This window comes from Delphinus delphis, chromosome 6 (assembly GCF_949987515.2).
Source record: "Delphinus delphis chromosome 6, mDelDel1.2, whole genome shotgun sequence".
In the NCBI taxonomy this organism is placed as follows: Eukaryota; Metazoa; Chordata; class Mammalia; order Artiodactyla; family Delphinidae; genus Delphinus; species Delphinus delphis.
The window spans coordinates 62418984-62707341 of NC_082688.1; the positions used below are offsets into that span (position 1 = coordinate 62418984).

The following is a 288358-nucleotide window of genomic DNA, read 5'->3' on the forward strand; positions in this document are numbered from 1 at the left end:
TGGATCTCAGTTAAGAATAATGTGTCAATATTTGTTTGTTAATTATAGCAAATATATCACATCAATGCAAGATACTAATAATAGGGAAAACTGTGTGTCAGGGGAGGCACATATGGCAACTCTATACTATCTATTCAAGTAAAGGTATTTTTTAAACATCACTGTTATTTTGAAAGGCAAAAGCTTTGGGTGATGATGCTTTCATTCATGAAGTTCTTTGGACAATCTTTTTTCAGACTACCTTGAGAGGCTGTGCTGCATTTTTTTGAACATCTTCAACAGTAGCAAGCATTATTTTCCCTCTGAGTATCTGAAATAATCAGAAGTCATTAAAATATAACATAAGAGAAAACTTTCGTTTATAAATTTAGGAAACGCAAAAGTAAATATGTTTATGGAATAAATCTGTCAAAGATGGATTCTAAAAAGGTTATGTGCAGTGGCAATTTTATTAGTATATTGCACCGTTTCCCAAGAGAGCAACTGTGGAAGATTACCTTCAGGTAGACCTTCAAATACTGATTTTAATAAAATCTGTCAAAAACATTAACCCATTACCTCATGCACACCATCATGAGAAGGAAAGGATGGAAAAGAGAGATGAGGGGCTGGGAATTAGAAACCTGACAGAAAAGACAAAGCGGCAAGAAAAGAAATGAATGGGATCTTAGGGTAAGTAAGGAAAAGGGAAGTAATACCTGTTTATTTATAAGTCATTTTATTCCTGGTGAAATAAACAGTGTTATAAACAGGTTACAGTTAAATTTATAGTATGCATACCAGCATTATTTTCTTATAGAATACAAATGATACTTTGCTAATTATAGGAAAATAAATTACACATATAAAACAATTTTGGGGTGATTGTATCTACTGTTTAGTATGGCCCGAGGGCCAAGCTTACATACCCATTGTTCACAAACTTCTCGGTCTCACTAGTTTCTGCTCCTGTAGAGCCACACCTCTGTAGTTTCAGTTGCCCTAAAGAGCCCCTTAAGTCTTCGTACAGAAAGGCTGCAGATAAGTGATTTAGAAGTGGATTAATCAAACAAAGGGTGTTACCCAGTGCAAGCCGGTGGATGTCTGAAGCACAAGCTAGGAGAGAGAGTTAGGATGCAGCTTCTGTCTGACAAACTTAGTCTCTCTTTTCCCAGGAATAGCAGACAGGATGCCACTGAGAAGAACAACACTTTTTGAAGAAGGAGAATGGCATTCAGCAATGGGGGCTTTGGGGTATCATGCTTTGTGTTGTTTAGGGTCCTGAGACAGTCCTAACATAACTGACTCCCATTGGACCCTTGTAGATATAATGTATATTAAAAATTTTGAGTTCTCTACAGACAACAGAGACCAAGTTATACTAATAGTACTTATACTCATTTGACACTACTTGCCTTTTTTTCTGTCTTATTTCCCCAACCAAAGAGTATTACATCTTACGGAAAAACCCAAATTAACTTTTTGGCCAACCCAATAAATTTCTCAAAACCAGGACATATTATGTCTTCCTTTTTTGGCTCATAGTACCACACTGCCTTGAATATAGTATATGCTGAAGAAATGTTTAATTTTTTATATTTAAAAATTTTTCACTTAGATTTCATTTAAATATGATTAAATACTCAAAAGTAAATGTGGTATTATAGAATGAAAAATTGTTGTTTCTCCTTTGGCTTCTTGAATGTATTATTCGTATCTTAAATTCATTTCAAAACTGTATCTTCGGGCTTCCCTGGTGGCGCAGTGGTTGAGAGTCCACCTGCCAATGCAGGGGACACGGGTTCGTGCCCCAGTCCGGGAAGATCCCACATGCCGCAGAGCGGCTGGGCCCGTGAGCCATGGCCACTGAGCCTGCGCGTCCGGAGCCTGTGCTCCGCAACGGGAGAGGCCACAACAGTGAGAGGTCCGCGTACCTCAAAAACAAAAACAAAAACATATCTTTTTATTTTCATCAAGATTATTACAAATCCTCTCAAATTAAGATCATATGCTACTCATTGTATATAAACTTTACATAGTTGCTCAGGCATGTGTGAAGATGGCTATTATAATAATAATTTTTAGAACTTCTGTGTACTCTGAATAACCACTTAGGTGTTTAAACACCACTGTTTAAAGAAACACAACAAAATCAAACATTCAATTCTGTGTAAAAATGATCTATGTCAAACTTTTAGAAATGAAAACCACAATGTTGAGATGTCTAACATACAATAAAAAATTGCCAAACACGCAAAAAAGCAAAACAACATAGCCTCATTAAGAGGACACAGCAAGCTTAAATGTTCTTTCATCTAATAATATGACTTCAATATACATGAAGCAAAAACTGATAAAGCTACAAAGAAAAAGAGACAAATCCACAATTTCAGTAAGAGACTGCAATATCCTTCTCTCAAAATTAATAGAACATGTAAACAGAACATCATCACTAAGGATACAGAGGATCTTAACAACATTATCAACCAACTTGACCTAATCGGCATTTATAGACCACTTCGCCCTATGAGAATGGAATGCATGTTAATTTGTAGTTAACAGCACAGCCATTCCACAAAGAAAACTCCAGGCCCAGATCACTTCACTGATAAATTCTACCAAATATATAAGGAAGAAATATTACCATTAAACATAAACTCTTTCCAAAAAATTGAAAAGGAGAGAATATTCCCCATTTTATGAGGACCACGTTACTCTGATAGCAAAACTCTGACATCAGGACATAAAGACAAGGCTTCCCTGGTGGCCCAGTGGTTGAGAGTCCGCCTGCCGATGCAGGGGACACGGGTTCGTGCCCTGGTCCGGGAAGATCCCACATGCCGCGGAGCGGCTGGGCCCGCGAGCCATGGCCGCTGAGCCCGTGCGTCCGGAGCCTGTGCTCCGCAACGGGAGAGGCCACGACACTGAGAGGCCCACGTAATGCAAAAAAAAAAAAAAAAAAAAAGACTTAAAGACATTATAAGAAAAGGAAAATAGACACTGATATCCCTGATATCCCTCATGAACACAGATGTAAAAATTCTAAACAAAATTTTAGCAAGTTGAATCAAACAATATATAAAAATTATAATACATTATAACCAAGTCTGTTTTATTCCAGGAATTCAAGGCTGGTTGAACATTTGGAAATATATAAATAAAAATAAATGTATTTCAACATATTAATAAACTTAACAAAAAAGATCAATTTAACAGACACAGAAAAAGTCACTGAACAAAATCAAACATACCGATACATAATCCCAGCAAACTAGAGAAAAAGGAATTTACTCAACTGGATAAAGGAGATAAACAAAAATCTCACAGTTAGTATCATACAACATAGTGAAGAACTAAACACTTGGAATAAGACAAAGATGTAAGTTCTCATCACTTCTAGTCAATATTGTACTGAAGGTTCTAGCTAATGCAATAAAACAATGAAAAAGAAACTGAAGTTATCCAGATTGGAAAGGAAAAATAAAACTCTTTTATTCATAGATGACGTGATTTTCTATATAGAAAAGTTAATGGAATCTGCAAAGAAGCTACCACCATGAGTGATTTAGTAAATTTACTGAACATAAGATCAATAAACAAAACCAATTGTATTTCTATATACCAGCAACAAAAAAACAGAAACTGAAATTTAAAAAAATAATACAAATTACAATAGTATTAAAAATTTGGGAGAGAGAAATCTCATAAAAGATGCAAAAGACTTGTACTCTGAAAACTACAAAAGATTGCTCAGAGAAACCAGAAAGATCTAAATAAAGAAGAAATATATTTTGTTCACAGGTCAAAAGACTCAACGTGGTTAAGGGATAACTTCACCTCAAATTGATTTATATATTCAACATTATCCCATTCAAAATCTTCAAAGGCATATTTTTCAGAAATTAAAAATTTGACTCGGGCTTCCCTGGTGGCGCAGTGGTTGAGAGTCCGCCTGTCGATGCAGGGGACACGGGTTCGTGCCCTGGTCTGGGAGGATCCCGCATGCTGCGGAGCGGCTGGGCCCGTGAGCCATGGCCACTGAGCCTGTGCGTCCGGAGACTGTGCTCCGCAACGGGAGAGGCCACAACAGTGAGGAGCCCACGTACCACAAAAAAAAAAAAAAAAAAAAAAAATTTGACTCTAAAACTGATATGGAAATGCAAAGTGCCCAGAGTAGCCAAAAGCATTTTGAAAATTAAGAACAATTATGAAGGATTAATGCTACCAAAATTAAAGCTTAATTTAAAGCTAGAATAAAGACAGTGCAATATAAATGTAAAGACAGCAAGATAAATCAATAGAACAGAAATAAACTCACATGTATTGGGACAAATGATTTTACAAAACGTGCAAAGATAATTCAGTGGAGAAAGGATAGTCTTTTTAACAAATGTGCTGAATCAACTGAATATATGCCAAAAAAATTCTCAGATTCATACCTCACACAATATATAAAAATTTACTCAAAATAAATCACTGACCTTAATATAAACTTAAATCTATTAAACATTTAGAAAATTAGAAGAAAATCTTTGTGACTCTGAGTTAGGCAAAGATTATTTAGATACACACCGAATGCACGATCCATAAAAGAACAAATTAATAATTAGACTGCATCAAAATTAAAACTTCTGCTCTTTGAAGGACATTGGGAAGAGAATGAAGAGAAAAATCAGAAACTTGAAGGGAAAAATATATATAATATAAAATAAAGAATCTGTATTTTATATATATATATATATACACACACATCCACACACACCCAAATATATATACATATACAAAACTCTCAAAAGTCAATAATTAGAAAAACAAACAAGCCAATTTTTAAAATTTGCATAAGAGATTTGGACAGACACACCTAAGAAGACATGTAATACAAACAGCAAATAAACACATGAAAAGTTGTTCAACATGATTATTCATTAGGTAAATGTAAATTAAAACCACAGTATAACACCACCAGATGCCATCTGAATGACTCCAATTAAAAAGACTGATCATACCAAGTGCTGGTGAGAATATCAAGAAACTGCAACTCTTGTACTTTGATGGAGGGAATACAAAGTGGTACAGTTTAGAAGTTTCTTATAAAGTTCATGTGTGTGTGTATATTTCCCTTATGACCCAGCAATTCTAATTATAGCTTTTACCCAACAGAAATAAAAGTGTTATATGTACACAAAATATTTTTCAGGAATCTTCTTAGTATCTTTATAACAGTTGAAAACTTGAAACAAATGTCTATTGTAGTGGTATGAATAAGCAAACTGGACAACCCAACAATGCAATACTACCCAGAAATGAACTACTAAAACATACAACATAGATCTCACAAACAGTCTGAGCAAAAGAAGCCAATACAAAGAGAATATAGACAATGTGATTTTATTCATATGCAATTCTAATGAAGAATAACTATTCGGTAGTTACAGAAAGCAGGTAGGTCAGTGGTTACCTGTGACCAGAAGTGGTAACTGGGGGAAGCGGAATCTGACTGAAAAGGGACACAGCTGAACTTTTGGGGATATTGGAAATGACGGGCACATAGATTTATCAAAGCATATTAAGATCTACAGTTAAATCTGGTACATTTCATTGAACATAAATTATGCCTTACTAGAGGTGATTTCGGCTACAGTGTGTCTCAACTCCATGAAACATCCTGACCAGAATACCCATTCAATAGTGAGATCTACCTCATTTTCTATACTTAATGTACTGATAGTTTAATTCGTCCTTTACTTCAAAAAAAAAAAAGAACTAATGGGCATCAAAGGAAGAGTTAAAAAAAAAAAAAAAAACCTTCTAGAGATGTACCAGCTTGTTTTCTTAACAATCATTTATATAACTGAGATTAAAATGTAACTAGTCTTTTCCGCTGAAGCAGATAAAGATCTGGGTTGCTGAAACTTGTTTTGCTGTTCTATAAAACAGCTGCAGTATCACTGGCACTTATTAGGCATGAATCGTGGTGCAACCTTCCTGTTTAAAGTCTTTAGCAGAACAGCTGCATTCCAAGCTGTAATGATGTAATTGAGGGCAGGGTAGAGTCTGTAGGTGCAAGAAGGCTATGGGGGTTCATGCAATTGTTTCCATTAATAGCAATGACTTAACTTGGCTTGTGGTTTCAAACCCTGATGTAGTCCAGTTTATACCATTTTCCCTCCTTGGGATGGAACTACAAGCTACAGTTGTGGTAAAAGTAAGAGTGGATACGAAGTCAAAAGATATGGATGTGATTCTCACTCTGTCCCCTTTAATATGTGTGACCTTAGATTGATAAAGTTCAGACAGATCAATTATTTTCCTTATCTGCAAAATGGGGAAGATCACTGTTCCCATCACATGAGTGTTTTAAGTATTCAATTTTATAATGTAATGAGGGAATCAGTCATCATAAGCCCTGAGTAAATAATGGTTGGATAGGAAATCAGAGTCTGATATAAAAAGCTAACAAGTTAGAGGCCACTCAGAAATAATGCTACCGATACCAGAGGATGACTGAACTGCCATCCTAGAATAGGATTAACCGGCTGTTACTCTCCAAGGCAGGCTGGCTCTCAAATCCAACAGAGGAAATCCTGGCAAAGTAGCCTAGGTTCGAATGTTAGTTGAACTGGATTAAACAGTGGGTTAACTAAGGCCATCCTCTTTCCAGCTGAACCTGATCAAGCATCTCATTTTAAGTGTAATCTAATCCATAGAGAAGAAGAAAAGGACCCCTTCCCACCTCAAAAGAACCTTCCTCAGTAAAAGTTGCCAAATAAAAATATCCTGTTCAAATTGGGCAATTTCATGAGATAAACAGGAGTTCTGACTGGTTTCCATTTCTGGAAAAGTCTCTTCATACCTGAAATACCAATGTTCTGCTTTAGGGTCTGTGGATTTCTCTTCTGCTCTAAGGATATCAAAGTAACATATTTGAGGTTAACTGATTTTTTTAAGAAAGAAGGGTCAGAATCTATGGTGGCTGCCTCCCAAGGAATCTCTTTTTAAAATATTATGACTGGATTGTTTTGAAATGTGTGCACTGTCTCCTTAAGATCATGTCCTTATAGTTCCCCAAGAAGGGCCAGTGTAAACTGAACCACTGCGTGAGTAATAGCAGACTTACACACCAAGGAGAAACTTAAAATGAGCCAGGACGAGTTTTGTCTACAAGACTCTTATTGCAAAGCTCTTATTGCAAAGCTTTTCCAGGAAGTTGCTTGTCAAGCCCTAGGCCACATCCAGAATTTAATCCTTTGCAAATTTCCAAAGTGAATTTGTGCAGGAGGGGCAGAGTACCAAAACTATGTATGGGAGTTACCAAAAAAAAAAAAAAAAAAAAAAAAAAAAAAAATATCCTGGGAACAACATGCAGGGAATTTGGAGAAAATTCATCACTTAGGCCAGTAACTGACAACACTTGTCTTTGAGACACTGCAGTTTGCTTGCAATACTCTCAAAGTTCATTTAAAAGTGCCCTGCCAAAATAATTCAGTTCACCTCACCTGGAAAAAAGTACGTGTCATGGAACACTTCTGTGAGGAGAGTGGGAAACTAACAAAAATCAACAAATACAAGTGCCAAAATTAACCTACCTTAGAGTTAGCAATATTGAATATTTATTACTCTAGAAACTTTTAACTCCCATAAGGAAGGGCTAAGAGTTCCCAGCATCATGTGTGGAATTTGGACACAACCAATAGATGCTAATTTTCACTGAACAAATTGAGTATCTGTTCTATGCCCAGCACTGTTTGGGAGAATAAATAGTTATTCAAAAGTATAGGTCACACACACACACACAAAAGGTATAGGTGAAGGTCTAACCAAATATAATCAAGTTTTCTCAAGAAAGCTCATATTTCTTTAAAATATTCCTCTATAGGATTCCATTCTTCAGCAAGTAAAATTACCAGTTCTGTAAGTATGTTTATAGAAAAATTTAATTCTAAGTATTCCAATGCCAAAGATCCCAGCTAAGTTTACCTGCACAGAAAATTTTATGCACAAAGTGTTAAAGACTGCAGTGACGATCACTTATAGAGCTGGAAGCAGAAACCAGAAAAATGATTTTACTTTTGTCAGTGATGTATTACAACATAATCTTTCTTTACTGGATAAAACACAAAATAAACACTCACACAATCGGCTTCAACTTTAGTCGAAGAAAAACTTCAACCAAATCTTTCACTTTACCAGAAATAAAAGCTTTTGTTAGAAGAGAGAAAGATAAAGGAAACTGAAAAAAAAAATTTTGAAAAGGCCACTTTTCTCTCCCAAATCCTAGCAACTATATGCAATGATAACATCAATGAAAATCTAGGCTTCTAAGTTTTGAGTATTTCATGTGCCTATTATTTTATGTTCTTCATACAGAGTTTCTTCTTAAGAACACAAAGGGCTTGGCTTTATCACTTTTATATTTTCTCACTTTAAGTTAGATTTTCAGGAATGGAAGATTTCTTAAGAATTGATTTAAGAATTAATTGATTTAGTACTTGGTATTAATTTTTTCAATAGCTACAGAAAATCCTGTGGATATACCCCCTTTTTTGCCCCAAACATTTACTTCAAAAAAAGACCTGATTTTAATATAAACAAAAGAATATAATCACACCCTTACACTTGGAAAAAGATGTTATCTCACATTCTACTTGTACAGCGTTTTATCTTGGGTATGTTTCTAGAAAATGTAATGCTCCGGTATTTTAGAAATAAGAAACAGCCCCTTTTCTGAAGAACGCATTTATCTACTCAAGAAGAGAAGGACGGCCTGAAGACAGAGTAGAGTAGGGGCGGGGGCGGGTAATGTAGAACAAAGCCGAAGTAGCATGGACTCTCCTGCCCTCTAGTGGTTGGACTCTAGAAAAAAATTAAACTGTTCCATGGGTTTCTTTTTCCTCTAAGTGGGTTTATTTTCTCTTTGAAAATTTAAACTAAATGTAAAGGTCTTTTACCAACTGACAATATTTCTTGGAGTATCAGGAACAGCCTCATTTTACTTAATCAGTCATAGTTATCATCTGGTCCTTTATTTTTTCAGTCACTGAAGAAGCATACCCAACAGAGTCAGCACTATAAAGGCACTGGTGGAAAGTCGACCACCGTATCCCCCAAATTCAATAGCCTAGTTTCATAACCAATACACACATTTTACCCAATTGATTCCATTTCTCATAAAAATCTTTTTTTTTTTTTTTGTTAACACTTTGAAGCTCAAGAAGTAAGATAAGTCTGGCCCAGCGGTGTCACTGTTGCTCTGTATATACATACATGAACCAGCAATGGTTGCTGAAACCGAAATAGCTGAAGCTCGTGGGGTGAACCTCGTATTTTAATGTGGGTGTAAGGTTAGTTCATCTACATTTATTTATTGTATCTCTAAAAAGTTGTAGGCCAATTCTTAATGTATTTACCCTTAAATTTTCCCTTTAAATGGGACTTGTATTTTCAAAAACTTACATTAAAACATCTTAACAGTGTTCACTGCTAACCTAAACCTATCAATTTGTAATGCATTTCCACTTATTGAATGAGCTTTATAATCACATATGATTACAATTTACTATACATGCAGAAATGCTTTTTAAACTTCTCAAAATATTAATTTATCACAAAACGGCTTTGTCTTAAACCTAATATTGCCATCACTATCATACAAACATAAACATTTAAACAAGCTTATGCGGGGAACTTGTCTCAATAGTAACCACAATAATAATCAAAATATAATTTTGTTTAGTTTTGTTTTTATGTAAATGTCCCGAGACTTAGTAGCTGGAATGATAATAAACTGATGGGGATTTGCCTTATATTTCCATGGGGAAGGCAGATGAAAATAAATTAACTCCAACTCACAGATACAATCTGAGAAACAGTGAACTTTAATACCTGCTGAAAAAGTTGCTTATCTGCAGCTTCCTCCTCTGTCAAACACAGAGTTGAATCTGAATGATCTTTCAGGTAGAGTCCTGCTAGAGATTTCTATATCTATTGATGACTATGAAGCCTCATGGTTTCATGTCTGAACTTTTGAGAGTACAGCTCAATAAGTTAATGATAATAATCAGCCATTATTCATTCATCTCCTTTGCTCCAACTTCAAACATACAAGATTAATGCTTGTCTAATTTCCCTCAATCAAGTTAATATGGGAAGATACTATTATTATAAGTTATTTAAGTATTGAATTTTTTTTAAAGAAGAATTCAAATCACTTTTAAATACTTGTGTTCAATGAAAAGAGTCACTCACTGTCAGGAAACCTGAGTTTCAGTCCCGCTTTTACCACAGATTGTTGGTAACTTTGAAGATGGCTCCTCTATAATATAAGTGAATTAGATTAGATTCTTTCACAATTTAAATTTTTTCATCTTATGTAAAGTCAAGAATTTTCAGGGCTCTTATTTAGTATTGGCTTTGGAATGATCCTATGCCAGGCCCATAATACGTGATCAAGGTTTTGGTCAAATTTAACAAGCTGGAGAGATGGTAGATAATTGGAATACTAAAATATACCCATGCACAAGAACTTACCAAGGAAGAACAGCCAACTTGGAAACATATTTGAATATTAAAGGACTGGCTTGTACTCTACAACCTAATCTTCCCATATGAGCTAAATTACTTTGTTGCAACTTCGTGGGTATGTCAAAAGCTGACCCAGTACTTCCCTCTCCAGTTCCATGTTCTCTGCATGTTGGACAATGCACAGAGTTTCCTTTTTACCACTCACAACTCATTTAATTCCTTAAAAATATAAACACAGTCTCTCTACCTTCCTGGCTTTCAACTCCTTTCTGGTTCCTTAGGAAAAAAAAAATATTTCTCTCTTAAAAAGGAAATGTTTTGGGCTTCCCTGGTGGCGCAGTGGTTGAGAGTCCGCCTGCTGATGCAGGGGACACGGGTTCATGCCCCGGTCCGGGAAGATCCCACATGCCACGGAGCGGCTGGCCCCGTGAGCCGTGGCCGCTGAGCCTGCGCGTCCGGAGCCTGTGCTCCACAACGGAAGAGGCCACGGCATTGGGAGGCCTGCGTACAGCGGAAAAAAAAAAAAAAAGGAAATGTATTATGGCATGCTATGTGACATATGTCATATTTTATGGGGGTAAAAAGCTGAGTGAGATCCAATATAGCCAGAAGCTCAAAATCTATCGGGGAAGAGATTATATTATAGCCAAATGACTTTAACAGATCAAAGACTAGTATGGTAGAGGTGTGCTTCCTTAAAATGTATTACTTGGAACTCGAGTCTGACCAGATATTTTTGGTCAGTTTGGTTTGGAAAATGGTATCCCACACTCCGTGAAGATTTACAATATACTGCTATATTTGACATTCTGAGAAGTCTGACATAAAACAACTTGCTTTAACTGAGTATAACCAATGTTCCAATAATTTATTTTCAGACCATAGAAGATTTTTTTAAAGTAATATGTGACACTTGAAAAATGCTATGCCAGAGATGAAATTTTATGAATATAAGAAGAAGAAACACGAGTTCTGATTAATAATAATCAGTGTTCCAAGTACCTGCCATGAGAAGAACACACACCAACTCATTGAAGAGAAAACTTTATGAAGAATAAATGATTTGAGCTGGGTCTTGAAGGGTGAATAACCCAGGGACGGGTTAAGGAAAACATAATTTCAGAAAAAGTTAAGTGGGACTTCGCTGGTGGTTTAGTGGTTAAGAATCCGCCTGCCAATGCAGGGGGCACGGGCTCAAGCCCTGGTCCGGGAAGATCCCACGTGCCATGGAGCAACTAAGCCCATGTGCCACAACTACTGAGCCTGTGCTCTAGAGCCCGTGCTCTGCACCAAGAGAAGCCACCGCAGTGAGAAGCCTGCTCACCGTAATGAAGAGTAGCCCCCGCTCGCCGCAACTAGAGAAAGCCCACGCACAGCAACAAAGACCCAACACAGCCAAAAATTAATTAATTAAATAAATAAATTTTAAAAGAAAGAAAAAGGTTAAGTGTAAATAGAATCATGGAGGCCAATATGTACCAACCAGGTTTGGAAAATTATAAACAGAATGACAGGACTAGAGCTTCTTCGGAACAGAACTGGTGAATTAGACAGGAAAATTTGGGGCCAAGTGCTAGATGACTCAAATACTAAGCAACGTATGGACTTATTTTTTCTACACAGTGGGAAGCCTAAGACATGTTTAGGCAGAGTGGCACGACTGAACAACCAGTCCAAAAGAGTAATGTTAGTGACACAAATGGATCAAAGAAAATAGGAGCCTTACATTTGAAAGTAAAATCAGAACTCACAAAGAACCAGTTCTTTTCACCTCTAGAGTTCTTGAACACACCCAATGGTTTTCTTCGAAATCTCCACAAAAGTGTTTGACTCATCCTCCTTCTCTAGTGAAGTCCAGTTTTCCTAGAACGCCAGTACTCAGCACATCCCAAACACTGGTTTTTCTATGTCAATTATTTAAAATTTTAACAGAATACAACATCAGTAGACAATCTAGACCACGGACAAAGAATAAAAGGTCTCAGTAAAAGAGTGAGGAAACATGAAGTGGGGCTTTGAGTCAAGGTCAAGCTGGGAGGCAAAATAACCACTCTGACCTGCTGACTGCAGAATGAGAATACACTCTTTCCCTCTCTGTCTCTGCTCAGCACACACCCTGAAAAACAGGGCTAGAGCCCTGACAGTGATCACATAGCACTGACCTGGGGAGGAGAGCACTGCTCAACTGTCTTTGCAGTTCAAGTAAGGGAAGTTTTTCCCCTTAATAAACCAGTCTGTGTCCAGGCTAACCACAGGCTAGACAAGTGGTTAAACATGTTCCAAGTTCTATTCTCAACCACTATCCTCTTCATCTCCAACTATTCCCCTCCCACAAAATTTTTGAAACACTAGCCATTCAGCAGTTAGAGACATCCTCTGTATGGGGACTTAAATGTTTGCATGTGGGAAACAGAAGTGCCATGGTCCCTGCTGCCCTCACTACTATAGACTTTGTTAACTGACAATGAAATGCACTCCCCTAACCAGGGAGTGAGATGTTTCCTCCATGTCATCAAACCTACCCAAGTCATCCAACGCCCCCTCCTTCAGTTGGATGACTTGGAGTGTCTACTTTTGTCAGATAGTGGGTTGTCCACAGGCAAGGTGTGGGGAAGGGGACACAGTCAAGGCACTGCTGGTGGATTCAAGCAACTGTCAACTGGGGGTCATCACTCAAGGTTAACAGGGCACTGAGTGCCCTTCCCCTCAGCTTCTGGGTCCTTACACTGGATGATTCTTTGTCCTCCTCCCACTTTAAGCCCTTTCATTCCTTTTATTCCTCATTCCTTCTCCCTCACCAGCCATATTTGATATAGTTTTGGAGAATGAAAACACTGTGCATTAAGAACCTAAACTTTTTCCTCCAATATTTTGGCCAGCAGCTACTGTGAGAGTGTGCCTGTATTATACTGTGGCTGGGGAGGGAAGAAAGGCTTTTTTTAGGAGAGAGAAAGAGAGAAAGATAGGTGGGGAGCAGAGGGGGTGGAGTGAGAGCTATGCAATGCATGGAAAACGCATATTTTCACAGTTCCAGATACAGTCCTGTTACATGTTTGTGCATCACTCTATATCACATATGCCCACCTCGCCTTCCCTACACATTCTCCCAAGCAGACGGATGACAGATTTCTTTTTTTCCTTTTTTCTTTTTTTTTTTGCTTGCTATCATTTAGGTACATGTTGAAACCAGGTAATGGGATGATTTTGCCAAAAAAAGTGGTCAGAGTTAAAGAGTAAATCTATTTCCTATGGGCTACTCTGTGCTTCCCTCCATGACAGTCAAGGCGTATATGGAGTTTCTGGGTTAGCCAGCAGTCCTGTTGGTCAACCTGCTGTGCCTGTCAGGCACAAGGGGCCATTAGAGCCTGAAGACGGAGGAAAGAAACAGGGCAACACAGAGTGCGAGGAAAGGACTTGGGAAATGAGCAGGGGAGGGGATGTAATTTTTAATCCCTTCTGTGAGAGTAAAAGATCAGGATAAGAGAAAGATCAATCAAAAGATTTTTAAGAAGGTTTAATGAGCGTCAAAACTAAGGTTTCAGGCTTCCCTGGTGGCGCAGTGGTTGAGAGTCCGCCTGCCGATGCAGGGGACACGGGTTCGTGCCCCAGTCCGGGAAGATCCCACATGCTGCGGAGTGGCTGGGCCCGTGAGCCATGGCCGCTAAGCCTGCGCATCCGGAGCCTGTGCTCCGCAACGGGAGAGGCCACAACAGTGAGAGCCCTGTGTACCGCAAAAAAAAAACTAAGGTTTCATAAATGAAATAAATACTTAGACTCCTTTCAGTTATATATTTTGGTTGCCAGTCTGTGCTTCTTTGAATATAGCCCATTTATGTTTGGGTTACATATAAATTATAGTTCACCCACTGATCACGTTGTTAATGAAAATCAGCTTTCGATTTCAAGTCTTCCATGTAATATGTACTGGGAATTTGGAGAGGGCACACGAGAAAGTAAGAGAGATTGAGCAGTTGACAAACACGCTAAGGACAGAGAAGGCTGAGTCACCTGGGATGGCACATTTCACTATGGAAGACTAGGGTTTCGGTGAAGACAATGAGGCTTTATGAAACTGTCCAATCACTTAACTCCACCAAACTTCGTTTTCTTCATTTGTCAAGAAGGTGTTGCAAGCACTTCTTCTAGATAAAATGTTACAGCAATTCTGAGAATGAGCTGTGGTCCTTCAGTCTTTGCAGTAAACAACGGGCTGGAAGTGGGGTCTTCCCCTGACGGTTGCAGTCAGATTGCCCTTTCACTCTCAGCTGACCTTAGCAATGAGTTCTTACTAAGCAGAGTCTTTAAGATTATGACGCTTCTTGAGGAAATGCTTGCCATCACTGCCCCTTCCCACTTTTCCAATCCAAGGCAAAGACCACACACCATTTCATTTCCAGGAATTTAGCTCTTATCTATTTCTCTAAGAGAGGCAACAAATCATCTTTCTACAGTGGTAAACAACAGTGAAAAGAATCACCAGGATAGAAACAATGATGGTATTGCAAGGGAACTGCTCCAATGGGACACAAACACTTTCACTAAAGGGAGAGGGTTGTTTGGTGAAGGGAGAAAGGAAGCTTAGGGAAGATCCTACAGAGGATGTCCCTACAGTCACTGAGCCTCTAATCAATCACCTGTTTCTAGGAAACATTCACTTTCTAAAGAGTTCCTGCAGAATACAGGTGAAAAAATATTTCCTGGACCAAGAAGTTCTCTGGTTATCAACTCTTATTTATCAAAAATAAAATCCAAAGTTCTGTATGTTCAGTTTTCTGTTAATACTTGATTGTGATTATACTTCAAGCCAAATCTACACTAGAGAAACTGAAATATCTAGATTAGAGCTTTACTTCACTTCTCCATCATGCCACCTGTAATGATGCTTCTCAGAGGACTCCAGACTAAAGGGCGGAGGAAATATTCTTTTCTTTCCATGATATCAAGTGGTACCATTGGAATGGACTATTCTCATTATCATTAGTATTACCTAAGGTAGAAGTCAAGGAGATAAACAAGGCCTTAGTACTAATATTTATGAAGATTTATTGTTTGTCCAGTAGACGCTGCACTCAATTTGATATGTTGTGGAAAGTGGGTTTGATTAAATAAGATACATATTTTCTTTTTTATAATAAAGACTATCTTGGGGAGTGACTTCAACTGAGTAAGAAGAAGTAACCTTTCTTCAATTACATTCCAGAAAGGTTAAAACCATTCTGCCAGCATCTACCTAGATACCAAGCGTTCCCATGGAAACCATCCACTGGCCCTAAGTTTCGGGGATGTCCGCAGAAACAAACAGCAGCTGCCTTCGCCCTTCAACCCCTTGAGACCTTGTACACTTTTCCTACCTCCTCAGAAAGTGAAAAATATCCATGACTTACCACCATTCTCTTAGTCTCCTCTTCTCAAAGTTAAAGTTTGAAAAGAAGGAAGTTTGAAAAGAAGGAAGAGACAAAAGTTACAGAAAATGCAAACTAGCATAGGCCCCACTGGCATTATTTTTGGTTTCTTTTACCTTGATCTGTCCAAGTCTATCCCAAAATGATTCTATCATTCATTTATTCACAGTTACTGAACACTTACGAAGGTCTCAGTATTTATATGCAATATGTGAGATTTTGTAAATTCCGCTTTTTGTCTCTGAAGTATAATTATAATTAACCCTACTCTTTTGTTTTCCATTGACTCTGAAGAAGTCTATATTCAACTTTCACATCCAATAGTAGAAATCTTATCAGAATAGGCTTGGGGCTAATGATCTTCTTCTCCCTTTCTCTAAACTAACTTTTTTCCTTCTTCCTCCCTTCCTTCTTTCTCTCCCTCACCCCTCTCCACACTGTTGAGCAAAACTCCTGAGCTAACATTATTTTCAGTAGAATAACAGAGCCCATAAGGTACACAAAATAAAGCAACACGGTACAACTATCTGCTATAAAATGGGTATGTCCAAGACACAGTAATAATAAAAAGGGTGGAAAGATCATGCTTGGGAATGAGTGTTGGGTTTGTTCTTTAATGGATTTATCGTTAATATTTTTAAAAAATTACGTAACACAAAATCTAAAAAACATACACCACCTCACACTTTTGGAAAAGAGTGGTATATATGTCATTCATTAATAAAGCATTGTAGGAGGAGTAGGGATATTTCATTTCTAGAATTATGTAACAGGAAAATGACAGAATATATATTTAGACAGTATTGGTCAATTTGAGAACTTTTAGTCAAAAAAATCCATAAATGTGTGGTTTAGCTAATATACAATAACAATGATCTATGATTTGAAACTTTAAAAACTTTCATATCCATTACGTATCTCAACTTTAAAAAACCTAGATGGAAGATATTATCTCCATTAAGAAATATATTTGGCAAAACTAAGTATCTGGCCTTAGTAAAGGAATTTATGGCTCTAATCCCATTTTTTCTCCTTCAAGTAGGGAACATTTTCCACAGTCCCATTCAAATTCTTTAGTAACTAAATTTCTATTCTCTCTTGTATTCAGAATCCCCATATAGAAAGTTAAGGTATTTTAATAACTGTTTCTTGTTTTCACTTGAAAGTTGAAAAACAGATAAGTTTTCTAAGTAGGAACACCAAAGCAAGTATCAAAAAAAAATATATGATCCATGGTCATAAAGGAAAACTTACCAAAGCTTTTCACACTTTAGGACTTCCCATCCCAGCTTTCACAGGAGCTCATCTACCTGCAAATGATCACTTCTGCACAGGTGGTTACAGACACATATATTCTTTGGGATCTCAATGCTTTATAAAGGTTTAAGGTGATTCTTGACTCTTCACTGGCTTCCAATATTCAGGTAATTGAAACGTATGATTTATGTTATAAATACCCATAAACTATTTTATTAACAAGTGGGGATTGAGAATGCTTTATAAGTTTACTTTACCCAATGTCCAAACCTAGAAATTAGGCTTACATGTACTAGTCATCTGCTCTCCAGTACAGAAAAACATCACCCTTCACCGCACCCAAAGAAAAGCGTGCTGCAGGATCCCATATAGAAGCTTCCATTCGCTCAACCCTCACCTAAATCTTTAACAGTATGAACTGTCAGAGCCAGGTCTTCAAAGAACTTGAAGCTTATTTTATAGTCAAATGTGATTATCAGTTGGGAGAAGTCCCCTTTAAAAGCTAATTGCCTTTCCTTAAATCCTTAGGGGGAAAAAAACACAAAAATTTAACTACTAGTAGTGCATACAATTTCCACCTTACATTTCCCCAACTTATTTAGTATCAATCCCTTGAGAAATAATACCTAATGTGGAACAAAGGAGGATCTGACAGAGTCTGATCTCACCAACTTCCTTCTAGAAGACTGTTTAGTCTACCAAGCTCATTTCTTCATTCCCTCCCTTCTGAAAAGAGACTGTACCTAAAAAGGAAGATGAAAATAAAATTTATTTATCCTAATTAACTGAACATAGAGGACTGAGGAGGAGAGATTATAGAGTGATGGATATTGTACAACTTCCCATTTACTTTTCAAAACGAGAAACTTGGCTTATTATGCAAGCAACGGGGCTCAGATTGATGATAAAACCTCTCACTAGGTTTAAATAACTTCCATCCCCAAAATATCTTATTTAAAATATTAAGGAGTGACACATTTGCTTCACCAACCAATGAGACTATGCCATTCTCAGTTTTCCTGGCATCATTTTTGATTTTGCTTTCCGTTCTAGCAGAAATTATGAGGATGTTTCTAGAATGAGAAACTAAGAGGACACTTCCCAAGTTTATGTTTAAAGTTGGGATATAAATTAACAGTAGTGACAGCACACTCTGCTCCAGATGACCCCCACGATTCCACTAGAGATATCATTGCAGCCCTGAAGTTACACTGATTTTAGAAATATTAACAATATTTCTATCATTTACCAAGGGCCACCACATGCAGACACTTCATCTCTTTTGACACTAAAAGAGCTGTGAGGAAGATGCTATTATTCCTTTTTTACAGTTAAGGAGGCAGAGGCTCAGAGAGATCAGCTGCCTTTCAGTCAGGGAGCAAGTCAGGGACCAAGCCAGGATATGAACCCAGGGCCTTGAGACCCAGAGGCCCATGCTCTTTACACTGCATTTCAGAGAAATCTAGAGCTCCTTCAGTGTTAAGACATTTATCAGCTCTGACTTACATTCATTCAAGGCAGTCAAAGTAGGTATTGAGACATTGATGACTTCATTACATGAATACCTGTAACGTACAGAAAGGAAAAGCTTTAGAAAAAAAAAACTCAACTACTGAATAGAAGAACTAATAGTCAGGTACTTACAAATAAGTGCAGATGAATGGGTTGAACCTAATTCCCATAGTTTTAGTTATCCAAATGGCAAGAAAAATTATAAATGTATATTTTAAAATGTATAATTCCTTTATTTATTAACCCTAAGATTAAAGAGTAAAAGATGAAAAAAATCATATGCTTCCTAGCCTTAATTTTTTTTTCTTTAAAGTGAGCCAGCATCCTCTATCATAAAATGAACATCTGGCACCAGATCTCCTATTTTGATGAAAACTGTACCTGAAAAAGAATATTTTACTTGTCCTTTTTATTTTTAAAATGTAAGCTATAAATATATACCTAATTATAAGAAAAATAATGGGTGTGTATAACAAATATCATAAAAGCATTTTAAAAATCATTCTGAAGCTAAAACTGGAAGTTGCTGGTTGTACTTTTAACTGCATAGGTATCCAACTGCAACAAAATGAAGTTATGAGAATTCACATTCCTTAAATGAAGAAAATACATAGTTTTACAAAGTTCAGTGACATCTCTGAAATAGCTGTAGTAAAATATATTATCTATATGCATAATTATTATACTGACATCTTTTCTAGAGTAGCTCCTTTTCTTTTTGAACACTGGGGTGCATGTAACTTTTTTTTTTTAGGATTTTTCACGTTAACATTCTAACATCTTTATTGGAGTGTAATTGCTTTACAATGTTATGTTAGCTTCTGCTTTACAACAAAGTGAATCAGCTGTATGTATACAAATACCCCATATCCCCTCCCTCTTGCCTCTCCCTCCCACCCTTCCTATCCCACCCCTCTAGGTGGTCACAAAGCACTGAGCTGATCTCCCCGTGCTATGCGGCTGTTTCCCACTAGCTATTTTACATTTGGTAGTGTATATATGTCAATGCTACAGAGCAGCTACTTCTTAAAGAATTGAACAAGTTGATAAATATCTGAGTGATAACTGGCCAATCTAATTTGTACCTACAGTAAGAAGTCAAATCAACTTATTTAGGATTCTATTAGTAAATTTCTCTTCTTAACTAATGCATAGTAAGTAAACTTAAAATACTCCCTTGCTGGCTTGAGAAAAATCTTTTCCTAAATGGGACGGACACATATTTTAATATTCACAGAAAGGACAAAGACCATGACTCTAATAATGACTTATTTTAAAAATCAGGTAAATAGTTAATCATTTAACTTACAGAATTGCATGTTTACCTCAAAAAATAAGTATGTTAGGCTATGTTTCTTATGTATTGTGTTGCCTTACTCAAATGTGTCTGCAGCCAGTGAATGAACATATTTTATGCTCAGTTGAGAGATTTTTATCAGTACACTTAAAGGCAGCAGGGTGCATAATTACGTATGCCTGCCATCTGCATCACCCTCCAGGTGCAGGAGACATTAGCTTTATTTAATATTACCACAACATTAATTTTACTCCATTAATTTATGTCATTTGTCCTTTATTTCAAACTCAGATTGCCAAAACTAAAGCATTAGAGGTGATGACCCAATTCTGATTTTAGTGAAAGTCTTATAAACAAAATCTTAAATAACCTCATTAGCTCAGAATACTCTTAAAACCGGAACTGACTGGCTTGCTTTTACTTTTTAAAAAAGGAGTCTACAAACAAAACCTTTCCGATTTTGGTATAATAGTTTCTTCCAAAGAGAGAGTATATTGTGAGATCACAATATAGGGCTCACTGATAAGGCACTAGAAAATACTAAATCGTATCATGAAAAAGGTATTTTCTTTCAGTTCTTTTAAGTCCAGGAGAGTCTCTATTGCGTCATTATCGCCATTCTAGTATTTGCAACTCTCCCTTTCTGACAGAGAGAGCAGACCTCAAGTTCTGATCCTCAGTAGGCAACTGTATTTTGATAGAATTCAACAACATCACTTTTGCTCATAATTACCCTAAATTTGTGGCAAATTATATTGGTTTTCCACTTGAAGTAGTGAGATATAACTCCTTTTTAAAGCACATTTAAGTTAAACAGGAGTCTAAAGATATTTAGTAATTAATAGTAGAGTTATATGAGGATATGGGAAACAGCATGAAGATTGTATGCAAAACAACCGAGATTTTGGTATAAGTTGATTTGCATCCAACTTCAGAAGAAAAAGACATGGTAATACAAAAATGAAAATGGAAGTCTATTTAAAGAAAGCTACTGAATTTCCATTACTCTATGTCTTCCAGGATATAATACTACAATACCTCTTACCATTTCTTGATAGCTTATCATGTGCATGGTATTAATGCTTTAAATACAGTTATCTCAGTTAATTTCCCAAAGCAAGGTAAACCTGTAAGTTTTACTGAATGGAATAAAGGACCTTTAGGTAAATGAAATTCAGAGAGTAGAACCTTGAATGCCAAATATTTCAAGGTGGACTCAGGTGAAAAAAATCACAACTTTTAACACATCAATAAGAAAAGAAGAGGAAAAGTAGGTTTTCCAAGGATAATTGTTTATTTCTGAAAATCCACATGTGAGGAGGAGAATGGGGGAAGGAGGGAGAAAGGATCACAAAGAATCAGCGAATGACACGGCTTTCTGAAAAATGTCCAGTATTAAATGAATAAGTTACAGCTCCCTCTCAGAAGCTGCCTAAAGCAGTTCTTCTTTGATGGCAGTACTTTCTGAAACTTCAAGAAACATTTTCAGCGAGAGAATTCTGAGACCATTACCACAGATTTGCCTCTGTCTTGACAGAATTCCTTGGAAGGACCTACAATTGAACTTTCAGTACTTGAATGATAAATAAAATTCCTAGACAAATTATACAATTTTTTCTAATTTACATAAAATGGAGTACCTGTATTTTGAAGGAAAAAAGAAGCTGCAATGTCAAAAATCAAAGTAACCATATTTGCTTTGCCTAGTTTCCACGTTCTTCATTTAGAAATGTTCTTGTCACCAACATGTGTTTTTCCTCCTGAGGTAACAGAGGCCAATCCCACCTTACAAATAGCTCCCTTTAGGAAAGGTCAAAGTTAAACATGAATTCCTCGTAGACAAAGGTGAGGAACGTCTTTGCACAAATCAAATGCATTCCAGAATACTTGTCACTGACATGAAACAACACACCAGGGCTGCTGAAAGCAGGTGATGACAGTTTCGACATTCCCACACCTAGACCCAAGAAAGCATACTGATTCTTGTCTCCCTGCAGGCATCTTTTCAACTTCTCCACTCACCGTGATGGAGATCTGAAGACAGGCACTAAATCTCTGGCATTCTCAGACAATAAGCTAGATGACCAGGTCTAAGACAGCTTGGCATGGTATACCTCAGAGCAGGGAAGAGCTTACTTTGCTTCTTCGAATCTATCAAAATCAGCTTTATCAAGATTCTTAAAATGGAAAAAAAAAAGCTCCTTTTTCTTGTCTTTCATGAATTTTAATCTTTTATGCTTCCAGTTCCATCACTGTTCTGACGTACGGGCTCTACTGACTTGCCACACCGCATTGCTACATCTGCTGCTATAAATCAGTAGGTGCTGAAATCAAATACATCATCATCATCACCATCATCATCATTTTGGAGGGGTCACAAAGAACACCAGAAATATGCAATATTCACCAATGTAATTTAATCACAAAAACAAATATTCTGAACCTATTATGGGCAAGCCACAATCTTGAGTTATACATGGTCTTGAGTTGCACATGGAAATAACACTGTAACGTTCAAGTCTTCAAACTCTTTGATCACTTTCTTCCTTCTCCACGTAGAAATCTTACATTTCCAAGAAAGAATAACATAGGAAGCATAAGCCTTTGTCACTCTCTCTAATGTTGATGCACCGATATTCTTTCCCTCTCAATCTTCTTTTCCTTCCTTCCTTCATTCCTTCCCTCTCTTTCTTCACTTCTACATGCTTTGACTTCGTTAATTAGTAGCAGTTCAGGAGGGGAGCTTATCCCCAGCGTTTTACATTCTTAAGTGGCATTCCCACTGCTTCCTGTTTTGCATTCAGTATGAAGGCTGCAGCTAGCTTAACTAAAACAAGGTAAGACCATGAAATTAATCACAACCTATATATAATTCAATCATTTACATGCTGAACAAAAATGTATAGAGCCTCTCCTATTTGCCAGGCACAGTGATAGTAGCTAAGGATATAAAAACATCCAAGATACTATACTGGTGTGTCCTAGGGCTTCCGTAGCAAAGTTCCACAAACAAGGTGGTTTACAACAACAGAAATTTATTCTCACAGTCTTGGAGGCCAGATATCTGAAATCAAGAGGTCAGCAGGGACAAGTTATCTCTGAAGACTCCACAGAAAAAACCTTCCTCATCTCTTCAGCTTCTGGTGGTTCCAGGTACTCTGTTTTGTTTTTTGTTTGTTTGGTCCCCATCTTTACACAGCCTTCTTCTTCTGTCTCTGTGTCTCTACATAGCCTTCTCTTAAGGATTTAGGGTCCACCGTAACCCAGCATGACCTCATTTTAACCGAACTGATTACATCCACAAAGACCCTATTTCCAAATAAGGTCGCATTCTGAGGTTCTTAGTAGACATGAACTTGGGGGCAATGCTCTACAGGCTAGTACAGATACCCAGCTGGGTGCTCTCACTGGAGTGCCTTCACACATTTACTCAACCTTCAATATGGCTGGTTAACTGGCCTTCCTAGGGTGTGCCACAGAGTGGCCTCCATAAAATCTTTGCTGGTTAAAACATAAAAGTGGGTGGCTCAGCTTCCAGCAGCCAACCATGAGAGGATCTTGACATGCCTTCATGACAGAGGGCCATTAACTGGTGAGTAAGAGGTTAGATGTGTCACTGGGATAGTAAAATGAGTTTTGTTACCTCAAGTACCTCAGTTTACAATAGCTGGTTGGGGAGAATAGCTTCCGAATTGATGCAACGTGTAGTTGTGTCATTCGTTTCGTATATCTAAGAATCACAGAATTTTTACATTTTAGAACTTGATATAAGCTTTGAGATAAAATCACCTATCATTTTACAGATGAGATAAATCAGAGGGAATGCATATGTTCATTAGCTAATTAGGGGAAGAACTAGCAGAACAAAGGTTCCTCAATTCCTTGCTCAGTGTTCAAATCAGATTTTTCATGTTCATTATTACAAATAATTTTCATTATGACTTCTTCTATCTGAACATGCTTTAACTCTTGACTACTCTAAAGAACAACTTATAATATTGCATCACTCGTAGCGTTTCAGAAAAGCACATACAGGCACAACACCTCTCTTTTTTTAATGCTGTTTATCTTCCTCTGCTCCATGAGGAGTCTGTGCATTTTTAGCATTAGTAAAAATTCTGGGCATAAAAAGCTTTGAGCTTTTCATAATGTTGTTGTCCAGAGTTTCTCTAACTGTAAAACTATGGACACCATATGTTCAGTTAGACATGATAAAAGCCAATTTTAAATTGTAAATCTTGAACAGTATAATAAAGCTTTTCCCCAGTAAAAAGAACAAAATAAAAATGCCTGCTTTTTTTTGTGCACCATGAAACTTCTTATTTATTCACTTCAATTCCGCATTTACACAAAAGCGCTGTAATAAAATATCTGTACACTACTTTTGTTACAAATATAGATAATATTTAAAGTGACTTTATATATTCTACTGTAGGAGTTTCACGCTCTAAAATGGGAATGAACACATGATAATTCCTCACCAGTTGTCTCAATAAACAGCTCCATCTGTTTCCCTTAGTCTTAAACTATTGTATTATAAGATGTTAATATAAGGCAATGAAATGAACTTATGTTAATCCCCTTAATTTTTCTATCAATTTACTAATGGCATAGAACCAAAATAATTACTAACACATTGCTTTTTCTCTGTCATTAAGATTAATACTAATTGAAAACCAACTGCACAGCACACTGACACAGTTTCAGTGTTGCATCCCTTAAAACCATCACTAACAATTCAGAGAGCCTCCTATGCTCCTGCGTGGTTAGCAAGGCTGCTTTCTAGAGAAACTGCAGTCAATACAGGGCAGCGTCATCATTTCACTTATAGAAATGTGAAAATATTGTATAATAGGTCAAAAATGAAAACGAACAGCAAGATGTGCAATAAGTGGTTTCTTTACAAACTTAGGAACATTGCTTCCTGTTGTTATTTACCCAATCTTGAAGCCCGTTTTAGGAGAAAACTATATATGTGCGTATTAGAGCTGGGAGTTGCAATGTTTTAATAATAGTCAACATTTTTAAATACTGAAAGTATTTTTAAACATTTTCAGTACAACTTTTTTCTTTTCTTTTTTAGTTAGAAGTGAGGAGAGAAGCTGGATTAACAGAATGCATTTTTATAAAACTTGAGATTTTCTTCTTTAATTTATATTTTCAATTTTCACCTTAATTTCATGAGACCATTTCCCCTTGGTTAGCTTTCGAATGATTTTTTTTTCCTTTCTCTACTAACCAGTTGAGCCCATATTAATTTCTGCCCACACGATTATAAAATGTCATATATCTTCAGGAAGAAAGACTGGATTTATCTACGCAAAGAGCCCTTCTCTTTGAGTTTCCATCACAAAATGCAAAGAGAAAGGGAAAGTGATGCTAGGTTGTAAGAAAATCATTTCCATATGAGAAAAACAAATTTACATGCGATTTTTTTCCTACAGTTTTGAAGAGCCGGATGAACACAGCCCAGGAGGAGTGCACAGGACCAGTTCCACTCTCTTTGTAGCATGGGATGTTAAGTGAGAAGTTGAGTTGGCTCAATTCTGGCAGCTAATTCAGGAGAGAACCATCAAAGTGACGGTGCCTTTTGTCCGCTTAAGGATGGAAACGGCTTCTTCATGTGTTACCCCTTCTAGACTCTGCCCGTTGACAGCAATGATCTGATCACCCCTCTTTAGACGCCCATCTTCAGAGGCTGCTCCCTGCAATTATAAAGCGGCTTGTTTACTTCTCAAAAACTGCTGCCTTGCAGTTACACAACAGAAAAAGATCCAAACAAGAATGTGAATTGCTCTGCATGTACACACACATTGCTCTCAGCGCTCCACAGGTGCTCCAAAGCCATTAAGCAATGATGAACAGACACAAAGGAAGCCTTTCTCCTAAATGGCTTCAGCCCTGAGATTCCAATTTGAGAGAGAATTTAGCAGTCAATAGATTAGTTGGATGGCTTTTTGGCTGTTCAGCACAGCAGTTGGTAGGAACTCAAATTAATAAAGAATATTTGGGAATATGCTTAGTAGGAATGATTTCATAGACTCCAAGATTTTTTATCCTATAAAGAAGACCTACAGAAAGAAAACAAAGGATTAGCAGTTTTACAGGACAAAAGCAGTTTTATAGGACAAGGGCATGAGGGCCACCAAACCCAAAGGTTTGCAGAAGCACAAAAGCCCACATGTATGCTGACAAGGACAGGATAAGGCACAAGTCGTGCTAACTCTAATTCTAATTCTTTCTTTGTCTTTCAAAAGGTGGCTTAAGCTGCTTGATTCTTTACTTCCCAAGGGTGGACAGTCTTCATATTCCTTATGGGCCCTAAATGATTAAGACTAAACACAGACACTACTGTTTGGAAAAGAACCTCATCTTAGGCATAAGTATAGTAGGCAATTATGCAATTAAATATAAGATTAAAAATATGGAAAAGTTAATGAGGAATCCATAATGATGAAATTCTTAAAATATGTTCTAACTAGCATGCCTTAAATAAATTGTTCCGAGGCTGAGAAAAAGGACTGCATGACTCTTCTATTTACTGGCAAATGCTGTTTGTATTTTTGGACATACCAATGGCTTTAAAAAATCTCATAAATTAAGCCTATAGCTAGAGAGATAGCTATAGATACAGCACTTTAAATTGGTGAAAAATAATTTTTTTTCAAAATAATAGAATGAAACCTCCCTAAGTAAGCACTTTAAAGGACTATAATACTAATCTAAAGCCCCTGTACCAAATCTTTTAATGGGTTTAACATAATTTTGTTTCCTCCGTGCTGTAAAATTTTGAGAATCTGAATTTTCTCCTGCAGGAAATTTTGTCATTCCTAAAAATTGTCTTAACAAAAAATTAACAATAATTATATGGGTTTAAGTTATTTTAATAGCTTCACCAATGTTGTTAATAACTTTATTTGTATTCTAAATATTCTCACCAAAGAAGAGGATGCTATATGATTATAACTATATACCAACAGTTTTCTTTTCTTTATTGAATCCCTTGAATGCAAACAGCTGATCTGTGGTAGGTGATAGAGCTGCTGGATACTCCTTAATATTTTTAGTAGTTATTTTTCTATTCCATTCAATGAAATGAAACTTGCAAAATAAATGCCCTACTAACTAGTTATTCTCCTTATGTATTTTATGTACTTTTCTGTGCCTGTTTTATATTTCACAACAAAAAATGCAAAGAAAAAAAATGTCAGGTCTCTTTAGCATACACATATTTAAAATGTCCGATTTGCAAAAGACGTTCAATCACATACAACTTGTTTCCAAAGGGAAACAATCAGGCCTGACTGTCTAACTAACGTTCATTAATAGTTTTATGTATATTGTCGAGAGTACCCATGGAACTTCAATTTGAGCCTATTTTCCTTTAAACATAACTAAACCTCAAATTGGACAAACATATCTAACGACCTATTCCGGTAGGGATTTCCAAAAGAAAATAATCAACTGTTAATCATTGGGCGTTACCTCAAGCCATAAACTTATAAGCCCGCTGCTGACCACCATTAATGAATGCTTAGGGGGGAAGAGGGTGGTTAAAATTTGCAAGCTTACCTTCGCGAACACTGTTTTAACATAAATGGGTAAATCTCCGTGAGGGCTGCCATATCCTCCTACTATACTGAAGCCCAAGCCATCTGGTCCTCGGTCTAGTGCAATAGACTTACACTGAGGAGGTCTACAGTAAAGGGGAGAAAAAAAAGAGTCTTTAGACTTTAAAAAAATATATACATATATGGCATATATATATGTATCTCCATGAATCTGTAAGTTATGGGTTAGCTGACATCCACCTAAAGCTAGTATAACTCTCTGTGTTACCGACAGTGAGTACATCACGGGTATTTTGGGGATGCTTAAATTGTCAGTGTGTGCTGTGCTATGTATCTGAAATTTACATAATCTAATGAAAGACTACTTAACACCCTATTCTCTTACTCATGTATACTACCCTTAACCTAACATATTCATGGCAAGCTCTCATTGTATAAAGCAGCTCCTTCCTTTTCCAGTTTATTTAAAGTGAGAGGCTAAACTGCCAAAGACTATGATGGAATAAGTCATAAACATCAGTATTCCCAAGCTCAGAGACAAAAATAGATGATAAGAAATATAAAAGCTGCATCAAATTATGTAAAAATTCCAACATGCTCCTCTCTCTATATTCTAATTCTCGTGTACTCAATTTTTGGGTAACTGTGAATTTTTTTTTTAATCACAAGTATGATTCATTAAATGATTAGGCAATGTTGGAATTTTTAAAAGGATAGATTGACCCCCAAGACTAAAATGTTCCCTCAAAAAACTCAGAGATGAAAATGTGGGAAGAGTAGTAGAATGCATGCATATCTGCTTGTCTATCTATCTACCTACCATTCCATAATCAAAGAGTTTAGAAACACTTGGTTTTCATATTTTGTACCTCATCTTCCATCATTTCACCTTTACGTGGGTAACAGGGACATACAAACCACAGTATATGAGCTCACCCTAAATCATCGTGAAATATACTGCTTGACGTCAGCCCAGTGAAAGAAAGACTAGAACTGGCAGGCTCCTGCTGATGACCTGTGACCACACTCACATCTCCTCCAGCAACCACCTGTACACAGGAGAAATATAAAGAGAAAAAACACACGCTCATGTGGCGAGGAAGACATCGTAATTTTTCTTCAAAAAGAGCACTGGGAATAAAATGTGTATTTTATCATACACTTAATCATTTCTGTTAACATAAATTCAGGAATTTCATAAGGTCCAGAGGCCTCTTCCAACTGACACTAAGAATACACTACTAATTCAATTCTACCAAGTTCTCTGATGCTTTTCAAACATGGTTTCACATGCAATTGTTTTCTAAAGATCTTTAGAATGTAAGTCACTCAATCACACCACTTAAAATTTCAGCGATTAATCATTTCCTGCCAAGACCATGAATTTTCCCCCTAAGATATAAAGTATGAAATGATAAATGCATCAGGATAAAATGTGACAGAATGTGTTTCCTATGTACTTTCTTGGAATTCTCAAAGTAATCATTTATGTTCAAGGGAAACAGTAAATACAATAATAGGAGATTTAATCATTTTATAGCTTTAACATTAAATCTCATGTGTCCTCAAGCTACCCATATTAGAAGAGTTGGGATAAAAATCTTACCTGCATTTCAATGGAGCCAGAGGCATTTTTCAGAAAGTTAACTGCCTGGGTGTGAGTCATCCCCTCAGTGGATGTGCCACAGATAGTGACAATCCTATCCCCAACCTGCGAGGGAGAGAAATAGCCATCTGCTACAACAGCCATGGAGAGTGGGATGATTTCCTTCCCTACCTTCCACACCACATATATACTACTAATCAGCAATAGAAATAGAACCAAGGAAACGTCCAATTCCAAGCAGCAGCGACCACAAAGAGAAGCTGCAAGTAATGGCTGAGTTCTATCATCTTTGGTGCAATGGGCAGGGAATCACGCTTGCCTTTTCTTTGTTTCTCCTGGTTAAAACATTACTTCCTATTAAAAGAATACCATATCTGCTATCTTTTGGGAACCAGAATCTCTCTGGATATTATTATTATACACATCAGCTGTGACTCTAAGTCAAGGGTTGGCAAACTACGGCTGACAGGCCAAGACTGGCCCACTGTTTATTTTGGTTAATAAAATCTGGTTGGAGGACAGACATGATTATTTGGCTGCTTTCACAAGGCAGAGTTGAATAGTTGCAACAGGGACACACATGCATGTCCTGCAAAGCCTAAAATATTCATCTCGTCCTTTACAGAAAAGTTTTCTGACCCCTGTGTTACGCTTACAATCTGTTTTTAAGTGCCAGTCATAAATTTACATAGCAAAAGGGAAATAGAACCATTACCGATTTAGACAGTATTTAAATAATGATTATGGTTTGAGACCATTTTTAAGGCATGAGGCCATACAGATTTTACTTTATAGAGATTGAGTTACTTTAATGGAATATTCACATTATTTCAGAACTGGGCAGTTAGCATAAATTCTATCATAGTGCTCTACATATGCAAAATCTCTCAATTTTGAATCAAGCTCTGTATAGTTTCACATTGTAAGTCATGTTTACACTAAACTTTTGCAAAACTGATAAACAAATGCAACATAAATGACAATTTTCAATTTAATAAAGTTAAACCAGCATTTAAACCAAAAAAAACACGTAAAGAAAAAATTTCACTTCATTCTGGCAATACCTTCTGAGAATACCTTCTGTTTTATTTTAACTTCTTCCACAGGGTTTCAAACAAGTAAAAAATATTAAGAAATAACTATAAATCATCCCATTTCATTTACTTGAAAATCTGTATACAACAACAAATTCTCCTCTCAAGCCCTGATGTGGCTGGGTAAGCGGATTTAAAAGTTGACAGACATCTCAAACTGCCTGCAACAGTTGGCCAGAGTCAAAGGGTTTATAAAACCTTTCGACAGATTTGCTAGGGCTACCAGGGCTATCAGTAAAACTTACTCTGAGTTTCTGGGTCTGAGCTGCAACTCCATTCGGGTGCATCATTGCAATAAATATAGGAACATCACCAAGTGGGCTGCCCACTCCTCCAGCAATGCTGATTCCCAATGAGTCAGTGGGTCCCTGCCATTGGACAGACAGAGTATTTTGGTCAAACTGATATTTTTAATTGGATTTTGGTCTCTTTGGCACAATATTCTATAGTTAACTTTGATCTTCTAGATGTGAGGGTGGAAAATGATGCCCAAGAAAACTGTATTACTTTATTTGATACAGGTCCTTAATGTGATTTAGAAAAATAAGCATCTGTTCAGGAGGTAAAAGAAATCAAAACTAAATGAAAATCATGCTACAGGGAATGAGGAAAATCAAGGAAGCTGATGAAGTGAAAAGGAATCAGAGAGACCCGTGTTCAAAGCCAGAAACCCACACTTACAAACGCTGGGATCTGGAACAAGTCCACTGCTTTCAATGAATCCCTAGATCTTCACGGACAAAATGGAGATTACTGTGCCTCTCACAAAGGGCTGCAGTGACTATTAAATGAAATGACGATGGTATGAAGTGTCTACAAGTGTGCTCAGCACTTGTATCTGCTTTTATTTTCTCTATTGTGCGTGGCTATCAGAGGAATCTGTTTCAGGAGAATGGGAAATCTCTGTTGAAGGCAAAGGCTAATTTATCCTAATATGAGAAGTGAGAGAGACCCGGCATTATTTTGCGTGGGGCTGGGTTGATACCATTTGTGGCAATAAAGAGTACACCAAAAATGATTTTTCAAACAAGGAAATTCAGCAAAGACCGCATTGGGCTACTTCCACTGCATATAATACATATTTTATCAGATGGTACTATAAAATAGTAAGGCAGCTAACAGGAAAATACATATGCAGATGCCTTTGGAGTCAACAGAGTTTATATTGTTTCCTCTATCCCAAGTTACCTTTTTAATTTCAACTGCTCTTAATCCCTGTATTTCAGATGCCACTGTAAATAGGAAAAAGATAAAATATGGTTATTAGTGCATTTTTAATGTTAGTTTAAATTTCAGTTGATGTCTACAGCTAGATGGGACTAAGTGAGGTACCCTAATTTTTTTGCAAAGGGGGTTTCAAAGTTACTAGCACACATGATTAAATCTGTCTTACAGGGGGACTTCCCAGTTGGAAAAATGCACGCACCATCCTGTTTCTTCCTTCTTATTTCAAGCATTGCTTACACAACTCCAGAATCCACTTTGAATGAGTTAAGGACAGGATGTGCTTTGGATAGAAAGACATGTGCACAGCTGAGAGAAATAAAGTCATGGAAGCATTAAAAAGAATCCATGGACTTAAGTGCCTAAATTTCTAGAATATTAGTTACATTGCAAACAGAGACTGCCATATGGTTAGTTTCTTCAATTTGAACAACTTTCAACCAATGCTCCAAGCCAAAAAACCCTCTGCCTCATGATTTCATGTAATTAAAACACAGGAAGATCATATTAATTTTATCAACTAAATTTCTTGCAATCTTCATGGAGAAAGAAAGCTTCACTTAATGGGATCTTCTGATATATTGGTGTTACATTAAACAGAAAAAGGGAATAAAAATCAAATACAAAAATCTGCTTCGCAAGAAAAAAATTGCAGGATCCTGATTCTAATGTTTAGTATACCTCGTAGGGAAAACATCAAATGGGAAATGCCGCTATAGGCATTGCTTCATGCTCTTCTGAATTTTTGCACCTATACTAGGGTTTGGGATGATTTAGAGGAAAGAGAGCTTCAGAGGTAAAGTAAAACAGGGGAAAAAATCACGGTTGATGGCCAAAATTCAAACCACTTAAAATTTCAATCCAATCTTACATGCATTCTTCTTTGAGCTGCTTTCCAGTGGCTCAGATGTACTGGATCCCGCAAGTGGAAAAGTGAACGATGACAGGCTCCCTTCACTTATCTACAAATACATAACAGTTGTTTTAGAAAGTTTGGGAAGTAATAATACCCGCTAAATACGACTTATTTCAGAATTCTTTTAATGGACTTAGAAATACTTGTTAAGCAACAGTGGCATTTGGTAATTTGAAGGGCAATCAATATGGAGAGTTTCCACTGAGTTTTCTCTTTTTTTTTTTTCTTTTTTAGGAAGAATTTGTCCAATGACATAAATAAATTAAAGGCAAAAGAACGGATGCAATTGATTCCAACCTTCCTAAAACTTTAGTGGATTTTCATAATCTCACCCAAGCTAATCTTCTCTAAATTTAAACAAATGCTGTACATAGATGGGGACTTCAACAACTGCAGAATTAAGGCCAGTCGACAGGAAACGAATGGTAATCATTCAAGGGTGACTAAGAGGTCCTTAAGGACAGGCTGATAAAAATGGGCTTCTGTCATCAGAAGGCAAGACAAGAGAGGGGCTTACCAAGAGACTCCAGCTATCTCACACCATATTTTATACGTGGTGGCGAGCTTCTACAGTTCACCTACATGGGATTTTTTCAGTTCAATACTGATTGATAAATGTTTGTTATAAAAATACTTTAAACATATGTCTTTGTAGACTTTATATGTATATATTAATAGGTTTACTTTTGAGATTATGGAAAAAGAATCATGTCAGAAAAGAAGAATGGTTGGAATTAAGTTCCTTAGAATGACTCACAAACTACTCAAGAGCTCCATCCACCTTGCTTGCCTGTTCACTCCCATCTCTCGTTCTTCCCTATCACAAACTCTGCACCTCAGCCACTCTGCCAAGCTGCCAGGGGGCCAGGCCTGTGTACATGACCCTGGACAGACTCATGGTCAGGGCCGTCTTTGAGTTCCTTTTGGCCTATGGACTGCATTGCCCTGATGAATTCCACAGCTACCCACCTGGCTGCTTTGAGAAGGTCTCCTCTCCGAATGGAATGGGCCAGCTTTGACTCTTCCGACTTCCAAGGTTACTGTGCCTAGGGAACACTGGGGGGGGAGTTGTTCGATGAAATGTTTAAATAAAATACTACAGTCAGCTTTAGAATTACATTTTACTCTTCAAAACTGGGTTTTTGAAAGGCATTTTCCTTTTGGAATTACCACGGGCAAGGATACCTCCAATCCTTTGTGGAAAAAGGCTTTTCTAAAACATTAAAACTAGTAAAAAAAAATTATAACAACAAGCAGCAGCAGCAACACCCAGTGTCTGTCTTACTGCCTCATGATTTACATGGAGAGCATGTCTGTCAAGGCAAAGAGACATGGAGAATCAAGCAATTATCTCACGAAATACACTAATTTAGATAGGCCAAAAGAACTAAGTACCTCAGATCTTAAAAAACAAAACAAAAACAATAAAATAACCACTACCGCAACAATTCGTTTTGCCCTCAATAGCAGAGGTACTCAGATAATTGGGTAAGCTCCCTACTGCCTCACTGTACCTGAATAGATATATTATAATATACAATACTTAAACAAGCCATATTGCTATAAACACAAAACGAGAATTGAAGACAATTTCCCTGTGGTCCTTTACGAATAAATCATAGGCATGCAAGAAATGCTATACAGTCCAATGTGAAAGTAGCACAATGAGGTGTTTGAGAACTCAGGCTTTTGGAGTCAGATACACTGGTTTAAATCCAGACTATGTGATTTACTAGCTGTGTGAACTTAGCAGATGTTTACCCTGATAAGTCTTTTTACTCTGCATTTTAAAAACAGAGATCATTATAGGTTGTTGTGATAAAATAATCCATGCACAATTCTTATCAAAGTGTCGAGCACAAAGCAGTATCGTCAATTGTGTTGCTTCCAGTTTTCTATTATTACAAACAACACTGCAATGAACCTTATGTACGTGAAGTTTTTTGTGTATTGAGGATTCTGCAAGATGTTTAAATGAAGAAATAACAAGTCAAAACAACAACAAGCAGCAGCTGGAGGTACAAATAGCAAAGCTATATAAATATTTAAGGCTCTCATTATATACTGCCAAACTGGGTTTTTAAATGGTGATTTAACTGGTTCTAAAATTATTTAGGTTATTTTATGGATGTCTCCTTCCCTATCTTTGAGAGGTATCTATCTTCCAGAGTTAACTATCATTGTTAATTTATCTCCTAAAGGAAGCTACTTCTCCTTAAAGAATTCTAATTATTTTTTGAAAACTCTAAGAAGAAATGATAGACTTTAAGTGTGCTTTATTAATAACTAAATTTATATGTATATACCAGATCCTATGCAAACCACAGAGGTTTATAACAAGATGCTCACTTGAAAATCACTCCATGAAGCTAAGCTTAGCCACTGAAGAGGCTCCCACTAGCATCTGAGATCTCTGACATTTCTCCTGCTGTCAGACACTGTCATGAAGTTATGTGCTCATGTTACTGAACATGTGCCACATGACATGGATACTGATGGCGATCGATTTTTAATCCGCACTGAACTACACTTCAGGTCATAAAAACACATGTTAGCTAAAGGAAAACGATGAGATAAACACTGCTTTATTTACTTGTAGGAACACAAATCCCCTCTGGAAACTGGAATATTCCCTGATAGGAAATATGTCTAAACTTCCACAAGTTGTATTTTTAAGTGACTATTCTATATTTTACATTTTTAAAATGAGACTGGATCTGCCTTTCCAATCAGAAAATGATTCTTCATGGAGAGTTTACTCCATGGAGGAAAGAGATTTCACAATGTAAAATGTACTTACGACTAGCAATGATACCTTGGGATGGAGGCCTTATAATTACTGAAATAACAACAATAATAACTGTTGAAGGTACTACCCGGTAAATCTGCATTGCATTGTCTTCATTTCATAAGGATGACCCATCCAACTATGATTTTGCATGTCAAACTTTAAATAGTTCAATAGTTTTGAATCAGAATAAGATGTGAACCAAACATTCTCTTCTGCCATGCAAAAAGGATAAAATCTTTCTTCCACATTCTTCATCTCTGGGGAAATATAAAGATGTCCAATTTAGCGCCCAGTAAGGGGTTAAGGAAGGGGCTGGGACAGGGCAGTCCAGAAAGCATGACTTCCAGAGGTGCCCTTCTTGCCTCCTATGATCTTCCGCCTTTCTGCTGAGTCCCTTTTCAAAGAACACCTGTGCCAGGGAGGAGATTCTTCTCTTAGGCTAGGGTCATATGAATAAATCCAAATATAAATATGGGGGGGCAGGGGAGAACTGAGGTTAAGACTTTTTTTCTCCTTTGTGGACTGAAAATGTGTTTTTCTTTCAAGAAAACAGCCACACAGTAATCACTTTGTGATAAAAGATTTACTAAGAACACAGATACTCAGTTCATAATTCTTACTACTGCTAAATAAATATCTAATAATATAATAAACAGCTGATTGTAAGTTTGTTATTTAGAGATTTATTACTGAAATATGGTGTCTAATGTATAAACATCTTATTTGAGAGAACATATTAAATAAATACGTGTTTGAATGTGGCCGCCCCTCCTTCTCTTACACTATTACACATGAGCATTTGTGACACTGGATTTCTACCTTCAGCAGAGCTGCCACGGCTTCCTGGGTGGCGTGACGGACGTCTTCTCCATTCACCATTAGTATCTGGTCTCCCTGCATCAGTCTTCCGTCAGCATCTGCAATTCCTCCTTTCACAATGTCGGACACAAATACTCCAGTATCATTTCTGCAAATGTAAAATTTTGAATGTCAACATTATTATTTTTTCCCAGCTGTAATGCAATGCTTATTTAATGAAAGGCTAACATTTTACAACTGGAAATTGTACTTCTATTTTTATGACTTTGAAAGTTTTATTGTTTTCAGCAACACTGGTGCAACTATGAGAATTATTTTTTGTAATAAACAGTATCTTATGTCTTTACAATATTTCATAGATTGAACATATCTTTCATAGGCATATTTATTCAACAGTTCTACACTGTGAGTAGAAGTGGCTATTATACTCATTTTATGAGTCACAGTTACTAAATGGCAAAAACAGGACTTGAGAGTCAGTCACTGGGAGCTAAATCTATTGTTCTTTCTACACCATAACGAAGCCTTGAATGGATATTGACCTGTGCCTACATAAATATGTTGCTATTATCACCAGTGTCATTAACGTTACTGAAAATAAATAACGGATATGTATCTCAAACTAAAACCATTTGTTCCTCAAAATTAAGTACCGTTGCTGTGATGTCTCTTCTTTTAAATCATTACAGGTCTAACTTTCATACAAGATAGGTTTATGCAAAATGAACAAATATTCAACTTATTTCAATCTTCCTTTCATAAAAGTATAAATAACTCAAGGACTTCTTGTTGAGATGCAAAGATAACTCTTAGTAGAAACATTTAGTAAAAGTTAAATTGTATCACTTGTTCTTGCTAAGGTCATGACCTCAAACAAGCCCTTTCACCATCTGCTACTCTGCTTTCCCATCTTAAGAATAAAAGTGTTGGAACTTACTGGATGATATACTTTTTAATATTAACTATACATACATATTTAAATAAATGAGGTACTTACTTTATGTATATTCACCAACCTACTACCCTGGCCTCTTAATTTACACTTTCTATTCCCTTCTGATGGTGTGCTCTTGTTCACACTGATCCTTCTCCCTAGAATATCCTCACCCACTTTTGTCAGACCAACTCTCACCTCTCATTTTTGGCTTCATCTCTGGCACCTCTTTATAAAGGGGTTTTCCTAATCTACTTCCCTTAAATAAGGTCGTGCAGTCGGTCCCTTTCTCCTGTGCTTCCATGGATCCCCCACGATGCGTTTCTGTCTCTCATCAACAGATTCCTTTGTTGCAGGAATATATTTAATACTCATTTACCAAACTGAGTTTTTGGATCCGTGGATCCAGGATCCATGTCTTATTTACCTCCGTTCCCCAGAACCTCATGTATCTCCTGGCACCCAGCAGGCCCTCAAAAGTACCAAATGGCTTTTTGTCTAGTACTTTCAAAATCCCCCAAAATACTGACTAAAAAATTTCAACACCAATGTCTTCTGATGTTCCACTACTGCATGGGCTGAAATAGCTACCTACAGAACACTAGCAGTTGGGAAAGATTCTACTGCTGCTAGTACTCTTCCAAGGAATTTAAATTCAATCATTTCCAAGAGGTCATTGCATTTGCCCTGATCAGTCATACCTTTTACCAACAATACTCAACCCCAAGCCTTTGCCCGGCTTCTTCTGCAGCTCGATGGTGAGGGTGTCGTACACATCCTCCTCTTTGTACGGGGCCTCATCTCTGTAGAGCGTCAGGCGCACCCTTTGTGGTGTTTGTCTCAGCACATTTATTGCTTCATCATGTGTGGCCTTTCTCAAGTCAATTCCATTCACCTGTACAGAAATGGGACACAGAGGGTGAGGAACCAGGTGAGTTGAATAAAAGGAAAAAAGATAGGGAGAAGGGAGGGAGGAGGGAGAGGAAGGGAAGGAGGGGGGGAAAAAGAAATAAGCAAAGACCATCCTCCCCAGAGTAGCCTTTTCTTTGTTAGTTGTAAAGTTCAAATGCACAGCATTCTGTACCTCTAAAATCTGATCTCCAGCCCAGAGTCTTCCGTCTTTACATGCTGCTCCTTCTTCGTAAACTTCATGGATAATAATGGCACCCTAAGGGCACAAACAAAACACAGCCATACTTTATACCATTCTCCCTAGGGAGGGTGAGCAGAAATGGAGTCAAAGCACACTTCACTTTTAGAGACAGTGATAAGGGTTATACACTCACTGCATCCGTATGTGAGTCGCATATCAAAATTGAAAGAAAAGCATAAGAAGACAGTTTTTGCTAAAAGGCTCAAAGAAGCTTACATTTCTTTCACATGATAGGGAAGTTTAAAGAAAAAAATTATAAAATATATAAATCACCCACATACACATATATAATAGATATACATCACCTCATCATCTTTCCTATCCACAAAAGGAATGGATTTTAAAAGCATTTCTGACGTTTAGAAATTTTTATCTATAAATTATCCAAATTTTCAGATTTCTCTCAATATGAGTCTAACCCAAGAGTATCCAGTCAGTAAAAAGAAAATTAAAATATGGCAAGAATAAACTAACAGAAATATTTTGAATCTAAAGGTCACAGTCACAAGTATAAAGAAATATTATTAAGTCGGTGTTGGCTTACTCAAAATAAAAATCCCAGTAGGCAGCTGAGTATCTGCCCTATAAATTAAAATAACAATGAATGATACATTCTTCTAAGCCTCTGTATTTCCTTTCATAAAACTGATGGAAATCTCCCTGACAATGATCTCTCAGGGCTCACTGAAGAGGCTGCCTGTGTATGTGGAGCATCTCTGGCTGTGTCCTCACCAGCAGTGTGTCAGACCCCCCAACGATGCTCAGGCCCAGCCCTGTCCGCCCTTTGGAAATCTCAATTGTTGTTTCACAGCCTGGGATGATGGGGCAGGTTGCAGGATCAGAAGCAAAGATTGCTGGTGTTGATGACCTGCTTGTACCTAAAAATAAGTTAAAAGTGAAATGAAATACAAACAAAAATTGATTGGAAGGCATATACATCAAACTCACCACACTGGGTGCCTCTGGGGGATGGAGCAGAAACATGGGCCCAAGTTCGGGACAAAGAAGACTATATAATTCCACCTTACTCTTTTAGTTATATTTAAAACTATCCAACAAATGATTAAATCGTTATTGTTAATTTAGGGTGGTGGGTACAAAATTACCTGTTATATTAGTTTATGCAGTATTCTGTATTTTTTTAAATTACTGGAGGTAATGGGTAAAAGGAATGAGAACAGAGAGTTGAACTGAACCTCTAGTTCCACTTTGATATTCTACGTTTCATGGGACCCAAACAAACTTCTTATGAAATTATGATTTGTAAAACTCAGAACTGAGATATGTGGTGGAGACCTAACTCACATTCAGGGAAGACGACAAAACACAAAGGACATCAGTAACTCTGGTCATAGTGCCTGCCATTCAGGGCTTTTTAGATTTTTGATTTGGTTTTCCTTTTCATCTTATCTTAGAGCATCTCTACTTATGTAATCAAATCTGAGCATACAAGCAGCTGGATTTAATATCTGAGTTTATAAGACATCAAGTGAGACCCACTTGCAGTTTCTTTCCTTGTGTCTCAATGTTTTATGAACTCGGATATTAAATCCTGGTGCATAAATGCTCAGAATTAAATAAATAAGATTAGATTATGAAAAAATAAGGAGAATATAATTTTACACTTTGTTTTATGAGAGTCTTCACATCATATGTTTTGTGATATACCAAAAAGCATAGAGCAAACGTCATATTTTGGGAAAGCTGGGATACTTGATAGATTAGCTTTAGAAAAAGTGTTCTCTTTCTAGGAATCAGAGGCAGACTATTTTCTTGCTCCTGAATGGTAAGAACAGGTGTAACATATTTTCTTTTATGTTATGTTTCCATTTAGCATTTTATATTTTTATAGACAATGCTATTTAGGGATTACTTAAAAATGAAAAATGAAAAAAATTCCATATATTTTTTTAACATTTTAGTGAATTAGTATTTCTAAATAAAGGATTGCTTTCATCAGATATTTATTACTTTAAGATTTTTTAGACAACAAGGTCCAACTGTATAGCACAGGGAACTACATTCAATGTACTGGGATAAACCATAATGGAAACGAATATAGAAAAGAATATATATGTATATGTGTGTGTGTGTGTATTTTATATATATATATATATATATATATATATATATATATATATATATATAGCTGAGTCAGCAGAAATTAACACAATATTGTAAATCAACTATACTTCAATAAAAAAAAGACTTTTCAACCAACTATATTACAAATGTTTTAAACTGCTGTTTCCTTAAAAACCTGTTCAAAAGAACTGAATGTTTCAGTCTGGAGGCCAAAAGAGATTTTTTTCCCCAGTTGCAGAAAAAAAGCAATGTTTTTTTTGTTTTTTGTTTTTTTTTCTTCTTCGCAACACGTGGGCCTCTCACTGTTGTGGCCTCTCCCGTTGCGGAGCACAGGCTCCGGACGCGCAGGCTCAGCGGCCATGGCTCACGAGCCCAGCCGCTCCGCGGCATGTGGGATCCTCCCGGACCGGGGCACGAACCCATGTCCCCTGCATCGGCAGGCGGACTCTCAACCACTGCGCCACCAGGGAAGCCCCAAAAGCAATGTTTTTAAGTACTTTTATTTTCAATGCTGCAAAGCTTGAAATTTATTCTTTTATTAAACGCCAGTGTAATTTTTCTCAAAAAAGTAACTCAAAGGAATAATTTGCCTCAATATACTAGACTGGCATTTTAATGATACACAAAAGTTTCATTCCGTGCTCTACATACAACTGTTTCATCTACTTTGACAGTATCTACTATTTACACTCAAAGGATACAACTCATATCAACTACATATATGTGCATTTTTAAGAGTCTGATGTAGTGCCAGGCAATGTTGACTTCACACCAGTGAAGTGGTATCACTGTATCCATTTTAAAATAAGAATACTGAGGCTTTGGGAAGTTAAATTACTTGTTCAGTAGTATAAAAAAAGGAATGTACAAAATGGTGTATCTAATGTATTAGTAAGATACCTGGAATCACAGATATCCTTAGCAAAAGATCCTTGGAGAGCAAAGAGTACCACTCCCTTGTCTTAGAGATGAGCAAGCTGAGGCTCAGAGTGGCTGCATGGCTTTCCCAAGGCGCTATGGATGGTTAATGTACAGCAGGCAGATCCCCTGCCTCACAGTCCAGTGCTCTTGCTTCAGGAGCCCTTCGCTTTGTACCACCCTTTCACCAACAGGCTCCCTGACTACGGCCTCTCAAGCAGTGGGCTACATACAGGCAGGGAGCTCCCACATAGGGACCCGATACTGAGTCTGAATGCGTCATACGCACAGGACTAGCAGGAGACCAGCCCTTACTTCGGATGGGCTCTGGTTCCGGGGAGCCAGACGGCGGGACCATCAGAGACTGGGGGCTGCTCTTTTTTTCTCCATTGGCTGTACCAGCTGCTGAAGCAACAGCCTGGGAATCTGGATTCTCAGCACGAATGGTCAGTTTCACTGTTGTCCTCGCTGTCTTCAAAAGGCTAATAAACTGGCAGGGTGTTGGTTTAGAGGGGAAATAAAATTTACAGGCAAATTAGTAGACTTATACTTCCACTATTATAGCTGGAAACTAGAACCATCTATGGTTGAGAGAAGAGTCAGAGGCAAATTCTTTCCCTGTCAGGACTTGAGTGGTCAAGCAAGAATGGTTGCAGTTCCTTTCTAGTTTCTCCAATTCCCTGATACTGATTAAGGCCACAGTTAATTTCTGCTGTAAGTCTAGTTCTGACCATATTCTTCATTATATAAGTAACGGGCTTTCAACTTTTTACATTTCTAATTAATACTGCCCAGTTCTCTGGATTCTTACAACCTTTGAAGACATATGGGGTGCTTTACCCACTTCTGATTCTACAGAGAATGTGAAGCAGTTTACACAAACATTTTTAATAATATGGAAACACTCAGGTTAAAAGCAAGATAAGGAACACTGTGCAACAGAAGAATAAAGCCAAATGGCAAGTTAGAACATACACATGTGAGTTAAAGGATCAAACCCATACAATTATTAAAACTGAATTTAAAAATGGTTTAAGCATCCTGCTGGCCAGTGTAGAAATGGAAACATTGACACTCCATATCTCAAGAAAAATAGGGTTTTTTTCCTAGCACTTATGAAAGGCCTCAAATGAGACTCCTGGTAAGTACGGTATTAACATCACTTTTGAGGAGGAAGAAACTCAGGCACAAATAACTGTTTAACCCCAATAAAAGTTATACATTTAATGGTTGAGTTTTAAAACCTGTTTATAAAGCAATATACATAGTGGATATTTTATAGGAGCAAACATCCATTAAAAAATATTCCTTTAGTTTTAACACTAAGCTGACCTTTGTTTAGAAGTTCCAAGTTTTCCTAAGGAAAAACTGAAATGATATCTATCAAAAATGCTGACTGAATCCTGAATTTATCAGGTAACAAAAAATATCTTAACATCATCTTAATTGGCAAACAGAAAGTAGAAATTATATAAGTTCCAAAGAATTTCTTTTCTTCCTTGCAGATATCTGTCTAAAATAGCTACACAGCTCTGATTCCCTATGACTGACCCCCCCTCCCCACACACGTTTAGCCATGTTCAAGGATGAGTTTATGGTATCATCTGCTTTCTTTTGGAAAAGTACCTTTTCAACAGGATAGCCAACAACAACTTCATCATCTACAGCCAAAATCTGATCTCCAACTTTGAGCCGTCCATCCTAGATGGAAATATGGAAGATTTTGAGTGAATTTACAGAAAGAATTCCCTCCCCACCACTTTCTGAGAGTGAGAAGAGGGAAGGCTCACCCTGGCTGCTGCCCCGTGCTCTGTTAGACTCTTTATGATGACCCCGCTGAGTGTATCTTCTTCACTGATGGCAATGCCCAAACCCCCCTGATCCTAGAGAAGCAAAAACAGAAACACTCAGAAAACATGAAACAGGTTAAATTTATCCAAATGGAAAGGTATGTGACTGAAACTTCTGAACACTGTCTTCTTACCCAAGGGCTAGAAAAGAAACCTGTTCTAAAATCCACTATTACAGGGCTTCCCTGGTGGCGCAGTGGTTGAGAGTCCGCCTGCCGGTGCAGGGGACACAGGTTTGTGCCCCGGTCCAGGAGGATCCCACATGCCGCGGAGCGGCTGGGCCCGTGAGCCATGGCCGCTGAGCCTGCACGTCCGGAGCCTGTGCTCCACAGTGGGAGAGGCCACAGCAGTGAGAGGCCCGCGTACCGCAAAAAAATAAAAAAAATAAAAAATAAAAAAATCCACTATTAGAAATCTCTTCTTAAGCAAACTTTCAATTATTTTAATGGGATTAAATTCTCCTCCATCAAATAAACAGTCAAATGTTTTCACTCCTCCCACATGTCCACTATCTCTAGTATCTTTAGCATATATATCCAGTAACATATCTCTAGTAACTCTAACAAAATATCTAGAGAACTAAAATGTATTCAACAATTTAATGACTGTACAACGTCTGAGAATTTAGCTCTGTGTAACTGGCTAACCAAGTGATTCAACACCAAAATATCCTCCTTCTTCCTCTTTCTGGCCTACAGCTTAGAGATAACCGCTAACACTGGCCCCTTCATCCCTTTCTGCTGTCCTCCCTCCTTTAGCAGACAGACTGCCATGACTGCTCACATGCTGTCCTTTCTGGGGCTGAATACCCAGACTGGTTACTTCAAATACTCGTGTTCTGATGTGGTGCAGAGTGAAAATTCTCTTAACTCTGAACCCAAAGACCTGCACTGAAAACCTGCCAAAGCTAGAAGAGCTACACCTACTTTTGTCTATATTTTCCACACTTTTTTTTCATGAAAAAACCAAGTGTTCCATAACATTGGGTTTTACCTTTTCTTAATGTTTACGTGAACAGAATTACCATAGGGTTTTACACATTTCATTCTGGTTAGAGCTAGCAACCTTTCTCATTAGAGTTTGCACCTAGGGAGATGGAAAGCAAAGAGAGAAAAGGGAATCTTGCCATGGTTTCTCTGAAGTGTATACATGAGAGCAAAGGTTGCCACCAGACATTTAAGATCACGACAGTGAGATTAGCCTTCACCATCATTTTAAAGATTATCAACACTGTGGCTTTGCAATGATGATTAATGCTTGACGACTTTCCGACTGTCACTGTGCATCCTCTCTGCCACTGCTCTTTTCACGTGTATACAGAGAAAATCACACGCTTTCAGGGAAAGCAGAGCTCAGCTGTAATTTCCTTTCTGGCTAGCTCTAGAAATTTGGATACGTTACCTAACCTATCTCTTAACCTCAATTTTCTTATCTCCAAAAAAAGGGAAAATAATTCTTGCCAACTACAAGTTTGCTGTGAGGATCATGTGTAGTAAGAAAAGGCTTAAAAGCCTGATACACTATGCAAAAGTGTTGCTATCACACACACATTCCTTCTACTTATAACTCTACAGGATATAATCAAGTTGACTTCAGATAAAGTGCCTAAACTTGCCAGCATTTTGAAACCCCGAACTCTGATCTAGTGGTCAAAGAATCAGGCACACTGAAGAGGAAGGTCAACGTGCTATGAGACTGACAAGTCTCAATGCTGATGCCAAATGTAAAAAACTGAGCTACCCTCTATTTGGGACACTCCACACCAATGCTCTTTCCTACTACCACAAATAAATATTCGTTTGAATAAGTAATACTCTATATCTACCATGACTGTATGTACTCAATTCTGAGATTTGATTTTATTATTGTCTATTCACTTAACTGTAGTCAGAAAAGTACTTTACTAAGTACAGACGGCATTTGCCGGTTGTCTACCTAACATCCGTTCTCGTCGTACTCCTTTATACAAACTCAGACTTCCACTAGAATATCCAGTCCCCTCTCCCACTGCTGCCTCAAACAACCCTCTCTTAAATGGCAATAGAATGAGGGATTCTTGAATGGAAGTGTATGGACTTCTTGATAGAAAAAGCTTTAATAACTTCTTTTCCCTCTATCCACAACACAAACTGCCCACGATGACTTTTCTTAAACGTATATGATAAGACCAGAGTAATCCATTTTTGTAGTTATTTTTTAAAAAGAAATCAAACCAAGAAGAGTCACAGTATTTTTTTCCACTAAATGCTTAACAAAATCTGATCACATGCCAGGCTTTATGCCCACCACTTTATAAACAACTCACTTAATCTTTATAATTACAGTATTATCAGAGGTAATACTATCATCTCCAATTTATAGGTAAGAAAATGGAGGCAAAGCAAGACCACACAATGTGTGAAGTCTGGACCTGATGAAACAAAGATTCAATTCAGACAGACTGCCTCGGGACGCCCTGGAGCTGGGGAGTGGCAGAGCAAGCACCCCTTTCCGCTGCAGCATTTCACGTTCAATCCCTCTATCCCACCACACTACCTCCTCCCTTCCTCTCCTCTTCCCTGATCAGGTCACTACTCTTTCTGCTTCTACTCTGCTCATCCACTGCCCACCTGCATTCCAGCATAAGCCTGCAGCACTTGAAAACATTTACAGGTGCTGTTCAACATCTGTTCAACAAACCACTTCTTTAAAGTGGTCACCTGAACCTAAGGCTCAGATCTTTGCAAAAGCAAATACCTCAGGGATGCCTATCGGTGAGACTTCTAGTTATCTGAGCTTTCGGTTTCACGAAGGACAAAGACAATAACTTCCGTTTCTTTATTCTTTTTATTTCCTCCATAGCAGGTCCTTGGTAAATAAATCAAAGGAGAGATCACTAAATGTCATACCTTGGGATAATCATAAAGGCAGGAAAAGCTGGGTCCCTGCCCAAGTATCAATTAGCACAGTGGTTCTCAAACTTTAGTGCACACTGGCATCACAGAGAAGGTTTATTATTAAAACACAAGATGCGGGGGCACCCCCCAAAGCTACTCATTCAGGAGGTCAGGGTGGGCCCACACACCTGTAGTTCTAACAAGCTCTCAGGTGATGCTGATGCAGCCCACTTTTGAGAACCAGTGAATTTAAACACCAGTGTCAAGGAGGTCTCATCATTTCACTCCAATTCAAAGCAGATTTACCTTGGGAAGCTCCAGATGTTGCACGTTTGGAAATGAACTGAGGTCCACAGCTGCATCGGAAGTAGTAACACTCGGTTCAGCCTGACAGAGGGAAAGAAATGACAAAATAGGCAACTGAGTGTTATGTAGTTTTGTTTGTTTAAATACAGGGACTACTTAAACAAAATTATTTCATATGCTGTAATTCCTTATTACTATTTTATTATTTCATGACATTTATGAACATTATATTCTCTTTAAAATACGAATGAGGTGTGATTAGACAGCAATTATTTTGGAGCACAAAGACACAAGGTGCTCCTCAAGACTGCCTGGGTTTACTCCACAGTGCTATCTAACAAGAACCCAGCTCCAAACGGTGCAAGCACTGAAACACAGAACACCAGCAGAGGCACCATTCACTATGCTTTACTGTGCTGGTCATCAAGTGTATTTAGGAGCTATTAAATGTTTTACCTGAAAATTACTAAAATCCATTTTCTTAAGGGACATATTTGGTACAACTCATAGGAAAATAAATTTTTCTCCCTTATAATCTTGAAAAACCACTTGACTCAGTTCACCATTATGATCAGTGAGGTAGTTCACCAGCATGAGACAATGATTTCTGCATCTTATGTACAGAAAAACCCAATGTATAGATATTAATTTAGGGAAGAGCGTTTCCATTTCTATGCCTTTTCCCACTGATAGTTATCATGGTTCATCTAATTTTAAGCTTTTCTCTCTCTCCTGTCTCCTTTTACTCATCATTCTAAGCATGTATCCAATGCATGTCCAAATCAAAACAAAACTCCCCCCAAAAACTCAATTTTTTGTCACCCTCTAGCCATTGCCTCATCTTTCCTAATTTCTTATCCATCATTTGCTTTCTCAAAATCACTAATAATTTCCTAATTGGGAAATCCAAAGAACTCTATTCACCTTCTCACTTGAGCTCCCTGCAGTATTCAAGGCTGTGGAATATACCCTTTCTCAACGGGGCTCTCCTCAGCTGCTGTGCAACATGCCCGCCTGGTTCTTCTTCATCTCTGACCTCTCTTTGTCAGCCTTCCTCCTTACTGTTGATATTACACATTTCTGACCTGGGCCCTCTTCTCTAAATGTTCGCCATAGGCCAGAGCCTCAGCTCCCATGGCTCCCAAGTCGGCATCTATGGGGATTCATCTCTAAACTCTACACCAGACGTCTGCATGGACACTCCTACCAGGCTTTCCAACAGGCACTTCATTCCTAAGTTGCCTCAGAGAGAATGTTCTCTACTTTTTTTTTTTTTTTTTTTTTACAAATATCTGCTTTTCTTTTTTATTTTAATGAAAGTTAGCCATCTATCGAGTCACTAAGTCAGATAACTGGAAGCCTCATACCTCTTGTCTGCATCATTCACCAGTTTATTCTCAGCCCAAAACACAGAACCTATTACAAGGCAGATACTCACAAATATTTGTCGGATAAACAGATTATCAACCAGTCATTTTTCCTCACTGAGTATATTTAGTTAGGGATGAAGTAATGCCAATTTGGGTCCTAAATATCTGACATAACCACTTCTTCTCTCTCTCTTTTTTTTTCTGCATTTGTTCAGGCCCTCATTATCTATCCCCTGAACTACTCCAATAATGTTCCTACTCCCTTTAACTTAACTTCTCTGCCCTGCAACCTGTGATTTTTCTCTGCACCATTTCCAGAGAAGTTTTTAAAAATATAATTTTCATTCTTTGAATTTGCAAAGACATGGCCTCAAAGACAAAGTCTGCACCATGATCCCCATGATCCGACCCTACCCATTCCCTGCCTCCCACCGTTAGTAACACTCTGCAGTTATCAATTCTCTTCACTTGCCAGAGCCTCCAGGCCAGTCCTCAATCCACGTGCTCTGCCTGCAATGTTTATGGCCCCCAAGTCATCTACTTCCAATATACACTTCATGTGTAACCTCCCCTATGAAGTCTTACTCTCGCTTTCCCTCCAGAGGTAAAACTGTCAACTCCTTTTCTACCTTCATTATTCCCTTTGCAGACTCTACTAGTAGCCTTCATGTAAGCGGTGTGCTTATTTACATGAGTGTTTCTTATACTAGGGTATAAACATCTTGGGTGCCACGGCTATGTCTTACTTATCTTTTATATCCCTGCAAGAGTTCTGTAATTGTTAGCTGAATTAATAAGTGGTGTATCAAGCAAATCTTCCCAGAAAAACAAGCATAAGCTACATACCTCCTTATTTTGAAGATTCTCTGAGGTAGCAGGCAAAGGTTCCACTGTATGCCCAGGACATACGGCCATCTGACTCACTGCATCTTTACTTCTAAAGGAAAAAAGCACTGACCTATCATATCATGAGCATTCATATGATTTTCATTCTTTAGCTTGAAGACTCAGATGATTAGAGAAAATTCTGGGACCTGGAACTACAACACTCACACATTTATATATGTTTTATTTTCATTCAAAAGAATTAAGAATTGAAAGGCGAAGGAAAAATATTTAATAAACCAGAAAAAATGCTCACCTGATAAAAATTATTTTTACTTTAGAAGGGGCACATTTGATGATTGATGAAGCATTCTGATGACTTCTTCCATATAAAATTTGACCATTGATCTATGAGAAATAAATATCATTAACTGAACCTAGAATTTTAACTTCACACATTTTGATCATCCTATCTAATGAAAAGCACATTTGTTATCTAATGAAAAGCACATTTGTTTCTCCCTTTAAAATATTATATATATTTTTCTTCCTAGAACATGAACCTGACTTTGATGGTGAGAAAAGAAAAGCTCGTGTTTAAAGCCAACATTAAAATAACATGCATGTAGTCTGATCTCCATGGACTAAAGAGACACCACTTGGACTGACTATAGGACAGTATTCAGGCAGGCGACAAGCTTCTAGAGTGCTTTGTACCAAGCAGGGGCTCTGTGGAAGCACCTGTGACCCGCACAGATCATCCTGGGAAGGCCCTGACTGTCATGGCTCCTAATTAATCTCAAAACTCAAGGCCTGGGAATAGGCCACTGGGAGAAGCAGTGCCAGGGGATTCAGGGTTTAGGCAGCAGAATGTGCTTAAGCAGCACAGTACCTAATGGAAACTGCCAATCATCCTGTCATTTAGCCACTGCTGACTGAGCCTCCCTAGCCAACAGGGAAACACACGAGGCATGGTTCAAGCAGCGTAAAGACACATGGAGCCCAGCCTACAGGAGGCGAGGACGGACAAATCAAGCAAACACAATTCTAATACTGTAAAGTATGGTCCACAAGTTTATTTTGCTCGGCGGGCTGAATTACTGTGTTTGTTATTTAGTCTCAAATCTGACCCCGCCACGCCCCACCCCCATGACGTCTACCATTAGGGATTCAACTCCTAGAAGGTTCAGTGGATCAGTCTCATTACCAGGGCATGATTGGCCATTTGGTTTTTTCAAAAGCTCCTAATAAAAATGCAGCACACAAAAAAAATGTATTTGAAGTGTGATCTTTATTACTGTCTTGGGGCAAAAATTGTTTTTCGTGCTATATAGTCACAACCTTTTAATGGAAGTTAATGGGAACATGGGCTGCAGTTAGTAGAGATTTGGTCTAGAGCCAAATTTGCTGCAATGTATCTATTTTATTAGAGAAGCGGTAGTTTTCTCAGTCATCATATGAGACCCGGGTGGATTTTCCGGAAACTGATGGTTCCACTGCACCAATTCAGCGAGAGTAAATTCAGTGCTTTCCACAAGAACTTACCTCTAGAAGCTCATCTGCAATCTGCAACCGACCATCTTTCCCAGCTGCTCCATTTGGATCAATCCCCACTATAAAAACACTCATCCTGGACCGGTCTTTGTTCCCAGCAAGACTCAGACCCAAACCACTACGACCCTTCTCCAGTTCAATCATATGTAGCTCGCCTGTTAGGGTTCCATAACGCTGTCTGATATTTTCTACACACAACAAGAACAAAAAACCCACAGATAGTAAGAGCTAATTCACAGCCAAACGCTTTACTATGGAAGGTTATTTAGGATGGCATCATAAGGGCATATTTGTACCAAAATGAAATCCTTAGCAGTTAAGAAAACGCTAAATAGACTGGCGGCCTGGGCGTCAAGACTGGTTTCCTGGAGCACCCAATCTCTGAGGAATTTCTCTGCATCCAGCGTGCAGAGCACAGTATCTGATTAATCAGTTCACCTGGGGTGGTCAGGCCCAAAGAAGTGATCCACATTAACAAACTCTCAAAAGACTGTGATTAAAACAGAAAGTTACTTTATCATTTGCAGAGAACAGAACATCCAGAGGACTTGTCTCTACTGGTCAGTGGAAGCTTTTCTTCCACAGGGAAATCTACATGACATGTCACATCATGTTGGGTGGTGCTCGGTACAAAGATCCAGAATAAAGGGGATGGGTCTTCTTATGGCACAGAGCCACCAGGCCACACACACTGATGTACCTGCTGTCACTGAATGAGACCTTTCATACCTCACATCCCACGTGTTCAAGAGGTAGAGTTTATTCTTTAATCTGAGAGGGCAAGGCCACAGGTAGGTGCCCCAGGCCCAGATGCACAACCAGCCAGTGGCCAACGCTAATCACCAGGTACGTGAGGGAGCCATCCTGGAGGTCCAGCCCAGCTGAGCCCAGTCAACCACAGCACCTTGACAGGTTAATAATAACTTGTTTTCTTAAGCCATTAAGTTTGGGGTGGCTGTGACATGGCAACACATGAACATTCCATTTGATGTTTTCCTCAGAGCACATTCTGGCCACCCTGATGGATTAGCAAAACATTCTAATTTCATTAGAAATACACTGAGAAAAGTGCAAACTTTACAAATCATTTCTTAGAAAACATTACTATTTGGCTAATGTCATGCATTCTATGTTGATTCTTAACTGCGTCAATTTCATAAATTGCCGTGTCCTGATTCCTTCTTGAATCTTAGCAGCACAAATTTTGTGCTCTGTACTTCCTAAGAGCATATACTGTAGTATTCTTGAAAGAAATAATTACAGTTTTAAATGAAACTTTTTAAAGCACTGACACAGAACTTTGAGCTTAATATTTCCCTGTAAAATGGCTTATTTCCTTAGGAAACGGAGATACACCCATGATCCTAATAACAGCTGCCTTCGAATGCTTCCTGTGCATCATTATGGCTCCTCAAACATTATCTAATTCACTGTTAGCAACAGGGAATGTAGGAACTGAATTTTAAAAAGGGGGATATCACCAGGCTGAAACTTAGAGGCAGTTAAACAACTTCCCAAATGTCCCAAGGTTGTATCTCAACAATTATACTATGTTACCATCTTAGTACAGAAAATACCTAAAATCAAGGCTGTTCCACCAGCAACAACAAATAGATTTTTACAGTGAGGAATCTGAGGCCTAGAGGGGGGTGACGACTTGTTCGAGACCAAGAGATGGCTCATCCAGTTCAGCTTCTGAAAGAGCGCCCTGTCCTTTTTAACTCTCATACAAATGGCAAAGTGGGCTTGAACAGGGATGCAGATTTAAAAAAAGAACATGATTTCATGTCTCAGGAATGTGTGTATTCAAGTATGACGAACAGCAGTTTTTTCCACACAAAACTGCAGCATGTATAACCGAAGGTGAAACGTACTTATTCATCCAGGACATAAGCCTTGAGAAACCCAGAGCTACTTTAATACCTCTTATAAGTCAATGCATTTCAAAAAGACAACTTACTCCAGCTGTAACCAAACTCATCCTCTTTGTCCACATCTGCTGAGATTTCACTTGCCGATGACTGTGCATGATCCTCGCTCATTTCTGCAAATGCTGGAGGAGGGGGCGGAGGCACACTGCACAGCGGAGCCTTTTCTGGCTCGGATTCTGACTGACTGGGAGCCTGTGGGAACAAGAAGAATGCAGTGGGTATGCAGTCTAAGGAAGGAAGACTCAACGGAAAGAAATAAGTCTGCAATGTCAAAAAAAAAAAAAAAGAGTAGCTTTAAAATATCTCACATATTAAATAATGGGAAAATATACATATATAAAAAAATGGTAGAAAGGATTCAGGTAAACTTTAAATACACTAAACAAAATAGTATGTTCAGAGCACAATCCATTAAATGGTTATATGGTATTTTAAGGTGAAGAATTAAAGGCTTAAATAAGATGAAAAGTTGTACAAACTTGCTTTTTTGGAAAAAATATGCTCATTCGAAAGTTATCTGGGCAAGATTTTGGGGGTCTAGGAAAGGCTTCCAAGAAACTAGAAAAAAATTAATGAAGTTAATCATATAATCAAGCAAAGCAGTTCAAAGCTTGTTAGTGAGAAGATATTTAAGGAATTTTTTATTTCTTCCTGAATCCTCTCTCAAACTGACTTGTAACAAATTCATGAAAATGAGCATTGCACATGCAGGGTTCATCTACCAGGGAGACTGTTAGTAAAGAGCACACAAATTCAGATCTCAGGGGTCTGGTTTTAAGGGACAAAACCACCGGCCCCTTACCAACGTAGCCCTAAAGGAAAATGGGAAAACAGGGTTGAATACTTCATACAAACCCCAAGTTTGGCTGGTATATTTGCTGTCACTTAGGGCTACAAGTCTTATTTCAAAAAAAAAAAAAAAAAGGACTTGGTATCATCAGGTTCTTTTTTTCTTTAATTGAAACACAGTTGATCAAATTTTTATATTATAGATTATCAAGCAGAATATTAGAGTTAGAAAGGTCCTTAAGTCATTTTATTCATTTATTCATTTTGCAGATTAATAACCCAAGGCTGTGAGATGTGAAAGATTTTGTTCAGAATCACCCAGTGATACTAGACTTCTTTTTGCTTAATTCTTAACCTAATCCAATGCACTTTCCATTATATCATGTTGTCTCCTCCAATTTCTACAGTTAAGACAGAGAGTACCTAACTCAAGGGTCAGAGATACCCAGCTAAAGTTCCAACATTGCGGTCAGGCTGTCCCTGATGCCTTGAACATACATTTTTCCTTCCTTCTTTGTTTTACCTTTTTTTTTCCTATATAAAAATCCCTCTGATATACCTTATTTTGTTTTATATGTGTATATCTGGAAAAAGATTGTCACTAAGAAATATTTCTTAGAGAACACACTAAATGACAGGCATGTACAAATACTTAAGAATAATTAATGTCAAGAATCAAAATATACCTAAAAATGAAACTACAGGGCACTGAATGTGATCTTTCTTTGATGATTCAGAAAACACTTTGGATGCTAAGCTACCCCAAAAATGATCCTGGCAAACATGAATTACTATTTTTCCGGCAAAGCACAGGTGAGCTGATTTTTAGACACTTAGGGGCAACAGATTTTTCAAGTCACAGAATCTGCTGCATTAAAATGTTTGGTTTACATACCATTGGCCAAACAGACAAAAACTACTAATGGAAACAGAATCCTTGTTATCCTCCCAAGTGTTGTGCCATAAAACTCTCAAATTAGCAAATGTACAAATAAATATAAACAGACAAATAAAAAACTTCATTTGATCCAATGGAGGTTCATTAAATACACTAGGGTAGGAAGGAACATGTAATTTAGAATTTTTCTGGTTAAAAGTTTTTAAAAAATTTACCTCTCTAACAATGGAAAATGTGAGAAAACATGAATTAAGCCCATTTCATTTTTAAAAAGTGGAACAAAATCTAATATAAACTTGCCATAATTTTAATAAATTTATGGATGCATATTTTATAGATCTTACTCTCTGCATAACTTTTCTGAGCTGTTATTTTCCTTAAAAACAAACAAACAAACAAAACCTGCTTGTCTAAAAACTATTCAGAATCTTACTTAGGCAGAACATTTTCGTACTGTGAATGAACTCAAATGGTGCCCTAACATAACTGATTAATCATAAAGTCAATACAAGCCTACATTTACTAAAGGGGCAACTAGGTGTTCTATTTTATTACCCCTGATACTCTCATTCTTACTGAGATCATGTAATTTAGCTTGCTGTTGACACTTCTTAAAATTTACCAGTGAAAATACAACTCTTTAACAAAGACCATTTAGCCTTCATTGGCAAAAATGCAAAGTGTACTTGAAATCATTCCATGCCATGTATGCACACAAGTATAACGTACACACACAGCACACTGTAACACACCCACTTACTTGTGAAAATTTCACATTAAGACAAACCTTAAATGGTGTGGGAGCAAAAGGGTTAGTTGGGGAACAACGGAAGAGAACTCTACTTGAATTCTGTAATGCCTACAGTAACAGAAAACATATTCCTTCAGATATAGCATCTTTGGTTATCCATATTACAATAACATGAAAAATCCAATGAATATTCATAAAATGCTTCCTGAAAAAAATTAACAGCTTTCTTCCTTTCACGATCAAATTATAGTATACAAGTTCTTGTAAGTTTTTGTTTCAATTTTGGATTTATAATTTCATCAGAATATGAGAATATCCAAGTATAGATTTACAAATGTTGAAACAGTTCCATGTTTCCTCGTAAGGCATTTACACGGACATACTTTATGAATATTCAACAAAATCCTGCATATACACAATTATGTATGGAGTGATTAACTAACAGAAGAGCTTTTAGGACTACCTTGTATAAGTCTGAGAAGGATTTAAACCAATACAAGGTTTTTAAAGAAATTATGTGTGAAAGTAGCTCATACATTTAGCAACTAACAAAAATTTATGTATCTGAAAATTCAACTCACACCAGAATATAGGAAAGGCATTGGACTCACGATTCTCCCTTACTCTTCAGAAGGGCCATGTAATTTCAGCTATAAAAATGAATAGGTTCTGGCAAGAAAATGTGCTTAACAAAGGATTTGCATGCCCACTCCAAACACACAGTTTTTTGTTTTTTGTTTTTTTAATCCTTGCCCAAATTTAGTAAACACTGAACTGGGACAAAGGCACAGTAGCAACAAAGAACAAAACATTGGCAAAAGGCAATGGCAAGACAACGGTCATTATCCAACCTTGTCAGCGTTGAACTGTAGAGAATCAGCAAATGGGTTAGTGCTGCTGAACTTGTACTTAGGGTAAAGGTTGTGCGGCAAGGAAGGCAAAGGGGATTTCTAAAAGGAAACATAAGAGGCGCTGAGCGCAAAAGAAATGTACTTAAAACAACTCATTTATAAGGACAAAGCAATTGCTGATTTAAATAACTGTGCAACACTAGATCCTGTCAGATCTCATAATTAATTAATAACATCTTATCAAACAGCGTAGAACTCAGGGTTTACCTCTAGCAACCTGAATCCACACTCAAATCTAAATCTGGTCACAAAACACACAGGAATCAAGTCTGTCAAACTGATCCCAAATTTCTTTTGTTTTCACTGAGTGTCTTCACTATCACCGACAGAGAAGCACATATATTTCACCCACTTATATTAACACATGTTCCATGCATATCAGTAAACATGCTTCAAAATTGAAACCATAAAAGGTTTTCATTTACACTTAAAAGCAAATTATGCTTTTTTGGTAAAACAAAGAAAAAAGAGTCTATCTGTTGCAGAGTGCAAATTAAACATCTGTCCGCTAGTCCATTGGTAAACTTCAGTATTCTGTTATCTTGTTTCCCAGTAAGGAAACTTTTCATACCTTGACTAGATATTAAGTTTGCTTCAATCAACAGTATTCTTTAATTTAAAAAATGAAATCAACAATTTTTAAAGAAATGACCTGCTGTACAGTGGTGTTCTCTATTTCTGCCCACTTTTTGTGGAGCTAGGAACATATATATATATAAATTTCCTATAAACGTTCCCATATTACTGGGGAATTTATGAGGCTTTGGGTAATTTTTGAAGTCCTGCCTTACAGTGTTCACACAGGTTTTGTGGCTCGCCTGTGATATGCTCTGAGCTTGGACTACTGCAGCTGAATATACGTATTACAGGCAGGATGACTGCCAGAGAGAATGCAGCATTTTCAGAGTAAAAAAAAGGAAAAAAAAAGAAAAGTAATTTCCTTAGCACAATAAATTCTTCTCTTTTTTCACACTGCTATCTTTTTCTTTTATTGACTATATCTTTCAGGGGAAATTGCAGACGTTTAAAATTCATTTTGGCTCTAACTAAATGTTTGTGTTACTTCTCTCTATAAAAAAGCCCTACTGGCAAGCATCAAGAGTAGGGAGAGGTTGTCATGTGACACCACCCTGTATGAGAGAACACTCTACAAAGACTATCCTCACTCAATACGCCTGCACTAAAGCTTATGCCACATCACCCTTTCAATCTGCTCTTCTTGCAATGTTTTTCCTACAGAAGGAAGATGGGTAAAAGTAATGGGCACACTGACATTTCTGCTCATCTCAACTTTCTCTCTGCTTTTCAATTTAAAATGTCAAACTCCTGCTTTACAAAAAAGATCACAAATGCCAAAAAACATGACCATTTATTAAGGTGGAAGAAATGACTAGGCAGAGATTAAAAACACAATCCTAGGCAAAGTAACTCAATGCTATGGAAAGTAGATTATTTCTAATCCTCACACATGGAATTGTCAGGTTTTACATTTCCTTTATAATTCTGTAGAACAATATAAATCAAAATAATAATGGGAAGAAATGGAATATTTAAAAAGAGCTCTGGTTTTTTTGTTTGGCTTTGCTTTTTGTTATTCCAACTTGCAGCCCTTAAGGATTAGAATTTGGCCCTGATAGAAGAGTATAAAAGTACAGGATGAGCACAGCAAATGAAATAGTAGATCACTCTATTATGAGGGAAGGATTTATAGAAACAGACTATATCTCTTATTAAAAACTCAGTGATGAAACCTGTGTTTATAGTTCCAAGGGCTGATGAAAACAGAAACGTTATTAACTAAGAAGAAGCACAGGGAAGGCAAAATCATCCTCTGGCCCGTATTAGTGGGACCCACCCTTTAATGCGACAATGCGGTCAGACTGAGTTTGAAGTGTCATACTGGTGGAATTATCAGGGCTAGTTCTGGGAAGTTCTAATTCTCGAACAGTTTAAGAGCCAAAGAGACTGACTGGCTTTTCACAGTCTATGTACAAGTTTTTCTTGAAGCTTTATTATATCCAAAAATAAAACGTTTCCCATCAAGAGACTCTTATGTATGTGTAATTTTTTCCCTTTAGACTCCTGGAGACATCATTATTTTCATAGGGAAGTAAATCATTAAAAACAAAGTAGATCTCATCTTAAATGCAAAATTAATTCTAATTTCCCAAAGCAAAATATGTATGTAGAGGAGGAAAAATATCTTTCCTCTACCTGTCGAAGATTCTTGCCTGGACCTCTGTAACGAAAAACAAATTAACGAGAGAAAACCATGTGTATTGACTTAACGTAAGTTTTGCATGACATGGGGCCTTCATAAGGAAATGAAGACCAGAAGAAATGGTTAAGTCTGAGTGTTTTTATAGGAGGTCTTACGAAGAGTAGAAAGTTACAGAAAATATGATAGGACAAAACAGCACGAGCTAAGTGTAGTTAACTGGGGGAAACTTAGCAAGGCCTGTTCATTCTGATTCCTCCCAGGATTCCTCCTCGTCTGGAGATAAGGATGCTCCTTTCCTTAAGACCTCTCAGGAGAGCCTTAGGACTTGCTTCAGCAGAGAAGGGGGAGGTCAGAGTCTTTCCAGCACCTGCCTTTTCTCAAATAACTTCAGTTTAAATATTCAATATGCCAAGGTGTCGTATTTCAGGGTACCATGTCCTAAACCCTGTCACGTATCATTTGACTACACATGTCATTCTAAGCAAGATTTATTCTGGAATAATTGCTATAAATCAGGCTTCATTATACCTCAGATAATAAAATAGGAATATTTTCCAGGTGCATGAGAAAAATATCTTCCTAGTGCATTAGAAAATGTGACTAGCATTGAAAGAAATGTTTGTAGTTTTTTCAAAAGTAATCTGAGAATCCTATTCAGCAGTTTATAGTATTGTACTAAATGATATAAAAGTTGGAAATTAAAAATAAAACAAAAAAAGGAATAAAACCCACCCACACACAAAAAATAGCTTTAACTTAACTTAAACAGCCATTTACCAACATTATCATACTGTGTCTGTTTAACACAACAAATGGAAACAAACTTAGAAAGATCTGTAGTTATTTAAACAAACTGAATAGCATCTGAAAAGAATGCAAGATGATACAGCCCCACCATTTGGCAGATTTTCTCATCTGAATGGATAATTATCACCTAACAATCAACAACCGAATGATTAAAAACTGCAGATGTGAAGATAACTGCTTACATTAAGAACTACTATTTCATTTCTTACAGTGAACTCAGACCAGAGCTACACTTGTCTTGACAACAAAGGGAAAAACCAATAGGATAAATCTGGTCACTTTGTTTCTCAGGGCACAGAATATTGACAAGTTCCTTTTACTGATCTCATCTAAAAACCTGTTCACTTGAGCATTGCTATCTTAAATTTTTAATTTTAAGAATTAAAATTAAATGTATTATACATAAAATTATGTATTTTAAGTTTTCTATGATTCTTTTTTCTATGATTCTTTTCACTTCCCTCACATGTGTTAACATTATCTTTCTAAATACAACAAACCCTAAAAACTAATAAGGAGGTATTTCAAAGAGAATCAGTATGACAGGGGTTCTTAAATCCAGAAGTGGAAATTCTCTATGAGCCTCAGGACATCTAGGAAACTCCTGAAATGCTATGCAAACTTTGCAATAAATGTGAAGAACTTTCTAAGGGGTATGTGGCCCCAAAATATTCAAGAACTGCTGCACAGGAAAATATTATTTTTTTCACCGAGGCATAAAGAAGAAATAGAAAAAAACAGTTTTAAACTCTTGGCATAATTTTCATCTTCGTAATTTTCAACACATCGAATACACAAAGCTTCACTTAGTATCTTCATAAACAACATTCACTGAATGTGCTTAGAATTTCTAAAACATTTTTTAAAGCCACTTCACCTGTGACGACTGACAGTAAAATGCATTAGTAGGTCTCTGTCCACCAGGGGCTATACGGTAATGAGAGCTATACAGTCAGTGATGATGGCTGGGAAACAGCAGGTATGAAATCACTAGATATAAACATACAGCTTGAACAAAATCCATCATGTGGAAAGTTAATGTTCACTGGGATAGACAAATACATTAAAGATCATGCACAGGAAATCATGAGATTGCATAAACTGGAAATTCTGTCCAGAGAATAAATTTATGAAGAAAATGAAATCTCTCTGGCTTCTAAGGGACTTGACTAGACGTCACAGACTATCAACCTGAATGACTCCACCACAACCCTCTTAACAACTTAAATATTTTATGACTAGAGTGAACACTAATAATTATCCATCTAGATGCCTATGAGCCACCAATGAATCCTACTTGTGTGTTTTTAACAGGCTTCAAGTGTCTGTTAAACATGGTAGAAGGGATTTCCAGGACAACTCAATGGGAAAAAAAAAAAAAGCAAAATAAACTTCTAAAAAGTCTCCTGAGATTTCAAGACTCAATCTCGGGTCCTAGAAACAACTTGGCCCTGGATACATTAGATTCCAAGTTGAATACTGTTTGGATATGCCTACCTTGCCCTTTGTGTTTGCTTACCCTTGGTCTGTTTATAATGCTCTGTACCATAAAGACTACAGGGTTGCCTGCTTTCCGAATGGCTTCCACAGCTTGTTCATGGCTTGCATCTCTGAGGTCCATGCCATCCACCTGCAATGGAAGGCCTCAGCTTAACATTTCAAGAAGCTACAGAACAACAGAACAATTTGTCGATCTGGAGTTTTGAGGATCCTGGGTGAGTCTCCTAAAAAATCTGTTTCAGATTCAAAAATAATTGAGAGTACTCATGAGGCTCCAGGACTTTTCATTTGTCCAGCAGACTTGTGTTCCCTTGTTTTGGACACAGATTTCTGTCTCCAATAATCAACTGAAATAATAATCAATTAGAATGAAGCTCTGCTTCTGCTTCCCTTACATTGCCCAGTTGTTCCCTTAAATTAATAAATCAGCATCATTAAAGAAATAATATATGGGAACTGCCTAGCAGCACTGCTTTCATCGTGAAAGTCACTTTACACATTTTCTTCCAATTCATTACAGAGCCGTTTGGGAAGTGGGTGTGTGAGGCTTTGTGTATTTCTCTCTGTACAGGAAGCTTGAAGTTAAAAACAAAATTCTGATGTTCAGAAAACTCAGGTTATGGTAAGGTTAGTTTGGCAAAAGAATCTTTGCAGTAGACGTGGTAGGAGCTGGAAGCCAAGAAATTGTGCTTATCTGTTAGTAATTCTTATATAAATAGCTTGAAAGTGAAAGTTATTTTGTAACTTTTTATTGACCATGGTTTGCCTTGGTGATGATCAGCTCAGCTTATGCACTATATGAATAGGAAGGAAAATAGTTTGAAAGGCCAAATGCTAATCCTGCCAGAAACCTATAGGACACTGGTATAATTTTATCATTTCCAATTACCAGAGAATGGTATATACAACAAAATAGAAAAATCAGAGTAGACATAATTCTGAAAAAGAAAATTATTAGATCTCTACATAGAACATTATCAATTTTAAAAGAATTATATACTATATTTAATTAAAAACTTCCCTCATGGTGATACTTAGATGAAATAACAACATCTCTTTCAGTTCATATTAAAAATGGCTTCTAGGGCTTCCCTGGTGGCGCAGTGGTTGAGAGTCCGCCTGCCGATGCAGGGGACACGGGTTCATGCCCAGGTCCGGGAAGATCCCACATGCCGCGGAGCGGCTGGGCCCGTGAGCCATGGCTGCTGAGCCTGCGCGTCCGGAGCCTGTGCTCCGCAACGGGAGAGGCCACAGCAGTGAGAGCCCCACGTACCGCAAAAAAAAAAAAAAAAAAAAAAGGCTTCTAACTTTCTGTAAAATAAAAGTATATATGTTTACTATATATTCCATTAGTGGGAAAATTTAACAGCACATTAAATATCTTTGCCCAAGTCCAAAGAACTCTATACTTAGAATGGAATACTTCTCAGGTCTCTAATTTACATACATTTTCAGAAACTCTTAGCAGAGACATGTTCTAGAATCCCCAGGATTACAGAGGCCTAAGGCTCCTTATTTACAGCAAAAAGCCCTTGCACGTAACAATATTCAACAAACTGTTGCTTAGCAGTATTTTACCACATGCAAAAATCCTTTCTTTTCAATTTGAAAGGGATGTTTTAACTCTCTTAATACACTGAAACAAACATTTTGGTGAAAACTATGATTAATCTTTTCTTGAAATAATTTATAAACATTTCTTACTTTTTTCTACTTAGGTCAAAGGTATTCAATAGTGAAGTATCTATAAAATAAACTGCCTTGTGATAATCTTAAATTAGAAATTTTATGTAGTACTATAACTAAAAAAGAATCCTTTAACAGGGGGCTAAGGTATCATCTAATGAAAAGTAAAGATGCAGGAAGAGAGAAAAAAAAGCCCATCATTCTTCCTTATAAATGGTCAGAAGAAAAAAAAACAAAACACCAGACATGGCCCTTGCTTTCTCTCAAGTCTCAATCTTCTTCCTTCTTCAACTCTCAGAGACAATCAATAAAGGAATAAATCGATCAATGCCCAAAATGTTCATTTCAAAGTTGTGACTGATATGGATAACTTTCTTCTACACAATTAAGGCATTTTAGTGCCTAAGTTATATGGATTTAGAAAATGAGACACAATCACTTGTACAAAGTAAAAATAATGGTTGTTATAATAACAAAGTGATCGGTTTCTATTTGGAAGTTGTCTCTTTTAGTCTTCTAAATCCTGGAAACTCAGCAAACCTGGGTTCAGCTACCCCTTCCTCTAACCTAAACTAAAACTATGCTTATGCTGATCAAATAATTCATCACACTGTTCTGAAGTGACTTGATCACTTGTCAAGTCTGTCCCACTTGACAGGCAGGCACAGTGTTTTATTTACTGTGGGATGCCCAAAGTCTGTCACAGCACCTGGAATGCAACAGCTTCTCCAGGAATATTTGTTGAGTAAATGATGAGTGACTCGTGCGAGAAGAGTTAATTTAAAATATTAAACCTAGCTTTGAATTAGGGATTAGGTACAGTTTGACCAAACGCTTCTCTCTCACACATGACAAAGTACTCACACATGCGTACACACGTGTGTACGGACCAACTCACACGTGCGCACACACATACACACACACACACACACACAAAGCCCTTAGTGATGGATGGGGAATGGGCACAGCACTGAGATGGAGGAAAAGCCACGCTTGGATTGGCAGGGGTGGTGGGGGAGACATTTATATAAAAGGCAATAGGATCTTAGCATAAAAATTTTACTAAAAAGACTCACTTTAAAAAATCTCATCCAACAACATTTAAGTATTTCTAGAAATAAAATCTCATTTAAGGGATTAATTATGATGTACACATTCTGTGTGTGTACGTATACTTTTAAACGATTCAATGATTTCCCCAAGAAATTTGCTTTGTTCTTTAAACTGAACTTAATTATTTTATCTTAGTGCCAATGTTTTTTTAAAAAGTTGATTATACCCCCAAACACCCATCTCTACATCGAGATATATAAGCTGTCATCATATACGGAAGAGAAAAATTATGGACGAAAACAAACAAATAAGAAAGAAATGCTTTAACAGCAAACACATTTTACTCTAATATTGGGTCAGTGTAAAGATGATGACTCCCTTGGTAAAGAGGGCGGCCCAGGTGAATAGTTTTAGCACAGAAAGCTCACTGGAGGGTACCTCTACTATTCTATCTCCAGGTTTCAAGGTTCCATTTTTGCCAGCTGGACTATCTTCAAGAACATGTTTGATGAAAATGCCCCTCATCACTTCACCGTTGCTTAGACGACTCCCCATCCCTCGTCCACCAACAATGCTGATGCCCAAGGATTTGCTTGGTTCTCGCCAAAGTTCAACCCTATAAAAAAATAAATGAAATTTTAAACTCTTATAAGAAAGTATAGGGGCAAACCCTCATAATATTGGGTTTGGCAATGATTTCTTGGCTATGACACCAAAGGTACAAGGCAACAAATCCAAAAACAGACAAACCGGACTTCAATAAAAGTAAAAGCTTTTGTTCATCAAAAAAGTAAAATGGCAACCCACAAAATGGGAAAAATATTTGCAAATCACACATCTAATAAGGGATGAACATCCAGAATATCTAGAGAACCCCTAAAACTCAACAACAGAAGAAAACAAACAGATCAAAAATTGGGCAAAGGACTTGACTAGATATTTCTCTAGGGATGATATACCAATGTCCCATAAGCACATAAAAAGATGCTCAACATCACTAACATTAGGTAAATCAAAAGTACTATGAAATACCACCTCACACTCAGTAGGATGGCTACTATCAAAAAAAAAGAAAAGAAAAGAAACCCAGAAAATAAGCGTTGGCAGGGAAAAATTTTAGAAATTATGGAGAAATTAGAACCCTTGTACACTGTTGGTAGTGATGTGAAATGTTGCAGCTGCTATGGAAAAAAGTATGGAAGTTCCTAAAAAAATTAAAAATAAAATTACCATATGATCCGGCAATTCCATTCCTGGGTATATACCCACAAGAATTCAAAGCAAGGTTCTGAAAACATACATGTACAGCCATGTTCATAGAAATATTATTCACAACAGCCGAAAGGTGGAAGCAACCCAAGTGTCCATGGACAGATGAATGAATAAACAAAACAGTATATAAATACAAAGTAACATTATTCAGCCTTAAAAAGGAAGGAAATTCTGACACATGCTAGGACATAGATCAACTTTGAGAACGTTATGCTAAATGAAATAAGCTAGCCAAGTGAAATAAAGGACAAATCCTGTATGATTCCACTTATATGATGTACCTAGAGTAGTTAAATCCATAGAGACATAAAATAGAATGGCAGCTGCTAGAAGATGCATGGGGTGGGGGATGGAGTTACTATTTAATGGGTACAGAGTTTCAATTTTGCAAGATGAAGAAAGTTCCGGAGATGGATGGTGGTGATGGTTACAGAGCAATGTAAACACACTTAATGCCACTGACCTAACACACTAAAAAATGATTCAGAAATTATAATAGGAAACACTTTTTTTTAAATTCAAAGGAATAAAATGTTACGTATGTTAATTTCTGCAAATATTATTTGCTCAATTTATTAAGGTTTTACTAGTAGTAAAACAAGATCATTTTAAATACTCTTCCAATTATCTGTTTTATAGGGGCTGATAAATACTAATGTATTTCTGAAGCTGATTTGTTACAGGTTAATATTGGACTCATACTCCAGGCTGGGGCACCGATGAATGTAAAAGGACCATTTTCCAGAAGCTCTAATACTGCAGACATCAAAAAATTCAGCTACCCTCAAACAGATGGTACCTTCTAAGCTTAGCAACCCAATCAAGAGAGAGAACATTTCTGCATGCACTGTTTCAGAAGCCTACCTCTGTAGAAGTCTGTCTTGCCAACACAGATCTAGAAACTAACAGTCAGCGCAAGAAGAGCAGTTCTTGTTAGCAGCGCTAACAAGATCCTCCGTGACCTGATCCCATCACCACCTTCTAAATGCATCCCTCACAGCTCTCCACTTTCCTCTCTCCAACCCAGCTACAATATCATCTTGCCGTTCCTTAGGTTCATCAGACATGCTCTCCCGCCTTCGGGCCATGGCGCTTGCTACTGCCTGTGTCCTGAATGTACTTCCTCTACCCACATAATAACCACATGAACTCTTATCTGATAATTGCAAATAGCTGTCAGAGTTATGGATGAGTTGAAAATACGTGTCTTTTGAAAAGGCGGGATATAAGAATAAGGTGATTTGCAGCGAGGTGTCTGGCCAAGACGAAGGAGCAGCTCAGGTGACTGGAAGCAAACAGAGATACTGAGTAGAAAGCTCTGAGATAGGTAATGAGACTGTGCAGTCTACTCCCAGCTGCAGGAAGGGAGTCAGCTGACACTGGACATCAGATTAATGAAGAAAGCACGGTCCAGCATGCACTCAAACTTGACATTTGAGGTGCTCCCAGAGGAAACGAAAGGATGGAGGTAGGACTCCTGTGCAATGAGGGAGGTCACAGTAAGAAAAGACTGGGATAAAAGAGTACTACAGGTGGAGTGAGAGGGCAGGCAACTGGTCACATGAAGGTAGATGATGAAACCCACATTTTCTTTGGTCAGCACTTTTTTCTTTATTAGAAATCTAAGATCCTAGAGATCTACTGTTTAGTCTAAAAGGATCTCACCATGATTCTTGATCTTAACAAATCTGTGAGAATAGCTTAAACTAGTTAAAATCCTATTCATCATTTTCTTTCATTCTAGGAATTCTGGGAAAGACAAGAACCAACTTCTTCCATTTCCTAAGGTAAAATGGCAAAGTACTAAAGTCAGCAGAGTTAGCCATTGTGTTTAATATTTAAGAATCAAAAATACATAGATGGGGCTTCCTCGCTCTTCTTTTTCTTTTTCTTTTTCTTTTTTTTTTTTGCGGTACGCGGGCCTCTCACTGCTGTGGCCTCTCCCGTTGCGGAGCACAGGCTCCAGACGCGCAGGCTCAGCGGCCATGGCTCACGGGCCCAGCCGCTTGGCGGCGTGTGGGATCTTCCCGGACCGGGGCATGAACCCGTGTCCCCTGCATCGGCAGGAAGACTCTCAACCACTGTGCCACCAGGGAAGCCCATCTCTTCTTTGAAAAATGTAAAAAAAAAAATAAAAGAAAAGAAAGAATGAAAGAAAATGTCTCCTAGGGCTCTTTGTGGTTGGTGTAAACTAGAGATTGGCTCTTATGATTCCCCGAATACTAAAAAGAGCAGCACAGCAAACACTTATTAAGGGCTTATCATGTGCTCAGCGTTGTTCTCTAAGTGAGTTCCATACACTTTGATTTAATTCTCAAATCACTCCTATGAGGTGGATACTCTTGTCAGCCCCAGTTTACAAAGGGAAGAGGCACAGAGAGGTTAAACAGCCTTTGGGTACCAGCACCTTGTGCTTCCTCAGGATGTGGCACAGACAGTAAAGTGGTTTCAGATCCACTCCGCAGAGGAAAGGCTGTAACTCCTCAAAACATCAGAGCAGATAACCAAAGCCAGAGCTGCCAAAAGGACCCCAGCACTGAGGAACCAGACTCAGGATTCACGGAGCAGAACATGGTAAACGTTCCGTGGAAATAAAAAAAAAAAGAGACCTATAAGAGAAAAATTTTACAGAACATGTGCAGAGCTGGTTTTACAGAAAAACGGCAGCCTTTCTGGGGAACACAGGTTTAAAAAAGAGTGAAATTAAGAAAAGCAAAGGTAATACAGAGCTCTGAGGCCAGGCTGCTTGAACTTAGAACCAAGAGCTCCTGGACTCAAGTCCTGCCCTTAGGCTCCTTAACAACTGTGTGACCCTCTGCAACTTCTTTAGTCTCTCTTTTACTTTCCTCAGCTGGGAAACGGATCCAACAAGAGTCTCGACATCAGAGAGCTCCGGTGAGGATTACATTCATGAATACATGTAACGTGCAACACAAAGCTTTGGGACATACTAAGCAATCAATAAATCCCTGATTACTCTTATTATGATGATTATAATTACGATTACTGAAGTAATGTCAACAAGGTATAATATTCAATTTATACGACAAATGAGCAAATGTACTCCAGCTCCTCAATGCTGTTATACCTATACATTGTTTACTAAGATAACTTACCATTTTCTACCCATCAGGTTGACAAAAACAGTTTTTAAATGATCATATGATGTGGTAACAAAGATGTGGGGAAAAGGAAACTCTTATATATTGGAAATAAAAGTAAAAAATTGGTATAGTCAATTTAAAAAGCAATTTGACAACTTCTAGTAAATAATACAGTTAAATCTATAAGCCAGCAATTCCACTTTGGGATATACACCTAGATAAATTCTCATCCATACATATAAGAAAATAAGATATAGTTACTACACAGAATTATAATAATAATTAACTACTCAAATATCAATGAGAATAAACTGTGGTATATTCATATACTGAAATGCACTGCAACAAATAAACTGAATGAATTAGATATTTAAGTATCAACATGATAGATCTCCAAGACACTGGTTTGAGAGGAAAGTAAGCTGGAAAATGATACATACAGTATGATACAATCCTGTACATGAAAATCACACAAAAGTGTAACACAGATTATTTATAATCTTAAAATTTACGCTTCGCTAAAAAGTATTCTCTATTTCCACACAAAGTAAATTTTTCTTGACTGCATGAAAAAATGTCCTAGCAGGTTTCCAATGTTGTAAAGCATATTCATAACACTTGTTCCTCATCTACTAAAAGCTCTGGCTCTTTTGGTAAGCTTCCTCATGAACTTCTATGAACTTTCCCCCCAAAATACCTTAGTGCTTCTATGTAGGTTAGGGAGGGCAGAGTATCTTCTTTATGATTTATGGAAGCAGACATATCCTCTCTGTAAATTAGTTACTGCCTTTAGAGACACCTCTTAGGCTGACGTGAAGGCTAAAATCGAGGATAAAAGTATAAAAATCTTCTGGTCCATAAGTTACACCCTTCTCATAAGAAAATTTCATAATGATTCCTGCGTTCAATGCTTTATTTTCGTTGTTATGAGTAATGATGATGAAGATGCTGCTAAGACCGACACTGACTGAGTGCTCACTCTGTACTGGGCACTGTACTAAGGACTTTACATGCATTATGATATTGAATTCTCCCCCAAATTTAAAAGGTTCTATTATTTATTTTTAAATTAAAAATGTAATTATTATTTCAAAAATGTTTCTTAAGTGAAGTACAGTTGCTTTAACATATATTAATGTCAGGGGTACAGCATAGTGATTCAGTATCTTTACAGATTATACTCCATTAAAAGTTATTACAAGATAATGGCTATAGTTCCCTGTGCTATACAGTATATCCTTGTTGCTTATCTATTTTATACATAGTAGTTTATATCTCTTAATCTCTTACCCCTAATTTGTCCCTGCAGCCTTCCCTCTCCCCTTTGGTAACCACTAGTTTGTTTTCTATATCTGTTAGTCTGTTTCTGTTTTGCATATACATTTGTTTGTTTTATTTTTTAGATCCCACATATAAGTGATATAATACAGTATTTGTCTTTCTCTATCTGATTTATTTCACTAAGCATAATATTCTCTAGGCCCATCCATGTTGCTGCAAATGGCAGAATTTCATTCTTTTTATGGCTGAGTAGTAACATTCCACTGTGTGTATATATACATAAAGATAGATATATAATTTCATCTAATATTTATAATTCTAACTTACTTCTGCCTCTTTCTTCAAATAAACAAGAAACTTAGTATCTTATAATATTTTTTCTGCCACAGATCTACCACTTATATTCTCAATGTGGGTAATAATGTAGAAAGACCTTAATTTCTCTAAGCAGTCTAAACAGTTTTTAAAAAATTCAAATCAAAAAGTCATTTTAGATGGCTGAAAATGCTTACTGTCTTTCGTGAAAGCAACATAAAAGGTTTCCTATACTTTGAACAGGATTTGACCTAGAGAATGCTTACATGTGATGGCTGTAGCCTCAAGCTCATTGGTGAGCAAGGAAACTCATAAAACTGCACTACACATCTGCAGAGTAGAAATTTTTCTCTCTCTCGAATTTTGTTTATTCATTGTAGAATAAATATTAAGTATTTACTATGTAAAAGGCACCTTTGTGATGGTCACTTTTAAATCTGTTTAGAGAAAGTACCCAACGATTACTTATATTTTACACTTAATGCAAAATACCTTACATTTTTCTTTAATTACTTTGTGCGTCTCTATATCTTGCCTCCCCAAATGCATAATAACTTCCTTAAAGGCAGTATTTATGCCTTATACTTCCCTGTTTTTCACAAAATCACCTGCCTCTCATCTGGGTCCATAATCGGGATTCAAAAAATTCCTATTACACTTAATCTGATTCTACTCAGCAGGAACATGAAAATACACCTTGGTGATACACAGTAGTATATCCGAGCAGATTTAGGGAAGTCGTCTTTTCTATTATATATGAGATTCGTTCTAGAAAGAGCATGGGTTAGAATAACTGCAGCCTATGATAAGATGCTTACACACACATTTTGAATATATATGCTTGAATATCTAGTTTCTACAAATGCTAGAAAAATTTCAAGTTAACATTTGGTGGTTTACGTAAGATCAACTCCACAAAAAATATTCCAACTACCTATGCCTAATTTTCTCTACTTTATTTAGTCCCTACTATGTGTCAAATCCTCAAATACATGTTAGTTTTAACCCTGTGTGATACAAATTATCTTCTCCACTGTGCCCATGTAGAAATGGAGGGTAAGGGATATTAAACTACTTGCTCAAAGTCACAGTAGCAAGTTGTAATCCAATACTTGAAACCACCCCTCCCCATCTTTAAACACCGAGTAGGTGGAAGACAGAAATAGTTCTTACCGCCTGGATTGATTCCAACTGCTGTATGTTGCATTTTGAAGTTCACTTTCTTCCCCCTCTCCTTCTTCTCGCTCCGGTAGCTCTGGAATGTCTCTGTTAAAGAGTTACACAGTGAGTACTCCCAAATCCTAGTAAAGCCATGCAAGGTTGTCTTGTATGTACTTTACTGTTGGTTTGGCTAAAAATGCAGAACTGCTTTATATTTTCACCATACTTAACTAATAAGTAGATAATAATTTACATTAAGGGGAAAAACAAAACCCGTATTTCATTTTACATAAAAGTCTTATATTAGAATCAATCTACTATAACTGAGTCTGGAGATACAGCAGAACACAAAGAATCTTGTCTAGTCTGTCTCTTTCCTAATGAAACATGGACAAAGAAAGGAAAGGCATGAAAAGAAAGGGAAAATGCCAGAATTTTAAAGAGAACTATTCAACAAGTTTTTTGGGTTTTTTTTGTTTTTTTTTTTTTTTTGTGGTACGCGGGCCTCTCACCGTTGTGGCCTCTCCCGTCGCAGAGCACAGGCCCTGGACGCGCAGGCTCAGCGGCCAGGGCCCACGGGCCCAGCCGCTCCACGGCACGAACCAGGGCAGGAACGCACGTCCCCTGCATCGGCAGGAGGACTCTCAACCACTGCGCCACCAGGGAAGCCCAACAAGTTATTTCTTAAATGCTTACCGTGCGCAAGAAAGTAGAAGCACCATGTGGGTTATGAGCTTGCAAAGCCCTGATCGATCCCTGGCCTGAAAGAGCTTATCATCAAGTACACCAGGAATGTAGCATCTCTGCTTCCTCAGGATGGACCAGTGCTTTCCCTTCAACTTTTGAAGACAGATGGAAAATGCTTATGGTCCAGCTCAGCCCATCCAAAGGAGCCAGACACAGAATTCTCCTTACAGGAAGCAGTTTGCAGTACGTTTGTGTTCAAGGTCAGTTTTCAATTTCTGTAGGAATTCAGATTTTGCCAAATGCCAGGCATACAGCAAAATGTGTCCAATCTGTTAACTGACTATAAATAAAACCGTAAAATAATAACCTTGTCAAGAAACATTTTGTTTTCCCAAAGGAACACTTTGCATCAACAAATGGCATTGTAAGGGCCATAGAGAATGGTTAAATCAATTATGGTGTGGCCTTACGCTGTTAGTAAAAAATGGATTTCTAAAGAAACATGCCAACATGTTCTTTTGAAAATAGAGAAGGCTTTAAAAACTCTAATTCAATAAATGTTTGCAGTTGATTTTTATAGAAATTGAAAAAATCTCAAGACAGTGTATGTTCAGATTATATCCATTCTCCCCTGACAGGAATAATGAATTTGATTCTACTCAGCATGAACATGAAAATACACCTTAGTGATACACAGTAGTATATCCGAACAGATATAATTCTATCAAATTATATCATCTTCAGACTTTGAGATGAGAAGTCATCTAATCCAATAATCCGACTGTGTTTGAATGTTTCCCAACATTTCTGCCCAATAATTTGTCCAGGCTCTCCCTGAACGTCTCATTCTTTCTCTGACCTGAATGTCAGATTTTTGTTTTTCATCTGTTAAAAGGAAATCCACCTGCCTGTGGTTCCTACCCATCGGTTGTGTGACTAAATTCCCCCTCTGTGTAAACTGAGAAAGGAGACTCTAAATGAGGCTGCGGTCCCCAGAGCCTAAGCCCGACAGTGGGACACGATGGTTGAGAACGGCTCCAAAGAAGGATTTTCAAAACGATGTTAAGTAGCTGACTGAGAACTAGTCTGAGTGAAGCTCAATTCGTAAGATGCAAGGCAGATACAAGGCCTAACCCTCTGGAAACACCACTGGAGAGAATATGATAGAAAAAGCAGGTAAGGAACATAGACAGGAGTGAGAATTTTGAAAGAGTACCTAAAATATTCAGTTCTTACCCCTAAAGCCCAAGCTGAGGGAACTGCTCAGACCCAAGCACACACATTACATCACATGCTCCTGCCCTTTGAGCTATAAGATGATGAATATCCTGAGTCTTCTGATACAAAAACCCCATTCTCTTCAAATGATTCCCCAATCTCAAATCATTTCACTAACTCAGATATGCTCCTGTAAATGTGCTGATTATTCTTTATCCATCTTAGGCTGGGGTTTATGGGTCTTGGATCATGTGCTCCAAAGAGCAGAATGGACCGGTTCTGTTCCCCAGCACTCACTCAGCCAAGAATGAAATTTGCACTCATGTTTGCTATTGAATATCAACGAAATTTCTGTCAACTATAATAACTCTCTTTCATGTGCATTAAGGTGCCAGAAATTGGCACAAAGTCACACAGTGAAGGAGCAGAGGTGAGACTTGAATTGAGGCCATCTTATTACAAAACCTGAACTCTCAACCTCCATGCTATGCTGCCCCATATTTTTATACTGGGCTTGTGCAATTCTTTTTTGGATCCAATGGTTAAGAACATGGAGCCTGACTGCATGCATCTAACCTTGACTCTGCCACTTATTAGCTATGAAACTTGGGCAAGTAACTTAACCTCTCCGGTGCAGATTCCTCCCGTGTAGGACAAAGACCACTTTGTTTTGAGCACCCTTACATTAATTGCAAATACACTTTTTCTGCAGGGAAGCAGCTAGTCACAGCATTGTACAGTTCAGGCCCTTCTCCCTTCTGTGCTGTGAGGGAAGCACAGTGCTGAAAGTGGCTCTTTTGCTCCAATAGTAAATTTTTGAGTGCTTTTAAGGCCTCAGAACTTAGTAAGAATACCATGTTATCTTGGCATATTCTTTAATTAAGCCATCTGAAATGATATTTCAGAGGACACTGGAATTACTGATTTTACCACTTTAATAGGAAGTACCAGATAGCTGTAATCAATTCATGTCATTAACCCCGAGATGGAAATTCTAGACAGGAGTATGGCTGAGTTTTGTGCAGGGTGGAATGAATACTCCTTTTCCCATAAAATTCAAGAGGCCCTAAGGGCCATGACATTCTTTGCTTTTATTAAACACATAACACACCTTTCCTTCCCTGACGCTTTCTGGATAGCTGCAGCCATGTGCAATTTGTAAAGGAAAGAGCAATGGGATATCGTGATGCCTGCAAAGTCACTGGACACCAGGGTGCCCTGGGATGTTAGAAATTTTGTGAGCAAACCTCAGAATGTTTGCAAAGCCATTTTTCTCTACAGCATGCTTAAAGAGAAATCTGTTGCTCAGTTGCTAATGCAACTGAAAAAAAACAGGCCCACAGCTGGAAGTGTAAAGTGGTTCATTCTTCCCGGAAAAGCAGTATGACATTATTTCTCTCCCTGTGCTGAACTCAGCATCATCATCAAAACCTAGTTTCTGCCTTTCCTAATGGGGGGGTGGAGGGGACCACTTCTCCTGTATTATTTAAAGGTTCTTAATACACTGCATATCAAAAGGCTTTAAAAAGCCATATACACTATTTCCTAACATGCATACATACAAAGACATTCAGCTCAACGTTCTCCAAAACAGTAAAAACATAACTATTGAAAATGTTTCTGAATCTTTATGTACGTTAATAAAGAAATAAAATTTCTGAAAATGTTTGCTTATGAAAGAGGAAAAGTGATACAATACCATACAAATTGTAGGTTCCAGGGAGTTAATGAAATCATACTCATATCTGGGGTAAATTCCCAAAACTCAGTATGATGAAAGTGCTATACTGAGTGGTACAACTAAAGATGTTTTAATTTCTTGATTTGATTTTTCACAGTTTTTTCCAAATTTTCCACAATATATGATCACTCCTTAAGTAATATGGGGGAAAGGGCTGAATATTTTTTTAAAATCTTGAAAGAGAGAAAAGGAATCCAGTCCTTCATTTCTACTACTCTCTGACTCTGGATTCAAAACTCTTCTTTATAACTTGCTGTATCATTCATTCACTGTAGCAGATTTACAGTTTCACTTACCTGCCAGTGTAGGAAGAAAAAATATCCAGTGCCATTATTCCTCCAGACTGTTGTCCCAAACTTATTTTGAACTCTTCTAAGTGTTCTGCAGGCACATAAGTAATTCTGGAACAAGACACAATCCATGAAAGCAAAGGGAAGCAAAGTTTTGCCTGTTAGGGGAATCTTCCAAAATATAAAATAAAATTATATTGTCCCTTCACCTCTACTTTTTCACAGAACTCATTTAAATTGGCTTAACTCAGTGGAAAATCCAAACTTCAAAAGGATAAAGTATCCTATAGGCAAGAATAACAACAGAAATTAAAATTTTAAACACTGCTGATAAACTATGTGTTTACCAATAATTATATGGGGGAGGAAAATAGCATAATATCTATTTCCAGATGAGAACACTAACAGGAATTTTTTGAAATTAAAGAAATCTATAAATCCTTAGAAAAATAATTGTCAGTAATAACATTATTTTGTCCAAAGATTTTTGGGTTCCTTAGCAGAAACAAATGAGGTGAACTCTATTAAAACACTGGGTATACCAAATTACTTTACATTCTCCCATAATACACAATTAATTTTGGACATTAACAAGCATTATCAATAATCATATCCTAGCTTTATTAAATTATTAACTCCCAAGTCTGAAGTTAAACCATTATAAGTTTATGGAAAGACTCTATTACTAATTTGTAGCAACTTCTTATATGTTCATTTTGGTTTCAGAGAAAAGCCTACTGTGTACACCTGAATGGTCTCTTACTAATTCAACAAGTGCTGGCTGAATGCCTATAATGTGGAAGGCACAGAGTAAGATGCTTATTACAGCTATAATGCTTAGAAACTGACACTTGAAAATTTAAGTTTACTGCTGTCCTATCAGGCTACACAACTGATTGACTTGTTTAAGTAGTCTGTTCCGAGATCCTCAAATTAATGAATAGTAAGGCAAGAGAAAGAATGCATTTGAAGTCGGTTCAGCATATTTGTACAAAGACACAAAAGTATGTATCAACAATCAAAAAGACTATTAAAAAAGTCTTCACAAAAATCATGAAGACTATTAAACTGGCTAACCATAGCTTACCCATGAAGACAATAAGTATCAAAACCCTAGCACTGGGCTTCCCTGGTGGCGCAGTGGTTGAGAGTCCGCCTGCCGATGCAGGGGACGCGGGTTCATGCCCGGTCTGGGAAGATCCCACATGCCGCGGAGCGGCTGGGCCCGTGAGCCATGGCCGCTGAGCCTGCGCGTCCAGAGCCTGTGCTCCGCAACGAGAGGCCACAGCAGTGAGAGCCCCGCGTACCGCAAAAACAAAAACAAACAAAAAAACCCTAGCACTAAAGGGCAAAGAAAAAGGATTGTCTTCCATGTTATAAAAAAATAAGAATTATACCAATGGCATAATTTATTGAGTGAGGAAGATATATAATTTCAGACATACTGGTGATTTCCATAAAAAGCATTCACTCTGTGAGGTCGCTTAGGTTTAGAGTCAGAGGACACAGTTCTGCTGCTTCTCCAGAGTGTTCTGGTAGGGTACATCACCACCAGTGAATGTCCATATCCTCAATCACAAAAAGGATGTCACTTTTTATGAGACTACGGTAAGCCAAGAAGCACAATACAAACATAACACAGTGCTCTAACAGAGTGTCAGCCAGCGTGGCCACACCTGAGCATTCTGGCATAAGCCGTGGACCCTTATGACACTTTGCGACACTTTTACCTCAAGGATCAAACGGAAGTAAAAAACACAGTTTCAGTGGATTTAGGACTAGGCTGGGTGAGAGAGCTGCATTTTAATTCTGATGCTACTTTATTTATTCATCTATAAAACACCTTCTCTATAGTGTTACAAAAGTATACTGAATAGCAAATTTGCATTTATCCCTTCAAAAATAATGAGTCAAAAATGTTTAACACATTAGGTTGGGGAAGAAGACTGACTGCCTTTACACAAAGAAAACTAAAACCTGAAAAGCCTATTCAAGAAAACTGGTATTATTTCTGAAGGTTCAGTAAAGTTAAAACTCACCTAAATAATACCTTAAGAAAAAAAGCCAGGAAGAGGTGAGGAGAAAAAGCTAGAACACAACAGGCAAAATAAGAATAATCAGTTAAAAGTATTTAATTTTTTAATTGGTTTGAGAAGGAAAAGCTGTTTCTATCCCAAACACTGTTGAAAATGAATTCTCCTCTATATTTATTCAAAGGTGTTTACCCTTTACCAAGAGGTGGGGGAGGAAGAGCTTTACAAATATTTTTCTTATATTTTAGAGCAGTGAGAAAGAGGAAAGAAAGCAGTTTTCATAAATATTTAGCCCAACACAGACAGCAAGGCCATCAGAACAAGCATCCCACAATGCATTAGCCCATGCAGAACAATTATAATACATGCCTGGTCACACGGCCACACAAAACCTCCAGACACCAACCCAGAACACCACACTACATTATGAACTGCATAAACACACTGAAACTGCTTATTTGAGAGTTGTATTAAAAATTCTTAAAGGCAAACTAACCTTAGGTTACATGTGGAGTGGAAGAAAAAGAATAGCATTAGTGATGCTGAAATGTGACACAGCTATTAATCCAGAGGTTGCGTCTGCATATGCAGACAGGATCGCTCCCTGAAAAAAGAGCTGGAAAGCTTAGTAGTAGGAAGATGTGATTTTAAAATGAGTTCACAATCACCAGTACAATGTGAAAATGTAACCATCTCACAGCTCTGTTGGAAGTACGTTCTTACATAAAGGAGAAAAAAAAAAAGCCAAAATGTATAGACACTGAATCTCTGTCTGGGTCTATCCCCACATCAGGATGTTACAAAAGCATGAAGAGGTTTCACAGACAAGTTGTAACACGCAGCCATAATGAGCTTTTCAATCACCATTACTCACACATAAAAGGGGGCTCGATCGTCAGCAGGTGCTGCAGAGAATCTAGAATGTGAAGCACACACCGCAGCATCTTTTTACAATGGTGTTAACAAATGTCAATGTCTTGTGCTGAATGTGAGATGCATGTATATGTAGTTAAAAGTGGGTCCTCCTGGTTGTTTTTTCCCCTTTCCACCTCCCTCCTATCTACACCTCCCCCAGAAAAGCATCTGCTCTTTACTGGTGTCTATAGCAGTGATTATTAACAAGCACAGAAAAATGTAACTGCAATCAATCTTTTATTCCTTGATCAGGAATTCATCCCACACTTTAGGTTAAGGCAGGTGAATTCTGATTCAGCTCGGTAATTATCTGGCAGATGTTACAAGCAGCTGCTGCTAAGCGCAAAACCCTGGCTATTATTACAGAAACATAAGCACTCCTGGCAAGGTGGAGTGCGAAGTGAGACAGGATGCATTCTGGTGAGGCTTCACATCTGGTTTTCCATAGAAAATAATGAAACCTGGAACTTACACTGGCTGTTCCTGAACTCTTGAAACTCAAATTATCTACCCAGGCACGCACGAACACGCATACACAAAGTTCCTAGTCATCTCTCGTAAGCGGCAAAAAAGAAGCCAGTGTGTTGTCTCAATAAGCAATGCTTTTCCTAAAACCAATCAGTTATATAACTGAACCAATTAGAGTCCCTTTTTTTAAGTCCCTGCAATACATTCCTCCACCACCAGCCCAGATTAAGCTAGCTTCCTAACAAGAAATCAAGAGGAAGGAAGAGACATGGATGGAGCCTAGATTAAAGCAATGACCACAACACTTAACTAGCACTTAACATTATGGTTCCATGCAGAGTAATGGAAGGACTAGACTTTCCATTTAGAAGGATTACCCACAGAGTTTTCAAGGTAATTTTACACCTTTTGCTTCATGAAGGCAAGTGACAGGGAGGAGAAATGGCCAAAAACACCATGCAAAATGCATGGAACACACTGCTCAGCCCTGGTCAATCTAAATGGCTATCTGTTTTACCACTTGACACAATTTTTCTAAAAAAGGACTCTATGATTCTCATTTCTTTTTATCATTTACCCAATGAGTCAAAACTATAGCCATCCTAATCACGGCTTTAATAGGATACCTGAGGAGAAATCCATGTAATTTGTGGGTGTGTTTGTGAGTGTGTGTATGCATGCATGCTAGCATGTGAGAAAGAGACTGACTGACTGACTGATTTCCAGAGGAGGGAAGGTTGTAGGATTTTTCTTATTTTCTCTTTTTAATGTAAGATACATTACATTTTGCTTCTTGGAATCCTAAATCAATTTTTTATGAAACTAGCTCTCTAGATACTCTTCACAGTCTTAATAAAGCTGCTGAATGCATAAGTGGGTAAATCCTGGTGCTAAATCAGAGGGTGGGAAAACAAACAACAAAACAAATCAAAACAACCCGCCTCCCCAAAAACCCCCCACAAAACAGGAAAGAAAAAAAGTCTTTGTAGCCTGAAAATGTACCTGACACCTTTTCTAGAGTTGACTAGGTACATGACTTACGCTAAATCAATGTCACAATGATCTTATTTTTGGGCCACTTTTTAAGATCTGCAGTACATTAGAACAGCGAGGGAAGGTTAAAACCAAGTACCGATTCTGGTGCTCAGTGCCAAAAAGTGGACAGGAGACCTGCATCAGGGCTCACGACATAAGACGTGCATTATCACACAATAAATCAAATGATCAGTTACGAGACCATGTGTATTTTATGGTACTTCAAAACTACATAAGCTAAAACCCCGGCAGTAAAGAGTCTCCATGTAGATCCTTATCATTCATCTTTGAAGCAAAATGAATGGACACTAGCCTGTAAGTGGTGAGGAAAGCACTTAACGTTTCTCTTTTTATTTACTGTAGAGGCACTGACATTTTTAATGATCTTCGCTTGTACTTGCGTGATTAATAAGATAATTATGGAACCGTCACATGATCTGATGATCTGTTTCATTATAAAATAAAAGTCAAAAAGGCAGGCAAAAATATGAAAGCCCGTGAGTGAAATTCTGCCCTAAAAATAAAACCTCCTTTTTATAAGACAGCAGAATGCACTCTAAACAGCATATATTTTTCTGCTTTTTATTGATAGAAAAATGAGAAACAGGTTGTAAATACAGTTTTCTTACCTAAGCTCTACTGATATGTATTTTGCAGAAGAATAATACAGAATTCAGTCAGTTAGATAATATTAATACAAAAAAAGTCTCCCATACTAGTATTCATCATATCAACTTAAAATAAACAATCTCTCCCTGAACTCTTATTTTACTATTTTATCCCTTATATGCAAATATTCAGTTACTAATGCTAGAGAAAAAAAGGAACGCTTTTACACTGCTGAGGTGTGACAATAAAGTTATTAACTGATTTTTATGCTGGCTCAAGAAACATCTAGTGACTTAAAAAACAAACCACATATATGACATGCTTTTAGTACATTATGGGATGATGAGAAACTTAAACACTTCCTGACAAAATAGCCTATATGACATACCATCAGACCATATCAACATTTTGGTGAATTCTCTTATGTCATGAGGCAGTTCAACAAAGGATAAATTATGGGTCAGACTGACACTGTTCTGTACAATCTTTACCGTGCTTGGCCCTTACAGAACTGGCTGACTTGGAGGATTCAGACAGATCATTAGGTAGTGCACAATCTGCTCTACTGAGGCCAATCCAAACTTCTTTGTAAGTTCCTAAGAGTGGACTGTCCTGCTCTATTAAGAGATTTCGTATCTCTCACATCTAAGATTTTTGCAGAAATCACTGGAGAATTAAAAATAGAAGGCAACATCGTTTTGAAGTATAGCTGTCCCTAGGTACCTGCAGGGGACTGGTTCCAGGGGCCGCCATGGATACCGAACTCCACGGATGCTCAAGTCCCTGACATATAAAATGGCAGAGTACAGCTGGCCCTCTATACCCATGGTTCAGTCAACCTCAGATGGAAATTTTGATCCAAGGTGGTTGCCCCTGACGATGTGAAACCCAGAGAGAGCCGACTGTGTATTTACTGACAAAGATCTGGGTATATTTGGACCTGTGCAGTTCAAACCTGTGTTGTTCAAGGGTCAACTGTATTTCAGTATTGTTAGTATTAAGAAGTTATTGATTGTAGATATAGTGTCCTAAAGACTACAATCAATACAATCAATAACTCCTCAGGAATAGTCAAATTCTTCAGTGATTTATATTAAATAAATATATAATAATTTTTGTATATCAAACAAAAGTATGTACTGAGAAAAAAATTCTGATTAATGAATTGAAATTCCTGAATTTCCCAAGCCAAAATAGGATCCAAATGATACTTACTTTATGTCTGGCCCAATGAGAGAATGCCTTCTCAACATGGCTCGTGCTTGGGTATTGGTTAAACTGATAGTAGACTCTTCATTAATAGACAAGATGCAGTCCCCAACAGCAATCCGACCATCTCGACTAATGGCACCTCCATGAATAATGCTTCGAACAATCATCCCCAAGCCATCTTTATTAGCACTTACTGTCATTCCTATGGTAAAGGAGGGATACACATTAAATGCATGACTTTCATGGTCTCCCAAGGCAATAGAAACAAAAGCAAAAATAAACAAATAGGACCTAATCAAATTTATAAGCTTTTGCAAAGCAAAGGAAACCATAAACAAAACTAAAAGTCAACCTACGGACTGGGAGAAAATATTTACAAATGATGCGATCGACAAGGGCTTAATTTCCAAAATATACAAACAGCTCATATAACTCAATAACAAAAAACAAACCACCCCATCAAAAAATGGGCAGAAGACCTAAACAGACATTTCTCCAAAGAAGACATACAGATGGCCAAGAGGCACATGAAAAGATGCTCATCAACATCACTAATTATTAAAGAAATGAAAATCAAAACTACAATGAGGTACCACTTCACACCGGTCACAGAATGGCCATCACTAAAAAGTCTACAGATAACAAATGCTGGAAAGGGTGTGGAGAAAATGAAACCCTCCTACACTGATGGTGGGAATGTAAATTGGTGCAGCCACTATGGAAAACAGTATGGAGGTTCCTCAAAAAGCAAAAACAGAATTGCCATATGATCCAGCAATCCCACTCCTGGGCATATATCCGGAAAAAAAACTATAATTCAAAAAGATACATGCACCCCATTTACAATACAGAACGGCACCATTTACAATAGCCAAGACATGAAAACAACCTAAATATCCATTGACAGATGAATGGACAAAGATGTGGTGTAAACACACACACACACACACACACACACACACACACACACACACACGCACAATGGAATATTACTCACACATAAAAAAGAACAAAATAATGCCATTTGCAGCAACATGGGTGGACCTAGAGACTATCATACTAAGCGAAGTCAGTCAGACAGAGAAAGACAAATATACCATATGATATCACTTACATGTGGAGTCTAAAATATGACATAAACTTATTTATAAAACAGAAACAGACTCACAGGGAGAACAGACTTGTGGTTGCCAAGGGAGAGGCGGAGTAGGGGAGGGATGGATTGGGAGTTTGGGATTAGCAAATGTAACCTATTATATATATGTATAACTGAATCACTTTGCTGCACACCAGAAAGTAACAGCATTGTAATCAACTATACTTCAATAAAATAAATTTTTTTTAAAAAAGCACGACATTTGGGGCTTCCCTGGTGGCACAGTGGTTGAGAGTCCGCCTGCCAGTGTAGGGGACACGGGCTCATGCCCTGGTCCAGGAAGATCCCACATGCTGTGGAGCAGCTAGGCCCGTGAGCCATGGCCGCTGAGCCTGCACGTCCAGAGCCTGTGCTCCGCAACGGCAGAGGCCACAACAGTGAGAGGCCCGTGTACCACAAAAAAAAAAAAAAAAAAAGCATGACTTACAAATTCATTTTAATTGAATTTAGTAATCCCTATGGATTCACAGATAAAAGAATAGGAGTAACTTTTTCAGCAGTAAAAAAAACAATCAAAAGGAAAGCATCAGTTTCTAACAAAAATATTTTTTAAGTAAATTTAGAAATGTTTGTGAAATTATACCTAAAGACACTCCATGTTAAATACATTAGACATGAAACAGGGTCTACACTGTGGAGTGGATGTAGCTTATTAGGCTACGTGATGTGTCGCCACTTACATAGAAAGCTCTCTCAGGGAGAACATTTTAACAGTATCAAATCAATTTTATAATAATAGTTCATCTCTTACATATATGAAAGAATAAAGAGCAGGACTATAAATGGAAAATTAGTTCTCTAAGAAACTCTCTGATATTACCTTATTTCTAGATCATTTGTTCATTTGGTATATATTTACTATATGTTTACTATGTGCTAAGTACTATACTGGTAGCTTGATATAAAAAAGCATAACAGAATTCCTAACATCAAGAAGCTTGTATTCAAGTCTTATCCGCAGTGCCTATCACAGTGCCTGAACATACAGTAGTCAGTTGAATTAAACTGATGTAAACATTAATCTATTACCACTTTATTTCCAAATGTGAACTTCAATGAGCTCCAGATTTGGATATTTGATTGCCCTCTTGACATGGTCCCTGAATGATTCATAGGAAAAACAAGCCTAGTAAGTATAAAATTGAACTCCCTAGTCTCCATCTCCCCTTATTTCTCCATTTGTCCTCCCCTTTTTGGTAATGGTACCACCATACTACTCTCCATTACTCAAAGCAGAAATGTTGGAGTTGTTCTGGATTCCTACTTCTCTCTCACTACCTATATTTAATCCATCACCAAGTTCCACCATTTCTATCCCCAAAACTTATCTTGAATTCATTCACCTTTCTCCACACCCATACTAAACCCAGACCAAGCCAGCACTTCTCCTGCCTCATTTTTTGAACGAGCCTCATAACTGGGCTCCTGGCTTCCAAAGTTGTCCCTGCCAATGCATTCTTCTCATAGCAGACAGAGCAACCATTCAAAAAAGACAAACCACATCACATCACTCCCTTTGCTAACAATCCTTTAACAGTTTCCTATTGTTCAAATATACAACATACCTACATGGCCCTGTCTATATGGAATTCCTGGCCTGGCCCTCCCGACATGCACCCTTCTTTGGGCTATGCCCTCCTTGCCCCACGGCCCCGCCGTGTTCCAGCAACATGGCCTTCTTTCAGAAATATACCTAGTCCCCCTTTTCAGAGTCTTTGCCTGACACCCCCTTTCTTCAGCTCTTGCACAGCTAACAACTTCTCATTCTTCGATATCAATTCCTCAGAAAAATATTCTCAACAAACCCATCTGAATTAATGCTCCATTCTCCCCCTACCCTCACTCTATTCCTTCAAAAATATAAGACCTATTGAAATTGAAAACTTAACATAAAATAATATAAATTCACTTAAAACCAAGTACTAAAAGTTCCTTCCAAAACAAGATTATATAATTAAACAATATAAGGAGAGCTATAACTCTCTTATTAAAACATTGAGAGAAGTCAATAATCCGTTTTTAGTTTTTTATAATATTTTTAAAAGAAAGAAATTCTCTCTGAATATTAACTTTAACTATACCAAATTAGACATGATATTTCAAATATTTTTTAAAGAATGATCCTGACTACAATGTGTTTCCAACCTCATATTTCATGCCTGGATTTGGGCCATCCAGGCTCCTAGTTACCATTTTCTGATAGGAATGAACCACTAATCAAATGTAGTTAAAAGATTCTGTTGAGATTCATACAAACTATTTTTAAGTGCACTGTTATTAAGGAGCTTACATAAACCAAAAAACAAGTCTAGACGCTGCTTCATCCAAGGGGGGTTTCATACAAGCAAAGAGGCTGGCTCTGAAACGTTTCCATAGGTACGCTGGTTTGCTCTGATGCTGCCATCTTTCCCACCAAGACCCACCAGACAACTATACTACAGCAAAATCAGAATGTATGACTACAAAACACAACTTAACTCAGTGGCCCATCCTGGGAATCTAACCCATCATCTTGTTCTCATTGGCACCATGCATTCTGCCATAAAGCAAGCCACAGACATGCAACAAGTCTTCACGAGCTATGGTCAACATGACCTCTAAATTAATTCTTAACAGCATATTTAACTCATGACTCTACCAGTTATTAAGGCTGTCAGGTCATGTCAACCACATGAACAAAGAGGTTGACATCAGTTAGCTCAGCTTGTACTTTCCTTTTACCAAATGATCATTTTCGGGCTTCAATAACTTCGAGGTAATATCCACTGACTAGATTTTGGTTGTAACTCATAAGATCTCTCAATCTTTTCCTAAAAGAGGTATAGTAGCATAGCCCAAACCATGTACTGTAGAACCGAAAAACTGGTTCCAAATTTGAGTTGCAGCACTTCTAATCAGTGTGGCTTTGGGCAACTCACTTAACCTCACAATGACCTGCATTTTACTCATCTGTAATATGGGGATAATGTCCACTTTCAGGGTTGTTTAAAGAATTTTTTGAGAAAAGCACATGTAGTGTTCCTTTCAAAGTGCTCAGTAAAGTACAAAAGAAAACTCACAGAATATATTTAAAAGACATCTCCAATCCAAGGCTACATTGCTTTCTAATGTCTTAATGCAAATCGTAATTCAGCTTCAAAATGAAGCTTGTTATTACAGCAATGCCACTGCAGCTCTGAGCGACTCAAGGACTCACGTGCCTTGTATGGTTTGTGAAAACCAGAGACAGACTCAGCTTTGAGTCCTGGTTCCAGAGAAATTCCTGAGTCTATGTTTCTGTACCTCATCAGCGAAGAAAAGGTAACACCCTCCTTTCCTTCTTACTTTTTTACCTTCAAGACCTAGTACAACATAATTATCCAAGGTACCACAGACTTATCAAAAATAACCACGATTACATTTTTCAAAGGTCACTACATGCATATGTACATAACTGTGTATATCTGCACATAACATCCCCCCCACTAAATTTAACAAAGTTTAAAAAACCCAGGTTATTCTTAAAATCACAGCAAATGGATGATGACAGCTTTTAGAGAAGCCTATCATTTATTAATAATTTCTTCTGATTATAACTAGGAAAGAAACAAATTACCCAGAAAGTGAAAACTGAAAACAACTTCACATAAAGAAGAGACCTATTCTATGAAAATGTGTTCAGTGATAGACCCTTTCATGACACACTCCTACCAGCACAAAGCCAGTCTCAATTAGATATTCTAAAATGCTACCACACTTTTTGTTACTTCAAGTTGTAAAGGCAACACCTTCCTACATTAAAAGCTTAAATGAATGCTTTAATTAAATTGTTTTAATGTTCTACTGAGATTTTAAAAATAGGCCTTTTTCATTATCCTTTACATCTAGTTACTCTGGGCATCGTAGAATATTGAAATCTCCTGTCAAATGAGATAAGAGAGAAATATTCTCGCTTTGGCATACAGAATTTGCACTCCAAGATGCCAGAGGAACTCCACTGGGTCCCAGGAAATCAAACAGCTAAGGACAAAGCCCTATAAGCATTTTGGGCATGAACATTATTCAAACAATGGAAACTAAGCAGAAAAGTAAAACTAAAAGATATATATTACATATATATGTTAACACTTTTATATTACAGTTTGGTTGGTAAACTAATGGTGTTATAATTTCACACAAGTAAGTGGTTTAGTCTCACAAAGCAAATTAAAGAGTTCTTTTATATTTTAATGTTAAAATCAAACTATTGAGGTATAAATGGATTCCTGGATATGAAAGCAAGGACACTTCACCTTCTACTCTTTTTTTTTTTTTTTCCCAAAATCCTAATCATTTTGGTATACTTTTTAAAATCAAAACTCAACGGCTAAAGTAGGAGCAACTAAGTTTCCAACGACAGGTGAGTGGATAAATGAAATTTGGTGTAAACACACACACACAGGAATATTATTCAGCCTTTTATTAATAAGGAAGGAAATTCTGACATGTTACAGCATGGATGAACCTTGAAGACATTACGAAATAGGCCAGTCACAAAGGGACAAACACCATACGATTCCATTTACATAAGGTACCCAGAGTAGTCAAAATTTACAGACAGAGAGGAGAATGGGGAGGATGCCAGGAGATAGGGGAGAGGAGAGAATGGGGAGTTAGTGATTAATGGGTACAGTTTCACTCAGGGAAGATGAAGTTCTGGAGATGGATGGTGGTGATGGTTGCACAACAATGTGATGTACTTAATGCCACAGAAATATACATTTAAAAATGGTTAAAGTGATCAGTTGCATGTTATGTATCTTGTACTACACTAAAAAAAGGATATATCCCGATGTCATAACAGAAAAAACAAAAAACTCCATATGACTGTCTCAACAGATGAAAGAAAAGATTTCACCAAATTCAACATTCTCTCAGCAAACTAAGAACTGGTGAGCAATCCACAGGGTCAGACTGTAAAATCAGATGTACTCCAACCCCAGCTCTTACAGCAGCCTCCCAGCTGCTTCTGATCTAATTCATCCACCTGTGCCAGAATGATCGTAAAACACACATCTGGTCACGTCACCCCTCTGCCCTCAGCTCCCACTGGCCACTGGCGCTTAAGGCAGGGGGTGTCCTGAGGGAGGTCCTGTGTCCTGCATACGAAGAACTCGCCTGGCAGCTGTCTCCCACCTACCATTCCTTCAGCTTCAACTCTTCCTTTGCCCGCCATTATGCCACACTTCACCCACACCAAACAAACTTCAGTGATGTTTCACAGTTCTCTGCCTTGGCTCTTCCGACTTTCCCAATGCCTCAACGAGGTGGTAGAAATCTCCTTTTTCAAGGACTAAATCAAACATCTCCTCTTCTCTGAAACCTTTCTAGAAACTCCTCTACACTCAGAGAGCAGGGATCAACTCTTCCTTCATTTAAGGCTTCAATGTTCTCTGCATGAGGGTCTCTCACAGCAGGTATGATATTTTAATGCACTGAGGATTTTAGAAGTCAGTTTGTCTACTCTCCTAACCTCATATTCCTTGAGGAAAATGATTATATAATGGTGTCTATGCACAGTAGTCAGAATACAGAAAATAATTAATGTTTGAGAGTTGAGTAAATAAATATACTAGAATAGGATCTCTCATATGGGCTCTGCAAAATTTCTGTCTAATGAGTTAATAAAAAAAAAAAAGGCCAATGACATGTGAGAAATGCTGCATCCTGTAACCTTTTCTTAGAGATCCACAGTGCACATGTGACTATCAAAGCTACTGAGTGATGAAAACAGAAACACCTGTCTCCTTAAGCTTATCACATTCCAAACTTTGAAACTTGGAACCCATTTAATAACTCCCATTAACAGCCGACAAAACTAGTATTGTAAGCAACATGCTTTCAGAAACACTGCATTAGCAGATGAGATATTTTTGACATGTTTAGGTATCTATAGTACATATCCCATAATTAATGAATTAGAGAAAGTTCTGTAGCTTAAGTTATATATTATTCTATTAAATGTAATATATAAGAAATAGTAAAGCTAATTAAGTAGAAATTCTCTGCTATAAGTCTCCATGTAGCTGCTGTTGGTAGCGCCCAGCTGCCAGCAAATGGAACAAAATCTAGAAGGAGGCAGAGACCGGAATCCCAGTCACCAGCTAAGCACTGCTGGGCTTCTCTGCCAAGTCCAGAATTTAACAAGGAAACTAAACCCCACCACAGACACCAATGTGAAGGGTGCTGGCTGGCTACATCCTAGAAGGAGGAAAAAGCTCTCTGAAGCACAGCTAACCAGAGAGTCTTGAGCTGTAATCAGACCTCCAGGGAAGCTGATTTACGGCCCTACTGATCAGCACCGAGCCCTAAAGACAGAGCTGAGCCATGTCACTGCTTAACTCAAAAGAAGAACAAATGTGATCTACCTGGATATAATTTTAGCTACTGTAATTAGGATTTTATTTCTACAGCGGGTCTTCTTTGCCCAATTCAGGAGATTTGGGATTATTAACCAGCCACAACCCTGTATAGGTAAAAGAGGACACAAAAATCCCGCCACCTGGGAAGGACTATTGAATAACTGCACTTAAATTTTGGTGGTTGCGCACCTCCTGTCTTTCTAGTCTTTATTTCAGCAAATGAAAGAAATTAAATACAAACTGACTTATGCATAACTGGTAGCATTCAAAGTAACTAATAATTTCCTTTTCCAAAGAATTTAGAATTCCAAATCTCTGACTTTTCATTTTCTAAGGATGCCTTTTCTGATTTGCTGTATCATACATAAACGCTTCGTATATCTTTTACTTGAATGGAAATGAGGCTCAGGAATACTTGTAAATAACTAGGAGAGTGAGGGTTATAAGCTAGTCTGAATTAAACAAACCTGTTAACCATTTCAGATAAAAATAATAAGTACATAAAAAGAATAACCAAAAAAACTAAGGGAGGGATCTCCCTGGTGGCGCAGTGGTTAGGAATCTGCCTGCCAATGCAGGGGACACGACTTTCAGCCCTGGGCCAGGAAGATCCCACATGCCTTGGAGCAACTAGGCCCGTGCACCACAACTAATGAGCCTGTGCTCTAGAGTCCGCGAGTCACAACTACTGAGCCCACGTGCCACAACTACTGAAGCCCGTGCACCTAGAGCCCGTGCTCCGGAACGAGAGGAGCCACCACAATGAGAAGCCCGTGCACCGCAACGAAGAGTAGCCCACGCTCGCTGCAACTAGAAAAATCCCGCGCACAGCAACGAAGACCCAACACAGCCAAAAATAAATAAATAAATGAAAATTTTTTAAATGCTTAAGAAAAAACCTACGGGAAATTTTACAACATCTATTATCTTATCTATACTCAAAAACATTGAAACTATGTTCAATATTTCCTCTTGGCCAGGGGTCTGGGAGGAAAGGTGTATGTGGAAAATAAGAAACTTACCCAGGCTAGAATTGCCTTTTGCTATCGTAATAGTCCTCTCGAAAGATTCTTTGGATATAGTTTGGAGCATGACACACTCAGCAGCAGAGGCCAGGGACCCCTGTTGAATTAAGAACTTGGAGCCCTGTCAGAAAATAAAAATAAGTCATGTGGAAAGGAAAACTAGACTTTGGAGCGTGATTTCAACATCACCCATGTTCTCTAACTGGTTGTGCTTTATTCAGCAAGAACCTACAAACAAAACAAGTTCATAGGTTGTCTTCTGAAAATCTCAGTATCAGGAAAGCGCTGGCTCCAGATGAGCCAGAATAATGTAACCCCTCACTGTCCCCAACCTCATCATCATACACAAACCATCTCTTGAGAATGTCACCTTTCCAGCTGAATCACTCAGCACAGGAGAACTCAGTTCTGCACTTGATATAACTTCATTTGGTCGGTGAGGTTCAGTCCACATTCTTGTGTTGTCACATCCGTATTGCTGTTCAATAGCATTGGCAGGTGTATAATCATTTATGGTAAAGCCAGAAGCAGTCCCCATGCTCAAGTCCACTGAAGGCGGACTCTCGTCCCGTCTTTGCAGGAGATTCTGGGCATATAGCTCCTCCAAGGACATATGCAAGTCAAGTACTGGATCTGAGGAATTTTCAGTAACATCCTGATTAAAGAACAAAAAATAAAAATTATGGCCAGAACTGCATCAATGCATTTCGTAAGATCTTAATGAACAACTATTTAGTGAAAAACAAACACAACATAATTTTTAATTACTCAAGAAGTATCAGCAAACATACATTCTTTGCTTAGTTGATAGTCCAAACACGTTTATTTTTATAAATGATTCTGAATACATTTCCTGCAAATCATACATCTCATACTGAGTCATATTAGTACAATATATTAGTACTTAAGATCATTAAGACGTAATATTCTGTTCTACTAATAAAATTACTCAGAGTTCAATACATATAGGAAAAGTAAATATATATTTCTAAATCTCATTTAGAAAGTATCTCATATCCAATCTGTCTGAAAGTTTCTATTCATTATAAAATTCAAAGATAAACAGTATGACATTAATTGATTTCAATTTATAAGAACCTCCAAGAAAAACGCTGTTTGGATAGGGATTTGTAGGTATTTATGTAGTTGAAAAGGAAGTCATACAATTCATACTTTTATAGGGAAATTTTTCTCAAATATTATGCAAGTTGTAGCAGAAGGAATAGTACTAAGAAATGGTGTCATAAGATGTAGGTTCTAATCCAAACTCTCTTATTAACAATCTATATATTACAGAACCTCTCTTGGCTTTATGTTACATAATTTCTAAAATTCCCTGAAACTCTAAAATTCTACAGATCTACATAAATACATGTATCTACTTACAACCCATATACTGCATCACTTATGTGCTTTGGACAAGCAGTGCTCCTCCATGAACTGCTGTTGAATAAGTGTATTAATTGTTCCTTCAATCCTTTTACTGACATTTTTAAAGTATAAAATTAGGGTATGAATACATTATCCTCAAAAAAGATTCAGGCCATACAGAGGTATATTATGTATGCATACAGGGTATAGTATGCAAGTCTTCCCTTATGGCTCATTCATCCAGTCCTTTCCTCAGTAGAAATAAGGGGCTGGCATCTGTTGGGTGTTTATTCATCAAATTTTTTATGTATCTGTCTAACACATATGTACAAGCACAGATGCACACATTCACATGCACATATACATGTTCATTTTAAAAATCTAAACTAAACTATATACTAAGTAGTACATTTCTACTTGCTTTTCTGAAGTATCTTTAATATCTTAACATGAGAGATTTCCTTGTCAGTAAATATGTTGTCATTGACATATTCTGAATATAAAGTCATTGTGATATATACTGTTAAGTATTTTCCAAGCTTGTTTGTCTCTTGTCTTTTTTTTAAAATAAGTTTATTTATCTATTTATGTTTGGCTGCGTTGGGTCTTTGTTGCTGCGCATGGGCTTTTTTATAGTTGCAGTGAGCAGGGGCTACTCTTTGTTGCGATGCACAGGCTTCTCATTGCGGTGGCATCTCTCGTTGCGGAGCACAGGCTCTAGGTGCGCAGGCTTCAGTAGTTGTGGTACGTGGGCTCAGTAGCTGTGGCTCGTGGGCTCTAGAGCGCAGGCTCAGTATCTGTGGCGCGCAGGCTTAGTTGCCCTGCTCCATGTGGGATCTTCCCAGACCAGGGCTCGAACTTGTGTCCCCTGCACTGGCAGGTGGATTCCTAACCACTGCGCCACCAGGGAGATCCTTGTCACCTGTCTTTTAAGTTTGTATATGTTATATACCTATACATGCTGAAATTAAATTCTTTATGTGATTAAGAATTGTTCATGTAATTTTTTATGAAATTCTTTATGTAATCAAATTTGTCAATTTTTTTATGCTTCTGGGTTTTATATATTGCTTAATAATTCCTTCCTCTGCACAGAGTAAATGAAATGCTTTATAGTATTTTTCTCCAATTTTATAAATGGTTAGTTGGCAGATTCAGTATTAACCCATCTAGAATTTATTTCAGGGTGTGGTGTGAGATATGGGTCTCTTTTTTTTTTTTCTAAGGTGGTAATCAATGGCTCCAACACAGTTTATTACATTCCTCTTGTTCAATCAAGTTTTCGTCTCTCTGGAAATATCAAATATTCCTCGTATAAAGCACTGAGGCAAGTAGGAATATCATATAAGCAAATACCATCTTTAAAATCCTCAGGAACAAAGGATAGAAAGTATCATCCTCCACACTCTTAGAACCTAAATAACAACCTGTTGGCTCATTCAACCAACTTTATTTTAGTCTTATGAAAAAAACAAAACAACGTACTTACTAGAGAATTGGTTAGCTTCTGTATTACTAAATTAATTATTATAATAATTATCAGTAAATCATCCCTACCACTTCTCAAATAAAGATGACAATCAAAACTACTTTTCATCACAAAAAGAGGTCAAGCTGCCCTTGTTAGCTGGGGTTTACTATAAATCATATAACAGAAATCTCCATGAATTATTCATGAAGGAGTTAACACCGGCACATAGAAAAGAAAGAGCTAATCAACATAGCAGACAACATACGCCTACTTCAGAAACATTTCTAGTTGCTGAACAACCGACTTTTATTTTTAAAAGTCTCATGGATCTAAAAGAAAAGCAGTTCTTCCCTCATAAGATGTCCAAAAATAACTACGGTTTCCCAGTGCAACTTGGTATCTAAACTGAAGTCTTTCAAAATTCCATATTAATAGGTGCCTCCTATTCTTGTTCTGCTTTTTTTCACATTCTTGTTCTTAGGGAAAATGGGGGAAAGGTTAAATTAAAATGTCAATTATATTTGAAAGTAGCTCTTTTTTTTACGCGTAATGCATATAATGTTATACTTGGGCACATCATTTACCCACAGAATATGTTTACATAGACGAGCTAAATACTTAAGCATTCACTGGACACAACCTGCTTTTCTTCAGTAATAACTATCACAGAAGTCCTTCTATACTTTTAAAAATATATCATAAGCACAGCTGCTCCAACTTAAATTGTTCTCCCACTCTTTCTGAGATAAGGTACCCTTCCTTTATTATCTGTATTCTTACCCTACTGAGGGAAAAGGCAACATCTTTCATACCTTTGCGAGCTTGCAGTTTTGTCACTAAGACTTCCACAATCACTCTCATCATCTTGACTAGAATGATGTAATTAGCTTTTGAGACTAACCCTTTCTCCAAAAAATAAAAATTAAAAAATGGTATCAACATGTTAAACTTAAATGTGAAGGCAGCAATATTTTATGCTCCAGTAAAACACTAAGTGGAGACTTGTTCCTCTAAATATATAGATTTTTTTTAAAAATCATGGAATCCATTAGTTTTGTTTGGGGTGCAAGGTATGAGGAGGGGTTTCAATCGTGACAAACATGAAGTCCAACTTGCACTAGGAACAACAGCATTTCCTAGAGGGTCCAATATTCAGCAATGCAGGACATGCACCAAACTGGTAATCATTTCATCCCTGGAGCAAGAGTGAGAACGTGGGTTTACTAGGGAATGTTGGGCATGGCCTTGTGGATAAGAAGAGGAGATTCATTACATAGTCACTGAATCTTTTTTGACTGTACTTTTAAGCCAAAATAGGGAAAAATAAATGAAAGCATCTTCTTCCCCAAAACTATACTGAGCTTTTAAACGAAAGTCTACAGGTATTTAGTAAGTTTCTAAAACAATTATTTCTGCATTCTATTATGTCTTGGGGTGACAAAGAAAGGGGGACAAAAAAAAATTAATCGAATAGTTAAAACCTAGAATAATGAGAAAACCCATTGGCTTCTTGCCTTTAAAATCCACATTTCAGTGACCTGATTCTATTAATCCAAATACCATTGAAGTGGCCATATTTTTCAGATTCTTGAGTAATGGTTGTTTCCCTTAAGTCCTTAAATGATAATTAATCAAATTAAGCAAATATAACTCCTTTAAAAAAAAAAAAAGCAGAATGATCCCCCAAATGGGAGAACTTTGTGCAAAGGATGTCTACCATATGCCTACAGCCCTATGCCGTCTAAGCAGCTGTCATGGCCCAGGCTGTACCCTTAGGGGGAAGACCTCCCTCCATGATGAGTCCCTGCTCTGGGTGATCAGCTCTTGGAGCTTCCAGTAGCATACCTAGCAATGGTCCAAAGGCTTCTCATCAAGGTAAAGGAGAGAGGTAAAATTATTTGTGCATTTCCAGCCACCATTTAAGGCTACGAGATTATTACATAATTAGCAAAGTCAAAAGCCTGAGGAATCACTGAGATCCTCACACTCTATTATATCCTTCTTTCAAATCTGTATGGAAGCTTCTTTGTTTTTCTTAAGCATCATACATGGTATGATTTTATCAATTAAAGAATTCCAAAGTAAGCTCACTTTTCTTTAAGAAAAATGGTCTACTCTATATTCTGTAACAAACTGTCATTCTTTTTAAAATAAATTTAGTGCAACGTAATAGGAAGATGAATGAATCATCTAATTTTTTCATTTTTCCAGTAAAATATCTAGGTACTAAAAAAATGCCACAAAACAAATACAAAAACAAACAAGCCAAAAAAAAAAGTTGCAGAGCTTTACCATGATACACAAACAGCCCTACTTTCTAAGAAAACCGAAAGCACACAGGAGTTTCACAATGTGTTTTAAAACACCCTCATTAATATCTTCTTTGTTGTTTTGTAGTTTAAATATTTCAGTTAATAGGCCAGCTTGCCAAAATTTGCTTCAACAAAAGAGTAAACTGTTTAATGAAAAGAAAAAAAAAAACGACAAACAGACTTCAGTAAGCCAATACGTTGTGCTGCATACAGCCAGCATTTGCCCTGTAAAATATATGCTTCTCAGTATCCAGATTGTGTAATCCCTTTAAGTAACAATTACTAAGGTAAACAATGCAATCTGTCCCACTGGCAAGAAGGAGTGTGCTATGCTGCAGATTAGGAGATTCCATGAGGAGATGAACTCAGCTTCCAGCCCTGAGGCCAGTAAAGATGGAATATGTTCCAGACAAGTACTCAGTCAGATAGACAGTCTCAGGTGTGGTGAGAGAGGAACAGCTGCTCTATTCAAGATTATACCTTGCAAACTAATTCAAGGAGATTATCCAGCATCATTTACAAGGGTAACAGGTGCACCTTGAACATGAAAGAAAATGCTTTGAAAATGTTCTGGCCAAAAAGTTACCTGTTAATCAGGAAAGGAGGAAAACTGCCCAAGGCCTATGGAAATTCCACTTTTCAACTTATACATAAATACAGATTCCCTTCCCACTGAATTTACATGAAAAACATATATTTCATATATTTAAGAAAGAATTATTATTCAGTCTTTTATCTTAATTTTTATATTTATTTACAGTATATTTCCAACACAGGAAAATATAACCATATATGAACCCTTTGCCCAGATTTAACAGACATTAATATTTTGGCATATTTTCTTCAATCTCTCTTTCTTCTTAAAGGATATAATGTGTTACAGATAGAGCTAATTCCCATGCTTTATTTTTTCTCCAAGAATAACTTCTTTCCTGAAGTTGAAAGAAATCATTCCCACACATTTTCAGATTTTTAAAGTATACACACTCACACATATACTCATAAATATACACCGAATTGCTCTTTATATCAATTCTGAGAAAATATAAACAACTCCAACTAATCAACAGGAAGACAAGCAACTCCACACAAAAATGGCCAAAAGATATGAAGAGGCCATTGGTGGAAGTGAAAACCAGATGGCCAATACAGGAAAACCTATTCAACCTCACCAGTAATCAGGAGCTCCAAATTCAAACAGTAAGATATCATTCCACACCCAAAAGACTGGATAAGTTTTAAAATATTACTTAATAAATATTATAGAGTGTGTCATCAAGAAAATAAATAGCATTGGGTGGGGCACTTACACCAATAATCTATTTCTAAAATTTAGATGGCACAGACATGTCAAATAGTAGCTAATTTCTCCATTCGCATCCAGTGACTTAAACATAATTTTGCCATTCACTGGGGTTTTTATATAAAGTATTCTTTGGCATCATTTTATATAAAAACGTAAGACAGCATTAACTTTAACTTAGCTAATAAATATTAAATTAATGAAAGGAATATTTTACTGTCCAACTTTCCATGAAAGTCAGCTTTAAAACCATTAAGAAAATAAAGTAACTCTTGTAATTTTTCCAAGGTAGACACCGCCAAGAACACAATTTGAGAACATTTCATTAAAATTTTTCTGTCTAACATGCAAATCCTAATCAAAGTTTTGAACCTTTGTGTCTATCACGCTGTATCACAGAACCTAGATTTAAATAGTCCCTTGGAGTCTACAAGATACCCAATTAACACTACCTAAAGGAAACTGCACTTTAATCTGATAATGGATCCCTGACTGGAAAAACATAATGTCTCTAACATGCCCCTCCCAAAACACCCCACTAACAATGACCTCTGGGAAATTACGCACAAAGTTTTCCCATAAATAAAATGGCATTTCCTTTGTACCTTGGGAGGAGAAGATGGAAGGGAGGGACCAAAATTCAGATTATCACTACAAGCACTGCTGTGAAGAGATAAAATAGAGGCTTGAGTGGAGTAGATACTGTCGTTATCAGGAGAGTACTGAGACTCAAAGGCAGATTCATCTGCTAAGTCAGCATCATTTGTGTCCACCTAGGAATAAAAACAATAATATTAGTTGGGAATTCTGTTCTGATACATATATGACAAAGTCTCCACTTGAGACTAAAGGGCATACTGCTTTCATTCTTTTGTCTATTCTATTTTCTACATGACCTCTTCACCCTCTTCAACATATCAGAAACTAACTAATGCAACAGAACAAGGACAAACTGGTGCTAGCATAGAAGGTTACTTTATTCCATCAATAAAAGGGCAAGAGGTAACAATTTACAAAGGGCTTGGAGCAATTCTAAGTATAAATATTTCCATAAATTAAAAACATACTTTTTTCCACTTCACATTTTTTTTAAAAAGTAGCTGCCCAAATTCCTAGAATTTCATATTAAAATGAATGAGATCATCACTTTTCCTATTCAACTAAAATAAATTATTATTCAACAAGGCAGCTAAGCAATTATCTATTTGTAAAGCTCAAAAAACAATATATTTTGTTTAAATTATCCTTTAACTAGATTTTAAAACCATTCAAGTTACAGGTCCAGAATTTTATGGTGATCACTGGAAATCAAAAATAATATCTGTGATTTCATGGTGAAATTATATTAACAAACACGGGACCTTATTATGATCTGGTTATAGTGAAGCTGTAAGTTATAAACGTCTACTGATGGAAAACTCAGAAAGAGTGAGCTAGACAATTTCACAACATTTTATAAAAAAATCTTATTACTATTTTCTGTCGCAGAATCAAGTGAAACAATTAAGTCATGATGAGCTTGTAGCTGTTCTTACAATTCACTCACAGTTACACCTTAGAACAGACAGAAATGATGTAAATACTACCTTTCTCTAATATTACCAGTATTTAAATTAATGGCCAAAACCCTTATGTTCTATTTCTTTGTGATTTCGACTTACGTGTTTAGCCAAGAAAAGTATCATAACATTATACCAGGTCACATTCTTGCAAAAACCTGATTAAGAATACAGGTTGGGCATTTTAAAGTGACCCTCTCTCTAATAATATATTTTAAATACATGTTCAAAGTTACTACTGACTATGTGGAGGTTTACCCTTTACAGATGCACATTATGTACAACAATCTAAATAGTAAATCTTTAACTTTTGCTATCTACATAGTATTAACTAAGCCGAGTGTCGCGGATTATAATAAATATTTAAGAGTACCTAAGAACAATTTGTATGCTTATCGTTGATGCCCTAGAATCTTAAGAGAGATCCAAATAATCAATTCATTTAATTATTTTAGAGATTAAAACACTAGGGCCCAGAGAGAGTGAGTGACCAACACAAGATTACATAGCTATTACCGTTGTAAGATGTTACACTCACGTAAAAGTGGGTCTAATTTTTCTTTTTGACTGGCATTTATTTAAGAACATTCAAATATGCCATGTAAAATCTACAGAGAAAATTGTTTCTTGGGGCACTTCTAGAGACAGTGATATATTTGTGTCCTACAACATTTCAAAAATAATTTACTATATAGCTGGGTACTATTTAATACATTTATACCATAGTACTTTATGTAGTTCATAGCATTCTAAGCTATCCAGTTTTGAAGTGGTAATAATGCCCACGGGGAATAGAGCCAAATGTTACCTGGTATGCTAAATATTATAATGTGAAATTATTGCACTGATTACAATATACACCAAAACTTTCCAAATGGCTAATTCAGGAGCTGACAGTTGAAAAATACTAATAGAAGTATTATTAGTATTTTAATACTGAAGAACTATCTCCTTCAACACTAGGATTATTGGAATCAGAGAAATAATTCATACTCCAGTTTAAAGCACGATGTGCACAACTGGTTATAAATACCTAATGGAGAATTTCACAGGTTCTAAACCTCTCACTAGTCCAACACCACTAAAACATGTATTAAAAATATTCCTGGGCTTCCCTGGTGGCGCAGTGGTTTAGAGTCCGCCTGCCGATGCAGGGGACGCGGGTTCGTGCCCCAGTCCGGGAAGATCCCACATGCTGCAGAGCGGCTGGGCCCGTGGGCCATGGCCGCTGAGCCTGCGCGTCCGGAGCCTGTGCTCCGCAACGGGAGAGGCCACAGAAGTGAGAGGCCCGCGTACCGCAAAAAAAAGAATATATATATATATATTCCTTTCTAGTTACACTGAGCAATGTTTCTCCCCAGAAAAATTTAGGTCAGGAACCTGGCTTCAATGGTGGAAGTACTAGGAATAGGATGTGTAATTTGTTACACTTATATTGTATAAATGTCACGTGTATATTTATATCTGGTATTTAGTTTTATATTTTAACTATTAACTGTTAACACAGCATTAGCTCTTCTACCAGACAATAAGGTTCTCAGGATCAAGAATCATGTATTTACCCAACAAAGTGGCCCCCAGTGGTCCCTAAATATGTTTATTACAATGAATGATTTTATATAGATCAAGTGAAAATAAAATTTTAATTTAAAAGTTTCTGGTAAATCAGTAATGTTAACATACATGTATTCATAGGAAACATGAGTTCTGCCTCTTTTGGAAGCTTTTGTGCTCTTAATCAATAACTGAACCAATTTATGTGATTTTCACATTATTAACATCTAATGAAATAATATACCTGTTACCTCATTAAAAAGAAGCCAAACAACTGATATATGAATGAATACTGAAAACAGTTAAAGAATGCCTGGAGATGCCCAAGTATGAAATTAGAGCAAAATGCCCAGTTTTCCAAAACATAACGAACAATATAGCAAGACTTTAGAATATTTTGAAAAGCAAAAATAAGACACATAAGATTTTGAAGGAAAGCTTGATAAGCTGTGGCCACTAACCAGAGCCAAGTCAGCCCTGAAGAGGGCTTTGTCAGCCAGCCCTTCCTCCTCGCAGGAATGTGGTGGGTAGAGAAAAGAATCCTCCTTAGCAGAAACATAACCCTCTTCTGGTGAAAGCTGCAGGGAGAATGAAGCCCAGTGTTTGAGGATGAGTTCATGAAAAAGAGAGAGAACAGGAAAGAGGGAGGGAAAGGGAAGACAGAGGGTGAGGGGAGAAAAATTAAGGGGAGGAGAGGAAAAAACAGGAAAGTTTTCAAATAATGTTTTCAAATAATAAAGTCATAATAAACATACAACTTTAACATAAATGATGAGCACAGAATATGATAAATATTCATATTTAACAGTTTTATATTTTAAGATACAATGAGGATGTTTATTCCAATACCAACATCATCTGTTAGATGAGAATCCCTTTCTACCAATTTCTTCATCCTTCTTATAAAAGATATTCAAAACCACTAATTTCTTATATTATAATAATCTTCTGGTCATTTTTACCTGCCAAATATTTGGTTAAACAATGACTTCTTAATATAGAAAGAAGGCAACTTTTAGGTGTTAAGACATAAAAGAAGATGAAGAAAAACAAAACATTAAAAAGAAGGACCAATTTCTCTCTGTCATCCCTTACTAGAATATTATTTTAAAGAATGTAATTTCCTTGACAAGGAATGTTAGTGAACCTTACAGTGAAGTCTCTTAATTTAGCACGGCTTTAAAAGACAACCACCACCACCAACTCTGTATGTACACAACATGCTTAAATTGCACTCCTGAGATATCAAATTATAACCATGATCACAGTGACCGAAAACCTAGCATTCTTATTACAATCTCAGATAAAACAGGCTAAAATATTTAGATTGTCTTGCCTATATCACCAATACATGCAGAAATATTTTAGAGAAAAAATGTTTATCTTCTTTTCCCACACATAAGAGTTTAATGGTCAGTAAAACTCACTTTATGTAAAAGAGATATTCATCATATACTGCAATGCGTATTAAATTTGAAATATTAAATACTCTTATGAAAGAAACTTACCTTGGATCTACCCAGGAAAAAAAAGATTGCTTCTGAGTAAGTGGCATGGTTTCCCGATAAGGGCAGTAAAAAACATATATTTAGTCACGTTTGCCATTTTCTTTGTGTAACAGAAAGACCGGAACCAAATGTATGGTCAATCTTAATGAACATGTAGAGTCCCATAATGGCCTATCTTCATTCTTACACTCCCCGTTGTACTGATCTCTTGTTCTGATTTCTATAATCCTGGTTTGATTGAGGTTTGCTTACATGCTCTTCCTTCTTCCCTTCCTCTTTCCCTCCCTTTCTTTGTGTTTTCATAAATATATTTTCATAGGTTACAGAAATTTATTGTAGAATAAAGAGCAGAGAATGAAAAATTTAATAAACATTTAAAATATATTAACAAGCTTACAATTTGAACAAACTCTCTGACAAAGTCAACAAACCTTCATTTGATGTTTATGCAAATGCATCTATGCATGTGTTTTCTTAAGAAAAGGTGTATTTGCCTTTTCACCTAAAATATTTTATACACTGAAAAAAACCAAATACTGAGATTGTCTCTAATATTTCATTGCAATTCAGTGATAAGTGCTATGCTGCAATCACTATACCTAATAAGCATACTGACATTACGTAGCATGAATTTATTAGTTGTTTTTATATTGCAGTAATTAATAACATGAAGGTAATTCCCTCCCAGGAGGAGAGCTATAAGCTGATGAACCCACATTGGAAATTTCAATTTCTTGCTCTGTAGTAATTAGACAACAAATGTATTGAAGTCACTAGAATATAGGAACTTATCCCACTCTGACAGAGATTCTACTTTCTTCCACGATAATTAAAGATTCCACTGTCAGTTGTTAATGCTATTAATTTCTCTAATATGCCACCATACTGGTATAGATTATTTTAAAGCCTATTTCTTCGAAAATACTTGATTCTATATTGATCATGACCTTATTTTGGAATAAAAAAGGTGAAAAGTAAACCACAGAATGCTAAGTTTTAAATTTATTTCTGAACTTCCTGGCTGTTTTCTGCCCTTTACTCTTTTAAAAAATATTACTCAAAATTAAATCTTTACACTCATGGAGCCAATAACCATGTTGATGAAAAGTACCAAAAGTCGTGATTCAATCATGAGAACACCTGAAGATAAAAGCCTGAATGCCAATACTGTTTGCAAATAAAAAGAAATCAGCAAAATCTGAATTCTTACGGGTAAAGGCTTGGCAACTCCTATTCTCACAGTTCCTGATGGTGCACCCTTCAGTGCCTGGACAGCTTCTTCGAGACTGCTGTTTTCCAAGTTAACGTCATTGACAAACATGAGTCGATCTCCAGGGAGAAGTCGTCCATCCTTTTCAGCGACACCACCAGGCACCAGAGAACGAATTACAATCACAGTGCTTGCTGGGTCAACTGGATCCTGGCAGAACGAAAAAGGAAAGAGAAGGCAGCTCCTTTCTACACTTAAAAATGTTGTTACAGGTTGTACACTCTGAATTGTAACAGATGGGTAACTGTTCCAAGTGTCTTTTAAGAATTTGATACAACACTCCCAGTGAATTATCTGGGTGAAGGATATATCCATTTGAAAGAGTTTAGGAAAAGTCTACGCTAAACAGTGGCACCCTCACTTTTCCATGGTTCCCAAGTAGACCTCTTAAATTATACAGGTAACTGTAAAATTATAACTTTAACTTTTGATAAACTGTTCAATTTTATAACTATCATCTGAGATCCATGAATTATTAACAGCAGCATTTATTGATAAGATGATAGTATTGTGGGCCATTGGTAGATGTGAGTATAGTGAGGGAAGGGCCTGTTTTTGAAATGAAGAAATACAGAAGGAGGCCATATCATATTTGGTGATGCAGTGTCTTCAGATACACAGAAATATTAGAACAAGACTCCAGAACCAGGCCCTAGAAAGAACACAACTCCCTGGAGTCATCTGAGATGGCTTTCCAGCTCAGTATTAATTAATGAGGAACAGCAGCTGCACTTCATCAGACTGGCGTTCGCACGCCCTCAGTTACTCAACACAGAACACAACATGAGGATGCAGGCTACACCTAACCAATTTAAGATTATTCCTAAGTTTGGTCAAATAATAAGAATATTAGAATTTACAATATATCCAATTATAAGCCTATCATTCACTTCTAACAAAAGAAGTAAGTATTTAATAGTTTCTGTCTTACCACTCAAATATGAACCATCAGTTAAGAGCAAGGAAATAAAAATAATTTAGGCATATTCCCCAAAGGAACAGAAAGACTATATTTCTATAACATTCCTAAAAAGTATTCTGCATATTCTTCAAACTTCCAAGAGCTGAAATATAAAAGAGCTCATAGAATTCAATGTCAAAAGAAATGCTTTATGATAATCAATTAATCATATAAGTTATTATTCTGAAAGACTTACTAGAAACAAGAATACATCTTTGATAAATCTAAGCAGTATTATCTGCTTTTTCTCTGCTATTAACAATATATGTTTAGTATCTGTCATCTTTTTTTAAAAAAATTGTTAAAAGTAGCATATATTTACCTGATAATCTAAAATGCTAAAACCAAGTCCTCTGCTCCCTTTCTCCAGCTCTATGTTCTGAACGTTGGCTTCCCACATGGCCAAAGGTCCTTGAACCTCCTCTGCATTCTGACCCACATCGGTCATCACCAGCACAGGATCCTCTGTCTCCGAGGACCCGATAAACTCACCTAGATCTATATGAGGCTGGATAAACAGACCAGACAGCTCTTATTTCAGACGCACTAGATCCACAGATGCACATACAAACACTACAAGGAAAACAAAGATTCCCAGCATCTGTCCAGAATAAAACATTCACATATGAGTAGCAACAGCTTCTCATGAAACCATTATGAATTAAAGTAGCAAGTCAGAAATATCTAACTTGTAATAGGCATTTAAAATGTATGGTTCAAAGAGCTCCTATAAAAATACATAGTGATTACATCTCGGCAGCATGATGGTGGGTGATTTTGACTTTTTTCATCAGTGTCTGTTATCACGTCTATCGTTAGAAAAAAAAAATGTGAAGCTATTTTGATATTAAAGAAAAATAATTCTTATGATAAATAAGAACAATTCAAGAGGAAGTGGCTATGTAAAAGTTCTGTACTCTAGGCAAATAAGGGTTCTAAAATCCTGTGAGCTGTACACGTGATTATTTCATTAATAAATTAACATGCACAATGGCAGGACGAGATCTGAAGTCAGATTGGCCTTGGCTTGAAGACTGTCTCTATGATTTTTCATCTGTGTTGCTTTGAGCGGTATTCTTAACCTGGGCTTCACACTTACCCATCTCATAGAATTTCTGAGGATTAGGTGAGGTAACATTTAAAAAGCACTTGGCACAGGGGTTCAAAACATTAGCTTCTTTTAGTAAAAATATACTAAAGTGAATCTGGTTCCACATTAGATAGGAAAAATGTGCTTTTGATGATGAAATGTTAGTTTAAATACTATCGTTGCTTTTTATCAATTATTGCACAGTAGGACCATGGATGCAAATCCTCCACCTGCTTTATTATAATAATAAATACCATTACACCACATAAAATGTATTTGGATATGTATGGTGCTAAACTGACTTCTACACAATTTGGAATTTTGTTTCTTATTCTCCCCTATTCTTACCACGCCTGTGACAAGCGCTGGGCTGGGGAGGTTACATAAAAGTATCTTCTACTACATATGTACCACATACTCACTACTTTCATATTTCAATTTTCTGTTAAGGGGAACGAGTGTCTAATTCATAGGAATAGTGTGAATAAATTATACAAGCACACATGCACAGTAATACCTAATATCATTATATATCATATTTAACCTACAGAGCAACCCTCTAGGATAGGCATCAAGACTCATATTTTACACAGGAGAAAAGTGAGATTCAGGAAGATGAAGTGACTTGCCCAAGGTTGCAGAGCTAGTAAGTGCCAAGCTTGATTCAAACCCACGTCTGTCTGACTCCAAGGTCTATCCCATAAGCCACAGGATTTGTGAGGAAATCAAATATCAAATAAGAGAAAAAAGGCTTAAAATTTTTTAAATAACATTCAACCTTTCCATTATACATTCAGATTAGTCTCCTATATCTGCAAACCTGGTACCTTTTCTGTTAGTTCAATGTCACATAAGTCCAGGCTCTCCAACTCTGACGGGGTGGTGGGTGGCACCGTTCGACGACAGCACACCATTGTCACCTCTATAGGCAGTTCTTTTAAAATAGTCACCACATCCTGGTGATTCTCCCCAAGTAGAGTTATGCCGTTCACCTGTGCAAAAAGAAAAGTGGGCCAAGAAAGAACATTTCCTAACATGACTACTTTCAAAACCATTTTTTTTATTACATAAATATAAACTGTACTCGGGGGATAACCATGGCTCTACTGTGTTGAGAACGATAGCTGGATCTGTAGTGGTGTTTCCTAAAACAATCTACACGCAACACTACAGTCTTGTTGGAATTGGACTTCTAAAGCACTCACAGGAAAATCACTAGCTTTCACCCATGTTTCATATGCCAGTGTAATAGTTTGGAAAGGGAGAGTTAATAAAATCATTCCCAAAGGATAGAGGGAAAAGGAGAAGTTTTCTTTAAATGATGTGTTATATCATTATTATATAACATAATGATATGTTATATCATTATATGTTATATCATTATATCAAAATGATATGTTATATCATTTCCTTTAAATGATATATCATAATAATCATTATTATCTTCATTATGAAAAAAATGAAGATAGAAAATGGCATGTATTATATGCTAGTATGTTATTAAAAGGGGGAGAAGCGAATATATTCAAATTTTCTTACTTACTCATGAAAAATATCTGGAAGATTGCATAGAACCAATGATAAGCAGTTACACCTAATGAAGGGTGATGAGAACTGAGTGGACTGGGACAGAAAAGAGACTTCACTGGAGTATATCTTTGTATTTGTGATTTTGAAACATGTGAATATATTACCTATTCTAAAAAGTGAATGTTTCAAAATTTTTAAAGAAAAGTTTTTATAGTTCTCCGGCCCTAAAACAAACAAACAAACAAAAACCACGCAAGGAATTAGGTAAGATCAATGTACATACAGATTGAAATTTCTGCTTTGGCTGGAGTTTTACTTGCCTATCTTTCTCAAGTACACTTTGGAAGAGAAATTTTAAATAAGAACTTACTTATTCACCACATTAAGCCTCCCACAGCCTTTTCAAAATATTATTTACAAAGGGGAAAATGAAATAGCTGCTTACTTCCAATAGCTCATCTCCACTGAAAAGCTTCCCACTGTGTCCGACAGGACCTTCTGGTAGAACAGATCGGATAAAATGATGGCCCACTGTTGCTTCCAGACTTATCCCCAACCCACTGTTCTCACTGAACTTGCTCACATGGGCCACCTGAAACAAGAAAAATCATCACAATTTTTAATATTCTTTCATTTATTTTCTTCTCCTGTATGTATTTTATGTTCACTCCCTAAAAGGTCAAGTTTCTTACAAAAGCTTCAAAACCCTTATCGTAAAGTGGCAAACGTTTAGAGCTTTGCCTTGGAAAGAGTGTTGATATCTATCAGTTTCTTGAACCAACACAAACCAAAACGAAGTAGCCAGATGCAAGCACCCAAGACACTTTGCAGTGCCTACAGGTGCTGATAACAGATAGAGGGTAGTCAGAGTGACCACAGATAAAATCAAAAGCCTGAGCTCAAACAACAGGGTAGAAAAGGCGCATCCTTAGCAGTTCCCGTATGCCAGGACTGTGCTAACCCCATTACACAGATTATCTCACTTACTTCTCATAAATAGGTACAATGTCTATCCTTGCTTCCCAAATTGGAAAACAAGGTTCTGAGAGGTTACCTTCAACAGAGTCACACAGCTACAAAAGTGCTTTGAACCTCAGCAGTCTGAACCTAGAGCCCAGGCTCTGGACCATACACTGTATCAAGGGGACAACACTTGTCTTTAAAAGTGAATCAAAGCTTAAAACAGGAGAATAAACTTTCTATTTCCTACTGTTACACTAAATAATGAAAAACGTTAGGAATTCACCATTTTCACAAGGAGTCCATTCATTATAATATTAAAATCAGAAAGTATACTAAAGATGATCTGCTTTATCCCCTTTATTTTATAGTTAAGGAAACTGAGGGATAAAAGGACTGAGAAAAATGTTGAATTATAAGAGATCTTTTTCAAATCTTAATGATAACAAGCACAGGGTTAATACTAGATGTTGCACTATCTGACTTTGCAATCTAATGCTGGATGAAATCCTTCTACTTCTTAAAATCCAATTTAGGTATCACTTCCTCCGAGCAGCTCTCCAGGTCCCCATTTAAATGTCCATCAATCCTTCTCTCTACTACTCCTCCTGTAACTTCATTTTTGCTGTATAACTACACAGAAAATAATTTGAAGTCCAGATCTATGTCAATATTTACCTGGAGTTTAATGAAGACCTATAAATAGCTTAGTTCTTTCTTACTTATAGTAAAATCCCACGCTTGACATATTAATGGAAGTGCCACCAAGAGAGCATGTGCACAAAGAGCAGTTAAAAGTCCACGGTCTTGGGTCTGATCTCTGTGAGAAAATGGCTGGTGAAAGGGCGCTCTTCACTATTCAGTCAGCGCCTGAAGGAGTGCAGCCTCAGTTATTCGTGCCAGTCACGCTAACCCCACCCCACAGAAGGAATCTCCCAACTTTCCTTTCCTGCTAAATTAACTACAGTTAAGCTGGACTTTGTTGTATTTTTTCCTTGACTCAATTTAAAATGGTAACAGCAGCTATACTTACTCAAATCTCATTTGACTGTTAACCATCTTGAGTGTTTAAAAAAAAAACAACTTTGTAATGAGTATTAAAAACTAAGAATACTACTTGGCACAAAGTACTCAATAAATGTTAGTTATTACTTATATTATATGTCATTATCTGTTGTGCTTTATCGCTTCTAATCTACAGTTACTTGAATATTATAAGCAATATGAAAAATTTTACCTAACCTAGTATTTTATTGTTCCTTTGGAAATTCCTGAAAGTTGCTGCTATATACCTAAAGATTCATAATTTGTGTCTACTTTGTTAAAGCTCTTTTTAAAATAGCAGATCACAACTGCTACCCTAGGTATGCAAACCTTTAATAAACAAAATGCTCACTATGGCATAAGTGAAACAAAGAAAAGCATGCAGAATAAAAACCCTCAAGGAGAGTAAAAGCGTAAGAGTGATAAGGAAGAAATAGCAAATTACAGTTCTGCACATGGGGCATGATGATTTTTGTTTTATTTTCAAGTAAATTCTGTCATTCTATTCTGATTCTTTCCACGAATCCTAGGAATAAGAATCAGAAAAACATTTCCTAATATCTAAATAATATATACAACTGTAAGAAATACTGATGAATTATACGTTCTAAAACTCCCATCTCATTTTTACTTCAGCTCCTTGGTTACTCTCCAACTTGAAATTTTTAAATATCTGAATCAGCACATTTAGGTCTTTGAAAAAAGCCCTTGGCGTTTGTTACTTCTCTAAGACTTGAAAAAACCCCTGGGCGTTTGCTACTTCTCTAAGACTCTTCATGACGGTCATCTTTATTATTGTCAGGAACTTCCTGCTCAAATACAGTTCACAAGTTAGGAAGTTAGGGAGGAGAAGCTAACCCACCACTATTTCATAATTAATGCCCATAATCCTCTGCCACTTGGTCAGCAGGGCAGCTTCCTGTTGTTGAGCATCTTCTGTATCTTCTCTCTCAGCTGACAGTAATGGATACCCTGAAAGAGGTGACACAATTAGTGACATACCACAAAAATCTCCATATCTGAACATTCGGTACCAGGGACACTGTGATCACAACCTGTCATACCAAGTCTGACTGTTCACTCAATACATGAGTTACTCTTATTTCTCTACACATCTTAATAATTCAGTTCAGAAGCCTATCATCTGCATGTTCCAAAACTATTCTCTTTTAAGAGATACCTTTTAGGTCTTAACTATAGTTCCATTAAAGTATTCATATATTGTCTAACTTTTATTTAAAAGAACAAGGACTCCAAGTAGCTCCAGGATTCACTTGGTGGCCCTCTTGTGACTCTATATTAAAAAGTCACACTGCCTTCTATGTTAGTGTATCTCTTTCATTTTCATTTGGTTCTACAGAGTAGAGAAGGGACCATGCTATGACTTAGCAAAAACAAACAAATTAACAAATAATATATGTACCTCCATGTACAATAAGAAAATATAAATAAGAAACAAATGGAAAATGTACATTAAGTTAAAACCCTATAATTGGAATCATACTAATTGGCAAAAAAAGGAACATGAAAAAATAGAAAAGAAAATCACTAAACAAGTTATGTAAACAATACTGAATTAAAACACTTAGCTAAAATAAACTGGTTGAGAAGAATTTTCAAGTCATATTCAAAGATTTCCATGACATCACAGTTTTTACTCATAACGGTTGTCTTCTAAAAAAAAAAATCTCTACACGCCACTACTCCTTATATTAGATTTTCAATATCACTTTTTAGCATTCAAATTTCAAATTTAAAAGTATTCTAAAATTCAAATTTCTCATTAGCTGCTTCCTTGTTAGTGGAATGAATGAGCTTCCACTCCAGGACTATTTTTCAGGTTTGTTATGTGTCAGATTAATAAAACGATTCTGTTTTCTCTTTGAGAAACTGGAAACAGTAAGCGATATATTTCTGGAGACTAGCCCCCCAAAATGAGTGTTTTCTCATTCCAGAGAAGTATGAATGTGCAGCGGTGAACACAGACTACAGGAAACCTTTCAAGCTGATGAAGGTTAGAAAGAGGAGGGTCAGCTAGTCCTACCTCCTCCCATAACCCCATTCTCTGATTCTGTTGTGTTTACACAGGTGGGCAGTGATTCAAGCAGGGTGGGATTTGGAATGGAGAAAGTGGGGAATCTGTAAGCTGCTGATAACAACAGTCTGAAATTTGTATTCATACAACCAACCTACAGTCACAAAACCCTTCATTCTCCCCCTTTCACAAATGCCCCAAGATCAGATTTCAGGCATATTTAAAAAACCATAAAGTTGTCATTTGTAGTGAGGTGGATGGACCTAGAGTCTGTCACAGAGTGAAGTCAGAAAGAGAAAAAAAAATACCGTATGCTAACACATATATATGGAATTTTTAAAAAAATGGTCGTGGAGAACCTAGGGGCAGGACGGGAATCAAGATACAGACATAGATAATGGACTTGAGGACACAGGGAGGGGGAAGGGTAAGCTGGGACGAAGTGAGAGAGTGGCATGGACATATATACACTACCAAATGTAAAACAGATAGCTAGTGGGAAGCAGCTGCATAGCACAGGGAGATCAGCTCAGTGCTCTGTGACCACCTAGAGGGGTGGGATAGGGAGTGTGGGAAGGAGATGCAAGAGGGAGGGGATATGGGGATATATGTATAGCTGATTCACTTTGTTTTATATAAAGCAGAAACTAACACACCATTGTGAAGCAATTATACTCCAATAAAGATGTAAAAAATAAATTTTAAAAAAAATTGAAAAATTAAAATTAAAAAAAAAAAAAGTCCAGTCTCCTGACGTTACTGTGAAGTCAAATGATTTGTCCAGGCTCACATTATGAGTCAAATTTCTGTGGAAGAGGCAACATCTTATCCCCTGTCAGAGGACCAGCACTAGAACAGATGCATTAGAATCATTCAGACATTTTTCCTTTACTTTATTTTAAAAAGAATGTAGGACTCCTGATTCTAAGTCTAGACCCTCTCCCACCTAGCCTCCCATACACATATGCACATTCACCAAAGCAAAACAGATGGCTGAGCCTTCAAGACCATCCCCCACACCCATCCCTTCTTACTCTCTCAAGTTTTATGCTTTGAAACATTTTTATCCTGTCCCACTCCTCTGGATATTCATATTATCCTAAATAATTTCTACACCTATGAGTGTAAAACTAGCAAAATGTGACTAAATCCCTGAGAGTCCTACACCTGTCACTCCTGGGATATCACTGCAAACACAAATATCCCCTTAAAATAAAAAAGTTAAATCACAATTTTCAGTAGAAAAAAAATAATGAAAGAGGAACTATTTTAAAGAACTACAAAGCTTCAATCTAATTATTTAGTGAAGGGCAGAATTCTCATAAGGAAGATCAGTCTTGGACTTTGTTCACTGGATTTAACTTATCAAACACCTAAAGCAATATGACAGGTCAGGGAAGCACAGAGCATCCAGCCTAAAACAAAGGCAGCAACATTCGGGCATAATTATATACTAAAACTATGCCGCCCTAAAATTTTTGAAACAGTTTGATGAATTCTAGGTATATAGTGAGAGAAACCTCAGAGAGGCTTAATAATTTCTCATGTAATTCCTTTCAAAATTTAAAACTTTCAAAAAATTTAGAAGAAAAAGTCCCCAAAATAAGGATAATTTCATTCCTAAGAGCTTATGCTTTAAAGATTCTCTTGTGTTTATTTAAAAAATCCTTTTAACTTCATTACTGCTTGCTCAAGAAGAGACAACTTGGATCTATCCTAAGAAATAAGGGGAATGAAATAAAGCCATGTATGTAACTGAATGATTCCTAAAGGTTCTGATTTAAAAAAATGTAGAAGAAAAAAAAAGACGGACTCAGCAAGAAAATCTGCCAGCTATAAACTATTTTAATCTACTGGAGCAATTAATCAATCTGTAAATAAGGATTTTCAAGAATCTTTTTTGAAAGTTTTTTTTTTTTTTTTGTAATTTACAATATATCCAGAGAGGTTGAATCACATCTATAAAAATCATTTCTCTAAAAATCAATAAAGAACATAAAAACTTGGCTCCAAGTGTTTACCTTCTTCTTCAATTGGTAATATGCTGGTGTTTCTCCTCAAAGATAAAGAATCTTCATCTTCTTCATAATTTTCTTAAAGATAAGAAAGTTTAGTAGTTATGTCTGTAATATAATCAAGCACTTGAATTTTTCAAACCCCGCTTTATTTGAACACCTAAATGAGAGTTTGCTTTTTGTAGGTAAACTTTTCATCAACCACATGTACTTAAAGTTCTTCTGTTAATGGTACAAAGAAGTAATGAAGTTCTCCTGTGACTTGCTTCCCTCTCTCCTGGTCTGCAATTAGTAGTGTACGGCATAAATACCAGAAAGGTCAACAGTCTGAGAAATAAAACACACTTTCAAACCAACAGCCTGACTTCTAGCAATAAATACTTGCATCAGGGAGCTACATGAGGATTTCAGTAATTTTCAGACATATCCATGTACAAACAGCTTATGAATGGCATTTCTAAATGTGGAAATAGGAGTCTCATGGTCTACTGACTGAGCTAGCCAAGCCTACACACTGAATTAAAGTTGATTCCTTCAAGGAAAGGGTGGGCATTTAGAAACATTATGGGGGTCACACACATAATCTAGGCAGAACATATTTCCCCCTAAAGAGAAAATGTAGCAATGACATCCAAAAGTAAGGCAAGGACAGAAAGCAAATGACTGCACGTGTTTCCAAATGAGAAGTGGTGACTGAATAAACAGTATAGAAATCTGCTTTATTCGGAAGCCCATTCTATAGTTAATGGATGCATCTCTGGTTCCAGTTAATCTCAACTTTAATAAATTCCCTTTTTACTTGGTTCATAATGAATACTTAAGACAAAAAGTGACTCTTTAAATAATTTCAGAATTAGAAAAAATACAAAATGATGTTAAGAGTCTAACTGAAAACCAGATTCACATGGCCTTACCTTTGCTTACACTTGCATTAACAGGAGACAAAACTGCATCTTTTGTGATGTCCTCCCGTGACGCAAGCTCAGCGTCCTGCTTTGCTCCTCTCCTCATTAATGTCAGGTGAACAGTCTGTCCTGTGTGTCGCAACACCTCTACTGCTTGTTGATTGGTAAAACCTTGAAGGTTTGTGCCATCTACCTATGATAAGAACAAGACATGTTAAAAATAAAAGGATAGCTGTATTACCAACCCACGAAAACACACGGTTACTGCTTGTCAGTGAGAACAAAATTGGGAATGAGTATTCCCCTAGGTGGGGGGATGGGCTAAAACCTGTCTGGGGACCAGTACTGGCTCAGACGCACTGGAATCACGCAGGAGTGTTTCATCTGTTTTAATACAAACTAAGGGGTCTCACTTCCAGAAATTATGAGCCAGCGAGTCTAGAGAGGGGGCCAGGATTCTCCACCTTTTAAAATATTCTTTTATATTTCTTAGGGGAACCTAACGCACAGTCAAGTTTGGAAATCAGTCCTAGGCAGGATACAGAGGTACAGAAGACAGTGAGGAAGTGGCTACTGAGAGTGCTGACGAATTCCGAAATCATACTTACACCGGCTTTAAAAAAAGAAAGATGACAAAACTACCTTCCTTTTTATTTCTTTGCCTCTTCAAAAAATATTTTCCCTTTTTATAGTTCACAAATGACAAAACACTTGATGGTGCCCCTGTGACCTTTCCAAACTACAGATATGATTCCATCACCCCCCACCCCGGCCTTTCGTAGAACACTCCTTGAGACAATGCTCCAAATTTTTAACATGGCTTAGGATGGCTGTGTCAACCCCACCTCCCATCACCAACCTCATCCTGCGGGATGCTGCCTATTTCTCTGCACTCCAGCCCCAGAGGACCATTTCCGTTTCTCTGACCTGCAGTGCTCCCTTCAGCCGTGAGGTCTTTGCAAGCTCTATTCCCTCAGTTTAGACTCTCTGGACAGCCTGCTCCAGCCCATGCTCTTTCTTATCTATTTACTAAAACACCCATAAGTACTTTAGATCTCAGTTCAATAGTTATATCCACAGTTAAGCTATCTTGAGGCCCCTGACTTTAGTCAAAGTCCCCTTTACCATTTCTCCTTCACAGCACTTATCAGAAATTTAATTTTACGTTTTCTGTCGTTATTTGGTTTATTTCTGCATCCTCCAAGAGGACAGGCTCTGTGTGGCATCAAAACACAGTGCTGGGAATTCCCTCACGGTCCAGTGGTTAGGACTCTGCGTTCTCACTGCCAATGGCCTGGGGTTCGATCCCTGGCCAGGGAACTAAGAGCCCACAGGCCATGCGGCCACCAAAACAAACAAATAAACAAACAAAAAAACAGTGCTGTTCACACAGTAGATATTCACAAATGAGAAATGAGAAACTGGCTCATATGTCAAAGGTTTATTTGGAAAGCAAATTATATTTTTGAATAAATAAATGCAGATTATAACACCTTATTTTTTTAATACATAAAATTTGAAAACAATTTGGAAAACTGGAACAATAAATTTAATGTTGAAATTCAAAGTCACTGATATTCCTTTTGAATTGTGAAATGACTATAAAATGGCTATTAAGTGTCATGCTTTTCTGAGCACAGTGCTGACCACATTAGGCACTCAAATATTTACTAAATGAATGAGAACTACAATAAAGACCTAGATCAGTGATCTCCAAGATGAAGTACCCTTACTGCAGAGGTTTCTGGAAGAATATAACACACTCTTAATTAAACATATTTTAAATCTCATTTGTTTTACACACACACATATATAATACATACATTAACTATGTATATAAAACAATATATATAATACATATAAAACAACATATATCATATATGAATATATAGAGAGGATAAAAGAGGAAGGAGAAAGGGGTAGTTTATAGATCGATAGATACAGATTTTTTTACCAATGGGGATATTCAGTCAGAAACCTAGAGACCTCTGATCTAAATGATCAATTGGACTTTGGAAGTTACTTAAGTTTTGTACGACACTTTTGAGCTAAATGGCAACTTGCACATAGGTGTCTAACACTCTCCTCTTTCCTCCCAACACCACCTTGTTGATTCCCTCTTGGAAAGACTAGTAAAAATATAATAACAGAGAAAACACCATAACAAAACTGGAAACCATGGAAGAAGACAAGTCCCTATACCAGTAACTTAGAGGAACTTCTATGAGGAATGGTCTGAACATGACGAGATTGAAGGCAGGCCAGCTGGATCTCTAAATTTGAGGGAATAGTTTCTCTCGTCTGTAAGATGAAACTTCAGTAAAATCCAACAACTGCCCTTCATTAAAAGGAGGAAGTCAGGGCTTCCCTGGTGGCGCAGTGGTTGGGAGTCCGCCTGCCGATGCAGGGGACACGGGTTTGTGCCCCGGTCCGGGAAGATCCCATGTGACGCAGAACGGCTGGGCCCGTGAGCCATGGCCGCTGAGCCTGTGCTCCGCAACGGGAGAGGCCACAACAGTGAGAGGTCCGCGTACCACAGGAAAAAAAAAAAAAAAAAAAAAAAGGAGGAAGTCACATGGTACATGTGGGCCCTAACCAGTGATTCTAAAAACTACACCAAGTGCTAGAGGTCACACCAAGCTGGGAGCATGGGGCAGCACAGAATTACATATGTGCAGTGAAGTCACACTATGCACACACATGCATACGCACACAACCCCAACTAACTCCTGGTTACACAAAGAAAACAATCTCTTACTATAGAGAGGTAACGTTCCCCATTGTGGTTTCCTGGTTTCCTCTCTATTCTATTAATCTACAAGTGAAACTGACTAAATTTAAACTTTCCCCTTCCTTCTTGCTTTGTCAATTCCTGAATTATTTGTACAGAAATCCATCTCACCCTTTTGTACAAGCATAGTTCTCACTGAGATCTCTGAGAATAACTAAAGGTCACAAGAATTGAATACCACAGTCCAAAAGAAGGCAGGTGCCCTGAAGCATCAGTACAAACATCTTCCAATGAGACTGCCACTGCAGTGAACAGGAAAAAAGGTATTTTCTGAAACTTCCCTTCAAAGGAATTCATAATTCATTATATTGATGGAAGTAGGGATTATACATACAAAGAAGGAACAAGTATCTACCAAAAAAGAAAAAGAAAACTGTTACAGTGAAGGCAGTCAACAGGATTATAAATACTGCAAAAACAAAGTCAAGGAATGGAAGACAGGAATATGCAATTTTCCCATATTTCAGAGGATAAGAATAAATAGATAAAAATGGTCAGAGAAATAAGACTGAAGACATAATGTGGCTGATCTAGAATATCAATGTAATTGTGAAAAGAAATACAAGGAGAAGAGAATAATTGAGGAAAATTGAAGAAGAGAATAATGAGAGGAAAAAATAGATTGAGAAAAAAATAATTGAGGAAAATAATTGAGGAAGTAAAAAAAAAATAATTGAGAAAAAAAATAATCAAAGAAATGATTAGTAGATAAAGAAATTTGCCTCTATAAATCAGAGGTATATGAAAACTAGGGGAAAAAAACTAACACCGGACATATCATGGTTAAATTCTTAGATTTCAAAAATCAAAAGAAAAAAATCTATCAGCATCTAGGCAACAGAGTGAGCAGGTAATCCTTTGTGAAAGAAATTACAAACCCAAAATTTTATATTCAGTGTTAACATATGTGAAAATGGAAATTATGTTTGAGATGCTATGATTATTTATATCCTATACCGTGTTGTGAGATGGCCACCATGCAGAAATTTAAACTAACTGGTCAAGAATTATAATTTGTACACATTTAGGGCATAAATGGGCTGAGTTGTTAGAGATTAGGAAAAATTTAAAGGAGGTTTGTTTTGTTTTTTTCTAGAGAGAGGAGTGTTGTAAGTCCCCACTCCACCTAGATGTTTAGCCTTTGACCACAAGTCAGAAGAGCTGCATCACGTGTTGTAGGGAAGAAGGTAGTAGACTGTGTCTAGCTCTGTAAGGAGGTTAAGGGAGAGGCTGTTTAACTGCTCGGAAAGTGAAGCAAGAGAAAACTATTATGTTGAGAACTGCTCAAAAGCCTAACTCTGTCTGGGCACAGACCAGAAGGGGACCACACACACACACACAGACACACACACAGACACACACACAAACACACACACACACACACGAGACAGCCAGGCTGGAGCCATCTTGAAACCTACCCAAGAGTACTCCTAGGGAATAATGGCACCCCAAAGAGAGAATCTATGGAGCAGAATGCTGAGAAACCAGGGCCAAAGGGAAGAAGAGTCAGTCAGATGAAAAAATCTACCATCTGTCATGGAAAGTTCAAATATCTCCACAAGGATCTCTCAGGAATCCAAGAAGGAACCCTAAATGACAGTCGGTTTTGAATATCCTCCAGGTTCACTCAGTACAAAGCCATCTTACAACAGTGTCAGTCAAGGATGAAGTGTCTTACTGTCTTTTCCTCTCTTCCTTCTCTCACCTTTTACACTGGTAAGAGTCAGAAAGCAAATGAGAAGGTGAGGGAGGAAAAGAAAAGCTAGGTAGGGAAGACATACTGGAGAGTGCATTCTCTATCCCTATGTAAGCCATCAGTTCATAGCAGGCTTCTGGGAGGCCAGGAGGCACTCTGAAATTAATTCTTTAGGAAGGGAAATTTTTAATACTAATTGGGGTTGTATTTGGTGATTTTTGATTGGCCAAAGGCCTTTTACTCTCTAGAGAACAATGTAAGTCTATGGCACTTGCCTAAGATTTCTTCCAGGGAAAAGGGAAGACCCTTCCCTAGTAAAAAACTAAAAGAGAGTGATGACAAAATTTCCAAGGTTGTTTAAGATTATCCCCCCTAAGTCTTCCTTATGGCAAAGTCTATGTTATCCCCAGCCAAATCATTCAAGTGTGCAAAGGCAACAGAAGAGGTTATCAGACAGAAAAGATTCAGAAAGTCTACCAACACATTCTTTCATTTAAAATTTACTAAAAAACACTCTAGCTGACTAAGAGATTAATCAGATTTAAAATTCAACATAAGAAAACAGTGGCAGGGCTTCCCTGGTGGCGCAGTGGGTTGAGAGTCCGCCTGCCAATGCAGGGGACACGGGTTTGTGCCCGTTCTGGGAAGATCCCACGGATCTCCACGGCATGTGGGATCCTCCCGGACCGGGGCACGAACCCGTGTCCCCTGCATCGGCAGGCCGACTCTCAACCACTGCGCCACCAGGGAAGCCCTTTATGGCTCAATTTTTAAATGCAGTTTCACTAAGAAAAATCGAATGTATATGATTTTTTTCTACTAAGTAGCAATAAAGTAGCAATAAAGTAGATTTTTCCTACTTAGTAGCAATAAAGTTCATTATGTAAAGGAAAAAAAACACATTTTTCCCTTTTTTTCAAAACCTGATGACCTGAATTTTAAAATATATTCCTTACACAAATGTCAGAGATGGTAGGTACTAGCACAGAAGAAATTGCTATAATGGAATAACCACGGACTTTTAAACCTAGACGTTGGTTCAAATTTCTCAGTATCTTCATCTGTAATATGAGAATAATGGTACCCACTTTCCCCAAAATTACAGCACATGGCACCTTTGTACTGGAAAGATGCTCAGAAACTGTTATTATTTATTAATAAAGTGAAGAAGTGATTAATAAACATGAAAACCCCAAGCCCTATGGGAGCAGTTTCTGATCAACATAATTACACCCATCATACATATGAGACAAGGTCACCAAAACCTAAATCAGGGCTCAGGCCATCTCTGATCCCTCAATATCACAGGAAGAGAGTTAAGAGGTGGCTTCAGACCCAACTGTCCCAGAGACAAAAGTGCTGTGGAACTAGGTGCAATGGCAGTAAACTGCCTATGTGCCATCTCAAGGAGAGATCCAACATCCTCAAAATGTGCAGTGCAGATACCACAATTAACAGGTGCAATTAATAAGGGGAGAAATCCTAGTTAGAACAAATGGAAAAGCCCAGCTCCTTAGCACACTCAATCTAGCTGGCCAAGCCTCCTCCAATGTGGCCTATACCTATACACACGTACAAAACTTGGGACTATTAACAAAGTCACAGAATACCAAAGGCAACACTTGATACCTTTCCTTATTTATCAATATATGCTTGTTTAGAATTTTTTTTTTAAATCAGACGTTAATTCTATACTGCTTTTATCAAGGATCTCTGTATACCAATCTAAAAAAATGAGTATATGATTTTATCTAATGACAAGGCTGGTCAACTTTAAAAAAAAATAGACCTTTTATTAAATAATTCCTATATAGAATACCAATATATAATGTGGGAAAAATAGTCTCTATTCCCCGCCCCGTAATGTCTACAGTGAAACTCTAGGGGTCAACAGAGCACAATTCGTAAAACAGGAATCTTATAACAAAAGAGTTTAATGTTTCAAAATAATACATCCTCAAAATAGTAGGAAATAATTTCTTAATCTTCTCACCATCTCAACAATTACAAAATAAAAACATAGTTCCAAATAGCTGCTGCTAGGACAAAATTGAAAAAAAAAAAAAATCAAATACAGCAGTTGTGAAAAGGAACTAGTGTGAAGAACTTTCCTACCCGTATCTCAAAAGCCCACAAGATGATGGTATTTTGCACAAAATTAATGCATGATCAAAAGTACTGCATCATGTTCCTTAAAAGTCGAGGTGCTTCCAACTTTGAAGAGAATGTTGCTAAAAATTAAAAATATAACATTGATGACAGCAAAGACAGTGATTTTATTGAAAGCAAGAAAATACTTCAGAAGAAGGGTGCTTCTGCTTTTGAGTCAAAAATTTCCTTTAGCACTGATCTTGCCTAAGCGAAATTATATTTGAGATTCCACTTATATAAGAATGAAAATAATGACAAGCTTGAAAGGAAACTTTTATGAGACTTAAATGTGTAATCATTTCAGACCCTTAATAAATATCTGCTTAATTAAACTGTACTTATGTGCCATGCATACTATGTATTTTAAATAAATAACTCATTTGGTTTTCCTAAAAATCATACAAGGGAAGTGTCTTTATCCCAATTTTGTAGGTTAAGGAATCTTGCTTCTTGCTAAATGGTTAAACATGGAGTTACATGATCCAGCATTTCCACTCCTAAGTATACACCCAGGAGAAATGAAAACATACTTCCACACAAAAGTTTGTACATGAATGTTCACAGCGGCATTGTCTGTAATAGCCAAAAAGTGGAAACAACTCAAATGTCCATCAACTAATGAATGGATAAATAAAATGTAGTGTGTCTCTACAATGGAATATTATTCAGCTATAAAAAGAAATTAAGGGGCTTCCCTGGTGGCGCAGTGGTTGAGAGTCCGCCTGCCGATGCAGGGGACACGGGTTCATGCCCCGGTCTGGGAAGATCCCACATGCTGCGGAGCAGCTGGGCCCGTGAGCCATGGCCGCTGAGCCTGTGCGTCCGGAGCCTGTGCTCCGCAACGAGAGAGGCCACAACAGTGAGAGGCCCACGTAGCGCAAAAAAAAAAAAAAAAAGAAAAGAAATTAAGAATTGATACATGCTACAACATAGATGAACCTTGAAAACATTATGCTAAGCAAAAGAAGCAAATCACAAAGGACCACCTACTGAATGATTCCATTTACATGAAATGTCCAGAATAGGCAATCTATTGAGATAGGAAGTAGATTGGTAGTTGTGCAGGGCTGGGAGGATGGAGGAATTAGGGAGTAACTGCTAATGGGATGGGTTTCTTTTAAAGGTTAATGAAAATGTTCTAAAATTGATTGTGATCATGAACGCACAACTGTAAAGATACTAGAAGCTTCTGAATCATACACTTTAAATGGGCAAATTGTATGTTCTGTGAGTTATATCTCAAGAATGCTGGTTTTTAAAAAAGCTTTCTATTAGATTCAAATATATAGTCTGGGGGGCAAGTACATTAGCTATATATTCAATTTTTAATTCTTTATCAGATATGGATTTAGAATATGTATATATTCACTCTCTCCCTCTCCTTTTCCTCCAAAATAAAAAAAAAAAGTAAAGTAGTTAAGTTTCATTGTATGTTAAAATAGAGATACAATGGGAAAGCTTTTTCCCAGGATATGACCAGCTTAGGTGGCACGCACAACTTGGTCTTTAGAGCAGATTTCAAGAGGTAAACAGGTGTAGTTAGGAGTTTTATAGAACAAAGGTCAAGAAAAGTCACAGAGTTGCAATGTAGAAGCAAAGAGCAGAGACTGATAAAGGACATCTCTATCTTTCTGTTAAATGTGAAATAAAACACAAAACATAAAATTTACTCTTATCCATTTTTAAGTATATAGTTCAGTAGTGTTAAGTATATTCATGTTGTTATACGATACATCTCCAGAACATTTTCATCTTGCAAAACTGAAACTATACCCATTGAACAACTTCTCCCCATTTCCTCCTCTAACCAGCCCCTCACAACAACTGTTCTACTTTCTGTTGCTATGACTTTTTGTGCCTGGCTTATTTCACTTAGCATAATGTTCTCAAGGTTTTGTTGTAGAATGTGACAGAATTTCCTTCTTTATAAGACTAAATAATATTTTATTGTATGTATATACCACATTTTGTTTATCCATTCATCTGCAGATGGACCTCTGGGTCACTTACTCATCTTAGCTCTTGTGAATAATGCTGCAGTGAACAAGGACTCTTCTATCTTAACTACTATTAAGATCCCAAGGGGAAAACAGACTTCATTACACATAAACAAATATATATTAAGATAAATCAGCATTCCGCAAAATGTACTCCAAAGAATATAATATATGTTTGAGGGAAGAAAGAACATGATTACAAAAGTTTAGGAACCTCTGAAGTAAAAGAGTTAAACAAGTTTCTTTATTGGGAAACTTCTCAGGTTTTGATTTTTCAATGTGCATTGTGGACCCCTAAGAAATGATATCACAGGCAGTTTTTCCTAAACTTATTTAACCAGAAAGCCCTTGACGCAGGGTCTCTGGGATTCGTGTTCTGAGAAGTAGTTAGGGTAGTCCAGTTTCCACTGAACACTGAACTGAAAGTTGGATTCTTTTTATACTACCTTGAACAGCTATGTGGTCAAAACATACTAATGTTACTAGGATACAATTATGAGCTTGATCTAACCAAGAGGATCTGGCTTTATTTCTTTTATTCCTTTATAGTCTTACAGCTAAAAGGAGCCCTGGTCATGGTGCCAACAAAAATAGTGTCATTCTGAAGCTGATGTAAAAAAATGCACACAACCCAATTTCAGATTCAAGTACACTAAAAGTGATAATGTCTGGTCTTTAGTTTTGGAGCATCTGCAGCTAAAATACAAGTATGATTATTAATGTACCAAAATCATTAAAACCAGAAAGCAGATGTATTAGCAGTTAGTCAAGAAAGTGTCCCACCTTTAGAAAAGGTATCAATAAAGCTTCTATCCAATGCTCTGACTTCCACAAAATAATGAGTAATTGTGATGACAGCTCAAACCACCAAAGCAAGCTTCAATTAGTACAGAGCTACCTGTAGTTCTCAAAACTGCATGAACTAGGAGAATGCATCTCTCAACCATGAAAATTAACAAAGCTGTTATTAAATGTGTACTTACTGCTATAATTTGGTCTCCAATTTGGATTCTTCCATCATGTTCAACAGCACTGCTCTTTGTAATGCTCTTTACAAAGATTCCTGAAGGTTCTAAGATTAGAAATAGGTTTGTTTTTGCTTTGTTTTGCTTTACTATTTACAAAGCACACTCAAACAATACCCATCATCCATTCTCCAAATATAAAATCCTAATTTTGCACAGATATAAATCAACCAACCACACAAAGAAAACCACTAGTAGAAACTTACGCTACAGAAAAAGACAATGGTTTTGTCTGAAATAAAATATCAGAGTCACCTGCACTAAATTATTCCTAAGGAAGATTTCCATCAGTTTATGACAATCTGAAAATACATTATGTTGATTCAATATTTCATAAGACAAAGACATTACAGGCAATTGCCAAGATGAAAGAAATAGAATATTAATGTTTAAAAACTACCTAATTTTTTATCTCCAATGTAACCAGCAATGGTAATTCCTAATCCTTGGACATTTTTAGTGAGTTCTACATCAAATGTCTCATTTTCTTCACTTTTCTGAGTAGAAGCATCAACCTAAAATAAAATTGATAAATAAATATACACATAAATAAACATGTAAACAAACAAGATAATCTTTTTTATACACATAAATAAACATGTAAACAAACAAGATAATCTTTTTTAAGCCACAATCTTTAGAAATAATATGATGTAATTGGGTGTTAGAGAACTCAGCTAGAAAATTATAGAGTAGGGATTACTCCTTCAATCTTGACAACTTGGACTCAGCATCACATTTTTACTCAAAAGGAATGTCAAGAGTAAAGCTGAACACCCCCATCAGAGAAATATATAATTGTCTGTGCGTGCAAAATGTTAAAAATTAGACAGTTTCTTATTAACAAATTCTATTTTCAGGGATGGCTCATCTTCATTTTTGAAGAAGTTAGGATGTAATACAGTTAAAATAACTCATACTTTGAATCCACATCAGCAAGTTCAAATCTAGCTTTGCCACTGTTTTTTTCTAAGCATCACTCTGCTCAACTGTCTATCAGGAATAAGAACAAGTCCAGCTAACAATTATTGAGCAGTTTCTATATAACAGACACCTGTCATGTCTCAATTCATTTACTCCTTAGAATAAGCCTATGAGGTAGGTACAATTACTGTCAATTTTTCTCTGGTGAAACTGAGGAACACAAACTTTTCCAAGGACAAACAGCAATCTAGTAGAGGCAGAATTCAAATGTAGATAAGCTGGTTGCAGAACCCCTGCTCTTAAAAGCTGCACAGTATGTTAATTCCTCCTAGAATGTAGGGGCCATACTGCCCACTCAAGACATGCCGTTATTACTACCTTAAGTTGAGAGCTGATTCTAACACCATGAATGTGAATCTATCCTCCAGATATACTATTAATAGACTGATGATTATTTTGAAAGCCAGTGAAATATATCAAACAGCTAATTAAAACTGTCCTTGGGGCTTCCCTGGTGGCGCAGTGGTTGAGAGTCCGCCTGCCGATGCAGGGGACGCGGGTTCGTGCCCCGGTCCAGGAAGATCCCACATGCCGCGGAGCGGCTAGGCCCGTGAGCCATGGCCGCTGAGCCTGCGCGTCCGGAGCCTGTGCTCCGCAACGGGAGAGGCCACAACAGTGAGAGGCCCACGTACCGCAAAAAAAAAAAAAAAAAAACTGTCCTTGCATTTGCTTTATAAATTCAAACTTTAATACAAAAAGCTTTTTAAAAGGAAAGAATGCCTTTACACATGATTTCCTTCATTCCTGGAGTGGTACCTGAAAGCAGATTTCTCTAATATGTAGACTTGTTATTATGTATTGGACTGAAGGGCAAGGCTCGCTGAATAAAGCATGAGTGAACTAGCGCAGTAAGTCATCAATAAGTTGTTGGCATTATATACTAGTGTGGTGTCAGCAGATTCCACAGAGAACCCTAGGAAGATCACAAAAGAATGAAGTCTTTGGTTCGAATGGACATGCAGGTTGGGGCGAGCTGGTAATGGTTTCTGATTTTCTTTAAGCACACTCTGTACCTCACTGATAAGTCACCTAAATGAGATATAATTGTATAGTAAAGTTTTATTTTTTTCACTGCACATAATTATCTGTGCAAACTTAGCAAAAGTTTAAAGTTTAGATAATTACAAGAAAATGACAGGATGAAATCTGCTTCAATTGAAACAAATGTGTCTTCTATTTTTAATAAGACTTATGCAAGTGCTATTTTAGAGGGTGGCAATTTGACTATCGAATGGTTTTAAAAGGGGCACAAGCTTCACAAATGATGATATGCACAGAATAGATATTTTTCTAAGCTTTCAATTACATCAAGTGGTTTTTGGTATTGCATTCATTTATATATTGCTGAATAAAATGTTTTGTTTACCACAAAAGAATGCCATTTAAATACTTTCATAAACAGGCTTTCTTTCTTTACTTCTTTCTCCCTGCAAAAAATAGCAACGAAACTCAATCCTAAAAACAACAGAATCATGGAAATTTCAAGTGTTCTAATAAAGTTTTAAAGGGCTTGTGGAGGAGGTTAGAAGATTAAAAGAAAGAATTTGTAGCAACTGTTTAGAAAATAACTGTTTTTAGATCTATAAGAAAGGAATGTAGAACTTGCATTTGCTATAAAGCTCATATAGAAATTGGTCATAATTCTCTTCTTAAATATTTAAGAAATTTCTGGATAAAATTATTTTGTTGATATTTAATCCACTATCATCTTGTGACCTGAACTATTTGAGATAACCATCACATTATAATAATTTTGAAACATTCTAGCTTTTATCATACCAAGTTAAGAACAAAGATGGAATGCTCTGCGCCTATGAAGCTTTTGTCACAACCCCGAAAGCATAACTTTTCTCTAAAAAAAATTATATAAGTGGGTCAAGAATAGCAACTTATTACAAATCTGATAACAATTATATGACATACCTGAAAACAACAATGAAAGGTTTTAGTGGGCTTTATTTATCCACCTTGCCCACAAAAAGACACTAAGAAGCAAGGTGTTGAAAGGGAATGATTGGAACTTACAGCCCACCTTACAGAAACTCTTCTAAGTAAGAAAAAGATAGAATTAAATGTTTTACGTATTAGTAGCAAATAATTCTTTAAAATATATCCAAACTTCAAAACATTTTCCTCATAAATGTGCTTAGAGAAAAATCAAAAACAGTAATCTAGAATTTTTAAGCAATCTATCTTTCACCTGTTAGACATTATTCCTATTTAATAAACTATTATTAGTGCTGAAACATCATTACATTTGAATTTTGTTTCATTCTTTAGCACTAATACACTAACATTAATAAGTCTAGTTTCTAAATAAACACCACTGTCATCTAAGTGCTACAGTCTATGACTTTCCCATTAACTGCTTTTATCTCCTTACCCGCATCTCTGGTGTAGAAGATGGGGATGAGGAAAGCGTGATGCCCAAAGAGGTGGGCACCGCTGGTTCTTCCATGGCACCTCTTGCAATCATCAATTTGACTCTATTTCCACACTGTCTGAGGACCTGGGCTACTTGCTCACTGCTCATTCCTGCTAGATCTGTGTCACCAATCTTTAGAATGTGGTCTCCACTGCATAATCGCCCATGCTGAATAAAAAGGGATTGATTAGTCAGATTGTTGTTGTTATTATTATTAACTTCATCAGAGAAATCCCTCATTTAGAGGGAACGAGAGTAATAACAAAAAAAGAGCTATTACATGAATTACCAATCATGGTACATTAAACATGTGGTTGTGATGTTAACTTTCTTTTGAAGCATGCTAACTTCATTAAGTGTGATGTAAGTAAATGAAATTCATAAATATTCTTTAAATCAGTAGTTGATATGACCTTTTCAATTTGATTTCTACCCACTCGATGCAAGAAAGCACTAGTCTTTCTGTGAATTTTTTGAGGGATAAAATAAACAGAAAATGCCACTAAGGAAAAGTGAAGTATAACTCACTTCACAAATATATATAACTCAAAATACAGTATCAACCACAAAAATCCACTGGGTTAATACCACAATTTTCTGCATTGCCATTTCAAAAATTTGCATCCCTAAAAAACTCATTTGCAGATGAAATATTTGTGAGACTTAAATTCAGATAAACCAGGGAAGTGAACAGCAGTCTGGTAAGCCTCCATACAGGCACTGTCCACTAGAACTTTCTGCAGTGATGAAATGTTCTGCATTGTCCAATATGGAAGCTACAAGCAACATATTGCTCTAGAGCACTTGAAATATAGCTTGTCTAATGGAGGAACTGGGGTGGTAATTTTATTTCATTTTAATTAATTCAAATTTGAATTTAAAAAGTGATATGTGGCCAGTACCTACAGTATTAGACAGTGCAGCTCTATACACAAGGTAAAGCTGATTTACCACAAGCCTGTCAATTAGAGAAATTTCACTGGATACTGCATGATACTGGCTAATGTTTAAAAGGAAGAAAACGCACATACTATTGAGTTACTCTCAATAATTGATAAGGTTATCTCTATTGATAAGGCTGCCCATAAATCTGCCTTTCATTTACCAATATGAAAAATACTTGATGCACGTGACTTAAGTTCAAATACACATGCAAAAGCAAACAGCTTTATATATAAAACATTATAACCAAGGCAAAAGAGACACTAGAACTTGTCAAATTAAAATGTAAATCATAATTAGTAACTTTACGATTTTCTCACATATGCTCCAACAACTTTTCATAGCATAAATGGCAATGCTTTAATAAACTACTGTAAGAGATAAAAACAGGCTGTACTTCATATACAAAGATGACACCAGTGACCCATCACTAAAGGGACAAGATGAATCTTATTTTTCGCCCTTCAATAATGAAGTATTCTTTTTTCCATAATACCTTGTACCTATAAAACAGATAAGTAGGCTTATAAACATGATTTACAATCATAAAATAAAGGATATATACCTCTGCAATGATCAAAACCACAACCTGGGCTTTAGTCTGTGATTCTAAAGAGGCTTAAGATCACTGTCTGTAACTGTAACTGAAAATCAAGGTCTCTCTTGAAATGTATTTCTCCCCAGGTCTAAGAAAAACATTTTACATACAAGTCCAGCGAAAGAGAAGATTCTGACACTGTCTAAAGCCAAATTCTCTTCTAACAGAAATGTAAAAGATGAAGGTGTATTTTTGATAAAACATAAAAAATCTGCTGCAGTAGCTTACCTGATCAGCTACTCCTCCAGGCAGGATGGTTTTCACGATCACGCCAGTTGCTTTTCCTCCTACAATGCCAAATCCCAGACCAGAGCCATCATTTACCAATTCAATAGTCTCCACGTGCTGCCAGTGAACCTGAAAGCAAAGCCCCCATATGAATTTGAAAACATTTTACGAAAAACTAAAATTATTACTACAGTTGAGATCTCTATGAATATTATTTTGTGATTAGTATTAAATAACTAAGTGCAGACATAATAATGAGTTTTAACAGGGTCCCTTTTATTTAGTACACTTCTCTTTCAACATGTTGTTACTGCTATTGATATAACCATTCTTGAAATAATCAATACATCATTACAGTGACTGCATTTAACCACGTAAAGAGAGATTTGCAAGATCCTTTGTAGAACTTAAAAAAAAAAAAGGGATGATCAAGGAAAGACTGTTAGCTGTTAAGAACTTCTTCTGCATAAACCCTATTGGGCGAGATTCCAAACAAAGTGACCTCTTAAAGTCACTGACAGCTGTCAGTGACTTTACAAAGCAAAATTAAGATTTTATTTGCTTACCCTTAGAGTCAACTGGTTTTTTTTCCTTTTTTCTTTTTTTTAAAGAGCTCGTACTCTGATAAGATCAATAAGATTGTTTTTTGTTTTTCTTTTTTAATTTATTTTTTGGCTGCACAGGGATCTGTGCATGAGGGATCTCGGTTCCCGGACCAGGGATCGAACCCGGGCCCTTGGCAGTGGAAGTGCGAAGTCTTAACCAGTGGACCGCCAGGTAAGTCCCTAGAGTAAACATTTTTAAGGGACTAAAAATTTTTTTTTTTTTTTTTTAAGGAATGATGTCAAGTAAAAAGGCTACATAAAGAAAGGTAACAATCCCATTCACCACTGCAACAAAAAGAATAAAATACCTAGGAATAAACCTACCTAAGGAGGTAGTAAAAGACCTGTGCTCAGAAAAGTATAAGACACTGATGAAAGAAATCAAAGATGACACAGATGGAGAGATATACCATGTTCTTGGATTGGAAGAATCAATATTGTGAAAATGACTATCCTACCCAGAGCAATCTACAGATTCAATGCAATCCCTATCAAATTACCAATAGCATCTTTTACAGAACTAGAACAAAAACTCTTAACATTTGTATGGAGACACAAAAGACCCCGAATAGCCAAAGCAATCTTGAGGGAAAAAAATGGAGCTGGAGGAATCAGACTCCCTGACTTCAGACTATACTACAAAGCTACCATAATAATCAAGACAATATGGTACTGGCACAAAAACAGAAATATAGATCAATGGAACACACCTATCATCAACTAATCTATGACAAAGGAGCCAAGGATATACAATGGAGAAAAGACAGTCTCTTCAGTAAGTGGTGCTGGGAGAACTGGACAGCTACATGTAAAGAATAAAATTAGAACACTCCCTAACACCATACACAAAAATAAACTCAAAATGGATTAAAGACCTAAATGTAAGACCGGATACTATAAAACCCTTAGAGGAAGAACACTCTTTGACATAAATCACAGCAAGATCCTTTTTGACCCACCTCCTAGAGTAATGGAAATAAAAACAAAATAAACAAATGGAACATAATGAAACTTAAAAGCTTTTGCACAGCAAAGGAAACTATAAACAAGATGAAAAGACAACCCTCAGAATGGGAGAAAATATTTGCAAATGAATCAACGGACAAAGGATTAATCTCCAAAACATATAAACAGCTCATGCAGCTCAGTATTAAAAAACAAACAACCCAATCCAAAAATGGGCAGAAGACCTAAATAGACATTTCTCCAAAGAAGACATACAGATGGCCAAGAAGCACATGAAAAGCACTCAACATCACTAATTATTAGAGAAATGCAAATCAAAACTACAATGAGGTATCACCTCACACCGGTCAGAATGGGCATATCAGAAAATTTACAAACAACAAATGCTGGAGAGGGTGTGGAGAAAACGGAACCCTCCTGCACTGTTGGTGGGAATGATACACCACCAATGATACACCAACCAGTGGTTAATTGATACAACCACTGTGGAGAATAGTATGGAGGTTCCTTAAAAAACTAAAAATAGAATTACCATATGACCCAGCATATGGTATGGGCATATACCCAGAGAAAACCATAATTCAAAAAGACACATGCACCCCAATGTTCACTGCAGCACTATTTACAATAGCCAGGACATGGAAGCAACCTAAATACCCATTGACAGACGAATGGATAAAGAAGATGCGGTACATACATATAATGGAATATAACTCAGCCATTAAAAGGAATGAAATTGGGTCACTGGTAGAGGCAAGGATGGACCTAGGGACTGTCATACAAAGTGAAGTAAGTCAGAAAGAGAAGAACAAATATCGTATATTAATGCATACATGTGGAATCTAGAAAAATGGTACAGATGAACTGGTTTGCAAGGCAGAAATAGAGACACAGATGTAGAGAACATACGTATGGACACCGAGGGGGAAAGCGTGGGGTGGCAGGGTGGTGGTGGTGGGATGAATTGGGAGATTGGGATTGACATGTATACACTAATATGTATACAATAGATAATAAGAAACTGCTGTATAAATTAAATTAAATTAAAAAAAATTTTTTAGAAGCCATAAACTTAATCATAATTACATAAAAAATATTCCAGGCCACAGAGAGATGCAACAAAAAGGGAAAAATCCAAGAAGTACAAAGAATCTACAGGAAGTGTGAACCCATACAAAACCTTAAAGAAATAGAAAAATACGTTCTGTTCCTCTTGAAAATCTGATGTACTCACCGGATTAGAGTGAGCTGAAATTGTGCTGGCCGCAGATGGAGAACGGGAAACTATGGGGCTGATGAGCTGAGGCAATGAGCCTCTGGCAATAACCAGCTTGACAGTATCTTTAGCTTTCTGCAGGATGCTGATAGCCTGCTGATGTGTAATTGTCTGATCAAGTGCCTGTCCGTTAATAGCAAGGATCTGATCAGTTTCCTTCAATCTTCCATCTCTAAGAATGAAAAAGGGGGTAAAAAAATAACTAACAGCTCTCAAAACAATGACAGCTTCTTTGGCACGCATTTTCAGGTTATTTTTAATTCTATTTTCTAATGTCCACAATATGAAAGCTTTTTCCTGCAGTTGCACTTCTAAAAATATTTTTTCTATTTCTTTAATTTAGTATGTATATGAGATGGTGTTTACTAAACTATTGTGCCCAGTCATTATGCTGTACACCTTAAACTTACATACTGCTGTATGTCAATTATGTCAAAATAAAAACGGAAGGGAAAATATATATGCTTTGGCTCCAGTTGACCTACCCCTAATCAACCCCTCCCAGTTAAAAGCACCTTCTTTTCAGCTACCCACTCAACCTATACATTGTATTTTAGATGTTCCTATCCTCTACAAATGAAAGCAAAGATGTATATATTTACTTGTTGCTTTGAGTATATTAATAAAATATAGCTCAAATTATCATAGGCCATTTGTATACTTTTCTATAAAGTAATTTTAAAATCTAATCAAAAAGAGCCCATTTAATAGCAATGAGAGTACTGCCCTAGTCAAATTTTTCTTTCCTTACTAAAAAATGATTAAGTTATAGCTAAATTTAAAAGTAACTCTCCTTTCAAAGGACTTTCTTTTTATTGTAGCAATGTTAAGAATTTAATGATTTCTAAAAACTAATTAATAACAGATTATATTCAGTTTTTTGTCTGTTTTTATTCATTTTTGTTCCTTGAAATTCTCCCAAGGTGAGCAGTACCTTCTGAATCTGGTATCAAAAACAGAAAAGAGGGGCTTCCCTGGTGGCGCAGTGGTTGAGAGTCCGCCTGCTGATGCAGGGGACACGAGTTCGTGTCCCGGTCTGGGAAGATCTCACATGCTGCGGAGCGGCGGGGCCCGTGAGCCGTGGCCGCTGAGCCTGTGAGTACGGAGCCTGTGCTCCGCAACAGGAGAAGCCACAACAGTGAGAGGCCCATGTACCACAAAAAAAAACAAAAACAAAAACAGAAAAGACACAGTGACAGTCTCACCTGTGGGCCACACTGCCCTCCTGGATCTCCTGCACAAATATCCCCAGTTCTCCCCGGTTTTCACTCCTCAGTCCCACAACACTGAACCCAAGGCCTCCACATGGAGGTTTGAGGAGCTCAAAAACTTCTATTTGGCGACCCTGTTCAGGAAAAAAAGCAAGAAATATAATTAAATGCAAATCACTGCACTTGCAATCATCTTATTAGTGACATTAATCTGTTCTTTAAAAAAAAAGAAATTAAAAATATTTTTTTCTAAGATAAACTTTATCACTCATCACCTAGAATGAGACATTTATTTATCCTGAAGAATATTTCTGAAACATAACATATAATGCTCAATTTAAAATATGATAATTAAAAAAAGGAACAGAAAAATCTCAGAATCACCTAAACCCACATAAATTCTACATCTTTGTCATTCCAATTTTTTCAGATATTATAAATGTCTTCATAAATAAGAATATAATATATATTTTAAATATACTTGATATATATTTAATGTATATATTTAACTTACATAATGTAAATATATATAAGTATTCTTCAAATTATCCAGGATTTGATTACATTCTTAAGATATTATTATACATTCTATCATTAACTATCAGGAAGAAATGCTCTTACCTGGGCCATATTTTTGATCAGTTGATCAAATTCATCACAAGCAGGTTTCCCATTGATGTGTGCAGTACCCAATCCTGTAAGAACTTCCAGATTCCCATTATTTGGGGATAATAAAAATGATTCATTTTGCAGAGTAGGAATTACAGCTGGGCTGAGATGTGGAATGTGGGCACATTCAACATTTGAAATTGTGGGAGTTGCAATGTTTACCTAAGAGTAATATGGAGACTATTAACAACTTCGTCATTCCATAAACTATTTCATAGCAATCATCCCAAGAGAGGTAATAATGAAGTACCTACGAAATTTCAAAATGTCCATACCCTTTTATTCTGCAACTCTATTTCAAGAAATTTATTTCAAGGAGAAAAATTAGAAAAATACACAAAGATGTAAACGCAAGGATGTTCAGCACAGCACTATGTTTTAGGTGGAAAAAGTTTTAAAAACTAATTAAGTGAAAAGAATCAGTGTTCACAAAACACATCCATACATATGTTTTTAAGTGAAAAAGCCTAGTTATTGAACAATAACAGTAAGTATAGTACAATTCAATGTACACTCAAAAAATGTTTACATGTGTATTAAACATCTGGAAGAATATACACCAAAACACTAACAGAACACTAGTTGTCCCCAAGAGATGGGATTCCAGAAGGCCATTAACTTACCATATTGCTTGAATTTTTATAACAACCTATGCAGTAAAGAATTTGGTCTTTCCCAGAAAGAAGCCTGGCCTTTGTCCTTACCTCATAGGAAGAAACTTCTAAACCCTTGGAATTTCCCAGATGACAGAAGTGTCTCTGTTATTCACAGTGGGCCCCAAGGCCACATGATATCCTCTCAAACTCTTAAACTAAGTCATCTCACATGGGCAATCAATCATGCCTATGAAATGATGTCCCAATAAAAACTCTGAACACCAAGCTCAGGTGAGCTTCCTGGGTTGGCAATACTCCACGCATACTGTCACACATTGAGTTTGGGAAGGGAACACTTCCTGAGGAACATGGAAGCTTCACATCTGGAATCCTCTCAGATTCAGTGCTATGCATCTCTTTCTTAGGTTAACTTTCGACCTGTATCCTTTCCCTATAACAGACCATAACCATGAGTCTTAACAGCTTGCAGTAGGTTCTATAGGTCCTTCTAATGAATTACTGAACCTGAGCGTGGTTTGGGGAACCTCCTGAATGTGCAGTTGGAATCAGAAGTGAGGATGGTCTTGTGTGGACTCTTCCTTCCAACTTTGTATTTGGAGCTTAACTCCTTGCTGTTGGTGGCACAAGTCTAGGGCAGAGCTTCTAGTCTGGAGGACCACGCCCTCAAACCTCACAGTATGGTTAACTCCAGGTACAATGATATTAATAAACAACAACAAAATATTCTGTAATTACTTGTATGTGCCTGTTATACAGAGCTAAATAATCTAATAATAATAAATAATATATTTATTATTAATATTTATAGAATATCTTATATAAAGTCATACTGACATTAATATAGTAATATTAAATAATAATAAATATTACATTAAAGCTAAGCAATTATTAAAACAGTGCAAAGAGTCAATCCTAATTTTGTATTTCTATAGGGTATCTGGAATGTAACTTTTAATTTACAATTAATCGTAAGAAAAGTTATAGCAATGACACTTTTGGATCACTCTCTAAGCTCATCTCCCAGCACTCTGTCCTTCACTCACAAAGCTCCAGCTATACTAACCACTTTACTGTTCCTCCAACTGCCAAGCTGTTCTCTCTAGCAGCCAAGTACGTCCTTCCCCCAAGGATCTACGTGCTTACATTTTTTGTTCATCCAAGTACACTTAACATCACCTCAGAGAAGGCCTCCCTGACAACCCTAACTAAGACTGCGTCCCACCATTACGCTCCATGAACTGACACTGCCCTGTTTTTCTTCATGGTGCTTATTATTGCCTGGCATGCACCCTGCTGTCATGGAGCTTCCACCCCAATCTGCAGAGACAGACTAGAATGTAGAATTCTCCAGTGGAGGAATTCGACTATTTTATTCTCTATTATATCCTCATCCTCTAGGAGAGTGTCTTGCACGGAGTTGGCTTTCAATATCCATCTGCAGAATAAATGTTTATCCATTTTTAAGGACCCACTCTGATCTAATCTGCCCAATGACCCTCCAAGAATCACTATTACCATTTTACAGATGACAAAATTACACAAAGTCACACACCTAGTAAGTAGATTATGACCTAGATTTTTTTCATCATGGTGCTACTACCATCTTCGTATTATACACATAGCAAACAATCATTTCTGGAAATGAGACATTAGTAAATGTCTTCCACTGACAGAAGCAATCAAAATATTTCACAATTTATGTCACCATTCCATGCCTAAGCTTGTTACCTGTCCTAATAAATAAAACAGGAAACTCAGTAACTTACCAAAGTTACCAGTAATTCACCATTTTATTGGCTATCTACAACCACAGATGTAAAGGAGATCAAGGTATTTGAGGAAGAGGCTTTTGGGAATCCTTTCAAATGCTTATTTTAAAATCTACAGCAGGCATGATCAATTATTATTTTTTCAGAAGTAAGCTTCTTATGCCAAACCTGATTTTTTTTTAAACCTGAGCATGGCAACTTCAATAAAATCTGCCAGCAGAAGATACACTGTTCAGGTTGAAGCAGATGGCATCATGAAATCTGTGACAGGCTGAGGATCCCACATACCAGGACCTAATGCCTATGGTATGTTTGCATAGGGAAAAAATATTTGGAGTTTTGCTACAGTGAGCTAGGATGAACAAATCACATTATAAGCACAAAGAGTCTGTCTGTGTGAAGTTAACTGGTGAAACAGAAGCTCTGACACTATGCAAGACAAGGTGTGAAGGCATTCCAAGAGTAAAGTTATATATGCATATAAAGCTATATGATATTGAATATCAATTGTCTTCCACAAATTTGTTAAAGGTTAACAAATGACAATGACTCCTCCTACCTCCTCCCAGCCACTGAGGTCTACATAAATGTAAAAGCAAAGAGATCACATAAGTAAAAACTAAAATTTAATTATACCGTTATACAAAAGGCTTGTTTCTAACTTTGAAAATTTATACCCATAGCAAAAAGGCACCTTGTGATTCTGCCATAGCTTTATTAAAATGGCTTTCTGAACTATAATCTCTTTGAAGAACAAGAATAAATCTTCTTTGCCATGATAGGTCTGTTCATAACAGACACAGTATAAATGTTTAATAAAAAGAACTTGACTCCCATCTTGGTTTATAGAATATAAAATAAACAGAAGAAAACACAACTATCTGTTGATTTTTACATACAGGTAAACAATCTGTATAATTTATGGAAATTGCTAGTAAATGAGCAACAGTCACCACATAATTTTCTGTTCTCTTTAGCTTCTGGCTATTTCAGTCTAAAAAGGTCTTTTATGTTCTTAGTAAATAAACATGTATTAATTTATGGATTCTAATTAGTGCTAACATTAAAACATAAATTAAATAAAAACTATGTAAGGTATTCAATTAAAAAGTTACCAAATTCTTTGTGAAAGGGTAATATGGAACACCATCTCAGTATTTAGAAAAACAGGAGGAGCTCTATTATAAGATGTAGTCAGAACCAGCAAAAGGTTCACTTACTCTAAAAGGTCAGATAAAGCAAAAATCATAACAAAGGACAAATATACAACTTAAGCACGCTATTTTAACTTAAAACACACATACATATTCACAAATATCTTGATATATGGGAGGTTCCACCCTCTTTCTTATATAAACCACATTCATATAATATGGACTTTTTTTTCAAATTCAGCCTCTTTACAAGGTGAAGCAAGAATCTGGACACTTGGGAAACAATTTCAGGATAGAAACCTTCCAGATTTTTAGGATATTTTTCTTCAGTGTTTCACAGTTGCCTCTAACACAACCCACTCACCAACAATTGTTTTATCAATTCATCTGTGTAGTCTTTAAAATGAATTTAAATAACTTTTCACAGAAAAATATCTTTTGTCATAACTTTTATACTACATAATAAAGCCACACAAATATAAAAATATTATGACTTGCATAACTAGCTCTAAAATGACTTTTTAATAAATATACACTTACAAAAGCAAAGAGACAAGAAAATATCTGACTGAACAAGTGTTTAGTGCTCCGGGCATCAGTCAATATGCACTACAGGAGAAAAGGACAGCATCTTTTTACGTAGCAAACAACTTATCTGGACGTGTACTAAGAGAGCTGCCTCTTCTATAAGAGCATCCCAAGAAAACAAAAATTCTCTTTAGTTCTCTGTACAATTAAGCTCGCCCTGTGGAAATAACTGTATCAGAATAACCCTTCCACTGAGATCATTGGAAAATTTGCATAAAAAGCTGTTTAAAAAAAAAACTTTAAAAGATCAAAAGGAAACCATCACTTCTGCCATATTCTATTCATCAGAACTAAATCAGTAATGCCAGCCCATACTCAAGAAGGTATCACACAAGAGCACAAATACCAGGAAGTAGGGATTATTGGTGTCCAGCCTCCAGGCTGTCTATGATAGCACATCACGGTAAAGCAGCTGAAAGCCAAGACAGAGGGAAGATCTTAAAAGCCACCAGAGCAAAAACAGACCTTATATTCAAAGAATAAAGGTGACATCTGACTTCTCAAGTGAATCACTGAAAGACAGAAGAGAACTTAAAAATTAAAAGAACTGACAACCTGACATTTTCAGAACAACCCCCCACATACATACTCAACACACAAAGTATTGTTTCAGTTTTGTACAAAAGAAATACCAAAATAAATTCTTATGCAAAAAGAAAATGATCCCTGATGGAATTTCCCTAATGCAGAAAAAACTGAAGAGCACAAAAAAGGGTTTAAAAATGTGAGTAAATCAATAGAAATTGCTTACAACACATAATCGAAAAGTTCTGAAGTTTAAAATTCATGTCAAATTAAACTACGTGAATAATTACACAAAATATAGGAGTAGGGTAAATGGGGTGAAAGGTATTAAGTTCCTTGAATTTTCCAGGAAGTAGTGAAAGTACTAATTAAAGTAGAATCATATAAGTTAAGGATGTATATATCTGATGAAGGACTCATACCTAGAATATATAAAGAAAATTCAAAACTCAGGAATCCAAAAAATCCAATTAAAAAATGAACAAAAGACACAAAGAGACATTTCACCAAAGAGGATACATGGATGGCAAATAAGAACATAAAGGTGTTCAGCATCTTATCTGTTAGAGAAATGCAAATTATAAGCACAGAAAGATATCACTATATACCTAACAGGATAACTAAACAACAGCACATGCTGGTGAGGATGTGGAGAAAACGGAACACTCATACACTGCTGGTAGGAACGCAGAACAGTAGAGCCCCTCCGGAAAACAGTTTGGCTGTTTCTGAAAAAAAACCCTCAGTGCATATTTGCCATACGACCCAGCAATTGTGCTCCTGGGCACTTATTATAGAGAAATGAAAACATATGTCCACACAAAAACATGTACATAATTGCTCATAGCAGCTTCACCTATAAGAGTAAAAAACTGGAAACCAACAAAATGTCCCCTAGTAAGTACATCCATACCCAGAATAATACTCAACAACCAGAAGGAACAAAATATTAAGATACACAGAAACTTGGAGGGATTATACTGAGTGAAAAAAAACAATCTCAAACTGTCACATACATTATATTTTTATAAGAGTCTTGAATTGATTAAATTATAGAGATGGAAAAGGGTGCCAGGGTTAGGAATGGTGTGGAGTAGGGGGCTGGATATGAATATAAAGGGGTAGCAGAAGGGAGGTCTTTGTGGTGGTGAATAGATCAGTATTTAGATGGTGGTGGTAGTTACACAAATCTATACAAGTGGGAAAAAATGACACAAATTGAAAAAATTAACACACATTGTACCAGTATCAGTTTTGTGGTATGATATTTTACTATAATTAAGATGTAACCATTGGAGGAAACTTGGTGAAATATACATAGGGCTATACATATGCTACATTGAAAACTTCCTGTGAATCTGTACTTAATTCAAAATAATTTTTTTAAGTTAATTCAAATAGGTTAAGGATACTGACTGTAATCTTTAGGGTGACCAATAAAAGAATAATAAAATGAAGTATAAATAACATGCTAATAGAAGAAGAAGATAATATTAAAAAGTCAACTAATACAAAAAAGGCAAAAAAGAGTAAGAAAACAAAAATGTCAAATTTAAATTTATCAATAATTACATTAAATATGAAGGGGTTAAATACTCAAAGACTGAAATTGTCAGATTGGATAATACAGTAAAATCCAAATGTATACTGTTTACCAAAGACACAGATTAATAATAAAAAAAGAGATACAGAAAAGATGAAAGTAGAAAGATGGAAAAAAGATACACAACACTTACATTAACCAAAAGAAGCCTGATACAGCTAAACTAATATCAGACAAGTAGATTTTAAGAAGCATCACTGAAGATAAAAAGGGACAATACATAAAGGGTCAATTCAACAGAAAGAAAAAACAGTCTTAGTAATCTAAAAAGATAATCTCAAAACAGGTAGGGCAGGGACTTCCCTGGTGGTCCAGGGGTAAAGAATCCACCTGACAATGCAGGGGACGCGGGTTTGATACCTGCTCAGGGAACTAAGATCCCACATCATGCTGCGGGGCAACTAAGCCTGTGCGCCACAACTACTGAGCTCTCGTGCCTGAAATAGAGCTCGCGTGCCGCAAACTACAGAGCCCAGACGCTCTGGAACCTGCAGGTCACAACTACAGTGCACACGCACCCTGGAGCCTGTGCACCACAACTAGAGAAGAGGAAAACCCACATGCCACAGCTAGAGAGAAGCCTGCGTGACACAACTAGAGGGAGGCCCGCACACCACAACGAAGAGCCCGTGTGCCACAACTAAGACCCAGTGCAGCCAAACGAATAAATAATAAATCGTTAAGGAAAAAAAAAACAAACAGGTAGGGCAAAAAGGACTCAGAATCCAAATAAGAAATAGGCAAATCCACAATCATAATTAGAGTTTATAACAAATCTCTCTCAGTAACTGACAGAATGAAAAAAAATCAATAAGGATATAGAAGATATGAACAACATTCTAAATAAAGTTGACCTAATTGACAAATATAGAACATTGCACTCAGCAACTGCTGGATGCTGAATTCTTTCCAAATACAAAGGAACTATTTATCTAAATAGACTATAGGTAGTTCAAAAAGCATGTGTCAACAAACCCCAAAGAACAGATGACCTCTGATTACAGTAAATTAAGCTCGAAATCAATAACAGAAAGGTAACAAGAAAGCTAAAATATGTTAGTCAATTAAGCAATACATTTCCAAATAAACCATGGGTCAAAGCAATTATATTAAAATTTAAACATTTTGAATTAAATGATGATGAAGATACAACATACCAAAATTGTGGGATGCAGCAAAAGCAATGCTTAGAAAGAAATTCATAGACTTAAATGGATATATTAGAAAAAGATGGGGCTTCCCTGGTGGCGCAGTGGTTGAGAGTCCGCCTGTCGATGCAGGGGACACGGGTTCATGCCCCGGTCCGGGAAGATCCCACATGCCATGGAGCGGTTGGGCCTGAGAGCCATGGCCGCTGAGCCTGTGCGTCCGGAGCCTGTGCTCCGCAACGGGAGACGCCACAACAGTGAGAGGCCCGCGTACCGCAAAAAAAAAATAGAAAAAGATGAAAGATTAATAAATCAATGAGCTGAGCATCTGTATCAAAAAGCTAAAATAAAACAGTATACCAAATCTGAAAAAAGGAAGAAAATAACATAGGTTAGACCAGAATTGAGGAAAAAATTTTTTAAATACAATAAAGAAAGCCAAAAGTTAGACTTTTGGAAGAAAAAGGATTAATAAAATAGATAAAACACCAGGAATGTTTCAGAAATTGGACTTTATTATAAATTTTTAAAAATTTTCTGGTCACCAAAAGATACAATTATGGGAGTCAAAAAGCAAAACACAAAGCAGAAAAAGACAACTGTAATACATATGTCCAACAAAAAAACTGTATTCAGAAAATATAAAAAACCCTTGTCAGTCAATGAGAAAAGGACTGACAAAACAATAGAAAAGTGTGCAAAAAAACTTAAACAGAAACTCCACAAAGGAGGATATCCAAATAACCAACAAGCATATGAAAAGGTACTCAACATCATCAGTCGTCAGGAAAATGCAAATTAAAACAATAATGTGATACTACAAGTACCGCTAGAGTGGCTAAAATTGGGGGGGGAGGGGGAAAGAAAATTAAAGCTGGCGGTACCAAGTATAAGCGATGATGTGGACAAGAATTTTCATACATTATAGTGAGAGCACAGACCTACAACTGCTTTGGGAAACAGTTGGGCAGAATCTACAAATGCTGAATATATACCTTAAGACCCAGAAATTTCACTCTAAAGTAAATACCCAAGAGAAATGCACAACTGTGAACATCAAAAGACATGCTAGAACATTCATGGCAATTTTATTTATAATACAGCCAAAAACTGGGGAAAACCCACAAAATTATAGTCAACAAAAGAAAGGAAAAATATATTCTAGTATATTCATGCAACAAAAAAATGAAAAGAATGACAGCTACATACAACAACCAAAAAGAATCTCACAGACACAAAGCGAAGACAAAGAAGCCAGGTACAAAAGCATATATACTCAGATTGTATTATATAAAATTCAAATATTCATCTATGGGATGAAAGTCAAAATAGTGTATGATCTGACTTATATGTGGCATCTAAAAAAGCCAAACTCACAGAAACAAGGAGTAGATTGGTGGCTGCCAGGGGCTGGGAGAAATGGGGAGATGCTGGTTAAAGGATACAAACTTCCACTTGTAAGATGAAAAAATTCCAGGTATCTAAATGGACAGCATGGTGACGACAGTTAACAATATTGTATTATATACTTGAAAGCTGCTAAGAGAATAGATTTTAAAAAGTCTTCGCCTAACACACAAAGGGTTAATTATGTGAGGGGATAGATGTATTAACTAGCCTTACTCTGGTAAATAAGGGTAGCAAATATTTCAAATATCACGTTGTACATCTTAAACTTATACAATATCCTATGTCAACTATAACTCAAATAGGCTGGAAAAAATAGTGATTCCTTTGGGGTAGTTAGGACTGACCGAGGGGACACAGAGATTATTATGGAGTGCTGGTAACCTTCTATACCTTGATTTATGGGGAAGGTTATGTGTACATCCAATTTGTAAAAAATCCTTGAGCCATATAATCTTCGCTTGATTGTATGTTTTTTTCTCAAAATTTTTTAAAGTTTACAAAGTAAGCGATACAATCAGAGCAGAGAACCTGGGGTACTCCAATGAATGATATACACATACACTTCTCTTAAAGAAAGAGGTAGTAGGAATAGCCTCTATGTATCAAGCTAAACCTTCTCTGACAGAAACTGAATTTAAAGTTCAATTACCCAGCATTCACCTTAAGTGAAGGAAAATAAAGAAGTGGATATCTGAAGATGAAGCTTAGTCTATTACTGTGATACATTACCCTCCACAGGCTTGATATGGATTCAACTGGCTAATTCCCACTGCCAGAATAAATCTTTTAACGAGTGCTCAAGTCAAGATGAATCCTCAGCAAATGTGTTTTGACCTCTGTAGCGCACCTAGATCTTTCTTCCTTAAAGATTATACATTTTTAAAGCTTGTATCATTTAATTGCACACCAAATTAGAAGAAAAAAATAATCTTTACTCTGTCTTACACTTTTACACTAAAGTAGTTTGACCCACCCTGGTACAAGCCTGATATAACTCTAAGATTTTTTTAATTATAAATTGTTTTTCATCTTTTTTCAATAATAATACCTATTCTTTAAAATTAATGTAATTCCAAACATACTCAACAAGATCAACATCTTAATATTTTGATCATATGCATGTGGTTTATGCACTTAAGCTTAATCCAATAGAAAATTTTTCAAATACGTAGATTCACTTAACAAAAACTGCTACAAAATACTGAAATATTAACTTCTTAGGTTTTATCTATCCCTTCTGTGTTGTTAACTGAAAAGGAAGTTAACATTATTAGCTTTATCTTCATGGCTAACATCAATCTTTCCAGAAGTACTTGTATTATTGTCTACAAAAATGACTGCTTAGGATCAAACTGAATTTCCCAAAGCATTTCTGTATAGATTGTCCAAACCTAATTTGTGGTCCTGTTATTTTGACTTATTCTGAATTCAGAGTATAGCAATGAGAATAAAACAACCCAAATGCTTACGTACATTTGATGAATACTGTATTTCTATCACTTAAAAGCTAAAATATGCATTATCTTGAATTAAACAAGAAAAATGACCACTGCTTTTGCAACCCTAGTTTTGGTAGATTTAAAACAAATTTATAAACATATATTGCTAGTTCACTTTCCCAATTTTTTGTTTGTTTGTTACTCCCTCAACATAGTGGAAAAATAAGAAGCAAGGCACTCTCTGGGGAATCTGCCATAACAGGTGCACCTCATAGAAATGCAGACTTTTTTTTTTTTTTTTTAATCTGCACCTTGTCTTTTCTTCTTGTAGAGCAAGAAAGTGCTTATTTTCTTGTGAATTTACAAAAATGCTGTAAAACACTCTCTGGAACTGATCCCAAATATGAAATGCAAAGAGGAATAGGATGCTGAGAGTATTCAATGAAATACAGCACCTAAAATGGTAGCAATAACAGGAAAAAAAATCTTATACATAATAGAGCTCCATTTCAAGTTTGGAACCAAGACATGCCTCTTTTTCCATAAATCATTCAGTGAAACACTGAGTAGAGCACAACTCTGATGCATTATTGAACAGGCAAACCCCCTTGCACAGTAATTGATGGTGGCACTCTTGATTTAATGATCCTTATTTTTAAAGCTAATTAAAGAAATTGAGTTGCATGTTCAAAGCATATTAGCTTAATGTGACCAGACTATTTTGGACATAAAGTAGCTCACAGTTCCTGAACTAAACAAGATACAAAATGCAACAGCAAGTTATAAGGGCAGGGTGGGGGGTTCTGATGAAACAAGCATAATTTTACATTTTCTATGAGACCTATCTTTAGTTCATTCAAATACTTATTCAGCACCTGAAATGTCCGAGACATTGGGCTCTAGGGGATGGGATGGTAATTAAAGCGGTGTCTGTGGTAGACTGTGAAAGAAAAGGCAACAAATTATTTTCAGCTCTTCTCAGCAAGAACAAGTCTATTTCCCCACCTTTGAATCAAATAAAAACGTTCTTGATGAAGTAGTAAAAATTATTAATTTTATTCGATATTGACTCTTGCATGCACATCCTTTTAATACTCTGTTAAAAATGGTAAGTAAGTATAAAGTACTTCTGCTATACAAAAAAATACAATTGTCAGAAGAGAAGCACTATTGTTTGAGTTGCAAACTAAACTATGCTATTTTTTTCATGGGTACCATATTACTTGAAAAAAATGACTTAAAACCAAAAATGATTATACAGGCTTCGGTATATGGCAGACAATTTCTCAAAAATAAACAAAGTATGCTTGTCACTTCAAGGAAAACAACTGACAGTAATTGTTGCCAGTAGTAAAATTTGAGCTTTCAAGTAAAAATGAGAATTTTGAAAAATTTGCATCTGCCTTCCTGAGCTTGACACTTTTCCATAATTTAAAGACTCCATTGATAAGATCAGAAGCAATATTAGCCAAGTGTAACTTTCTGATACTATATAGTGAAATGTGAAACGTAATTTTTCTATTTTTCAAATTTTCCAGATGACCAATATAATATAAAATTCTGCATGGATAATAAAAGTAAAAATTCATAGCACAAGACAGATTTTACTGTAACAGTACAAAATGTTCACTGTTCTGGTTTCAGATTCCACGTTGTAACTAACCTTTAAGAAACTACCAGGAGTTTTGGTGTCCTATTGAAGGAGGATATCCACAACCATCTGAAAAGGCTATATATACCCCTCCCCTTTTCCAGCTACATACTGATACTTGCATGAGGCCTGATTTTCTCATATACATCAACTAAAACAAAAAATGCAAACAGATCAAAGGCAGAAGCAGACATGAGAATCCACTGTCTTCTACTGAGCCACGTTAAAGAGATGAGCAAAAATATAAAACAATGCCACTCTTCTCACTAATTTTTAAAGGTAATCGGTTTATTACTGTTTTTAATATAATAAGTAAATATTTACAATAGATCTCAATTTTAATTTCTAACCTGATAAATACTGGTGTATAAAACCACAAAAACAGAAGCTCTTTGAGGTACTTGGTAATTTTTAACAATGTAATAGGGTCATGAGGCCAAACTGACAGTTGCTGCCTTAGAACATAAAATCTCAATAGGAGGAGGAAGCAATAAGCAGAGAACTGGTATTTATTGAGTGCTTGGTAAGCACTGGGCTTATGCCTTAGTTTTAAAATCCATGTTATTTAGTTCCCATTTTACAACTAAAGGAGGAAAAAAAAAGGGGGCTCAGTCAAGATAAATATATATTTTTTCATTTTAAGAAATCAACTCTGGCTTAAGATCATTTACTTATAAATATCAGTGCCAGAATACAAATCTGGATTGTGTCTGTCTCCAAACAAGACAACACTACAATACTGCCAGCACCTGAGATCAGATCATCAAAACGAAGGCCTCTAGATCACCAGGAAATCCTTAAATTATGTTCATTATACTGTTTAGGACAGTGAAACAAAAGACAACAGAGCTCTATCATTAAGACCTGGGCTCTGGAGTCAGCGTGCCTGCATTCAGATACTAACTCACTCCCCCACTTAACCTCTCTGTGTCTCCGTTTCCCCAGCTGCAAAATGAGGAAAATATTATCCTGTGCTTTACAGTATTGTTATAATGATGAAACAGGTAAATCTACGTGGAATAGCTCCTGGCACACAGTAGGAATTCCATACATGTTAACTGCTATGATGATGATGAATGATGAGTGACATATCTTTTTCAATATGGTTCCTACGAGAAAAATGAGGTGTCTTCAAAGTAACTTCAGTTATTTGGCTAGTTTATTTATGTTAAATAAATTCTCTAGCAAGGAAAGTTATTAATGCACAAAACTTCTAAATATTCAACAACATTCACATACTCATTAATTAAGCAATCATTTATTGAGTTTGAGCAAAGTGTCATGTTAGGGACAAGGTATGCAAAGGTGAACATGGCATGGATTTTATTCCAAAAGTAGTAAATGGACTCCAAACAAACGTCCAAACAAATGAATTCTACAACTCCTGTTTACGCTTGTTAAGAACAAATGGCGAGTGGCGCACAGCATATACACCACTAGTCTAGGCATGTGTGTTGATGTGTATTTGCAGAATGTCTTTCCTTTATTTAAATCTCAACACTTCTGTGCTTTCTTAACAAAATTTCCAAGGGAAAAAAATTTAGAGAATGTAACTTGACCAAAAATAATATTCTTATCAAAGTACGCTGAAATTTTCTACATCAGAGGAGTAAAGGTATCAAAATTAAGTAACTATCTTTTTCAAATGCCATCACAAATTTCAGAAATTTTAAATCTAGACAAATGACATGTTAGAATGTTTGCAGTGTTTTTTCTATGTCCCACATTTCCAGAAGATAAAACTGATTCACTGTTCACAGTCTGCTTAGAGAAAAATAAAAATAAAACCTTCTAGACAAGTATAAATATATGGAAATGGGCATATGAAGACTGATGTTACTTTGCCATGCTGTCTCTCCATTCCACTATTACCTTTACCCAGTTCATTTACTTTAAAACCTAGCATAATTATAAACAAAAGCAGAATGAAACTTCTGATTTATATTAAAAAGGCCCTCTGATTAAAATCTGGTGGGAGAATTTGAGGGAAATGGCAAATTTTAATGAATTTGAATTTATAAAAGATTTAGTTTGAATTCATTTCTCTTTAGGAATGCTATTAACTGTTTTTTCAACTTATTTGCTCCTTTAAATTACAGAACTAGGATTTAGAAACAGTGTAAATTAGAAGTTAAAAAAAAGCATTGGCTTCAGGGTCAGACAGACCTGGATTCTTCCCCTAAATCTACCAATGAATAATTGTGTGGTCCAGATTAAGTTATATAACCTCTCTAAACCCCAATTTCCTCACTGGACAAAATGGGGATAAAACCCATCTCAAAAAGCTGATGGACTGGTTAAATGAGACAAAGTCCACAGCACACAATGGCTTCCTAAAAGTAATTGTTCTTGTTGCTGTTGCTATATTTCAAATGCAAATCAACCTCTATTGTTCTAAATTCTTGGGTTATAAAACTGATTTACATTATACCCAGTAAATTTCACATTTTTTCCCTCTTCTCCAAAGACCATTTAACTTTGTCACAAAAACACCATACAATTAGCACCATTTGCTGTTTTAGACACACATGCATACCCAATAGCAAGATGGTGTTGCATTTTAATCCAGCACTGTATAAAAAGCTTGAACACTGCCTTCTTGCCCAGGATAAAACAAGAATTTTAGTCCCTTCAAAGGCTCTATATTTACAAACTTTTAGTTAAAGGAACAAACATTTAAAAGCTGTTATTGTACCAAAAATAAAGTATTTGAAATTCCTACAGTAAATAAACTTTATGGTAAATGTAAAAACATGAGACTCAACTCCTCCTTTCATAACTTCTCCTAGATAACGTACATTGAAGTCTCAAGAAACAGACACTTTCCTGTTAGGCGGCTGCAATGCTCTCTCATAAAAGCAAAACCGTTTCAGGGGTAAGAAAAATAGTTTTTTCATTTTCACAGGCAACATCAACTGGGAAGAATTCCAGTCGATTTCTCATACTTCCTGTTAATGGGGTTGAGGCGTATCTTCTTTCTCTCCATTCCCCTTCCCCCATACCCAGTCATAATTTAACCTAGGCATTCTTGGGAGAGAGTAGCCATTTCCCCTTTCCTGACAGCAAGCCTACAGGTGAATTATCTTCATTTCAGTCTCAAATTAGAAACCATCCACACAAGGGTTATGTTTTCATCTTTTACATAGTAATAAAATAAAGCTGAGGAAATACAGGCATCTCTGCTCTTTGAGACATGAATTAACACAAAACAGCATCTTTTTGACGACCAAAGTCAAAACAGAGCAACCAAGTACTCAGTTATCAAAATTCTCAACTTTCCAACAACCTAAAAAACATAAATGTAAGAAAGTGTCAGAGGTGAGAATGTTACTGCTTAAAAGCAGCATACCTCAACACTTTGGCCATGAACGTGATGTATCAGTCCTACAAACACAGAAGAGTGGCTCTTTGGGCAGGCCTCAGGATGGTGGTGTTTCACCCAATACCCTCTACTTCCGTCAGATATTTGAAAGTAACCCTATGAAGTACACACTGACTACCTGTTTCTTTAGGTTCTATAAAGTGCGCTCCTGTTTTAAGACAGTATGAGAAAAAAAATACATAGGGTACATTACTTCATGTACTCTTCTGCAGAAAAGCCGTCGCTAAATTAGTGTGTATTCTTAGTGTATTTCATTCTTAGAAAGATGAAAGAAATAGTCCTTTGAAGTGTAAGTCACGTGTTTTACAATTATAATTGAGGGTCTTATCCATCAAAAATGTCATTAAAACCTATACCTTTGTTTTATGCTGTGTGTTTTTACTACAACCTTTAAAATGTGGAGAAATAAAAATACGTAAATAAAATGATTGTTAAAAGACTGTATTTAATAGTGTGGTTAAAAGATCAAGTTGATATAACTTCAACTTGATACAATAAAATTTGATATAGAAAGTTGAATGCAAAAGAGCAAAGATGATAAAAACCAAACCAAAAAAAAGAAAAAAACTCAAAAAACAACAAAAAAAATCTTACCTTAATAAATCCTTTATAATCTGGCTCCAAAGTTTCCTCTCTTGCCAATAGCCTTACGTATTCTATTGCTCTGATAATACAGGTATGTATGTGACTCTGTACCAGGGTTTCTCAACCTCAGCACTGAACACACCCTAAACCCCACACTTCTTTGTTTTGAGGGGCTATCCTTTACACTGAGGATGTTCAGCAGCATCCCTGGACTCTACCCATTACGTGCCAGTAGCAATGGCCCCCACAGCCCACATGTTGCAACAATCAAAAGTGTCTCCAGATATTGCCCGATGTCCCCTGGAGAGGGAGAACGTAAAATCCCCGTTTGAGAACTGCTCTATACTCTTCTAACCACTGTTTCCACTACCTGAAATAACTTCCTCCATCTCTGCAGAAAACTCCTACTCATTTTCAAGACCTATTTTACATGTTACTTCCAGTGTGAAGTTTAGTTTTCCTCTAATCAAAGTTAGTAATTTCTTCCTCTTTCTTCCTCTTATACCACTCACATTCTTGTTTTTCTATTTAATTACATAAGACTATACATGTTCTCTATTTCCCTCTAGATGGTGAGAACCTCCACCTTACTTATTCATTGTGTTTTTGATTATTTTAGGTGTTCAACAAGGTTTATTAATAAATGATTATGAGCTTTCTATAAAATAACCATGAGCTCCCATAATGTTCCCATTGCCAAGGGGAAATCTGGTTCATAGAATGATGTCTTACGTTGAGCAATATATAATTATCTGGTTCTTTTTTGCCTTTGTCCTGGGAAATGGGAAATAAATTCTATACTAAATTTTAGCAACCCAAGATTCTTGGTATATCTAATTGTCTAATATTTTTATTTGATCTTTATTTAGATTTACCTTTGAATCATCTATTAGTCAGGATGCTTTGCCTTCAGGAGTTGTTCCAAATTCTTTTTGGAATGTGAACAGATAAAACTTAGGAACACAAATATAAAACCACAATTTTATACCATGAAGACCGTATTTTCCAAGAATAAAAATGAAAAAGATGGACTGAATTACTGTGATCTACACTGAACAGTAATTTCCAACACTGATTCTATGTTAAATCAGCATTTCTCCAATTATTTCAAGAGATGTCATAAAATTTCCAAAGAAAAACTTGGAAATTTCCAAAGAAAAACTTGGAAAAATCTGGTTTAATTTTGTGTGTAAATACACTATGCATCTAGATGATATATATGTAAGCCAACACTTCCCTGGGAGAAAGGTTAATGAACCAGGAACCTGGAAATATCAAACAAGAACAAAATAACAACTGTCATACTCCAAAAAGGCTGGAAATCACTGACAAGGAGAAACCTCCAGAATATTCTATCCCCCCAAGGCTAGTCTTCCATATCAGCAGCTTTTGTAGCCTGCATATCCACATCATTTCTTCAATGTTGGACTTGGTCTCTGTGGCCATAACTTTTTAAAAAAATCTTAGCAATGACAATTTTTAAATATTAATTCTAACTTTTAAATATTAATTCTAACTTTCTAATGAAATTAATCATTTTAATTCACAGTTTTCCTATAAAAAACTCAGGATAAAAAGACATTTAACTTAGTGCCCATAGTTAATTCAGAAAGCAAGGCGATTGATTAATCAGGAAAGCAGCATCCACCTATATTGGAATAGAGAAACGTCACGGAATAAATATTCAAATCCAATATCCTCGTGGCTGACAAGTTTCTATTATTAAACTGCTAACATATTTATTTCCTCCACAATAGCTGGATTTTTGTCATGAATATGCATTAAGCCCTGCAGTTATTAGCCCTGATGACTAGGTGACAGTGAGGACACTACTTGAGAATTTGCATTTGACAGATCATTGACACAAAGTCACAGTTCCCTTTTTTTTTCCCCCTCTTCACTTAAACAGGAATCATGCGATAGGAAATGAACTGGAGCTATTAGAGATTATTCAGGTTTAATAGCACACATCCTTTTAGCTGGCATCAAAACAATACACAATGTGGCAGAGTTAAACAGAGGCATCAATTATACTCTCAGACCTGTTAATATTTTTGACAATATTTAAATAGCACATCCCTTCAGGGCATGGCTTTTTTGCCCTCTCAGTTACACACCTGTCAAGTGTTTAATTTGCCAAAGGGAAACAGTTTGATTTCTAAGGGCAGTCTTAATACGGAAGAAGCAAGTTGGAAAAATTAAACATTATTGAATAGAAGTAATGGGAAGGATCTGAAGGGAAAAAAATAGTAGGCTTAATTCAACATGGCATGTCGGCATCTGTCATTAATGCAACAATATGATCATGTTCCCAATATGGTGCATATACCTTGGGCTTTTCAATTATTCCCTCCCTTTGCTTTTTAAAAGACAGAATGATGGCCGGGGAAAATCAAAGGGGTCAACAGAATGATGGCAGGGGAAAATCAAAGGGGTCAACATTTCCAGTAATAATAAAAAAGATGGAAATGGTAACTTGCTCCTATTGTACATATAAAATTATACATTTGAAAACGTAAGTTAGGTATAAGATAATAAATAAAAGCTAGACATGCATCAGATTTGTGTAGCTACTGGATTAAAAACACAAAAACCAAATGTCACTCCTTAGATGCATTACTTAAATATTAAATTATAAATATCAATAAATTAGCAGTTGGTAAACTATATAGAAAATTTAAATCTAACATGATAACGTCTAGAATATTTAATGTTTAAACTTTAAAACAGAAAACATTATTTTAAGTTTTTGAAAATTTTCTCTAGTCACGCAAGGAAAAGAAATTGGTTAAGTTAACAAATGAAACTGAATTGGTAAAGAACGGAGAGTAAAGTGAAGAGTCACAAAAAATGTGGGAAATTATCAATAGTTTCAACCGACATAAAGTCATGGCATCTAGGGCATGTCTACCCTTGGGGGCAGGGGGAGATGTGAGATAAGCTGCAGGGTCAAATAAGGGGAAGGGCTGTGCCTTGGCAGCCAAGAAGCATGAGTTGTAGCTCTGGCTCTACTCTTCTAAACCACTGCTGTAATAAGCAGGGGGAAGAACAGATGGTTTCTTTGGTCCCTTTCAGTATTTGAAGGGGTGACCAATGAGCCAAAAAGTCCAAAGTCATGTAAGACACGCCTACAGAATTCACAAACATCACAGCTTACGTAGCCTTGAAATACAGTTGACCCTTGAACAACACAGAGGGTAGGGGCACGGCACCACCCCACACACGGTCGAAAATCCACGTATAACTCTGAATCCCCCAAAACTTAACTACTAAGAGCGTACTGTTAACCGGAACTCTTACCCATAACATAAACTGTCACTTAACACATATTTTGTATGTTCTATGTATTATATACTGTATTCCTACAATAAAGTAAACTAGAGAAAAGAAAATGCTATTAAGAAACGTCATAAGGAAGAGAAAGTACATCTATGTGCAGTTCTAATCCATGGTGTTCAAGGGTCAACTGTATACTAGCTTCTAACATTTAATACAATGAGATGACACTGCCCATAGACCTAGACTATGAGGCTCAATAATATTATGCTCAATAATTTCCAAAGAAATTTCAGCTGAATCATGTGGGACCCAAACAGTTTTAGAGCCCATATTCTACTTCCATTTAGAAAAGACAAAACAAGCTCAACAAGTAGGCCCATTTCTCTCCTCCTTTCAGCAGACATGGTAAGTATGAAAGCTATTTTCCTTACATAAGGCTGGCTAGCAGGGAAATTTCAACAGTTGCCTCACTGGACTAATGGTATTCCCTAACACACTTACTAGTACTTTTTCTTGCAACTTTTCATCTCATTCTAATCATATTTTCACATAATACAATAAGGGGAGACATCTTCACACTCTTTAAAAACCAGGTAATTTTCCACACCATAACTACGCTAATATTCATGATATTGGTTTATCCAAAAGTGTGCCAATTCATTTTGAAAATGAGTACCTAAAACTAATCTTTTCAATAATTTACAAAGGAAACAAACACAACTACATATAATGAAACTACCTCTTTTTCTTAATTCATGGCCATAACTTTTAAAATCATTAGGTAGAAATTCACTTGAGAAAAATATTTTTAGACATTCTTCTTGATCTACTTACTTAATTTGGGGGGGGGGCTACTAAAATATCTAGATTAAGAAGTTATATGACACTAAACAAATTCTTTCTCTGTTGCTACTATTTGTTCTCTTTGCATTTGGCATATTTCGGGTATTTTTGTTAATTGGAGCTGTTCTTTCACTGAATTATGAAACGAGTCTACAGGTTTCATTTTAAACTTTTAAGGCAGAATATTTGCTAGCAAGTCATCCATAAACATCAGATTAATGCTAAAAACATCAGAATGAGTATTAACTTGGACTAAAGACATAATTAGACTGACTTCAAACCTTGTGAGGATAGCAACCATCTAAAAAATATTTTTTAAAAACCTGAGAAATGGTGATTAAGTAAGTTCAAAGACCATCTGACTCCAGTTTTCATTCTGTCATTGTGATGTTTCAATTTTAATATAAATGCCAGGACTTTTTAATATTCATAATTTTTACAGGAATAAAACACTGTGTTACATTTAGAAGTCCTAATGTTTATCACCATCTGATGCTGTCATGGGAGCAATTGCTACTTACACTCTTTTCAGAAGTGAGAATTGCAATTCCTCTAACTGATGACAATGTAATTACTCCGTTTACTGTCAAAATAGAGGTTATTTCCCTTCCTCACATACATGATTACACATGCAAATCCAGGCTCATCTGAAATCATGTAAGTTTACTGAGTGTCTGAATCTGAATGAGCAAGATCACATGAACCATGAGTCCTAGTGATGATGGAAACCAAGCTACAGTCATCCACCCTAAACATATTTTCATCATCCCCTTCTCTTGCAGGAACTCATTCTTCCGTATCTACACAGCCTTCAACAGCCTTCAACACAATGTCATATCATCTACAATACACTGCAACAACTGTCACAAAAATAACTGGGGGTGGGGGGAAGCCACAGTTAATCTGAATGTCTCATTTGGAGGTTTAAATCAGGAGCCCCCAATCCCCGGGCCACGGACTGGTACCGGCCCACGGCCCATTAGGAACCGGGCCGCACAGCAGGAGGTGAGCGGCGGGTGAGCGAGGGAAGCTCCCTCTGTCGCTCCCCACTGCTCCCCATCGCTCGCATTACCGCCTGAACTATCCCCACCCCCACCCCCCATGTCCGTGGATAAACTGCCTTCCACGAAACTGGTCCCTGGTGCCAAAAAGGTTGGGGACCGCTGGCTTAAATGACTTCATTAACTATTCATTAACACATACAAAAATCAGCCTTTCAGAAAAACACGAGAGTTTCACAAGCTCTATGCAACACCACAAAGGCCTCCTTTGAGTGCACCATGTCTTACCTGGTCTTTCAGTTGCTGTACAGAAGTCTGCAGGTTCAGAATCTGGCTGAAGAGTGGGCTCTGCAACACTGACTTGAGAAGGTTCAGTTTGTCTTCATTTGCTACATCCCCGCGCTCCCGCAGCTTGGCCTGCAAGCGCTCTGCCGCCTGCAGGGCCCGATTTTTGTCTAAACCAAAGAGCAGCATTAGACAGTAACAGGATTTGAAAGACAGGCATCAAACCATGCTTATAGAAATCCTAAAGCTATTCCTTTCCAGAGCTCAAAATTGACTCAGAAAAAAAAGAAGGGTCTAAAACATGTCACTACGAATATATTCTTCAAACCTTGAAATTTCTAGTAAGAAAGTTTGACAGCAGGGAACTGGTTATAGTGTGTGCTACATGCAACTAATTGTAAAGTACAGAAACTACTTCAGATGAAGCATATTTGAGTTCCAATACCAGGTATTTCATCTCTAATGAAAACCAAACACTCTGTCATCTTGTAAATGCTGACATTTCCACTTTTAAAAAAAACTTATATGTAAGAAAAATTAGAAGTACAGCTAATAAGTGGAGGAGAATAATGTTACTGATGAGTTATAACATCCAAATATGACAATTTCATATATTAAGGGGCAAAGCATTGTGTATTTGTGAATTTACTTGAAAATACATCACAATAATGCATATCCCTTCAAAAACACAATTTTTTAGTATTTTAAATGTCTTACCCCCAAAGTAAGATATTTATTTGCCAAAGTAAACGTCTTGAATTAGCATATCCTTAATAATCCTAGCATCTTGCAAGCATGCTTCTACCAGATAGTGAGTTTCTACCACATATAACAGTTAAAAATATCTCCCCAAACCCTACTCTTGCTCTCTTTCTCTCCCTTACTGGTAAGTGAAGCCACATTAGTTTTTTAAAAAAATGGAGACTGCTCAGATATATGTCCTAACAGATTCATGATGGTAACAAGTGCGTCTATTAAAATATATTTGCCATATCATAGTAATCGAAAAGAGTGAGAATTATCACCAGAGTCATTTTCGATAGCACCAAATGCAGAATTATGCAGGAATGGGGAAATTAAAACATGAATCAATGTCGACCATGAGTTCACAAACACAAATTTAAAGAAACAATATTTACTCATATAGTAGGTCCCCTATATATTAACCTTCAAGTTGTGAACTTTCAAACAATGCGAACGTGCATCTGGTTCCAGCAAGGAACCAGAACCTGTGCCATCAACGTTAGGCGTGGGTGAAACTGCAGCCTGCCCTCCATCCCCTATTGCTGGATCCTTCAGCTCCACCGTCTCCCACCTCCTCTCCCTCCTCCAGTCAGTGACTCTTCTTGCCTGTTCGCTCAATGCCAGCCCCTGTATGCCAGCTGTTGTACTGTACACTGTACTTTTCAAGATACTATAATGTAAGTTTAAAAATGTTTTCTTTATTTTCTGTGTTTGCTTGTTTTTTACGTATTATATGTGTGAAACGTATTATAAATCTCTTACAGTACAGTACTATATAGCCGATTGTGTTAGTTGGGTACCTAGGCTAGCTTTGTTGGACAACAAATTGGATTTACAAACCTGCTCTCGTAACGGAACTCATCCGGATGTAGGGGACTTACTGTATGCAGAATTTAAAAGCAAATAATAGTGAAGATATGCATGAGAATTTTATTCTGGGTCATATTTCCCATGGTATCTCAGAATACAAATCTAGTATTAATTCCCATGTCAATTCTTGAAAAGTATACAACTCAGTAATAACTTACAGAATGAAGATTATAAGGTAATGGTTTATATAATTCTGTATTTCCCCTTTGCTGTCCACTTTCTTATGAGGAACTTTCCTATGTGGACTGGTAGTCTTTATGATTTGTGACTTTAGTATAAAATAAGTGATGCAGGAAATGTACACCCATGCATTCTTACGGGCATAGTACCAGGAACAAAAGTCAAAGTAATGATCCCCATGATCACAAAAACAGCTCCTTCTCCTTTCCTGCCACCCACTCTCCCCACCCTTCCCTCAAAACCTGCAGGTGTCAAGCCACCAGCCATGATCATCAAGGCAACAAAGTGAAATCCAGATACCTTCCAATAATCATACCCAAAGAGTTCCCTGGAAAAGGTGAGGACTGCAGTGCCCGACGAGGGACGATGAGGGACTGGGTGTACCAAACCTGAAATACCTGCAACTAGTTCTATAAACTAGCTTCTCTAAAACTAAAGAGCAGTGTGAAAAAAAGATTAACACATGAGTCTAGAAAATTTGGATATTTCAACCTAAATTATCTCATGTAGAAATTAAACTGCCTTAAATTGTCACTCGAGTTTGTCAACCTAAGTGTTTGTTACTGTTATTTTTACCAACTTAAAAGCAAAGCTCAGTAGTATTTCACCTGCCAAGAATAAATTAAAAATAAGACACAGGCAATGATCTTTCAGTATTAAAAAAATTGTTAAAACTTTTGGTGCTATCCAGAAACAAACATTAACCAGAACTGGTTTCATAAATCAGAATTGGGTTTACATTAAGTTTTAATAAAACCCATAATTGGTAGAACATTTCGTATACTCTCAACTTTTGCTTATAAATGATGTGTTTTTGATAACACTTCATATGATATTATCCAAATATAGAAACACATTACCCTCGTACAATGCTAGTGGATAAAAAAAAATTTTTACTAAGTTACTATAGACAGAATCCAGATATGTAGAACACACCATATTTCAAAGATCCCAATGGAAGGAGTTTCAATTATTATCAAAATGGTCAGGAAGAAACAGGTCTTACCTATAGTTTCTAACATTGTTCCCAAGTTCAGTGTCCTTCTCTACAATGATTATAAACAGCAACTACAAGGAACTCTAGGGAGAAAAGAAAATGGAATGGTTATGTTTTACAACTTTAAAATTATATTCTAAAACCAAATACTCTAAAAAGCACTTGATACTACTATGATTCCTTTGACCATTAAAATCTTGTTGAGATAACTTAAGATAGTTTTCTTTATAGGCAAAAAAAAGTAATCATTTTAGGATTTATTCAAAATTATCTTATATTTGCAGATAATACTTGTATAATAAGGTAAAAGGCATAAAATCTGTTTTAAATAAGATAGTAGAAGTACCCAAAATATTTCCTTAAGAGCTTCTCAACACAGACCACTATAACCTTGGATTCACTTACAGATCCTTACCCATAGAGGAAGGAATTTACTTGGCTCCGCATGAGAAATTTCGTAGGCAACAAAAAAATAAAATGTGAAAAATAGAATAGGGCTTCCCTGGTGGCGCAGTGGTTGAGAGTCCGCCTGCTGATGCAGGGGACACCGGTTCGTGCCCCGGTCCAGAAAGATCCCACTTGCCGCGGAGCGGCTGGGCCCGTGAGCCATGGCCGCTGAGCCTGCGCGTCCGGAGCCTGTGCTCCACAACGGGAGAGGCCACAACAGTGAGAGGCCCGTGTATCGCAAAAAAAAAAAAAAAAAAGCATATATGATCCTGCCCTTGAATGCTCAGTCTTAACTGGGAAGATGATTCAGACACACCAATTAAGAAATGAATTGTAACACTCGAGCAGTAAGTGAATCAATGCAAGATAACATATTAAATCACAGACGAAAAGCTGAATAAAAGAGAGCACAACATTAAAAAGATTTTTTAAAGTTTTCAAAATACCCTCCTGTCAATAATCTCTCTTATTCCCACTCAAAAAAATCTTCTCAACTCCTTCAACCCACACAGATTTCATCTTTCTCTGATAATACTCATCTAGGCTATTTAAAGTACCAGATACAGATCTCCGCTGACAATATCCGCACCACTAACCCATCTTTAACCTTTGCTGTCCAGCAGTTTTGCCCAACTGATTCCAAGTTACATCTATCCTTTGCCTTGCAGAAAACCCTGAGTCATTAGGAAGTCAGTGGGTCATTTCTTCAATGCAGAAAAGGAATCCACAACCAGACCTCCTCACTTTTCATCTGGAAGATGAGACAGTGGATTCCTCTGAGAAGGGACAAGCTGCCCCCTGTAATCTCTTTAAGAGAGAATGCATTTGGGAAAAAAGGAAGAATGTGATGTACACAAGCAGATGCACAGACCATCAATGCCTGCAGTCAGCTCTGTGTAATAACTGAGAACACTACTTATTGGCTTCCCTTAACCCAGTTTAGAATATCACGATTTAAAATAACTCCACTTCAAATAGTCAAACAGCTCAACTACTGGCACTTGTTTTAGAAAGTGCCCTGGTGTCAAGAAAAGAGGGCACTAACCTGGAATTGAAACCTCAAGAGTGGTGTGACCTTGAGCAAGGGGCCTATCATCTGAACCTTACTTTACCAGAAAACGCACTCACTCTTTGGGTATGTAATGATAAATGAGATTAGAAATATATATATACCAATTTCCAGCTCAGTGCAAAACTCCTAATTCTAAAATATATATTTACAATTAATGCTGAGCCCATGTATTGAATAGATTAGCATTCCAATGCCAGGCCTTGCATAGTTTTATGGGGGAAAATATAGGGAGATCTTTAAAATAGTTATATTTTTTATTCTTATTTACAAGGAGAATATAATAGTCCTTCATAAAAGAGAATATTATTAGGTCCCCTCTAAAAAAATTATTAACTTTTGACAGAATAATAAAAGGAAAGATACACCAACAGAAGGAAGCCCAGGTCTACAAAGGTGTATTTAATGCAACCGCCCAAGAGGAAGCATGATAGCAGTGAAAGGGCATGGACGAGGGAGTCTGATGACCTGAGTTAAAATTTCAGCTTGACCATTTACTAGCTATACACCCTTGTTAAGTCACCCATCTATCTCTTCTGAACTTGGTATTCATAAAGTTTTGAAAGGGTAAAATTATATGCATGAGTGCTTGGTATACACAATAAAATTTAGTTCTATCCTCTTTCCCCTATGAAAAATTAACTCAGAAAGATAAACAGTATTCATGACTTGGCGAGGGAGGGGGATAGGCCTATGGATTTAGAGGCCCACTGATTTATGAGGATTCTGCAGAGAAAGCACAGAGTAAGCAGTTCCCAACTGAGAACAACACTGGTGTCCAAAAGTTCACCTACAAGTCAGGTCTGTGGAAGCAGAATTACTTTTTTTTTTCCAGAGAAACCCTTACCATAAAGGTTTTTTTTTTTTTAAGATGTTGGGGAAAGGAGTTTATTAATTTTTATTTATTTTTGCTGTGTTGGGTCTTCGTTTCTGTGTGAGGGCTTTCTCTAGTTGTGGCAAGCGGGGGCCACTCTTCATCGCGGTGCGCGGGCCCCTCACTACCTCGGCCTCTCTCGTTGCCGAGCACAGGCTCCAGACGCGCAGGCTCAGTAGTTGTGGCTCACGTGCCTAGTTGCTCTGCGGCATGTGGGATCCTCCCAGACCAGGGCTCGAATCCGTGTCCCCTGCATTAGCAGGCAGATTCTCAACCACTGCGCCACCAGGGAAGCCCCATAAAGGTTTTTTTTAAAAAAAAAATTTTAAAAGCTCAATTCAGCTGCAAGTCACTGACATTAGTTTCCAGATGACAGCTCCATTCCTCTGGATTTCAGTATTCAAAAATTAGTTTCACAGTTTGTCTTCTCTGCTCTGATGTCCCTCAAATAAACAGATAACTATTCTGATTTCACCAGGACAGAGACAAGAAGTTGAAAAAAATGTTCCTTTCTATGCCCTATACTACAATGGCAAGTATTCAGTTTTAAGTGTAAAACTCATTTGTAATCACAGAATTTTTGAGATTACAGAGACGGCATCCACTCCCATCAAACTGCAGACATGAATTCTCTTTCTCACCCTTTCACCGCCCCACCAACACCCTTCCCTCTTTACCCATTTCAACATTGTATGAAAATAGAACGGTACCTGGATGATAACCGTGGGTCATGGCCAATGGATAAGACATAAAGAAGGCTCAATACATTTCAGAAGAATGCCAAGTTCTCTGGGTTTTTCTAGGCAATTCATGCCAGCAGTGATGAATCAGAGGAGCAGTAAAGCCGCGAAATAAGATGTGGGTACAATAACAAAGAAACGGACACGAATGCTGGGGCAGAAGCAGTGGTAATAACGGCATAACGGCAACCACCCAGCACCTATTACATTCAGATCTGGGCACTGTTCAAACCATGTTATCAAATTAAGTCCTTTAATCCTTATACAATCTACTCACTGTACAAATGTGGAAACTGAGGCACAGAAACATTAAGTAACTTGCCTCACTGGTAAGTGATGAATCTAAGATTTGAACCCAGGCAGTTTGTTTCCAGAGTCAATTAATTTAGCTTCTACGATATACTGCCCCCCTTGATAAGAAGAAGACTCACCTTACCATTCTCTTTCCTCTATCCAGCCAAGTTCAACATTGTGTAGACCTTGCTCTACACAGGAGAAACTAAAAAAAGAAATGGCAGCCCGAAGTGAATGAAGTCTGAAAGGGACTGGTTCAGACTATTTAACATAGCCCACAATCCACACAAAGGTATGAACAAGTCAGAGTTTAGGATTTTAGAAACTATGCGTAGGTACATCAAAGAAAGATCAGTAATATTCCTCATTTATGTAATGTCCATATATGTTTAAACAAATCATTTTTGAAATTCAAGATTTTAAGAAAAATCCCCAAGAAAAAATAAGCCTCTTTATATTAATATTCAAAGTACCTTTAAAAATATGGCTATTGTATGTCAAAGTACTAAATCCCTCAACACAATGAGAATAAGAATATTCAAATAGTATAGGAAATACTAGCTTCTCTACAGTAGCCCCTCTAGCTACCGTCTACATACTCTGCTTGTAGCCATATCACTATTTAGCTACAATTGAGCCTATTTCAGTAGCCATAGCACTCAGAACTACAGGACATACCCATAATGGATCAATGAATTCAGTGCCTATGAAGCACTGTAGTGCTAGGCAAGTGCTGTTTCCATACATTACATCATGGGAGCTGGGGCCCCAACCATCTTGCTCTCCATAATATCCTCCACTGCCTGTCACATTATTCTCTCCATTTTCCAGATAAGACAACAGAGGAAAGGAAGAGGCTGAGGTCTTACTCAGGGTCACAGAGCTAGTAAGCCAGAAATCTTAGCTTTGAATCCAACTCTGCTTGATTCAAAGCCCCCACTTACTCAATCACACTATCCCTTATTTTCCATATTGTTATAGGAACAAAGAATGTGCAGGGCAATGTATAACACTGCTAGTATTTGTATAAAAGAAGAGGAGGGAAAAGATTTGTATAAGTCAAATTAATATGTGCATGTTTATGAAAGCACAGACTATTCCTACAAGCTTTCCAAAGGCACTAATGGTGGGATGTAGAGAGCTGAAGGACATTAGGAGAAACTTATTCTGACCTGCACTTCTTCTGAGTTTGAAAAATTTTGTGTCAATATAAGGTGGCCAGATTTTGCAAATTAAAAATACAGGATACCTAATTTAATCTGAAATTCAGATAAATGAATAAATTTTTAGTATAAGTATATCCCATGTAATACTTAGGATACAGTCATGCTAAACACTAAATTGTTGATTATCTGAAATTCAAATTTAGCCAGGCATCCATTATTTAATCGGCAAGCCTACTCATGTACATATTGTCTTAGAAAAAAAGCAAATTTTAAAAATCATTTTTAATTTAAGGACTTTATGCTTCCTGCAGAACTTTAATATAATGACAGAGTTGCCAAATCCTTTATAAATCTCTAACCATTTTAGCTGTGACCATATGATTCTCCAGCAACTGGTTGATAACACTAGTTTCAGTCGGGGACAAAAATCAGACAGCTTCTTTCGTTTCTTTTAGAAACAGAAAGTGATTAATTAACAAATCATTTTACTTTTCAACAAGTTGTACTGGTATATGTAGGCACAGCTTTTGTGTAGTAGAGAATCAGTGCCTGAAACATAAAACAAATCATTCTGCCCAACACAGATTATATGGCAACTAACAAGTGAAAATATGTCTTAGGCTAAAAATAACTCTACTAAGAGAAACTGCCCCAAATGCATACAATTTTCTAGTTATCTTAAACAATTCTGACTGTAAAAGGAGTACACCATTAAAAGAGCTTGCTGCAATGGTTTGTGGCTTGTCAAAGTCACTTAGCGTCTATTAATGCATTTAAATTTAGCATTTGTCTCATTCTTAGCTGCCTCAGCACTACCTGAAGTTAGCAGACAAGTACAAGGCTGTAGTCATTTGCAGGTAGTTTGTCATAAAGTCAATTGGCCACGACAGCAAAACTTACACTTGCAGTCATAATTCATATTCTAGGGTAACGTTACTGAACTACTGTTACTGAACTATTGCAAGAGCACAGAAACATCCAACTACCCACCAACATCATGCGATCATCCAACAGAAAACAGTCAGCTCTTCTTAGCATCTGTTCTTTAGAACTTCTCCCTCATTCTTACAGGATTGATCAAAAAAGCATTTGTGAACAAAACCTTGCTTTCAAGTTGACATTTATGAATCTCCCCGAATTCTTCAGTAGAATTTATTAATTCTTTTTTGCTCCCCCAAATCGAAGAAAATCAAGTTTCAAGGAACCTTGCTTTTACAGCATAAGGCAAATACTGATTGATGGTCTTGTCCTTCCTTTATAAAATGGAAAGATAAATTACCTATCCAAAATGAATATGCTGAGGGGGCCACAGGGTTAGAAAAGAACTCAGATTCTGTTGTTTACTGATTCAGCAACTCACGGGGCTCCTACATGATGAGCATGTTGTTAGGTGAGAGAATTAGAGGAATGGGGACACAGTCTGGGAACTCAGGGGCCAAGTGAATAGAAGAAAAAACAAGTAAACAGACACTTAAAACATAAGACAAGAGAGGGAGGCCATCAAACCCAAACTGAAGAGAAAGGGAAAGCTTCCTGGAGGCAGAGACCCCTGCAGAGAATTCTAAAGAACAGGTGGGAGTTAGGGCAGAACGGGTGATAGAAGAGCTCCCAACATAGAGGCAAGAGTACCTAGCACCTTTATGAGCACTGCAAATAGTTACTTATGCCTGGACCAGGCCTGAAGGAGACGGAAAGACAGAGGTGATGAGGCTAGAGATGTGGGTACAGGCTAAATCACTGAGGGCCCTGCATGCCATTCTTGAAGAGTTTAGATATTTAATACTGAAGCTTGTTTCGGTACAGTGAGTGACACAATCAAACTTTGTTTTAGAAAGATAACTCTGGTCATAGTGTGGAACACCTATAAAAGGGGAAAAAAAGACTGGACACAAGAAGGTCAGGTAAGAGGCATTTTCAAAAATAGAGATGAAGGTGAAAAATAAATGAAAATGGGAGACAGATTTGAGGAATTAAGAGCTGTAAGCAACAGGACCTGGTAAAGTGGAGGTAAGGCAGATGAGTCTAGGATGAATCCCAGCTTTCCTGCTTGAGTTACTAACCACTGAATAGAGAATAAAAAAAAAAAAATAGCAGGTCAGTGGTATGACTGTTCTAGAAATAAAGCACTATAGTGATCAAGAGTTTAAAAGGCTGGGTTATACAGTACCTCATAACACTGTGATGGACTGAACTGTATGCCTCCAAAATTCATATGCTGAAGCTGAAGCCCTCAGTGCGACTGTATTTGGAGAGAGCACTTTTAGGAAGTAATTAAGGTTATATGGGATCATTAGAGTGGGGTCCTAAACCAAGAGGACTGATGGCCTTGTAAGAAGAGAAAGATATCTATCTCCGTCTCTCCCTCCTTCCCCCACTCTTACCCTCCTTCCCCCTCACCACATGCAAGCACCAAAGAAAAGCCATGTTTTTTCTTCGGAAGGAAACAGTGAGAAGGTGGCCATCCACAAACCAGAAAGAGAGCTCTCACCAGAAACCAAACCCTGCCAGACCTTGAGGTTGGACTTCAGCCTTCAGAACAGTGGGGAAATAAATTTCAGTTAGGCCACCCAGTCTATGGCATTATTTACAGCAGCCTGAGCTAATACAGATTTGAATCTTCCCACAGCCCCTGCTCCAAGGAATATGCCATTACACACTATGATATGCCCCTTTCCTTCAACCATAACAAGGGGAACAAGGGGTGGGCCCCTCACCCAAGGGAAGACAATCTAAGTGCTGACCTAAAAGGCAGAATTGGGCTACAGTCTCTCTCTTGGGAACTAGAAAGACTAAACCAATTAGCAGTGGAGGTACAGTGGAAAAGATACAAGGAGCGTGAGTAAAGAATGAAGAGGCTAAGATGGGGCACATGCCAGCCTGAGTTAAAAGAGACCAAAACAGAGACATGGGTAAAGACAGAAGAACACAGCTGACATTAGGAGAGAGGCAGGTATTCTTTGGGAGACCCAACACAGCCAGTGAGAGGAAAACAGAGTAATTGGTCCCTAAGATGCACGGTCACTTACATTCATTCTTACCATGCACTCCATTTTGCCAGAGGTAATTAGTGAGTCTCTGTTTGTTCCATTCAAACACACCTAACTATTACAGGCTGCTTTGGAATAGCATCATACTATCACATCCCAAACAAACCAATATCCTGCTTAAGAAGTACGCTTCCTCCTTTAACTAATTCATGTGGATTCTCTACTTCCAATAAAGATTTGAGGGAGCTTACAAGCAAAGATAACTTTAATAGGACCACTGAGATAATTAAGATTTTACAGGGGAGATAGTTACATTGGAAAAACAAAGCATAAGGAACTGCTACTATGGTGGGTGAATAAAATACTATATTCAGTTTTGATCAGAGCCTGAGAAAAGCCATCAGGTTTCAATCAAACAAATCATAAATCCATTGTTGAAAAAGGAATGTGAGATCCGACTGACAAGGTTTCATTCTATAAATGAAACCACAGTAACTGCGGAAAACATTTACAAATAATGCAAATATTTCTGGCTAAAATATTCCAGTTAAAGAAGAATAGAAATACTTTCACTTCAACCTCCACTAGAAAAATAAGCCAAATATGCATGTTAAAAATTAAAAGTAACACTTAAAAAACAGAAATGGAATCTATAGTTTATAAACCAGGAGGAAAAAAGATGAAACAAAGAATACTAAGCAATCTAAAAGAGGCTGGGAACAGAGAAGAAAAGAAAAAAGATAAAAGCATAGTAAACAAAAAACACAAGAGGACTGAAATAAATTCAGATATCCATATTCCCAACAAATATAAATGGGTTAGACTCATTTACTAAAGAACAGACTCACAATCTATATCTCAAAAATGAAAATGAAAGTTGCAGAATACAGTTTGATGTCACTTAATCTATAATTTTTACAGAATATAAAATAATAATATATGCTACATATAAATAGATATATATGTGCTTTCATCATTTCAACAATGAATTAAAAAGATATTTTAAAATTACAGTTATGATTACTTTTAGGGGTGGACAGATGGAAGTAGTAGCTTTAGATCAGAGAGAAGTCAAAAGGGGACTTTAGCTTTCTCTATTTTTTTTTAAGGAAACTATACTTTTAGAATGTTTAAACTTATATATGTAAAAAGTAATTGGGTTGAAATATTTATGGATAAAATGGTGAAATGTCTGCGATTTGCTTCCAAAAAATGAAAGAGGACAGAAGAAATAAGACTGGCCATGAACCTGTGGTTGTTAAAACTGAATGATGGATACATGAGGATTCACTGTAATATACACAGTGTAAAATGTACATTTTAAGTTTTTCATAATAACAATTAGAAAAATAAGAGAATGTCAGTAAACGTATGAAAATGTTAATACCTAATTTTGGAGGATAGGACTAGAGCTGGTTATTTCCTTCTTCATTCACAATATTTCTCAAATTCTTCCTAGCACCCTTCCTCAACAAAAAAAGATTTCATTTCAAACTACTAAATTAGTTGGAAAAAATTTTTTACCATTGGTAAATGCTACCAGAAAGATAATTTCTTCAGGCTAGATTACTTATACTCCAACAAAATGAAAGAAAATATTATGAAAAGACTTTTCTAAAAATTAGTATCTTATAAGGAATTTTCATTTTCACCATTAAAAACAAAGCTTTATTCTAATTTTCTGATGGCTACTCTGCTTCTAGTTTTACCAAGCCCTTTTAGATAACAGCCTTAGAAGCAGATCTTACGGCCCTGGATTAGCCAATTCCATGTGACAGAGCTAGCAGCAGGCAAGAAGTGATGAATGACTACTGCTGTTCTAGTTTTGAACATATAAACAGTGCAAACCAAAATCCCCACCTTTGGAAATTGATGGGTGAACCCAAGAGAGTACATAAATATAAATCTGTTTCAGTTGAAAGAAAACTTATCTTTCATGCATATGCAAATGATGATTCAATATTATGAACAGTCATATAATATATCTAAGCCAATATTATAATACGGGCAAGTGGCATATTAATCCACAATTATGTGGACATATATAAATTACAATCATTACTTTGACTAAATCCACATACGCTAAACAAATTTTGGTGAAAATAATGTCAACTTATTCCTTTTCCTAGGAATTTCCTAATAGGGAGAAAAAAAACCTATTGAAAAGGAAAATATATATAATTCAGATATTAGGATATTTTATTACTTCTAGATACACTTACACAACAATGTGTTTATACTAACAAACATGGTCATTGGCTATATTTTCGTTTTGAAAGCTACTTCCTTTTATTTTTAAGATTGTTGGATTGAGGTGAAGGGCTAACTGTCCTTTCAAATAGTATAACATGTTCTATCCTTAACTGAAGATTCCCTAAAAGCACAAAGATACTAACTTTAAAAGGACATTTCACCAGATTAACCTCCACTTCCAGAATTACACACTTACATTTTGTGATTCTTTTGAGTCAAATTCCCTTATTAACTGCTCACACCTAAAGATGAAGTCAATTTTATGATTGAAAGGAGCCTCAAAAAACATGCAGGTCACAGACAAGCTCAAGTTCGCTGAGGTTTGGTTCTACAACAAACCGGTGGTGTGTCAGGCTGCTATATATTACTCAACTGACTATTTGAAAGGCTGAACTTTTTTTTTAATATACTAGACAAACCAATTCCATTTATATTCCATTGTATTATATTTATTTCCTTCCTCCTCCACCATCATCCATATTTTTTTAAAAGAACAACCAAACACACACACACACACAATTTTCTCTCTTGCTCGCACGCGCTCTCTTTCTCTGTCTCTCTCTCTCTCCTAGAGAACTGGAGGTTCCAATACTTTCTCTCTGGTCACCCATTTTTACATATTTTCCATCCGTAATGTTCTCTCTTAGTACATTCCTACAGGACAGGGACCCTCTCCCCAAATCAACTCACACCAAATATGGTGACTCAGAAAAAAGATTTAGATGCTTCTGAGAGTGAAGCTTTAGCCTCTCTGTTCTCTCCCTAGCCAAACTCAGAGGAATTTACATTGTTGAGCAGTTTGCCCCTGTTTGCTACCACATTTTCAGCGCTAGGAGCCAAGATGCAACAGGCTGTGCACGTTTGTTGGACACAAACAGGCAGGGGGATTCCTCCAAAGCCTGCCCTGCAGGCGAGCAACATCGGGCAGACATCAGACTCCAGAGGCAGCTAGTCGCACATAAAGCGCTCACTCCAGCCACATAATTGTCTTGGGGGAAACCAAAAATGTGCAGGAGGATTAACTCTGTGCCACAGAATTCTCAGGTGTTATTCCTACAGTTGGCAACCAATTCTCCAGAGAAATTACCTCATGGCTCTGCCTCCTGCCCTTTTGCCTGCCTGGAATGAGGCAATTCTCCAGTGGATCAGGCCAACAGTGTCCTCGTGCTTAGAAAAAGCATGAATACTCAAAGCGTCCCCATGGGACCCTGAAACATGGCCTGCAGCTGCTCTGTGTTAGGACTGATCAACTGCAGGAGGAGGTAACAGATCTCTGTCATTCCTGGCTGCCCTCTCAAGGATGATGAGTTTGTGAGATCTCAATGACGATACTGGTGCAGAACAAAACAATACGTGGCTTTGTCAGTTGTGACTCAATGACTCCTTAGGGTAAAGCCCTAAAGAACAGTGCAGAGAGACAACCTTTCCAATACAGATAAAACTGTGGAACTCAGAGATGGGAGGTGACAAGAATATTACAACCACGCTGCTTCAACTCACCTCCCCACCCAATTAATCCATGCTCTTTACCAAAGATTATTTCTAGGGCTTTTCCCCATAACTTTTAAAATAACTCTCCTTCCACCATTTCCAAATTGCTTCTCCTGTTCTGGAATCTTTTCTATAAAAATGACGAAGCATCGTCTATCACATGGCCTACTTAGCTATCATTGAGCTCTAAGTACTATACATAATTAGATATTTTTATCTTTCCACATCAATCAGTGTCTCCTAAATTCAGTTTGTGGCTTTCCTGATTTCCCTTTGCTGAATTTGGATGGGAACAAAGATAAAGTTTACAAACTTTACTCAGAAAAGGGCAGCCTCAAATTTCTAATAGGAAATCCTCTGGGAAGAAAACAACATACTGTAGTGATATTTAACGTAGCTGTTTTCCTCTCCTGGACTATGCCTGTGGTGACTATAGAGGTCTGCATCCCCTGTTGGTTTAGTTCCAACTCTTTGCACAGAGGAGAACCAGGCATATACGAGAACTGTTTGTGAAAGATCATGCTCTCTTGCTCTGAGTCCATTCTCTGTAATAATTTTCATGAAGAAATTTAGAACCCTTAAGTTTAGCTGGCAGAAGGAATCAAAGCATTTTTTGCAATTACTAACGCTTAATGATTTCAAATATCTTATTTGAAGACATCAGAAAATTTTGAGCTTTTACTCTTTCCAAAACAACTTGCTAACACATTTTACAGATATGGAAGTAGAAGGTCAAAGAAACTACTAACTTCCCCAATGTCACGTAACTCACATCTTTTATTAAGGAATTGTATTTCTATATCCATTATTACGTGAGGGTACTGAAAAGTCTAGGTAATAAAACATCAACAATTATCTGAAAGTTTCAGCCAAAAATAATCTTAATTTAGCTACAAGAGGATTTGGGGGCAGAGAAGAAGGGAGAAAGTAATAAACTTAAAAATCTTACTCCATCAGAATGGGTGTCTATGCTAACTCAATTCCCTCAACAATAAAATGTTTAATTTTCCATGTTATTTTGCTGATTTTAAAAAAAAGGCAACTTCATTCTTCAGGTACAAATTCACCACCAAATACTCCCTTCAAGAACCAAAGGTTTGGGCTTCCCTGGTGGCACAGTGGTTGAGAGTCCACCTGCCGATGCAGGGGACGCAGGTTCGTGCCCCGGTCCAGGAGGATCCCACGTGCCGCGGGGCGGCTGGGCCCGTGGGCCATGGCTGCTGAGCCTGCGCGTCCGGAGCCTGTGCTCCGCCACGGGAGAGGCCGCAGCGGTGGGAGGCCCGTGTACCGCAAAAAAAAAAACCAAAAAAAAACCACAAAGAACCAAAGGTTTCCAAATATATATTCACCACTAGAGTATCTAAAATGTAGGCTTGGTTGTAATCCACAAACTAAAGCATTAATTTGTCATTTAAGACTTTTAAAACATGCTATTCAATGACAACGAATAATAAAACTGCATATAAGAGGGCTTCCCTGGTGGTGCAGTGGTTGGGAATCTGCCTGCCAATGCAGGGGACACGGGTTCGTGCCCTGGTCCGGGAAGATCCCACATGCCACGGAGCAACTAAGCCCGTGAGCCACAACTACTGAGCCTGCGCGTCTGGAGCCTGTGCTCCGCAACGGGAGAGGCCGCAAAAGTGCGAGGCCCATACACTGCGATGAAGAGTGGCCCCCGCTCGCCGCAACTGGAGAAAGCCCTCACACAGAAACGAAGACCCAACACAGCCAAAAATAAATTAATTAATTAATTAATTTAAAAAAAAACTGCATGTAAGAATTGGTTGCTATTACATCTACTATAATAATAACTCTTCCAGAGAATAAATAGTCCATAAGTGAGTTTTTTAGACAATGAACCAGCATTATTTTTACTGTCTGCAATGAAACCACTTATGAAATGGCTTTCATATATCCGTCTTCTTAAACAGAGCATATGTGCTTCACAAACATACACCCATTTTCAAGTAAGAAACCTGAGGCTCAGAAAGATGAAAGTGTTTTCTCCTACATTCAGGAAGCTTGTAAGTAAGAGTGTTAACATTAAAAGCCAATCCCATTCATCAAAGCCAAGTCCTTTCTACCAAATCATAGCTCTGTGCTCTAATAATACTACTACCGGAAAGAAAATAGCTATTTACCTTCAGATGAAGTAGCCTCAGGCAGAGCTTTCAGAGTTCCCAAGCTGTTTTATAAAGCTCTCTTGAAAAAACACTCTACCATTTTACTAGCTGTGAGAGCCTGGGCAAGTCACTTAACTTCTCAGAGCTGCTGCTGTAAAGTGACGTTAACAATAACATATGCAAAGTGCCTGGAAGTAACACGCATATAAAAGCTGCTGCTATTTATTATTTTTGTCTTCTAGTGTCTGCTGTTTCCAATTTGCTATGTAACTCCTTAACATGAGTGAAAATTGATCATTTCTGAACTGGGACTTGCAAACTGAACCATGTCTTACCTATGCAGTAAACAAAGCACATGGCTTTAGGCTAGCTTTCCCACTGCTGAAAACTATCCGTACTTTTTGTACTATTTAGGATCCCCCTCTAAAGTACTTCAAAGAAGTAGAAATGAACCCAAAGAAACTGTAATCCAAAATTCAGCTTAGTCAAAGAACTGACACTTAGAAGTATTAAGTTATCAACCAGAGAAGACAGAGGGAGAGGGAATAGGTTTGGTTTCTGGCAGGACACAGATAAACAAATGGGAGGAAAGAAATAATGAGGTGAGGAAGCTGAAAGGGAAAAGAGACAGAAAGCTGGAGGGCAGCAAAGCGATTGAGAAAACCCTGAGAAAATTCCTTAGCACTCACAAGGCCAAGAGGCAGCGGGGGCTACTAAGGTCACAGATGCCCAGAAGAAGGGAATCATTTCCCCTGCCAAAGTGAAATCGGATCTCAAAGGAAAACCTCGAGCTCATCTCTATCTTCTCTCACCCGCAAACTAGCAAACACAGTAAAACTCAGTACATCTGAGTTACTGTCTTTGTGACTCAGCTGTCAGAATCCCATGAAATAAAAGTATGTGAAAGTGCTTAGAAAATGGGAAGCGATATAGAAGCATTAGGCATTATTTTAACAACAGTATCAGCATCAGAATGGCTGATACTGTTTCTTATCCCTAATTTTAAGAAAATGAACAGCAAAAAATATTATATATACACAGCACTATGTTAGCAAGTTTTAAATAAGTGCTTCCATTTCCCTAGGCATAAGGCACAGGCAGAGTTAGTATGAAGATACTTGCATGGGGCACTTCCATTCTCATACAAATAAATATGCACTTTCACATCTAATTTTGTATTTATAATTCTGCTTTAATTTAAGAAAGCCACCCTAAATTCTATAAGCTTTAAGCCCCCCAAATCTGTACTATCTGCCTCTATCACTGAAGCATATGGCAAAACAAAATAAAGAGAGGTACCCAGCTTCTGAGCTCCCAATTTAGTAGAAAACAGTAAGTAATGACACTGCAACAAGATGTGCTAAATTCTGGGAGAGTACAAAGGAATCCAATGCTGTCAGAACGAGTCAGAAAAAAATTGGAGATGTGACAGGTGAACTGTCCTGAAACACATGCAACTTAGGAGAATAGGAGGGACAGCCAGGAGAGGGAATGGCATCTCTTACTAACGCAAGGACATCTGCTAAGGCAATGAAACCAGAGAACTTAATGACAATGGTTCTAAACTACAGGGCTACCACACTAGACAGAAGAGAAGAAAGCACTGTCCCAAGCATAGCTCCCTAGGACTATGCCCTGCAGGGAGATAGCAGTGCATTTTAGATACATGGGGCAGGAGTGGCAGGGAAGAGGGGGGTTACTAAAATCTCTTTTCCAGAAAAGCAATTCTGGCAATAGGCTAAATAATTCACCAAAAATACAAAGAACTAATGGGACGCCCCTGGTGGTCCAGTGGGTAAGACTCCAAACTCCCAGTGCACAGGGCCCAGGTTCAATCCCTGGCCAGGGAACTAGATCCCACATGTTACAACTAAGAAGTCCGCATGCTGCAACTAAAACCTGGTGCAGACAAAAATATATATATATATATTTTTTTTTAATTCTTAAAAAAAAAAGAATAATCGTATAGCCAGATGTTAGGCTGTTAAAACAGCCCAGTCAGGAAATAATGTGAGCCAAGATTAATGCAGTGGCAAGAAAAAACAAAAAGAATTGACACAAATACACTCATTAGAGAGAACTAAAATGATCAATGACCACTAGACATGTGTTGGGGGCAGGCATAATGAGCGAGTGACAGCAACAAAGGTTGACTCTCAATGTTTCTAACCTGGGAAACTAGAAATAATGCAGCATCATTAGCTTAAAGAAAGAAAAATGTCATTTAGAGGAACAGGGCAGAAATGCATACTGGACATACTGAGCTTGAAATGTCTATAGAAAATAGGAAATAATAGAACTTAAGTTCCGTGAGAGCAGGAACGTTGTTGGGGTTTTTTTTGTTTTTTTTTAAATTGTTGTTGGTTCCTTTTTCTCAGTGGGCTGTCACCAGCCCTAGAAACAGTGGCTGGCCCAAAGTAGGCACTCAGTAAATATTTGCTGAAACGAATGAATTGACTACATATGTGAATCTAAGGAGAAAAGAACTTAGAGATGTAAACTCAGGGAATCACTGGCCTCAAGGTGTTGCTGAAGATAAAGGAGATTAATCAGGGAGAAGGTAGAGATTAACAAGAGAAGAAAACTGAGGTTGGAATCCTGGGAAACATGAACATTTAAAAAGTAGAATCTAATGCGTAAGAATTATTTTAGGGGTAAAAGTCAATTAGAAGTAAGGACTCTTCGTGCTTTAACACTCTAAACACATACTACACTCACAAAACTCCCACTCTGGCCAACACGCTAGGCCAGGTTAGTGTTTATTTACCTGACCCTAAATAACGCTTATTTGACATCACTTTGATTGCTATACTAACGTAAAAACAAATTACTTATGGAAGATAACCTTAGTCAGGTCAAGTTAAATATAGAAGATCAAAATATCTTAAACAGACATCAAACAATCACCTATGAGAATAAATTAAAATTTTAGAGAGGACCTTCAAGATGGCAGAGGAGTAAGACATGGAGATCACCTTCCTCCCCATAAATACATCAGAAATACATCTACACGTGGAACAACGCCTACAGAACACCTACTGAACGCTGGCAGAAGACCTCAGACCTCCCAAAAGGCAAGAAAATCCCCACGTACCTGGGTAGGGCAAAAGAAAAAAGAAAACACAGAGACAAAAGCATAGGGACGGGACCTGCACCAGTGGGAGGGAGGTGTGAAGGAGGAAAGGTTCCCACACACTAGGAAGCCCCTTCACAGGTGGAGACTGCGGGTGGTGGAAGGGGAAAGCTTCGGAGCCGCAGAGGAGAGCACAGCAACACGGGTGCGGAGGGCAAAGCGGAGAGATTCCGGCACAGAGGATCGGTGCCTACCAGCACTCACCAGCCCGAGAGGCTTGTCTGCTCACCTGCCGGGGCGGGCGGGGGCTGGGAACTGAGGCTCGGGCTTCGGAGGTCGGACCCCAGGGAGAGGACTGGGGTTGGCTGCGTGAACACAGCCTGAAGGGGGCTAGTGCACCACAGCTAGCCAGGAGGGAGTCTGGGAAAAGTCTGGACCTGCCGAAGAGGCAAGAGACCATTGTTTCGGAGAGGGGATTCCTTCCCTGTCTGCACACAGAAAACAGCACCACCTAAAGAAGCTTCAGAGACGGGCCCAAGCTGTGACTATCAGCACTGACACCAGAGACCCGCATGAAATGCTAAGGCTGCTGCTGCCGCCACCAAGAAGCCTGTGTGCAAGCACATGTCACTATCCACACCTCCGCCTTTGCAGCCCGCCACTGCCAGGGTCCCGTGATCCAGGGACAACCTCCCTGGAGAACTAACAGCGTGCCTCTGGCTGGTGCAACGTCACGCCTGCCCCTGCAGCCGCACGCTCACCGGGCATTCCAAGGGCATTCCAATTATAACTACGGTACTGCTCCCTCCCCGCAGCATGAGTGAGCCAGGGCCCCTTAATCAGCCGCTCCTTTAACCCTTTCCTGTCTGGGAGAAGAACAGACACCAGAGGGCAATCTACATGCAGAGGTGGGGCCAAATCCAAAGCTGATCCCCAGGAGCTGTGCAAACAAAGAAGAGAAAGGGAAATTTCCCCGTGCAGCCTCAGAAGCAGAGGATTAAATCTCCAAAATCAACTTCAAGTACCTGCATCTGTGGAATACCTGAATAGACAACGAATCATCCCAAAATTGAGGGGTGGACTTCGGGAGCAACTGCAGACTTGGGGCTTGCTTTCTGCGTTTAGTTTGTTTCTAGTTTTATGTTTATCTTAGTATAGTTATTAGCGCTTGCTATCACTGGTGGATTTGTTTATTGGTTTGGTTGCTCTATTCTTTTTTTTTACTACTTTTAAACTTTTTTATTTTAATAATTATTTTATTTTATTTCTTTTTCTAATTTGTTTTTTCTTTCTTTTTTCTCCCTTTTCTTCTGAGCCGTGTGGCTGACAGGGTCTTGGTGCTCCAGCCTAGTGTCAGGCCTGAGCCTCTGAGGTGGGACAGGCGAGTTCAGGACATTGGACCACCAGAGACCTCCTGGCCCCTTGTAATATCAATCAGCGAGACTTCTCCCAGACATCTCTGTCTCAATGCTAAGACTCACCTCCACCCAACGGCCAGCAAGCTCCACTGCTGGACGCCAGGAACACACCCCACACGTTAGCAGAGAGGCTGCCTAAAATCATAAGGTCACAGACACCCCAAAACACACCAGCGGATGCAGCCCTGCCCACCAGAAAGACAAGATCCAGCCCCACCCACCAGAACACAGGCACCAGTCCTCTCCATTCGGAAGCCTACACAAGCCACTGAATGAACCTCATCCACTGGGGGCAGACACCAAAAATAAACAGGAACTATGAACTTGCAGCCTGTGAAAAGGAGACCCCAAACACAGTAAGTTAAGCAAAATGAGAAGACAGAGAAATATGCAGCAGATGAAGGAGCAAGGTAGGAACCCACAAGAACAAACGAAGAGAAAAGAGGCAGTCTACCTGAAAAACAATTCAGAGTAATGATAGTAAAGATGATCCAAAATCTTTGAAATAGAATGGAGAAAACACAAGAAACATTTAACTAGGACCTAGAAGAACTAAAGTACAAGCAAACAATGATGAATAACACAGTAAATGAAATGAAAAATTATCGAGGAGTCAATAGCAGAATAACTGAGGCAGAAGAATGGATAAGTGACCTGGAAGAAAAAAGAGTGTAAATAACTACTGAAGAGCAGAATAAAGAAAAAGAATGAAAAGAATTGAGGACAGTCTCAGAGACCTCTGGGACAACATTAAATGCACCAACATTTGAATTATAAGGGTCCCAGAAGAAGAGAAAAAGAAAGGGACTGAGAAAATATTTGAAGACATTATAGTTGAAAACTTCCCTAACATGGGAAAGGAAATAGTCATTCAAGTCCAGGAAGCAAAGAGAGTCCCATGCAGGATAAATCCAAGGAGAAACACGCCGAGAAACATATTACTCAAACAATCAAAAATACTCTACCCAGCAAGGATCTCATTCAGATTTGATGGAGAAATTAAAACCCTTACAGACAAGCAAAAGCTAAGAGAATTCAGCACCACCAAACCAGCTTTACAACAAATGCTAAACGAACTTCTCTAGGCAGGAAACACAACAGAAGGAAAAGACCTACAATAACAAACCCAAAACAATTTTAAAAATGGTAATAGGAACATACATATCAATAATTACCTTAAATGTAAATGGAATAAATGCTCCCATCAAAAGACACAGACTGGCTGAATGGATACAAAAACAACACCCACATATATGCTGTCTACAAGAGACCCACTTCAGACCTACAGACACAAACAGACAGAAAGTGAGGGGATGGAAAATGATATTCCATGCAAATTGAAATCAAAAGAAAGCTGGAGTAGCAATTCTCTTATCAGACAAAATAGACTTTAAAATAAAGACTATTACAAGAGACAAAGAGGGACACAACATAATGATCAAGGGATCAATCCAAGAAGAAGATATAACAATGGTAAATATTTATGCACCTCAATACATAAGGCAAACAGCCATAACAGGGGAAATCGACAGTAACAAAATAACAGTAGGGGACTTTAATACCCCACTTACACCAGTGGACAGATCATCCAAAATGAAAATAAATAAGAAAACACAAGCTTTAAATGACACATTAGACAAGATGAACTTAATTGATATTTATAGAACATTCCATCCAAAAACAACAAAATACACTTTCTTCTCAAGTGCTCATGGAACATTCTCCAGGAGAGATCACATCTTGGGTTACAAATCAAGCCTTGGTAAATTTAAGAAAATTGAAATCATGTCAAGTATCTTTTCTGACCACAACGCTATGAGATTAGATATCAATTACAGGGAAAAAAACTGCAAAAAATACAAACACATGGAGGCTAAACAATATGCTACTAAATAACCAACAGATCACTGAGGAAATCAAAAAATACCTAGAAACAAATGACAATGAAATCATGATGACCCAGAACCTATGGGATGCAGCAAAAGCAGTTCTAAGAGGGAAGTTTACAGCAATAAAATCCTACCTCAAGAAACAAGAAAAATCTCAAACAACCTAAACTTACACCTAAATCAATTAGAGAAAGAACCAAAAAAACCCAAAGTTAGCAGAAGGAAAGAAATCATAAAGATCAGATCAGAAATAAATGAAAAAGAAACGAAAAAACAACAGCAAAGATCAGTAAGACTAAAAGCTGGTTCTTTCAGAAGGTAAATAATTGATAAACCACTAGCCAGACTCATCAAGAAAAAAAGGGAGAAGACTCAAATCAACAGAATTAGAAATGAAAAAGGAGAAGTAACAAATGACACTGCAGAAATACAAAGAATCATGAGAGATTACTACAAGCAACTACATGCCAATAAAATGGACAACCTGGAAGAAATGGACAAATTCTTAGAAAAGTACAATCTTCCGAGACTAAACCAGGAAGAAATAGAAAATATAAACAGACCAATCACAAGCACTGAAGTTGAGACTGTGATTAAAAATGTTCCAACAAACAAAAGTCCAGGACGAGAAGGCTTCACCAGCAAATTCTATCAAACATTTAGAGAAAAGCTAACACCTATCCTTCTCAAACTCTTCCAAAATATAGCAGAACAAGGAACACTCCCAAACTCATTCTATGAGGCCACCATCACTCTGATACCATAACCAGACAAAGATGTCACAAAAAAAGAAAACTACACACCAATACCACTGATGAACATAGATGCAAAAAATCCACAACAAAATACTAGCAAACAGAATCCAACAGCACATTAAAAGAATCATACACCATGATCAAGTGGGGTTTATCCCAGGAATGCAAGGATTCTTCAGTATACGCAAACCAATCAAGGTGATACACCACATTAACAAACTGAAGGATAAAAACCATATGATAATCTCAACAGCTGCAGAAAAAGCTTTCAACAAAATTCAACACCCATTTATGATAAAAACCCTCCAGAAAGTAGGCACACAGGAAACTTAACTCAACATAACAAAGGCCATACATGAGAAACGCACAGCCAACATCCTTCTCAATGGTGAAAAACTGAAACCATTTCCACTAAGATCAGGAACAAGATAAGGTTCTCCACTCTCACCACTATTATTCAACATAGTTTTGGAAGTTTTAGCCACAGCAATCAGAGAAGAGAAAGAAATAAAAGGAATCCAAATCGGAAAAGAAGTAAAACTGTCACTGTTTGTAGATGACATGATACTATACATAGAGAATCCTGAAGATGCTACCAGAAAACTACCAGAGCGAATCAATGAATTTAGTAAAGTAGCAGGATACAAAACTAATGCACAGAAATCTCTTGCATTTCTATACACTAATGATAAAATATCTGAAAGAGATATTAAGGAAACACTCCCATTTACCACTGAAACAAAAGGAGTAAAATACCTAGGAATAAACCTACCTAAGGAGACAAAAAAACATATATGCAGAAAACTATAAGAAACTGATGAAAGAAATCAGACAATACAAACAGATGGAAAGATATACCATGTTCTTGGATTGGAAGAGTCAACATTGTGAAAATGAGTATACTATGCAAAGCAATCTACAGATTCAATGCAATCCCTATCAAACTACCAATAGCATTTTTCACAGACTAGAACAAAAAATTTCACAGTTTGTATGGAAACACAAAAGACCTCAAATAGCCAAATCAATTTTGAGAAAGGAAACGGAGCTGGAGGAATCAGGCTCCCTGACTTCAGACTATACTATAAAGCTATAGTAATCAAGACAGTATGGTGCTGGCACAAAACAAAATATAAATCAATGGAACAGGATAGAAAGCCTAGAGATAAACCCATGCACATATGGTCACCGTATCTTTAATAAAGGAGGCAAGTACATACAATGGAGAAAAGACAGCCTCTTCAATAAATGCTGCTGGGATAACTGGGCAGCTACATGTAATAGAATGAAATTAGAATACTCTCTAACACCATACACAAAAATAAACTCAAAATAGATTAAAGACTTAAATGTAAGGCCAGACACTATAAAACTCTTAGAGAAAAACAGAGGCAGAACACTCTATGACATCAATCACAGCAAGATCCTTTTTGACCCACCTCCTAGAGAACTGGAAATAAAAACAAAAATAAACATTTGGGACCTAATGAAACTTAAAAGCTGTTGCACAGCAAAGGAAACCATAAACAAGATGAAAAGACAACCCTCAGAATGGGAGAAAATATTTGCAAACGGAGCAACTGACAAAGGATTAATCCCCCAAATATACAAGCAGCTCATGTAGTTCAATATCAAAAAAATAAACAACCCAATCCAAAAATGGGAAGAAGACATAAACAGACATTTGTCTAAAGAAGATATACAGATTTCCAACAAACACATGAAAGGGTGCTCAACATCACTAATCATTAGAGAAATGTAAATCAAAACTACAATGAGGTATCACCTCACACCAGTCAGAATGGCCATCATCAAAAAATCTACACACAATAAATGCTGGAGAGGGTGTGGAGAAAAGGGAACCCTCTTGCACTGTTGGTGGGAATGTAAATTGATACAGCCACTATGGAGAACAGTATGGAGGTTCCTTAAAAAACTAAAAACAGAACTACCATACGACCCAGCAATCCCACTACTGGGCATATACCCTGAGAAAGCCATAATTCAAAAAGAGTCATAAACCACAATGTTCACTGCAGCACTATTTACAATAACCAGGACATGGAAGCAACCTAAATGTCCATCGACAGATGAATGGATAAAGATGTGGCACATATATACAAAGGAATATTACTCAGCCTTAAAAAGAAACGAAATTGAGTTATTTGTAGTGAGGTGGATGGACCTAGAGTCTGTCATACAGAGTGAAGTAAGTCAGAAAGAGGAAAACAAATACCGTATGCTAACAAATATATATGGAATCTAAAAAAAAAAAGGTTCTGAAGAACCTAGGGACAGGACAGGAATAAAGACACAGATGTAGAGAATGGACTTGAGGACACGGGGAGGGCGAAGGGTAAGCTGGGACGAAGTGAGAGAGTGGCATTGGTATATATATATACACACACACACTACCAAACGTAAAATAGATAGCTAGTGGGAAGCAGCCGCATAGCACTGGGAGATCAGCTCAGTGCTTTGTGTCTACCTAGAGGGGTGGGATAGGGAGGGTGGGAGGGAGACGCAAGAGGGAGGCGATATGGGGATATATGTATATGTATAGCTGATTCACTTTGTTATATAGCAGAAACTAACACAACATTGTAAAGCAATTATACTCCAATAAAGATATTTTAAAAAAACAAAGAAAAAAGCTGACCTTATAATAGGATAATAATAAAATGACACTGTAGAAAAATATTACTTTAAAAGTTAAAGAGCCATATAAAAAATTTTTTTTAATTCCAGTGGAATCAAAAATACTCCAGCAAGCTCCATGATGAAATAATATCTACATACACGGAGGAGAATACATCTAAAAAATATAAATCAGCCATGATGCTCTCTTATTTACCTCCACACTAAACCAAAACAAATTCACCTCTGGATCTTCCATTAACTGAATATGCAAACGTTCAAGAAGAAATTAAAATTTCTTCACAGTAATAAAAGTAGTGTTTTTCATAATCTGTACTAAAGACTCATTAGAGAGAACTCTGTATCCCTCTGAAAGCAAAGAGGTGTCACTGTCTAAATCAGCTGATAAGCTCATCAAGCAGTGGTAGTGTACACTCCTGAGAAAACAATGAGGAAAGTCAGCCAAAGACATAACAACTTATATCGTGCTGGCAAGATTCCAAGTTGCTCAGAGAAGGGAAAATTATTTAAAGAAGTCTGAATTAATATGAATCTACCCAAACACAAACCTTACCCACGTGAGATAAATAAGCATGGACCAATTCAATCTCCTAATTACTAATTCAGAGATAACTTTAATAGGCTACACTATTTAGTCACCCTATGTAAGTCTATAGGACTCACTAAGGCCATCTTGACCACTTGGTACTTCGCCTCTGAAAACAATTTAAAAGGTCTCATTCTCTTTCAATAAACATGACTATTTGCTTCTTAATTAACACATCTACTATTTAACTACATGCATTAACTGTATTTTACTATGGTACTCAAAGGACTGTTAAAATTAAGATTATGAACCAACTTTTACTTTTGTAATAATCCAGACAGCACATCTGCTTTAAATGGTGTTGCTGCTTTGGGGTTTGTGTTTTTTTTATTGTTTAGCCACTCAATTTCAATCAAGTGATCAGAGAGTAGAGACAAACACAAAAATGTTAAAAATGGCCTGAAAAACCTGAATGACCCCAGTAAGAATAACATGTTTTCATAATATAATGACCATCCTTTCTCCAATTCTTGGTATGTCTGATGATCTTAGGTGTAACATATAATGAATGGCAATTATGTGTATAATTCAGGTGCCAAATTACTCCTTTGTTATCCAAATCACTATAGGACTGTCACATAAAGTTGTCATAAGAAGTGACCAATAAATCTACCAAAAATTATAAGAACTACCAAAAATATGCACGTGGGTCAGGAGAATTAGGCAAGCAATCTGGAAATACAGTTTTGGGCTCAATATTGAAACTGACTTCACAAGGTAGTATACAAAAGCTTGTGGAAAACCTCAACGCTCACGTGACTTTAAAAAAATTAATCACCTGATATTTTCAAAAATTTGAAAAATTTAAATCTCCCTATTTTACAATTGCCAGGGTTTTTTTTTAATAAAATATGATTTACATATTTTTGAACTTCATGTAAACATTAAATAAGGGTACTTAAATTTTATGTTGATCCAAAAGAGGCATGAATTTAAGAAGACTGAATAAAACTGTCAAATACAAGAGTCTGACACAACATAGTTGAATCCAAGCACAAGTACACTACAAGGCAATGGATGAAGTATAGGAGAATTCTAAAACTATTTCAAAAACTCTGAATGCTATATCCATAAAATGAACTATTTCTCAGTAATAAACAGTAATAAACCACGAGTACAGGCAACAAGGATGAATCCTAAAATACACGGTGAAGCAGTCAGACAAAAAGAACACACTGTATGATTCCACTTATTTAAAGCTCTAGAGAATGCAAACTATAGTGACAAAAAGCAGATCAGTGGTTACTTTGAGATAGGGAAGTAGGAGAGGCAAGAAAGGATTACAAAGGGGCGTGAGGAAAATCTGAGGGGGATGGATATGTGCACTGTCTTGACTGCGAGGCTGGTTTCACAAGGGTCCAAATTCAACAAACTGTACACTTTCAATATGCGCAGTTCATCATATGTGAACTATAAATTATACCTCAGTAAAATACTTAAACAAGCCTTCTCCCCTCCCTGAGAGAAGGGGGAAGCCTAAACGTCCTGAGTTTAGCACCCAACAGATGTTCACTGAACTTAATAGCACTGCCTAGGGGGCAATAATCCAGGCCCGGGGGCTATTAATATAGATAGATATATGTATATATGTACATTCTGCAAAGTTTATAGTATAAAGAGACATTCCAGTGCTGTACTTTTCTCAACCGGAACAGGATGACTACATTCACTAGTCCCAGGAAAACCGTGAATGTGGTAGAAAGGAGGGAGAGGGTGTCAGGCAAAACTCCACTGAATCCTATAGTTGAGGCCCCTCCAGTGCTACAGCAGGAAATAAATGTTGCCCAGAGGCAGACTTCATGCCTGACTTATTAAAATGAAATACTCTTGCAAGACTGGGGGAAGAAAATGGGAACATCTGGTCTAAACCTTCTTTAACTTTATCCAGTAATGCCTTAGACAAACAGGACCTGTTTGGGAGGGGTGCTTAGCAAAACATAAGAGAAGCTGGGCATACCTTGTATAGATCAGAGAAGATCTTTTAAACTGTAAAATAATCTTTAATATTTATGGTTCTGTCATCACAGTTTTGTTAGTGTAGTGATTTCTTATAAGCACAGGATAACAGACTCCCATGACCATTTTCTTCAGCGTGTTCCCTGAAGCAAGGCATGCTAGGGACCACCTAATTATCAATACATAATGTAAAGTTATTGCAAAATTAACTATAGGTCTATGGAACATTTAATTTTTAAGCCCAGATCAAGAATTACAAATGCATTCTCCACTGGTGTCCTGTGTGCCATATGGTAGTTAGGCATATTATACCTCCTCAAAGAGTCAAGAGACATTGGTTCAAACAGGTGCAATTAATGTCAGTTCAAACATATGGACGTTTAATAATCTCAAATCATTTTATCCTCACTGAGAGAAAGGGCAATTACTGAAAACTACTGACCAATGGCTGTACTTGTTCATTTGTATATCAAAATAAGTTAAGCATTCTCGTTTCACAAAATACTTGTTTTCTTTGGGGAGGGATAGTACCTAGGTGACAGAATTGCAGCTAAGTTTTTCTGTTTCTTTGCAGTTGTTTATGTTGTGTGTGTGTGTGTGTGTGTATATATATATATATATATATATATATATGTATGTATTTTGTTTTGTTTTGTTTTGCGGTACGTGGGCCTGTCACTGTTGTGGCCTCTCCCGTTGCGGAGCACAGGCTCCGGACGTGCAGGCTCAACAGCCATGGCTCACGGGCCCAGCCGCTCCACGGCATGTAAGATCTTCCCGGACTGGGGCACGAACCCGTGTCCCCTGCATCGGCAGGTGGACTCTCAACCACCGCACCACCAGGGAAGCTCATGTTGTCCATATTTTTTAAACGTGCTTTTTTATCATCAAAAAAAGTTACTAAAAGAAAGAATTACCTTATGTATTTTACTATAACTATAGTTTTAAAACATAAGCAATAGAGTAAATGAAAAGTATCCCAGGGGCTTCCCTCGTGGCGCAGTGGTTGAGAGTCCGCCTGCCGATGCAGGGGACACAGGTTCGTGCCCCGGTCCGGGAAGATCCCACATGCCGCGGAGCGGCTGGGCCCGTGAGCCATGGCCGCTGAGCCTGCGCGTCCGGAGCCTGTGCACCGCAACGGGAGAGGCCACAACAGTGAGAGGCCCACGTACCCCCCCCCCCCAAAAAAAAAGTATCCCAAAAGGTATTCATACTATCAACATTAAATCATCAACACAAACTAAATAGGTTTTTCCTTGAGTTTTTGTTGTCCAGTAGCTGATGTTTCTGTCTTTTCCTTTCTTACAAGTGTTTTCTCTTTCACTTTCCCCTCCTGCATTTAGTTATGGCACCCTAGATCCGGAGGTAGAGTGGTTTACAAGAAAATAACAATGAATGTTGATTTTGCAGATCTAAATAAAGCCAACAGGAGGATAAAGACAAGAATTCCCTCGACCAAACAAATTTAACCACCACAGGCAAGAAGAAAAAAAGCAAGAATTTAAGCCTTGTTTTACCTTTTTTTTTTTTAAACTCAGCTGTCCAAATTTGGAAGAACTGCTTTAACACTGCTCTAACAAATATAATTTCAACGCTTCAAAAAGTTTTTTGTTACTTTATGATACATAGGATATGAATTACTTTTTAAATTATATTTTTCCAAAAAGGGGAAGATATTTCTGGGGAAAAAAGACTATGCCAAATATCTGACCATAAAACATGCATAGGATATACACACAGTTTTTAGGTCAATATAATTTAAATTATAAATTTTACTGTTTTAATCACACTCCAAAACCATCGTGAGATGTTTACAACACTTATATTTCATCTTTGCTAATTTAATGTTTTACTCATTTTGTGAGAGATAGAAGAAATATTTTAAGAAAATTGATGCTTTTATGAAATGCTTAAAAAGAAAACGAATGCTCTGTCTACAAAAAGGAAGGGCCAATTTTCCAGTGAACACCAGAAGAAAGAAAACAAGTGGCCTCAGGCCAAAGATAAAATAACTTTTTCCTCACATAGTAGTTTCCCTTTCTTTCCAAACATCAAATTACCACAATACAGCTTAGGTATACCACCACAATAGCCTCCTACAGGACCTCCCTCCCTTACCCTGAAGCCAGTCCAATTCTTCAAGGTCTCACCAGTTTACAACCTACAGTCTGTGAGAGCCTTACAGTCTCTGTAAGAATTTATGAATTGTCTCCTCCCCAAAGTCATATGTTGAAGTCCTAACCCCCAATACCTCAGAATATGACTATATTTGGAGAGAGGGTCTTTAAAGAGGTAAATAAGGTTAAATGAGGTCACTGGGGTAGGCCCTTAATCCATCTACAAGTTGCCAGCAAGGAACCCAATGTTGATGTCTAACTTCTTTAATCACTGTAACTTTTACTACATGTAAAACCTTTTTGTTCTTTCCTCTGTGTGTCTATTTTTCCAACTAAGACAGTAAGCTTCCAACAGTATTTATTTGGTGTTCTCCCCAGTGCCTAACCCAATTCAACATACCTCCTAATCCATCTATTACCATCTACTCAATGAATAACTATCTCAGATCTTCTTGGCAAGTGTTTCACAGGAAGGCAATGGTATCAGTTTTCTCTATCTAGAAATAGTTCATCTCCTTATTCTTATTCACCCATGTGGAACCCCACTATAATTATTTAATTATAGTACATTAACTTTATCATATTAAACATCATTTCCCAACTGTATTTATAGTGATGCTCTTTTAAGCAGGAAACTAATTTACAAGAAAAAATAATACCTTTCTTGTTATAAATATGGGGTTGATAATGTATGTAACAATGTAACAATATCAAATGAATTCCTACTTTAGGCCAAACGTGTTTTAAGAGCACACATAACTGTTTGGGAAATATAATTGGTGATATTATCATCATTCACATGCACCATCAAGCAGTCCTGAATTCTACAGGAAGTTGTTTGCTTCTTTACTCTGAATCATAGAAGCTTTTGCTGATAGATGTGTCATTTGCTCTAGCATATATAGGGACATTTCCAACCCAAGACGTCAACCCTGCCTGAAGATATTTTGTGAAAAGCACAGAGTACTTTGTGCGTATTATAAATATACAAAAGGGAACCCACCTGCAACTCAACCTGAATCAAGTCTATTAATCTGCTCTTAACTCAGGACAGTAACTTCCAGGCAACTGTTACTCCCCAGCTTCTAAATCCCTTAATCTGAAATGGGTCCATTTCTTTGTTTGTAAAGCAGAGCCTCTCCACCACATCAGCTAAAGGCTAAAGGCCTGATCAATGCAAAATTACATTTCAAGGATTTCCATCAATGTCTCCAAGCACCAAGCCTTGCACAGATACAGTAAACTCTGGGGAGAGTCTCTACTCCCTCATCATATATATGCATTTAAAAGATAAATGAACTACACCAAGAAAATCCTAAAGATGCCACCAGAAAACTACTACAGTTAATCAATGAATTTGTAAAGTAGCAAGATACAAAATTAATGCACAGAAATCTCTTGCACTCCTATACACTAATGATGAAAAATATGAAAGAGAAATCAAGGAAACACTCCCATTTACCACTGCAACAAAAAGAATAAAATACCTAGGAATAAACCTACCTAAGGAGTCAAAAGACCTATATGCAGAAAACTGTAAGACACTGATGAAAGAAATCAAAGACAATACAAACAGATGGAAAGATATATCATGTTCTTGGACTGGAAGAACCAACATTGTGAAAATGACTATATTACCCAAAGCAATCTACAGATTCAGTGCAATCCCTATCAAATTACCAATCGCATTTTTCACAGAACTAGAACAAAAAAAACTTACAATTTGTATGGAAACACTAAGACACTGATAGCCAAAGCAATCTTGAGAAAGAAAAACAGAGCTGAAGGAACGAGGCTCCCTGACTTCAGACTATGCTACAAAGCTACCGTAATAATCAAGACAGTATGGTACTGGCACAAAAACAGAAATATAGATCAATGGAATGGGACAGAAAGCCCAGAGATAAATCTGCACACATATGGTCACCTTACCTTTGACAAAAGAGGCAAGAATACACAATGGAGAAAAGACAGCCTCTTTAGTAAGTGCTGCTGGGAAAACTGGACAGCTACATGTAAGAGAATGAAATTAGAACACTCCCTAACACCACACACAAAAATAAACTCAAAATGGATTAAAGATCTAAATGTAAGGCCAGACACTATAAAACTCTTAGAGGAAAAAATAGGCAGAACACTCTATGACATCAATCACAGCAAGATCCTTTTTGACCCACCTCCTAGAGAAATGGGAATAAAAACAAAAATAAACAATTGGGACCTAATGAAACTTCAAAGCTTTTGCACAGCAAAGGAAACCATAAACAAGATGAAAACACAACCCTTAGAATGGGAGAAAATATCTGCAAACGAAGCAACTGACAAAGAATTAATCCCCAAAATATACAAGCAGCTCATGGAGCTCAGTATCAAAAAAACAAACAACCCAATCGAAAAATGGGCAGAAGACCTAAACAGACATTTCTCCAAGGAGGATATACAGATTTCCAACAAACACATGAAAGGATGCTCAACATCACTAATCATTAGAGAAATGCAAATCAAAACTACAATGAGGTATCACCTCACACCAGTCAGAATGGCCATCATCAGAAAATCTACAAACAATAAATGCTGGAGAGGGTGTGGAGAAAAGGGAACCCTCTTGCACTGTTGGTGGCAATGTAAACTGATACAGCCACTATGGAGAACGGTATGGAGGTTCCTTAAAAAACTAAAAACAGAACTACCATACGACCCAGCAATCCCACTACTGGGCATATACCTGGAAAAAAACATAATTCAAAAAGATACACATACCAAAGTGTTCATTGCAGCTCTATTTACAATAGCCAGGACATGGAAGCAGCCTAAGTGTCCACTGACAGATGAATGTATAAAGAAGATGTGTCACATACATACAATGGAATATTACTCAGCCATAAGAAAGCAAAATTGAGTTATTTGTAGTGAGGTGGATGGACCTAGAGTCTGTCATACAGAGTGAAGTAAGTCAGAAAGAGAAAAACAAATATCGTATACTAACGCACATATATGGAATCTTAAAAAAACGGTACTGATGAACCTAGTGGCAGGGCAGCAATAAAGACGCAGATGTAAAGAAAGGACTTGACACAGCAGGGGAAAGGGAAGCTGGGATGAAGTGAGAGAGCAGCACTGACATACATACACTACCAAAAATAAAACAGATAGCTAGTGAGAAGCAGCTGCAAAACACGGGGAGATCTGCTGGATGCTTTGTGATGAACTAGAGGGCTGGGATAGGGAGAGTGGGAGGGAGGCTCAAGAGGGGATATGGGGATATATGTATACTCATAGCTGACTTACTTTTTTATACAGTAGAAACTAACACAACATTGTAAAGCAATTATACTCCAATAAAGATATACAAAAAAAAGTATCTGAGATGCAAAGAGAACTTCAGCCGCCAAACAGGGCATTGTATATATGATAGGAATTTGGAGTACAATAAAAACTGACATACATCTGTCCCCTAGCAACAACAGTCAGGGGGCTCACGTGATGAAATGAAGGAGTGTGTTAAATGGAGAAAGGAAACCAGAAACAAGAGAGGGGAAAAGAAATACTGAAAGGAGCCAAGGAAAAGGAGGGAACACAAGTAAGGATTATGGTATGCATCTGAGCAATCTAGTAGTAATATGTTGAGACAAACTTCATCAATTGTTTTGTTTGTTTTTGCAAATGACGTAGGCAAGACGAGTGATGAAGAGTCAAGGGGCTCCCCAAACTAGCTCTGCCTAAGTGACAACCTGCCTGTGGAAAGGAACTTATGACAACCCCTAACCCCTGCCTCTGTCTAGCTAAATAAGCAGAACTATAATTCTCAAAGCTGCTCAGGTAACAGAGCAGCTAGAAGTCACCAGAACTCACTGCAGAGCACCCTGAGATACAGCTATATATTGAACTTAAAATAGCTAAATATATAATTTCTGCTAATCACAAACCCCACTTCAGCCTAGATTCTTAAAAAGATACCAAAAGGTTAAGAAAACTTTTTGAGAGTGAAACATGGAAATGAGAAATCCAACACATTAATTTGTCTGCCTTCTGGGGAACAGTCTGCCAATTCGCAGAACACCAGAAACAGGGCCTAAAAGGCAGTGGAATTAAACAATATGCTCATTACATGAGGGAGTATGTAAGCAATACTTTTGAAGCCTAGTCTTGATTGGCAACTATTTCTGTAGAGTAAGACAGTAAATTTTTCAGACTTTGAAGGCTCTCCATCTCTGTCTCAACTATGCAACTACTCAAATCTGCCACTGCTGCTGCGAAAGCAGCCACAAACAGCAAGAAAGAATCACAGACAATAAGAATGAGAGTGGCTGTGCATCAATAAAACTATGTGCACTGACATTTGATCTTCATATATTTTTCACATGTCATGAAATATTATTCTTTTGATTTTGTTTTTCAACCATTAAAAAATGTACAAACCATCCCTAGCTCTTAAACCATAGAGAAAAAAACAGGCTGCAGCAGACAGATTTGGCCCTTGGCCCTTAAAGTTTACAGACCTCTGCTTTTAAGGACCCTAATGTGAACTCTGAAATGGGAGGGGGGAGTGAGGGGGCAGTGAGGGATAGAGTCCAGTCTAGATAAACTTGGCCCATCTGTAAACTAGCCCATCAGCAAGCAGGGAATCTGGGCATCCCAGACAAGATTATTCCCACCACCCTCTAAACCCTCTCAGCTCCTCCCTCAGGCAAAGGCACAGGTGCACTGCATTAGAATTCAAGCCAAGAAACTTCCAAGTTTTGTTGGGTTTTAAATGCAGTTATTTACCTAAATTCTACCGGGGCTAAAGCATATATTTTACAAATTTAGATGATGCGACTCCTACAAAAAGTTCATTGTAGTTCCCTATACCCAAATGCAACATGTAACCCTGAAACCCACTCCATCACTTCATGAATGTTTCAGATTAGGTGTTACTTATTCTGTTAAAGGCAACCTAAATGAGGAATGCCTACGGAAACACAAACGGGATGTTTACGCCACAGCTGTCCAACAAGGCTGGATGACAAGAGTCTGGCCACTTTTCAGATTATTCCCCTCTCGACACCAAAAGAATTTGGAGAGTCTTCCTTCTAGGTTGGTGAAGTCAAGGTCCTCTTATCTGATGACACCTCTGAAACACTAGCCGCCACCCGCACCCACTCCGCCCAAGACCCGCAGCGTCCAAACCCGGATTCCGCCCCAGCAGAGCAACCTCGGCAGCCCCAGCTGCTGAGATGGACGGAGACTTCCCACCGGCCCCTACTCGCCCCTGGACACAGAGCAGCAGCGGCCCCTCCCGCCCTCTCCCGGCCCCTCCCCCTCTCCGCAGTCCCAGCATGAATTTCCACGCGATCGGCAGGAAAGAATAGCCCAGGCTTTGTGCCTCTGCAAAAGAACGCAGCAAGAATTTACACCATCACCACCGCTGAAAAACACACACACACACACACACACACACACAACTTCGGAACAGCGCTTCCCTACAAACATCCGGCATCCCGGGGCTGCGAAACTGCGGACAAAGGCGCCCCATCGCCGCGGGGTGGGGGGATAAAAGGGGAGGCGGGAGCAAAACACTCCCACCAACGCGGACAGCTGACGAAAGGGCACTGGCGTCTGGGAGAGGGATGAAAAGTGGGGGCGGATACCAGTGAGCCGCGCGCTCTGGGTGTCCCGCAGCCGAGGCGAGAGGCGCCAGTCTGGGGGCGCGTCTCCCCACCCCCGCGTAACGATAGAGTGGGCGTCCGACCCGGGGCGCGGCCACCGCAGCAGACAGCAATAGGCTCCCGCGCCCCGCTGCGCCCGGCCCGCGTGCCAGGCCCGGGGTCCGCCTCTTCAGCACCCTTACTATGCCCCTCCTGGCGAACAAAAAGACGAAACTTTTCAACCTCTTAGAATCAACAAGAGCAAAAGGAGGGGAGAAGTGGCTGAAAGAACCGGAACGACCGCTTGGGGACCCGGCGAGTCGCAAAGGAAACTTCCAGACCCCATCATTTTCAACAATCAGAGGAGCAGCTGCTTCCCGGTAGCGCCGGGCCGCGCAGGGTGGGCCGCCCGCCCGCCCCGCGAGCCGAGCCCCGGGCGGCCGCGCACCTTCCCGGCCGGTGCGCGCGCAGGGCACGGGGGCGCGCTCCGGCCTCCTGGCCCGGGCCCCGGCGCTGCTTACCCTGCTCGCGGCAGCCGCCGCCGGCGGGAACGCGAAAGGAACGGAGGGTTGGAGAGCTGGGGTCGCCGGGGACACTGGGAGCCTCGCCTCGCCCACGCTCGCTCTCTTCTGTCCTGAAGTAACGTCCCGGCGAGGAGCTTCGGGAGGAACGCGCACTAACGCTCCCACTCCACCGAGAAACTTAATCCTGCCCGGCCGCCGGCGGCCCGACGCCAGCCTCGCGCTCCGCCGCGCCCCCTCCCCCTGCGCGCGCCGCACTTGCGCCGACCGGGGCTGCCGTGGAGGCGGCTGCGGCGGCTGGGCCCGGGCTGCCAGGGCTGCGTGACGCCTTCGGCCGGCGGGGCGGCTGGCGCGCCTCGGCCAATCAGGGGGCGCGGCCCAGCCGGCAGGCCCCGGGGTTTAAACTAGCTCCGCGGGCGCTCGGCTGGGGATGTGGGGAGTGGGTTCCGCACGGTTGCTGGAGAAAAGCCCCCTTAAATGTCAAGGTCAAATAAAAAAGAAGCATTAATTTGGACAAGTCTGTCCCATGCAACGTTTAGGATATACACTAAAAAATTCTTTGTTTATCTGAAATTCGGATTTACCTGGGCAGCCTGTATTTTTATTTGCTGAATCTGGTAACCTGCGGGAACCGGTAGCCTCTATTTCTAGTTTTGAGGACTTTTTTTTTTTTTTTTTTTAATGCGGATTGCTCTCTGGTAGCTCATTAAAGTGATGAGAAGCACTTTAATGAGGATGCTTGGGGGCGGGGCTAATCTAACTTTCTAGAAAGTAACTTTTAGCGCATCAATGTCCATTCTCAGACAGATGATCCAACTAAAAAACAAACAAACAAAAAGTGGAGGAAGGGTGCAGAAATACACGGTGCCAGGAAAAACATACTCATTTCTATTCTGTGCCATTTAAGATTTTCTTTCTGATATTCTCAATTCCCTGAGTCCCAGGAATATTCTCTGGGGAGGAAAATTGCTCCCTTTTTCAATACATAAGTCTAATATTAAAGTATACATCAAAGGATACTCAGAAGCCCAATTAAAATATTTAAAGAATTTATTTTAATATCCTGAATTAAAGGTCTGTTTTTCTTTAGCAGACTTGTAAATTTGGTTTGTCTTAAAAAACGTATTTGTATTTCTACAATATTCACCAACTATTTAAGGGGAAACACAGTTTATAAAATATACAAGACTTCAGAGGGAAACTGGTTTAAGTTTTTAAATGGATATTTTCAGAAAGCTGCAAAATAGAACATTTGCCTGTAAATGACTAGGAGTTGAGTAGTCAGCTCAGTGCCCTGGGCTGAAGAGAGTGTCTTCAGCCCAAGGACGCTTGCTCTTTTATAAACATATGAATTGGTATAGATTTTCCCACGGGGAAACAAAAACATGGAGTAGATTTCTTCATAGTCTATGGATATTCATTTCCTCTGGGTCTTTTGAAAATGAAAGTTAGGATAAAGGAAAAACTCATTTACCTTATCTTTTCTGTTCTTGTCTCTTCAACACATCTCTATGTTGCATAACCTTTCAATCAGCACTCTCAGGTCTCTCCATTCTGAAAAAGAGACAAAAAAGGAGAAAAGAGAAATAGAAGGAGAGAAGGGGAGGGAGGGAGGGAGGAAGGGAAGCGGGGAGGGAGCGGGGAGAGAGAGAGAGGAAACAAATAAGCTACTTCCCAAACCTGTCTCTCCCCAGCTACCACACTTTTCCCCTCTCCTTCTTAGTTAAGTTTGTTGAAACCAACCAACTGCATCTGGCTTCCTACCCCTTCATAGTACAGAACGGGCCCTTGCTAGGGACACCAGTGACCTCCCACTACCTAAATCCAGCAGATGTGTTTCTCTCCTCATATTCCTGTCTCTTCAGATGCGTTCATAACTGTTGCACTCTCTCTTCCTGAACTGTTCCCCTCCCCTTGCAATTCCAGGCAATCACTCACTCTTGGTTTTGCTCCTTCCTCTGAGTTAGGGGCAGAAGTGTGAGACCTGAAGCTCATACAATTTGGGGCTCTGCTTTTTTTTTTTTTTTTTTTTTTGTTTTGTTTTTTGTGCTAATGATGTTACCTGTCTCTTTATTTATTTATATTTACTTTTTCGGGCGGTACGCGGGCCTCCCACCGCTGCGGCCTCTCCCGTTGCGGAGCACAGGCTCCAGACGCGCAGGCTCAGCGGCCATGGCCCACGGGCCCAGCCGCTCCGCGGCACGCGGGACCCTCCCAGACCGGGGCACGAACCCGCGTCCCCTGCATCGGCAGGCGGACCCCCAACCACTGCGCCACCAGGGAAGCCCTGGGGCTCTGCTTTTAGAAAAGAAAAACAAAGATATCTTTCTTGTGCAAATTTTACAAGAATATATGACCGTGTAAACCCGTTGCTAGGGCTCCTCCCAAGCAAGAGAAGGACCCAGAATCTTCACCTTTATTAGCTGCAAAGTTGCTCTGCCTCTGTCTTCAGACCACTCTTTGATATTCTTTGCCAACTAATCTCTCCCTAATCTTTAAATGGAATTCCTCAAGACTTAGTGATAGGCCCTCTTTTCAACTCTATCCCTAAGTCAGTTCATTCTCACCTCTAGCTTATCATTTATTGGTTAAGGATTCCTAAACTGTTATCTTCAATGCAGACTTCTCCATCTATCTGAGTTTATTTGACTTCCCCATATGCCTGTCTCAAACCTAGATTACCCAGAATGGAACAATGGTATTTGCTCAGGCCTGGCCATCTTTCACAGTTCAGTGTTTCAGTGAACGGCACAGCCATGGACATTACTCCATGATTCCCACAAGTTAGGATAAACCCACTGAGATACATTCTCATCTGTACTTTTGCTTCACAGTATTCATCCTACTTTGAAATTATACATTTAGCTATATATGCAATGTTTCTCTTCCCACTTAGACCATAAACTACTCAAGAGCAGGGCCCACTTCACCAGATCATCCTCAGAGCCTAGCAAAATGTTTCATACCTTATCAGTGTTCACTTGACATGGGACGAATACGTGAATGCAAGAATGAATGATTTCTCTACATAACTTTTTTGTTCTTGCCATAGAGTCATCTCCAGGCATCCCATTTGGAGAGTATTCTCTTATTGCTTAGAAATTCCAGAGGATTCCTCCTCTTTGAATAGCAAAGTTCTTCCATTTGTCCATTTCCAAATCTGGTCATTCTCAGATGCAAAGGAAGTAAGTGCATGAAATGCTAGCTGGTAGAAGAAGAATAGGAGAATGATTCCATAACTAGTTACTAAAAGTAACTAAGGGTTCCTTAAAAGTTACTAAAAGTATTCTAAGGGTGTTGAAAGGTAAAATGGCATTTATTCTATTGAACCATAGGAAAAGAGCCCAGCTTAAAGGATTTAATAACTTGGTTTGTTGCAAGTTTACAAATGAGATTAAAACAAAGCATGGGTTAAAAAGATACTACTGTTCTGGTCTCATTTAGCAAAGCAAATTGTACATGCCCATCTTAAATGGTAATACATCAGAAGTCAAAAAGGCATTTTGCCTACGTTACTTCTTCCATAAAATTACCCAGAACTGGGATGATTCCACTCAGGGACATCTCCTTTTGAAGTAAACCTGTATCATTACTGCTCCATTCTCTTCTGCTTGTTCTCACCCAGAGGACCCAAGACTTTCTAGAGTGACAAGGCAGTGTGGTATATTGCACTGGTTTAAAAAAAAAAGTTTTTTAATTAAAATAAAATCTTACAGGGCTTCCCTGGTGGCGCAGTGGTTGAGAGTCTGCCTGCCGATGCAGGGGACACGGGTTCGTGCCCCGGTCCGGGAAGATCCCACGTGCCGCGGAGCGGCTGGGCCCGTGAGCCATGGCCGCTGAGCCTGCGCGTCCGGAGCCTGTGCTCCGCAACGGGAGGGGCCACAACAGTGAGAGGCCCGCGTACCGCAAAAAAAAAAAATAATAAATAAAAAAAAAAATAAAATAAAATCTTACAGAGAAAGCCCAAGTATATAGAGGATAAAGTAGAGTTGCTCTTGTCTATGGGGTGGGTTGAAAATACAGGTTAATAATTCTATTTCCTGTCAAGCACAGGCTCCGGGATCTGAAGATGAAGGAATTAGGAACGTTGTCTGCATCCCAGCTGTATTCCCAGGGAGGCATTCGGCACAGCAATTTGTTTTTCTCAAATTTGAGTAACGTTCAGACTATTTTTGTAAGGGAAAAGTTTTGAGGACTTCCAGGATTGGCTAGAATTATTTTTTATTATAATTTAACAAGTACAAATATCAACTGAGTACATAAAATTCTAATACTGGTGAAAGACCCAACTTGTCTACTCAAAACCTTTAATGTCTGCTATTAAAGATAGATCCTAGAAATTGCAAGTTTGATCCATCAAGTTACAAAGTTGCCTCCCAGGCAACACAGTCTTTGTTCTGCTCTCCTAACAGTGGGCCAGTTTCTCCCTCACTTGGTAGGTGTCACTACAGGGCTCTCAGGTCAGCACTGTGTATGAACCAGATTCTTTCCCCAGGACTAAATGACTTTGGAGGAATTCTTACTGTGGGACAATGGATTATTTCCAAACCTTTAACCAGCCGTGACTCTTATTAATAATGCTTCATTTAAATGCAAACTACTTGATGTGTCTACATCTTCTCCTGCCTAAGGGTTAACTAATGTATAACAGATATGCATTTTTATTTATTATAGTTTGCAGAAAGGTTTTTATATTCTATCAGTGTTGGCTGACTGACTTTATGGTTTCAATCGGCCTCTAGTTTCTAAAATAAAAGAAAGGAGTTTGGATACTTTTTTTTTTCAGTTTCTTCAATGTTAGAAAAAAAAATAGACCATTTTAAACAATCTTTAACTTTTTTCTCCGTTGAAAACAGACAAGATTGAAAAGAGATGAAGAAGAAAGAAAAGAATGTTAGGATAATAAATATATTTGTGTCTACAAGAAATCCATTAGGAGGAAGGAATGACTGAGAGAGAATGCCAGGCATGTGAAAAATGTAAAAATTATATCTCTTGAAAACATGTAGAGTAATCTGTCTCTCTTCATATAACAAACTGTTTATAGAATAGAGGCACTGAAACATACAGTGTGTCTGACTGGGTCTCACCTCTCTGAGGAAGAAAGAAAGGGCATTGGGAGGTCATGACCATCTGACCTTGACTTCATTTACTTATGTACCCACAGAATCCTGGTGCAGTGAGGAAATCTTAGGAGAAAGCAATAGGACGTAGTTATTTTTTGGGTGGAACACATCCAAATAATCTCCAACTCAAGTTTATACAAGCTAGAATAACATTTTGGAATCTCTCTCCTGAAAAATATTTCTTCTGCATCATGTATACTATGAGGGTATAAGTCCATTGCCCAAGCAAAAGTCAAGACAAATAAGCAATAATGATAATGAGAAGAACTTGTTCAAGTCACATAATAATTTTTAGGTAATACCCCTCCTTTGTGATGGCAAAAAGAACAGAGAAGAAAAATTGAGTTTTCCAGACTGCCACTGCGTCATTGGATCACACATTACCTGAAGCCCACACCCTCTCTTGTACTTCCATTTATATGAGCCAATAAGTCTCCTTTAGTTCTTAAACTAGTGTGAAATGTGTCTTCTGTTATTTACAACTAAAAGCATTCAAACTGATGAAATATACATACTAAGCCATTCACAGTGGTTTAGACAGGTACTTTTAACTTTCTAGGAACACATTGAGATTACCTCAGTTAGTGAGAGTTGTTAAAGTATAGTTAGGAATATAAGGAAGATGAGAGTATTCCATAGGTGAAACTCACTGAGAAATGTGACATCTTTTCTGGTTATACCACAAACATGCAGAGAAAATGTAAGCTCGTTTCAGAGGATGTAGCTCTAGAGACCAGGTAGGTTTTCACTGAGTCTCTGCAATTTTACCATAATTATGATTCAGTGTAGCCCTGTCCTTATTAATCTTGCTTTCCATCTTCTTCTCAGAATATTTGTTTAAATTGGTTCCTTGAAAGTCTGGTGATCCTTAAGGTTCTGATCCATTTAATAAAGAGGCAATGAACAGTTCTAAGCTCTGCACACACTGGAAACATTGTTGACCCATGCGCTTCACTTCTGACGGAACAACACTTAGGAGACCCTAAATTCCAGAAGGAGGAAATCCTGGCTCATAGACATTGATATGTTTAGAGAGGACATTTCTGGATGTTTATCTGAGAAATAGATGATAGACGCCTGGCTGCCAGGAGTTCTGTATGGAAGCCGTGTTGTGTGTGTGTGTGTGTGTGTGTGTGTGTGTGTGTGTGTGTGTCTGTCTGTCTGTCTGTCTGCCTGTCTATCTGTGTTTATGCACAAATGCGGTAGTGGCAGTGATGGTACTGTTGACTGTACCGATCCCCATGTTTTCCACATGACATTTATTTCTACTCTATATTATACGCTGTACATTTCATTGTTTCCTGCTTCTTTGTAGTTTTAGTAGTTAGTTCAGTTCCCTCCAGCTGTAACACTCTAGGCTCTAGGGCAGTGCTTTTCAAACTATCTGTGCAGGGTCAAATTTTGTGTTTTAAACTTGCAATCTATCAGTGACCAATGCACTTAAAATGGATTACTAGAAAAGTGATTACATGCGTGGATGTTGTATCAATGTTAAATTGCCATAAAGATATTAAAAGAAACTTTCAAAGTCTTTGTGAACCAGGCTACAGACCATACTTTGGGGAGCAATTCTGCAGGGCCTTGTTACTCCCAGTATGGTCCATAAACCAGAAACATTTGCATTGCTTGGGAGCTTGTTAGAAATGCAGAACCTCAGTCATCACCCCAGAATACTGAATATGAATCTTCAGTTTAACCAGATCTCCAGGTGATTTATATGCACATTAAAGTTCTTAGGGAGTTTCTACTCTTTGATCTGTTTCTTGTCTTCCAGGAATGTGCTGCTATATCTTTACCTGGAAAGATTTTTCTTCAGAGCTTCAGACAGCTCGCTTCTCCTCCGCGGTCAGATCACAGGTCAAATGTCACCTCCGTGGAGAAGGCTTCTCCGGGTGCTCCAACAAAAGCAGTAGCCTCTTCCATTCCACATAACCCTGTATTATTTTCTTTAAAGTTTTTATCACTATCCAAAATGGTTGCTGTCCCCCTTCCTGTCTCCCATTCCCAGCTAGAATGTAAGTTCCACAAGAGCAGAGATATTGTCTGACTCATTTTCTGTCTTTCACCACGTGATAGTACAGTGCCTGGCGGTGGTAAGCCCTGTCTACAAGGCTATGTACGTTACTTCTGCTGACTCATGACTTCTGCTCACCCCTAGCTCTTCCTGCCTCCCGATTCTCTTTATTGCTTTCTCTCCTTGTCTCTCTGAATGTGTGATAGAAAACCCAACACAAACTGGCTTTTAAATAAAACGGATGCTGGTTTATGTAACAGAAAAGTCCAGAGGAAACCCAGTGATCAGGTGTAGTTCAGTCAGGGCTCCGAGCCTATTTCTCTCTGATTCTTTCAGCTCCACCCGTCTCCATGTGTCAGCTTCATATTCAGGCTGGCATCTAGGTAGCCACGGCAGTCCCAGCTGTCACATCCATACAGAGTGCTGTCCACAGGCCATCCAATGCACTTGCTCGCTTTTAAAAACTAAGTAAATTTCTGTCCCCCAAACCTCCGCAGCATGCCTTCAACGCTCCTTAGATTGAATTAGATCTCATGACTATTCACAATTCAAAATACTTATACACATATAGAGAGTAGTATAATTACAAACAATAAAATGTACAGATCTCAAGCGTGCATTTCAATCCATTTTGACAATTACATACACACCAGAGAACCAAGATGTCAGATATTTCCAGAAAGTTGCTTTGGGCCCTTCCGTTAATCAGATGAGTAATGGTGCCTTGCTGAGCCATATTGAAGTTGAAGGCAAAAGGAGCAATCAGGAATACTGATCTTGTCTTTATTTAAAATGGTGATGTTTTATTCATCATTTACCTTGACTTTTATTTTTTTTAATATTGCATTAAAATCTGATTTACCTTGATTATTAGGTTTTTTTGGTACCCCTCCCCCTTAAATTTTGTGCTAAGGTGAATATCACATTCACTTCACTCACCTCTCCTGATGCAGCCCTGTGGTCGATGAGCCTCTCTCTCTGCCTCGCTGCCTCTCTCAATATGATCTCTGCATGTAGCCTCTCCACATGATGGCCTCAGAATGGCCAAACTTCTTCCATGGTAGCTGAAGGCTCCCAGAGTAAGTGCCCAATAGAAGCCACAGGTCAGCTGCATTCCCTATCTGATTTAGCCCCAGAAGTCACCCAGTGCAGCTTCTGCCATGATTCAGTCATCACAACAGTCATAAAGGCTCACCAGGTACAAGGAGAGGGGACAGAGACTCTATCTCTTGATAGGAGGAGTGTCAAAGCATTTGCAGATATATTTTAAAACCACCATGCAACCAGTTGCTTTTACAGCAAATTTTGGGTATTAGTGAATAGCCCTTATTTTTGACTACTAAAAATTCCCAACCAAATGAATGTTTTAAAAATTCACCTTACATTCTATTTAAAGTATCTCCTCTTTGCTCCAAGGTTTAGTTGGATGGTTTTGGTTTTATTCACTACTTCCTCTCCATTCACTTGCTGCTGGTTTCTGGCTCTTCCAAGTTAAGGCTAAGAAGCTGGGAATCAGACGAAAAGGAGGAAAAGTATCTTTTTACTTGGCTAGATGTTGAAAACTCTCTCTGTGGCAGTTAGCCAAAGGCTAACTCCATCTCTTAAGGGGTGATTTAGTGAGCTATTTGAAGACCTCCTCCACTCTGGCTCCCTGGACCTCTGCCCATTTTAGAGACGATGTACATTCCTGCTGACCTCCTAAGACTCCCCTTCAACTCCTGCTTTCCTGGTACACCCCACACAGCTTCCTCCTCCTAGGGTCCATTCATCCAGGAAGGAAGTTCTTTGGAGAATGCGTTTCAAAATGGCGCTAGTCTAGAACCACTATCTTCCAAGGTGTCTTTGTGGAATCACAGAAAAACCCAGTCCATCCAAATCTGTAAATTTGTCTTGGACCTGCGATCTCAAGCAATTTAAGACAGCCTGTTACATTCAAATTTTTCTAGGGGAGAATCAGACTATCATCTGTGTGCTCCCCATACTACAGAGGACCCGATCAATTTCCTGTAAATATTTTCTCATCACACTCTGTTTTAACAGCTGCACCAGGCAAGACCTCAGTTTTCACAGCTCAGCAGCATCCAGCCTGTGTGAGGAAATACCTCCCCTCTATCAAACAAACCAGACTTGGTGAGTAATTCTCTTGAAGCTCCCCTCACTTATCTGGGGAGATGCTGAAGAAGCAAGACTTTGCCCAGTATGAGCAATGGAGGAGAAACGTGTAGTATTTTCTACCAAGTGTACGATTTTCTCCAAAAAAAGCCTCACTCTGGAAAACCTTCCTTTGAATTCCTACCTCATGGCCTGAAAGTGGATGATAGGTGAAACGTGTCAGGATTTGCGTTGCCGTTCTTAGTAAGTGCCATGGGGAATGTGTCTACTTCTTTTGTTTAGAATATGTAGATCAGGTATCTCTTGGGCCCTGAGATTGGGACTTCATCAAAGTTCCAAAACAACAGAAATGTCCTAGTTGACATCAGTACTGATTCTTTTATCCCATATTAGAGTCACATCTTACAGTATCTGTTGCGGAATCATGTCCCATTTGTCTCATTTCTTGCATCAATATCAATATCAATTGTTCTAATTGTTATAGATTTATAATATGTTTTAATAACTGGCACCCTCTCACTATTACTTTTTTCTCAAAATTCTCATGACTTTTCTCACCTGATAGAAGAATTTTTAAATTATATACTTTAACTTATGGAAATCAAGAATATTAGATAATCCAAAAGATAATCCAAATGAAATTTGTAGTATATTTTTTCTTTTAGCAGAATCTGAAGTTATTTGCATCTTTTTTACAAGTAGCAACATAGGCAGATTTTATAGAATCTATATTTTAGAGGAAAATACATAAAAGCAGTAGCAGTAGTGGCTTTGAGATGTATTTCTCCTCCCCAATTTCCCTTTAAAAATGCAATGTCAGCCAGAGGCCACTTATCAAGTTAATTCATAATAAGATATGAAGTGAGTTATAAGATCTACTTTGTCATTTATAGCTTAAAAATACTGCTTACTTAGAAGAAGTTGGAAACTGGCTGAAAAACAGTAATAAAGAGGAGAATAGAAAAGTGAAACACTTTTAAACTATATGCTGGGTGGGATAGAGAGGGTGAGAGGGAGGGAGATGCAAAAGGGAAGAGATATGGGGATATACGTATATGTATAGCTGATTCACTTTGTTATAAAGCAGAAACTAATACACCATTGTAAAGCAATTATACTCCAATAAAAATGTTAAAAAAAAAACTATATACTGCATCTATATTATCTATTATCATCCATTCGTTTTAAAGCCTTTGCCTTCTCACTATTAGTTCTTTTTTTTTTGCGGTACACGGGCCTCTAGCTGTTGTGGCCTCTCCCGTTGCGGAGCACAGGCTCCGGACGCGCAGGCTCAACGGCCATGGCTCACGGGCCCAGCTGCTCCGCAGCATGTGGGATCTTCCCGGACCGGGGCACGAACCCGTGTCCCCTGCATCAGCAGGCGGACTCTCAACCACTGTGCCAGCAGGGAAGCCCTCACTATTAGTTCTTAATCTTCTCAGTGTGGTAATGATAACTGAAATTTAAAAAATATTTATCTGTGGATAAAGTGAAGGATTTAAATTATCTGTAGACTAAATAATTCACCTCTGAAAGGTCTTATCTTTGTTTCCAGAGGATGATGTATTTAATTATCATAGAGATTATATTTTCTAAAAAAAATTTATAATATGAATGAACATGGAACATTCCTAGCAATCTTAGTTCAGTAATGAGACTGCAAAATTGAAAAGGGCAAGGTGAAAAATTTGACAAGAGCAAACTAACCCATCAGTAACATTATCTCAAGGGAATATTTGTGATATTTCGACTTTACAGGATTTTGTTTCTTCATAATATTTTCTGAATTTTGGCTCTGTATCTCTGTGAAACAGTTTAATGATTTAAAAAACTTGTTCTGGTTTACTCAACAAGTATGGGTTTGCTTATATTTGCCATCAATTAAATTTTGAGGGTTTTCTTTTATCTTATGTTGCAATTAGATTACGTATAACATGAATGACAACGTGGAAGACAGAGCTTACATGAATAATATTCAGTACATTTAGTATACTATTTAGTATTTCTAGAATAAGAAAAATTTAAAAGATTAATTGGCTTATAGGTGGAAATATGTATTATATGATAATTATGTATGTGTAGCAGGCAGGTTCACTGAATCATTATTAAGGGATTTTTGCTTAGATATATCGGGTAAACTTGAGACAGGAGAAAGAAGAACTAGATTGAGTAAGAACTGTTCTGTGTTCACTCTAAAGACCAGTAGGATTTAGAGCTCAGAGAAATCTGGTACTAGCTCACCAAACAAGAGCAGAAAAGAGGGTCTTATGCCTCATTTCATTTAAGGCAGATTTATACCCTCTGCTCTGCTGTTTCACTTTCATTAAGTAACGAATATCCTTGAACACAGTAGGGGTTGGGTGATAAGGGGATAGCTGCCACTCATTCTTTAGTAAATGAGAATTGAGTACCTGGTAAGAGCCAGGCACTGAGATCCTCACAGAAACAGACTACGTAGGTCCTACTCCAAAGACACTCATATTCTAAAGGGGAAGGCAGGTGGGAATGGATGACAGCAATGTGGCTATAGTGTCCATACAGGGGAGGTCCTCATTAGCATTTCTCTAAGGGCATAAGAGGGCTGTTGAAGGGCTTTAAGATGGAGGAGAACATCATCAATTTTATAAACCTCAAAGACCAAAAAAGCAGAGGGAAATTATCTTTTCAGGACCAGCCCTTCTTTCTCCTTTCTTTTTGAGGTCAAGTGCGTGAGCTTGAAGCCTTTAGCCAGGTCCAAACTTAGGGTTCTGAGGCAAAGAGTGAGCGATGACTACAAACATGGGGGTGATATGTACGTACAAAAAGTTCAGGAGTATTAGTACCTCTCTATGGCCATGTTCATAACAGTTTTCACCAAAAATCTGGTTTCCTTTAATCATGTGCACAGAATCTATTTGTTGCTTATAAAAACTGGCCTAGTTCCTAACTGAAAGCCATCTCTACAACTAGTTCTCTGTTATCTCTGATTTCCAGACTTCTTAGGGTCCCCACTGACGGTCTTCCAATACTTACACATACTACTTACAGCAAGGACTGTACCGTCAACACTTTCCTACTACCACTTCTGCTGCTTCCAACACCACAACCACTACCATTTCCACAATCACCTCCACTACATGCACCACTGTAATCAACACCAACACCAGCCCAACAACCAAAGTAAAATGTAAATTTGTACATTTTGCCATCATTCAGATACACTGGAAAGCATACGTTATATTGGAGAACGCCCTTGGGATCAACACCTGGGTGAGGGGATTGTGACAGAAGTAGGACTGGGCAAAGGGAAGTGTTGAATCTTGTAGTATTGAAACAAAGGCCTCAGTAGATTCCATAGGTTGCTGTGACACTAAAATGGCCCTTTAGAGTTGTCCCACCTTGAAAAAAATGGGCCTGATCTTTTATAGGTCTATGGAAATTGCCTAACTTATTGACAGTATTCCCAAGATTGTCTCAACATCATCAACCTTGCCTATATCTTTGTGGACTTTGCTTTTGTTTATTAATTTGCTTTTCCAAACATTTTCCTAATTCTGTAGCTGTCTCCCAAATAAAATCTAATTATGCTTACTGGGTTTTGCCCAATTGCCCTTCTCTCCATACGCAAGAGTGCAGTGTAAAAAATGCAATGCTGAGTACAGCAAAATTAGAGTACAGCCAGCTCATCAAAGTATTCTCAAGTGGAAGGAGACAAAGACATGACCGACTCAAGCCTGGGAAAGTTAAGCATAAAGGTGAAATCTAGAGGCAGAATCAGGGTTAACAAACAGGAAACATAGTTGGGTATCAGGAACAGGACAGAAACTGGAGCAGGGAAGAAATGGGAGCAGAGCAAGAATAGATCAGAAACAAAGCAGTTGCTACAAACAGCACCCAGTGACCACAATTTGCTTTTGTTGGTCAATTAGTCCTGACTATGTGGTGAAATGGAGTTGTCAGCATGGCTTAAGAAAGACACAGAAAGGAGGCATTTTAATTTTTGTGTTTACTTCAAGAGAAATGGACCAAGAACTGAACAGCCCTATTACTAGTGAGGAGATTAAATGACGAATTAAATCAAAAGCCCAGGAACAGATGGCTTCACTGGCGAATTCTACCAAACATCTAAAGAAGAATTAATAACAATCCTTCTCAAATTCTTCCAAAAAATAGAAGAGGAGGGAACACTTCCAAACAAGGCCAGCAATTCCCTGCTACCAAAACCAGACATGACTCAACAAGAAAAGAAAATTACAGGTTAATATTCCTGATGGACATAGATGCAAAAAGTCCCAACAAAGCATTAGAAACCAAATTTAATAATACGTTAAAAGGATCACACACTTTGACCAAGTGGGATTTATTCTAGGGATGCAAGGATGGTTCTACATCTGCAAATTAATCAATGTGATACATCACATTAACAAAATGAAGGATAAAAATGATATGATCATCTCAATAAATGCAGAAAAAGCATTTGACAAAATTCAACATCTATTTATGAAAAAACCTTTCAACGAGTGGGTTTACAGAGAATGCACGTCAATGTAATAAAGGCCATATATGACAATCCCACAGGTAACAAAATAGTGAAAAACTGAAAGTCTTTCCTCTAAGATTAGGAACAAGACAAGGATGCCCACTCTCACCATTCTTCTAAACACCGTATTAGAAGTCCTAGCCAGAGTAATTAGGGAAAACAGAGAAATAAAAGGCATCCAAATCATAAAGGAAGAAGTAAAACGGTCACTATTTGCAGATGACATGATATTATGTAAAAAGAACTGTAAAAACTCCACCAGAAAACTATTAGCGTTAATAAATGAATTCAGTAAAGTTGCAGGATACAAAATCAATATAGAAAAATCAGTTGCATTTCTATACACTAATAATGAACTATCAGAAAGAGAAATTAAGAAAACAATCCCATTTATAATTGCCTCATAAAGAATAAAATACCTAGGAAAATATTTGACCAAGGAGGTGAAAGATCCATACACTGAAAACTGTAAGACACTGCTGAAAGAAATTGAAGAAGACATGAACAAACGGAAAGATATTCCACGCTCACAGATCGAAACAATTAATACTGTTAAAATGTCCAAACCACCTGAAGCAATCTACATATTCAACGCAATGCCTATCAAAATTCCAATGGCATTTTTCACAGAAATAGAACACACAATCCTAAAGTTTGTATGGAACCACAAAAGATACATTTCTTACCCATCTCTGCAGACAACATTTTTTTGGCTCCTTGGTCAACTGGGTTCCAGATTAATTCCACAATGGAAGGACAGAAAAAAGGGAGAAACCAGTTTTTTGCCCTCTTTCTCTTTGCTTTGGGCAGCCTCAGGCAGTACCTTTTCTCCTTGGAGATTCCTGATCACTCTGGAGGGATACAGAGTCTTCCATTCATCATGCTCTTGAGCTCTGGTAAACACTGCCTTATCTCTCTGTTCCTTCATCCCTAAGACACTAGAGGCTTCCTATCGTTGCTAATATTTGAGAGATCTCAGCATCCCCACTTTGGTTTGTCTGCTTTCCCAATACATTTGTAGCTCATTTCTCATGCAAAATTCCTTTTATTAAACTAGCTGGCATAGGCTCTGTTTCCTTCCTGGACCTTGACACACCCACTAACTTTCTGTGTTCCCTTGCACAAAATGAGGATTGCACTGACTTCTAAGCCCTTTTCAGCTTTTATTGGAGATTACTTCCAACCAACACTTTCCCAGCAATCTGGTACATCTATTCATGCATTCATTTAACAAATATTGATTATGCGATTATCGAGTTCGAGGCACTATTCTAATTCCCGAGGATACATACAACAGTGAAAACAATCAAAGTTTTGCTCTCATAGAGCTTGCATCCTATTGTGGGATAGGATAAGCAAGTGTCCCAGTTTGACTAGGACTGAGGGAGTTTTCCGGATGCAGAACTTTCAGTAGTAAAACTGGGAAAATTCTAGGTAAATTGGGGTAAGTTGGTCACTTTTGTGTGGGGCGGTAGTGAAGAAAAGTATTTTTTTTTTTAAAAGTCAGGTGGTAATAAGTGCAATGAAGAAAAATAAAGCCAGATAAAAGAAAGGAAGGATAGGGTTGCATGAAGTCTCTTTTGATAGTGTGGAAGACATTTTGGATGAAATAACATTGAGCAGAGACCTGAATAACGTAAGGAAACGAATACTACAGATATCCAGGTTGAGAAATCAGCCAAAGGAAAGAATACATTGGGCTATTTAAAGCTTCATTAAGATAAAAATTATTAGATAAAACAGCAATCTCAGATAATACAGTTAGGTTATACGATAGAGACTACTTATTTTATACCCAGTTTCATTCCTCCCTTCTCCCTTGGTGACAGAAGTCTGAATTTTTTCAGGGTGGTATTGTTTGTTGGGAGAGGCAATCCACCATGGGCCCTGCATGTTCTTAGTGGGTATGCCAAGAATGCAAGGTCCTGATAGCTCTTGACCTCGACCATTTTTTCAGGGTTGTTTTTGAAGAAAATAGGATCAAGAGTGGGCTGACTTACTGACTGCTACACAATGTTGGGTTTTTCCAAACCTCATGCATGTTCTTCTCCTGTAATAATGCAACCCATTGCACATGTAGAGTGTCATCAAGCCCATGGCATAATTCCCATGGGACTTAGGGACCAGGGTAATCTACACAAAAAGCTGGGCAATGATTAATAAAGACCCAAGAGTCCGTCTTCTGTCAGCAACCATGAAACAGTAACAGGATAATTTAATAGATTTTAAGTTAGGCAAAATCAAACTACACACTTGACTTGTGAAAAAGTACATTGCAGCTAGGCGTGACCAGGTGTCTAAATTTGGGCCAAGGATCTGCAAGTAAAAATTACTGGGAGGAATTGGTGCAAAGACTGTTTAAAGGGAGACAGCTGGCTAGGGTGTACTTTGTTTTTTGTGCTTTATCTCCTCTTCCTTTCTATTGTGAGAATAAAGATAAGATGGGTGGATATCTGGCATCCCTCCTGGACCACACAGTAACCTTGAGGGTGGCAGCCTGCACCAAGGATGGCAGAGCAGAAAGATAGAAGCAGCTTAAGTCCCTGTTGACGTTTATGGAATTTTCATACCTATTTTAGCCTACTTGCCTACCTCTAGATGGTTATTTTTGATAAGAGAATAAAGTATTATACCTTCCTTAGTCCTTAGGGCTCTCCTCCTTTCAGAATTATTAAAGAATTTTATAAATTATAAATATCAAATAATTGAGATAACAGTGGCTTTAAATGTCTCAAGAGCACTAGTAATTTCTCAGAAATGCCTCGTGGACCCCTCTGAAAAAAACGATTAGTAAAATTTTGGGAGACAGAGTGTCTGTTGGGTAGGCTTCCAGTTCCTTTTCCCATCATTTTAACTAGAGGAGATTTATTTTTTGATCTGTTTTGTATCAGCTGACCTTCTGGATAAGGTTTTATTTGAAGCAAGGGTCCACCTCTATAAGAAAGTTTGAAAACTACTGTGTTAGAGAAATAGTTTATGAAACATCATTCATGTTATTATGTGAACTTGAAATGAAGAAGCTTTATCTTAAGTTTACCATTTGGAATTCATTTGCTATTTTTATAACTGTATTTGTAAGAATAGAAAATTAGTTTTAGTCGTGATGCAATGTGTTTTGGCAATCCCAGTGCATGGATTTCCATTTGTAAGTAATTTTAAAAGGTTATATTCTTCCCTGAGTACACATTTTCAAATACCTGTTATTACTATTGTACTTTATGCATTAGTGTCTTGGGAAGGATATGGCCCTTAATGTAGAACCAGAGATTACAATGTTATCATTTTTGAGATTTTTTTTTTAAACAACTACTAACAGGACTCTGCAATTACAACACATTAAAACACTTTTACTACTGCACAAAAATAATCTTATAACTGCTTCAGCATTTACGATAGTAAACACAGCAAAACTTCTGATAAAATACAGAGCAGACTAAGCACAAAAGTTTCTTTAAGGTGATAACTTCTGGAGTGGAATATGATTTGATTCTATTTTATTTTTAAACAGTCATGTATCTATTTCCTTTGAATTCAGATCTAATATGCAGTAATGAGAGGGGGAAGCAGTTACATAATAAACTAGCTAGTCTCAAATTGAAAGCACCACGATGTCTTTTGGATAATAAGTGTTTTTCAAAAAATTACAGTGTGTTTTTACAAGTTCGTCTAGTAAAATCCTTCAGTAGCAATAATGCCATTTCTTATCTAGATGGCCACCAGAAAGGATGCTCTCATGAAACATTCAAAATGGCTCCATTTCCTTCCACTAAAGGAAGATTAGGTAGCAGAGTGATCCAGAATCAGCAACTGATTGAGGATGAATAGTAGATTGAGCGGGGATCTATTCAAAATGCTTACCAATTTGTATGACATGGGCACTAAGAACACAGGGAAAAGAGACTGGACCTCTTTATGGGAAGAATCATGTATTCATTCATGCACAAGGTCACATGATATGGGAGGGACTATTATAATTTCCTTCTTATCTTTCGTTGCCCCAGTTGGCTTATATCTCCAGATTAGAAGGCTCTCAGAGGTGGGCTAGGAGGAGGAAGCCTATTTTTCTTCTGTGGAAATAACAGGTACTCCTCAGATTCCACTTGAGCTGATGTAAGATGCCACAGAAAGATTCAAGAAAACCCAAACCATAGTCCCTACAGTCAGTAAGGACCAAGAGACCACAGTGGAATTCTGAGACTAAGTTCCTGTGTCATTGATTAGGTGTTAGAAAGTGTACTATGGAGGAAAACGTCTAATGTGATCCCTATGACCTGTCTGCCATTTCTCAGATGTCATCTATGTTGTCTCTGAAATGGGAGTTTCTCCTCTCTGATGAAAACATTCCAGTCATGAACAAAGCTCAATCAGTAAGATGCCCAATTATAAAATTAGTATCCCAAACTCAATCTCTTCCCTTTTATAAGCAAATGTAGTTAGCAAATGCTATGGAAGAAAAGATACTATTTATATAATCCATCAAAAGTAATTAAAAAAACTAGGAATAAGGTTTCAAAAACATAGGACATATATTAAAAAACTGTATTACTCGACTGACATATGTAAAAAGACTTGAATAAATGGTGAGGTATGCTTTGTTGTTAAATACGAAGACTCAACATCATATCAGTTCCCTCACATTAATTTAGTATTTAAACGTAATTCTAATAAAGATTCCTATATATATATATATATATATATATATATATATACACACACACACACATATATATATATTTTGTGTGTGTGTGGTACGCGGGCCTCTCACTGCTGTGGCCTCTCCCGTTGCGGAGCACAGGCTCCGACGCACAGGGTCAGCGGCCATGGCTCACGGGCGCAGCCGCTCCGCGGCATGCAGGATCCTCCTGGACCGGGGCACAGACCCACATCCCCTGCATCGGCAGGCGGACTGTCAACCACTGCGCCACCAGGGAAGCCCCCCATATTTTTTAAAAGAAAAGTTGACTCAATAATTCTAATGCATACATGGGAGGATAAATATATGGAACTTCTAATTTAAGATGGTTGATAAAAACATGCATATTTCCCTCCATTCCTGAACCCCACTAAAATGAAATAAATAGATATGACCATACAAAAAGAAGTCATAAATACATAAGGGTAAATATTTTGGGAGAGGAGACAGCAATAACAAAATTCTAGAAGTTGGAAAGAGATGGAAAGCTACAAAATCACTTGATTTGCCTTGCAGACTTGGGCACCTGCTACTTGTGGAGAGTAAAACAGCACAAAAATATCAATAGCAGGATTGATGGAACGTTATCTTTTAGCAGAAGCAGGCTCCCATCATCTGCCCCATTCCACATATCTGGGATTGTTGCCTCTTTCCCATCAGGGCAGAAGACAGGGGGTTTATCCTTTGTGGAAAGTAGGACTGAAGGGCTCTGGCCTGGGGAATGTTGGGTACAGCTGAGAGCCAGGATACTGTACTGAAAATAGGGATATTAAATTGAAGGCTTAGAAAGTAATTGTTAATACCCAACAGTCTTCTCCTCAATTCAGCTTCCAGAGCAGTAACAGCTTGACCTATACTCTTAACTGTGACATTAGAAAACTCTTTATTGAAAACTCCAATCAATCCAAGATAAATTCCTAAAGATACTGATATTATGTGCTCTCGAAAATTTCGTTAATAATAAAAATTTATAAAACAAACTATTGTAGCTTGCTCAACATTTCCAATTGTTAGAGAAATTCAAGTCAAAACTACAATGGGGGGGTGGTGGTGGGAAGAACTGGGAGATTGGGATTGACATATACACACTAATATGTATAAAATATATGACTAATAAAAACCTGCTGTATTAAAAAAAATGAAAACAAAAACAAAACTACAATGAGGTATCACCTCACACCAGTCAGAACGGCCATCATCAAAAAGTCCACAAATTACAAATGCTGGAGAGGGAATAGAGAAAAGGCAACCCTCCTACACTGTTGGTGGAAATGTAAATTGGTACACCTCTGTGGAGAAGAATACGGCGTTTCCTTTAAAAACTATAAATAGAGTTACCACATCATCTAGCAATTCCACTCCTGGGCATATACCTGGAAAAGAGGAAAACTCTAATTCGAAAAGATACGTACACCCCAATGTTCACAGCAGCACTATTTACAACAGCCAAGACATGGAAGCAACCTGAGTGTCCATCAACACACAAATGGATAAAGATGTGAGATATATATATATATATATATATATATATATGTGTATATATATATATATATATAAAATGGAATATTACTCAGCCACAAAAAAGAATGAAATAATGCCATTCGCAGCAACATGGATGGACCTAGAGATTATCATACTAAGTGAAGTCAGACAGAGAAAGACAAATATCATATGATATCACGTATATGTGGAATCCAAAAAAATGGTACAAATGAACTTATTTATAAAAGAGAAATAGACCCACAGACATAGAAAACAAACTTATGGCTACCAAAGGGGAAAGGGTGGGAAGAGGGATAAATTAGGAGTCTGGGATTAACAGATACACACTATTATATATAACACAGATAAACAACAAAGACCTACTGTATAGCACAGAGAACTATATTCAATATCTTATAGTAATTTTTAATGGAAAAGAATCTGAAAAAGAACATATATATATATATATGAACCACTTTGCTGTATACCTGAAACTAATAGAACACTGTAAATCAACTATACGTCAATAAAAATTATTTATATACATATATAAAATAAACTATTGTAGGTTAGATTCCCCGGGAAGTAGATTCTGAAATGGAGATTACCTTGCAGGAAGTTAATTAGGGAGTATCCATGGTAACCACATCTATGGAAGAAAGAAAAGGGAAGGAAGGAGTTTTGGGGAGGGGTAGTGGAGTTGTGATCACATCTCAAGCTGATCCCATGAGAGTTCTGAAGCAGGGATGGTCCTTCAAAGGTGTCCTGCATTATTACAAAGGGATGTGCTTATATGCCTTCATGCTGGTATCCCCTAAGGAGAGGGCATTACCTTGGTGAAGAAGTTTTCTCTAATTGAGGGCAATTTCCAGATGACAGCTGAGGACTGGCAGTATGTCTAGCAGCTGGGGAAATAAGACCTTCAGGTCTGAAGGAGCCGGGACCACCTGCCAGACTGCCATGCAGTGAATCCCACACTTGCCATGTGCACAAGTTTCTCCTTTGCTATTTAGTGTCTGTAAAAGGCAGGAAAGGCTAGGTTGTACTGGAATAACAAATGATCTCCAAGTCTCAGTCGCTGATAATCACAGTGCTTCTCTCAAACTCAGCTTCTATTTGAGACCTAGGCTTCTGGGGAATAGGCTCTATCAGAAATATTGCTGACTTTTGCATTTAGAAAAGAGCATGGCAAACCATGCACTGACTCTTAAAGCTCAGAAGTGACAGACATCACTTCTGGTAACATTTCATTGGTTAAATCATGTCACATGGCTAAGCCTAATGTCATAAACAGGGGATATACAATACCCTCCTATATCAGTTATCTATTACCCCAAAGCTTGGTGACCTGACATAGTATGTATTGGTATATTGTTTTTCATGATTCTAAAGGTTGGCTGGGCTCAGTGCAGTGATTCTTCTGCTCCCTATGGTGTCAGCTGGAGTCAATGAGGGGGCTGCATTCAACCAAGACCTCAGCAGAGGCTGAAACAGCCAAGATATGGCCCCTTTCCCGTAAATGGCAGTTGGCGTCAGCTGTTGATTGGAGAGCCTTGCATCTCTTCCATGTGGCTAATCTCTCCATGTGGTCTCTCATTACTCAGTAGGCTAGGCTGGGCTTCTGTATATGGTGGTAAGAGCATTTCAAAAAGGATGCTTCCCAAACCAGAAGTTATCAGGCCTCTTAAGGCCTATGTCTGAAACTGGTGTCACATCTGCTGCACTATGTTGGTCAGTCTTTATTTGAGTGAGGAGAGGTAGACAGCAACGGGAGGAACTGTTGGCAGCTGTCATTGGAGGCCATCTACTCTACTTTAACAGGGTGCGAAGACAGAATTATTTTGTGAATGGTCATAATATTTTCCACTAGAGAGTCACAGAACATCAAGTGTGTGAGGAAAGGCTCAAACATGAGAGAAACCTAAACTTATTGAATGAGAAGAAACTTGGAAGGAACCACATAGGAAGAGGAAAATGTAAAAACAAAACCAGGAAAACACACTTAAAGTTCAAAGAAAAAAAGAGATTTCATCCATAAAAAATAACATGATTTTTAAAAAGAGAAAACAAAAGGGGTCTGGGAATTTAAAACAATGATAGAAATGAAAAACTGCAATAGACATTTTGATTATTAAGATGAAATTTGCCAGGAGATAAGGCACAAGACAAAAAGTGGAAAATCATAGGAAAAAGATAAGAAAAGAAGAGCATCAGTCTGGGAAGTCCAAATTTACAGTAATCAGAGATGCAAAGATAGAGAACAAAAGAAACAGAGGGAGGAAAATCACTAAATAAATAATCCAAGAAAATTTCCCAGAACTAAAGGTCATGAGTCTTCAGACTCTAAAGTCCCCTGACAGCAAAATGGACCAAAACAGACCTAAACCAAGGCACATGCCTGTGAAATTTCAGACATTTAGAAAAAAAGATGAGTGTACACACTTCTCAAGAGGAAAAGATGTTTCATATAAAAGATCAAGGATCACAATGGCATTGAACTTAAGCAATAGTGATTCTGGGAGCTAGAAGACAAAGGTGATTAGCCTTCAAATTCCAAGAGAATAAGATTTCCAATGTATAATTCTAAACTCAGCTATCTAACTGATCTCAGCTATCTGTTAGAAGGGTATCTAACAACAGTTTTCAAGTGTGCGGCGTCTCAAAAGATTATCTTCCACTGGTCTTATTTTTAAGGGAATAAATCAAGAAAGTGCAAGAAATGGGAGTCAGAAAGTGAAAGATTGATTAGAAGAGAGAGGAGGCAAAAGGAGATCCCAAGACAACATCTGTCTTAGAGGACAAACAATCCAGATGAAAAAAAAAAAAAAAAGATGAAATTCATTGAAGACAATGTCTTTGAACAAGCTGAGAGAAGATTAACACTTCTAAGAGAGAGTTTGTGTGTGAACTAAAAATGAGTACTTACATGGCTCATGTCTGAATGGCCGCCATGTTGCTTGTAGAAATAGAACCTTGAATATTGAACTATATTACACACCATGAGAGAGGAAGCATGAGTGTGGAGGGGTTCAGAGAGGCTTACAAGGGACAGAAATTGGTGATAAACTAAGTCCTCATCTTCCATAGCAGGAAGTCAATAGATAAGTCCTACAGCCAAAATATGAAGAACTGAAACTACTCATGTTATTTAGAAGTAGACAGCATAGCCCAGTAGAAACATCTAAAAGAGTAGACTATTCAGTTATGTAAATTAATAAATTCCCCCCTTCTTTTGCTTAAGTCAGTTTGAGTTGCTTTTTCTGTTTTTTTCTCTTTTTTAACTTTGCTTGTTGTTTCTGTTTTGTTTTTTACACTAAAGAGTCTTGTCCAATATATACATACATATTCTCAGATTCTGCATCATAATTTTTGGAAAAAAGTATTTAAAAAAGCTTTCTGGGTGATTCTGATGCATAGCCTAGTTTGGGAATCACTTCCCTGAAGAACAATACTCTTAGCTGTGTCCTTAGATAAGGATTCTAATGAGCTCATCTTTCAAATTCAGATGGAGATGATAGCTCATGTTCTAGTACAGCTCTTCATATTTCTTCTTATCTTCAGTTTAGGAGGCAAGATTTTATCTCACATATGCAAGTATGAAATAGTGATGATGGCGGCAGCAAGAAACATTGCTTACTTAGGGGAAAAAACACAAAAAACAAAGGACTTCAAGAAATCAGGAATTTTGTTATCTGATAAACCCATAAATTGCCTAATGTGCTTTGAACTTTTCTGCCTCCCTAACTTCCTTCACATCCCTTGCCCTAACCCTGGAGAAATGTCTTAGTGTTTTATTCTATATAAATAAAGCTCCACAAGGGTAACACTGCCAGGAGATATTTTTCCAGTTGAACTGACTTTAAATTTACTTAATAAAATGGCAAACTGGACATTCTTTAGTTCTACTTCACCTGATGAACCAATGTCACTGCATTCCAATTCTCTCTGTAGAAAGCAGAATTTTATAACCTCTACCATATTAGAGTTGCTGACATTAAAATGGTTGTGAAATGCTTAAAGACTAAAACCACCAAACTTCTCCAGTCAAGGAGGTAAGTTCTAGTTATCAATTGCTGTATCACAAACTATACCCAAACTTAGTGGCTTAAACAACCATTTTTTAATATCTCATGATTTTGTAGGTTAGGAATTCCAGCTGGCCTGGGTGATTATTCTGTTTCACATGGCGTGAATACCGTGAGTAGGATGGTCTGGAGGGTTTAAGGTGGCTTCATTTACATGTTTGTCACCTTGGCAGAGATGGCTAGAAGGCTGAGCTCAGCTGGCACTGCTGACTAGAGCATCTATACATGGCATCTCCAGAATGGTGGTCTCTGGATAGTTAGGCTTTTTCCTGACTGGCCAGAGCTCCCAGGAGGGAATGTTCCAAGAGACCTGGGCTTAAGATGCAAGGCTTCTTATGACTTAGCCCTAGAATACCTGGAACGTCACTTCTGTTGTATCCTGTTGGTCAAACAAGTCACTAAGGCTAGCCCAGGGGGATGAGATTCTTCACCTCTTAATGAGAGGCTTAGCAAAGAAATTGTGTCCACCTTTAATCTATCACAGAAGGTATGATGACACACGTTTCTGGGCATCAGGAAATCTCTTACTACTCAGGGTCAATCTAGAAGTTATTCTTCCCACAAAAAAGAAGGGATCTGCCACTTAGATCCTTAGAAGAAGGAACAATCAAGGAGACACAGCAAGATAAACAGACACCTGTAATAGAGACAACTTCAACAATTAAAAAGCAACGCCTTTATTGGCAATAAGAATCTAGTATAGTCTCATAGCAGAGTATATCAGAGGAAACAAAAACGCAGTACAGATCATTAAAAAATACATTTAAAATAAATAATTGAAGATATAGTGAATAAAAAATTTCTCAAAATAGTAGTAAGGTCTTTACACATGAGAAACACTCTAGCTCAGGTGGTGAAAGACAAGAGCATTGAGGAACTCACAAAAACAGAATCTGGGCAATGAAGAAAGAAAAGAAATATGGAGAGGGCAAGAATTAAGTCAATTGTTTTAGCCACAGATGACTAAATGATTTGAGCAGTTTCTTAGCATGGAGGATTAAGGTATTATTACTATAAAATCCTATTATATTGTATTCCTATTTGTTGTATACAAATTTTGCTTGTATTAACCATCTACCAACTGAATATCTATTTCTCTTTTCCAGGCACTATTTCTAACTCTATAACTATCTGTTGATTGAGTAATTGAATGTATAACGCATGTGTGAAGAAAAGATTAATAGTAAAGAATAAATAAGCAAGACCCCCAATGATCATGTATGATTCTCATAAACCTTATAATCTGTGGGACAGTTGAAAACAGTATTCTGTCCCAACTGTTCTAAGACAATGAGCTTGAATTGATGTTCTCTTAAGTGACTATAAATTTCTTTAAAATGTCTGCTTATATTTTGTTAATATCTGAGAGATAATTATTCCAATGATGTTGAGAGAATACATGGAGAAGTATCAGGAAAAGTTCATATTCCTTTTTTTCTTTTAAAACAAAAAATAATGTTGGTATCGACACTGAACATTCTGGGAGTAAGAATATCAGGCAGGTTAGGAGATTGATTCTCTCAGACTGACAGGTGTCCCATGAAGGAACTGTATTTCAGGAATAAGAAGGGGAAAATGTCACAGATTGTAATACAATGGAAAAGGAGAAAGCTAGTTATCAAATGTGATATAAAGAATTCGGTAGTCTGGTGGTGCAGTAGTTGAGGGTCCGCCTGCCGATGCAGGGGATGCGCGTCGTGTCCCGGTCCGGGAGGATCCCACATGCCACGGAGTGGCTGGGCCCGTGAGCCATGGCCGCTGAGCCTGCGCGTCCGGAGCCTGTGCTCCGCAACGGGAGGGGCCACAGAAGTGAGAGGCCCGCGTACCGCAAAAAAAAAAAAAAAAAAAAAAAAAAGGAAATCGGGAGAAATCGTTATTTAAAAAAGAGACTTCCCTGAGTAATGATGGAAAACTTTACATAACTTGAAATTGGAAAATAATGTTCATAGTTTAGCTTCCTGAAACTTATTATAAATGTACTCTACAATGTTAATAATATTAGCTATATAGTCTGGGTAATGATCTATACTAGAGCCAGGCCAGGAATAACCATAATGAATGGTTTTTATTTGTGTAGGATTGTAATTATGCAAATTAAAACTTAGCTATAGTTACTCTTGCCTTGTTGCTGAATGGACTATAAGCACAGATATCATGGAAGATTGGAATTATGTTTTTAGTGATACATACTGTACACCAGAAAAGAGCTTAAGGTAAGGGCTGTAGAAATAAGAGCGGCTTTAGTTATCAGAATAGTTTGAGTCTGCACTTTTTTTATTGGTAGCATGGCTTCATGGAAAGACTGAAATATCTTTAGTCCAGAAAGGATTCGTCAGAATTTCATTCTTAACCTAAATATGTATATGCTTCTGATTCTAAAATTAATATTTTCATATTGAAGGAAATTTGGAAATTTCCCAAATAAAATAAGACACCTGTAATATTCACCACCTCAATAGCTACTGTTTACATGTATCTGCTTACCCATCCAATGTCTTTTTATGTATCTGTGTGAATACACTCAAAATTTTAGAAATTAGTATAGCATAGTGGTTGCAAGTACAAAAAGTTGGTATAGCATAGGGGAGACAAAGTGCTTGGATTAAATTCTGGCCTCATCAGTTTTTATCGATATTATTTTATATGATGCCTCAGTTTTCTCATTTGTAACACAGAGATAATAATTATAACCTAGAGTTCTTAGAGGCATTAAATGACTTAATCCTCATTAGAGCTCTCAAGGAAGAGTTCATACCCTTCTTTCATCCCAACTTTATTAGATAGGGCCAGGTTGTGGCTCACTGAATGGAAAAGAACTTTCTGTGGTGACACATTGACACACTGGCAGAACTTGCCTGGAATCTGCCCTCTAGGGTACCAGGGAAAGATTAATAATGAAGAATGAATAATCAAGATCCCCTGTGATCATATAAGATTTTCACAGGGAAGTGTCTCACAGGAAGCTTAGCTATAAAACTGACTGTAAGGGAAGCGCAGGTGTCAAGGGAAGCCACTGGTCAACGGGTGTTGCAGGACCCAGGTGCTAGAGAAGCCTAGGAAACAAGAAGTAAACCCCTTTTCTCCTGCAATGTCTCTCCAGCACCCTCTACTGACAAAACTTAACATTGTGCTAGACAGTAAAGGAAAAATACTTAAAGGGCCTAGTTCCTTTTTCACAGAGCAGACAAAAAGGGTGAATTTCGGGCTGAGAGGCAATATATTGATACGTGGCAGACTTTGTAAAACACATAGAACAATGCCTAGAATATAGTAAGTGCTCAAGAACTATTAGCTCTAATTTTTTCAGTCACATATGCATACATATGTGCAAAAATGGAATCATCACTGCTGTATACATATTTTGTACCCTAAATTTTCACTTAGCATATATTATGGCTGTTTTCATTAACATTTCTTGGAATCTCAATTTCATGTCTATTTAATTATCCATGATGTGGAAATATCATGATTTATTTAGCTATGACACCAATGTGCAGCGTGTGGATGTTCTAATTTTCAGTCTGATAAGTAAATCTGGGTGAATAGCCATGTTTTTAGTGTATATTAAATAATTTCATATGGTTAATTCCCCAAGATAGAACTCAAAGAATGGACACTCTTAAAACTTATATATGTTGCCAACTTTCTTTGCAGAAATATAGTTCCTTTTTATACTTTCTCTTGAAATTAGTGTCTGCCACAATATAGTTAATATTATATATTTTTAACTTTGATTCTTTGATAAGAGAAAAATAGTGTCTTATGTTTGTCTTAGTTTGCAGTTTGATTATTAATGAGTTTAGACATTTGTCATTTTATACCATATATGTGTCCATTTTTTTTTTTTTTTTGGTACATGGGCCTCTCACTGTTGCGGCCTCTCCCGTTGCGGAGCACAGACTCCGGATGTGCAGGCTCAGTGGCCATGGCTCGCGGGTCCAGCCGCTCCACGCCAAGTGGGATCCTCCCAGACAGGGGCACGAACCCGTGTCCGCTGCATCGGCAGGCAGACGCTTAACCATGGCGCCACCAGGGAAGCCCTGTGTCCATATTTTTATTGGATTATTAGAGTTCTTACAATTTTGAAGATTTTTTCATGCATAAAGGATATTAGTCCATTGTCTATTAGATGTGTAGTAAATGGATTTCTTTTTTTAATTTTACACTTGAGATTTCATCTATGTTTTTTGAAACACCAAAGTTTTCAATTTTATAATTCCTATATATTTTCCTTCATGAGTTTTCCAATTCTTTTTATGATAAGAAATAAAATACTTCCATTTTTTTTAAGATTTTTTACATATTTACACAGTTTCTCCTGGTTTATGATTTTATCCGTTAGATTTTTTTTTTTTTTTTTTTGCGGTACATGGGCCTCTCACTGTTGTGGCCTCTCCTGTTGCGGAGCACAGGCTCCAGATGCGTAGGCTCAGCGGCCAAGGCTCACGGGCCTAGCTGCTCCGCGGCATGTGGGATCTTCCCAGACCGGGGCACGAACCCACGTCCCCTGCATCAGCAGGCGAACCCTCAACCACTGCGCCACCAGGGAAGCCCGCTCCATTAGATTTTTAATTCTAATGCAACTGAAATCAAGTTTGGTAATTATATAAAATTGTATTTTTTCAAAATAGATTAATTATCCATCATTATTTAATAAGCTAGCATTTTCTGATTGGCTTGCAATGTTCCCTTATATATACATATTTTGCTTCAATGCTCTGTTAAATTCTATGCTAGTAGCACATATTTTTAAATGTATGATTTATGAAAATAGATTTTTATTACTTATACCAGTGACTGCATCAGAGGAGTGGTACTGCTTATTATATAACACCCTTATTAATCAGTTAATATTAGTAACCCTTATTAATTATTTGAAAAAGAATTGTAGGAAATTGTGGTCATCCATTTCCAAAAGTTTGTTTGGTAAAATAACTCTGTTCTGTTATTATCTAGGGGATAGTTAACAAAATTGACCTAATTTAGAAAAACACTGAGATTGTGCCATCTGCATAATTTCCCTCCCTTTAACATAAGTGCTTTCTTCATGTTAGGATCTACTTTATTTCCCTGCTTTTATAAAAAATATATGCATTGGACATCAGCAGTGTACAATTACACTATACTGTAGCCTGAGCGAGTTTTAATTTCAGCAGTTAATCTCTAAAAATTAAATATTTCCTAAATAATACACACACAAACACACACACACATACACCTCCTTCTGATTACGTAAGCAATTCTTGAACACAGAAAATCAGAGAAATACAGAGACAAAAAAGAGAAGAAAACGTAACATTATTCAAAACTAACCACCAGGGAAAACCATATGTTAACATTTTGGTGCATCTCCCGGCCCCTGCCCCCAATTTTCCTCTGCATGTTTAGGAAAAAGAGAATTTTTTTTTTTTTCGGTACGCGAGACTCTCACCGCTGTGGTCACAGCGGCCATGCGCTGTGACCGCTGTGACCACAGCGGTGAGAGTCTCGGGCCATGCTCTCCCGTTGCGGAGCACAGGCTCCGGACGCCAGGCTCAGCGGCCATGGCTCACGGGCCCAGCCCCTCCACAGCATGTGGAATCCTCCCGGACCGGGGCACGAACCCGCGTCCCCTGCATCGGCAGGCAGACTCTCAACCACTGTGCCACCAGCGAAGCCCAAAAAGAGAATTTTTTGAAACAGATTTATTCTATTCAATATTTTCAACAAACGCCTTTAGAGTTTATGTGGCATTTTAGTACATAACTTTTCCATAATTTATCAAATTCCGTATTATTGAATATTTATTTTGTTTACAAAGCTATTGTAATGCTATGAATACTTGTTTATAGAACATTATGTGGTCTAATTACCTTCTAAGGATAAAATACTAAAAAGTGAATTACTGGGCCAAAGGGTATGGACATATTTAAGGTTCTAATCCATATTACCGGATTACACCTCACAAAGTTTATATGATTTATGCTTTCAGCAGCTGTGAGAATGTTCTTTTCTCCACATCTGTCTTTGCACTGGATATTTAAAACAGAGAGGGAGGGGCTTCCCTGGTGGCGCAGTGGTTGAGAGTCTGCCTGCCGATGCAGGGGACACGGGTTCGTGCCCCGGTCCGGGAAGATCCCACATGCTGCGGAGCAGCTGGGCCCGTGAGCCATGGCCGCTGAGCCTGCGCATCCGGAGCCTGTGCTCCGCAACGGGAGAGGCCACAACAGTGAGAGGCCCGCGTACCGCAAAAAAAAAAAAAAAAAAAAACAAAAAAAAAAAACAGAGAGGGAGGAAAAACCCTGTTAATTTGATTAGTAAAAACATGTATTTCATAGTTAAAATTCTATTTTATTTTATGGTTTCTAACTGAGTGGGTAGTACCTTCTTCAATAATCTTTAGAAAAATCTTAGCTTTTTTGGGGGGGGTAGTTTTCTTTCAAAGCAACTTTAAAAGAAATTTCAATCTAAAAAATATTATGAAGAACTTAATTGGGATCAGGTTAAGTCTAAAACTGATTTGGGACAAAATGATATCTTCACAATATTCCAAGTGAGGAGCATTTTATTCTTTTCCATGTACTCAAGGAGTATTTTATATTTATCCTATGTATGTTGATATTTTATGTATTTAGGTACTTTGTGATTTTTCCTGCCACTGAAATTGGAATCCTTTTTTCCCTTTGGATCTTCTATAAGGCAACTTCGAGTTTAGGGAGAAGCAGTAAACGTGGTCATTAGAAGCTCAGTTTCTGTCTCCAGATTTCTCTTCTGTGTCTGGATTCACCTCTTACGGTGTGACTTGGACAAGCTGGTGCGCTGAATATGTCTTTTACCCCTCCAGAGTCCACTCCCAGCTCTGTACCCTGCTCCATGTCTAGGGAGAGAGGAAGCCTGGTCTTACTAGGGCTCCCTTGCTTTCTGGCTTCCTGTTAGGTTCAGCCAGTGAGGGCATTGGCAGGAAATAAGAGTGGCAGGAAAGTGAGGGGAAGGTAATTATTTCCACAACTCCCTCCCTGCTTAGTTGTTGCCTGACTTGTGTCCTGCAAAGGGCAGCAGCTCCTGCCAGAAGTCCTCATCATTACCCTATGCCAGTCTGGAAGAGGGTCCCTCCATTTGCCCCTCAGCCTTGTAAGTGGTCACAGGCTCCCTGCTGTTGCTAATTTCAGATGCTGCAGAATCCTTTGGTGTTTCTATAACCCCCTTATCCAGCCTGAGTGTGTCGTGTCATCTGCTTCCTGCTAGGATCTTGACTGAGGGGGAAAAAACAAACAAACAAACAAACAAAACCCACATATCCTGGCCATTTTTTTCTCATATCATTGAGAATGCCTCTTGGTTTTCACCATAATGATAGTTTTGGCAATTGATGTAAGATTGGTGTTCTACATTATGTGCAGAAAGTATCCCTTTCTTTGTGATTTTCTGAGTTTTGTCAGTTACATTTTATCTTCTGCATTTTGATATATATTGAGTTTGCTTTAAAATTGGACTATTGATGTATTCTTTTATATTCTGAAGTTTTTCTTTATCAATAAAAATCCTTTTATTCCTGGAATAATACAAATTAAATTTACTTGACTACTAATATTTCATTTGAAAATGGAAAAAATTTCTCTCACCTGCCTACCATAGGCCAACTCAAACAACAAATGGAAAAAGTAACACACTTAAACTGACATTTTGCTTAAGCACAAATTGCTTTGAATAACTGGAAATCTTAGTAGGCCTTTATCACCCAAAGGCCTTTTTTGTGTTATTTCTTTCAGTTTGGAGTTCAGAAGCAAGTGGCTTGTGGAAGCTTTCAAGGCATATTATTTTGGTGGGACACAGAGGAGATGGTGGGAGTGAAAGAGAAAAAAAAAAAAAGCAAGGAATAAATCAGACCACAAAGTAATGCCTAGGAATTACATCTGAGCCAGAGTTAAGAAGGTATAAAATGATTATAGAGTGTCTTCTCCCCCACCCCCCTTTTTTTCGGAAAAAATTACTCCGTTTTTTCAATTGTGTTTCTAATTCTATCAATCTTGGATTCAGAATGTGGCAATACCTTGAAAGTCTATGCAATAAAACCTTTCCTAGGTGATTACTATAATATATATTAGATCACAAAACCTAGAACATGAATTTATAGCAATTGGTAATTCCAATATTTTATATCTGTTATACCATGCTATACCATATCATTTCAAGCATGCATTTTCATTTTGGTTCACATGAATCAGTTCCATCACAGCAGAATCCTGAGCACAATATCCCCTAGGGATACAAATAATTTTATTTAATTTTAAAATAATGCTTATATATTTGGTGCCACCCCCTTGAAACATTAGAACAATAACTGATATAAATGCTGAGTCACTGACATAAGGAAACACAGGCTATTTAGTTCTACTTGAAGAGTCTGACATTGAAAACAGAAGTAAGCATTATGCTAAGTGAAATAAGTCAGACAGACAAAGATAAATACTGTAGGATATAATTTATGTGTGGAATCTAACAAATACAACAAACTAGTGACTATAACATAAAAGAAGCAGACTCACAGACGTGTAGAGCACACTAGTGGTTGGGGGGGAAGGGAAATGTAGGAGTGGGAATTGGGAGGTACAAACTACTGGGTGTAAGATAAGCTCAAGGATGTATTATATAATATGGGAAATACAGGCAATATTTTGTAGTAACTGTAAATGGAGTGTAACCTTGAAAAATTATACAAAAATTAAAAATGTTTAAAAATTAAAAACAAAGAAAACAGAAGTGAGACTAACAAGGTTGTATCTGAACTTTTGTATGAGTGTCTATTTGATTTGGTCTGACTTAAGAATAGAATCTGCAAATATTAAACTATACATTTTCATTTAAAATTTTATCAGGCAAATTCCTAGTAAAAACAAAATGTCATTATTTATAATCAAAGATAGTTACAAATGTCAAAGAAGATTTAGAATTTGTTTGAGAAGGAGCAAGTTGCTAAATGCCATAGTGGAGAGTTTACTTTTTGAAGTGTTTGCTTGTTTATCATCCCTCCTCACTTCCCACTCCCCAGTTAAGGGGATGTTCCCTCACTCTGAACCCACTGGCATTTGAGAATTCCATTCCCACAATCTACTTGCTTCACAGACTCTCCTTTCCAGTACTGTTGTGGTTTACAGCTGAAAAACCAAGCGTGAGAATGTAGTATCCAGTAAAAGTCAGCATTACTGAATGAACTTTTTAAAGCCAAGTGGGAATTGCAAAATCTGAAAATTAAAACATCTGAACATCTGTTAAAACTCAATCTGTGTTTCTTTGAGAAAAATAATAAATCTGACCAACTCTCAGTGTAGCATCTTAAAAGAATAAACAAAGGATCTTGATAAGTAAAATTTATTTGGCAGATGGTTCAATAAGTTAGGAACTGGGATAATTCTTGTAAAGTTTCCTTAATTTCTTCGAAAAGTTAATGTAAATCTAGAAAATTCCCAAGCAACAATAAAGTGAGCCTGAGGAACTGTAGTCACAAAAGGTATAAGAAGAGATGGAAAATGATGAAGATCAACCAGATTATTTGTAAAGAAAAGGAAGAAAAATCAACGGAAATGCATGTTATCAGCAAATATTTTAAGTTATCAGGAAAGTTAAAAGTTTAGTTTTTAACTTAATGTAAAGCTGTTTATTTAAATCAGCTTTATTTTTTACAAAGTGCTTTCCCCCCCACTTTAAGAATGTCTTTGTTCATTTGCTTTTCATTCCTCTCTCTTCTCTCTCTCTCCTATGCTTTACGGTGGCCTTTTTCTCACAATGGCAAGATGAAATGTTTGTAGGATTTGTCCAAAGGTCAGGTTTCTGTAGAATATATATCATGCACATGCAAAAAGCATCACATATTCCATTATTGGTGTAAACAGCATGTTTAACTTTTACTGTCTAGGAACAACCAAATTCCTAACTCTCCTGTCATAATTATTTATCATTGTCCTTTCTATAACTTCCAAATTAAGGTGTGATGTCTTTGTCCTATACTCCAGAAATTCTTAATTTTTTCCTGTGGTGTCAAATTTAAAAACAGTAAGAAAAAATGAATGATTCGTTTTGCATGCTTCATATTAGGGAATATGATTTCATTACTGAAAGCACTGTTTTCCTAAGCCATGCAAGCATAGGTGTCAGATGGTATCAAGTACACCTGCGTGGCTGGCCCTCACCATCTGGGGTCCTGAAACACCAGCTCTATGCCTACTCACACCCATCACTTTCACTTGAAGCAAAATGAAGGAAGCTGAGATGCTCACAAAATTCTCCTTGACCTTTGATTTTGTTGTCCATGATATTAGATGGTGCAAATAAGGCTATGTGGTGTCCAGTTACAAGCCATCTGGTTTTTGAGCTCCCAGCTATAGATTTCTCAAATATGTCTGGTATTTTTGTTGAAACCATCTGGAAACATAAGATCTGCTTCAAGTTATGAAAGGCGGCTCTCCATGAGGACACCTCCACTTGTTCACTTTTACCCAGATGCTATTTCCATGCCTGCTACCCCTCCAGTGGCAAGTTCCAAAGTTGTCATCTGTCCTGTTACTTTTTAGCCATGTAGACTCCACTGGAGTTGACATGAACTTCTGGGAGATTTCACTGTTCTCCCCATTCATATCTTCTCTTACACAGGGAGAGCTATGTCCCTTTTTCCTCCTCCTTTCTGGGTTACCCCAGCTCCAGCTTCCCCCAACCTCCTTCTAGACAAACTCAATCCCTTGCCAAGATTTTCCCAGTCTTACTTTGGGAAAGGAAATAGAGCAGTGCTGACTTTAGATACAAAGTATTTCCACATAGCATTTAAACAAGTAATGATACTATGTATAATTGTTTTGTGTGTGTGTGTGTGTGTTTCTGTTGTTTTATTTTTAAAATTTTTTACAAAGTTGATTCATGCACATGGTAAACATTGAAAGTGCTAAAAAGGGTAGAATTAAAAGTGCATTTTCCTCCTATCCTTGATTCCTATTTATGTGGTTCTTCACCTCAGAGGACACTCCTACACTTAGTTTCCTATGTACGTTTCTAGAAATGATAAAAGATATACATATCTAAGTACACATATTTATGATTTTTTATACAAATGCTAGTATGCTTTATATTCTCTTTTTCATCTTGCTTTTTAAAAGTTTGTGAAATATAATAGAAATAATTCCATATCAGTATCACAGGTCTGTCTTATTCTTTTTAGTGGTTAGAGTATTTTGTTGCATGAATGTGTAATATTATAAAAATGCTTCACTGATGATGACTGATATTATTTCCAGTCATTTTAGTCCTACAATGATGTAGTGAGTATCTTTGTGCATTTGTCTATTCAATAAAAGCTGAAAACAAGAAGGGAAATTACTGGGTCAAAAGATGCATGAATTTTAAATCTTGGTAGAGATCGTTAAATTTCCCATCCAAGAAATATCAATTTATACTCCTGACAACAGTGAATGCCTAGCTTCTAAACCTCACCAACATCATGTATATTTTTTAATGAAATAGTTGGATCTTGTGAATCTGGTAAATAAATATTGTCATTTCATTGTTACGCACTAAGAGAGCAAAAGGAGGTAGACTGTGATCTTCCTAAGAGTGTCTAAGCATGTTACTGAATCCTAATTGCTCCTGACTCCAATCTTCACTAGCTTTGTGCCTTCAGGCTAGTTATGTTACCTCTCTAAGTCTTACTTTCCTTGTTTTCAAATCAATAATATTAGCTTACTTTGTGTAAGTACCATTATATACATCAATTCAGTCTTTACAACAAATCTGTAAACAAGCTATTAGTATATTCATTTCACAGATGTGAACAGTTTTCTCATCTTTTAGATTGTGATGAAAGTGTCTTTTTATAGGATATTATGAGAATTAAATGATAAACTTCATGTAAAACAATTAGCACAATATTTGGTTGTAACAGTATACATTATTATTGTTTTATTGATATGGACACAAGAAAAGTCTTTATCACTATAGATATGAAAGAATAGATTCTAAAAATACGCCTAGAATATTTTTCTTTTTCTTTTCTTTTTTTTTTTTACTGTACTGAACTTCCAAAAGCTAGAGTGAAATGTTTAATGTTAATTTCTAAGCTGATGAATTTCAGCCTCTATTTCTCCAGTTATCTCTAGGGTTCGCTGCTGTCTCAACAAAATTAATTTAAATTTACTGATTTGAAAAACAAAATGTTAAATTCACTCATCAGGAGTAGGAGAGCCTGTTGCAAAATAAAATTAAAATTAAATAAGAAGATATGAATTGCCTCTTTTTTTTGAAGGGCACAGTCTAATACTCCTTTAGTCATATCCAGTGTTAACAAATGATATTTTTGCCATTTTTGCTTTAGTTACTTTTGATATATCTAAGTGATTCAACATTACAAAGATGAAATCCTTCTTCTCCCATCTGTGAGAAAAATTCCTGTTCTGCCCCAAAGGCAAACCCTGTCATGAATTCAAAGCATAGCCAGGTTCTGTTTTCATATATTCACATATATTCCATTCTACAATGAATCAAACATATGTATTTTGAGATCTGTGTAGAATTGTTTATTCATTTTAATTTATCAAACATATGTATTTTGAGATCTGTGTAGAATTGTTTATTCATTTTAATTGAGTTTAAGTTTATTTATCCTGGCTTGTAATATTAGAGATTCAAAGAGTTTCCAAAATTTACTCTCATAAACAATGCTACAATAAACATTCTCGGGCCATTTCCCTGTTTATGGAGAATATTTACCTAGAAGCCAAATTGCTGGGTCACAGGGAATTTGTTTTTCACCTTTACTAGACACTGATAAATTTAAATGGTTGAATTATTCATACCTCTCCTGAAATATATGACAGTTACCCTTTCCCCACATATTCATCAATACTACATACTGCCAACTTTGAATTTCATGTCAATCTGATGAATATGAAATGTATCATGTTTAAATGTGTATTTCTTTGATTACTAGAGAAGATGAACATTTCATTATATATTGGGTTGGCCAAAAATTTCGTTTGCTTTCCCATTAAGATATTTCGGAAAAGCCCAAGTGAACTTTTTGGCCAACCCAACATTTATAGGCTTTTGGGTTTTCTTTTCTCTGAATTGACCATTTTCCTAGTGGGGTTTTTATTTATTTTTTTGGTCTTCCTATTGTAGTCACTATGTGTTCTAGATACCAATCCTTTGGATGTTGATTATGTTGAAACATGGTTCATCTGTCACATTTTTGGGGTTACCATTGTGCACTGGGTGGTTTTCTGTTTAGATGTCTTAAATGTTTACATATACCAATCTTTTCTTTAAGGTTTTGGGTTTTTGTGTGTTTTTTTGTATCTTGTTTAATAAATCATTCCTTGATCCGAATTACTACGATATTTTCCTAGTATAGTTTTAAAAATGTGTATGTATTTTACATTTAGTTGTTTTTCCATTTGAAACATTTTGTTTTGTTTTGTTTTATGTGGTAGAGAGCTACTTTTAATCTATATGGCAAGCCAACAGTCCGAGTACCATATATCTATATACATTGTTTCCTCTACTGATTTGTAATGATATTTCTATCATACTTTAAGCCTCCTCAATAATTCTAATCTCTCTATTGTTTCATTGACCTATCACTGCATTGATAGTACTATATATTAATCATTGTACATTTGTATTTCTCAATGTAAATGTTCCAATTTGTCAGTGTATTTGGCTACGCTTGGACTTTGCTTCCATAAAAATTTTAGTAAAAGTATGTCAAGTACCAAGATAAATTATGTCACCATTTTTATTAGAATTTATATGAATTTGTCATCTTAATACAGCAAGTATTTCTGCCCATCATTTCTTGCCATTAATTCCAGACTTTTTAATGTCCTTCTATAACATTTTGTAATTTCCACACTAAATGTCACGCATATATTCTGTTATATTTATTCTTAACACATTACGTTTTTGTTGCTGTTGTAAATGAAATTTTTTTCTATTAAATTTTCTATATGGTTAGTGATGGTGATTAGAAGCATTCATTATTGATTTTGTCTGCTGATCTTGTGTTCAACAATTTTGTTGAACTTACAAATTCTATTAATTTCTATAGACTTTTTTGAATTTTCTAGGTAGACATTCATGTTTACAAATAAATAATGCATTTTATCTTTATCTTTCTATTTCTTATCTTTTTTCCTTATTTTGTTGCATTGGATAGGAATTCCAGTATATTACTGAATAGCTGTAGGGTCATCCTTACTTCTTCCTGATTTACATTAAGTGTGATGCTTACCATGGAATTTGGTGATACTCTCTATGAGACTGAGGAAGTCTACTCTTAGTTTTCTGAGAAATTTGATTGTGAATTGGCATAAAATATTATCAACTGATTGTTTTTGCATCAATAGAGAAAATTGAGATATTTTTCCTTAACTCCCTAAATATAGTTATATAGCAAATCACATCTACTGATTTTCTAATGTAAAGCCATTTGTATTCCTGAAATAAACCACTGATATATTATTATTATATCACATATATATTATATGACTAATATATTATTATTTTTAATACACTGTTGGATCCTATTTATTTTTTTTTTGGTAAGGTTATTTTATTATTTTTATAATTCAGGCTCAAAATGAAATTTTATGGAATCGTGTTATAAGGAGCATTTGTTATTACTTTCACTGTGTGTTCCTGGACAATACTCTTATTTTGTTTGTTACATCAATTTTTTTTTGGTAACATCTTTATTGGAGTATAATTGCTTTACAATCATGTGTTAGTTTCTGCTGTATAACATAGTGAATCAGCTATATGTATACATATATCCCCATATTCCCTCTCTCGTGTCTCTCTCCCACCCTCCCTATCCCACCCCTCTAAGTGGACACAAGACACTGAGCTGCTCTCCCTGTTCTATGACAGCTGCTTCCCACTAGCCATCTATTTTACATTTGATAGTGTATATATGTCTATGCTACTCTCTCACTTCGTCCCAGCTTACCCTTCGCTCTCCCCGTGTCCTCAAGTCTATTCTCTACCTCTGCATCTTTATTCCTGTCCTGCCCCTAGGTTCTTCAGAATGATTATTTTTTTAAGATACCATATATATGTATTAGTGTACGGTATTTGTTTTTCTCCTTCTGACTTACTTCACCCTGCATGACAGACTCAAGGGTCCATCCACCTCACTACAAAATAACTCAATTTCGTTTCTTTTTATGGCTGAGTAATATTTCATTGTATATATGTACCACATCTTTATCCATTCACCTGGCGATGGACATTTAGGTTGCCTCCAGGTCCTGGCTACTGTAAATAGAGCTGCAATGAACACTGTGGTACATGTATCTTTTTGAATTATGGTTTTCTCAGGGTATAAGCCCAGTAGTAGGATTGCTGGGTCTTATGGTAGTTCTATTTTTAGCTTTTTAAGGAACCTCCATACTCTTCTCCATAGTGGCTCTATCAATTTACATTCCCACCAACAGTGCAAGAGGGTTCCCTTTTCTCCACACCCTCTCCAGCATTTATTGTTTGTAGATGTTTTGATGATGGTATTCTGACCAGTGTGAGGTGATACCTAATTATAGTTTTAATTTGCATTTCTCTAATGATTAGTGATGTTGAGCATCCTTTCATGTGTTTGTTGGCAATCTGTATATCTTCTTTGAAGAAATGTCTATTTAGGTCTTCTGCCTATTTTTAGATTGGGTTGTATTTTTTTGTTATTGAGCTGCATGAGCTGCTTGTATATTTTGAAGATTTAATCCTTTGTCAGTTGCTTCATCTGCAAATATTTTCTCCCATTCTGAGGGTTGTCTTTTCGTCTAGTTTAAGTTTCATTAGGTCCCATTTGTTTATTTTTGTTTTTATTTCCATTTCTCTACGAGGTGGGTCAAAAAGGATCTTGCTGTGATTTATGTCATAGAGTGTTCTGCTTATGTTTTCCTGTAAGAGTTTTATAGTGTCTGACCTTACATTTAAGTCTTTAATCCATTTTGAGTTTATTTTTGTGTATGGTGTTAGGGAGTGGTCTAATTTCATTCATTTACATGTAGATGTCCAGTTTTCCCAGCAGCACTTATTGAAGAGGCTGTCTTTTCTCCATTGTATATTCTTCCCTCCTTTATCAAAGATAAGGTGACCATATGTGCATGGGTTTATCTCTGGGCTTTCTATCCTGTTCCATTGACCTATATTTCTGTTTTTATCCCTGCACCATACTATCTTGATTACTGTAGCTTTGTAGTATGGTCTGAAGTCAGAGAGCCTGATTCCTTCAGTTCCATGTTTTCTTTCTCAAGATTGCTTGGGCTATTAGGGGTCTTTTGTGTTTCCATACAAATTGTGAATTTTTTTGTTCTAGTTCTGTGAAAAATGCCATTGGTAGTCTGATAGGGATTGCACTGAATCTGTAGATTGCTTTGGGTAGTAGAGTCATTTTCACAATGTTGATTCTTCCAATCAGAGAACATGGTATATCTCTCCATTTGTTTGTATCATTTTTAATTTCTTTCATCACTGTCTTATAATTTTCTGCATACAGGTTTTCTGTCTCCTTAGGTAGATTTATTCCTAGGTATTTTAATCTTTTTGTTGCAATGGTAAATGGGAGTGTTTCCTTAATACCTCTTTCAGATTTTTCATCATTAGTGTATAGGAATGCAAGAGATTTCTGTGCATTAATTTTGTACCCAGCTACTTCACCAAATTCATTGATTAGCTCTAGTAGTTTTCTGGTAGCATTTTTAGGATTCTCTATGTATAGTATCATGTCATCTGCAAATAGTGACAGTTTTACTTCTTCTTTTCTGATTTGGATTCCTTTTATTTCTTTTTCTAGTCTGATTGCTGTAGCTAAAACTTCTAAAACTTAGTTGAATAATAGTGGTGAGAGTGGACAACCTTGTCTTGTTCCTGATCTTAGTGGAAATGGTTTCAGTTTTTCACCATTGAGAAGGATGGTGGCTGTGGGTGTGTCATGGCCTTTATTATGTTAAGTTCCCTCTATGCCTACTTTCTGGAGAGTTTTTATCATAAATGGGTGTCGAATTTTGTCAAAAGCTTTTTCTGCATCTACTGAGATGATCATGTGGTTTTTATACTTCCGTTTGTTAATATGGTGTATCACATTGATTGATTTGCGTATATTGAAGAATCCTTGTATTCCTGGGATAAACCCCACTTGATCATGATGTATGATCCTTTTAATGTGTTGTTGGAATTTGTTTGCGAGTATTTTGTTGAGGATTTTTGTATCTATGTTCATCAGTGATATTGGCTTGTAGTTTTCTCTTTTTGTGATATCTTTGTCTGGTTTTGGTATCAGGGTGATGGTGGCCTCGTAGAATGAGTTTGGGAGTGTTCCTCCCTCTGCTTTATTTTGGAAGAGTTTGAGAAGGACAGGTGTTAGTTCTTTCCTAAATGTTTGATAGAATTCCACTGTGAAGCCATCTGGGCCTGGGCTTTTGTTTGTTGGAAGATTTTTAATCACAGTTTCAATTTCAGTGCTTGTGACTGGTCTGTTCATATTTTCTATTTCTTCCTGGTTCAGTCTCAGAAGTTTGTACTTTTCTAAGAATTTGTCCATTTCTTCCACGTTGTCCATTTTATTGGCATATAGTTGCTTGTAGTAATCTCTCATGATCCTTTGTATTTCTGCAGTGTCAGTTTTTATTTCTCCTTTTTCATTTCTAATGCTATTCATTTGAGTCTTCTTCTCCCTGTTTTTCTTGATGAGTCTGGCCAATGGTTTATCAATTTTGTTTATCTTATCAAAGAACCAGGTTTTAGTTTTATTGATCTTTGCTATATTTTCTTCAATTTTTTCTCATTTATTTCGGATCTGATGTTTATGATTTCTTTTCTTGTACAAACTTTAGAGGGTTTTTTTTGTTTTTTTTTGTTCAGGTATTCCACAGATGCAGGGTACATCAAGTTGATTGTGGAAGTTTAATCCACTGCTCCTGAGGCTGCTGGGAGGGATTTCCCTTTCTCTTCTTTGTTCTCACAGCTCCCAGGGTTCAGCTTTGGATTTGGACTCACCTCCGCGTGTAGGTCGCCTGAGGGCGTCTGTTCCCCGCCCAGACAGGACGGGGTTAAAGTAGCAGCTGATTAGGGGGCTCTGGCTCACTCAGGCCGGGGGGGAGGAAGGGGTATGGAATGTGGGGCAAGCCTGCGGTGGCAGAGGCCGGCGTGACATTGCAACAGCTTAAGGCACGCTGTGTGTTTTTCCGGAAAAGTTGTCCCTGGATCACGAGACCCTGGCAGTGGCGGGCTGCACAGGCTTCTGGGAGCGGAGGCGTGGATAGTGACCTGTGCTCGCACACAGGCTTCTTGGTGGCTGCAGCAGCAGCATTAGCATTTCATGCTGGTCTGTGGGGTCCACGCTGATAACCACGGCTCGCACCCATCTCTGGTGCTCGTTTAGGCGTTGCTCTCAATCCCCTCTCCTTGTGCACTCCAAAACAATGGTCTCTTGACTCTTCGGCAGCTCCAGAATTTTTCCAGGACTCCCTCCCGGCTAGCTGTGGCGCACTAGCGCCTTCAGGCTGTGATCACACAGCCAACCCCAGTCCTCTCCCTGGGATCTGACCGAAGCCCAGGCCTCAGCTCCCAGTCCCCACCCGTCCCTGCGGGTGAGCAGACAAGCCGCTCAGGCTGGTGAGTGCTTGTTGGCACCGATCCTCTGTGCGGGAATCTCTTCACTTTGCCGTCCGTACCCCTGTTGCTGCGCTCTCCTCCGTGACTCTGAAGCTCCCCCCCCCCCGCCACACCCCCATCTCCACCAATGAAGGGGCTTCCTAGTGTGTGGAAACCTTTCCTCCTTCACAGCTCCCTCCCAGAGGTGCAGGTCCCGTCCCTATTCTTTTGTCTGTTTTTTCTTTTATCTTTTGCCCTACCCAGGTACATGGGGAGTTTCCCACCTTTTGGGAGGTCTGAGGTCTTCTGCCAGTGTTCAGTAGGTGTTGCTCCACAATGTAGATGTATTTTTGATGTATTTGTGGGGAGGAAGGTGATCTCCATGCTTTACTCCTCCGCCATCTTGTAGGTCCTTCTCTCATCTTATTTATTATTGTATTAGCATGCTTATGTCTGTATTCATAAGTGAGGTTAGCTATTTATTTATTTATTATAAATTGCCGAATGAAGTAGGTAGCTTTACCTCCCTCTCTTATTCTTTTGCACTTCTCCTTTATTTTTTGATCTTACTTAAAATTCTGAAACAGTTTTCATAAAATAGTGATTATCTTGTCAGGGCACATGGTAAGGCAGGAGGATTTGAGTATTAATTTATTGGTAATTGATTATCTAGATTTTCTGAATTTCTTTTTAAGTCAACGTTAATAATTGTTTTGAAGAGAACTTTCATTTCCATTCTGTTTGAAGTTTTTTTGACATAAAATTGTCCATTGTATATGATCTATGTTTCTTTTTTTTAACTACTAACATTTTTTATTTGTGCAAACTATTTTTTTGATTGATTTACTGAATTTTTTTCATTGCATTGGCTTTTTCATATAAATTGCTCTACTATTTGCTTGTTTATGTTTGACTCTATTAGTTCATTAATTTTGCTCTTTCTGATAGTACCTTCCTTTTTATCTTTTATAGTTTTCCTTTCTAGTTTTTCCATTTTAATTTTTTGCTATTTATTCTATATATTTTATGATTTCCACTTTAACTTGTCAGTTATTTGTGGATGTGATTTACAGTTTTCAAAATATGTTTAAATTAAAAAAAATCATTTATTCCTAATTGAATTGCAGTAATGGCCAGAATGCTTTCATTTGACCTTTTCTCTACCCAGCTTCCCTATTAATATTGTCAACTTTGTATTTTACTGTCTCCTTTAATAATTTCTAAATTTTATAATCGACCATTATTTTTCCAGGCATTTTCCTATTATTTTAGAACAGTAGTTTTATTATTCAAAAAATCTGTTTCAAAATTAAAAATGTAGAGAAATTCACCATAGGCCCTTTTCTATCATTTTCTTCTAGCTACCCAGTTCCCTTCTCCTATGGAAGTCCCAATCTGATCGATTTCTTAAATGTATGGATGTAGTTAAACAGGGAAACATGTTTCAATAAAACCGCCAGATACATGTCATTATGGGCTGAGAAAAGTCTCTTTGTGCAGTTAGTACATCCCAACTTGAGGGGATGTAAAGATTAACTAAAACATTGTGTATGGTTATGAAAGTACTTAATATAATTGGAACACAATAATATATGTTCAACCAATGGGAAAAATACATACACACTGTGTTAATTATTACTAAGGTAAATTTATGATTATTATGGAGGCTGGATAATAGGAAGACAGATTCATTGTCAGATACTCCTGGTTTAGATTCTCTGTTTTGCCACTTTCTCATTGTGTTATCTTAGACAAGTAAGTTTAACCTTTGGAATTCTCAGATTTACTATCTATGAAATGGGCATTGCAATAATATTTACCTATTAGAATTTTCACAATTAAGTGAAATCATGGATGTAAAGAGTGTATACACCTAAATTATGATATTGCCTGTAAGATAATAGGCTCTTCTCCTTCACCATGTCCTTCCTCCTCTTCCTTCTCATTATCATCAGCATCATCTTAGTGGTAGTAATTAGTGATAATTATAATTTTAAAACTTATGGTGTTTATTTGGAGGACTAGTATTGATGCAGTTTAGACTGGAAAGAGAGGTTGAATTTAAATCAGGAAATTTCAAGACTGACAGCAGTGTGGCTCTCCCAGCCTTAGAGCATTCAAATAATTGTATTCAATTAGTTTCTTGAGAGTTATTAACTTTTACAATATAAAATATATCTGTGCCCGTTTTAAAATGAAAATAGAGCTACCTAAATGATAGATGGTCAATCCGTGGATTCCTAGGGGACCTTGGAGATCATGGGGATTGCAGCCACGTTAACAAGTACTGCCCTCCTCAACTTTCCATGTCTCCTCGACACTAGCTCCGGGCAAGACTACCGCTTTAAGTTATGCATACAGTGGGTGAAGAAGACTGGGGTAGGTGGGGAAGATTGATCTGGGTAGGAGGTAGGCTGATTGCCAGATTCCCCAGGGTGATAGAGAAAGCTTTTTGTTATAATTTAATAGAAAGTCTTATGCCAAAAATATTTCCATAAATAAATACATATGTTGGTTCTTGTTGAAAAATGCAAATCAGATGGTTTCAGTGTTTTTAAGCTTACTTGAAATACCTTAAATAACAAGGACAAACATTTATGTGTGTACATATATACATTTCAATGTATACCAAATTAGGCACATAGAAAACGTTTTATAAAATGGCATAAGAGGATCTGACCCCACCAGCATCCTGACATCCGGCTGAAATTCAAATCAAACAATGCAATCCTGGAAGCACTGCAGGAACTTTCATCACCGCAGCAAGTATTAGTTAGACTTTTTTTTTTAGGTTGTATTTAAACAATCACAGCCCCAAACAGACAGAAACAAACATCTGGTCTGTCTGGTTGCATCATTCCTATTCCAAAATATTAATCTTCTACTTAGAGGGCATCAAAACAATCTTGGGCATATTATGTGCAGCAGTATCAGACCCAAAGTCTGACTCTTCTGTATGTAGTAGAGCTGACTTGATCTTTCTTTTCTACTGCTGAGGCAGGAATTATAAAAACTCTCTGAGTATTAGGATGTTGGCATAAATTACAGACACCTGGTAGTTAAGTTGAACTAAGATCATCCATTCCTTATAAAACATCTGTAGAACATAATGGTGCTCTTTGGATATTAGTTGATTGGCATAGATGATAAATATATACAGTTTGCTTTATTAAAACTTTCCTGACATAACCAACTATTTTCTGAGCTATGGTGGCCAATGTACTTCTAAATAATGTATTTCTGGGAGTGAAAGACTGTATTTTAAGACCATTGGCTGATTAGCACATCGCAAACTTTTCCAAATATAATGTAGATTGATGATAGATTTTATATTTGAATTCTAGGGTAAATCAGCATTTAAATTTTTTTATGGAGAAGTAAATAAAGTCAATAAAAATAATATCCATAATGAATGTCATTATTGTTATGTACATTGTAACTTAGTACAAAAAATACATAATAATAAACTCTGCAAAGTAGTTGACACCATTAAGTGACTTGGAAGTGGTCAGAGAGCTAAGAAATAGTAAAGTGGAAACTTAATAGTGGGTACTATGTTTGGCCTTAAGAAAAGAACCTTTTGTCCTACTGGGGAGTAATTTATCATTTATTCCCAAATTAAATGAAGCAGTTCATCAAATGACATATTATGACCTCAGGTGCTCCTTCTGACTGCTTAGAATGAAGTGCTAATGACACCAAACAGCTTATGTAACTATCTCACAATTTGACTTCACTCAAAAGTGTTCAAGTGAAGCACTTGAATAACTTAGTAGAAACTCTCATGACCACAAATTGGAAAAAATAGCCCAAGTCCATACTTCAATGATGGCAGGAGATAGTGTTAATTCTCTAAACATATTTCAGAGCTTCAGGAAGGAATGTGGAAGACTATTCATTTACAATATTTAAATATCTAGTTAGATGTATTAAGTGGTGCTGTGTTAAGTGGTAGAGATGAATAAGGTATATCTTTTGCTCTCAGAGAGCTTACAGTCGAGTAAAATGAAGTGAGACTGAATGTGCTAACCCCACCTAGGAGCTGCCGTATATGTACAGGGGATGTGCTCAGAGGTCTGTGATGTCTTTAGCACTGAGGTGCATAAGCACATTCATGATTGCTAAGGCTGGATTTAATATTAACCAGGTTAACAGTACAGGAAGCAGCATGCCCAGGGCTCCCATGGGCCAGGAAGAGCCACTGGAGGAAGTTCTTGATCTCTGTGAACACACGTGAATATAGACAAGATGAAAAATGATGGCAAGAGAGAAGACAGGAGCTTCAAGGCTGAATCTGGGGCCAGAACTGAAACCCACAGTGTAGCAGTTGGCAACTCTAATGTCTTAGTGGGAACCAACAAACTCAGATGTTAGGGGCTCTGGGGCAAAGACTCAGAAGTAAGGTGAGTGGTTGATGCTATGTTAGGTGCATACCTGGTCACCTACTAGGGACATGGATTTATCATATATATATTTAAATAAAATATGTTTTATATAATACACGTTATAAAAATACACATTTAGTATATTACATATGTTTCTGCATATATTATTTTTATATATTATATATTACTTCCTGGCTGAGGAATCACCATGGAGATGACTCCAGAGTGTCTGTGATTAGAGCGAAGTCAGCAACCTGAGGGCCAGAGGCACTCCAGATACACTGGAGACACAGCACAGCAGTTTTCAACCCCGGCTGCGCATTAGGGTTCCCCTGGGAACTTTAAACAGATACTAATACAGAGGTCAGACCCCCATAGATTCTGAATTTATTGTGTGGCGTGAGTGAGGCCAGGCATTGGCAGTTTTGTTTTTTTTCTCATTAATACACTTTATATTTTAGAGCAGTTTTAGGTTCACAGCAAAATTGAGCAGAAAGTACAGAGATTTATTATATGTCCCCTGTCTGCACACAGGCACAACCTCCCTTTCTGTCAACATCTCCCACTCCAGAGGTACCTTTGTTACAATCAATGAACCTACACTGACACATCATTATCACCCAGAGTCCACAGGGGGCGTTAGGGCTCACCCTTGGCGTTGTACCTTCTATGGATTCGGACAAACATATAATGACATGTATTTACCATCGCAGTATCAAACAGATTGGCTTGGCAGCCTTTTTAAAGGCTCTTGGTGAACCACTAGACTACCAGTAAGGAGCCACAAAGACAGGCATGAAAATTCAGAAGCCGCCATAGGACACTGCCAACAAAATTACAACAGGTCTGTCCCCCTTTAGGAAATTTAACTTTTAGGCAAAAGCAGAAGAATATTTCTGAAACTCCACTGACTAATGGAGGATGCAATAACTTGCTAGAAAGTTGTCACTGCTTGTGGGGAAGAATGGGGGCCGCCTGCCAAGGAGAGAATATTCCCAACAGCCACAAGGGTTGGAGCTTGGGTGAATAGAACTTACAGATAACACACTTATATCTCATCATGGAAGAAGAGGTTTGGAATGCAAGAAAGATTTGGCTTAGAATCCTAACTTTGTCAGGATGTGTTACCTGGAACAAAGGATCTGACTCCTCTGAGTGTCGGTTTCTTTATCTGAGAAATGAAGATGGTAGTACCTAACTTGAAGGGTCATTATAAACATTCAAGTCATTATGTCCAGCTTAGCATATTTCCAGAGCTTTATGGATCATCTATACATGGATTCTACTCTAATTATCAGTAATAGTGATTAAAGAAGAATATATAAACAATTTCTTAGTGGTGTAATTCAGACTTGAGAGTCTGAGAGTTCAAAAGCAGGGAAAGCACAGATGGTAGAATGGTCAGGAAAGGCTTGTTGGGATTTGAATAATTTATAAAGCTTTGCATGGAGGAACGAGGGAGAGAAGGATGTGACTGACTGATGTGTTTGGGGGACACATGTGTCATGGGAGACAAGGCCACGCACGTGTGGCAGGCTTGTGGGAAATGTGGTACCATGATATTTGGGGAGGCCTCAACTTGGCCTTGAGGATTAACGAAAAGAGTTGACGGCTATCAGGTGTGCAAGACTTCTAAGAAAAGGCCACATTGTTCAAAGGGGCTTTAGAGGTTATATCCAGGGGCCCTCAGAGACGATGGTAGTGGAGACCATCCTATAAATCTGCAGTTCATGCGATGGCCTTCCTTCCCCTTCCTTTTCTCCTCAATTTGTCAGAAACACTATCTCTCGTGGGCATCTTGGCTAAGAAGAGACATCTGGTTTTGCATAAGCATAAATAAAATGATTTGGGACAATCTGTTACCAACAAAAAGGACATTTCTTTGTCATACTCAACAAAGATAACACAAACTACTGCATGCCAAATCCTCACTCTCTAAAAGAAAATGTTATTTGTATGGATTTTTTGTTACCAAAAAGCTACTGAAGTAAGTTTGCTGATGAAAAGAAAATTTGCTGTGGATGGTGAAATCAGGACCTAAGAATGAAAAGCACAGACCTATGATATTATTACTTCAAATATCTTTAAGGATTAGGTGTATTTCATTACCAGTAGGTGTCACTGCAGGCATTAAACACAGTCTCTGTTTCTAGAGAACTTTGTCCCATAAATGCTGGAGTAATTTAATTGGTAGAACATAGTTATGATAGGCATAAAGGATACGTATTCTGAAAAGCAATATGTTTTATCATGGCCATGAACTTGTAAAAACACTGGCTTAAGGAAGCTGAAGTGTATACTTTAAATGGGCTTACTTAATACAATATACAACGTAAGTAATAGAATCTTATGAGGTTTTAAATATATACAGTGGGTTTTCCTGGATAAGATAAGGCTTACTTTTCAGAGTTATTCCATAGAATCTGGTTTATGGAACTAATTTAATGAGAATTCATAGACCCAATTGCTGCCTTCTAAATCTTTGTGCAATTGACATTTTTTTCCTTATAATGTTCCTGTAAGTTTTGTTAGAGAAGGGAAGGAAATTAAGATTTTTTAACTTGAATTATATTAGCTACCCTCTTTTGGGTTTCTTTGACCCTTTAAACATATAGTATCTGATATTAGGAAGTTAAAATCACTAAGCTCTTTTAGAGAGGCACAATTTAGTGGCTTCCAAGCAACTTCCATAGAGGAACATCGGCCATAACCAAACACTGATCTCTGTTCCATTTCTACCATGGTTTTAGAGTTGATTCATTAGTGCAGTCACGCTGGCACTGCAGAGTTGAACTTTTGAACAGGGTATTCTCAGTAGAAAAATCCTCATACTCTGAAATTAATTTGCCTGCTGGAGGTGTTGGTGGTTCTTATTTATGCATAATTTAAGGGCTAGGTGTGTGAATGTGCCCCTAGTGACTACTTCATTGACTCCATTTTACAAACTGAAACTGATGCTGGTGGTTGTGGTGCTTTTCAAGTGTGACTTGGGGGCAATCTAATTTACCTAAGCTGTTCAAAGGTGAACTCAATCTTTTCGATCATAAATTAAAAATCTATTCCAGTTTTCAAATCAGCAACAGCACAGATTACATATCTGCAGGCCATAAAGAATTCTCCTGCCCTGGCCTACCTCTGTTGATTTCATCAGGATAGACCAGACATTCCCAGACACCCTATGTTTTAATATGTCTCTATAACATCTATTTTAGGAACATCATATTGCCTTTTTCTCTGTGTATACTAACAGGAACCTTGTGAGCCTCTGGCCTTTGCTTGTCTAAGTAAGCCCATCTATGGTAATATTTTTGACCTGTTAGATTACTGGATTTTCATAAAGGGAGCCGGGTTTCTCTGAAAGTCATAATATTATAGACTAAAAATCCAGACCACTGGAAAATACTTAGTAATGTCAACTATGTGTATCTTCTTTCATTTTTTTAAAAAAATTTTTTTAAATGATGTTTTATTTATTTATTTCTTTAGGCTGTGTTGGGTCTTCGTTGCTGTGCGTGTGTGTGTATCTTCTTAACACATAACAGTATGTCCCTGTTAACTACAAGATGTAGACACTGCTCTCTACAGAAGCCTGTTTTTAAACCTACACTATAGATCATATAATGACACAACAAAAATGTATGTCAATCAACTGCACGACACACGAATCACTGTATTTGCAGCGTCTGTGGTAGCACTCTCCTGTGAAGTCTGCTGCACAGCAGCTGCAAAAGGCCAAACTTCCAGATATTTTAAAATTTACGCCTACACTAAATTGGACTTCAGAGATCAATATACTTCAATCATATCATTGTGGCACCTAGTGCCACTCTTTTGACTTAAATTCATTCTGTTGGGATGACTCTGGCTTTTATTGAAACCCAGCACAGGAAATAAAGTTTTGGAAACTTGATGTGTTAAAAGTAAGGCCATTGTTGAAAACGCTGATTGTTTTGTTTCCTGGGATTCCAGCTTTCAGTGTTAGTGTCAATACAGTTTCACTTCTCTGAGCTCTTTACAGTTCTTTTTATTTAATTTTATAACATAGTAGGTTGTCTAATAATGACTCATCTCTCTTTCTAGCCTGACTTGGGCTCATAAGAAAGCACAGAACCAGAATTATGCTCCTATGGCAAATATAATGAACTTTACGGTTTACAATTTTATAAGAACTTCATTCCTAAGGACTCTGAGTTTATTTTCATTCTTTCTCAGATACTTTTACCCTCAGATTGCTATATATTATATGTCCTTGTAGGCTCTGGGAATGTGGGGACAAAGTGAGGGGTGTAAACAAAATACAACAAAAATAAACAAGACATGTTTCCAGAATAGACCTACATTACACTTAAAATTCACGCAGCTAATCACACTCTAACCTCTAGAGTTTATAATAAAAATATGAGGAATACCCCCCAGAGCTAAAAGGAAAAATAAACACTCAGATCCTACTGAGATACTTACATGTTTATACTATATTGTACTAAGAATTGAGTTTGTAGGTCCGTTAGTGTGGTGGGACTCATGCAATAATTATTTTTTCCCGGTAATTTGAAAGACACAGCGTTAGGACTTTCTCAATTTAAAGCAAGAGCACCCATTAAACTAGACAGAGAGCTCTTGAGATTAGTAATAGTAATATGTCGTTGGCGTTTAAGAAGTAGACATAGGTATTTTTAATTATTTTAAGACTGACAAACAGAAATAATGAGTATGAGACTGAAGTTTACGGCATCTAAGAATTATAAAAGCAAAGAACTTCACTGAGTCAGAAAGGAGTAACCTTTCTAGGTTCAGAGTATGGCTTGCTGGATAATTGGGAGAACCGGCAGCTGAACAGGGGAGATAAAGGCGGGTCTGGGTGAAGAAGGACTAGACAGAGGGCTGGGGAAGGGAAAGTGACTCACTGTGGTCCCTTTCAGCATTATGGTTTTGTTATTTGATTTTGGACTCAGAGTATTTTGGCAAAATTTGCTAAAGCTGAGACAGGAAATTAGTTTTCATTTACAAAGCATTTGAATGGTTTTGGAAAGGGGAAAGACATTGTCAAAATAGAAGTAAAAGATTTCTTTCACTTTAGTAATAGAAAGAGTAAGTAGTGAGGATGATGGGTGGATAAATGCTCTTAATAATGGAATTTCTATTAAATATTTATTGTTCCTTTGACACATTGGGCAACTGATTGATAGGAGCCTTCATCCCAGGGAAGGATTTCTATATTTAAAGATCTTTTCCTCCACATCTTAATAATTTTATACGATCAGTTTTTATTCTTCTTGTCTTTACAAACTCCCTGAAGTTTTTTCTACCCAGCCTACATGGATTTCTTTAGAATTGAAAAAGTAAAACTGTTTTTAAAAATTGGTACTTAAACAATTAAATTCTAAGGGACTTCCCTGGTGGCGCAGTGGTTAAGAATCCGCCTGCCAATGCAGGGGACACGGGTTTGATCCCTGGTCCGGGAAGATCCTACATGCCGCAGAGCAACTAAGCCTGTGTGCCACTACTACTGAGTCTGTGCTCTAGAGCCCGTGAGCCACAACTACTGAGCCCACGTGCCACAACACTGAAGCCTGCACATCTAGAGCCCATGCACCGCAACAAAGAGTAGCCCCTGCTCGCCACAACTAGAGAAAGCCTGCGTGCAGCAACAAAGACCCAAAAATAAGTAAATAAATTTATTTTAAAAATTAAATTCTAAAATAGTAAGAAAAATAGTATCATACATAAAGATTTGAGAATTTCTTCTGAAATACTATGTTCCTACTTCTCTCACTTTGTAGATGTAGTACAGTAAAAACTGGACAAAAAGCACATATTTTTTATTTAGACTTACATATATCATCAAGTGGACACAGGAGAAATATATTATTTTGGATTTTGGTTTTGGCTTTGAAATATGTTTATCCCTTTGGCATATCGATAGGTTTAGTCATTATAATTTGTCATCTCAGAAGAGATATAAGCAATCATTTTATTTGGAAGCCATGCATTTTCCAAATGACCAACCTAAATTTTCTGTTTAGTTGTTTTCATAAATGAGAAAGCAGAGGCCATTCTTTTTAAGTGACTGAAACACAATTACTCACTGAATCAACGGCAAGGTTAAGCTTGTATTCACCTCATCTCTTTAAGTCCCACAATCAGATTTCAACCATGGGATAATTATAATTGTAAACACTCGTGTGTCTACAACATGATACATGAAAACTTACCATGAGTGAGCTGTAATAGAATACTGGATCTGGAATGAGACAGGTCTGGATTTGAATTTTTAGCCTCAACTTACTAGATATGTAATATTGTGAGAATTACTTTATTTCTCTGGATCCCAGTAATCTCTTCATAAGGCTATTATGAGAACAAAATGAGAAGATTTATGGGAAATGCCTGGCAATTTTAAATGCTAAACAAATGGTAAGCGCTTTCGTATTCCTTTCCCAACTATAACTGTCAAAGTGAATGTTACCATTTTTAACTAAGACTCATTATGTTGGTAAGATTACATTGATACAAGTAGAAGTCTCAGGAGTCTAACCTAGACAGCTCTTTTGTCAATCTCCATCCTGTGAGTAAATAGTGTACATTTGACACTACATGTTGAGAGAAATACACTTAAACTTGGAATCTAAAAATCTGCCTAAATAATTGTAATTTACTCGAAAACAGAAAGTTTTTAAAGTTTAAGATGTACAGTTTAGAACTTAATTATACTGCTTTTTATTGCTAAAACTTTTATCTGAATCTAGTTTCTCTATCTAGACTGTGAAGTCAGAAAGAAAAAATAACATGCTGCAAAGAGAAATCTGCCTTCCTTGACTCATAGTTTTATCCTCAGTAAATATCTGAGACTGATTGTAAGAAAAATTTAATAATTAAGTTCTCAATACTGAAGAAATAGCATTGAAGCTGATAGTATTTTCAGAAAAATAGACTCTATTTCCCTAGATTTATTTGATTCCATTTTTGAATTTTAAGGAACATCACTATACATAATGTTCACACACTTTGCATCACTCGTCTCTCAAAGTATTTACATGAACAGAATTAGATATCTGTGCGGCACAGAGAAGAAGAAGAGAGAAGAAGAACCATTATTTAGTTTCTGCTGTTTTCATGATCTTAAGAACTTACAAAATCATATGAAGGGTTGAGACAGAGTAGATTCATAGCAGTACATTGTATTTTAAGAATATGAAGATGCCATAAAGATCATGCCAAGGGAAAGCAGTGATATCTCTAGTCCCATTAATCTTAAAGCTCTCCTATTAATTTCAGGTCCAAGGAACTTAGCTAATACATTTTCCATTGATAGGCACTCTAAATTGTTTTCATATGTATACTATGGGAATGAACGTTTGTCTTTGGAAAGTGGTAGAGCTTTAGTGGTAAATCAAAAAGTCTTTTATTTCTTCCCTTTTGAGGCAAACTGAGGACTCTGAGAACTTGTCAGTGTCTTTGTATTTTTTGCCCCACCCCCCAAAAAGACCCAACTAATCAATTACTAAAAATTGAAAACATTATAAATCTATGTACCAAACAACAAACATGGCTAAAATGAACAAAATTCAATAAAAATGGCTTTACCTCTTGGGGCCCTAATCATTCTCCCCTCACTTTATCTTTCTTTCCCCTGCTATATAGTGCTACCTTCACTCCACTGTCAGCTCTGATATGTAGCAAGCAGAGGACCTCAAGGCCTCTTTCCAGGTCTGATATTCTCAATGAGTTAGTTCACTTATCCATCATTTTCCAAACATTTCAATAAAAGCTTGTTGAATTAAAGTAGAATGTATATGCAGCTGTTTGGCACCGTACAGTCAAACATCTGGATATTGGACTAAATTTTTCAGTTTTTCAAGGTGTTTAATTTTTGAAGATACTGTCTGAACTTAAATCTTAAATTTGGATCTGAAATTTAATCAGATCCAAACTTCTGATTTAATTCCAGAAAGGTGGAATGGTAGTGTTAACTGCTCTGTAAGGAATACAGACTTGAGCCACACAGAATTAACAAATCAGAAACGATTTCAGCCTCTTTTCATTATCTTTTAATAGCAAACATCTAAAACTAGTACCAAAGGATAAGTATCATGATTCGATGTTGCAGTTCTGCACAGCTGCTCTCCTCACTTCTTACCCATCATTGCTGCCCTGCAACTATAGTGATGGAGTCTGGCTTTTATTAACAAAATGAGAGAAACCTGTGCTGTAATAAGGTAGCCCACCTCACGCTTAACAGTAGTTGTGAGGCTCAAATACCTTAGAGGCTTTTTCCTTTATGTCGAAGTTCTTTCTCTGGTACACAAACAGGCCTGCATACCAAAAACATACAGTCACTGGCTATATTCACTAGATGGGAATTGGGCCTACAGCCATACCACCAACAGACTACAAACTTGCCAAGGCTCACAAAGAAGAGTCAGGCCAGCTTTTCTCTGGATAAGTTAACTCTGAAATATCAGGTCAGGAAAGTAACAGGATGTCAGAATAAATAGAATCCAGAGAGCTGAAGTCTCTAAGATATAATCATATCCTACGGTCCCAGCCTGAAGGGGTGCCACAGTGGCCTCTGTCTCTGCTAAGCTAATTTTTTGCAGATGAAATCTAATTTATATAACCTCTTCTAACTGGGGCATCTTTAACCTGAGGTTTGTTACTCTACATGCAGCTTGCTTTTAAGAGCAATCTTAAGATTTAGTGAATTTTTCTTAAATTTTAGAAATTGGGAATTGTGTTTGCTTAATCAATCTACCAACACTTCATTTTCTCTTTCTTCTATGATATTTATTTTACCCCCTACCCTGTACCACACTCTCACTTACAGAAGCTCTCCTGACACTCCTTCCAGGAAAATCTCGACATTATACATCTTCCAGCTATAAAGCTCTCCTGAGGCACCATTTCTTACCTGTACTTAATTGGAACTCATTTCTCCAATCATACAGTACAGGACTCCAAAACTAAAATTATCCAGGAGCTAATGAACATAATACTTAAGAAAAAATTTTAGATTTTTCCTAAAAATATTACATTAAAAATTATATACAGATGTGATTTCTCAATACTAATGCCCCAGAGATGGTCATCATATGATGCTGAGTATTCAGCTGCATCAAACCTAACTGAAAGGATCACTTAGCTCTATTACTTCACCAGCTACTCCATTCCTGTCCTTTACACTGCCATTACCCCATATTCAAACCTCTTTCCTAGAAGGAAGCAATAGTCTTTTGATTGTCTGTCTACCTGCAATGTGTCCCTTCCAGCTTTCTCTGCATCCTGCTTCCAGATGACCCATTAGAAGGTGCAAATGTGGTTACTGTCACTAACTTTCAATGACTTTCAACTGCTTTCTGATGAAGGTCCAATCTTCAGCCTGACATTCAGTCCCTCTGGCTATTTCCCCCAAAGACTCTTCTACTGCTGTACTCCAGTTGAATCAGATTATTTAGTGTTTATTAAATACACTCTGTGCTTTACACCTCTTGGGTCACATTATTTCCTTTACTTGCAACGCCCTTTGTGAAATATTTATCGAAAATTGAACTCAGGTCTTTAAAACTCTACCCAGTGCTCTTTCAACAATTGTATTCTGTTTCTCTGGAAACACAAATTGATGTATTTCTAGGAATCCTGGTGTAGTAGACAGAATACTGCCCCCTTCCCCACCCCACAGTGTCCATGTCCTAATGCACAGAATGTGTGAATAGGTTACCTTATGTGGCAAAAAGGACTTTGTGGATGTGACTAAGGTTAAGGCCTTTGAGATGGAGAGATTAGGTTGGATTATCTGGGTGGGCCTAATCTAAGTACGTGGGTTCTTTTTTTTTTTTTTTTTTTTATTTTATTATTTTTTTTTTTTTATTTTTTTTTTACGTGGGTTCTTAAAAGTGAAGAATCTTTCTCAGCTGCAGTCAGAGAGAGAGACAGGAGGACAGAAGATGGGTCAGAGACATGAGACGTTGCTGGCTTTGAAGACAGAGGAAGGCTGCCACAAGGAATGTGACCTCCAAAAAAGCTGGAATGGCAAGAAAATGAATTCTCCCCAGGGCTTCTAGAAAGGAACAAAACCCTGCCATAACCCTGTTGGTAACCCAGTGAGATCGCCGTCAGACTTCTGATCTCCACAACTGTAATACAATAAATTTGTGTTGCTTAAGTTTCCCACAAAGTTTGCCACAAAGTTTGTGGGAAATTGTTACAGCAGCAAAAGAAAACTAATATACCTGGATTCATATTCCACGGTTTACTAAAATAACTGTAAGTCAAAAAAATTGAAACATAGGATTTCTTAAGCTCCCTTCGAGTGGCAAAATTGCTATTCTAGGCTAAGCTATCTTTTCCTTCCAAGACTAGGATACTACTTAATTAATATAACATGAATATATACTCATGTGCTAATCAGTTTTATCTCATAAACTCAGAACATTTTCAAGTAATGAGAAAAAGAAGGCTTTTAAAGGGCAGTCAAGTCTATCATTTAAATAAAATCAATTAAATTGATGTGGAGAAATACTTAATGTTGGGGATTAGATGCCTTGTACATATGAAGTTGTCAAATGAAGATTTGTTGGTTAAACCCCCATGTTAGAAGGCTCAGGAGATTGGTTCAACATGGCGGAGTAGAAGGATGTGCGCTCACTCCCTCTTGTGAGAGCACCAGAATCACAACTAATTGCTAAACAATCATCAATGGGAAGACACTGGAACTCACCAAAAAACATACCCCACATCCAAAACAAAGGAGAAGCCACAATGAGACGGTAGGAGGGGCACAATCACAATAAAATCAAATCCCATAACTGCTGGGTGGGTGACTCACAAAATGGAGAACACTTATACCACTGAGTGCACCCACTGCAGTGAAGGTTCTGAACCCCACATGAGGCTTCCCAACCTGGGGGTCCGGAAATGGGAGGAGGAATTCTTAGAGAATCAGACTTTGAAGGCTAGCGGGATTTGATTGCAGGACTTTGACAGGACTGGGGGAAACAGAGACTCCACTCTTGAAGGGTAAACACAAAGTAGTGTGTGCATCAGGACCCAGGGGAAGGAGCAGTGACCCCATAGCAGAATGAACCAGACCCACCTGCTGGTGTTGGAGGGTCTCCTGCAGAGGCAGGGGGTGGCTGTGGCTCACCACCAGGCAAGGACACTGGCAGCAGAAGTTCTGGGAAGTATTCCTTGGCATGAGCCCTCCCAGAGTCCACCATTTGCCTCACCAAAGAGCCCAGGTAGGCTCCAGTTCTGGGTCGCCTCAGATTAAACAACCAACAGGGATGGAACCCAACCCCACCCACCAGCAGACAAGGTGACAAGGTGATTAAAGTTTAACTGAGATCTGCCCACCACAGCAACACCCAGCTCTACCCACCACCAGTCCCTCCCATGAGGGAGCTTGCACAAGCCTAATAGATAGCCTCATCCACCAGCAGGCAGATAGCAGAAGCAAGAAGAACTACAATTCTGCATGTGGAATGAAAACCACATTTACAGAAAGACAGACAAAATGAAAAGGCAGAGGACTATGTACCAGCTGAAGGAACAAGATAAAACCCGAGAAAAAAAACGCAATGAAGTGGAGACAGGCAACCTTCCAGAAAGAGAATTCAGAATAATGATAGTGAAGATAATCCAGGACCTCGAAAAAAAGAATGGAGGCAAAGATTGAGAAGATGCAAGAAATGTTTAACAAAGACCTAGAAGAATTAAAGAACAAACACCTCGAAGAATTAAAGAACAAACAGAGAAGAACAATACATTAACTGAAATGAAAAATACACTAGAAGGAATCAATAGCAGGAGAACTGAGGCAGAAGAACGGATAAGTGACCTGGAAGACAGGATGGTGGAATTCACTGCCACGGAAGAGAATAAAGAAAAAAGAATGAAAAGTAATGAAGACAGCCTAAGACACCTCTAGGACAACATTAAATGCAACAACATTCGCATTTTAGGGGTCCCAAAAGGAGAAGAGATAGAGAAAGGACATGAGAAAATACTTGAAGAGATTATAGTTGAAAACTTCCCTAATATGGGAAAGGAAATAGCCATCCAAGTCCAGGAAGTGCAGAGAGTCCCAGGCAGGATAAACCGAAGGAGAAACATGCCGAGACACATCGTAATCAAATGGACAAGAATTAAAGACAAAGAAAAATTATTGAAAGCAACAAGGGAAAAACAACAAATAACATACAAGGGAACTTCCATATGGTTAACAGCTGATTTCTCAGCAGAAACTCTACAAGTCAGAAGGGAGCGGCACGATATATTTAAAGTGACAAAAGGGAAGAACCTACAACCCAAAGTACTCTACCCGGCAAGGATCTCATTCAGATTTGATGGAGAAATCAAAAGCTTTACAGACAAGCAAAAGCTAAGAGAATTCAGCACCACCAAACCAGCTCTACAACAAATGCTAAAGGAACTTCTCTAAGTGGGAAACACAAGAGAAGAAAAAGATCCACAAAAACAAACCCATAACAATTCAGAAAGTGGTAATAGGAACTTACATATCAATAATTACCTAAAACGTGAATGGATTAAATGCTCCAACCAAAAGACACAGGCTTGCTGAATGGATACAAAAGCAAGACCCATATATATATACTGTCTGCAAGAGACGCACTTCAGACCTAGGGACACATACAGACTGAAAGTGAGGGGATGGAAAAAGATATTCCATGCAAATGGAAAGATAAAGCTGGAGTAGCAATACTCATATCACACAAAATAGATTTTAAAATAAAGAATGTTACAAGAGACAAGGAAGGACACTACATAACGATCAAGGGATCAATCCAAGAAGAAGACATAACAATTATAAATATATATGCACCCAACATAGAAGCACCTGAACACATAAGGCAACTGCCAACAGCTCTAAAAGAGGAAATCAACAGTAACACAGTAATAGTGGGGGACTTTAACACCTCACTTACACCAATGGACAGATCATCCAGACAGAAGATTAATAAGGAAACACAAGATTTAAATGACACAACACTAATATGTATAAAATGGATAACTAATAAGAACCTGCTGTATAAAAAGTAAATAAAATAAAATTCAAAATAAATAAAATAAAAATTCAAGAAAAAGCAGATACATTTCATTGATATTTACAGGACATTCCATCCAAAAACAGAAGATTACACAGCAGATTCTTCTCAAGTGCACACGGAACAGTCTCCAGGATAGATCACATCTTGGGTCACAAATCAATCCTCGGTAAATTTAAGAAACTTGAAATCATATCAAGCATCTTTTCCGACCACAATGCTATGAGAATAGAAATGAATTCAGGGGAAAAAAATGTAAAAAACACAAACACATGGAGGCTAGACAATAAGTTACTAAATAACCAAGAGATCACTGAAGAAATCAAAGAGTAAATAAAAAAATACCTAAAGACAAATGACAATGAAAACATGATGATCCAAAACCCAAGGGATGCAGCAAAAGCAGCTCTAAGAGGGAAGTTTATAGCAATACAAGCCTACCTCAAGAAACAAGAAAAATCTCAAATAAATAATCTAACCTTACACATAAAGGAACTAGAGAAAGAAGAACAAACAAAATCGAAAGTTAGTAGAAGGAAAGAAACATAAAGATCAGAGCAGAAATAAATGAAACAGAAACAAAGAAAACAATAGCAAAGATCAATAAAACTAAAAGCTGGTTCTTTGAGAAGATAAACAAAATTGATAAAACTTTAGCCAGACTCATCAAGAAAAAGAGGGAGAGGACTCAAATCAAAAAAATTAGAAATGAAAACGAGAAGTTACAATGGACACCACAGAAATGTAAAGCATCATAAGAGACTACTACAAGCAACTCTATGCCAATAAAATGAACAACCTGGAAGAAATGAACAAATTCTTAGAAAGGTACAACCTTCCAAGACTGAACCAGGAAGAAACAGAAAATATGAACAGACCAATCACAAGTAATGAAATTGAAATTGTGATTAAAAATCTTCCAACAAACAAAAGTCCAGGACCAGATGGCTTCACAGGTGAATTCTATGAAACATTTACAGAAGAGCTAACACCCATCCTTCTCAAACTCTTCCAAAAAATGGCTGAGGAAGGAACACTCCCAAACTCATTCTATGAGGCCAGCATCACCCTGATAACAAAACCAGACAAAGATACTACAAAAAAAGAAAACTACAGAGCAATATCATTGATGAATATAGATGAAAAAATCCTAAACAAAATACCAGCAAACAGAATCCAACAACACATTAAAAGGATCATACGCCATGATCAAGTCGGATTTATCCCAGGGATGCAAGGATTCTTCAATATATGCAAATCAATCAATGTGATATACCATATTAACAAATTGAAGAATAAAAACCATATGATCATTTAAATAGATGCAGAAAAAGCTGTTGACAAAATTCAACACCCATTTATGATAAAAACTCTCAAGAAAGTGGGCATAGAGGGAACCTATCTCAACATAATAAAGGCCATATACAACAAACCCACAGCAAACATCATTCTCAATGATGAAAAACTGAAAGCATTTCCTCTAAGATCAGGAACAAGACAAGGATGTCCACTGTTGCTACCATTATTCGACATACTTTTGGAAGTCCTAGCCATCACAATCAGAGAAGAAAAAGAAATAAAAGGAATCCAAATTGGAAAAGAAGAAGTAAAACTATCACAGTTTGCAGATGACATACTATACATAGAGAATCCTAAAGATGCCACCACAAAACTACTAGAGCTAATCAATGAATTTGGTAAAGTTACAGGACTCAAAATTAATGAACAGAAGTCTCTTGCGTTCCTGTACACTAACAACAAAAGATCAGAAAGAGAAATTAAGGAAACAATCCCATTCACCATTGCAATAAAAGAATAAAGTACCTAGGAATAAACCTACCTAAGGACGTAAAGGACCTGTACTCAGAAAACTATAAGACACTGATGAAAGAAATCAAAGATGACACAAACAGACAGGGCTTCCCTGGTGGCGCAGTGGTTGAGAGTCCGCCTGCCAATGCAGGGGACACGGGTTCGTGCCCCAGTCCGGGAAGATCCTACATGCTGCGGAGCGGCTGGGCCCGTGAGCCATGGCCACTGAGCCTGCACGTCCGGAGCCTGTGCTCCGCAACGAGAGAGGCCACAACAGTGAGAGGTCCGCGTACCAAAAAAAAAAAAAAAAAGATGACACAAACAGATGGAGAGATATACCATGTTCTTGGATTGGAAGAATCAATATTGTGAAAATGACTCTACTCCCCAAAGCAATCTACCAAGTCAATGCAATACCTATCAAACTACCAGTGGCGTGTTTTACAGAGCTAGAACGAAAAAATCTTAAAATCTGTATGTAGGCAGAAAAGACCCCAAATAGCCAAAGCAATCTTGAGGGAAAACCACAGAGCTGGAGGAATCAGACTATACTACAAAGCTACAGTAATCAAGACAATATGGGGCTTCCCTGGTGGCACAGTGGTTGAGAGTCCGCCTGCCGATGCAGGGGACACGGGTTTGTGCCCCGGTCCAGGAGGATCCCACATGCCGCAGAGCGGCTGGGCCGGGAGAGGCCACAACAGTGAGAGGCCCACATACCGCAAAAAAAAAAAAGACAATATGGTACTGGCACAAACACAGAAATATAGATCAATGGAACAGGATAGAAAGCCCAGAGATAATCCCACACACCTATTGTCAACTAATCTATGACAAAGGAGGCAAGGATATACAATAGGGAAAAGACAGTCTCTTCAATAAGCGGTGTTGGGAAAACTGGACAGCTACATGTAAAAGGATTAAATTAGAACACTCCCTAACACCATACACAAAAATAAACTCAAATGGATTAAAAACCTAAATGTAAGACTGGACATTATAAAACTCTTACTGGAAAACATAGGAAGAACATGCTTTGACATAAATCACAGCAAGATCTTTTTTGACCCACCTCCTAGAGTAACAGAAATAAAAACAAAAATAAACAAATGGGACCTAATGAAACTTAAAAACTTTTGCAAAGCAAAGGAAACTACAAACAAAATGAAAAGACAACCCTCACAATGGGAGAAAATATTTGCAAATGAATCAACGGACAAAGGATTAATCTGCGAAGTACAGAAACAGCTCATGCAGCTCAATAGTAAAAAAAAAAAACAACCCAATCAAAAAATGGGCAGAAGACCTAAATAGACATCTTTCCAAGGAAGACATACAGATGGCCAAGAAGCACATGAAAAGCTGCTCAACATCACTACTTATTAGAGAAGTGCAAATCAAAACTACAATGATGTATCACCTCACACTGTTTAGAATGGGCATATCAGAAAATCTACAAACAACAAATGCTGGTGAGGGTATGGCAAAAAGGGAACCCTCTTGCACTGTTCGTGGGAATGTAAATTGATACAGCCACTATAGAGAATAGTATGGAGGTTCCTTAAAAAACTAAAAATAGAATTACCATATGACCCAGCAATCCCACTACTGGGCATATACCCAGAGAAAACCATAATTCAAAAAGACACATGGGGCTTCCCAGGTGGTGCAGTGGTTGAGAGTCCGCCTGCCAATGCAGGGGACACGGGTTCGTGCCCCGATCCGGGAAGATCCCACATGCCGCGGAGCGGCTGGGCCCGTGAGCCATGGCCGCTGAGCCTGCGCGTCCGGAGCCTGTGCTCTGCAACGGGAGAGGCCACGACAGTGAGAGGCCCGCGTACCACAAAAAAAAAAAAAAAAAAGACACATGTACCCCAAAGTTCATTGAAGCACTATTTACAATAGCCAGGTCATGGAAGCAACCTAAATGCCCATCGACAGACGAATGGATAAAGAAGGTGTGGCACATATATACAATGGAATATTACTCAGCCATAAAAAAGAATGAAATCGGTCATTTGTAGAGACGTGAGTGAAGTAAGTCAGAAAGAGAAAAACAAATATCATATATTAATGCATATATGTGGAATCTAGAAAACTGGTACAGGTGAACTGGTTTGCAAGGCAGAAATAGTGACACAGATGTAGAGAACAAATGGATGGACACCAAGTGGGGAATATGGTGGGGGGATGGTGGTGGGGGGATGTACTGGGAGATTGGAATGGACATATATACACTAATATATATAAAATAGATAACTAATAAGAACATGCTGTTTAAAAAATAAATACAATAGAATTAAAAAAAAAAGAAAAGAAGGCTCAAAATATTAATCCGGCCAGCCATAGTCACTGAGTTAATATACCCACTTATGTATTCATTTATTCAACATCTATTAAGTACCTGTATTCAGCCAGTTGTAATTAATGGAAGATGTAGAACTCTATGCCTGGTGCTGAAGGAATGTACATTTATGCAAGGAAACACAGAATTATAACCCCTGGGCAGCATGAAGTTTTAAGGAAATCAGGCAGGCCTGAAGTAAAGGGAAGTTTGGGGGAGCAGAACGTTTTTATGAGAGGGAAATAATAGAAATAAAATGAAGGAACCACTAAAGACAGTTTTACATAATGAATGGCTGTTGTTTAGGCTTGGCCGTTAGAGATTCAAGTAATCTCCTTGGAAGTTTTTATTCAGCAAAAACTGCATGACACTATATGCAGGGCATGGTGTGACGAATACAGTCTTAGACTATGTGAGTTATAACCCCTGATTTTCTGAAGCTTACAGTCACGCTGCTAGTAAAGACACACAGGCATTTATGAAATAACAGTAAATTACATGAGTGGTAAAAGGACAAGTGGCCAAACAGGGTTCTTATTAAATATCATAGATTTTTGGAAGCAGGGTTATTTACACTGAGATCCAAAGGATGAGGTAAAGAAGGTAGCGTTCTCTTTACAGAACAATTTTCATAGAGATTATTTCCCTTAAGACATTTTTTTCCTAAGGGCTGATTTCCTTAATGAATTAGTGTGCCAATTGCATCGCCTAAGGTCTTTTAAACTGCAAGAGACAGAATAAACCCAAGCAAATATACCCCTTATTCTCCTAAGAAGAAGCTGAGAGATCGGAAATCCCAGGGGGGATGATTTTAACAGTTTAACAAAGCTGTCAAGGATCTAAGATATTTCATCCTTCTCAAGCTTCCTCAGCAGGCTGGCCTTTCTCCTCAGGTCTGTACAGTCCTAAGATGACTGCTTGTACTCCAGGATTCATGGTTGGCTTCCAAAGGCAGGAAGGAAATGGGAAGGAGAGTTTGCTTAACTTTCATCTCTCTTTTTATTAGAAAAAAAAATCACTTCCAGAAGCACCTCATTCTCTACCCTGCCCCTAAGAATATTCCCCCTTCCATGGAAGGCTATGACCAGGTCTTTTATAGGCTACGCAGTGCAATTAAAAACAGAACCTGGAGGTATGTAACTATGATGCAGAAGGGAATTGCCTTATAATGTAGTAGGTGGACCCTCTATAACCAACGTGGTCTTTCTCCCAGTCTAATCAAAGGAAGGACTTGAGACTTCAGTTTTTTGGCTCCTTAGAACTGGGGCGTTTCTCATTCTATGTGGGTTCCACTGAGCACTGACTTTAGAGAAGCTCCAGGAAGCTACATGCACACTTTCTTGCATACTTATCTAATGTATGCCTAATGTACGCTTGTTTCCTTGTTTGGTCATAAATCAAAGTGAAAGCAACCTTGAGCCCAGTCCAAATCATTCTTCACAGCCATCTTTTAACCTAGACCATTCCTTTGTGGTCTGACCCAGCCTTATTACCCAGAAATCATATGGCTACCCCTACCTGCAAAGAAGTTTGGGAAAATGAGTATCTGGCATTTTCAAACTCTATGTTTGTATGGAATGAGGGGGAAGAAATTGACAGGCAACCAACAGTGTCTTGGACCCCATACAGAGTTTCAGAAACCAATTAAGAAACATTTCTTCAAAGGGAAAGACCACCATAATGATATGATGGAAAAAGTCTTAATGTTTCTCAAGAAAGTGATTTAAGATGAGAGTTCCTTTACTTCTATACGTGCAAATTCTATATGCTACTTAGTGTTTCTCAGGTGAATCCTAGATAGTCCAAGTTCTTTCTACTGTTTGCCAAGCCTACCATAGATAACTCCGGCTTGGAGAACTTTTTATTGCTCTTTTATATCAAGGACAATGGAATTCTCAGCTTAAGACAATTGACACTGAGGCTAATTTCCAAATATCAGCTGAAGAATTACAGTGCTGTGGCAGAAGCTATGCAGAATAGTTTGCATTCCATGTGGTAAGTGTTGCAATTGCCCACAGAGCATCTGTGTATGATTCTGGGATTACTGGATGCTCAGTATTTTGTTTTTTTAATTAATTTATTTTAGTTATTTATTTTTGGCTGCGTTGGGTCCTATTGCTGCGAGCGGGCTCTCTCCAGCTGCAGTGCACGGGCCTCCCACTGCAGGGGCCCCTCTCGCCATGGAGCACGGGCTCCAGGCGTGTGGGCTTCAGTAGTTGTGGCACGCGGGCTCAGTAGTTGTGGCTCACGGGCTCTACAGCACAGGCTCAGTAGCTGTGGTGCACAGGCTTAGTTGCTCTGCGGCATGTGGGATCTTCCCGGACCAGGGCTCGAACCCGTGTCCCCTGCATTGGCAGGCGGATTCCCAACCACCGCAGCACCAGGGAAGCCCGAATGCTCAGTATTAATGAAGCTAAATCATGGGTGCATTCACAATTATGGGTCAGTTCCAGCATCAGAGAGTAAGGAATGGGGATGCAGTATATGCAGTACTGTATGCAGTACTATATGCAGTACTGTATTAGTAAGCATGTCTTAGCTCCTTTTCTAGATCATTCCTTGAGGAGAGGAATGCTGTTAGTTTTATTGCTGTATCTCTCACAGGGCTTGGATTCAAATCCTGACTCCATTACTCAGGACTAGTGTGACCTTGGGCAAGTTACTTGATCTCAGTTTCTTCATTATCTAGGAATATACTAACAACTGCCTTGAGGGTTGTGCGTATTTCTGTGTGTGTGTGTGTGTGTGTGTGTGGGAATACAATGTGGAAATTTGTGTAAAGAATTTAGTGCAGTGTCACTGAAAGAAAGTGTCCAATAAATATTATTTATTATTAAGTACCAAATATATTTCTTGATTAGAAATTAAGGCTTACTTTTCACATTAGCTAGCTGTGTGTTTTTGGCTAAGATGATCAACTTTCTGGGCCTCATTTTCCACTTCTGTTAAAGGTGGGAGTTGTGCTAGAATCTGTAAGCTCACTTGCAGCTTTAAAGATCAGTGATATCCCTGGGCATACTTCAGTGGTTTGCGAAAAGAAAGAAGAAAAGAAAGCCCAAAACCCACCGAAGAAGAAGCATACTATACTTAGGCAATGTGGAAACTTCATCATGTAGTTTCATAACCAAATCTGTCCATTAGTCATTCTGTTACCAAGGACGAAGACGAAATGTTGATCGTAATGGGTAGAATGTGCATTAAGTGGTAGGACCCTTTAAAGAAAGAGAACGTTTTCTCCCTCCTGTCACGTGAGAAAAAGGATCCTTCCAGGGCATTTTGTAAATGAATTCTTGGCTATTGCTGGGTAGTAAGTTCCCAAGTTTAAGGTTTACCATTTATTGGCATCCAACAGAGAAACAGAGTACTTTTATTTGGAAATACATTTGAAAAGGATTCCAGAGAGCCCAGGCAGCATTAATTGTACTCTGGTTTGAGAGATTTTCACCTTTTCTGTGCTCTGTAACTAGCTGGCATGCTTCCAACTGTAATTTAGACTTACCACGAACTGTAGGGTTTTTTTAATGTGTGCAGTGATTTTTAAAAAATCCAATAACTTCTTTTATTTGTTGTTCTAAATTTTAAATTTGCATCTGCTTTTCTTATTTTCCAGCACTCTCTAGCCCCTATAAGTTTATTCTCAAAAAAAGGTATATTTTATCAGTGATTTTTAATGATATTTTAAAACTTTGGCTATTTGGTGAATTTGGGTTCACTTGTGAAACCTTTACTAATCCCATTATAAGCTCCCATCAATAATGTCTCCTACCTCAAGATTGCTTTATTTAAATTACAATAGGAAATGCCTCTGAACCTTCAAACATCCCAATTTATGCTCTTTTAATCAAACAACTGCAAGCTACGGTGACTCTCTTAGTGAACTCATTAAGGGAACCAGATTTCATTTGGGCAGGACTTATATTTTTTAGAAGATTAAAAATGTAGAAAGATTCTATGCACTATCTTATTTTAAGATGCCTATGTGTTATGACCAAATAGTCTGTGCTGTAATCAACCAGATATTAGCACAAACATTATTTGCAGAATCAAGTGAATAGACATACGCACTTTGACCTAGAGAATCAGACACAGGTTCAAATTCTTATTTTGTTAATATGGACTCATAATAGTGATGATGAATGTTAGGTAACACTTCATTTTTAAAATCTGGGAATGGACTCTACCCTGGAAAAATGGAAGGAGAAATGTGTGAGTTTACAGAACACAATAAAGATAAAGACTATGCTTTGGTGGGCATGGGGGTATCAGTATTTACCTCATATATAGCCAATTAGAACAGAAGACTGACTCAGGACATTTAAAAAAATTTATTTTTTATTGAGGGAACATTGGTTTATAACATTATATACATTTCATATGTACAACATAATATTTCTACTTCAAAAGTAGAAATATTATGTTGTACATGTGAAACATATAATACACTGCATATACTATATACATATACTAGACCGTGCTTACCACCAAAAATTTAGCTTCCATCTGTCACCTTATAGTTGCTCCCCTTTACTCATTTTACTCTCCTCCATGCCTTCCCCTCTGGTAACTGCTATTCTGTTCTCTGTATCTAAGTTTTTTTTTTCTTTGGTTTGTTTTGCTTTGTTCATTTATTTTGTTTTGCTTTGTTTGTTTTTTATATTCCACGTATGAGTGAAATCATACAGTATTTGTCTTTATCTGACATACTTCACTTAGCATGATACTCTCAAGGTCTATCCAAATTGCTGCAAATGGCAAAATTTCACCATTTTATGGCTGTGTATTATTCCACTGTGTGTGTGTGTGTGTGTGTGTGTGCGCGCGTGCACGCGTGTGTGTGCGTATCACGTTTCTTTATCCATTCATCAGTTGATGGGCACTTACCTTGTTTCCATGCTTTGCCTATTGTAAATAATGCTGAGATGAACATAAGGGTGCATATATCATTTCAAAGTAGAGTTTTCATATTCTTTGGATAAATACCTAGAAGTGGGATAGCTGGATCACATGCTAGTTCTATTCTTAATTTTTTTTAGGAATTTCCATAATGTTTTCCACAGTGGCTGTACCAATTTACATTCCCACCAACAATGTATGAGGGTTCTCTTTTCTCCACATCCTTGCCAACACTTGTTATTTCTTGCTTTTTTGATAACAGCCATTTGAACAGGCGTGAGGTGATATCTCATTATGGTTTTGATTTGCATTTCCCTGATGATTAGTGATGTTGAATGCCTATTCATATCCCTCTTGGCCATTTGTATGTTTGCTTTGGAAAAATGTCTATTCAGATCCTCTGCCCATTTTTTAATCAATTTGTTTGTTTTTTTGATGTTGAGTTGTATGAGTTCTTTTTATATTTTGGAAATTAAACCCTTATCAGATCTTTGTTTGCAAATATTTTCTCCCATTCAGCAGACAGCTTTTTTGTTTCACTTTGTTTGTAGCTTCCTTTGCTGTGCAAAAGCTCTTTCATCTGATACAGTCTTTTTATTTTTGCTTTTGTTTCCCTTGCCTGAGGAGATGTATGCAGAAGTAATTGCCAAGACTGATTTCAAAGAGCAAAATGCCTATGTTTTCCTCTAGGAGTTTTATAGTTTCAGGTCTTACATTCAAGTCTTTAATACATTTGAGTTGATTTTCGTGCATGGGATGAGATAGTGGTCTAGTTTCATTTGTTGTTGTTGTTGTGTTGCATGTGGCTGTCCAGTTTTCCCAACACCATTTGTTTTTTTTTCCATTTTATGTTCTTGGTTCTTTTGTGGTAAATTAATTGTCCATATGTGTATGGGCTTATTTCTGGGCTTTCAGTTCTGTTCCATTATGTGTCTGTTTTTCTGCAAATACCACGCTGTTTTGATTACTATAGCTTTGTAATATAGTTTGAAATCAGGGCAGGTGATACCTCTAGCTTAAGAATGGGTTTTACAGTATGCTTTCTGTCTTAGTCAAGATTGGCTCGGGAACTGGGAAGTCTGCAAATGAAGTAAGAGACTTCAGAGCCTACAATATGTGCCACTGAAATGCTCTGGCTCACTGGTATAGTGGAAGCCAGTAGTGGGTGGTGGTGAGGCTGGTGTGTAAAGAGGAATAATCTCTTCCCTTCTCATGAGTCTTCAAGAGGTGGCCACACTTCATTTCTATACCAAGCTTCTTAAAGAATTTTCCATTGCTTTTCCCTTAAATTTTATGGATTATCTTTTTACCATTAAATCTTTGATTTATTAGAAATTTACAGTTGGTGTAAAGTGTCCTGTATGGGTCCAACTTATGTTTTCAAGTAACTACCCAGTTGTCTAATACCATTTACTGAATAATATATAATTTTTCAACTGGACTGATATGCTCCCCCTTTATATTCTAAATTGCTTTATGTATTTGAATTTATTTCTGGGTTCTCTACTGTATGTCCTTGCCCTGTCTGTTGACTCATGCATCAGTACCACACTGTTTTAATCACTAGAATTTAAATTAAAAAAATCCAGGACTTCCCTGGTGGCACAGTGGTTAAGAATCCGCCTGCCATTGCAGGGGACATGGGTTCGAGCCCTGGTCCAGGAAGATCTCACATGCCGCAGAGCAACTAAGCCCATGTGTCATAACTACTGAGCCTGCGCTCTAGAGCCTGTGAGCCACAACTACTGAGCCCATGTGCCACAACTACTGAAGCCTGTGTGCCTAGCGCCTGTGCTCCCCAATAAGAGAAGCCACCGCAATGAGAAGCCTGTGCACTGCGATGAAGAGCAGCCCCTGCTTGCCACAACTAGAGAAAGCCCTCGGGCAGCAACGAAGACCCAATGCCACCAAAAATAAACAAATAAATAAATTTATAAATAAATAAATAAATAAAAATCTGATATCCCTTGTCCCTACATCATGCCTGCATCCCATACTCTTAAAAGACAAATTCTTTAACATTTTTCATATTTTTCCCTAGGGTCAGTCAGATGATGATTCTGATTCATTGTCATCATCTCTTTCCCCCCATAAGCATTTACCTAGAACATATTTACTTAAAAATTGGGGATTTCCACAGTGTGCTTTACCAAATGACAGATATTGCAAGAGGCAGCTCTGTTGTAGAAAAAAGAAAGAATTCTAGCATATGAGAGAAATATTTCCAGAAATACCAGCTCTGGTTTCAGAAAGTTCCCTCCATCAGAAGTGCCGCATCATTCTTTAGCACCGACATCAGGAAGATAAACAACTTCCATGCTTTAGAATATATTAATAATAAAGTTTGAATATGAAATATTTGAAGCTTCTTCTTAAAGCAAACTATTCTGCCACTATGGTATGTAAAATAGTTCTTTTTCAGTCATATTTCCTATACAAGTCTGTTCATGGTAAGATAAGTATATCTGCAAACTAGTGTGCAAAGTATTTTTTCTATTGCTTCTAATTTTAACACAATGGTTATACTTTTTAAAGAGCTTATTTTTAAATCAAAGAAACCTTAATGAAAAATTTAAAATATCAGGGGAGCTTACTATTTAAATCAAGACTTTGGTAAATCCCTTTGTTGAATGAACTACCACTGTTTAATATTTAATAAATCTAGATTTTTATTTTTCTAAAGGCCAGATATAGTTATAAGTTCATAGCTATAGCAAATGCTATTTTCTGTCTCTTGGAGACTTTTTTGGCACTTCTAGAAAGAAGGGGAACAATGGATCCAGTAACGATGCAAGAGAGATCAAAGCAATTCCTTCTGTCAGTAGTAGCAATTCATGCAACTCTCTAAACACCAAAGACTCTCTTCAGCTAAAGAAAAGTCCACCCGAGAGATCATTGTGAAAAAGGAATCCTAGAAAGCAGTATCATTTTCTAAATTTTATAAGTAGATTCTGCTTAAGGACAACGGAACTTGGTGTAGGAGAAGGGAAGTAAGGAAAGTGGAACTCAGATTTAGCGTGCACTAGCTATGGTACATCACATGTCTGCTAGCAAGACCTCTGTGTGTGCTCTTCTAAGGTGTGGTTGCAAATAGTGGGCTCCTGAGCTAAGCTGCCTGGGATCTGAGTTCACTCTTGGCCACTTACTAGCCACCTGGCTTTGGTGCAGGTAATTTGAGCTTTCTTTGTTAACACTTTCATCAACGTGAACAGTAAAAATCAGATTATTGAGTTAATTACTATTATGCATTTAAAACAGTGTCTGGAATAGAATGCTAATTTAATATTATTATTATTTCCACTTTACTGACAAGGAAACAGAAGCTCAGAGGTAAAGGCACTTACCGTAATTCATATGCTTATTAAGTGGTGGAGCTTGGTTGCTAGTCCTGGTCTGTCTGGAGCCCTGGTTTATGGTTTCCTCTAGACCCTTGCTACACAAAGTGTGGTCCCTGGATCAACAGCATCAGCATCACTTGGGAGCTTGTTAGAAATGCAGAATCCTTGGTCTGGTCCAGACTCCCAGAAGCAGCATCTGCAGGTGAACAAGATCCCAGGTGATTTCTATGCACATTAAAGTTGAGACGCACCACTGTCCAATTTCTACGCACATTAAATTGGACACACCACTGTCCAATCAAAGCTCTGCTAAGAGGAAGGCCAGCAGAGATTCATTTGCATGCAATCTGTTGCTTTACAGACCTCAACTGTCCCAGAGTGGGATAGGTCTTCAACATCTTAGGCTTTATTTTCTTTATTGCAAGTGTACTGCCTAGAGGCTAACTCTCAGGACAGGCTGTTAATTTGTCTCTAGTATGACCATTTGTGAATTGCAAGAAATCTTGTCCCTTTAATCACATCATTAAAAAAATAAGTTGCTCCAATCTTAAGAGGAATTTTTATTTCTTATCAGAGCTAATCCTTTACATAGGAACAAAGCACTAATTTTATTACTAAAAAATTGAAGGTAGTGAGCAGAAATTTGCCGTAGAGAGGAAGCACCTTCCATAAAGGAATGTGCATGCACATGGAAGAAAGGCCAAGCACAGCACTGCTGAGCCTTTCTTGGTTCTGGTTCTCAGGACCACGGTGTGTAAGGAACAAGAGAAATGCCAAGCAAGCATGGAGCTGTTCTGCCCTATGAGGCACCCACTGAGTTAAGGACAGAGACTCTACATACACGTGAAATCCTCAGGCTCCAAAGCCCAGTTAAGTCCCTGAAAATTTTCAAAAATGGTAGAATCATGCATATAAAAGATCATATATTTTTTGAATAAAAGTAGTTTAAAAGTAATTTGAAAAAAAAACTATTACATTGCACACAACTTTATTCTCTTCTTTTCCCACGGTCACAAACTCCTTAAACATTAAACGTAAAAGCAACCTAAACCTTTTTGCCTCACAGTTGGGCTGAAGTTATTTCAGAGTTTTGTGTGGTTTGGCACACTTGAAGTTGGGTTTCATTGTGATTTATTTTTATGTGCACATCACATAGGTGCACAGGTTCTGCACATTTTCTCTTGATTCCACTTCCTTTTTTTAAGAGAGAAGAAAAATTTTTAATGAGAAGAAAAAAGAAATAGTAAAGAATCCTGCACAGATTGGGGGCAACTTCTTAATTTCCTGCTAACATAGGTTTATGGAGACTTGGTGGACTATGTAAGTGTAAGATGATTTGTTTTTTTCTCCTTCACTGAAGTATGCAGATATGAAGATGCCTGGGCATGAACAGCACCTCTATAATGTCTATAAAATGTGGAAGAATTTTTTTCTGGTATACCCTTGAGAGATGATTTCCCTAGAACTTCCTTCCCTTCAAAAACCACATTTGTCACTGGGAGTTGAGAAGAGGGATCTAGTCAAGGATGCTGCTGCTGACTGCTTCCTTTCTCACCCTGCAGATAGGGCTTATCCATCCCCAGTCATGCCAGATGTATGGAAGAAGGTCCTCAGGTACTTGCATTGCATCTACAATGCATTCAGATAAACTCAGTTTGCTTCCTTTACCACCACTTGTTAACTTCCCTATTTCCATGACCTGTTTTGTTTTTTGTTTTTTTTTTCTGTGTGTGTGTGTGTGTGTGTGTGTGTGTGTGGCTTTTTACTGTTGTCAATCTAACCCTCGAATACTAGAATATTGGGAAGAACTATTTTGATTAACCTCAGTAACCCTTTGGAACATGGTTTCCAGTTTTTGTCCTCCATCTCCCTGTCCCCCGTAGTACACTATATTTGTCCCACTTTGGCTTAATGAACTAAAATGGGGCTGGTGGGCAATCCCACTACTGGGCATATACCCTGAGAAAACCATAATTCAAAAAGATACACGTACCACAGTGTTCATTGCAGCACTATTTACAATAGCCAGGACATGGAAGCAACCTAAATGTCCATCGACAGGTGAATGGATAAAGAAGGTGTGACACATATAGACAATGGAATATAGGGCAGGAATAAAGATGCAGACGTAGAGAACGGACTTGAGGACACAGTGAGGGGAGGGGAGGCTGGATGAAGTGAGAGAGTAGCACTGACAGATATACACTACCAAATGTAAAATGGATGGCTCAAGGGAAGCTGCTGCATAGCACAGGGAGATCAGCTCGGTACTTTGTGACCACCTAGAGGGGTGGGATAGGGAGGGTGGGAGGGAGACGCAAGAGGGAGGGGATATGGGGATATATGTATACACATAGCTGATTCACTTCGCTATACAGCAAAAACTAACACAACAATGTAAAACAATTATACTCCAATGAAGATGCTAAAAAATTTTTTAAAAAAAGACATAATGAAACTTGAGAAATGAAAATAAATGGGGCTGGTGGGCAAAGGGGAGATGTGAAGCATTCACTTGCCTTGGAAGAATAAAACTATCTCAGAATATGAGAACCTAGAGGTCATTTCACATTCTGAAATTTCAGCAATTTCTCAGGCTTCAGGCCTCCCATTGCAATACCTTTATCCGCAATTTTATTTAAAGGAGAATTAGAATTCTTTCTTGAACCTTTCTTTGTGCAAAACTGGCAGGGAGCATTCAAACATCTATCTTGCAAGCTGTGACTATTTTCTTTGCTCTGGAATTTGTCCTGGCAGGTGGGAAGACAGTGGGGAGTGAAGATGTCTTGAATTTCCGGAGTACAGAATTAGGGATCTATTCCCTTGGGTAATTCCAAAGCATCCAGAGTGATGTAGAAACACCATTATACCTTCTAAAGTTATCAAGTTCCCTGATTTTCCCTGTAGCATAATATGTGGTTTTCTCTTGAATGCTTCTGAGATGAAGTGGCTACATTTTATCATGGAAACCACCATATTTTATCAATTCTAAGCCATTCATATTTTCACATTTTAACTTCTCTGAAATTGAAATGTGTCTTGCAATTGATGGTGCATCATAATTTGATTGCCGGTATTTTTTTCTTCTTAGTGGCACATAAGAGTAATGTTCCCTATTACAATCAAAGCCATCTTAGACTTAATGAGTTACATTATACCTCTTTAAGTGCACCTTCAAAGATCTCCTACCTTTCAAATCTAGAATTGCAATAGGAATCACAATCCTGGCCACCTCTGTATTCTATTCTCCAAAGCAAGAACATTTGAAAGTACAATTTAAAATAAAACAAATTAACGAACACTACAAAATGTTTAGAAAACATTTAATGTTTCAATTTATTGTCATTTACTATAAGCTGTTGTTCTGAGAGCTCTTTTCCTTTTAAGCTCAAGTGTCCATAACAAATGAGGCCTTCATTTGCAAATGGTGAGCCATGGTAACCAAATAACTACTGCTGTATCATTAATCTCTACTTCCAACAAAAGAATATCCTGAATTGGATTGATGCATTCGATCTGATCAATTACTGCAATAGTGAAAGCGTCTACAATTCTGAATTAACTGTGTCATGACTGATTTAGTTATACTAGAGTCATGATATCATTAAACCTTAAAGTCATTGTTCCAAAGATAGCTTATACATTAGATTATCTTCAAATATGCACGAAGAGCTTAGTATAGCTGTCTAGTGATTTGCTAGGTTCTCTAGATATTTAATTTTTGTTCATATTTGTGTTTGGTTTTGAATAAAGTTAGGAGAGAAGGGTATGAGACTGGAGGCATTTATTGAGTGAAACCACCCTGAATCTTTCATGGCTACTGACCAAGCAGTACTGGAAAACGTGAACCAAGAAATAAAAATCTCATCAACACAGTGAAATCTGTTCTTCTCTCTCTCTATATAAACCTTATGTGTTGGCTTTGGCAGCAGTTTGAACTTTGTCATTCCAATAAAGTTCCTGAAATTCACTAGATATCACTTCTTTTTATGGGAAAACATCTGCAAGTGTATTTATCTGGCTATAAACAAAAATATGCTTTACTTTTTCAAATGACATTGCAGAAGTATTTATTTGTTATTTGCAATATACATCATTAGCCCATCACAAAACCCTGTGAGCACATGCACATTATGAAAACATCATTCATAAGTTTAAAAATATACTAGCTAGAGAGGCATATAGAGTTCTCTGTACCTTAGAACATTTCCATTGTACTGTTGAAAGAATTTTACTTGGTTGAACAGCAAACTGCTCTTAAACTTTCTTTTGGGAAATTTAGTTAAAACTTTCCACTCTTAAACTTGATCCAGACCACAGTTTAAATCTTTGAAAACACACACACACACACACACACACACACACACACACACACTACTGTATTTTATGTACTTAAGATGAAAATTTTTTTTCCACATTTTTAACATTATTGAAATTTGATGCATCTTATAGTCAATGGCAAGACATAGTTGGGTTGGAGTGTTTTCTTTATGGTAAAAATGATGTGAAATTTTACAACCAATGCTCTCATAGATAAGATAGAGGTTGAGGAGGTTGATGATGATGATGATGATGATGATGATGATGATGACGATGGTGCTGGGAATATAATAACCACTATTTACTGTTTACACTGTCTTAGGTACTGCTTGAATACCTTATTCAATGTTCACAAATACACCAAAAAAGCAGATAATTGTTAGATAATTTCCATAGGTGAGGAAACTTAAGGCCTGGAGAATTTGCATGTAACTTGCCCTGCCACTCATTGTAAATGTTGAGGTTAGGGTTTGGATTCAGGTATGCTGATGCAAAAGCTTGATCTTTTAAGAGGGGCACAATGGACCAACTTAAAAAACAACTCATTCATGTCCACTTTTGTCCAAAAGCCTGCATTTGGAAAGTATCATAATTTCTGCATGGCACTCTCACAATGATAATAATAATAGATCAATGATGGCATCGTTAGGTGGTAAAACTCATCTTTCTGTATCTTTCTGTAAAATTTCAGCCTATTCAGGCAGAAAAGCTTGTCTTCTTTCAGTTTATGTTTTCTGTAGACCTTCTTTGGGTCAGGCACAGAGCTGAGTAAATACTGGAGGCATATAATGAGGAAAGGGATTCAGTTTAAATAAAACTAAGGAGCAAGCCCTGGGTCAAAATTAAGGATCAGCAGTTCTGGGTTCTACTGCAGTGATCTGCTACCACTGTCTTGCTGTGAAATATGACACATGAGTCCTTCCCTGTGACTAGGCTTTTGCATAATAAACTCTGTATTACATTTCACAATTGTGATCATAAAATGAGATTAAATAAGATAGTTTACAAAGCACAAACAGCAATAGCTATATTTGGCACTATTCATTTCTAATGGACTTATAGGCATAATCATTGACCAGAGATCTTTTCATGCAGACATTGAGCTTCACAAGAGAAAGTATATGTGGGGAAAGCAGAATTATACTCTACTATCAAATGAAACATTTCATAGCTCTGTATAGCCATTTCATTAGCATCATTAAATTAATATTGTCTCTACATATAGGCAAAAATCTTCAGTTCTCTGTCTCGTTCTCTCTAGATCTGTCTCTAGCCTGGTGGATAATATATTACCTTTGGTCCTAGAGGCAAACAGATTGATTTGAGCCCCAGCTTCACCACTTAATTGTGCCACCATGAGCCTGTTGCATAATGTCTCTGAGTCTCAATTTTCTTATTTTAAAATGGGAATAGCATCTTCCATTCAAGATTTTTTAAAGGACTGAATGGCATAAAGCACTTAGAAAAAGGCCCAACACATAGTAAAGATTTAATAAATATTGACTATTGTCCTAATAGGTTGCAACCATCCACCACTATTTTAATCCCACTGTAAATTCCACATGGACTCAGCAATTCTGATATGAAAAATGTGAAAATGCTATTCTAGGCACCATGGATGATATAGAAATAATTAAATACTGTCCATATTCTTGAAGAAATTACATGTAGTTTAATTTCTGCCAAATCAACTATTTTGCCCATTTAGTTCATCCAATTTGATGCATTACAGAAAGCAATGAACTAGCATTTTATTTTTTTAAATGTATAGCCTGTCATTACATAATGTATAAAACCAACTTGTTCTAAGTAATTGTTCTGGATGAACCCTAGACATTATCCCTTTTTCTAGATGAGTCATCATGTTTATATCAGCAATTTATCTCTGCAACACTGGTTGAATGCTCAGTTTCATTTCTTTTATTCTTACATGAAGGCAGCTATTTCTGAGCCTTTAGGAATCGTCTTTGTTTTATCTACCTGTCGCCTTCCAGGTGGCTTTGCCAGACTAAATGCCCATGTCTGCTATATTGCTGCCCATCTTGGACATCTCTCCAAATTCTTCCTGAAGATTTATCCCAAGCACCCTAAGTTGACTTCTTTTTATTCTTGTACCCACACCATCTTCATCTTTGGAGGCCAGTTAAGATCAAAGACTTTGGAACCAGACCCCCTGAATTCAAATCCTAACCAGTTGTTTGAACTTAGGTGAGTTACTTCTTTTTGCTTCCGTTTCCTCATCTATAAAACAGAGTTCTTAACCCTAGTACCTACCGTAGAGGGTCGTTAGGACAATTAAATGAGTTAATATGTGTAAAGTGCTTAGAATAGTGCTTGACACATAGTAAATACTATATAAATGTTTACCATTATTAGTACTGCTTGTTTGTGGTCACTCACCCTGGATTCTTGATACTGTCAGGTATCCTTGTAATTTTGCCATTCCAATATATTAGAATGGTAAAATTCATGGTAAAAATAATGGGTGATGTGAAGTAAGAACCAATCAGCGAGGGAACAAATGTAGAACACAGATCTACATTAAAAATGATAAGGCTACGATGAGATGGGAAAGTAATGGAAGATTAGACAGGACAATATTTCCAGTAGATGGAAACGAAAAGTCTCAAAAATCTGAGAACAGGTAGCTAGAAAGATGAACTGGAAAACATAGCTGGAAAGGTATCAGTAATCAGCATGGTGACGGTAATTTTCCTAGAGTGATGCACTAAGAGATTTCAAAGAATTGAGGATTAATTAGGATGAAAGGCAGAAGTAGGAGTTTGGGACAAAAAAGAAGTGAGAAAGAGCTTAAGCCACATTGCTCAGGAGATTGCCAATAGGGAAGATGAGCTTTCCTATTGCTTCTCCAAAAAAAAAAGCAGGGTCAACAGATTAGGGAAGAGAAATAAAAGAGAGACAGGAGCAAAAGGTAACGGAGAGGCTACCGGACGGAAGTCAAGACACCAGGCTTTCCCTGTCCTAGCTCTCGGAAGGACCAGGGGTGTGACCTTAGGCTCGTCTCTTAATGTTACTGGGCTAGATATATTTAAGGTCCTAAAGTCCTTTTCACCTCTAAATCCTGACGATGATACATGCTGAGATGAAGGGTGGTAGGGAAAAGTTATAAAGGTCAAATAACTTTTGCTCTTACGAAAATAAAAGTCAAGGTCATCACCATGTACCAAGATCACATTCAGGCACATGGATGAATCTCATATGCTGAGTGAAAGAAGCCAGATGCATAAACCTCATACTACATGCTTTAGATTATATAGGTTCAAAAACAGGCAAAACTGATCTTCTGTGTTAGAGGTTAGAAGAATTATTACCTTCTGGAGATGGTACTGACTTGGAGGGAACATTTTGGGGTGCTAAAATGTTCTCTGTGTTGATATAGGTAGGGATTTCACAGGTGTGTCTGTAGGTAGGTAAAAGGGATAGAGTGGTACTCTTAAGATTTGTGCATTTTACTATTATAAGTTGTACCTCAGTTACAACGAAAAATAAGTGAAGGTTCTACTTTTTTTTTAAAAAAAGGGAAAATATATGCCAAAATGAAAAGTAAGATGAGAAGTTGAGGGCCCTGGTGGAAGGCAGTTTCTATGGGGATGGTGCCTAGGTTACAGAGAGATGAATTACTGGATTGTACCATAGGTACATAGATACATTAACTGCTTTCTGTGGTAAACAGTTACTATTACTGAACCACGCTTCATCTGTACTAATTTTACAAATGTGTTCCATATGCACTCATGATATATAATAATAATATGTATAATATAACATATAAATATATAATAATGATAATATATGCATATATAGGTATTATGTATATGTGTGTGTGTATATATATGTGTGTATATATATATATATATATATATATATATGGATAAATATATTAGAACAATGATCTTCAAAGAGTTCTAACCCCTGATGCTTCATGGAGGATGTTCAAGGTCACTGTGTAGGATGAAGGGAAGGTGACCCAGCAGTCTGAGCTCCCTGCCCCTTAATGGCCGTACAGTTCTACTTTAATCTGTTTTATAAATCGTGGTTTGGCCATAAGAGTAAATTTGTAAACAGATTCCACTGATAAAAATGTTTGAAAATACTGTAGGAAGTTACACATAAGATATACATAGATTAGCTGCGATTTAAAATTTCATTTTTTTTTAAAAAAAAAACATAGGACCATCAGGAATTTTGATTGAAGCCCTACGAGAAGCTCTGAGAATCAGAAAATTCAAAGTATACTTTCCTCGGCCCTGTGCTTGCTTTGGGGTGTTGGAAATATGAACAGGTAAAGTCCTTATCCTTAAGTAGTTTAAAAGCCATGGCAAGGGCTTCCCTGGTGGCGCAGTGGTTGAGAGTCCGCCTGCCGATGCAGGGGACACGGGTTCGTGCCCCAGTCTGGGAGGATCCCACATGCCACGGAGCGGCTGGGCCCGTGAGCCACGGCCGCTGAGCCTGCTCATCCGGAGCCTATGCTCCGCAACAGGAGAGGCCACAACAGTGAGAGGCCTGCGTGCCACAAAAAAAAAAAAAGCCATGGCAAAAGGCCCCTCAAATCAAGCCACAGTGCTTCTGATCTCCTAAGACTAAAGATTCTGGATGAAAGAAGTGTGGCATTTTTTTTCTGTTTTGTCTGTCTGTCCTGACTTCTCATTCCCTGATAAAGGAAAAGTTTTAACTCTCCTCTCTGCCAGGAGAATTTCGCCCCTTTGTTGAGTTTCTAGAGCAGCGTGCACGTAAAGAGAGCTGATAGGACAATGTGATTTTATGAGAGTTTTATGGAGTGATCGTCATACTCTAGTTCCTTATTTATTCAGTTGCAGGGGAGGAGGAAGGAGGCACCCATGATGATCACTGTTATTATTGTAATTCTAACCACATATCCCACCAACTGGAGTTTCCTGTTTTCACCACCTTTGACAGCACCTCTGCCTCCCCACCCTGCAGGTTCATTCTTCTCTTCATCTGTTCAATTGACACTTATGACACTCATCAAGCATTTGTTTTCATACCTCTCCGGATTTAAATATTGTTCATTGTTTTTTTTGCTTACTCAGAACTCATGTCCATCATCAGCATGGTAACTGCCTGTAATACGCTAGACTTTATCCTTAGTAAGTTTCCTTTTCCAGGGACCTACTGGATATTTAAAAGCTCCTAATCACGAAAGTTGGCAAAGACTTTTATTGTAGTGTGTGTGTGTGTGTGTGTGTGTGTGTGTGTGTGTGTGTGTGTGTGAGAGAGAGAGAGAGAGAGAGAGAGGGAGAGAGAGAGTCAAACTGCCTTCTAAAATACCTATCTACCTTGATGAATGAAGCTATCCACCTTTTACATATATTCCTTCTCATGTATCTTGGCATCTTTATGTACAAAAACTGCTCCAATTAAAATAAATGGATTTAAAATATTCTAAAATTGTTTCAGTTGCAACATTTTATTTGCCATTAAAAATTCCCAATGTATCTGTGCTGATGGAGCCCCTCTTTGGCCATCATCTTATTATTTTAAGCATCTCTATATTTTGTGTTTAATTTTTTGCTCATAGATTTGATGCTGGCTAACCAAAATCAGGAAAAAAAAAAATCTCTACTTTGTACTTTCATACCATGATTTATTTTTCAAAAGGTGAACATGTTTTTAATCTGTGATGGTATAATTTATGTTCTAACAAGCATGAAGTTTTAGAGGATCAGATTAGTGAAGCATAGAGCAGTTGGAACAGCAGTTCACATTCCAGGACTTCCCACACAAATGTTTCCATGCACTTTGGTCCATTCCAAAACCTCAGATTTCCTATAACCTCACGAGGAGCCTCCAGCCGCTATTCTCTCCTGATAAGCTCCAGATATATTTATTTTACCGTCTCACCTTCTCCATAAAATGGAATTAGAAGGAAACAAGGGGCTCTTGGCTTTTACAATTTATTATCCTTCAGAGAATTAATGCTTGTACTTTTGAGCCACAGAAACCTTTGTTCAGACAAAACATTATACTAAAGCCAAGGATGGAAAAACAGATAAAAGTTTAGTTGCTCCAGGTGAATTAGGGAGGGGGCCCAAAGCCCTGGCAGCTGGCCCCATCATTCCCATCCAACAGAGGCTCCAGAAGAGCTCTCCTGAGCAGTAGAGAATCTATAGTCTCTGTTGACTGAGAGCAGTGGTTCTCAATCCTGTTTGCCTGTTAGATCATCTGAGGAACTTGTTAAAAATATCCCTGCTCAGAACCCACCCCCAGATATTGTGATCCAACTGATACGAGTTAGGACATAGACAACTGTTTTTTGTTTTGTTTTTTTTCAGGGCCCCAGATGTTGTAAAACGCAGCCGTGGTTAAGAACTACTGCTTCAGAGCAGTGCTACTCAAATTGGAGTGTGTGTCAGCATCACTTCGGAGCTTGCTCAGACACAGCTGTCTGGACCCCACCCCAAGAGTTTCCCATTGGGTAGGTCTGGCCTGGGGCCTGAACATTTGCATTTCTGTAAGACCCCAGGGGATGCTGGTGTTGCTGGTCTGGGGAATTCATTGAGAACCACTGCTTTGAAGAAATGATAAAATCGTCCAGGATTATATCACTTCTGCTAGGACCCGGGGTAAAGTCAATTTCCATTAGGCTTGCTCTTCTCTATCCTTTTTGGAAATATAAATCTTATGTCCAGAAGTACCTATCATATAAGGTACCAATTATTTTGGGCAGGCATATGGGGTCTGGGATTGTGATTCTCTCTCTCTCTCAGTGAAGCCTCTGCCCCCAAATGTGTTTTACAGAACAAGGAATTATACTGGAACCAGTTTTCCAAACTATAAGGACATTGAGGCAATAGATTGAAAAGAAGACTTATTTTAAAATTAAGAAATGAACACATATGATAGAATCTGCACAGAGTGAATCATGGAAGTCCATGCGTCACATTGGGCAACCCAGAGCAGATGAAGACCTGCATTTGCCTTTGAGGAAATTAACCAAATCAGCACTAGGCTTTCCGCTTCCCATTGTTATCTCTTCCCATGCCCTTCTATTACTTTCCAGACAGAAGAGGTCCAGGGAGAAGGGCAATAAAATATCTACTTCATGCTAATCATTTGGGGGCAACCAGATTTGGAAAAAGGCATTAATAAATATGAAAGGTTAAACAGTTTTGGACTCGAGTATACTTCCTTCCAGAATATCACCTTGGATGGAGGACAAGCTTAGTCACTTAGAATTATAAAGCAGATGAACTCAAGCTGGGTGTCTACAAGCCATCTCCTTGAACTGGGAGGACGGGTGATTACAGACCCTAGGTACTGAATCCTGCCATAAACACACGTGTAACAAGGCAGGAGACAGTGAAAAGTGTCCATCGTATGAGCCCCCTCATTGCCTGCAGTGTGTGCACTAACAGAGACAAGAGCTTGGAGACAGGCTGGTTGGCATGGGATGGCTGATGTTGACTGTTAAGGGTGGAACTGTGTCTTCCCAAAATTCATATATTGAAGTCCTAACCATCAGTACCGCAGAATGCAACTAAATTTGGAAATAGGGTCATTGCAAATGTAATTAGTTACAATGAGGTCCCTGGGTGGGCCCAAATCCGATATGACTAGTGTCCTTATTAAAGGGGGAAATCTGCACACTGAAACACATACACCCAGGGAGAATGCCATGTGAAGACGAAGGCAAAGATAGAGGTGATGCTTCCACAAGCTAAGCAACCAACTCTGCTGACACCTTGATCTCAGACTTCTAGCCTCCAGAACTATGAGACAGTACATTTCTATTGTTTGAGCCACGTGGTCTGTAGTATTTTGTTACGGCAGCTCTAGCAAACCAGTACACTGAGCCCGATAACCATGTCAGATAAGCGCGCAGTGAGGGAAGCCCCACGTGACCCCTCCTAGGGAACTGAAGCCAGCATGTCATGAGGGAGCCAACATTACAAGAGGCACAGAAGCCAGTCACCACTGTGTGAGAAGAAGCGACACCCATCAGGGATAGGTCCATGGAGCAGCCAGGAAAGAAATGAGACAATAATAAACATTTGCCCTTTTCCTTCAATCTGCTGGTCCCGATCAAGGTTGCTGGGTCTTGAAAAGGGCGTAGGAAAGAATCGTTGTAGCCAGCCATATAACCTGCCCTCCACCCTGGGCAGTCAGAGCCTGGATCAAGGCTGCTGGGTGCGAGGACAGTGGGGAAGTAAGAGGTGAGATTTAAATTACTTGGGATGGAAATTTAAACAGATTTAAATTTTCATAATCCAAAGGGAGAGAGAAGTCATAGCATTTAACTCAAGATATTGCTGAGGGATGGGAAAGGGACAGTTATAATGGCAGTGAAAAGTTGTGACCAGAGAAAAATTAAAGGGTTTCATGATTATGTTCCACTGAGACTTATACTGACCGGAACTTGCCAAAAACTGGAGGCAATAAAAACCATAACTACAACACCAGTAACAATATCTAGTTAATATTTCTTTTGCACTTAAAATTATATTCTGGGCTAAGTGATTTGCATGCATTATACTCATTAATTCCTACAGAGTCCCAGTGAGAGAGGGGATAAAATATTACATATTAGGAAATTGAGTTTCAAAGAGGATAACTTGTGTAAGACCACTCAGCTGACAAGGGTTAAGAGCCAGGTTTTGAACCTCTGTGGAGGAGATCCACAAGTGCCTGAGTTCCCCCATGGCACTGTAGGGCCCCCACAGGCTTTGTCTCTAAACTTCAATGCATCTGTCTCCCACCCAAGAATGGGCTCTTCTCAGGCCTTCTAGGGAGTGCCCAGTCAGGTATGTGATAGCAACTGCCTATGACATGCAACTAAGAGATACGGCTGCTATAAATGAAAACAATCTTTAGATACCGAGATGGTTTTCAGTCTCCCTCAGAGTTTCTGAAAACAAGTGCTCAACTATACTATTTCATCTGAAAACAAAATCATAATCCTCATTCCAAGGACCAAGGCATCAACCCGCCTTGATGCTGGTTAACATGGCCTTTGTCACGGCTCAACACTTCATAAAAGAATGTTAGGTTGACGGGAAGGATACAGTTGTCACCCATGTTAAGCGAAATAAGTCAGAATATAACATTATGTGTGTACCAGAGTTCCAATCAGTCCCGATAGAAAAAAATAAATTAGAACATTAACAATGGTTATTCCTGGATGATAATACAGTGAGCAATTTACTTTTTTTTTATCCCTCTGAATGTTCCAGTTTCCTTACAATGAGCGTGTACTTTTAACCAGAAAAATAGATTGCCGCCAGGTACCGTAAGCCCTGCCAAGTGCCTCAGCACAGCAAAACAGTTACCTCCCTGGATTTCGGTGGCTAGATAGGAAAACATTTCCTGGTCTCATCAATATTATTGTAATACATTTTATCCTTAACAGTTACATTTCTGCCCTTTTCCATCATTTTCAAAACATTTTATCTCCTTTGTCTCTGTTTTTATTAGTGTGGGCGTATAGTATATTATGATTGAAAGTACTAAAGGAGATTTGTGGCTTTGATTTCATTTTTGGTGAACCAGCAAAAACAAAATTGATGATTTTTCCTTATGCATAAAGTATCTTTTATCGTGCAATTGGTTTTAAAGTATTCTCAAGTTCCACTCCAAGCCCCACCCGTGTGTTGAAATTTATGAGAAAAGGAATTATCTGAAAGCTCTGAATAGAATAAAATTACTGGGAAAAAAGGCATTTGCTGAACATCTAGTCCAACTTTCTCTACAATTGAGAGAATAAATGCCAGGATGACTCGTCCATAGTCATTCAACCAGCAAACCTCAGAGCCCAGGCTAGAAATCCAGTCAGATCAGGCATAAATGAGGGGCCCACTAGGTACTGTAGTAGGTAATAGTCACGTAACTAGGTGAAATCTTATTTTATCAGCTGGTATCAAGGGTCGTCCTAAGGAAGAAATTGTTTGCCTTAGGAAAATGCCTTGGAAACCTGGTTGAGGCTAAGGCTGAAGCCTTAAGGCAACAGTAGTGAGGAGACGGAACCACCCTGCTCCGTGTAAGAAATGAGCATGGTTTAAGTGTGGTAGCTGGAGCCCACTCGGTTGAAATGGCCAAGGGCATTTTAAGAAAAGAGACGTCTAATATTTGATTTTACGTTGTTCCAACAGTGGAACAACTATAAACTGCAGAGTGAACAAAAAGTTTACTAGAATCAGGAAATCATAGAGGGGAAATATCAAGCACTGGCTAATTATAGAAATATGGGGGAGGACACTGAGTTTCCCGTGGGGCAAATAATGGAGTTTTTATACAGTCATCTCTACATTTTTGGGTACAAGGTGTTCCCAGGGACCTTATGAGATATGTGGTATAATAGCTATCAGCGATCATACAGTCTTTTAGGCGCCAGGTACTGCCATAGCAACTTTTCATATATTATTTGTAATACTTAGGACATCTCTACAAAGAAGTTGTTATTAGCCCTTATTTTTAGATTAGGACACACAGGCTTGGAGAAGTAAGGGGTTAGATGCAAATATTCCCTCCTCCATGTACTAGCAGGGTGATCTTGAGTAGGTCACGTAATCTCTGAGCACCTGTTTTCTCATCTATGTAATGGGGAGAATAAGTATGTGAAGATGTAACATGTAACCTACTATGCCAATCACCTAGCACAGTGTCTTAAATATACAGGATGCTCAATAAATGCATTCATAAATGGAAATTAGGACAAACTAAACGTAAGTTTGGAGATATTCCTTAAAATTGAATGAGGCATAGTTAAGGCAACTAAAATATGATACATTCTCTATCGGTTCTTATTCACCTGACTGATGAAGAAGTTAACTAAAATAGCCCATTGTGACCTGACACCGATACGTTTTCTTCCATTTCTAAAATTTAATTTGATATAGACTGGGATTACAAAAAGCTTCACTATATTTCTTACTTTTTACTTGCCTCTCTTGTTTCTCTTACTTTCATTCTCCTTTCCTCTTCTTCCTTAAAAAAATTTTGACATTGGACAATGGTTTTAAGTAAAATGAATATTATTTCATAACTCAAAGCAGGTGCCCTGGACTGTAGCCCTTGCAGAGGGATATGAGATTCATATTCTTTACAGCTTGTATGTAAGGTCCCTGAAAGTGGAGATATTGGTTTTGTGCACTCAAGTGCGCAGGACGGGGCCTGACATGCAGGAGACCATCAAACTGTATTTATGGAATGAGTCAAAGTTTCCAAAAAATTCAGTTTATCAATTCTTCTTACATTATCGTGCCTTGGAATTGTACTGCTGGTAGTGTTTGGGGGTGTAAAAGAAATTTTTGCTGCTGGGGCCTATAAGTGGTTTGTAGTAGAGCCTCTGTGGATGATGGGAAGGCAGGATGGTCCTCCATAGAATTGGGGGTGGGGAGAAGACACTGCCTGCTCAAGGACTGGTCCCAAACACAGGCAGTGGGCATCATGATCTCTAAGGTATTAGTGGCCAATTGTAGCTCTGTTTCCTGGATGAGGAAATTGCAGTGTAGCAAAGACGTTATAAAACTAAGTGCAGAAGTCCTTACACCATTAGTGGTTTTCAGATCTGTTGACCACCATGACCCTGTTTATTTCAAAACAATTGCTTGAACTGTCAGACATTCAATAGCCTGGCTATTTTATCTGTTCATGGGAAAGTACAAAACCATAGGCAGAGTGCTGATTTTCCTCTTTTCTTCTTCCCTACCCTACTCTCCTCCCGTGATTTATTTTTTTCTTTTTTAGTGAACTGGTAATTCTCCCCAGAGACTAACTTAACTTCATAGCTTTCTAAATTAGAAGGGTTTACTGAAGACTTTCTCTAAAGTCTCCGCACAGGCTAGCTGTAGCACTCTGCCAACAAGAATTTGAATTTGGTGTCATTCACGGGGAATGCTTAAGAACTTGGCAATCCCAACGTCTCTGCTGTCTGCACTGTTAAAATTTAAAGAGCCCTCACTGCTGCTTTTGCAGCCCCTGAAGCTAGACAGCCAGACCTTGAACTCTGATTTTCCTACTCCCTCTGCTCACTTAGGAGAAAGAAATGCTGTTCCCAGAATGGCTTCCTCAGAGAAGTCAATTGTCTTGGTAGCTAAAAGCCCAACATGCCTCAATCACTCTCGTGTAGCATTTAATGGAGGTAGGCTGGGAGAGTCTATGGCTCCTAGAAATCTCTGCACCAGTAAGAAGTCTTTAGACAAAGAACATCCAATGCCATTGCTAAGAGGTGCAATAGAAAAGCTGGAGTTTTTAACGACTCAGTCAGGCAGCTACTGGGACTTTCCCAGAGCCCCCATCAGAAGATCCTTGGATTATCACTGGAGTCAACCAGTCTCTCAGAGATCATCTCTGGGGACTAGAAAGCTAAAAATATATCCCTAAGAAATGGATATTTTGTAGAGAACAGACAAGAAGATCTGCAAAGTTTGCCATATAAACATCTGTGAGATTCATAATGAATTTTAGAAACTATACACATAGAGATGATTTTATAAGGATTTGTAGGTAAGAAATAAAGCACATCAACTTCTAAGTCAAATCTCCTCCAAATCTTTTTCTCTTTTCTCTTTTCTCTTCTCTGTTTTTCATCAATTGGTTGAGGTCACACAGCTGTGATTCAGACTCTGGTGACACAGATGAATCAGAGATGGCACAGGGGTCCAGAATCCTTGGCCAGCCTCACAACAGACTGTTCATCCATCAACCAGAAACGGTGCCGTGCTCTGATTCAGCTATGGTGGCCCCAAATGTGGGCTAGGCGATTTTGGAATTATTCCTATTACTTAGGAAGAGCCCTTCATCTTCTTTCTGCTTCTCCACTTAACACTTAATTGAAAAAAAAAAAATCAATAATAGGAAAAGTGTCCTTAGTTCTTTAAGTGTTCCTCCAAATGCCTGGGTGGTACCATGTTATTTTCTATTACGTAGCTCTGCATATGAAATACTTCTCTCAGTTCAGGTTGAAAAAATAAGATCTGATGTACCCAGGGGAGAAAAAAGTAAAATTGATGGTACAAATTATTGTTTTCCTGAGCCCCAACTTTAGACACAGATTTCCTGACTGGCCACGTATTAGGTCCCTCAATGGGTATCTCTCAACGAGGCCTCCAATCAAGTTAATTTTAATTAACCTTCACTTAAAAAAAATTATCAGTTAAGAGCTTGGATTTTAGAGTCTTACTGGTCTAGAGTCCACTAGTAGTTGAACCACTTATTTGTTAGAAATAGTTGTGCCTTAGAAAAGTTGCTTAACTTCGAAGACTCACTTTCCTCATCTCTAGAAGGAAGAGAATAATATTTTACTGGTTGGTGAAGAGAAATAAATGAGATAACATGTATCAAATGCTTAGTCCCCAAGCTAAATGGCGGCAGGTTTAACAGTATGATGTTAGGGGCCTAGGGCTTGATTTAGAAAATGAGACTCACAGCTGAGACTAAAGAAAGCAGTGCTCCATATTCAATGATTAGAGAAGTATTATTTGTAGAGGACTGACACCTCCCATTCAGCTATTAGGAGAAGCTGGCCCACTTCTGAATGGAGGCCAGGGCGGGTGACAGGGGAGGAGCTGGAAGTGGCAGCTGTGTTTTATGAGTGCAATGCTGGTGAGGAAAAGCCACTCCCTCATCTCACTTCCTTGTGGAAGAAAGGACAGGATTGCTTCCCCTCATTGAAGTCAGTTGAGAGGGGCTTCCAGATTTGGGGGAGCTGTAATATCATACCCCACAGGCCTTCTGTTTAGACACCGGCTTGGTTACCTTCATTTGCCTTCTAGTGTAGGGGTAACAGTATTGCAGAGAGACACGGAGATTTCCAAGGAGTGTGGAAGAGGGGTTCTGAAGGAGGAGCTCATGGGGCAAAGGAAAACAGAGGGCCACTGATGCTGGCAGATCACAGGGAGAACTGGGGTCCCCTGGAGGAAGTGAGAGAGTTTCCCAAGGAACTAGCAATGAATGCTTGGAAAGAAGATGGCTTTGACTAGAATGTGAGAGTGAAGCTCTAAAATGAATGATTGAATCATAAGAACACAATAAAGCCATTTAAATAACTGTCCATGAAATTGGACAGATCTGTTACTGGAATTTCCTACTCAGGGGGAAAAGGAAAGCTTACTATATTCAACTTATATCATCTTGGAGCCAGTAAACAGAAGGTGAAACATTTTAAACATTTGTGAGGGCCAAAGAGGATCCATCTAAAAAATTGGTAACTGTCCTCTGATTTTGTGATGTATATTTTCTTTACTTTATGTAATTTCTATAGGCTTAGACCAGTGTATCCCAACATTAAAAATTTTTTTTGTCCCCATAGAAGGCCTTTTTAGTTTTTTTCCCCTTAATTGTCCCTTCCTTATGCAATCTTAATACACAGCTATACTGTATACCTTTTTATGTACTCTCTGTATGCCCTTGTTTTATACATAACAAGAGTAAGATTTTGTCACCCCTTTGGGGGCAATATTGCCTCTGTTGAGAATGCATCTATTAAATAGAAGGCAGGCTCCTAGCCAGAATGGGCTTGAGTTTCCTTATCTCTAAAATTAAGAATTCAATTCAATTCAATAAACATTTCTCACGCTCTAGACATTGTTCCAGGGCCTAGGATACAAAGATGAAAGAGACATTGCTACTATTTTTAAAGACATGGTTGCTGGGTGTTCTGCACAGAGCATTTCCAGTATGTAATATCTGTGCCTTCTAAAGCAAGATCTATGATGGGCATGGTAGTTTTCCTTGGATGGTGACTTTATGGAACTTTAAACATTTTGTTCTTTTCTGTTTAAAAAAATTTTTATTCTAAAATAAAACTTTTAAAGTTTATTTTTGCTTGAAGAAGACTTCTCAAAATATTAGCATTGGAAGGACCCTAGAGATCATCCATCTCGTCCGAACTTCTTGGGTCCTCAGACACATATGGAAATGTTGTTGCTGCTGGTTACTTCATTGGCTGTAATTATTCACCTGGTGCCACGGTTTCAGTCCCAACTCTGTGGCCAATGAACTAAGTGACCATGGTTGAATTATTGAACGTTTCTGGGTCTTAGGATACTGATCTATAAAATTTAGAGGATGACTAGAGAACTTCCCAAAGCTTCTTTCAAGAAGAAGGGTCTAAGATTTTTTTTGAACGTGCATGACAAAGTTGTACCTGTATTCAAAGACGACGCAAAACCTGAATATAGCATATTATTTAATTAGATAGTACAATCCCTTCACTTTAGGAATGAAAACTACAAGTAAGCCAGTATGTTAGCCAACAGGACTGAGTCTTCATTTCATTCCCCACATATTTTCCTAGATCAGCTGAAATCATTATCTTAATTCTGTCAGTATTTTGGGACGCTTTCTTGTTCTACCTTCAAAAACCACAAATGAAGTTCTACCTGGATTGATTTCTCAATTACGTTTGAACTTTGATTTTGAATATACTGCCGACCACTTTAATTCCAAATTTAACGATTGGAAATTTACACTACTAACAACATTAAACTGAGTTGCCATTATTGGAAGATTATTGGCAATAACTTGTTCTGCTCCCTTCTGGATCTCATTTACCTCTGTGATACTCCTTAACATCTTCTTTTTGCCTATAGGACTCAGGCCAAGACTGGCTAATTCTTTGTCATGGTTTAGCACTGAATCATTCTGATTATTCTCTGATGTGTGTTCTTAGACTCAGAATGTCCTACTATAGCATTCTAGGCAGAAGTGCACATAGCTGCATTCCCTAGTGAAATTTCATCGGTACTTTATGTGGTGCCAAAATAACATCATCACCATAAAATATGCTTCATAATAATCTTACTTGCTTTTCTTTCTCAGCCGTCAAAGATCATACAGATGGTTTGGTGAAAAGTCCACATTGACTCCCATAGAGTACCCCTCGCATTTCTACTTCATAGTAATTTTAAACATTTACTCCTAATCCTTTTTTAAAAATTAAAACAGCTTTGTTTTGAGAAGTGGGATACAAACAATTTTCTCCAGTTGAGAGGATGGTAGCCCTTTCCTGGGAGGTGGGAAGAAAAGACTCATCACAGCCATGTATTTTCTGTGGATTTAATGCTGGTTTAGGCTACTGTGGGGAATGGAAGGGAAAGTTGACAGCATCATCAAGGGAAAACCAATGTCCTAAGACGGTGCTGTCCAATAGAACTTTCTGTGATGATGGAAGTGTTCTATCTGGACTATAAAATACAGTAGCTATTGCGTGCTTAAAATGTGACTATTGCGACTGAGGAAATGAGTTTTAAGTTTATTGAATTTGTGTTAATTTAAATTCAAAGAGCCACATGTGGCTAGTGGCTACTGTGTTCATAGCACAGCCCCAGGAAGTAATGTGACCAGAACTGGGGCCCAGAGACTGGTTAAAAGTTGAAGATATATCTCTGACCTGCCATGTAATAAATCTGTTCCTGGAGGATATTCTACCTCACCTTTGAAAGGTAGGGACAATCATTGTACCTTCTTCTTGGGACTTTTGGGGCGAGTAAAATAGATAATCCGTGCAAAACCCTTGGCGCAGTGCCTTTGACATTACACTTGTTATACATATTAGGTATGATTTTTTAAGAGATTTGACTTAAAAAAAGAGATATGGTTTAGACACAGCATCAGGATGCTGAAACAATGTATTCAGAACCTAAGGTGGGAGTCCTCCTTTTTTCTCTCCAAAGAACACCTATACAGTTTTACAAGAACTGAGGAGGTAGAAAAATCCTTCCTGAGCGAACCTTGGGAATCGGGGACCTAAGCTTCCTTAAGTTAATATTATTCCCTCTGAACACTCTTTGCTTCTTCTCAACATTTTCCTTGCTTCCTATTTCATTTTGTGTTATCGTTAAAAATTTAAGAACGTGGAAATTCTCCATAGAACACTTAGTTGGCTGTGATCGAATTACTTCTGGTTTTAACTTCATGTTCCCTGCAAGGCATTTGTGGAGATGATTAGACTTTTGTGGTGAAATCATCAAAGGTCAGTTTCACGAACAATAACCCCCTCCGTGGGTCCATTTTGGTAAGAGCTGGTGTTTGTACCCCTTGATTTGTGCCCTCAATTCTTTCCAGCCTTACCAAAGGATTGGAGCAATCACTGAGTGTTCAGGTGTATGAACAGGGATGGTCTTGGAATGGTGTGACCAGTTGGGAAGGAAAAATTTACTTCCTTACTGACCAGCATGAGTCAGCTATCGGATGCTTTCCAATATGCCCTATAAAATTTCATAAACCTTGCCTTTGGAAGCAACATGGGAATTTAAGGTGCATTTAAGTAACAGTGAATTGTTACTGAACGTCAGTGACAGCTCTTCTAGCGTCTGTGTTAATGGCAGTTAAATTTATAATCAGTGATATGACAATCAATGCCTCATGTTGACCCAATATACATTATTTTTCTCCTCTTCAGAGACAGAAAAATAAGAAACGGCTTTCTCCTTATCCTATGCTTCCGTTTTGCTTTTCATTTCCACATGCTGTCAGTGTTAATGGAAAAGGATGTTTGGGCTTTTCTCCACCTTTCTTCCAGAATTAAAGCTGACTTCTTTATTCTGCGTCCTGCTCCAAATTGTACAGGGTCTGATACCTACTACGGTTGTGCCCATCTCCTTTTAGGAACATGTGAATGGATGTGTCCCAGCCCCTCATTTGGCGCTGAGTGTTCCCAAAGCCCAGCTATGCTTTTGTTAAATCTAAACACATAAGCGAGGGTGCCAGAGTACCATGAGCAATAAAAAAAATAAAACCTGTCGTGTCTGGCTGAACATGCTGTCCTTCTGCAGAAGATAATTTATAGTTTGTTTTCTTTTTCTTGCTGAACTGCCACGCTCTACCTTTTGAGCTCCTTTTTTTTTTTTTTTATGGGAATGTGGGCAGTTCATACCATTCTCTATTTTCCTAATGATTGTCACTGATAATGAGAAAATGTGATCCAGATATAAATTAATTAAAGATTTTCATTAAATTTCAATCCTGGAACATTTTGATAGACGTACTACCTCAATTGTTTTTGTTTTAATTTGTGAAACACAAGGCTTCTCGAGTCACAAGCCCTAATATTTTCCTAGGAATGAGACCACATTAAGATCTTAATTAGCCCCTTAAGCTTTATGGACATTATTTTACTTTTATGTTTGATGCCAGTTTAGCACAAAGTACTTTTGCAGTAATTTTCCTTTGGAATTCTATTTTTTATCTTTGAGGTTAGGCTTTGAGGTTTATGGAGAACGTCTACAGGGGAGGGTAACTGTTATATCAATCATATTTAATTGGTACCTTTATTCAGAGTTGCATCCTGAAAATGAAAAGGACATCTAAACTAAAATAATAATTATTATATGAAATCATTTTTAAAAAACAATACAGACATTTGACTGTGGAATGCATGACAAAGAACTAATTTATTATTACAAGAATGCTGTTCACCTTGCTACTATTAGATGTTTAATTTTCAATCAGATGTGGTGTGTTTCCATTAAGCCATACAGACTAACTTATTTTAGTTTCACTTCAAAATTATTAAAATACAAGGTGGGAAAGAGGCCTTTGTCCTGTAAGATTTTTTTGTTGTTGTTCTTTTCAAGACAATTCAGACTAGTGCTATCTTCCTGAGGCTGTCCTGATGGGATATTTATATAAATCAGTTTGACTCTATTAATACACTGTATTGATCTACAATTCATCTAATTGTTGAAAGGATATTAATGGATTCCATTAGTCCATTTTCTAATTTCCACATGTTCTGAGGACGATAAATCTTTAGTTCCTCTACTTGTAAGGAAGAGCCAATTCCAATAGAACCAGCTGAAAATAGGACAAAGTATATATCTCATAAAATTCATTAGCGCAAGTAAGATCCATTCAAATATTCCTAAAGTTGCTCCTTTAGAGATATCAATTCCTTACAAAAAACTACTAACAGTAGCATATTTACAAATACAAATTTGTGAATGCAAATTTACACAGTATCTTTGCTGTGAGTCCATAGGTTACCATCTAAGAAAGAACAGAACCCATCCTTAGCCCCTAATACCAGCTGACCACCAGCACTCTTTCTCGTGATTGTTATACTGATTTCAAGGAGTGCTATCTAGGAGAGACACCTATGCAGCTAAAACTGCATAGGCTAAGATGAGGCCTACTTATCAGAATTATTATAAGCAAAAGAGAAAATGTTTCTTGGATGACTAGCACAGTGCCTAGAACACACAATAAATACGGAACGTACAGTAGCTACTATTGTTACTGAGGCTACTTTATCACCTCTAGTCATTTAGACAACGGTGGCATGAGTTGTAAATGTGTGCTTCTCATCACCCTGCTTTCAGAGTATACTGTCAGCTGTTTATCTTAAAACAATAAACAATGAGCAATCCAATATAGCCTTAAAGAACTGCAGAGCAGAACTGATAGAATCTGGGGCTAAACAATGCTTATTCTATCCATGCCAAATAAAAGTACCTGGAAACTTGTAAGGTTACAGTGTTGGACTTAGAGTGTTGGACAGGCAGTGAGAGATGACGTAGTCAATGTCCTTATGATCCAGAGAAGGAATGTGATTCCAGGAAAGAGAAAGAACTTGCTGAAGGTTCCAAAGCCATTGAGTTTAATAAGCCAGGGGGTATAGCTGAAATTTTTCACGTAACTAGACACATACTCTTTCCAACATATCACAGTGCTTCCAGGTTAGTAAATACTAATTTGAGAACCATACTTATTTGTGTGGCTTTAGCGAATATTTATTGCGTACCTGCCATGTGCAAAATACTATGCTTGGTGTTGTGGAAGACGTAAAGATATATAAGAGCCTGGCATGGAAAAAAACAAATATATACATATATATAAACCTTCTTATATATAAATTTACGTCACATATAACACCTGAGGCGCCATAGAGTCTAATCTTTATGTGGTGTAACATATAAAGAAACAGTAGTGTTTACTGGCTCTGTGAAGAAAACTTAAATTTTAAAGATTCCTTGAAGGACTTTTAGACAGCACACATGTACTTTAGGAACTTTTCCCCCTTTCCAAATTTCCCACTCATAACAGTCACTGAATCTCTTTACCGCTCTCTCATCCCCATGGTCCCTTACACCACCGTGCTCTCCCCTCCACCATTATCTTCCCTACTGTACATGATTTTCCTGAAAAAAAAAAAAAAAGAGTAATCTTCATATCAACTGCTCTTTTAGGGGGGTAAAAACTAGCCCTCCTGTTTTTATAACCCTTGTTAGAATGCTGGTAATTTTCTTTTTATCTTGTAGCAAAGAAGTAATACTGTGTTAAAAAACAAAAACAAAAATGGATGACCCTTTGGCAACAGAAGATGACAGATCTTTGAAAAGGCTGGATAACTGACTATCTTATGCATCGTTATCAAGGATGCTATTGCCAAACAACATTCTGGTCATGACCTTGATTCACAAGTTGATGATAGATGGTCACGTGATTTATAGCTGCGCTTCAGTTGCTCCTCATCCCCTACTTTCTAAAGCTTTATGATTATGCAAGCGGAGAAAGGAAGACGCGTGAATTACTAGAATATCTAATGTATTGTGGAGTGTTCAAATAGAGAACACGGTATTCTCTTTCTTTTCTTTTTTTATTGAAGAATCGTTGACATATAGTGTTATATTAGTTTCAGGTGTACAAATAGTGATTTGACATTTGGAGACATTATGCATGGATCACCATGATAAGTCTAGTAGTTATCTGTCACCATGCAAAGTTATTATAATATTAATGACTATATTCCCTATGCTGTATGTTACATCCCCGTGGCTTATTTATTTTATAACTGGAAGTTTGTACTTCTTAATTTCCTTCACCTATTTTGCTCAAAGCCCTAACCCCATCCCCTCTGGCGACCACCAGTTGGTTCTCTTTATCTATTAGTCTGTTTCAAACATAGTATTCTCTTAACAGTTGGCACAAGAATTTCTCTTACATGGAGGAAAAAAATGCCTTCTTTGGAAAAGTTACTGATATGCCTGTTTGGGTTAGCAGCTATAATTCTAAAGGAACCAAATGTGAAAGATCATCTGTCCTGTAGGAGAGGAGAGGAAGACCTGGTGACTTTGGAAGGCAGAGAAGATGAAGAATGGAAGAGGAAGTTCAGGGCCACTGAAAGACTGTGATCAGAGTCTCCTTATGACCCACACATTCTTGAGTCATTTTATGTTTCCCTCAAGGCCATCCCATGTTTCTTGATCAACAAAATAAATCATCTCATGCGTCATGGACCTAAGACTTCAAGCATAAAATAAGTTTCTCACCCCTAAAGACCATTGACCCTAATATATGAACAAAGCTAAAATTAGATCTCTGATTAGCTGTCAGCTACATTAAAGATAATGTGGATTTTACCTTATCTGTCTTTTAACCTACCAAACTAGCAAGGCGACCAAGATTCCCATCCCATTCTATTTCTTCCAGATATTTGTATTTGCTGATTCTTCTTGTTTCTAAGCTATATTAAAAGTTGAGTGTTAATATGTCTTTTACAGTTTTTCCCCATCTTTTTATGGATGCTATTTCTGTGTTTTAGGTAGTAATTTCAAGCTCATCTTTCTGGATATTTCTCATCAGTGGTTTTAGGGTACCCGCTATCATTCATCTTCCCCACCACAGTTTTGTCACAGGGTGTCCCACACTGCTTGCTAGGACTGCAAAATAAGTGTACAGGGTTCTTCTCATGTGAATGTTTATTGACATGTTGACACGCTGTGTGAGCACTTCTATGGGAAATACTTTACCTCTCTAGACTTGAGTTGAGTTACTGGATGCTTATGAAACTTATGGAGAAATTAGAAGTAAATCATCAAATAGATTCTAACCACATAACTAAAAAGTAAGCTACTACTACTCTTTGGTTACTATGGGACTTATTTTAAGCAACCAGTGATTGAACATATTCGATGTGCTACGTGCTTTACATACATGAGCTCATTTAATCTTATTGATGACTATAAAAGTAAATCTCATTATCATTGTTTTATGAATGTAATGTAATTTCCTGGATGTTTGAAAGGTCATAAGTACAACCAAGAGTTTGAATGTCATGTCTTTCAAACTTAATAATTTTTGCTGCCTCCCACCAGACCCTGGTCATACTCACAAGGTACAGATGGATCAACAGAGTCAACAGAAGTGAATCCAAAGAAAAAAATTAGTTACATTATTTCCCCTAATTTCCAAAGAAGTTAGGACTTTCTTAATCATGTTAATTATTTCTGTAATTTAAAGATTATAAAAATAAGAGACTCTAAAGAGTAATTTCAAGCAAATACAGTATTTGTAGATGTATCAATCTTATTAGAGTTTTCAGAGTTCAAATACATGTTTGACATTCAACTTCAATGTGAAGCTGTGCTGTGATATCGGCTGGAACAGTGCAGAGACCTCAGAACCTCTCACTATTGTCATGTGTATCACATCTTAACTCCTCCCTTCACAAAGAAAATTGAGTTTATTCTCTAGAGGTATGCAGACACAAAAAACTCCTATCATGTAACAGTTTACGGTTCTGTTGTACTCCAGGACTTAAATTCAAATGGTACTCAACTATATATATTCCATTTGAAATTTTAATTATGACATAGCTGCTTGTTTAAATTTGAATGAAATCTCTCCTGAAAAGTGCCCAATTCAAGGAGCTTGGTGTTAAATACTCATGAAATCACATTTTGGAATTCTGACATTTTGTATATTAGAAGTG

The 288358-nt window shown here is 37.6% G+C and overlaps 1 protein-coding gene across 6 annotated transcripts; it reads right to left on the reverse strand.

Annotated features, from left to right (window-relative positions):
* Nucleotides 1-9212: 9212 nt before the first annotated feature.
* On the reverse strand, nt 9213-189382 carry MPDZ (multiple PDZ domain crumbs cell polarity complex component). 6 transcript variants are annotated; one of them, XR_009519879.1, is made up of 48 exons: nt 188876-189381; nt 154841-154914; nt 152044-152210; nt 130714-130923; nt 130087-130226; nt 128840-129053; nt 126035-126163; nt 124225-124434; nt 121258-121372; nt 120816-120904; nt 111207-111390; nt 110299-110370; nt 107105-107214; nt 104684-104830; nt 103536-103700; nt 101941-102126; nt 100598-100807; nt 98341-98457; nt 95372-95539; nt 88680-88964; nt 88307-88430; nt 79752-79950; nt 73483-73587; nt 69553-69645; nt 62846-63023; nt 59688-59798; nt 51821-51983; nt 49852-50048; nt 48623-48714; nt 48328-48418; nt 46112-46192; nt 42870-42962; nt 42706-42780; nt 41395-41569; nt 38809-38954; nt 38008-38091; nt 37625-37818; nt 35990-36137; nt 33349-33435; nt 32335-32425; nt 31428-31471; nt 30485-30607; nt 29146-29250; nt 28476-28588; nt 27541-27664; nt 25393-25673; nt 18666-18724; nt 9213-17902 (listed from the first exon to the last, which is right to left on the reverse strand). XR_009519879.1 is itself a non-coding variant. In XM_060014753.1 (48 exons), the coding sequence occupies exons 2-48, from the start codon at nt 154854-154856 to the stop codon at nt 25527-25529; spliced, it is 6288 nt and encodes a 2095-aa protein (XP_059870736.1). In that variant the 5' UTR covers nt 154857-154914; nt 188876-189382; the 3' UTR covers nt 19621-25526. The 6 variants fall into 6 exon arrangements, 5 of the variants coding, with proteins under 5 accessions (XP_059870736.1, XP_059870732.1, XP_059870735.1 ...); XM_060014753.1 differs by lacking the exons at nt 9213-17902; nt 18666-18724 and adding exons at nt 54266-54337; nt 55081-55179 and having other exon boundaries at nt 19621-25673; nt 188876-189382; XM_060014749.1 differs by lacking the exons at nt 9213-17902; nt 18666-18724 and having other exon boundaries at nt 19621-25673.
* Nucleotides 189383-288358: the final 98976 nt, after the last annotated feature.

Coding starts and splice junctions, on each gene's coding strand:
- MPDZ (XM_060014753.1), bottom strand. Junction 48,419..48,622: donor GTAAAAATAATTTTTATCAG/GTGAGCATTTTT, acceptor TTTTTCCTTTAG/AAGTAAAGATGCAGTGAGTC. Junction 36,138..37,624: donor TTGAGTATTGTTGGTAAAAG/GTATGACTGATC, acceptor TTACATTTGCAG/AAATGATACTGGAGTATTTG.